The 288,358-nt window shown below is 32.7% G+C and overlaps 6 protein-coding genes and 3 pseudogenes across 17 annotated transcripts; 6 read left to right on the forward strand and 3 right to left on the reverse strand.

Annotated features, from left to right (window-relative positions):
- The first annotated feature begins 7,972 nt into the window (after positions 1-7,972).
- LOC148599673 (uncharacterized) lies at positions 7,973-26,373 on the forward strand. 2 transcript variants are annotated; one of them, XM_088558098.1, is made up of 10 exons: positions 7,973-8,216; positions 9,767-11,407; positions 16,163-16,513; positions 16,814-17,071; positions 20,886-21,191; positions 22,876-23,211; positions 23,735-23,833; positions 24,295-24,319; positions 24,905-24,999; positions 25,619-26,373. In XM_088558098.1, exons 2-10 carry the CDS (start codon positions 11,350-11,352, stop codon positions 25,645-25,647), a joined length of 1,557 nt encoding a protein of 518 aa, XP_088414224.1. In that variant the 5' UTR covers positions 7,973-8,216; positions 9,767-11,349; the 3' UTR covers positions 25,648-26,373. The 2 variants fall into 2 exon arrangements, with proteins under 2 accessions (XP_088414224.1, XP_088414225.1); XM_088558099.1 differs by having other exon boundaries at positions 7,973-8,188.
- A 2,487-nt stretch (positions 26,374-28,860) lies between these two features.
- LOC148599674 (uncharacterized) lies at positions 28,861-31,413 on the forward strand (annotated as a pseudogene).
- A 20,741-nt stretch (positions 31,414-52,154) lies between these two features.
- Positions 52,155-85,870, reverse strand: LOC148599675 (presequence protease, mitochondrial-like). Its single transcript, XM_088557993.1, has 26 exons — positions 85,730-85,870; positions 80,948-81,044; positions 79,554-79,660; positions 77,423-77,574; positions 76,926-77,040; positions 75,250-75,346; positions 74,617-74,777; positions 73,409-73,535; positions 72,598-72,686; positions 71,948-72,076; positions 69,911-70,024; positions 68,859-68,955; positions 67,826-67,960; positions 66,709-66,847; positions 65,773-65,889; positions 63,664-63,793; positions 61,926-62,123; positions 61,040-61,205; positions 60,066-60,172; positions 58,532-58,640; positions 56,322-56,434; positions 55,961-56,014; positions 54,904-54,972; positions 54,163-54,277; positions 53,734-53,867; positions 52,155-53,325 (listed from the first exon to the last, which is right to left on the reverse strand). Exons 1-26 carry the CDS (start codon positions 85,777-85,779, stop codon positions 53,226-53,228), a joined length of 3,021 nt encoding a protein of 1,006 aa, XP_088414119.1. The 5' UTR covers positions 85,780-85,870; the 3' UTR covers positions 52,155-53,225.
- Positions 85,824-175,740, forward strand: LOC148599676 (uncharacterized). 4 transcript variants are annotated; one of them, XM_088557989.1, is made up of 19 exons: positions 85,824-85,945; positions 94,120-94,155; positions 97,254-97,605; positions 122,178-122,819; positions 123,911-124,166; positions 125,786-125,844; positions 126,289-126,321; positions 127,804-127,828; positions 138,870-138,998; positions 148,614-148,879; positions 160,107-161,152; positions 163,537-163,591; positions 164,832-164,929; positions 167,104-167,949; positions 168,726-168,937; positions 169,216-169,363; positions 169,734-169,910; positions 170,423-170,497; positions 171,809-175,740. In XM_088557989.1, the coding sequence occupies exons 3-19, from the start codon at positions 97,539-97,541 to the stop codon at positions 171,908-171,910; spliced, it is 4,236 nt and encodes a 1,411-aa protein (XP_088414115.1). In that variant the 5' UTR covers positions 85,824-85,945; positions 94,120-94,155; positions 97,254-97,538; the 3' UTR covers positions 171,911-175,740. The 4 variants fall into 4 exon arrangements, with proteins under 4 accessions (XP_088414115.1, XP_088414117.1, XP_088414118.1 ...); XM_088557991.1 differs by lacking the exon at positions 126,289-126,321; XM_088557992.1 differs by lacking the exons at positions 85,824-85,945; positions 94,120-94,155; positions 97,254-97,605 and adding an exon at positions 106,137-106,281.
- Positions 175,741-181,232: 5,492 nt separating this feature from the next.
- On the reverse strand, positions 181,233-183,445 carry LOC148599677 (uncharacterized). The gene has a single exon (XM_088558967.1). The coding sequence runs from the start codon at positions 183,433-183,435 to the stop codon at positions 181,315-181,317; it is 2,121 nt and encodes a 706-aa protein (XP_088415093.1). The 5' UTR covers positions 183,436-183,445; the 3' UTR covers positions 181,233-181,314.
- Positions 183,446-187,228: 3,783 nt separating this feature from the next.
- LOC148599678 (uncharacterized) lies at positions 187,229-191,105 on the reverse strand. Its single transcript, XM_088558962.1, has 2 exons — positions 191,018-191,105; positions 187,229-189,439 (listed from the first exon to the last, which is right to left on the reverse strand). Exon 2 carries the CDS (start codon positions 189,429-189,431, stop codon positions 187,311-187,313), a length of 2,121 nt encoding a protein of 706 aa, XP_088415088.1. The 5' UTR covers positions 189,432-189,439; positions 191,018-191,105; the 3' UTR covers positions 187,229-187,310.
- A 6,094-nt stretch (positions 191,106-197,199) lies between these two features.
- On the forward strand, positions 197,200-198,505 carry LOC148599679 (uncharacterized; annotated as a pseudogene).
- A 3,570-nt stretch (positions 198,506-202,075) lies between these two features.
- On the forward strand, positions 202,076-241,153 carry LOC148599680 (uncharacterized). 8 transcript variants are annotated; one of them, XM_088559797.1, is made up of 15 exons: positions 217,075-217,152; positions 223,295-223,354; positions 224,123-225,118; positions 227,257-227,339; positions 227,993-228,042; positions 228,971-229,000; positions 230,510-230,655; positions 231,285-231,468; positions 231,933-232,103; positions 232,540-232,627; positions 233,159-233,296; positions 234,141-234,188; positions 235,465-235,499; positions 235,845-235,857; positions 238,930-241,153. In XM_088559797.1, exons 1-13 carry the CDS (start codon positions 217,143-217,145, stop codon positions 235,465-235,467), a joined length of 2,007 nt encoding a protein of 668 aa, XP_088415923.1. In that variant the 5' UTR covers positions 217,075-217,142; the 3' UTR covers positions 235,468-235,499; positions 235,845-235,857; positions 238,930-241,153. The 8 variants fall into 8 exon arrangements, with proteins under 8 accessions (XP_088415917.1, XP_088415920.1, XP_088415921.1 ...); XM_088559791.1 differs by lacking the exons at positions 217,075-217,152; positions 235,465-235,499 and adding an exon at positions 202,076-202,273; XM_088559794.1 differs by lacking the exons at positions 217,075-217,152; positions 235,465-235,499 and adding an exon at positions 206,153-206,238.
- Positions 241,154-260,562: 19,409 nt separating this feature from the next.
- LOC148599681 (uncharacterized) lies at positions 260,563-261,374 on the forward strand (annotated as a pseudogene).
- The last annotated feature ends 26,984 nt before the right edge of the window (positions 261,375-288,358 follow it).

The following is a 288,358-nucleotide window of genomic DNA, read 5'->3' on the forward strand; positions in this document are numbered from 1 at the left end:
TACAGACCCATTCAACCTTTTCGTCGATTTTATCCGTGTTATGGGGCTCTAACGGGTAAACCAATTTCTTTTTTTTAATATATACTTTCAATGTTTACATGTCGCGTGTACTTGGTTTGACCCGTTATGGGGTTGTTTTGGGTAAACCATTGATTTGTTGATTTTTTTCTCTCTCCATATTTTCATTCGTAGTTTGTTTCCCACACCCTTTCTTGTTTAAATTTAAGACTTGTGTGCTTGTTGAATGTTTTTCTTTTGTTATTATAAGGAGATTGAACTTTTTACTGCTATAGTATTTTCGATATTTGCATGTCGCGTACATCCTTTGAACGTGTTATGAGGCTCTATCGGGTTAACCGGCTTCTTTTTCATACTTTCAATGTTTACATGTCGCGTGTACTAGATTTGACCCGTCATGGGGGTAAACCATTCAACTACGGAATATATTTTTTTCTCTCCACATTTTCATTCGTGGTTTGTTTCCTTCGCCTCCTTTTTTGTTTAAGTATTGTATGATGGTTTTTTATCAGGAGATTGAACTTTTTATTGGCATAGTATGTTTTCAAGTTACTTACACTTAAACTTTGACCAGTGTTATGAGGCTCTGATAGTAAATATGTTTGTTATGCTATCGCTAACGGTTTTAATAGGTGTTATCGGTTTTGAGCTACCCTGTCTTGTAAAGAGGCCTTTCTTTAGTCTTGTTTTATTACACAACAAGATTTTTTTCTTTTATATTTTATTTACAATTCATATGTATTTCAAATCCGGGTCCTGCTAAATGGTCTGTTCCATAAACCATTTTTCATTTCTTCCCCATTAAGTAATTTCACGATCCGGTCTTCTTATGATTCCGCTTTACTGTGAGTATCCTTACCGTCCGAGTATCGTTGACGACAAGGCTGTTTTTTCCCTTTCTATTTAACCTTCTCTTCCTTTCGTTCCTCGGGAACATGACTTCTGGTGGTGTTCGTTGTATTTCCCACATAGCTCCTCCTTTTTTATGAATTATCCTCTCACTGTATAAGATTCTGGCACCGTAGATCAATATGAATCATCTTGTTGAACTTTTGTAACTTTCTTGATTTCTTAAGGCTGTTGTTTTTTATACAATGATGCACGATATTCCGCTCTGGTTTCCACTAGTATTTGACATTCTGACGTTGTACGTTTTACGTTCTTAATACAGCTACACGATCTTTGTTCCGAACTCCTCTCTATACAGTTCCATTTATAGGTGTCACATCTGTTTTCTGGTTGGCTTTTTTCTTTTTTCCAGATGGTCAACCACGAGGTCTTTTTGGGACCTCCTTTTCTTTTGACAGTTCATTCTTTGGTTTGTATTGTGCACGTTCTGTCGCCCATTGCACGTGTATGGCATCACGTCTGGTGACCTCTTCTGAATGAATCCCTCGACAGGGTACCATCTTGTCAATCTTTATTGCTCCGGGTGCGTCCATCTTCTATGCAGGTCATTCACATCCTTTTTCATCTCTATTTATACTTTTTTTTCATCCAAGAACACATCCTGAATTTCCCATGGAAAATGTTCTTCTCAATCTCAACTTGTCGGGAGTGCCATGTTTCATGTCGATCAATAAATATCCATGAGGTTTGGCGGTGGCATACTCGTACGATTTCATAAAGTAGTTTGTCTTTACGAAGTACATGACTGAAAGGGTTTTGTATATTAAGTTACATACCCCATACTCTAAAACATATTTGGCAATAGTCGCAAGTCTAATTATGGAGGTCAACCTGTAATTATGTATGATAAAATGGATGAGAAGGAACCCTCCGAATGATGCCGATACGTTTAATTTGTCCATCGGAAATTTGTCCTATAATTTAAAAAATAAAACAATATTTAAGCTATGCAGTCTACATGACACTATCCTTTGTGATCATTGCATAAAAATGTGATACCGTTATAACTATTGAACGTGCTGCTAGAGGCATTGGGAAGGGGTTTACATTAGGAGATTTAAAATCTCGAATGAACGGGTTATTAAAACATTACGAAAGTGTCTTGGATCTACGAACATATCTAAAAAAACCTTAAAAAGCAACATGATTATATTATACTGGATATTGAGAAAACACGGAAGCTTATTCGAAAATGTCTAGACACTATTGAAATTTCAATGAAGAACGAACTTGAAAAAATACAAAACTTGTCAGTCTTTGAATTAAAATCCTGAAAGAGACATGAAATAAAAACAAAATGAGTCGAAACATGTATCGATTGTTTTATGTTTTCAGAACAAGACCATAACGACTTATTCAAAATAATGGACGTTGTGGATAACAGGACGTTTGAGTTAGAATCCAATGTCACTGATCATTGCACCGTCACAAGCCTCAGTCATCAAACAAATGAATGACAATTTTCAAAATTAAAAGCAAAGTTTAATTCTTTTGGCATTGTGTCTATAATTGAATGTGAAGAACGTGTTCAAGATGTTCAAAAGTTACATGAGTGGGTAAAGTTGATACCAAACATCGACAGAAAACCAGTTCTTTGTCATTCCTTTGATACATCGACATTACAACCAGACCTAAAGGTAGAGATTGGTTGTTTTTCCTTACCGAATCAGAAACTTTTCATCGATATCTGTACTGAAAATGATGTCATCATTCTGTTCATCTTTTGATATTTTGTGAATGCCCTGCAATGTAAACATTATCCCGACCAACCACCGCTATACGTCGGGTACTATGTAGGTCTGGATGTTTATAGAATGCGTGTTCTGTCCCTTCTCTTCTCACATTATAGACAGTGTTTCCATAATCGCTGTAGTAAAATAAAAACTACCATCATTACATTGACAGTTGTAGTATGGTAAGATCTCTGATATGTACTGCCTTTATATCATCATCGATATCAATGAGTAAAACTTTCCTACGATAATTACTAACAAGAATCCGCCCATTTCGACATGACACCTCATAACAACCATTCCCTCCTGGTATGAAGCAGTCACTTAATGTCAGTATCGCCAGTTCTAGTTTTTGGTACCTTCTCTGCGCAATGTCACTATGGCTCTCTTATTGTCCACTAAGTCTACCTCGCACGGAATATGCTTCAGTCTTATAGTTTTCCTATTAGAGCCGTCGATGTTAGTGATGAATAATAAAGCTTCATTTTCGGCTGATAACAAAAGTTTCTGATTGTGTGATGACGTTTACTATAACGATAATAGTTTTAGGGGTTGTACTGTCTATAAAGTGACATGGAAAAGGAAAGAAACAATTTGTCTACAAACATCAAAACCAACGCGGACATAATGTAATAGCGGCGAAAAGTCAGGCTTATATTTATCTTGCAGGGTGTTATTCTCTCAAAATAATGAAAATATCTCCAGATGGAGAGAACCATGACATTGAACTTGGAAGAACAGATGGAATAAGTTCCCCTGCTAAATTATGTTACAATGAATTAGGTCAATGACCAAAGGTTAATGATATTAAACAATTAACTATCTGAGTGTTGAAATTTATAATTGACAATACTCTGAGTATAAATTACTTGTCTTACATGGGAAACGTATGTTTTGAGTCACACAATTAATGAATAAATGGGTCAAAAATGGAACTTTGTCATTGATTGGAAAACCTCCGATCAACGAACCCTACACAACAGCTGTTTGTTTGTCGGGTATTCTACATAAAACTTACATATATGTGGGGATTTTTTGTTTTCGCAAATATCTCCAAATCGCGTACGGTTTAATAAAATTCTGAAGGAGTAAAAGTGTTCAGCGCGATGAGATTTACAGTATCTTTTATAAGTTTTTTTTTCAATTCTCGGCATTTTTTTTTCTATTTTTTTTATGTTATTCCATTCGAAAAATTTCTCCTCAGAAACTGCTGAACTGAATTCAATAAGAGAAATGATATGATTATTCCTAAGGTATTTGCATTAGAATTTTTTACTCAAGAAAGAAATACATTGTCCCCTTTTACAAACCCCCCCCCCCCAAAACAAAAAACAAAAAAAAAACAAAAAAAAACAGGTGAGCGATTTATGTTTTTCTAGAACTTCTTGTTTTTTAATCAACTGGCCCATTTTGTTATAAATAACTTCTGTTTATCCGTACTTCACAGAGTTACAGTTTCCTCATATAAGAGATATGATGAAACAGTACACATGTGTGCATAGAGATTTTCCATCTGCCAACATTTAGTTATAAAGGAACTTTTTACTTTAAAAGACTAATCAAGGGAACCAGAATTCTACCAAAAATCAAAAGAATGTAATCCAAGACCAAAGACCAGACATGGAAAACAGACACAACGTAGAGTACAAAATAACCAAAATAATACGTACAAAGCAACAAAAGTAAACCCTGACTGCACTAAAAACTTGGAGCATGGATCAGGTGCACCGGTAGGGTAAGCGTCCTCTGTTTTTTTTTTTTAGAAACACTCGCCTCATGTACGTAGGGATAACTTAAAATTCAGGCTTTCCCTTTGCATATGATATGACAGCCTTAGTAGTAGTTCTTTATTGCATACTTGGAGATTATTTTTTCAAATAACACAACTCAATAATACTATATAAGTGTGTTGTCCGAATGGAATGTCAATATAATGATGTAGATTTTGAAACGAGTTAATAATACTTTACCACACGTACAGTGTCAGCTTGTGCATCAATTACGTGAGATAATAGAAACAGTTACAGGATGTACTAACTATCATTGTACCTAAAATAAGCAAGTACACATTTGTTAAGTAAAATATAAGAAAAGCATCTTTGACTGCACAGTTTTATGTTTACGTTCGCCTGACGTTCGAATTACCTTTTGAAAAGATTTAGGAATAACGTAGGCGTTGATCGAATGAACACTTATTTTCATATTATTTGGATCGGTTTATAACGGTTGATTATCGTAGTCTGGTAGTCTGTAAGGATATTAAAACATTTGCAAATAAGTTAAAAAATTCTTTGTTGGAATTGCATAACTCACAAATTGTTCTATTTTAGGTGTTACTCACTCAATATACAGTCCTTGAACCGATGCGCGCAACCAACTGATTGATCGCTGACAGAATGATAATCGATTACCGCTGACCGATCTGACCGTCGTTTTGTCGTGTAAAATGGAGGATCATTTGTTTGAAATAACAGAAATGCGATGAAAGTATAATTTGATGTTTAAATCTATTGCATTATTTAAATATGCGTAAAATTGACAACGGAAACAACGAATACCGTAAAAAACCTTGACCGCCCCGTGGTAACGTAATGCGATCACCAGTTTAATGGATCTGTGACTGATTGGAAATTGATCGGTGATCAATACCGATCGTAATTTCTGTTGTAGTGATTGGTTCAGGTACTGTAATTGCATAATAACTGTTGATTCATTGTATGGCTATCTTTGAAGTGTGATGAATTAAGCATAGTGTAACATATTAAAAAGGGTCCATTAAAGTCAATACAAGTCTATTACACTTATATAATCATTGTATACTATAAGATGTTAACTTTAATGATTTTTCAATTTCTACGACCAGATGAGTAACTAAAAATATATAAATAAAAATGGTACAATGTAATAGTTTTTGAGGTCTTACATTTATCATTATCTTCTTAATACTAGGTATGTTTTATTGATGAAACCAGGGGAGGAGGAGGTGGCATTGTCCCGCCTCTTATGAAATTGAAAATTGTTCAAAGTATATATATTTTACATCAAAACCTGAGAAGTACTCAGAAAAGAAATGTACAGTTCAATAAATTTGTTTATTTAATTTTATTTTTTAACACTGTTAGGTGTTCACATGACTTGTCACATGTGGTCTTCGATGTATGAAACTACAGGTATTTTTTTACTTGTTTAATTGACTTGTCATGGAGTATTTTGACCAGTTTCATTCTGTGTCAAACGTTTAATCACAAGCCAATCTATCAACTTTAATTATCTTGAATGTTGCGTCCATATTTGTCCCAACTGTTCAGAGTCCTATTAAGCTGTGTGCCCAGCGAGACACATTATTTTGGATTGAATATGAAACCATTCTATTGCGTTCGCAAGTATTCTTTTAATTTGTGATAGTGTTATAAGTCCTTTTGTTTAATATGTACTTGGTTGAAGGATTAACAATGATCTTGTCACGTGTTTACATATTATATGGACTTACTATACACATAAACCGAGCTATCGTAAATTTAAATCTTGGAATTAAAACACACCTTTTGTTTTTCTAAAATAGAAGTGAAAGATAAGAAGGAACGAAATATACCAGGATTCTTAACTGGGTCTTGTATACACTGATTTCCTGTAGACAAATTAAGTGGATTTTGACATTGGCTTTCTTATGATGTTAATAAATGAGGCTCTCGAAGAGCCTGAATCGCTCACCTGACAAACCATACCCTATTAATTAATTAAGTAAAGGTATCATGCTTTGATACCACAGTTGACAAAAAGTTGCTGAAAAAAGTGTAGATTGAAGAATGTTGTAGTTCAAAAGAGTACCTAAGGCACTTTGAAATGTTGAAAATGTCTTCAGGGTGTTTTTAGAACCTCTGGAAAAAAATGGGCAGGGGTTCCCTTATGTTATTCCACCAGATTTGATAAGGCATGAGTCCGGTATAGATTTGATGAAAAAGAACATGAAATGAAGTTAAACCACGACTATCCAAAATTTTCATCAACACCATTCATATCAGGAGACCATGTTTACTATATCAACTAATTATCGTCGAAATCAAAGCAAGTATAAAAATTAGCGAAAAAATGGCCACCAAGAAAAATCTGTCGTCATTAACATTCAACTTAAAACACCAAATTCACTAATGATGGAATCTGAGCAACTGCTGAGAATGGTCGTAAAATGGCAGCCAATTCGAAAATAGCCACCTTGAAATAAATTAAATACTGCCCGTCAACTCAGAATATTATTTTTATCTTATTGGTAGCTTTCATTTTCTAGATTCGTCTATAGTTGAGGGAAAGAAAACAAAAAAAAAAAAAAACACATTTTGACCCGTGTGTACTATTTTAGTACCTACGGCCATGCTATATTGATAACGAAAAAATATTAAATGATCATTTTGTGGAGGATCCCCTAAAACAATTATGCCAACTTTTATCAAACTGTATTGTAATTGGTTTCAGAGATTTGAACAACAAAAACATCTGTTTCAGGGACCATAAATCCTATAACAGGCAACAAATCATTTTGAATTTTATGGCAAAGGTCCGTCTACTAATGATGAACAATTTTCCTCTCCAGCAGAATTTGGCTAAATTGGACGGTTTTTGATTTATTTGCCAAAAAAAACTGTATTTTGGCCCCTTTGTTCTATTTTTAGTAACGGCGGTCATGTTTTTTTCACCGAACAAAAATTCAAACGGTCATTTTTTGAAGGATACCCTATGAAACAGTAACACCAATTTTCACTAAATTCCAAAAAGTAGTTCCTGAGGAGGAGGACATTTTTGAAAGTAATAACATAAAAAACAGCAAAAAAAAACGTTCAAAAATAACTCCAATACAGTAAATATAACATATAAACTCGCTTCAAAAAAGGTTTTAAAAACTCAGTCCTGATTTTAAAAATGACTTTTGGAAATAGTTGTCTCTAAAGACAAACCTGTTGCGAATAACTGTTCTTGTTTAATGATGTTTAGTCCTGTTTAGTTGAGATTTGACTTCTGGAGAATACATTGATTTTTTTTGTCTCTTTAGCTAGTGTCTTTTTTTTTTGGGTTAATTGCAATGGTTATGTACTTTATACGTTTAAAGGGCAAGCAATTTTAATTACAATTAAACATATAATATATTTTATGTAACCTATTTTGAAAATGTTTACAAATAAGTACTGGTTATTGGATAAACGATAAAGCGAGTTTAATGAAAGTTCAATTAATGTAACGCGATGTAATGTAATTCCGGAGTTGTGTCCGGTTTTCGACAAGCCTTTATAATGCTTACGTCAGTAATCTGTTACGTCATTGTCAGCGTTCATGAATGGCGAACGTTTCTCAAAAAATGAAATGCATGCAATTCAACATTTTCAACCTGAATAACACGGAATAATCGAAAGGAGAGAAGTGAGGAGAACGTGCAATGTCGACTGCTCCCTCTACTTGAACCAGTTTACGTCGATTCAAACTCGAGCTGGAAAAGGGCCATTTTGTGAACTCTTTATCAGTTCTGTTTATGCATCTCGGTAACTTAACTGCTTCACTCTTCAAATAGTGAGTTTTATCTTGTTTTTGTTTCTCTTCGCAGGTTATACTTTTTTGAAGTTCAGGAAAATAAATTGTTTTTACTGGTAGCCGCTTTGTATGAAATAATATTCATAGATTAAATCTCCTTCAACATTTGCAATAATATTACTGTGATGGTAAACTATGAAACAATAGTTGACTCTGCAGGGCAGTGCACAGATTTTTTTCTATATTAAAATGGGTATGTAAACTGCGCAAACGAATTATCTAGATACATGAAAAGCTAGCGTTACTCTTTAAGCAACACTCTGAATTTCTATTATCGTACATACATGTCTGTGGCATTTATGGCTTTATGTACTGCTGAAATGTGACTTTTGGCCCCGCATCAGTCCCCCTTTCAGGAGCACTATGTAGTAGGTCAATTTTTGTCGAAATATTGCTGTCAAATAGAAAATTCTGGGTTCCCCCAGAGGCTTGATGAGGAAATATGTATATATTAATCCTTAAGTTAATCAGTTTATAATGAGGACATTACGATAAGGGACAGAAATATTTCGAATACTTTGAATTACAATTACTTACAATCAGATGCATCACGTCAGGCTAAGTATTAAATCAATTACTTTAAGCGTTACGCCCACAAATTTTCAGAGCGGTCAGTTTTGCGTACGGAACATTACAAAACCATGTTGTACTTAGGTTAGAGCGTATGTAGCACGAAATTATCACTAGAAACCTAAATTTCTGTTGTATTTCATTTGCATGTGCTTAGAGTCAGTGAGTTACTTCTTTTATCCAGAGTCAAACAATAAAATGGTTTTGATTAGTTTGTTGTGTTCTTACAAGGCTAGATTGTCTAGATAGTCTACTGTTGTTCTTTCTTGTATCGTCGAACTAGATAGGTTATTGTTTTTTTTTGTATGGTCGAACTAGATACTCTAATGTCGTTCTTGTATGGTCGAACTAGTTAGTCTAATGTTGTTCTTGTATGGACTAACTAGATAGTCTACTGTTGTTCTTGTATGGTCCAACTAGATAATCTACTGTTGTTCTTGTATCGTCGAACTAGATAGTCTACTGGTGTTCTTGTATCGTCGAATTAGATAGTCTACTGTTGTTCTTGTATGGTCGAACTATATAGTCTACTGTTGTTTTTGTATTGTCGAACTATATAGTTTATTGTTGTTCTTGTATGGTCGAACTAGATATTATATTGTTGTTCTTGTACGGTCGAACTAGATAGTCTACTGTTGTTCTTGTATCGTCGAACTAAATAGTCTACTGTTGTTCTTGTATGATAGAACTAGTTAGTCTACTGTTGTTCTTGTATTGTCGAACTAGATAGTCTACTGGTGTTCTTGTATGGTCGAATCCTCTTTATGTAGATACAAATTTTGACACAAGATGTAAGAAGATGAGGAATATTATTACTGTATGATGGGTAAAGAATATTATTAATGGTTTCGCATCTTTAATTGTACACACATTTTTTATGTATTTCTTATGTAAGTCATCATTTAAATTACCATTAAAACGTTTCTTGTATTTATCTATTTCTCTTTTTTTTAATTTAGGAGCACGACAGTAACTTTGAGAGAGAGCACGACAGTAACTTTGAGAGAGATATTATCCAGGGGAAATACTGCTACTGCACAAAACATATAGTACAGAAAACTCGAAAACAAAACGAGTAAACTCAGTCGTTGATGAATATCGAACATTAAAGCAGAATGAAATATGGAAACAAGCTAAGCAGTATGATTCGAACAATGAGCCCAGATTTTAATTCTGCACACAAAAAATGTATTATTTAGCAGTAGAAAAACAAAAATTCGAAAAGTGAGGAAACTCGTTTGCTCATTTGCTACATATCAGTACGACAGTACATACATGTAATATAAACAACAACAAAAAGTTTTCTTCGCAAGTGGTGTATCTCGCTCTCTTTTCCCGCGCTTTTGGGTATGGACAATTGATTTTAGCCAGCAGTCAATGTTTTATCTTTCTATTACGAAGAGTAATAACTCAGCATCTAAAGTTTCAAACTATATCGGATTGAATCTCAATGTATAATTACTAGCTTTTCGACATATCTTTAAGATTTATATGCAATGTGAAACGGGAAACTTTTACGACCAATCAAATCTTATGCTATGCTGACTTTTCTTTCAATCCGTATAAAAATTTGCCATGTGTTAGGTATGTGCATTAAAAACCTTAACGGGAGGTTTTTTTTTCCAAATTGGCGTTCGCTTAATCAGCATTTAGTATCAAAATGACTCCAACTACATTCAGCATACACAGAAGTATCTGCAAACGCAGAACATTGCTACACTTAGTTTTGTTGAACAACTCCGATATGACCTCATCTTCATACACCATATAGTGGAGAATATTGTCAACTACACTGTGACATCCGCATTTTTCCTTAGTAACTTTAATGAGGCCATTAATACATGCACCATACAGTGGTGTGTCTCCTATCGTATCGCACTGTGATATATAAGTTCCTTTATCCAGTAACAATTCAACAATAAATATCAATATGACCCCGTCTACATGCAGCATATAGTGGAGTATCGTTAAGTCGACCGCTACACAGTAAAATATCAGCATGGTACTCTAGAACCAATTTGACAATGTCTACATGCACTATACAGTGGCATTTCTCTATGCCAATCACTACACTGAGACACATCAGCTTTAGTAACAATTACTATATCGAATTGACGGCATATACATGCAACTTACAATGACGTGCATCTATATATATTTCGTCATCGTTACACATCAATATGTTCATCTAGTAACAATTGTACTATATGCATATGACTAAACATATATGCATGATATAAAGCAAAGTGTAAATTTGCGCGCTTAGCTATAAGCAAGTTTACAATATTAAGATTTCCATTTCTACAACTATCAAAACAACCGATCTTTGGTGCCTCTATCAATGGCATACTACTATAATGATAATTTATATTATTACAATCAATTAACTGTACAAAAATTTAAGTCAGTCGTTCATTTTTAGGTATTTGCAACGGAAATACATAATAGTTTTATAGTTCATAGTTCCTTGTAACGTTTTTGAAAAAGTGAAAATGATAATTGGCTATTGTCAATACGGAAGGATGTGTAACGGTGTATAGTTATGGCGCTATTGTTATCCCTTGCAATACTTTGGAAATATGTAATACTAAATGAAGCCGGTAAGTGTCCGAATATCTGTAACATACCATTATGTTGAAGGATAATTGATAATTGTTAAACGCATTAAGGAATCCTGTTCCATAGCTCAAAGCCTTGTACACATTGCTTTACAATAATTTACATTTTCATTGGAATTGTAAACAAGCAATTATTATTTGATAATGTAATACAGAAATCGAGACAAATAAAGATTGATTGATTGATTATTGGGGTTTATCGCCCGAGCTGCAATATTTCAGCTATATTCAGGCGAAACTATTAAAATAGTTATCATTATAATAAACAGTCACTGAAAGCAAAAAAACTAGTTCAATGTTTATCACGCTAGCTATGAAATGAATTTTTCTGGACCTCATCGTCTCATATTCATTGCAAATGACCATGTGAATTTTACGTTATATGTCAGACTACAAGACATGAAAAAGAAATAATAAAAATTGGATGTTTTATATGTTAAAGAAATAAATTAATGCTTTACTATTTTAAGATGAACTATGAAAGAAAAATGATATTCCATCACTATCTTGAAAGATGTAACCGTATTTGAAAGAAATGTGACACTCTACTAATTCAAAACAACCGATCTCTGATGCCTCTATCAATGGCCATGAAAATAACTTCTATCATTACAATTTATTAACTGTACAAAAATGGGAAGTCATTCGTTCATTTTTATAGGTATTTGCCAAGGAAATAAATACATGTAATAGTTTTAATAGTTCATAGTTCCTTGTAACGTGTTTTGAAAAAAGAGAAAATGGTAATGGGCGATTGTCAACACGGAAGTTTGATGAAACTGTATAATATATAATCAGATTTGAAAAATATTCTGAAAACTGTGTACAGTTATGGCGCTATTGTTATCCCGTGCAATATTTTGGAATTATGTAATACTAAATGAAGCCGATAAGTGTCCGGATATCTGTAACATACAATATATTAATATATTTTGATAAAACATTCAGTATCTGAATGCGAAAGGGGATTTAGTCTGTATTTTGTGTTGACGAATAAATGATAATTGTTAAACGCATTAAGGAAACCTGTTCCAAAGCCTTGTATACATTGCTTTACAATGATTTACATCTTCCTTGTAATTGTAAACAAGCGGTGATTATTTGATAATATAATACAGAGACTAGTAAAAGAGTTATCATTTTGATAAACAGTTCGTGAATGCAAAATAACAAGTTGAATACTTACCATCCTAGCTATGAAATGATTTTTTCCGGATCTCATCGTTTCATATTTAATGATAATGACCATGTGAATTTTACGTGATACGTCAGACTACAAGACATGAAAAAGAAACAATAAAAATAAGATGTTTCTTTTAATGTTTAAGAAATAAATAAATGCTTTGTTATTTTATCTGAAAAAAAAACAAGAAAATATCTTTGTATTTGCACAAATCCTATAATTATTTTCGAAAAGTACCTATTTTTGAATGAGAATATTAACCCATGCAGGTAATGCATTGAACATTCAAAATTGTGCGATACAGCATTTACATGAGAAAATATTCATTAATTTAAATGCATTAAATCTATATTACATCATGTCTGTCTGAAGGTCAAATTACTTTAAGTAAATCACTTACTATTTTTTATACATTTATTAGTCAGTTCATATTATTTTGAATACAAAACATTTTTTAAAAAAGGGAGAAGGAAAGCAAAATATATTTTTATGCACTTTACACAAAAAAAACCTTATATATTTAGATATACTTGTTAAAAATAGAATTGTGACAAACACAATATTTATTTTCCATCTGATATTCGAATCCACTCTCTCTCTCCTGATAAACCATACCCTGGTAACTAAGTAGCTAACGATATCATGCTTTCGTACCATGCTTGACACAAACATATATAAAAATAACATATTTTGATGAAAGTTCAAAAGAGTAACTAAAGAACTGTAAAATGTTGAAAATGCATTCAAAGTGTTTTAGAACCAATGGAAAGAAAAATATCCGAGCAACTGGGGAACTGGTCGTACAATGGCCACGTAGAAATAATTTCAATACTGCCCGTCAACGTAGAATGTTATGGTTTCCTTTATGGATAACTTTCATTTTCAATATTCATCTATGGTTAAGGATAAAGCAAAATGAAACATTTTGACCCCTTTGTTATATTTTAAATAACGACAGCCATGATTGTTGACTGAAAAATTTTAAATGATAAGTTTGTGGAGGAAACCCTAAAACAAATTATGCCAACTTTTATTAAATTTCGTTGCAATTGGTTTCAATTGATAAATGCAACGAGTTATTTAAAAAAAATGTATTTCGACCTCTTTGTTCTGTTTTTAGTAATTGTGGACAAGTTTTTTATCAATAACATATCCTAAATGTCATTTTGTGCAAAAGTCAGGGGAGAAGATCTTTGAAAGTGATAACATCAAACACAGCAACATACTCCCAAAAAGGGCAATAACTCCAACATGGGTTAATAGATCTTGATCAAAATTACATCACAAATAGATCTTTTATGGTAAACACTTTTAATTTTTTAATCTAAGGGTTTTGGAGACATGTGCAAACAAACTGCTGTCTAATCCCTATGTTCAATTTTAGTAACGGCCGCTATGTTTTTTTCACCGATCAAAAATTCAAACGTTCATTTTGTTTAGGATATTAAAAAGGAACACTCATCCATTCAGTAGTTTCAGAGGAGAAGATGTTTGAAGAATTGTTAACGAAGACGACGACTACGGACGCCAAGTAATGTCAATTGCTCATATAGCATATGGCTAGGTGTGATAAAAAACAAAACAAAACAAAAACAAACAAACAAACAAAAAACCCCTGTGTATATGTCTCTTTTGATGTATGAAAATCATGTGATTATGAATGGTTGAAAATATATTAGAATACCAAACAAGGAAACATCACGTGTGATACTGTAACCTTGTGACAGTTTGTATAAAACTCTGGTTCTGTCGGTTAACCGAGAATTGCTAGGTTAATAAACTTGCAGCTTTCTGGCCTCCTGAATGATAATACGTGTACAAATCTGAATTCGTTATTACAATGTTTCGTTCATTTTTTGTTGCTCTTATCAATGGAGTCAGGACGGATATGTCATTAAATTTTCCAATAATAGCTTACAATTCCAGAACGGATACCATGAAAGGAAATCATATTGATGTATTTAAAAATAAAACCTATTGAATTTCATAAATGCAATAAATGAGACATGTAATATTTAAAACTTTCCCGAAAACCATAAGTTCATACGGACTATCGATTTATCAGCCCTGTTATATCATTCTTTTGAATTGTAATAAAAACAAATATCCGAAATAAATTCCGTAATGTTTTTAGGTATAATTTTCCGACATTCGTAAATTTATAGAAAAGACTGGTATCGCATATTTGAAAGAATTTAGGTGCAATCATCTACGAAAAATATATGGTTCGATTTATATTTTATCATCGTTAATAGTAATGATATCCGTGACTGGTTTGGTTCTCAGTTGCCTTTACAATAATCTCTAACAAAAAAAATAGAGTTGCCAAACTCCTGGATGAAACTTGGTATTGATAATCCTAAAAGTTTTTTTTATACTTTTAATACATCAGCAAAGTGGACTCAGTTAATAATACATCCATTGCTTCGGAAGCGTATTATCTATAAATAAATTCCTAGAGATGGCTAGATGTACTTACATTTTAAATCTGAAAGAGTCAACAGGAAATATACTACTAATCTTTTTAAATTGATGAATAACTTATAAATTAAGTTTATATATACTTTATAACTTTTAGAAAAAAAAATCGTAGACGGGAATCATCAATTTGTGTATGATATGATACTGATGTGTGACATATTCACATATATAAACTGATAAGTTTAAGATGGACGTTTTTACAATATACAGTACACCCGGAACATCAGGTATTTCATTGAGATCAATCCAAAGCAGGTTGTATTTTATTTTTGTTTAGAAGAAAACTCATCTCATCATTTGCTTTATTGCCTTTACTGCCACTAAATGTTGCTTAAAATATACCTATATTCTGTAACATTAAGTTTTTGAACAACATCCAATAACTTGACTTTGGTTACAAGATTTCTTGACGAATTATATTACAGTTTTGATTTATCTTAATTTTATTTTTTTAGGGTACAAGATATATTTCCGAGTATTCAAGGAAACAAGTTGATGTCGTCGGCAAATTTTTTCCCCTTAATTATCAAAGAAACAAGTTTAAAATTCAAAGGGGAAATGTAATCATGTATATACTCGTCACTACAAAGCAATAAAGCGTATACCATCACATTTCATTATAATATACCGATAGGTATTTGATCTTCATTATCGTTACTTAAATGAATAAATAACTTGTTTTGGGGATTAAATGTTTGGAACAAAAATAATCTTTACTATTTTCATATTCATTGCTTTCAAAATCGGTGTAAAAATTGATTTAATGTGGTTTCTTTCAATCTTTTCTTAAACTATAAATCTTAAACCGTCGAAGCAAATCATTTGTTCTCGTACATGAGTGTTTGTTCTGCACCGATGATTGGTTGAGTGTGACTATTGATAAGTTGTGTTTGAACAATGGGAGTAACCAAAGAGAACAGTCTTATAATTATCTGTTTTATTATCGGTCACATAATATATTATGTATTTTTAAAAGTTATCATTTTAGTAGATTATGGGTTACTGTAAGTAAACCTGCATTCAAAACAGTGAAAGCCAATCTTTTGATACGAGAAACTCCAATTATTTTTTAGGTACCATACCAGCAAAGTTTATATATGTCAACTGGGGAGATACGGTAATTCTAAAACATTCAAATCATGGATACCGTGTTGATTGGTTTGGTCCCTCAAATAGTTTTTTTGCTCGCAAAACTGAAGTGATCGACGCCTATGGAAGGAAAACGTTGTGGACAACATCTAAGTATTCTTCAGGAAATTATATCCATTCTGGATTAAACAGTGTTAGCATCGTCGAAAATTCAACCAATTACGAATACTTTTTAAGAGTATTTAATTTCACAATTGCTAATGAAGGCTTGTATTACTGTTCATATTTTAGGGAATATGATGTTGATAAAGAACAATTCATCGTTCATTACGAGGGTAGGCTTATACTATACATTGATCAAACCTTTTTAGCATGTTATACATGTACGTGAAACACAGAGTATATTGCTAATAATAAAAATAAAAATGAAGTCTGGCTTCAGAGGTTTACTTGGTTAAGTTTCTAAAATCAAAATAGATACAGTTTGTTAAATGTATTATACAATTTTTTTATGCAATCATCTATGAAATCAAATTCTCAAATTATGACATAAATAGCCAGGTTCCATAACAATTGTAGATAATATTGTGCATCTATGGAATCCTTATGTCATATATAAAACATTTTTTTGACAGATATAAATGCACTGAAAATTCATCCCGACGACTTAACTGCCAGTGAAGGTACAGAGGTTAAAGTGTGTTGCAGTTCAAATGCATTATTACCTCATGAGTACATACGATGGTATAAACCAAAAGCAGGAAAAGAACTGACGGAACTTTCAAATTACACTTGTTTACGATTTCCTGATATAGATCGAAATGATTCCGGCATTTACACTTGTTTAATCGAGAACGGGGCAGCAGTACGCAATACAACAATCAATGTTTTATGTAAGTTGTATAAACATTGTTTTATATACAACATATTGTAATTTTACTCTTGCAATTTTAACTTTCAAAATGCAAATATTGTATTTTGTTTTAATCAAGGAATGCAATAATTAGAATTATAAAACAAGTATTACTCTTCGCGGGTGTGTTAAGGAGAAATGTCAAAAATTGTCATATTTTCATATAAACAAAAACAAGCTATTCATCTTAATACGTGAAATTTCGCCGATATTCATATTTTAAATATACAATAAAAATGAGTCACGTGATCAAGCTTGGTCGGACCACATAAATGTCAAAAGTGCAGTGGGAAGATGACAAATTTGTATACCCAAATTTTAATGGTAGGTCACTGAATATTGAACATTTTTCAAAAAGTGCTGCGGGAAGTCTGAAAAATCAACATGGATGTTAAAAAATGGCTCGTAACTTGCAGGAGATGAGATATTTTGGCGTTTCCTTGTATTTAGACGAACATTGAAACAAAACGCTACCGATAGGTAACTTCTCCCAGCAGTTTTCTGGTAAAATGAAATATGTTCTTTCAAATGAAGTATAAATCAGGTAAATCGACATTGCGCATGCTACTGCACTTTTGCATTTTCTAAACCATATAATTTTTCACATAGCGGCGATATTGAAACAAACGCACTGGCGACCTCAGATATGTTGACATGTGACGGAAACGTGTGAACAACCGATTTAGTTACGATAGCAGACTACCCTTTAAGTTTCTTATTTTTTTGAAAAATAAAAAATATTTTTCATTGAATAATGTAGTTATTTATAATATAACTTGCAGAAAAGTTAGTAACGTGTGTTAAAGATGTTGCACAAAACATGGTTACCCCTCTTTTTGTATGGTATCGTAGAAAATATTCCATATCCAACAATTTCATGGCAATATTTCCTTATATTAAAAAATTGTTATGACTTGTCAGTCTCCGAAATCCACATAAATGATTACAGAAAGTTTTTTTTAAAAATAATTTGGATTGTAGCGGCTTAGAATTTGGTGTAAATGTGATATGTTTAAAACATTGCATGAGTGTACATGTACAATGTGAACTCTCTAAAGTATTTGTTTTATAAGGAACAAGAGGTATCATCATAGATATTTGAAGTTGATGAATAGTTTGCCAAATAAGAAGAGACAACATTATGGTGTTTTTGCTCCATACATAAATAAAATAGTTCAATGATAGTGATTTTGTCATAGACCCCCCCCCACCACACACACATACGCAAAACATTTCACCATATAGTCCAAGTCATCTGAGATTGTTTGCGGTTTTTTTGCGTTTATTTTTGTAATTACTCGACGGTTCCTTTCAAAAACTTGCCATTTTATTCATGTCGTTCTATACTACGATTCCCTTAAAATTATTTTTCGTTCTTACCTCCGAGATAGAAAAAATTCAAAATTTATTTTTCCTACGAGAATTTTGCATTGAATGTATTGTTTATCCGCCATCTTGTTTATATGGATATTTTGAAATGTTTCCTATTATCTCACAATTGAAGAGCTGAAATACCATGATTTCCCGCCATATTTCTGCTCTTTACCTTTAGTAAAAGAATAAAACCAGAAGTTCCGAATGAAACTGCTACAACTGGTACTTAATAAGAGTCTTACCACATAAAGTAATAAATTAGCAGGGAACCAGAAATATGGCGGGAAATTTCCTTCTGTTAACTTTACAAACAGTTCTTGAAATCAAAATTGAATCCTGCATCTAAGTTCTAGAGAATATTTTTTTCACAATTAATATGTTAAATTTCTTGTCAGTCTCAGTTGAAAACTGTTGAAGTTCGGTAATATTCTATACTAAAAATTCCATAGCGAAAGTTATATTACTATCAACCATATGTAAAGTTAACCCTGCTGTCCATGGTTTTAAAACAGCTTGAAACTGGGAAATATCTCTGTAAACAAACACAGTAAAATTCAAATTAGCATTTCTTTCATGCAATTAAATTACTGGTAAGTCATTTAAAAAGCCAAGCATACGGTCACACGGGTAGAAATGAATTAAATAATTCTTCACACATAATACAACAATTTGACATGTATTGAATATATTATTGAAAGGAAAACAATAATTTGCATTCCTGTTTAGATAGTGTTTGTTTAAAAGAATACTTTACAATTTGATTAAAACTATTAAAAGAAGACAATATAAACAGACAGTTACTAGTATCAATTTACAAATTTGCAATCGGGTTAATATATTTATTATTTCAATACACATTTCGGCAGATGAAGATTTTTCGTCAACCAGATGTACAAGAAAACTCCTTAACATACCCGCGTTAACCTTATTGAATGTGTAACGCTAAGTTTGGACATTCAGAAGTACTGGTAGCCCATTTAAAAATAAATAATTACTGCTCAGAGAAGTAAATACAGCAAGAATCATGACTCCCTAATTCCAGGTCTATTAGGTGAGTGTGGATTGATTAAGCATTCATTACTACAGATATTTTGTGTTCCATTGTAAATGCACGCAAACCATCACGAAAGCCTAAATTCCTATTTGTTCTTATTTCCTTATTTATTTATTATCGATTATATTTAGCTCATAGAGTAATTTTAAAGTTTTGGAATTAACTGAAAAAAAAATCGCTTTAACAATGAAAACAATAACCCACAAATACCATTTCTTTCAAAAATTTTGTCGGCATCAAATCCCTATTATTGATTGTTTTTGTCGTTGCCTCAAAACTGTCCTAATCATCAAGAATAGTAATGGAATGATGACGGCAACATTTCGTTTAATAAAACTTTTTAAACCTATTTTGATTGTGCAAGAAAACTCATTAACATTGATTAAGTCAGGATTCCAATATTATTATCAAAAATGTTAGGTCCGGGACGTTGGCACTCTCCCAATCTCCCAATCTAAGGCCCACACGAGGATAAAAAGAGAAAGTCCTTAATAAATTTCGATGTAATTGGTTGAAAATCCAATTGTAAAACCTATTTTCAATCTTCTACGGGTCAAACATTCCTCTTGTGGACCTTAGACTTGATTTATCGAGAGGATTGTTGGTGTTTTTACCTCTCGGTCAGTATTAATTTTGCTCATTATCTTGGTTTCATCACAATACAAGAAGATATATACAAGATTGAAGTAATTATTTTCATGGTCGTCATCATGAGCTCATGGATCGCTACAATGTATCCATATACACCATGAGAACCGATTTGTTCAACCTATCATAGTTTTCCTTTACTCTTTCGCCTGCCCCAGACTTGACTTTTTATGAACAACTCGGCCTTTGTTTCTAGAAAATATAGGACGCTTATCTTACCTAAGCACCTCGTCTTTTCTCCAATTTTTTTAGTGGAGTCTGATTTACTTTTGTTACATTATACGTATTATTTTTGTTCTTTCATGTTCTTTGTTGTTTGTGTTTGTTTTCCCTCTCTGGTCTTTGTCCATGGACTACATTCTTTTTTTTATTTTTGTTGGAATTTTGGTTCTCTTAATTAATCTTTCTTGTTTTGTATCATATCTTAATGATATTGAGTGTATTTTTACTTATTTATTATTCCTATTTGCCACGTCATACATTATATCATTACTTTGATACGTTTTATATTCATTTTTATTATAGTATTAGCTGACAAACATGTTTTCTAAATTATATAATATGTATTTTTTACAAACGTAAAGATATTTTTGTGTTTACAATGTAACTTCTTGCCATATTTGCTCTGTTCAATTTGTAAAAAGTCAAAATTCTTAAGTTCACGAAAGTAAATATTGTGTAGTTTTAAATCATACAAGTAAAATATTTCTTAATGTAGATCCACCTTCTGTCACAATAAAGTATGAAAACAACAAAGATAATGGCAGAATTTACTCTTTGCGGTGTCATGCAGATGGTAATCCAGAAAGCTACGTTTATGGGGAATGGCAACACATTTCATTTTTTGATGAACACATGAGAGATATTCAGACACCCGAAAGAGGTATTCTTCGTTTGAATACATCAGTCAACGACAAAAGCTGGTATCATAACATTGGCCTATACATTTGCAGAGTTGCAAACGGTGTCAAAGATAAAGATGGAAGTTTTTTCCAAGCAGGAACTGCAACAGTTACATATAAAGGTTGTTGTATAAATAACTCTATTTTTATTTTAAAATCCTTTCATAACCATTCAACCGTTTGTGTCTGAAACTCTGTGATTACATATAGCGACTAACATAACAGAAAATATTCAAAACTTTATTTTGTTTTGCTCAATGTAGTTAAAAGTTAGGACTTTGATAGACATCTTGATCTGGAATGAATGTTTATATTTAATGAAGCAACATAAAAACACCATGCTTAAATGCATTGCTTGCGAAATTGTACAAGTGCAATTCTAAATGTTTTCAAATAGATGTTTTGTTTTAATACTTTAATGATAAATACCAGTACACACAGAAAACAAAATAATTCAAACAAATATGCCATCTGGTAATTTGTTTTGTTATTATTGAAATTATTATGGTATGAAGCACAGAAAAAATATGTGGATCGTGTACTTATAAAGCAGTATCTATTAAGTGTTCTGTCGTTTATGTTTTGAACCCTTCACGATCTAAATGTTAGAGCGACAAGGAAAACATTCAATTTTCGTCGACAAAATGAAACAAATTGTGTTAAAATCACCAAGCATCGAGAAACTAACAGCGAAAGCCTCATTTAGATTCGGGTTTGCACGCATGTACGCAGGAAATAGGAGGAGTTTCTGAGACATCCACCAATCATAAAGGTGAATTTAAGAATATATATATATATATATATATATATATATATATATATATATATATATATATATAAAACAGCGTAAGCCTCACTTAGATTCGGGTTTGCACGCATGTACGCAGGAAATAGGAGGAGTTTCTGCAATTTATGAATATATATATATATATATATATATATATATATGAACGTCTCAGATTGTGACGACTCAATTCGCTACACTGTTCCATCGGATCAAATTGATACAGGGAAGATATATAAACGTATAGAAAGGTCGTCTGGAAAATTCCCAACGATGTTAGAACTGTCAAATTTGCGATGCAAATATTTGGTCGTTCCCTCCGCGGGACTCGAACTCGTACTGCTGTGACATCTATGGCACCACCGCCTGCACAAATGCCAGCGCCCTAGACCACTCGCCCAGCTAGGCTATATAAAAATATAGCTTTCGCTGGCCGGCTCATTCCTCCTCGTAGGATTAATCTAGGGCTCTAACTTAGTACACGATGTATGGTAGTACGGGACAGTTCATCTAGGTGTTACTACGTAGGATAGAGGAACAAATTAATGATGCATGTCACAACAAATCAATATTATACAAACGTCTCAGAATGTGACGACTCTATTCGCTACACTGCTCCATCGGATCAAATTGATACAGGGAAGATAACGTAAACTTATCGAAGGGTCTGAAAAATTCCCAACAATGTTAGAACTGTCAAATTTTCGATGCAAATTTTTGGTTGTTCCCTCCGCGGGACTCGAACTACCATACATCGTGTACTAAGTTAGAGCCCTAGATTAATCCTACGAGGAGGAATGACTTGGCCAGCGAAAGCTATATTTTTTTATACAGCCTAGCTGGTCGAGTGGTCTAGGGTGCTGGACGTAGTGCAGGCGGTGTTGCCATAGATGTCACAGCAGTACGAGTTCGAGTCCCGCGGGGGGAAGGACCAAAAATTTGTATCGCAAATTTGATAGTTCTAACATCGTTGGGAATTTTTCAGGCCCTTATATATATATATATATATTTTTTTTTTATAGGACCTCCTGTGATTATTGCAAAAAACAATGGAATACAATACATGAAGGATGATGAACCCAAGACTTTATCAATAACAGTTTACAGCGAGTCAGCTTTGATATGTAACTATGTCACTGTAGGTGAAAAAGTGATCAATTCTATTGACGTTTCGATGCAACAGAAAACTGCTGAGGACATATTCTATGAAAAGAGAATCAGGATTAGTGCAACAGAAATTACCTTTGATATACACAATGAAGGATTTGGAACCTATGTTTTAACTACTTGTAATCAACATGGTTCTAGCAGTTTTGAAGTCACACTTAAGTCATCTGCGGGTAATGAAAGTCTATATGGTATGATTAGATTCATATAATTAGGTTAAGATGTCTTTATACCACGTTTGAACCACTAAGTTCTTAAATTGTTTTATAATTGTAGTGTCCGTCATGTTTTATCAATTTTATACGTTTGTCTAATTAATGAATTTACGATTTTGGTGACAAATGAAAAAAAAAATATTATTAGGGTGACAATGGTTAATATTAATAAATAATAAACATTTAAACATAATTATTTTAAAGTTCTTGTTATGAAAATGTACAGGTGCATTATATTAGCCTGTATATGCTATATAAACCAACATTATACAATGAAATGTAAAAGTTGGAATGATCTTTGATCTAATACTGTAATAAAACAATGGTATTTTCAATGCGGAGAAGAAGAAAAGACAAATCCAATTCTATCAGGCTGATCGTTAGCATATATATTATATACATGATGTGATAAATGTTTGAGAATCAGTTAAAAAGTCGGTTTAAAAAGTGTACTAAACATTTCGTACAGTCATCTAGTATATCTTGTTCATTGACAAAGCAAACAACCAGAAACCTGAGGCATTTGTAAAACCCTTGTTATATGGCTCCATTGGTACACTGTTTGTTCTGGCTGTTGCAATAGCTGGAGTATACATTGGTATGTATGTACACAAAAGCAAGATATCAAATCCTGAAAAGGGCAGAGCTTTTTTGTTTTATTCCAATTTAATCGTGTCTAGCATTTCATTATCGTGAGTTTTCAATACTCATCAAAGCTTGGTTCTAAAAAACAATGTACAAAAAATTACCGCATTCACTCTTTTTAATTAGCATTTTCTATTGTTCTGTAAATCATGTCGATATATTGCGCTGTTTTCAGTAGAATGTTAACTTTAGAAAACGTACAGACAAAACTCTGGTATGTGCATTTTGGATTGCGATATACCTCAAAAACTTTTATAGAGATCTGTTATGATACTATTGTTCTCCTTGAATCAACGTTTTACAAACCTTATTTAATTTTCTGAAAGGAAAGAGATGTAGTCTTCATATTTGTTTATTTAATCTTTGATTTGCGTAATGCTTTTATGATAATGGTTTATTTCTGGTATATTAAAGGAAAAAAGAAGAAGCGAGTAAGAAGGTATGAAAAAGTAAAAATTGTAAAAGTGACATTACAATTTCAAACATATTAAAAACCGGACACAGCAAACCAGGGAACAATCAAATACCCAAGGCAATTTTTTTCAAGTTGTTACATTTTTTCCTCATGGTGTCTCTGATTTTCTTCTCTTACTGAAAGTGGCGATGCGGGACTTTACTTTTACTTAAAAGTCGTCATTTGTAGGTCAAAGCAAATATTCCTTTGTATTTATAAAACGTGACAATACATTCTTACCCGTTGATGAAAAAAGTAAATAATACTAGTAAATTAAACCATTTGATTAATTGCCATCAAAACATCGTGAGTAGGACAAAATTTAAAACGATGCACATATTCTTGTCACATGTAAAAAGATTAGTAAAAGACTGAGAAATACTTGGCATTTTGAAAATTGAAATCTTTTAGGCTCTCTAAGTTTATTTCTCCGGGTGATTTTTTTTGTTACTTCTGTTCCATTTCTTACTGGCATTTCGGTTTTATGTACACGCCGCCTTAAATTGCATACGTTTCACGTTACAAACATGGAGTATTTGACCAAACCTGTGTGCAATTTTTCACTTTCAGAAATGCACAAATAGAAATGAGAGGTAGTTGTGTGCATGTATATGATGAAATACATGTGAATGACGTTATAGAAGAAACTGCCAGGACAGCTTCTGGTAATATAACATCATACTAGCTAATACCATACAAATAGTAGCTTCTTAATGTTATCATCATCTGATTCCTTTGAACACCACACTTAATTATATCAGTCCCTGTACATTTCCCTTGTATCGTCATTATTTTTGTTCATCCAAACAAGATTTTTATAGTTATTTTATTTAAAATGTTTACAAGAACAGAACTATAAACATGCAATAAAGCATATCCTATTTTGATATAATAATGAGTGTACGAATATATAAAACGAGGCAAGTATAACCTGTTTAAGTCCGAAGTTTAATAAATACAAAAAATACCAGTTTTATATATTGTAAATTTCGATATGCTGTAAACGTGTTTCAAGGAGTAACCTCTCATCAGCAGCATTAAAATCAAACACGTAGGAAGATCATAATCAAAATATTAGTTGTATACAAGAAGTACTCATGACCAAATTTATCGAAATATTGGTCATGCTGGTTAATTTGTTTTCGCATTGGAATCTTAGGTTTAACGTCAAGGTTAAATTTGCATTTATTAACGTTATGTGCCATTTGTCTTCTGTTATTATTACAAAATTATTTTTATTTGAAAGGTAAAAATGCACTTGACACAATTGTATTTTTTTTCAAGTGAAACAAGAGGACCAGTTGAAAACGTAACTTGACGTGAAAAGATATCGAATGTTTGGAAAATGCGGAAAACAACTAGTGAAGCTAAATTTGTTTATTTGAAATATTTTTACACTTATATGTGGTAGGTGAAACTAATAAGATAGATATTTGACAGGAACAGAACATTACTACCCGGAAAGTCCGGAAAAACATATTCTGAATAACAAATGTTGTTTTTAAAATAGAGTCAGACGGTCCACGATCTGGATTTAAACATGTACACTTCCTGCAATTAAGCGCAGTGAACTATATTTAGTATGTCATATGTACTTACCCATCAACATAAATGAACATTGTAAATTCTTCGAAATTAAACCTAGTCACAGCCAAACACTAACAACGAATGCCCAACTATAATAAATATGTCTTCACTTATCATTGTTGTATGACATGATATACATTTACATGATGTAAATATTCAAAATCATCAATAACGTTTCATGATTTTTAATCAAACTTATTAATGTTGGTATTATCTTTTTTATGTTAGTTTAACTCTATGGTAGGCCTTTGTTATTTTAGTTACAAACGTTCAAATGGTGTTTGTTTATTTGTTTGTTTGTTTGTTTTTGTTCTTTTTTGTTTATATTTGTATGGCATTGTGTAAGTTATTAAATCACTTCAAAAGGCGTTCAATATCATGGATAATTCTACTGTGCTTCACTATGCTTGTATATGTTGATAGTTAATCAAATAAATCTATCTATCTATGGATATATTTGTACGGTTAACTTCTTACATTAAAAACTCACAAGAATAAGGATTCGAACTGTAATCAAAATATAAAAGAACACAATCAAAGGAATATGACTTCATAGGAAAATTATACATACATGAATATAACAAAGAACGCTTAATAATCAAATAAATACGTACATTTAAAGATCCGAAAGTAAATAAGCAACCTAAACCCCACCTACCTCTTTGAGCAGGAGTCTGATCCACCGGTTATTCAAGCATCCTGATTTTATTCACAGATTACTACCGAGATTCTAATACAATGCAATGTCACGTCTGGGATGCTTACACAAATGACGAAGAGACAAAAAAAAAAAACCAAACAAACTAAAAAAAAATGAAAATGAAGCAATGAAAAATACTTAAGGTTCCGCTAAAGGAAAACAAACCAAAAACTGAAAGTTCAATATTTTATTAGTGTATGCCAAAATAACATCATATCATATACCAAAATGTTCCTTTCATTTAGCACAAGCTTTCTAAGCCATTTAAAAACATTTTTCCATTACTATAATCCTCGAATCTTGCATATAAAGGTGCCAGACTGCCATTAAATACACATCTTTTGTAAGTCCATATTTACCAAATATTTAACAAACATGTATCTAGTGCAAGTTACCCTTTTTAACCGATTCTAAATCTTAAAACTATACTTAATTTTAACAAGTAAATTACTCAAAATGAATTTAAATGGAAGCCATGTATATTGGGACTACTTTCAATTCTATTTATAGCTACTTTCACTTTTTCTTTAGTGAGAAAAATATGGAAGGCCATTTGGATCTAATTCAATGTGTTAGGATTATATAATAGAAATTAAATTAACCAATTAAAGCAACTACTACAATGTTTAAAAAAAAACGATAGAGCATTGCAAGTTAAATAAGTTTGCTGAAATGATAATGTACATGTACATGTGTCTATATGTGAAAAATAAACACATTACCTTAAACAAATTTCTTTTTGCAATCCTTAAAATAAGGAATTGGGATTTCAGGTTAATATTGTTAGATTTTTCATTCAATATGCCATTTCGGAGGCAGAATAAAGGGGTTAAATTCAACATTTTGAACCAAACTGCTAAATTTTACACAATTGGCCCCTGACAGATGATTGAATCAAACAACCATGGTGAGCATGGTAACATTTACCCCATGAGCACACATTTTTACTCTTTAGAAAAATTCAATCTCAATACCCAAAATAAAATTGACCCTCCTTTTATGCTCAACTGTAGAATCAATTCTATTAAAGTTGTATTGCTGCCAGCTACTTAACAAATTTGAAGGTAAACTCGAATAATATGCTTTGCAGGGTGCAGCTTGATATGACTGCAGAGATTGAACCCTGAACATTTGGAAAACACCCTGAAAAACAGTATGGACACACCATTTAAACTTGACACAGCTACGAAATTTGATTACAATTAGATATTTGACACAGGATAAAAATTTGACCAGAACCAATTTGGTCACTTTTTTTGTCATTCTTCCAAAATGGTTCTAGTAAAAACCTGTAAAAATCAATCCCAAACTTCCCGTGGAAAAATGGCATCTTGTGGTACAATTTAAAGTGATCCATTTCTTTTCACTAAATTATTGTCCAGAAATAATAAAAAAAACTTTTTTTCATGGCCATTAGTGACCCAGATTCGGTTGCTCATTTTCGAACCATAGCGACCAAGGGAGAAACTTTGAGAGTGATCTGTTTAAGTCATTGTGTGAAACAATCAAAATATACAAAACTACGACGACACCATATAGACCTTCTGCGAACGGCCAAGTGGAAAGAGTGAATAAGACTCTGATGGACGCTGTGAGGTGTTTTGTGAGTAAATCACAAAAAGACTGGGAGGAATTTTTGCCCCAACTAGCGTGTGCGCTTAGGTCGTCGGTGACCCGAATGAAAGGGCTAACGCCGAAAGAAATGATGCTCGGTAGAGAGATAACGCTGCCCAGTGACCTAGTTTTCAGACCACCTAAAGTGGTAATAGTGAAAATGAGCATGAATATATAGATGAATTAAAGGAAGCTTTACACCAGGCACATGAAATAGCAAGGGTTGAAAACAACACAAAAGCACATGAAAAGAGATTATGACCTTAAAATACACAAGAATGAATATAAACTAGGGGACTTAGTGTATATCCTTGATATGGCCCATGTCAAAGGCAGGAGTAAAAAGCTGGATCCGCCTTGGAAAGGTCCAGGCATTGTGGCCGAGAAAGTAACCTCTTACGTATACAAGATAAAGTGGAGAAAAAAGTTGTAGTGCTTTACCATGATCGTTTGAAAAAATGTGACAATCGTACCATCCCGCCATGGTTGAAGAGAGCACAGAATCGTATACGTGAGGGCGAGAATGTTATGGAGGATGGCGACGAGATTTATTGTGTCTGTAGGAAAGGATATACTGTGGGTGAATTCATTGAATGTGGCAGTTGTGATGAATGATATTAAGCCGGTGTGCGGGGATTACTCCGGAATTTGCCGAAACACTCCGAATATTGTGAATGGATTCAATGGAGTTTGATTTTGTGGATGGAATATTTTGTGTCACGTCGGTGATTGTAATTTTGATATTTTAAAATACGTATTGAATATATAGAGATGATTGAAGAATTGATGTAGAAGTGCTAATGTGCGTTTCGTTTCTATTTTCAGGGTCGACCCTCTCGATCTTTTGACTGGGACGTCTGGACTATCCGAAATCATATGTGAATGGTTTTTGTAAAGAGTGAATTATTGAATTATTATATATGGACAAAGAGATGTTGATAGTCCATAGTGTCCATGTTAACACCGTTTATTCAGTCTCACCCATTCCTGTTAGTGTCGGAACACTTGATAATTTGATAGTGTGTTTTAGTTATTCTGGATATTGGAACTCTGTGTAGTCCATAGTGTATATTTAATTCCTTCCGTCATGGACAGTGATTCTTCTCCGTTGACATACGAAGACATTCTCTCTTCCGAGGCAACCCTACTGGATGTTGAGAGCACTGACACCGACTCTGTAGCGGATCTCAATGAGTATGATGATGACATGCACGTGGGGTATGACGAAGACACCGGAGATTTGGTGATCCGTACAGCACCACCCTCGAACATACCTGACAGACTGCCTATCGTGACCTCTGAGCAGATATGGGCAAAGGAGCGTACTGTTGTGGTGCAGGGTGACCCCAGAGAGCTCCGAAGAATCCGGGAGATGGGAGTAGAGGATATTGATTCATCAGAGTCGAACCCGCTAGGGCAGATTTACAGACCTGTGCTCCGGGCAGAGCCCATCAGCAGTGCCAGCGATTGGAGCACGGATGATAATAATAACCTCAGTGGTCCAAAACCGGAGGTGTATGAGGATATTTCAGAGGAGGAGAATTTCACACAAGAAGTGGAGAATGTGTCAGAGAAGTGTCTGGAACAGGGCAAAGACAAAACATCGAGAGACTCTTCGTGTCCTATGAGGAAGTGTGAGTACTTGGGACGCAAGTTAAAATTTCATATGCAGCAGATGCACCTTCCACGTCTAATGTGGGACAATCCACAACCGCCACTCAGGGAAGAGTGCCTGTACTCCTTCTTATGGCAGAATTTCTCACTGGAAAAAAGGACTTGTTCACCTTAGTGGAATGGGCTAACACAAATGTGGGGCGCCATATTCCTAGAAGAAGTGAAATTCTCGCCCGTGGTCGAGCTCAGACGAGGGAATTCTGTTTGGGAATAGGTTTACCAGAACCATTAAGGTACACGTTGTTACTGATCCATTCTCCCTGTATATTACTTCACTGGAGATAACAGGTTCTGCTGACAGAATTTCTGAATCGTGAACAGCTTATCACCTACCTAAGCTATGGCTGGAATTTCATGTCCACATTGGGCAACTTGCAGAATTTTCAGTTTGATTAAACTATTTTTTGTTAGTATATATACTCGCCGGAGAGAATGTGGAAGAGGAGTAGATGACGAGGGAAATGAAGTGAAAGAATCCGCAGACAAGAGAGTCGTTTTTAGAAGGTCCAAGAAACTCTGGAAGGTGCGGCCCTACCGAAAAGGCGAAGGGCAGAGGGCATGGACAACCCATCGAGTCCAATGATATATCCTGTGTTTGATTCTCACTTCCATTTGGATCGAACGAGTAGCAGGATTTCTGGGAGTGTCTCCAGGGTTACCATCGAAGCCTTGCTTGGACAACAGATGGAACGCCCTCCAACTGTCCCCATTAATATCCGGGGTGGACTGCTCATCTACTGTGATCCTGGAACGTATCCAGCTACTGTTCCCTTTGATGGAAAATAGAAAATGTCTGTTGGGCTTCACCCAAAGTTAGTTGGCCCGGTTACAGAAGAACAGAAGGAAGCTTTTAATCAGTTGATGAATAACACCAGAGATTCCGCGGTCGGTGAAGTAGATTTCGATATCAGAATGATAGCTGGACAAAAGAGTCTACAAGAACAAAAGGATTTTTAGTGAAGGTGTGTCCCAAATTCAAGCCAGGTATACCGGTTATTCTCCACATTCGAAGTAACTCTGAGGACAAGTATTCAGAAAGATTGTATGAAGAAGCTTTTGAAATTCTGAAATCACACTGCCATACATCACAAAGAATTGTCCTACATTGTTGCACTGGAAATTATGCAACTGTTAAATTTTGGCAGCAACATTTTCCTCATACTTATTTTGGATTCACTCTACTAGTCACCTCTTTTGACCAGAGTCAGCTTCAGGCAGTCCGTGAAGTTCCTGAGAACCGACTCCTGGCGGAAACAGATTCTCCTTATATGCCACCGATAGGAATTAAAGTGAATAGCCCAATGTACATCGGTGAAGTAGTGGAGGTGATGGCAACCATGAGGTTCACTGACGTACAAACCATCGCGTTATGTACGACCAAGAATGCCATCAACCTTTTCGGATAGATATAAAGTGACGTTAGATGTATATATATATTGTATATGCATTTTTCGATTGTTTGGATTTGTGAATATCAGAACCGTTATTTCATTCTTTTATTCAGAACGCTTTTGTGTTATTGGCATTAATTCTGAGGATAAAGATTTTGTGATGTACTGTATCACGCTAATAATATTCGTTTTACCGAGACCAAGGAGAAGTTAGTGATTTGAGTACCTCAGGATTTCGTGATTTTGTTATGTTCGGCTTGCATATTTGTGATATTATTCAGTGAAGGACCCTGTATATAGAATGTTCATTGGATGTATATTCAAATTCCGAGCTGGATCAGGTTCTTGGAGCTTGTGCGCTCACGGATACGGAATTGAAGCAGGATCGTGGTATATTGAGATGTTATTCAATAAAATTCATTGTGGATTATTGAACCGCTGTATATAAAGAATTGAACGATCCACAATTATATGTGTCAGAATTTTTAATGTTCTGGATAATTATTTGTGATATTGGATATTCTTGATGGAATAGTTTAGTAGCAATGTGATTTACTATGGCGGACTTATATGGAGGAAATCCTGTTTACACGGGACCCCGTTCCCATACAAGTCAAAGTTGAGAAAGCCATATTGAATATTATGAGATGATTCCGTCATACATATGTTGTAAATCTACCCTCATTTTTTTAAAAGGGGGAAGGGTGTTGTATGTGACGTAGTTAGGAACGAAGGACCGACGGGACGAACTAACTACAAACCGGAATCCAGTCGGTGGAGTAATACAGAGAGTGACAAAACCAAGGAGAAGGAGCGCTTGTTTTGGACAGACGAGATCTGAAGAAGTGTTCCCTCGTTTTTTGGATATTTCATCTGGATCCTGGAAACTGCGGCCATACCCACTCTAACCATTGCAGCAAAGTCAGTTTCGGTGAGTAGCCCTTCCGAATTCACCAATAATACATCAAAACTATTTGAACATTTAAATGATCGAGAATGGTTGAATTTTCGCAACTGATTGCGTTGACAACCTGACGAAAAGTTTAAATAAAAGTCAATTGTAAATAAAAAGTAGATGAATACCCGCATATACTCACCGATTTTAAATAATCAAACATTTTGTCTCTGTGTTTACATCCTTGGCGTCACCGAATAACAGCTCACACGTAACCGAATATCATACGTCGTAAAATAAACCGACAGCGAAACGTTGTACAATGTAGTATAGATACACGTGACAGTAAATAAGATGAATATTTTTTCCCATTTTAGAGCATGTTCAAAATTTAGAAGGGTAATCTTAACTTCATTGTAAAATTAAAAATAGTTAACAATACATTTTAGAGCGGAGGGATACATCATTCTGCTTTCGATTTGGATAGATCTAGTTGTGCAGGAAGCAAACAGCAGTTTCTGATGAAAACGACTATCATCATAAATACTTTTTAGTTACAGTTATGCAAACATATTTTTGGAGTGAAATGTTGTCGGCACTGACCAGATCGGTTCAGTATCATCCGAGATTTTAGATTGTTTTTTTCACTGCCCACCAAGATTTAAAAAAATGGCGGCTTCTGCCATGCTGACTTGAAAATGAAAGTAACCATGAAGGGCGTGAAATACAGAAATTCGTTACATGTAAGGGGTAACTTGCACTAGATAAAGGTCTAATGAATTACTGGTAACAATTTGGTATTATTAAATGTGTACTGTAGTGACCCTCCTTTTTTTAAAATTCTCATAATAACTACATTTTTTTCCATAATTACACTATTTGTGATAAGTGGCATATCAAGATAGTAACAACATTAATTTCTTGACCAAGTTTCAAGTCTTTTTATGGTTTGATAACGAAGAAATTAACAACTGACATTTTCCTCTAGGAAAAAGGAACTCATAAAAACAGGGATCACGCATACTGTTCGTGTATAAATTATAAATAAATTGCCAATTATTTGTATTTTGTACATTAAAAATTGATTGACTGAAAATATATTCGCCTACAACGTTGTTACTAGATGAAAAATGACTCAAATTACATGTACATGCACATGTTGTCCAACACATGATGATTGTAATATTAATATTTTGAAAAATATAATACTGCATGTGACAGTTTAAGAAAACAATAATGATGTGAAAGTTGTTTGAACTTTCTGAGTTCAATTTAATTTTAGCTTTACTCTAGAAATAAGCAGCTTAGATCAATTGTGCTCTTGTTCATATGCTATGTTTTTTAACAATGAATGGGTCAGAGTATCGAATTATTTTGTCCAATTTTAATCCAATTCCGGATTCAGTGTTGGAAAAGTTCTTGGTTCTTAAGCCTAACAAATAATATCTTCAGCACTGAATCCTTAAAGTGGACTTGATTTGGCCCCCTCCTTTTTTATGGTTGGAAAATTTGGTTAATTTGATGCAAACTATAGACCAAAATGAAAACATAATAGCCTGGTTTCCCTCCACCCCATCCACTCTGGGAAAAGCTGTGAACATGTAGCAATTGAGGTCATTCATTTGTTTTTTTTTATATTCACTAATTGCAATTATTTTTATATTAGACTATATTTAACTCCTTGCTAATTGCAACAATATATCACAAAATATTAAGAAAAAAAAACCCGGTAGTAGATACTTCCTTTGCAGTTTCTCTTGGAACAAATCTGAGGCCACCCCTTTTCATAATGTCTCCCTCTTCATTTGCCCCTGATTTAGGTGCATCTTATAACACAAGTACAATATACATGTACATATGTAACTCTGCAAACATAAACATATAAACAGCATTCACATATTTAGTATTATTAGAGAGACCATTTAACCTGACTTCTTTGTTAGTTTTTTTACTTGATTCATCATAAGTTGATAGTACAAATGCACATGTGATTGTTTGTTGCTTGGCGTAATGATTTATGTGGGTGCAAAAATAGATACCTCATACCACATCTCATATTGCTATTGTAACGTGTAATCCCGAGCGGTCAATGGATCCGTACCAAGTTGTACTCGGATTCCTAGTAGAATTTATGGTTCACAAAAAGATATGACAAATGCTATCTGTAAGTCACGATGAGGAATAAAATATATCTTCTTTAACTATACAACTTGGGTCTTGCTTTACTTTACACATGAAAAGGGTGATTAACTATACACTTATTCTAACCAACACATCAATCGTATTCCTATATATATTGGAAGTTTCCAATGGCTCTATCCAATGGCACTTTTAATATCAGTTATAGTATCCACTGGCACTATCAATCAAATCGTATAACGAACCCTTATATCACACAAATTACTAAGCACATATTTATAGAAAATTAGAAATAATACCTTGCCCTGGGAAAACTATATACACAATACAACATAAATGACTGAACAAAATGCTAACAGCAAAAATATAAACTAATGAACACATTCACTTTGACACTACTGTATGCACAACACAATATAAATCCAATGGATAGTTTCACTAAATTCCGAACCTTAGAATTAGATATAATTCTCTTTTATCTCATGGAATTCACTATTAAATCCAAAGGAATTACTTACACAGCACAATATAAAATAATCCGACACCATTGAACTTGTGAGGCTTGATCAACACACAGACACTAAATCGCTACTGATTTGACCTTTTATACTCCCTGGCTAGATGACCAACATCCACAACTCATGCATGTCAAAGGGTAGTCAAGATAGAAAGATCGGTCCATTTCACAAAATGGGTATGTGACTCTATTACCTTTAGCGTGCCCCGTAATTGGAGGAAAATAACTCTTGAAATATTAGGAACATACTTCGAAATACCATTTCATTCCTCATTGCAATAATTGACATAAACAAAACGGTAAACATACTAACTGATAAGTCTATTTTCGCCACACTATGTCTATCGCCGTATCAGACAGTCAGTTGAAAATTATTTCCGAGAACAAAAGTTTACCTGACTGAAAATTACCTAGGTGCGAAATTTGCACTCAGAAATAAACAGAGAAAAAGCATATTTTGTATCTGTTGTACGCATTACTACTGCCGTCCGGAAACTTAGAAATAGGAGGTAATCCCAGTTTGATCAGCCACTTCGGCCTTCTAAAAACTGGTACATCGTCAGTGGTCAACGTTAATTAATTTCTAATATCAAAACTTTAGTGTGTTTCTCTGAAGTAAATTAACTTAAAGTAACGCTTCAAGATATAAATTTAAGAGATAAATGATAAATAAATTATTCACGCATTTGATAGTCGATAACGTAACTGACGATATGTCCTAAATATGTAACCTTGAACTCGCACGAGAGCGTACGTACGGTCAGCACAGAAACAGACGTTTGTTACAGTTCTACTCTCTAACATTGCAGTTACGTAAAATATAAAGGGATCCTTCTGCAGTAATATTTGTACATATTCCAGTATTAGATAAGTGTATTTGTTTTTTTTTTGTTATGTTACTTGCACATAACTTCTGTGTCCATTACCATTTTCAGGAAAGATTAGTTCTTGTGCACTGTGTTACTCTCAAAATACAGTATATTATTATTATTATTATTATTATTATTATTATTCTACTAAGTTTACATTTGTCATACTTGTGTAGAATACACTGAAATGGTAAAACATAAGATTTATACATGTACTTATCGCATACGTACATGTACATGCATCATTTTATGGCCATCTTAAGTTTCATCACAATGGCCTAAATTTTACCACATAATTCACTCTGACTACAGACAAACATGTGTATCGAGAATATTTTGTAAAGTATGGCATTAGCATGTCCAAGATATGAAGAAGTTTTATATCAAAAACTGATCCGACACTTGTTGTTTATTTTGCCAGTTCTGTAGAGATTTTGTAGTAAAACTGAGGCAATATTTGTTGATAGGTAAGGGTGAACCTTAAATAATGAATGTAAAAGATGATGAATTAGAAAAAAAAGTTTAATGCATTGAAAGGTTAGATGTCATACTAATGTCAGGTAAACAAGAAGATTGCTTTCCAAAGGCATGTTTTTTTCTCTTTTTATTAAAGTATTTTTGTATAAATTCTATTGGGGAAATTAAAAGTGGAATTTACTTTTTCCATGTTGCTTTATTGTGAAATAGACCCTCACAGAACATAAAGGAAAATGGCGATATACATGTATGTAAATCCATTTCAAATTTTGGTGAAATGGTTCAGTTCATTAAATGTACAGTTCAATGCTTCATTATGTTTAAAATGACCTAAATAAACCTATGGACAGCAGTATTATTAGAACTGGCATTCAAATAAGTTTTCAATAAAAAGAATTGGATTTGTCATGCGCCATTTTGGAGTATTGTGTTAGATTATACATGATGCTTTGTGGTTCGTTTCTATATTTAAGGAAGACGATAAATGATCAAGAACTACAAGATATTTGATCCAAGGTGAAACACAAAGCCTTCTAGAATATTCAGTAATACAAAGCAACAAGATTTGCCTGACTCTTAGATACAATGTATGTTATACCTACTTTTAATAGTATTTGTTCACATACAAATCTTTCCATTTTTATTTGTCTAAATGAGTTAGATACATTTTATTTAGTAGATCTCCGAATATAACACCCTTACTTTTCATAAAATATACCTCATTCCCCCTTTAAATGAGTGATTTTCATGAAATTTTTAATAAGAAGGTTGGGCATCATACTGTTCTACAGTTTTATGTAAACATAGAAGGTTTGAGTTAGAATAAAATGTCACCAACAATTGCACGCTCACAAGCATCAGTCATCAACTTAATAAAAATCAAAATTTGAAAGAAATTGTCAGGTCTTTTGGCACCGTTTTCAATATCGAATATCAAGAACTTGTTCAAAATCTACGAAAGTTTTATGAAGGGGTAACCCCGATACAAAACATCAATCGAAAACCAGTTCTTTATCACCATTTGATACATACTTTACAACTACACCATAATGTGAAACGTGCTTGTTTCCGACCGAATCAAAAACTTTTGTTCTTAGCCTACTTGAAACCTTTATAATTTATTACTAACACTGACGGCACTGCTGTAAAAAACAATAGAATTGAAGCATAATCCATGTGATGTAGAATTAATAGACAGCAGGATATCCATAGTAGCGTTAGGTAGTGAAGGTTACCAGATACTAGATTTCAAGACACTTGAATTAAGTAAATGTATCAACCAGGAAGGAAGGAGTGTCATGTCGTGTCTTGTCGTGATGGACAGATTCGTGTTGGTACTGACGGTTATGAGGTGTTACTCATTGATACCGATGGTAATATAAAACATCGATACACAATAGAAAACGTATCATTCTTCATCTGTCAATGTGATGACGTTAGTACTACCTACTACTGTGTTGGTCTTACTGACACTGTATATAAAGTGACAAGGGACGGGAAAGAAAAAGACCAAATTTTCTATAGACATGGGGATATTCAGAATCAAAATGGTGAAGCTGCATATGCAAAAGGTTATGTTTATGTTATAAAAATTTCACCAGATGGACAGAATCATGACATTATACTGAGTTCAACAGATGGAATCATTTGTCCTACAGATTTATGTTTCAACATAGAGAGTCAACAAATAAGGATAATAATCATTTTTAAGAAAAAGATTGAAATTTTTAATTTTGAATGAAAAGTTATATATATATATCCCTCTGCGGGACTCGAACTCGTACCGATGTGACATCATAGCCTAGCTGGCCGAGTGGTCTAGGTCGCTGGACTTTGTGCAGGTGGTGTTGCCATAGATGTCACAGCGGTACGAGTTCGAGCCCCGCGGACGACCAAAAATTTGCATCGCAAATTTGACAGTTCTAACATCGTTGGGAATTTTTCAGACCTTTCTATACGTTTACATATCTTCCCGGTATCAATTAGTGAATAGTGAATAGTCACATTCTGAGAAATTTGTCTATATATATATATATATATATATGTCTGAAAAATTCCCAACGATGTTAGAACTGTCAAATTTGCAAAGCAAATTTTTGGTTGTGCTGGGCTCGAACTCCGCTGCTGTGACATCTATGGCAACACCGCCTGCACAAAGTCCAGCGTCCTAGACCACTCGACCAGCTAGGCTATATAAAAAAATATAGTTTTCGCTGGCCGGGTCATTCCTCCTCGTAGTATTAATCTAGGGCTGTAACTTAGCGCACGATGTATGGTAGTACGGGACAGTTCATCTAGTTGTTATTATGTAGGATAGAGGATCAAATTAATGATGCATGTCACAACAAATCAATATTATACAAACGTCTCAGAATTTGACGACTCTATTCGCTACACTGCTCCTTCGGATCAAATTGATACAGGGAAGATATGTTAACGTATAGAAAGGTCTGAAAAATTCCCAACGATGTTAGAATTGTCATATTTTGAGCAGTGTAGCGAATAGAGTTTGTTATACTTATATCACAATTTCAGAATTTGACTTGCATGATTTGTAATTTAGAAACAATAGCATAAAAACCCAAAACATAATTTATCATTTAATTCTTTCACTGTATCGTACTCTAGTAACATAACTTCATCAGTTACATTAAATTTAAATGTTACATTTATCACTTGTGTGATCCCGATAATTTGACAATTCAGAACAAACCCTTTTCATGTGTTTTATTAGAGATTATAGGATAACTAACTTCACTAACGGATGTAACGTGAATAGTAATAAAATAAAATAAATAATAAAAAATATCTTTCGTTACACGATAATGCTAGAGGATCGCTCTATTAAGGGAATTTCAAATATTTTGTGGAATATTGTTTCCTCAATGAAACACAATGATTCCATATCAAGAAAAATGCTAACATGTACAAATAAATAACCAAAAGAGATCAATTAAAATATTTAAAAAAATGTATTGAGATATTGTAGCCAAGACTAACAATTGGGTCTTGAATTACAAATTCTTTGGGTTAACAAGAACCTTTTTTATGTTCTTTTTTCGTATAATTGTTCTAGTTGTATTTACACTATAAGGGAAAATGTCTATCAGTTTAATTTGTAAGTATTCGTTGCACTATAACATCGGGTAGAACTTGTATGGGCGACTTATGTCCAGGGATTTATAAATTTTAAGACCATAGTTGGTAAGATTAGTTTATTTTTTTATTTGTATAGAAAATATTGTCAACGGTATTAAGCTAATTCAACTACCACAAACGTATTTTCTTGTATTAAATAATATATCAGGCTTGTCGGAGACTTCAAAATTGACTTCAGATGTACTATAATTATCGAAGGAAGTTTGTATATTTATACGTAATATTACTTATTTTATGTTTCGTTATATTTATTGTATTATTATGTATTTATTTCAAAGAATTGTACTTACAGCATATTGACTTTTGCTATTACATACTGTGTGTTGAAATGTGTGTTGTTAAAAAATAAACGATGAAAAAAGTACGCAACACTCCATTATTAAAAAAGTAAATCCTCAACAGGATATAATAAGGTAAAACTCTCAAAGGTGAAGGTAACTCTAAACAAACGTACGATAGATAGCCAGTTTACACCTTAGGACAGTGCCCTTGGGATTACGAAGCATAATTTATAGAAATTGGCATTGGAAAAGTTTTTGAACTGGTTTTTTTCATAAGACGAACAATTACTTATTATTTATTTTTAAGTTATTTTTAGTGCAAATGTTAAGTGTCTCATAATGTGGTATGTATCTGGAGTCCTTAAATTCACCATTAGGCCACCAATTTAGTTATTCTTTCTCTTTCCATGTTTGATAACAGTCATACAAGACCAAAACTGAAACAGAAAATAGTTATGACGTTTTGTCAGTTTAACTCGATACAAACATCATTAGGGTTCCTGTTCAGGTATATATTTACATATGATATTAAAAACGTTTCTGTCATTTGATCACCTCTTGTACTCATATCCCAATAAAATCAAATAAAAAAGGGGATAATTCAACCAAACCCTGTACCAAAATCTTAAATATTTTTTTTCAAATTTTAATGTTTATAGAATCATTCGACTCCTCTGCCTAATTACAACTAATGATAAAAATACAAATAATGTTGTTGGTTATTTTTTTCACCATTGATTAGTCCATAGGCCAGATAACACTCCCTTAGAGTGTTTTGCAGATAAATAGGTTGGTAGATATGTATATTAGAAACACAAATCCACCTGTTTGCTAAAAAAAGTGCAGTGTTTTCATGAAAATCAGAGTCTGAAAGAAGGACGTGTGATTATTTCTGAGTATTTATCTTAGAAACATTTTGTTTCCATCCAAGAAACACAAATAGTTTTTGTTAACATAAATAGCATCAAAAGAAAGCCAGGATATTCTCTTTTAATTTACGACTATAAAAATGCTGCTTAACAAATCGACAAGTTTGTTTAGATTTTTTAAAAAGTTTGCAACGAAACGGTTTAGTTTCTTGGTTATGCCGCCAAATATTTTCCCTCCTTTTATCAAAGCTGCATTATTATTAAAATAGTTTTAGACTACAGGTACTGTTCTAGTAATCGTTATTTTATACATGGAATTAATAAAGTGTTCATTAATTCAACTAGCAGTCAAATCTAGTGTAAATCAATCAGTTCATTTTTAAATCCGCAAAGCATATTTCAATATCATTAAAAAAATATGCACCCATTGATTGTAATGCAATCTTTTATGTACCTTTGATATCTTATAACACATTTTCTTAAATTTAAGATAGCACATAGGTGCATTTTTTTTTTATAAACCTGCATAATTTGTTTACGGGGTACTGAATAGAGCAAACGAAATTACAAAATACACTGAAATTAAAATTGTTCTTACTTTTTTTTGATTTTTTTTTTTTTTTGTGTCGGTTCTTTTTTTTCGTAAATGATTTTTGCTGTATTTAGGTAATGGTCATTGAACTCCATTAACTAAATTCCAAAAATATATATACAATGATATATTTTGTTGATTAAGCAAGAAACCCTCAATTAAAAAGAAGGGACGGGGGATCAGCTGTAAAGCGACATCAATTGTTTTGTTATACAAAATATGTTTATATATTTTATTCATGGGTTCATTTTTCACTGAAAGTAATGCCAAGGACCAGAAATGTTTCCAAAATAATGGTTGACACTAAAATTGAAATTAATATGTTCATTATATAATAATAAAATTACATTGCTTGTATTTTGATATAAAACATCACTACATAACAGAGAACAAACCAAACTATATACATCAATGTGACGACGGTAGTTTCTACTACAATGATATGGGTAATAACGTATACATAACAGAGAACAAACCAAACTATATACATCAATGTGACGACAGTAGTTTCTACTACAATGATATGGGTAATAACGTATACATAACAGAGAATAAACCAAACTATATGTATCAATGTGATGACAGTAGTTTCTACTACAATGATATGGGTAATAACGTATACATAACAGAGAATAAACCAAACTATATGTATCAATGTGACGACAGTAGTTTCTACTACAATGATATGGGTAATAACATATACATAACAGAGAATAAACCAAACTATATGTATCAATGTGACGACAGTAGTTTCTACTACAATGATATGGGTAATAACATATACAAAACAGAGAATAAACCAAACTATATGTATCAATGTGACGACAGTAGTTTCTACTACAATGATATGGGTAATAACATATACAAAACAGAGAATAAACCAAACTATATGTATCAATGTGACGACGGTAGTTTCTACTACAATGATATGGGTAATAACGTATACATAACAGAGAATAAACTAAACTATATATATCAATGTGACGACAGTAGTTTCTACTACAATGATATGGGTAATAACATATACATAACAGAGAATAAACCAAACTATATGTATCAATGTGACGACGGTAGTTTCTACTACAATGATATGGGTAATAGCGTATACATAACAGAGAATAAACCAAACTATATGTATCAATGTGACGACAGTAGTTTCTACTACAATGATATGGGTAATAACGTATACATAACAGAGAATAAACTAAACTATATGTATCAATGTGACGACAGTAGTTTCTACTACAATGATATGGGTAATAACATATACATAACAGAGAATAAACCAAACTATATGTATCAATGTGACGACAGTAGTTTCTACTACAATGATATGGGTAATAACATATACAAAACAGAGAATAAACCAAACTATATGTATCAATGTGACGACAGTAGTTTCTACTACAATGATATGGGTAATAACATATACAAAACAGAGAATAAACCAAACTATATGTATCAATGTGACGACGGTAGTTTCTACTACAATGATATGGGTAATAACGTATACATAACAGAGAATAAACTAAACTATATATATCAATGTGACGACAGTAGTTTCTACTACAATGATATGGGTAATAACATATACATAACAGAGAATAAACCAAACTATATACATCAATGTGACGACGGTAGTTTCTACTACAATGATATGGGTAATAACGTATACATAACAGAGAATAAACCAAACTATATACATCAATGTGACGACGGTAGTTTCTACTACAATGATATGGGTAATAACGTATACATAACAGAGAATAAACCAAACTATATACATCAATGTGACGACAAACATATATTGCTCCCAAATCGTCTTGGTTGTCAAATTTGGTACATAATATGATTCCCATTTCGCCTTAGTAATATTAATAGTGAATTTAAGTGGAATGGAAACTTGTGTAAACATGTAAGTGCTACATCAGTTTTTATAGCAATTAAAAAGTATGTACGTATGTATGTGTAGATCTATATATTGTTTGTTGGTATTTAGGATTGTTTCATTTTATTTTCATGAGTAATAACTGTGAGAACACAAAAATTCAAAATAAATATGATATGACTAATAATATTTTTCATTCAAGAAAGTGTAATCAAGGGAACAGCGGTAATAATCCAGGGACAAAGACCAGAAATGGAAAACAGACATACACAGTAAGGAACATAAAGTAACTAAAATCATACATACAAAGTAACAAAGGTAAATGAGCAACTCGGACTCCACTAACAAATGGGAGCATGGACTAGATGCACCGGTAATGTAGGCGTCCTCTGCTTTTCTAGAAACACCCGCCGAATTGCTCATAAAAAGGCAAGTCCGGGGTAGACGAAAGAGGAAAGGAAAACTATGACATGTTGAACAAATCATTTTTTTTCATGGCACATATGGATACACCGTAACGATCTACGAGTTCATGATGACAACCATAAAACTTTTGTAGTGATGACTTCAATCTTGAGGCAACATAATCCTGCTCCAGAAGCCTATTTGTTAGAATTCTAGCGCGATACAAAAAGTCTGCGTAGCCTCGGCAAGCTCTGGCATAACGTATGAGTTGTGATATGAACACTCCATACGCAGGTGCTGAAGGGATGTTGCCACAGATGAAAGGAAAGTTGACAATTTTGAATAAAAATCATCACGTTTGTTGTCAAGTTTGGTAAATAGTTTTCCTTTACTATCTAAGTGTAGGTCAAGATATGAGGCTGACTTCATAGTGCCTGTAATATCCTTTATCTCAAGTCCTTTGTGATATAAACGATGTGTAAAATCCTCAAAATTAGGATTGTTTAAATATAATACGTCATCAATATAGCGGAAACTGAGATTAAAGGATCTAGCTAAACGATATTCTTATTTACGGATCAGATCAGCTATAAAGTCAGCCTTATAAGAGTGAAGGAATAGGTCAGCAAGTAGAGGAGCACAATTTGTTCCCACTGGAATGCCGATGCATAACAAAAATGGACAAAATGTTAAAAATTAAAAATTCCAGCATTGTGTAAACACCATCTTCTGTATTTTTGGAAGATGATTTGGAATCATTTCTTACAAAGTATGAGGAATCTCTACCAAGAACTATATATTTGTATCTAGGTGTACCATCTTTTTTTTGGAAAAAAACAACGATGTATACTGTTTTTAAGTCGGGATTTTAACTGATTGTGTGGAATAGAAATATACAGTGTAGAAAAATAATAGATTTAAATGCTATTATATTCTGATAATAGTCTTGAACTGATTGTCTCCAAAAGATCTTTCGAATTTTTCAGGATCTACATTGAATTAATACCACTACGGGAGTAACAAGTGTCGTGGTAGGACTGCAGACCCTCTTTGACAGCTGTGAGTATAGTAGTTTAAAGTTTTGAAAGAAGTTTGGTGGTACATTTTGCAGATGCAGCTATGTAACGTTGATTGTATGGATTCTTGTGGAATTAGGAATCCATTTCATAGAGGGTAAATCACAGTCATCGTCCTTGGTAGAGAGACCAAAAGAGGATAGCACAGATTTATTGTTTTCCACAAGTTTTATACATTTTTTGCATAGTCTTCCACGGCATCCATAAGAAGTTATAATTCTAATTTATGCAGCGCGGTTCTCGGTACTTGGGACCTTTAGAAGGGATATTATGCAGAAAGAATACCATAATTTTATGTGTTCCATTGTGAAGAGGCAAATTAAAATACTATTAACATACAACACAGATTTATTGTTTTCCACAATTTCTTCTTTGGAGAGTTTGGTAGCAGTATAGGTCTTATCACTGCTATTATTTTCTATGTCTACCTCTGATAATAAACATTGGATGTAAAACGTTTTGCAGACAAAACAATGTTGTTTTGGGCTTTGTCTGCTAGTAAGACAACATATTTGTCATGTATAGTGGACAATGTTTTTGCTACATCGCGGTCTTTGAAAACTGGTGTAGCAATGGCACTCATTGACCTACTTAAAACTTTCATTCATTTCAAAATTAAAGACCTCACGGCCTTTAACCACTCTGACAGAGAATCAATGTCTTCTTGTTCTCGTTTTATCAATTTTCTTGTATAGTCTTCCACGGCATCCATAAGAACTTTTAAGTTATAAATCCAATTTATGCAGCGCGGTTCTCGGTACTTGGGACCTTTAGAAGGGATATTACGCAGAAAGAATACCCTAATTTTATGTGTTCCACAATGAAAAGGCAAATTAAAATACCATTAACATACAACAAAGACGGACATTCAGTTGTTAGAAGAGCTTAACAAATATATATAGTAGTATTTAACTTTACTTACAGCAGCCCAAATGACACTGATACTCATTATCATGCAAAATGAACATAGCATGTCAATGTATCATCAAATGACCAACTCGTATATACGTATCACTTTAATTACAACTTCATCTCACCTTTAACGTCTGTCTTGTCATACTCACTTCGTAAAGATACCAGAATGTCTATCTGGACGATATGATTGGTTTATAAACATGCATCTGCATTGAGTATCCTATTTCTAAAGTAGAGGTAGTTATACTTTGAAATATCGAAGAGGGGGTTGACATAGGGGTACTTACCTCCTTTTCCCTACCCTTCCATCCTTTCTTTCGCCCCATTTGTCCTTTTACCCGCCCCTTTCACTTTCTTCCATTCATAGCTCATCCTCATTTTGTCATTTTACAAGAAGAATTTTTTTTTTCTCAAATGCTTTGTCTGTTTATATGGGATCAGTTGTGGACTTCTAAAGCATAAACGAAAGAAATGTACTTACTGAAATAATGCAGCATTACCTTCTAATAAGGCCACACCTCTGCACATTTTGAACGTGATCTTTTCTGGGGCTACAACAATATTTTAAATTATACCTTCGTTTTGAACACGTTTGTGGTACATTACGTTACCAAGACAACGTGATGCCCACGCATTCAACATAGACCCGACTGTTTAGCCAAAACATTCAAAGTAGGACTATCAAAGAAAGATCATTGTGTCTTGGAGTCACAAATGATGGTCTTGCACATGAAAGATTTGTCTATTGTCACTTTGCAACTAATTCAGTAAACAACTTTTCTCTGAGCTGCTAATTAAGCCAAGTTGCTAAATGGATTTTCTATCAATCTTCCGTACAAGAAGAACACATACAAATGAAGATAAGATTATTTTTAAAGGTAATTTATACTAAAAATACATGTTGTCTTTGTTTCATCATGCGGATTTGGATCAAATACCATATAAACTATAACGTATGGGTGTATACACCTTCCAATTGGTGGAAGCGGTTTTTTTAATTATTGTGCGAAAACAGTAAACACCACCCTATCAATAAATTTCAATAACTTCAAAATGAAAAATTGTGATATCGCATGATATTAAAGGACGATTCCTACTTTAGATAAATACACGAACGAGAGTAAAACGAAAATGATTTTAAGTTGCAGGTGCATTATAAATATATCTGAAAATACTTTTCAAAGTACTGCAAAATTAGGACTACGTTCATTCTAACATTTTTGTCTATAGATGATATTTGATCAAGTCATTTTTGAATTGACATAGGACATCGAATTTAATTTCAAGATAAATAAGCTAAATTCTGGCAAGTTTATAGACTATAAAGGAAATATTCACTATAGTTTTCGGTTAATTAGAAATACCCCTCAATATAATTTCTAAAACATTTGTTTATGTACGGAGGCCCTAGAGAGACATTTGTTTATGTACGGAGGCCCTAGAGAGACATTTGTTTATGTACGGAGGCCCTAGAGAGACATTTGTTTATGTACGGAGGCCCTAGAGAGACATTTTGAACTTATTTGTTATAACGTATTTGATTTGGATTGAGGGTTGCAACGGAAAAGAAAACAACCAACTAACTGACTTAAAAAAACTCGTGTTTAGAATTTCAAATTGATCTCTCTCTCTGATAGAGTCCGTTTTAATCCAGTGGATAGGTTACAGACCACCAATTCAACCAATGAGCATTTGGAACGTACGCAAAAATAGTCCTACGCAGAAATTACCCCTGTTCCTCATAGTGCTGTGAAAAAAGTTCTCATCTTATTTAAAAAATTTAAACAGTTTCTGAAAGGAAAAACATTTCTGTACATTTTATAGGTGCATTTTGCTTCTTGTGATGTGAAGCCTAATCTCCATAATGATTTTTAAATATACCCCTATCTTGTGAAAACACTGGGATTTCCCATGCTATTTATAGACCCTTCACTTCCGGTGACCAGTACTGCACTGCAAGTCTGCTAACCCCACATGCCATTCTGAGGATTGTGAGCTGACATATGTAGAATCATGCTGATATATAGTCATCTGCAGGTTAAAGTTAAGGTAAAGTCCAGAGAAGCCATTGAATATTGTGAAATTAGCATAGAAGCCTATGGGAAGTGGAATTAGTGGTTTTTAGCCTTAAGATGAAGCCATGGCAAAATGAAAAGTTTCTTGAAATAGCTTTAAACTACTTGAAGATCTTGTTAACTTTGCCATGAGAGGAATACACTACAAAAATCCTTCAAAATATGCATTTTTTTAAGTTATAGGTCCAAATTATGGAAAATTGGTCTTTTTGGCTGATTTTTATGTCCTATCTTGTAAAAAGTGTAGAAAATTTAGTAAAAATATCAAATATTAAACTTTGAGGGCTATATTTACCTAAATATGGTAGTAATAAGCACTTGAAATCAAGTTTTGTGTAGATTTGAGCAAAAATTAGGTAAGAAATGAGGAAAAACTCACTTTCATTACTGCGGTTAAGGCCATATAAGCATTCCCCTATGGCAACATGGAAAATCCATTATTGAGCACTTTTTTTGCTTTAGGTGCCCTTTACTGGTCATGTTCTAATGTGAAAACACTGTATTTACAAATTTAAAGCCAAATATATCACCTTTTGTGAAAATTTAAAGATTTAGGATTTTTGACATGTGATCAAGAAAAAGGGGGAGGCATGTCAGAAATAAATTTTTAAAAATAGACCAATTTCTCAGAAAATGATTACTTTTAAAACTATTTCTTCATTAATATTGTTAAAAAACAAGTTGTGATTGATATTTTTTATTTGAAAAGTCAGAAAAAGTTCTTTGCAAATATTTAATGCATTTCAGTATGGTAGAATATTTTCACTTTTTTGCTCGCACAACTTGGTTACCCTATATTTAAAAATCAAATATTTAAAAAAGTGCTTGTCACATTTCACTGAAACTTTGCAAATGCATTCAGTATGTGTGTAGGAAGATACCTGTATAGTTATTTCTTTTTTCTAAGACAAAAAGTGACTGTTTATTAAGCTGAAGCCATGGCAAAATGAAAAGTTTCTTGAAATAGCTTTAAACTACTTGAAGATCTTGTTAACTTTGCCATGAGAGGAATACACTACAAAAATCCTTCAAAATATGCATTTTTTTAAGTTATAGGTCCAAATTATGGAAAATTGGTCTTTTTGGCTGATTTTTATGTCCTATCTTGTAAAAAGTGTAGAAAATTTAGTAAAAATATCAAATATTAAACTTTGAGGGCTATATTTACCTAAATATGGTAGTAATAAGCACTTGAAATCAAGTTTTGTGTAGATTTGAGCAAAAATTAGGTAAGAAATGAGGAAAAACTCACTTTCATTACTGCGGTTAAGGCCATATAAGCATTCCCCTATGGCAACATGGAAAATCCATTATTGAGCACTTTTTTTGCTTTAGGTGCCCTTTACTGGTCATGTTCTAATGTGAAAACACTGTATTTACAAATTTAAAGCCAAATATATCACCTTTTGTGAAAATTTAAAGATTTAGGATTTTTGACATGTGATCAAGAAAAAGGGGGAGGCATGTCAGAAATAAATTTTTAAAAATAGACCAATTTCTCAGAAAATGATTACTTTTAAAACTATTTCTTCATTAATATTGTTAAAAAACAAGTTGTGATTGATATTTTTTATTTGAAAAGTCAGAAAAAGTTCTTTGCAAATATTTAATGCATTTCAGTATGGTAGAATATTTTCACTTTTTTGCTCGCACAACTTGGTTACCCTATATTTAAAAATCAAATATTTAAAAAAGTGCTTGTCACATTTCACTGAAACTTTGCAAATGCATTCAGTATGTGTGTAGGAAGATACCTGTATAGTTATTTATTTTTTCTAAGACAAAAAGTGACTGTTTAGGTTACAGACCACCAATTCAACCAATGAGCATTTGGAACGTACGCAAAAATAGTCCTACGCAGAAATTACCCCTTTTCCTCATAGTGCTGAGAAAAAAGTTCTCATCTTATTTAAAAAATTTAAACAGTTTCTGAAAGGAAAAACATTTCTGTACATTTTATAGGTGCATTTTGCTTCTTGTGATGTGAAGCCTAATCTCCATAATGATTTTTAAATATACCCCTATCTTGTGAAAACACTGGGATTTCCCATGCTATTTATAGACCCTTCACTTCCGGTGACCAGTACTGCACTGCAAGTCTGCTAACCCCACATGCCATTCTGAGGATTGTGAGCTGACATATGTAGAATCATGCTGATATATAGTCATCTGCAGGTTAAAGTTAAGGTAAAGTCCAGAGAAGCCATTGAATATTGTGAAATTAGCATAGAAGCCTATGGGAAGTGGAATTAGTGGTTTTTAGCCTGGATATGAGTGTTTTAATCCGGTTGATATGAGTTTTACAAATATTTAACGTACCATGCATTGTATTTACTTACAGATTCAATTATCTTGCCGTATGCATAATTGACAAGATCACTTCCTGTCCCATCAAGAATTGATAAAAGCTTCGTCAAGCGCAGCATGATACGTCTGCTGCTAGTTTAATCATGAACATGTAAACATACGATTCATGCTTGGAACAAGTCATGCTTAAAATGGTGGATTGACTTATGACACACAAAAGGTCTTTAACCTTTTATTTATGAATTATTTAGTTTCAATCACTAATTTTAATTGAATTTTGCGTTCGTAAACGTAACAAAACCAACATCGAGAACTTGGGCGGTTGTATTTTTCTTGTTTTGTTTGTATGTTTGTGTTTGTTTGTTTATTGTTTTTTTAATAGTTTTTTCTATTTATTTGTTGTTGGAAATTTGATCATATTTATTTACTATTAGTTACTTATTAATCCTTATTTTCTTGAATACTTAAAATTTGGAACACATACACAGTTGCTTATCATTTATTTTGGCAGGAATGTTCTCATCGAACATGACCGAAAACGAATCCATTTCAAGAGAAGTATGGTTCCTCGCTGTCACTCTTATTGACTATTAATTAAACCCATCAATGGATTTTGATCTTAATAAATAACTTTAAACAAATCCCCCCCACCAAAAAAAAAATAAAAATAATAATACATATCAAATAAGCTCTCACAATTAGGTCGTTAAAAATAAGTCCTTACAATATTAAGTAGTAAGTCAAAATGTCCCTCCTGGGGATCTATATGACAGTTGATATTGTATATCAGAAAACCAATTATGATAGTACTATGAGATATAAATTTGCTATAACAAATGATTTCAATATCCAAACCCATAGTACCTGTGTTTTTTTTTCATTATGATTGTTAATTAGGTATTACAGAGAGAAATCTCTTATTTTCCACATTATTCATGGAATCCATTGTTTACTCATTAGTCTAAAAAATGTGAAATCGTTGTCAGATGATAGATATGAATAATAAAATAGTTCCATATCGCTTTTCTCCAGTGCCTTCAAAATATGAGTACACCTGCACTTATTGTGTTCATTCTGCAAATATTCCAGCTCAGTTTAAGTTCGGCTTTTTCAAAGCAAAAAACAAAACAACTTTCCAGACCAAACAAATTGTTGACTCATTAAAAATCCCTAGTGTTATAAGACAAAAAAAAAACACACACAACAAAAACCATTAGATAAGTAAACATTAAACAATTGATTTTCGGCTCACTTTTATTTTTTATACATTTTGGTCTCACTTCGCTGTCCCTTTTCTCATTTCTCTTGCTCCTTTTTCTTGACCCCTCTCTCTTTGTTTCAGCCCATCTTTTTTTTGTATCTTGTCCGCTGTCCCCATCGAGGCTATGGTGAGACTTTTCTCAGTTTGATTTTGAAGATACGGTTACCCGAGTGTCGTATACGCAGAGAGTGAGAATATTCATTCTTATGATACCACGCAGTAACACAGTATAGATGAAATGTCTGAAGGCAATGTTCAAAAACTGATTTATGAGTTATAAGACTGTTTATAGTATGTCTGGTGATCTTTTCATGGCTGTAAGAAGCCTGAAGATAAAAGTTGACAAATCTAAAGCAAACATGCAAGAGTAAATATTAGACAGAGAAAATTGACGTAAAAAGAAACAAAAGAAATTGATCAACTTGGACAAAACAATGTTAGTACACTTTCTATTTAAATTCAGATTAACTATGTTTAGCACTTCTAGTTTAATATTTGAGTATTTTCCTGTGATACTAGATGAACACATATCTCCCTTCAAGGGAAGAAATATTAGATCTATACTTCTCTTCTGCTTTAAGTAATCTTTGAAGGCTGTTGTTGATTCACCTTTGACCTCCCAAGGTCAGTATTTTGGGACATCTACTATTTTTTACTTATGTTGAGAATATGTCAAATATCATATACAATAATTGCTACTTAATTATAAATCCAGATGACTATATATATGTCGAAATTTTCATAAAGATCTGTTGCTCAATGTTGGAGGTATTGCACTTGAAGAGAAAAAACGACAATATGAAAACCCTTGTGAATATAACTAAGATGATCTGTATTAATTAAAGGATTCTTGTGACAATAGTATAGTAAGGAAAGGTTCCAGCTTCAGAAAGCTATAAAGAATATTTTTGACCAGTTTTGACCAGGTGAGTGATTCAGGCTCTCTAGAGTCTCAAGTTTTTGTTTTTATTTGCAACTTATGAAGATATATCTTTTATATCTATATATATTGCAGATGTGTGAAAATATTACGTAAGAATATATAATTTGAATATCGTTTTTGATTAAATACATTAGGTATTGACATGTGTATGCACAGATAAGAAGCAAAGACCCAAAAAAGTTTAAATAACATTAAATTTTGACTTTATTTAATATAATGTCAATACAATTTCCACAGAGGTCATGGTTGTTCTTCAAGAAGCCATTTTTCTAAGATGATTTGTTCTTTTTTGCTGAGGATTATTGTTTTTTGCCAATGACGTTTTGCACTTTATCTCATCTTCCAAATAGTTATATTAGGTTTTACATTTGATTATGAATACTTAGGTGTGTTAATGAAAGAAACAATTTGCGAAGTTCTGCACCATAGAGGAAGGGTAATCAAGGGAGCCGAGATTCTAGCAGAAATAATAAAAAATGTAATTCAGGGGCAAAGACCAGACATGAAAAACAGGAAGTTAGCATTTGTTCTTGATTTCATAGATGAAGCTAAATTTTGTCCTTGTTTACAGACGGTAGATGAATTTATATAAAAAATCGAAATGAACTTTCCAATTTTATACTTGCTATCAATAATTTTGGAAATTATATTTAGAGGTAGTCATTTAAAACTCAAGCAGTGATTTGTCCATTATCCTACTACACCCAAAAGCAGGGAGTTCCATTTAAAAGTTATAAATTGTACCTTAAACATGTCATGTTTGCATCATTTATAAGTTGGTCACCTCAATATAATGCAAACAGTAATAGATAATATAAAACACACAGAGTGTTTTTGGTTGGTAAAGAACTAGCTCAGTACATGTTAAACTTATTCTGTGTGATAAGCCATAATTAATGTACTGTGAAAGTACTATTATTTATGGGAACCAATTTTCGTGGTTTTTGTGGGTAGGCAAAACCACGAAATTTGGTTCCCAATGAAAAGAAGATTTCCTTTGATGTGTACACCAAAAACCTTAAAACCAAGAATTCAAGAATACATGAACTTGTGTTTCTTCTTTGATCCACAATAATTGGTATCAACAAATAAAAGTACTTTCACAGTATTCAGGAAGTATGTCGTATTTGTATCATTTATATGTAGTTTTCCGCATAATTATTGTATTCAGGAAGCATCACATATTTGCATCTTTTATATATGTGGTTGTCCGCATAACTTTAGTATTCAGGAAGCATTGAATATACATCAGCTTCATTAGTCTTCTTTAATAACATTCCAAGAATTGTCCAATTTCACAGTAGGATTTTCTGGTCCAATGAATGACACAGCTTGAGGTCTTTCCCCAGTCAGGTACCTGTCAATACGTTTCAAACACACTTATTGACTTGATAAACACATCTTTTTGCATGTACATTTAGTTTAAAACACTTACATAAATTCCAGAAACAATGCAATTCAATTCTAATCATGGACTTCCATTATCACTGAACAAAACAACAAACAATCATGGACACAGAAACTGTTTGGTCTCTGATTCTTAAACAGTTCAAGCCATAACTCCCAAAATCATCCCAGTCTTCCTTTTAATATCAATAAAACCTCATGGAGAAATTTCAGAGATTAACACCCCTATATCAAAGTTACTGCTTGGACATTAAATGTTAACAGACAACAAGTTCAAAATTCAGTAAGGGACATAGCATAATACCATTACCAGAATAGATATAAAAGTATTACTGCAAATTTTGCATATAAAACTTACCTTTGAGCAACATCTACAAGATTCTGTTTGGAGACTTGGAACAATCTATCTCTCATGGTTTGTCTCATTTCATCACTTACTCCGGTCAGGAATACAGTCATACCAGCACTTCCTGGAGTTACCGGTTTGTCTGTCTGGAACATTGGGGTTAAAACAATACATGTACATATCTAAGAAGCACAATTATAAGAATATCATTTATTCAAGTCTATCAGCACTTGTCAGAAATCAAAGAAGGAACTATAGTTGTATCTTTAACCAAGATTCCAAACAATACATACAGTAATCTGCCTCATCATAAAATTTCATGAAAATCTGACCAGTATTCATGTCTAAAATCTGACAAATCAAAATACATCATCTTACTTCATCAGTGAAGCAGGAAGTGAGCTCAAGAAAAACAACACAATTCCTATTCCTTCAAAATACCTGTTGAAAAATGGCAAGTTTGGCTTCATCAACATCTTCTAAAGAAAATTTACTGTCAATGACCCATTTTATGGCATCATCAAATACTTGTAATGTCTTCTCAGAATTTGGATCTCTACAATGAAATCAATAAAAAAAACATTTCAATTTTAATATTTTTGCAATTTCACAAAATAAAAAAAAATAGATGAACATAATACTGTTGTCTTTTCACAAATCACTTCATTATGGTAAAAATTTTACTGATCCTGATATTCCTTGTAGGTATACTACTGCGTACTGTGGAAGTATTATTGTTCGTGGGGTACCAATTTTTGTGGTTTTCGTGGGTAGGTCAAACCACAAAATTTGGTTCCCAACAAATAGTAGATTCACATTGATGAATATGCTGAAAACTTCAAAACCATGAATTCAAGAATCCATGAACTTGCTTTTCCTTCCTGATTCACGAAAATTGGTATCCACGAATTAAAGTATTTTCACAGTATCTCAAAATAGCCATACAAATAACTAAATTATCATTCTTTTGTAAGTTGTATCTAAACAGGTCTAAATTTCTAAATATGACAATGACTATTCAAATTTTAGGTTCTATTTGGGATTTCAAGGTCAAACTCAAACATTTTATCATTTGTGTATATTTAACTGCATATTCAATGCTCTTTGTTGTACTAATTTAATATTTATTATCTTTCAGAGTATTAAGATTCTGTTTCCAGTTGGATTTTACAAAGTACTGACCTGTATGAAAAGAAGTTGAAAACACCAGATGATGTAACAGCCCCACTACCATAGGCTCCTCCTTTCTCCCTGAAATACAACCATGAAATTTTTTTCAATAATTATTAGGGAAAGACTACTTTGTATTGAGTGCAGTTCGTACAAGAATTCTTAAGATCAATACATCTATTGCTGATTTGTATGGAACAAACATATATTTTTCACCCATCAACAGGATGATAATATTCATTATATTAACAGATCTGAATCAAATTAGTTATTTTGAAAATCTGCTAAACCCCTTTTTTCAAAAAATTAATGGCAATACCCTAACAAAAATCCTAAAAAACATGAAATAGACCAATGAAAAGCTATAAAAATATTAACATCATTTACATAGACTCCTCCTTTCTTTTGGACATAGATCAATGAAAATCTATGAAATAATTATTAGCACCCCCACTCCCATAGGCTCCTCCTTTCTTTCTGAATTATAACAATGAATAGTAATGCATATAAAAATTATCTAACTTTCTCTCTGCTATTTGCTCTTTTCTTCTCTGTGAAGTGTAAGTGTTAGTAAGAAACAGGCAAAGTGGGAAAAATCAGAAACATGCATGTCAAAACCCCACTGATCTGACAATTAAATATCACTCAAGGATGCTTTCTTTCTTTGAAAAGACCATCATTTGATCTCTGCATCATTGGATTTGCTCAGAAATTTTTCAATAGAATCTTACAAAAACGAGGTTTATCGTTATCTGCCCTTGAAATGTTCATTTTCAGTGCATTTCAATGAAATTGTAACTCAATGGTCCAGCATATGGAAAATCTTGCCTGTTTTTATTGATTCTAATGGTGAAAAATGTCAAATTAAACTATCAAAATGGTGTTTTTTTTTCATACCATGTTTCGTCAACTGCCTAATTCTTACAATTACTGACACTTAAATAGATTAATGAATAGAAATGGAATTAATACTATCACGTCTGATTAGAATTCTGTCATACTGAGAGATTCAGTTCTGATTTTTATCATCTTTCTTTTATTCTCTACAATATATTTTCCTTTATCTTACCTGATTTCTCTATGTAAATATTTGGCAGTCATAAGTCTTGATAAAACTCTCAATCTAAAAAATAAACAATTAAAAAGATTCACAAAATTGTGTCAAAAGAATATAAAGGTATATCAACAAAATAACTGAACACTAATCTGATCTATAATCAAGCAAGTCCAAAAGAAATCTGACAAAATAGATATTACATCACTGGAGCAGCTGGTACCATGAACATATACATGTAGTTATGCACAACTTAAAAACAAATATAATGATAAAAGCTTTCACACAAAAAATATTAAAATCCTTTCAACCATTATCATCTAGTATCCTAAGTTATAGACAGATGAACATTGAAACTGATATATACAAGACTTACGTTGGGAAATCCTCATGTGTGTAGGGAATTGTTTCAACAGCTTTACTCATGTAATTTACTGAAAATGGTAACTCAAATTGAGTCTTTGCCTCCTCTGGTGCAAAATATCCATACTGAAATATTTTTTTTTATACGTTAAGAACTTAAAGGAATTGTGTTTAAGTATCGCTTACAAGCAGTAACATTAAATTAAAATTTGAATACAATGCTCCACAAACTCCAAAGGATAAACACTAAAAAGTTGGGTAAATTATGCACAAAACATTTAAAACTTAATAAAGCTCTTAATTTGGTAACTAATTGAATGGTTGACAAGATTCAGAACTCTGTTTTGGTTTTGTTTGCAATGAATCATTTTCATTGTATAAAAAAAGAACAAAAGTATGTCCAATTCATCTTCATTCAATTCATCTCTAACCAATATGATGAAAATAAAGTATAAATGGAAGCAGGTCAGCAAAAGGTTTGTTCTTTAAGGTTTCATGCAATAAAGCAATCTGGATTTGATTTCTCTGGCCTTACTTTAAGAGGCGATACCAGGTACTTTTACCCTCCTAAGCTACTTTTTATAAAAGAAAATGATAAAAAGTACCTCCTACAAAACCAAAGGTACATGCATTGCAAAAGTTAATAAAACAACTGTATATTTTCTATCAGCAGTATATGACCTTCCTCTTTACCATATTTTAGACAGGTCATTTCAATTTTCTGGATAGTAAGTATATCAATAAAATTCTTAAGTGCCAGTTCATATAAAATTCAGACACTACCTATGGTAAAGTGATTAATGGTGTAGAAAACTCATGGATTAGATGATGCTTTTTTGGTATACATATGCTATATTTTTAAGTGACAATAGTCCTTTTTGTATTTAGATCTGTACTTTTGGGAAAACTAAATTTTAATCTCCCACTAAAATCAACCAAATCAAATCAAATCAAGAAAGATAACTCTTGCAAAGTGTGAATTTCAAGTACAATCTTTAAAGGAGAAGACCATGTTATGGAGCAAGTCATAAATATCGAAACAAGCCTTTTAAATGTGCATGAAAATTAAATTGAAACAGAATTATTTCCTCTTATTAACTAATAAATCACGATTTAAAATTAGGCAATTTGAATTTTCTGCGTCTATGGGTGCCACCATGATTGGTTGACTTGTGACGTCACGAAGTCGGTTTGTAAAGTGACAGTAAATAGGTAATCAATTACGATGTCCTAAGAAATCTCAAATTTGGACTTTTCCCCTATAATTTTAACCCAAAATAAACAGAAGAAGAGATTGAGGCACAACATGTAAGCAAATGTCAGACGACATTGACGAACAACAGGGTTTGCTGCAAGAAGACTAGTATCTAGTATATATGTCATAGGAAAATCTACTTCCAAAGAATGTTCGTGTTGCTGATCAAAAACTTTTAGAATATATTCTTTTATCATTCCTGCAATCGTAAGCTTGACAAGACAAGACAACATGTTTTGGTGATTAGATAAACAAGACCGTAGAAATATTTACGGAATATTCTTCATTTTACATATTATTTGCAGTACTTGTATCAATACCAAAACAACTTAGTGACGTCACGAGCCAATCGGAAGCTATCGGTTAAAATCAATTAAGTCTGACTATGATCTTCCTTCAGATAGGAGAGTTCTGCAAGATGGCTATCCACTTATATTTCAAGGATTTCAAACTTTGCACAGCCTTGAGCATATTCTAAAAGCGCATTTTACATTAAAGGTTATTTTTTTTGTTTACATGGGTATGATTTATCATAAGAGCTGAGCTTAATACAAAAGTAGCCTTTCCTTTTAATAATTTTATCTCAAAAGGGCAACCCCACATGAAAAACTAAGACTGGTTATGTGATCTATAATGGTTTCTGGGCAAGAAAAAAAATGAATTTTGGTGAGTTTTTGATATTCATGAATCATCTCCTGTCTGATTTTTATAAAGACTGCTACTTAAATGTTACCATTTCAGACAGTTCATTGTGCAAGTAAACCCATATAACTTTTTAAATGTTACAGTTTACATATATTTAGGCCAAAAACTGACCACAAAATTTCATTGGACATTCAGTCAAGTGATATTCATAGTGATTCATTATCATGTTTAGAAACATTGTTTACTACATTTACAATTTCTATATGTACATTAATATATATCTTTGGTATCAAATTCTTTATCCTTGTAAACAATTTAAATACCTGTGTAAAAACCTCTGATGATTGAACCTTTCCAGGAAGACCTTGTATAAATGTATCTAGTTTGTTTTGATTGGTTGATATCTGGTCTGGGGTACTGTTGATGGCAAATCTGTGTGAATAAAAACAAACAATTATCAGTGTTAAAAGATATCAGTGAGATTTACGTTTTATGTTGAGACGCTAAGAATATTTTCTAGCAATGTCAAAAACGTACTTTCTAACTTAAATCAGCTGTTACTTTGTGTGTATATTTATCCCCACTATAAACATACTTTACTTGTGTCATGAAGTTATTACGACGTTAGGAGAGACATATGGCACCAAATTCCAAAGAAAACATTCTTAACACCATGTATTTACATGACCACTAGGGTTCTACCATAGGAGAATACTTCATTTGAATAAAAACAACTAAATTTACTCAAAGTCATAGCAATATCAAAATAATGTGAAATAAAAAAAGTTCCTTTCACATCGTTTCAATTTGGACCCCTGATTGAGTGTAAAATATACATTACTGGACTAATATCTAGATAAATTCATTACATACATTAGACAGGAAACTAAGTAACTAATAAGAAGAATTGAACAGCAAACTTTCAAACTCTATCCCTTATATTGCTTAAAAAAAAAGAAATCACTCTATATAGATTATATAAAAATCATATTTACTCATTTCAAATTGTATATAAACCAAATTCATAATTATTTCGATAAACTTTACAAAATTTGACACTTCTGGCATTGCATACTAAAAACCAATTTAAAATATCATGAAAAAAATAAATTGTCACAAAACATGTTAGATCATTTATTTATTATAGAATACCTTTTACACTAAAAAAATATATAGTCTAGGCTCTCAGGTACTGCTGCATCCCCTAAATCATTCCTGGTTGGGGATTTTAGCCCCCTCCCCCCCCCCCCCATCCCCCAAATAAAAAAAATCCAGATTTCGTTCATGTATTTCATGTCTGGTCTGGAAAATGGTTTCTGTATTAAAAATTCGTCATCATGATTGTTTGTGTGTTGACAGGAAGGTTGAAAAACAATTTAAAAGATGCAGTTATTTGATATCAATGAAAACATGGCTCACTTGTTTATAAAAGCAAAATTTTGATGCTATGGATAACATTCACAGCTTTCCTTCCACACATTAGTTTTCTGAACTGTATAATAAAAGTTTATCATCTTCAGCAGTATATATAAAGAAATATTTCACACAAAATTTGTTCATTTGCTTCAACCCCCACCCTCCACCTAATTAAAAAAGCCTCCCTTTCACAAATTTTTGTTTGGCCTTAACACAGTGTTAGTTGAGGTTATTAAATTGTAGCAAAATTAAGTAAAAATTATTTTAATTATAAAAATATAAGTATTTGCTCAATTATTTTCTAGGTACTATTTTTTCATACTTTGCTATGAAGTACAATATTATAACATACATGATCTGAAAATTAAGATAAAGTCAACCTTAGTCATTTGTGACTACTCATTTTCTCAATCAAAGAAAAATACAAAACAAATATAATACCTGATGTTATTCTTGTTAAGTACAATTTTAGCTATTCTCTGTAAATTCTGTACAACAGTACCCATAGTGGTCTCATCACCCTCAGCTAATTCCTTCATTGTTGCTACCTGACAAACAGCGAACATCTCAGTACTTATGTAAATAATGTAGGGGCATATTTTCCTAATATAAAACAAAAGTAATACTAGAAATTTCTCAATACCCTACCCCAATTAATAGACACCATTCAGAAAACCCCATGAGTCATTCATATGGAAAAAACAACAACAACAAAATCAAATTTGCACAGTGGCATCTTGTGGTAAAGAATGAGCAAAAGTTAGATAAATTTCATTCACTGGTTTTAACAGAGATGAAGATTAGAAATGAGAACAGACAAACAGATGAACAGACAAAGGGACAAATCAAGAGACAGACAACATGATTACTATATACCTCCAGTTTTTTGAAGATGGGGTAAAACTAGTTTTACATGAATTTCAGAAAAAAAAATATTGTAAAAGGAGTAGAAATTGTCAAGTGTAAGTGTTTGAAAGAATCGGGCTAAATTGGAAAAATCATGCATGTCAAAACCTCACTGATCGGACATTAAAATATCACTTAAGGATACTTTCTCTATTTGAAAAGACCGTTATTTAATCTCTGCATCACTGGCTTTGCACAGAAATTTTTCAATAAAATGTTAGAAAAATAAGGTTTTTGAGTTATCTGCCCTTGAAATGTTCATTTTCAGTGCATTTCAATGAAACTATAACTCAATGCACCACCATGATATGGAAAATGTTGTCTTTTTCCCTCGATTCATATGGTGCAAATAATCAATTTACACTATCAAAATGATGGATTTTTTCATACCATGTTAAAAAGTTGATATTGAAAAGCACCCACAATGGCTTATAAATATACCCCATCTATATAGAGCCAAACACTAAATCTGAAATCAATGAATCCATTAGGAGAAAAAAACAACTAACCTGTGTCATTCCTCCAAGGATTTCATCCAAAGCTGCTGCAGCATTCAGCCTTGACCTTGCATGTGACATGGCATAGGAGTGGCCTTGACCTGAGATGGAGGCAGCAAGATTGGCAGCTTCCATTTTAATCAATGTCATCAGACGTCCCTCATCATTCAAAATTGGACTGAAATGGCAAAAGCAAATAAAGGTAAACAAATAATATGACTGTTTCCTGCTACCCTATTTTTGGTGCCAATACTAAACATTTTATGGCCATTTTGGCTCAAGCACTGCTAAAGTCTAGACTGTGTCCTCAATAACTCAATGTAAAATATGTTCAAACAATAAAATGACTTCCATACTTACCTACCATATTTTTTCTTGCTGGTAGCAGGAAACAAGTCAATTATTTGTTTGACCTTATTAAAGATGAATTTGCAGGCATTGTGTGGCTATGCATACCCATGGGCGGGTCCAGGTGAGGGTGTTATGGGTGTACGCCCCAACTTTTTAAAGAAAAAAAATAAAAATCTATCGTAATCTGCTATTGTACGGCAATTTATCATATTCATTCATTAAACATGTCTTAATCAGGTTACCTTTTATACTGATTCTCATAATTATGCCTCCCCTTCATAAACTAAATCCGCCCATGATACCCCACTTTACTGAGAAGGAATTTGATATCAGTAGGCAACATAATGTACAATTGATTGAAATAAAGCTGTAAATGTTTATTTCTTACACTATGAGGACTGTTTCACAGCTCAGTAGAGTATTCTGAAAAACAGTATCCTGAATCAAATTTAAAAAAAAAATTCTTCACAGAAATTTGAATTCAAACAGTCTTAGTAAATATTGATGTTTTATCATGTTATGATACTACAATTCTCAAAAACTTTACTTAGAAAATATATTTGTCCATAAATCCAGCATCTTGTCCACATTTCTATCCAGACAATATGATGAGAATTGGATTCCCTGTTCGTAACTATAGTTATCTGATGGGTGCTGTGTAACATGAGTATCAGCATCCAGGCCACTGGTCGTCAGTTCTATCTGCTGGGATAGATCTTTATAGTCCATGGAGCCAGCTCCCATTCTGTTATAAGGTAGAATTGAATGATGATGATAAATATCATTGTAAATAAATGAATTACAAAATTTATGACATCTATAGGTGGTATGAGGGTGAAGTTATATGCTAGAGAGTGAGTTGATTAATAACCTATGTTCAAGTAGACTTTTAATGATTGGTCTGTTGGCCAATGTACTGTAAACCGGGAAATTGTCGCACCATCTTTTTGTGCGGGATCTACTATAAATTTGTTTTTGCACAGTATTTAATCCGCGATCATTCATCAATTGAACTGTAATGTCCTTCAAAGATAATATTCGTGACAATTCAATTTTCATGTTACAGATGAAAAATTAAACTGTGTATATCCCTGTCATACATAACTATAATATATATTATATAAATGTATAAAAATCCATTGCTATATGATTTTAGGCCTTGTCTATGAGGGACATAACTATTGGTACTCAAATACCATGAGACTTTGTTAAAAATGCAGCACTACCTTGTAATATTACTAATGTCTGGACTGGAATATGCAAGACTTCACATAACAAGCTATGTATATCTGTGTTAAAAGATTTATTTTCTAACTGCATACATTATAGGTCAATTACAACAGAACAACAATGATCCCTTCAATAACACCTGCAAATATACGATGTCACTGATGCTCCGTCCCTGTGCTCAGAACACTTAGTTTGTTTGTTTGTTTGTTGAGGTTTAACGTCCGAGCAGCAATATTTCAGCTATATTCAGACAATGAACATGAAATGGATGATAAAATGAACATGAAATGAAAAAAAAGGATGGGTCACAAGGATAATAGGGTCGACAAATTTTGATTTCCACTGGAAAAAGGGGGGATGGGTAAGGTTGGGCAATTTAGCCTCCTGTGGCGGAGCGCAAAGGTTCCTACTCCTATCGAATACCACAGCAGGGTTCTTTAACGTGCGAGGAACGTGGCATCTTTCCCAACACGGTGCACCACTATGGTTTGCGGTCAGGTTTTCCATATTATAGCCTGACAACCCCAGCATGTAACACGCCAGGGGTACCCCATTCCACCACCTGGGACACACATCCCAGTTGCTCTGTGGGCAGAGCGCCCTAGCCCCCGGCAAGCGTTCTGAGCACTATTTAGTCGCCTTTTACGACAAGCTTAGCGCTGCTGCAGGCCTATTCTTTTAACACCCGGACCTGCACGGGGCCAGAACACTTAGAGATTTAACTTGTGTTCTTCGACCCTAATGATTCATTCTATCCAATCAATGATTTTATAAATCTTTCTAGCCTCTGAATGTATTATTTCGTTTTCACTTTCAGTTAACTTTTATATTGCTGGAGTATATAGGGACAACTATTTCACTGTGCCTGTGTATAATGTTGTTTTGGGGCCAGCTGCATCATGCCCTGTGGTGTGAAGGTTTCCTCACTGTTAAATGAAGACCAGTAGGTCACATTGAGCTGACTTTTTTTCATCCCAGTGGGGTTATGGTCTTATTGACATATTCACCATACCCATTTTTGTTATATATAAAAAGCCTATGCTGTATTCACTTACTTAGTAATAACTTCACAAAATAATGGCACATATGGTTTGAGTCCTTTTGGTACTTGAGCCATGTTCGTAACGATATTCAGGTACGTCACACCATTAGTTGGCTGTTCACAAAGTTGAACTGGTACCTCACCTAAAAAAAAGCCCTGCATGTAAATTTAATTGGAAAACATACATTTTTCTACATATATGCACTGCAAATTAAATGATAAGACTGAAAGTTACTGAGAAATTACTTTTCATGGACATCAATTCTGTGGTGGTGCAAATTTTTGTTAACACTTTAATACAGTGCCATTGATACATGAAATATTTCATATTCTAATATGACGTGCTTCAATGCTCTTTAGATCATAGCCATGGTAAAAAAAAGTGATAAACATAAGACCAATGTCATTGACTAAGACGGTCTTTTTTGCAACATCATAGATATATTTTACCTAATTTTACAGACGTCATAACAGAATTTTACTCCCAAGCAGTCCCTATTTCATGCAACACATAGGCTGTCTATTCAAAAAAATAAAGAAACTAGCCTATTAGAATCATTATTTAAACAATCGCTGTTGCTTGGGGTAAAACAATACAACATAAATGACCAGCCTGTGTTATACAGCGGTAAAATAGAGTTTCAGTGATTTATTTCTTAATTATATTGATAGCTGTAATTCACAACACCATAAACATCTGTAGATGCCAAAAAAAATAAAAAATAAAAACCCAACCCTCAATAAAGGTTGAGTACATAAAACATTCTTTTCTGTCATCTCATGAATCGTACTGAAGTACTGTGAAAGTACTATAATTTATCGGTACCAATTTTTGTGGTTAATGGGAAAATGATCAGTTCATTGATTCTTGAATTGGTGGATTTGACAACTCTATCATATAAATGAATGGAAAATTTTCTTTTCGTTTGGAAACAAATATTGTGATTCACCAAACCTATAAAAATCCATAAAAATTGGTACCCATGAACTATAATACTTTCACAGTATTTGATTTAAATGGAGTTGGAAGAGATGTACTTCATGTTATTTTGTAATATTAAAAGAAGTCTCTATCAAGGGGGACAATAACTGGTAGAAAAATGTTCTATAAAAACACAGTGGGAAATTTATATTATATTTTTTCCATATTTAGAACGTAACCCCTAGTTTTTTTTTCGAAATATGTGTCTCTTGGTTGATGATTGATTGATTGATTGTTGAGGTTTAACGTCCGAGCAGCAATATTTCAGCTATATTCAGACAATAAACATGAAATGGATGATAAAATGAACACGAAATGGATGATAAAATGAACATGAAATGATGATGAAATGAAAAAAAAAGGGATGGGACACAAGGACAATAGGGTCGATAAATTTTGATTGCCACAAGAAAAAGAGAGGGATGGGTAAGGTCTGGCAATCTAGCCTACAGTGGTGGAGCGCAAAGGTTCCTACTCTTATCGAATACCACAGCAGGGTTCTTTAACGTGCAAGGAACATGGATATCTTTCCCAACACGGTGCACAACTACTGTTTTCAGTCAAGTTTTCTGCATTATATAGCCTGACAACCCCAGCATGTATCACGCCAGGGGTACCCCATTCCAACACCTGGGGCACACATATCAGTTGCTCTGTGAGCAGAGCACCTAGCCCCCGGCTAGGTTTCTGAGCACTATTTAGTCACCTTTTACGAGGGCTGTGTCTTTTGGAATAATAGGTAAGAAATTCTATATGTCAGATTTTAAAGATTCCAAAATAGTCAAAATTCCCTCAGATTCTGTATAAAATGTTATAACATTTGTCAACATTGAAATCAATGTCAGTAGCCTATGATATATATATCAAAATTTTCCAGTACTGTATATTGGTTCAGTGTCATCTGGAAAATTCAGAAAAATCTATATACAAAAAATATATGTCATGCTCTACTTTAATCAGATTCTAATGATGTCTTTCATACCTTCAAAATTGTACAAAAGAACACAATAATTTAATCTAATGATAGTCAGCAAAGAAGATATCAGGTGCCAACATACATAATGAAATACATTTGATAGGCAGACCAAGATAACCTCCTCTTAAGTAGAGGGATGACGTATTCTTAGAAAGCACACTTACCACATTTAACAGTATTGACTATTTCTTCCTTAATTTTTCTATCTATCTCCTTCAGATGTAAGGTGGGAAGACAGCTCAAGTCTTCTTTTTCCATTTGTTGCTTTAATAATGTCTGACCTAAAATATGGACTTGGATAATAATAGCATCATCCAATGAAAATCTATGGCATTTTACTAAATGAGACAAAAAAAGTAAAATCCTGACCTGTACTTAACAAACATGGAACTAGAAATATTGTGAGCAATTTTAGAATGAGAATAACAACCCATCCCCACAAACCACTGCATGACCCCTCATGGTACTAGTTAAACCCTTATGTTGAATTATCTCCCTTTGGAGTCTTCGAGAAAGGATTTGTTCCTTCATGCAGATTACATAATATGCCAAACCTTTCCATAAAACTTCATAAAAATACTTGGATAGATAAGGAGGAAATTGCAGAAATGAGGTTATAATATATAAAACCTTAAAGTTGGATTTTCTCTGTATAGATTGCTTACCCAATCATTGAATTTCTTAATAAAAATCGTTCAAAAAAAACCTTCCTGTAAAGTTTCATAAAATTCCTTAAGTGGTTTAGGAGGCATTGGGTTTACATGGTTCAACACATGAAACCTTTAAGTTGGGTTATCTTCCTTAAAAATCACATATGGCTTCATGTACACTTACATACGATATTTAACCTTCAAATAAAATTTCATGAAGACTACTTGAGTGGATTTAAAGGAGATGTAGTTACAAGTTATGTGGACAAACAAACTGACTGAGAGCAAACAGACTGACAGACAGGCAAAATATAACCATCTGAGTACTTTGTGCCCCGTACTTTGTCAGGAAATTTGGCACAAATTACAGATGTTAAAAGGAGAAGACTAATGACCTAGGTACCTCAATCTATAGAATAGCGAAATAAATTTGTTTAAAGCCCACTGCACCTTTTTGAAATATTTTATCTTTATCATCATCTGTAAGTTTTTCTATCATGTTCTGTAGTCTTGTCTTTTCTTCTTCTTTTCGTTTCTCCTCAAATTGTTCATCTGGACTCATTGTTAATATCAGACAGTGATTATTATTCTGGTAAAAAGTAACCAAAAAATGAAAAATAATCAGTAAGAAGTTTTTTAATTGTAAAATGTCATAGATTGAACATTTTTCATCAATTCGTAAAATTACTATAAAGACCTTTTACTGTGTTTGTTGTTTTGTTTTGTTTTGTTTTGTTTTTGTCAAAATTTGAACAGCTCCTTTTGAATATTGAAATCATTAATTTCAAATTAGGATTTTAGTCTTTTTATTGAAAAACAAATAAAACAATTTAATATGAACTGGGACCACTTTCGATACAAATATAGTTACACACATGACTCCTAATTTTAAAACTCAGAATCCTTAATAGAATTGTATTAAATGTGTATCTGTACATAACAAATTTCTAAAAATATTTCATGACCAAACAACATAAACCCTAAAATTCAAGACAACATTAAGCAATTCATCTAATACAAAAATAAAAGGGTTATTTCTAAATAATTTAATTTCAGAACTAACACACTTTCTGATTGGATAAAAATGTTTGTCCATCATCTCATAGATCAAATTTTGTCATGTGACTGTGACATCACCAACTTTTTTTGCTGATTTATTCCTCAAATTTTGATACTAAAATTAAATTTATGCATGCTATTTAGCCCTAGGTAAATTTAAGGAGGTAGACCTAGGGTAAGGGACATAACTTGTGAAATCAGTGATATGTTTGTATTAGATTTAATTTCACCAAAGCCTCTCAAGCTTTCATTTGAAGCAGAATAAAATGAATCTAAATTAATTAGATGCTTACATAAGATTGATGTAAAATGCTGAATACAAACATTCCAATGATTTTTATGAGTTGTGTCCCTTATCCTAGGTCTACATCCTTAAAAGGAACAGTCTAAATGATGCTCTGTATAATAAATGGCAATATCAGGGCAAAAACATGGAAAGTAGGAAACAACCTGACATGGTAATTCCCATGGAAATAGTGGTATAGTGCAAAACCTTTACTAAGCAAACCTTAAAATATTGTTGAACTTTCTTCTGTAAAAACTGTGGATCCTCTTCTAACAGTTTTCTGAACTGGTTTACATATTTATTTATCTGTAGGCTCTCAACAGGATCTGTATCATGGTTCCAATTATGACTGATTGCCTGTTAAAAAATCAGCTTTAATATTACAAATTACAAATGTGAATAGTTCTCTGTAGTAATTGTCTCTTTCAGTCTCTATCGGCTATTTACTGGAAATGATGTGATTTCTTTCATTGGTTAATAAAACAATTACAGTAAAATATTATACATGCTGGGATACAGAAACAGATAAGTAAGCCAGTCTAAACATAACCCTTTTGGACAGGTGTTTAATTTATGAGGTTCAAAACTCATTTAATTTGATACAAAGAGACTGTAAAAAGTGTCTGGTTTAGATAGGTTTCAGTTTATTCACTATATAAAACAGAAATTTGTCAAAAAACAATTCGAAATTTATCTGTATAATTCCTTCCCTTTGATGCTTTTTATACCCTTACTATAAAAGTGGAAGTGATCATGCTGATCATCTGTCTGTCCATTCATTCATTTGTTCATCCATCTGTCCCCAATAGTTCTAACCCGCAACTCCTCTCAAACACTGAATGGACTTCAACGAATCTTTTACAAATTCTTTATCACAATATACTCTTATGCATCTCCTATTTCTCTTTCCAGTTCAATGACTACCTTATGACGTATTATTTTGGCGGGTGTAAAATTTGGCGATTTTGAGCTAAAAAGTATATGAAAAAGTTCAACAATTCCTAAAACTCACAGTAAATATTTTGCTGAACTGATTTTTTTGTTTTTAGATGGACTGCTAAAATACGCCAAAATTTGCACTCAGCGAAAATTACCTGCTATACAATATATGATTTCTTAGGAGGGTAGCAGGGGTATCACCAAGTGAGCTTTGCTCACTGTCATTCTAATTCAAATTAAGAACCTTATATTTTCATTTTTAAGGCAACCCTTTATGTTCACAAATGACTGAAGACTTTGCCAGTAATGTACAAACCATGGTTAATTTTAATCCAAAATTACTACTTTGATGTTTTTGTCCTAGCTCTATTTTATGAAGTAAGGCATCTATTCTTTTCTGTTCAAACCCATCTCTAAAAGATAAAAAAAGATAAACTTACTTAAGCACATAAATTAATCATTTAAAACTTTGGTGTTTCAAGTCTATAAAACTTTAAATTGGAACATTTACAAGACTGAAATAATCCCCATGAAATTATTCCTCAATATTTCAGTGTACATGTATCAATGTTTTCAATTTCATGAAAATGAAAACATTTTTGCCAGAAAACACACAAATGAAACTTTCTTATTTTTGATGAAAAATGAATGGCAGAAAAAAATATCATCATATTTTAATACAGTGAAACCAAAACTTTGACCCAAAGAAACTGGTATGACCAAACTGTAAGCAATTCTAGTTTACATGTATTTTCTTTTTTTGTTTTAACCTGGATTTCACATGATATGAGCAACACAGCAGATACTTCAATAAAAGAAGAGGATGTTTATCGTACCACTGCACTTGGTCCATGATCCATGTTTTAAAGGAGTCTAGCTAAAGTTACTGCCTTTTTTTGCTTTTTTTTTTTTTTGGGGTGGGGGGTTAGTTTTCTTTCTTTGTCTAGTCTTTGTCCTGGATTATGGCTATAATGTTCTTTATTCTAAATACAAGTCTTGATGTTACTGCTTATGTAACAGGTGTTCAAATTAGCACTGGTCTAAGGTTGGGGCCCATAAGTGTAGGACCATTGAAGTTTTGTATACCTTGGTTCTGCAGCTGTTATTTTGATATACTCTTATTGTGGCCTCTCAATTTTTTTTGGTGGACCCTTTATTACGGATGCACAAAAGTCCAGGAACTTTTACTCTACAAAGTAAATTTGAACCTCTATGCCGTTTAACTATGTGTATACTGCATGTACTTAGTTTTTTTTCTGTGTAGACCAGTGTAATTGTAAACATATAGAGTACCTTCTACATATAAACAATATATTAATGGAAAAGCCTTTTCAAGATATATCAACAGTGATTGGAAATCTTGCTTACTTTACAACTTGATCAAATGTATCAGAAATAATTTTAAGCACTTTATCCACATCATCGGCATGCACTCCTTGTAAACCAACAGAAAACACTGAGTCCTTAGTGTCACCTGAATACCTGAAAAAAATCCATGTCCTTATTTAGTCATTTAATTATAAATAATATGTGGAATGCAACAGCCTTGAATGCAAGCAAATATAGAAATTAAGGAGCTAGACCAAGGGTAAGGGACATAACTCTTAAAATTAGGGATCATATTCAATTTCATCAAAGCCTATCAAACTTTCATTTATCAGAATAAAATCAATTCAAGTTACTTTTATGCTTACATGAGTTTGATGTCAAATGCTGAATAAAATCATCAAATGATAAGTAAGAGTTGTGTCCCTTTACCAAGGTCTACCTCCTTAAATAAAATTGAAGACCAGTACCTTAGGAAATGCACATAAAATCCAGCCAGATTCCATTCACGGTGAAAGGAGTCCAAAAAAAAAATTGTTTTCATAATACAAGTGTGTTCTATGCATATTTAAGAGTGTTATCAGGTGAATTAAGATCTCTACTTTATTAAAGTCTGATGTCATGATATTTTTAATTGATTTATTCATAGAGTGGCACTATTTTGACTGGATTTCAAAACCTGACGGAACTTTTTTAGGTGGTCCATATACACATTCTATTAAAGACGTCATTTGCTTTGACAATAAAGTCCTTGTTTATGTTTAGGAAGTAACAGTATTAATAGGATAATTAATCAGAAAAAGTGAATAACCAAAGTATTATCACGAGTGCCGAAGAGCGCATGTACGGAACTTGTTCTTGGCACGAGTGATAATATTTTGATTATGCACAATTTCCAATTAATTATCCTATTTAATATATAGATTTTCTTCATAATTTATCGATATTTTCAAAATGAATTTTAAATTCTGTGATTGGCAGATTGATATCAAAGTTGTGACATTTGTTGGAAGAAAGCACGAGAGTGAAATTACTGAATTTATTTCAGTGTGAATTATCGAAATTTATTACACTGGGAACATTCGATAAAACATTGCTATCTATATATATTATACTTCATATTAAATTCTAGAATTTTGATTGGATAAAAGGATAAGTGGTATTCCAGTATACTGCCCTTCCTTTGAGTATACCACCCTTCCTTCGAGTAAACCACCTGCTCCGACCGGAGATGTATCTTGTCCTTACCGTTGTGCAGTCCGGTATTACTGTACATTTTCTAATTTCCGCCCAAAACACCAGACGACAGTTACAATGGCTTTTGCCGAGGTTAATAAAGATGCAATTAATGAACTTATAGGAAACAAGGACACCAAAAGATGGTTTTGCAGAGGAAAAAAAAACACTTTACAATGAGAAATATTAAGTCAATGGATCTTTGATGTTTGTTTATCAATAGAAGGGTGGTATACTGGTTAAAAAAATATTCAGTATAATAAAACACATACTGCCTGCAGTTGAGGGTGATATAGTGGATCACCACACTCATAAAAGAATATAGTGTCGGGCGATATTCTTCCTTCGTGTGGTAATCCAGTATACCTCCTCAATTGCAAGCAGTATGTGTATAATAATGTATTGAAAGATATTGAGGCATCAGTTGTTTATTTGATATTCAAGTTTTTATTTGTGAATTCTGTTATTTACCTCTCTTAAGGAGGTAGACCTAGGGTAAGATACATTACTCTTGAAATCAGTGATATGTTTGTATCATATTCAATTTCACCAACAAAGTCTATCAAGCTTTCCATTGAAACAGAATGAAACCAATCCAAGTTACTTTGATGCTTACATGAGATTGATATAATATGCAGAATACAAACGTTCTTATGACTTACAAGAATTATGTCCCTTACCCTAGGTCTACAACCTTAAACCAAGAAAGATGACAATAAAAAACAAGTATCCTTCGCAGCAGAGGTATAATAATAACTTTTTTTCAAAGGAATTACATAAATTCAACTTTGCATGATTATAAGGCAGACAGCAAGTTTACTGAATTCAGAAAAAAAAACTTACCCTAAAATAGGTGAGAAATCAGAACCAATATTAGAAACTATTAAAGACTGGTAAAATGGGGAGGTCTCACCATCTGTTAGCAGAGCACTAATTATACTGAGAGTGAAGTTCTCAAAAGTATCAGATATACTGAAAAAGAGAAAATTATCATGGCAATGGCATAAATGAGAAGTAACTGACATTTAACTTTTATAAAGTTGAAAATCTCTTGAAATGACACTAAAATCCTACTCTGCAGGTTATGTTAGAACAATGCTGGTACATGTATATTGTAGTTTATTTCAGGAAAGTCATGATTTACACATTTATGTACAGAATAAATGGTCAAATCTGAAACCATTTTAGACTTTTAAGTTTTGTTTAGTTAAGGCATGTGCTGTAGTTTACACAGGATAAACATGCATCGAAACTCACATAAAGGCACTTCTGATAAGTTTGGTTGAGACAGACTTCGTTTTTTTTGTTTAAGTTTCAGTCGACACAGATTGATTTCCCTATACTTTTAGCAAGTAATATGATGATAGTATTACTTTTACATCCTTATGGTAGAAAGGCAAAGTCAATAATCTATCCTTTATTCAAAAAAGATTTGTTTGACTAATAAGAACATTAAATTCACAAAAGACCATAAGCGTATCATATTAACTCACTCAGACAATAAATAACTAGTGGACACTGTCGTCTGCTTCTCAGGGTCTGGTGCCATAGGGTCAGGCTGGCAGGTAACATGGCTTCTTCTCTAAAAAATCAAGAAAAATACTGACAAAATCTTTTTTTATGGTTTAGTTGCATTTGTTCTAGATTTTTTTTAAAATCAGAACACAAATTAAAGTTCTAAACAAATGGTAAAATTTCCATTAAATCCTAACAAGATTGCTATGCATAGCCACATGTCCCCCACAAAGATGAAGTGCAAAAGTCCCACAACTGATGTAAAATTTGTCAAATCAAAAAAAGCGGTACAATATGATTAACTAAATTTTTTGTCCACTTTGAAACATTTATAACATGTATTATTTAAAATTAAAAAAAAATTTATAACCACAATTATGTTTTTAGGCAGAAATCACAAATAGTATCAACCACAAAAATTAATACATTTTCAGTACTTCTAGGATTATTGAAAGACATGACAGAGATTAATGTGAATTTATGTTGAATTTGATAGTAATAACAAATGAAAAATCATAAAAGTGGTTATTTTCACAATGATTTTATTTTCGCTAAATTCACAGTCAAAGTTAGAATGCAAGAATTAAATCACATGAAATATTGATGAAGATAAAATAAAGTTATTCTTTCATTAAACTTTCTGTCTGCCGCAGAACTTAAAAACAAATCTCACCCAGATTTTGAATAAAAAAGCAACATTTTCAACACACCAAAATAACCATATAGATGGCACAACAAAATATTGAAGCTTTTCCCATTAATATTTTTTTATAAGTAAATTGTACTTACTGCTTGAGACCATCTTGGTTCATTAGGAACACTTGTATCTATTTTTATTCTGTCAAACTTCTCTAAATAATTACCATTAATATACTGAAGATGTCTTTCTAATGGAAAGTCTCCATACGTGAAAAACCTGCATTAAAAAAAAACCTGAAGCTGCATATGTTGTCATGCTTGTTTGCAATACTCCAACTTGTACAGGAAGTTGAAATTGGACAGCAAACAAAACCACTTCCAACATATGCCCCATCTTTATAACGTCACATACTAAATTTGAACTAAATCAATACATTAGGAGTCAAATTTTGGACGGACATAAATTAAACACTGCAGGTACTTCCAATCCTCTTTTGCTATTTAAGTTACATTTAAAGAAGTTCATGATATCGGTTTAGTTCTTAAGATAATTACTGAGGACAATTTTTGTTATTTTGCATTCTCTCCAAAACATATCCCTTTTGACGATGAATATTTGTTCTCTTCATTCTACAGTCTGCTTACTTGCACGTGAACTTGTAGACTTTAATCCGTATCAAATGAGGAAACATAAAGACTTCTAATACCGGTAATTCTTCTGATAAGTCTTTGTCCCTGGATTATATTCTTTTGATTACTGCTATAACCTTGATTCCCTTGATTACTCTTGCACCGAGAGAACAGAAAAATTGCTTGAAGTTTACAAATATTCAGATTATTCTGTCAAATTTTGTACTTTTCGGTCATTTTCTGGTCATGTTTTTGGCAAGAAAATGGTGTCCACATCCAAGAAACAACTTCATATTTAGTAAATACATTCATTATTACATAGATTATCATATATAAAGACAAAAAGTTGTTTCTTGGGTAAAGACAGTTTTCTGGATGTAAACAAGTCCACAAATACAACAAATTTACACCTCTAAGCAGTTTTTGAAAAATGACATAAAATTGAGGCACCATTATGATGTCATTTCATTGAACTAATGCCAAAACTATCATTTTTTCTTATTTTCATATATTTTACAAACAACTTTCACGATGTTAAAACAAAGTTGATATTTTAAGGCAATATATACAGCTTAATGCCCCTACACCTTCTTTTTCAGCTTATGGTGCCAGATAACATAAACATGTATCCAAGGTCATCTCCAAGGTCATTCCTGATGTAATAACCTTATTTTCAAAGATGAATACCTGTATTTATGATTAACTAAAAGAAATACTACCAGCCTTACCTTGAATTTGTCGGATGATAGTGGGAAGAATGAAAATTTTTCAGATGATCCCAGGTCAGATCTGTAATTTTTGGTGGATCACCTCCAGACACAACTCCATATGTGTGACTTGGTAGCAATTTATTTTCTAAAGCTTGGCAGTAAATATTTTGTGGGTTAGACTGAAAGAAAAAAATCTAAGACATAAATTTGTAGTCATGTAACAACCCTTTGCAAAAACAGATTGATTTGAAAAGCTTGGAAACTAGATGAGGTGAAAAATGTAGTGCTTCAATTTATGGCAGATCTACTGAAAGAGTAAACAAGGGAACCAAGATTCTAGTGGAAATCAAAAGAATGTAATCCAGGGACAAAGACCAGACATGGTCAACAGACAAACATAACAAAGAACATAAAATAACCAAAATAATACATACAAAGTAACAAAAGTAAATGAGTAAATCTGACACTACTAAAAATTGGGAGCATGGACCAGGTGCACCAGTAGGGTAAGCGATCTCTGGTTTTCTAGAAACACCTGCTGAGTTGCTCATAAAAAGTCAAGTCCGGGGTAGACGAAAGAGGAGAGGAAAACTATGACATGTTGAACAAATCAGTTTTGTATACAACCCTAGGCTTTTCTCATGTACTTACAAAAACACCCTTCATCTCATTATAAACCACTCCTTTGAAAATAAGAGGAGTTGATTTGTCCTCTGGATCCTCATTTTCCAATCTCCATCCTTCCTGGCTGAGAAAAAAAATGTTAATATTATGTTTCTAAAAAGCAGATCCAGAGGGTTCTGTAATGCATGTTCATTGTATCTTTATGTTATATATACCTAGAAGTAAATAATTAAGCAAATTCATTGCTCAGCATTGTTTTTTAAATTCAACAGTACAAGGTATATCATGCACACTTTGTGGGTATATCATGCACACTTTTCCACTTTTGTATTAGAAAAAAAAATGTCTTAACAGTCCTTTTTCATATTCCCAACTTTGGCTTCGTTAACTTTTTAAGCTAAGGGGAGTAACTTTCTACAAATATGTCATCCAACAGACTGGCCTATTGTCAAATAGGAGCAATGGACAGCAGTAGACTTCAAATTCATATATTAAAGCTTACATATTTTTAAACAACTTATTTCAAACCAAAAAGGTACTTACTGAAGGTTAAACTAATTTCAGTTTCCAAGAAAAATGTTTGTTGTTTTTACTTTCCACAATGAGACCCCCAACGAGGTTGACGGGTGCTGGTTGGTTATGTCCCTTTGAAAAACTTGCTAAAATGGCTTGAATTTCGAAAATATGAAAAAGGACTATTAAGCCCATTTTTAGATCTTTTGTTTTTTTTTAATTTGTTCATTTTTCTTAACTTCATAGAAACATTTTCAATATTAATACAATAAAATCTCTCTAAACCGAACACCATTCGAACTGTAGAATTCAGTTGGTTTTGGAGAGGTGTACAATTTATCCAGGTTCAAAATGCTTTTAAACTGACACAATGGGACTTCAAAACTTGTCTGGTTGTTGCACTTTTGAGAAAAATAATGTATGTATTGAGCATGAAATTGGAACTTAGCAAGAGTTATCGTTCTTGATTTTGTTACATTTGGTTGATTATAGTAGGAGTGGAATATATGATTTTCTCAAAATTACAGATCTGAATATAGAAAAGACCGCTGTTGAGTTAAAATGTAGAATATGTAGACTGAAAACGCATTGTTTATTTTACAGGTTTTTTCACACTATGAATCACTTTACCATTGTCAATGTCTGAATTTTATCATGTTTAGCGGTATATGGACTTAAATCTTGGCAACAGCTGCCTAAAATGAACTAAATTAAAATTCAAAGGCTGATTCAGTTAGGAAAGGTTTCACTGTATACAAAGGCAGATTCAGTTAGTAAAGGTTTCACTGTATACAAAGGCTGATTCAGTTAGGAAAGGTTTCACTGTATACAAAGGCTGATTCAGTTAGGAAAGGTTTCACTGTATACAAAGGCTGATTCTGTTAGGAAAGGTTTCACTGTATACAAAGGCTGATTCTTTTAGGAAAGGTTTCACTGTATACAAAGGCTGATTCAGTTAGGAAAGATTTCACTGTATACAAAGGCTGATTCTGTTAGGAAAGGTTTCACTGTATACAGTAAAACAAAGAACTTAAACCTTGTAACATAAGATTTGCAGGATGAGGGACAATATGGAGGGGGGGGGGATCAATAGTGAAAAAATGTCAGGATTTGCAAAATTGGAAACCTGTGAATCAGTCAAATAATCAAATCCCTCATTTTGACGGGTGTAAAGGACACTACATACAAACCTAAAGTCTAGTTCCCTTAGCTGTGGAAAAAAGACAGCATCCATATACACTGATAACAGATTCTCATAGTCTTTCTGGTTCTGTGTAGAAAAAGGATACATGGTCCAATCACTTGCTGAAATATATGTAGTGTAAATAGTAAACATTTGTTGGATTTTAACTGCCAAAAACTAGGTTATTTCATTTAACCTGTTAAAAAAATTAGAAATGTTGATGAAATATGTTCTGAATACAACTGAAGGAAAATTACATTCTCCCCTAAAAAAATTAAGAAAATTAAAGAAAAAGAAAAAAAGTTGCTAAGTCTAGCGTGCTGTATGATTTCTCAGCCTGTGATGTTACTTCAGCATGTTTTTCTGCCTTCTTCACAAAATCACATAATGCAAATGATGTAAAAATGACATCCTAAAAAATCACTTTGCAAATTACAGTTAATGAATAAAAAGAAGGTTTTCAATTTTCAATGTTTAGTTTCTGAAACCTTAAACACACGATACCTGTCATAGCATTCATAAATGTAGACAACGATCTATTCAGCATCTTGAAAAATGGATCACGGACTGGAAATCTCTTTGATCCACACAATGCAGTATGTTCTAAAATGTGGGGTACACCTGTACTATCCATTGGTGTGGTTCGGAACATTACACTATAAAAAAAACGATGTCATTAAATGAAGAAGGTATACATGAATTGTTATTTAAGTACCATTCTGTGTAAGAATTAGGCATCTGGTTGCACATCATTTTCCCCAATTTAGTCATTTTTTTACATTCAATACATCTAGGAAACAAACAAAAAGCTATTTAAATTTATCCTGAAGTATTTGTGATGTAGATATTTTTTTTACTGTTTATGCAGGGAAAAAGTGTCAGAAAATTTTACCACCATTTTCTTGTAGTGCATTTCAACTAATTTTGACCTATCAATATATTAAAAAGGCAAATTTTACAAACACTTTGATGGTTATTTCTGGTGGTTAACAGGTATAAATAATTGGTTAATGCAATGAAATCTCTGCAGTTTTTTTCCCTTTGTGCGCCACACCTTATCTACATTTTGCCCGATTCTTAGACGGAGAAATACTTTTAAACCTTGAAATTATAAAAAAAAATTTTGTGAGGAAATTTCATCCCCAAGAAAGTGTTGATTCAAGTCCAAGAAAAGTATCATGCTTCCCCGCTAAGTCAGGTTAGTTTACGGAAGATGCATCCATAGAAATTTCTGACCAGTGATTTGAGCAATCAAAACAATAACGTTCTGTATGTGCTGAGATAACAATTTTTAAAAGAGAAATACTTGCTACTATTGTGCAATTAAATAAAATTTTCCAACAAAAGGAATGGTTCTATTTGCACGAATACCAACTCTGGATCTGCCATTGTGGTGATTAAGGTAACATATTTTATATAGTCTCAGTTCATCACATTTTTAAAAGTGCTATAAAACTAACACTAAAATACAAAATGAAAATAGAAATAGGCACACATTCAATACATTTTAAGTACTTCTCTGTCTAAGAATCAGGCAAAATGTGTATAAGGTGTGGCACTTACAGAAAAAAAATGCAGAGATTTAATTGCAGTATTCAAGTATTTATACGTCATGACCCCCAGAAATAACCATTAAAGTGTTTGTAAAGTTTGCCTGTTTTAAGATATTGATATGTCAAATTTAGTTAATATGCACCATGGAAAAATGGCAGGAAATACCCACTTTTTCCCTATATAAGCAGTCAAATCCATGTTACTGAAGTTTCAGGGGAAATTTAAATAGCTTTTTTGGTTGTTTCCTACATGTATTGAATATATTTGAGGCAAAAAAGACCAAATTGAGAAAAATGATATGCCACCCATTGCCTGATTCTAACATGAAATGGTACTTAAATGTCAACTTCAATAACATGCAAAGGAAAATAGAACACCTCACAATACTTTCTTGTATTTTTGTACTTTAAATGAAGAAGGTATACATGAATTGTTATTTAAGTACCATTCTGTGTAAGAATTAGGCAACTGGTTGCACATCATTTTCCCCAATTTAGTCATTTTTTTTTACCTAGATTACATTCAATACATCTAGGAAACAAACAAAAAGCTATGATTCTAACATGAAATGGTACTTAAATGTCAACTTCAATAACATGCAAAGGAAAATAGAACACCTCACAATACTTTCTTGTATTTTTGTACTTTAAATGAAGAAGGTATACATGAATTGTTATTTAAGTACCATTCTGTGTAAGAATTAGGCAACTGGTTGCACATCATTTTCCCCAATTTAGTCATTTTTTTTTACCTAGATTACATTCAATACATCTAGGAAACAAACAAAAAGCTATGATTCTAACATGAAATGGTACTTAAATGTCAACTTCAATAACATGCAAAGGAAAATAGAACACCTCACAATACTTTCTTGTATTTTTGTACTTTAATAGGTATCTTATTGTTACTTTTGAAAATTATTAATACATAATTATTTTGGGTTGAAAGTTTGAATGAGCCCTAAACTTAGAAAGTTCACATTCATTGTAAAAACAATAAAACAAAAATATCAGTGGGTACCCTAGTTAAGATATCAATATATAGTCCTTGTTTCTAAATTCTATGACAGACAGACAGACACCTGAATGCATTATTACTATCATCTCTAGCAACATGGAGATGTTCAGCTCCAGTTCTGTCATGATGTAGAACAACAGTGGTAAGCATCAACTCAGGAACCTCCACCACCTGTTATAAAAATTAATGTAAAGGTACATCTTTTGTACATTTTTAATGGGGTATATAACTGGTCATGTGACCCTGTGGTTTCATGACAATGGGTCCTCGTCTACCAATAAAATAAATGGAAATTCATCATTAACATAATATTGAGTTCAGTATTTAAAGCAAAACATCTTTTTTATGTAAAAATAATAATAAAAAGTGACAAATATCTAGCTCGCCATGATAAAAATGTTTAGAAAAGCATAAAATAGAAGATATGGTATTGTAATACAGCATTTCAAGATTCAGGAAGTAAATAATAAAATGCAGATCGGTCTTTGGATTTCAATTTGTTCTACATGGGAAATTCTGGAAAGGAAAATGAAACTAAAACATGACTTACAAACCCTATAGGAAGTACCAACACTTTAGTGGATAATAGCTTCACCATGCTGTAGATACATACAGGGCTACAAATATGTCAATCATTGTCCTACCTCCTCAGTGTTCAAGGAATTTTGAAACTTTATTTTAATTTCCACAGGAAAACTTCAAATGAAAATTAAGTTTCCCACAATTAGTCTGCTTTCCAGTCTTAATGAATTCTTTCAGAAATTAAAGTTTTGTACTTGCCAAAGGGAAAGGGGAACTGCACTTGTTGAGGGAGATGGAAGAGTGCAACTCCCTCCTTTAAACACTGAATGTATAGACTTGCATAACTGATAACCAAAAACCCTCAGTTTATATTAAGATGGCATTAAACATTGCAGATTTGGATGACAGCTTTAAAATTTGTAAAAAATACTTCATACATGTATCGGTTTGCTTTTTATACTTAGTATACTGCACAATGTCTTTTGTATTCACTGTAAAATAACATAGTTAACATTTTTTAAGTAATATCTTCTTGCATTTTTGCATCTTAAAAATACAAGTAGCACTTTGAACCACTACAAAATCAACAATTTTAAACATAAAAATGGGCTTATTTGTAATTTTGAGGATTTTTACACAATTTCAATAATCTTTCTACGAAAATCAGTCTGTAAATGTAAATGTGGAGGTACAATAGTTACTGGTTTTCAAAAATATATATCCTTGTCAATACATATCTTTGTAAGACCCATCTGCATTCAACACAAGTCTGCTATAAATATGCAAAAATATGCAAAAAACTCGCCTCATGATAAGTAAAGCATCAAAATCTGTTTTCAAAATACATTTTGTATATGAAAAATACATACATAATGATCCAACTTACTGTTATCCTCAATTAAGCAGATTCATCAAAACTAACCAAATTAATATTACCTTTTGGACTGTGTAGCCATGTATTTTATCCCCACTTTTGTATTTTTTAACATCACTCTGTACACTAGAACAAAACCGACATTGATGCAATCTTGGTCTGAAATCATAAAAAAAAAAATAAATAATGTAAATAAAAATGTATATACAGTGTACAACATGTTAAACAAGGGTTGGGAAGTCCCCACACCATGTTCAATAGGGTATGTAAGTCTTGTCATGTGACCCTGTGATTTCACGAGAAGGGGTCCTAGTATACCATTCAAAAGCATGAAGATTTGTCATTTAGAGAGCGTTGAGTTCAGTGTTAAGGGCAAAACATCTTCTTGTGTAAACAATATCGATAAAAATGACAAATATCTATTTCTACATGATTAAGGTATTAAGAAAAAACATAAAATAGAAGATTTTGCAATGTTATACAGTGTTTCGAGTACCCAGAAGTAAACAATTAAATGCAGACTGGTCTTCGGTTTTTAATACGTTCTACATCGGAAATTACGGTTAAGAAAAGGAAACCAGAACAAGACTTACATACCCTATTGGTACTTCAGAAATGGTGCATTGAAGCACAATCACCAAGGGCCTGAGTCCTTCACAGCAAATTTATAAATTCATAAGACTGAATAACAATGGCGTCTACATATCTCTTTACTCTCATTAATTAATCATACGTGGAACATATTTTCCATAAGTCTAAAATAAGTATCTTTTAAATATCTAGCCAATTAAAAAGAGTGTTGACAGACATTTCTTGCCACAGTTTCTAAATATATATCTACAATTCTTTTAGCCACTTATTGCTGGAATTTGATCTTATTGTCTAACATGCAAACAATGCAATAATTTGTAATTTTAAGAAAATTTTTCGATGCAGAGTGTTTTATGTCATTTCTATTTCAATCAAGGTATTGTTTTAGTTTGGAATCATTTTCGAATTTAGAAACTAACCCTTACAAAGTAGGGTTATCCATACTGGTATGACTAAGGGGTAAGGTTAGTTAAAAAAATAATAAAAGATAAAAAATGTTAAGGAAAACTTACAACCCCCCCTAGTCATGATGGCATAACTAACTCCCTTGTAAGGGGTTGTTTCATAAATCTTTTTTCTTATTTTGTTATATCAAAAATAATTCCAAATTGAAATAATATCTTGTTTCAATCCCTGTCTTTGTGAGCAAATTCAATACTTCAACCAATTTTTTTAATATACCACAAAAGGGGTTCAATAATGATAACCTCAAACCTTGCATCAATTGAGTTGTAAATGAACAAATATTTGTTTACTTTGTGAGTGCAACTGAGAAGATAAAAACAGTATATAGAATCAACAACTTTTTTGCTATAATTAAGCAACATGCCCACCAGTTTTTGCTTCTGGGGGTTCATGCAACCCCTGACCTTTGAATTGGAGGGTACAGAGAGTATTTTTTCAGGGTACCAAATTACCTGACATACTCTAATATTCCATGTATGATGTAATATGATATTTTTCTCAAAATATTGATGCATTTTGACAATACACATTCCGTTTCAGAGAATAAAGCAAACAGAGGACAAGAAATTTAAAGATTAAAATAAAACAGGGTAGAAAACTCACTAAAATTCTAACCAGTCCATAATACTATTTTTCAATATCTTATTATATTTTATTTATATGTAATTTTTTTATTATCTTAGCCAGTCCTGCCAAAAGTAGCCAGTCACGAGCTGGAAAGCAGGCTACTATTTCTTGCTCTGAATAAAACTAGAATATTGTTAATGTACAGAGATGTGCCAAAAAGTATATGGTCACTTGTTAATTTTCCACTTGGTTCTAAGCAAAATTATATGATTTGAAAGTAATTCTAGATTAATGTTCATGATTTTTGACAAATAATAAGAGAAATACATGTATCTGAAACTCTAAGAAGTGACAAAACCAAGATGTCAAGATAAAGCGACAAGAAGATTTTTAAATATTTATACTTATTAAACTCCATCATCTAACAGGTTATGGTCCTGCCATTATTATTTTTTTTAAAGAGAATGTAATCCATGGACAAAGACCAGACATGGAAAACAAACATACACAACAAAGAACATAAAGTAACTAAAATCATACATACAAAGTAACAAAAGCAAATGAGCAACTCAGACTCCACTAAAAAGCTAAACAAAATTAGGTCATCAGTGTGAGACACAAAAGGGTAGTCAAGAACACGTAAGATTTATCATAGCCTTTCGACAAATATGGCCTCAAATTTACGGCAAAGTTCACCCTGACTACGAACAAACCTGTGTATTTAGAATATTCTTAAGGCATAGCAAGCCATAGATATGAGAAAGTTACATCAATTTCACATTTATTGAAAGGTTATGATTGACCTTGTAAAAAAAACTCGGTTAGTCTTCAGTTATTGAACATTATTTATTTACTAATATAGGTTACAGACCACCAATTCAACCAATGAGCATTTGGAACGTACGCAAAAATAGTCCTACCCAGAAATTACCCCTGTTCCTCATAGTGCTGTGAAAAAAGTTCTCATCTTATTTAAAAAATTTAAACAGTTTCTGAAAGGAAAAACATTTCTGTACATTTTATAGGTGCATTTTGCTTCTTGTGATGTGAAGCCTAATCTCCATAATGATTTTTAAATGTACCCCTATCTTGTGAAAACACTGGGATTTCCCATGCTATATTTAGACCCTTCACTTCTGGTGACCAGTACTGCACTGCAAGTCTGCTAACCCCACATGCCATTCTGAGGATTGTGAGCTGACATATGTAGAATCATGCTGATATATAGTCATCTGCAGGTTAAAGTTAAGGTAAAGTCCAGAGAAGCCATTGAATATTGTGAAATTAGCATAGAAGCCTATGGGAAGTGGAATTAGTGGTTTTTAGCCTTAAGTTGAAGCCATGGCAAAATGAAAAGTTTCTTGAAATAGCTTTAAACTACTTGAAGATCTTGTTAACTTTGCCATGAGAGGAATACACTACAAAAATCCTTCAAAATATGCATTTTTTTAAGTTATAGGTCCAAATTATGGAAAATTGGTCTTTTTGGCTGATTTTCATGTCCTATCTTGTAAAAAGTGTAGAAAATTTAGTAAAAATATCAAATATTAAACTTTGAGGGCTATATTTACCTAAATATGTTAGTAATAAGCACTTGAAATCAAGTTTTGTGTAGATTTGAGCAAAAATTAGGTTAGAAATGAGGAAAAACTCACTTTCATTACTGCGGTTAAGGCCATATAAGCATTCCCCTATGGCAACATGGAAAATCCATTATTGAGCACTTTTTTTGCTTTAGGTGCCCTTTACTGGTCATGTTTTAATGTGAAAACACTGTATTTACAAATTTAAAGCCAAATATATCACCTTTTGTGAAAATTTAAAGATTTAGGATTTTTGACATGTGATCAAGAAAAAGGGGGAGGCATGTCAGAAATAAATTTTTAAAAACAGACCAATTTCTCAGAAAATGATTACTTTTAAAACTATTTCTTCATTAATATTGTTAAAAAACAAGTTGTGATTGATATTTTTTATTTGAAAAGTCAGAAAAAGTTCTTTGCAAATATTTAATGCATTTCAGTATGGTAGAATATTTTCACTTTTTTGCTGGCACAACTTGGTTACCCTATATTTAAAAATCAAATATTTAAAAAAGTGCTTGTCACATTTCACTGAAACTTTGCAAATGCATTCAGTATGTGTGTAGGAAGATACCTGTATAGTTATTTATTTTTTCTAAGACAAAAAGTGACTCTTTAGGTTACAGACCACCAATTCAACCAATGAGCATTTGGAACGTACGCAAAAATAGTCCTACCCAGAAATTACCCCTGTTCCTCATAGTGCTGTGAAAAAAGTTCTCATCTTATTTAAAAAATTTAAACAGTTTCTGAAAGGAAAAACATTTCTGTACATTTTATAGGTGCATTTTGCTTCTTGTGATGTGAAGCCTAATCTCCATAATGATTTTTAAATGTACCCCTATCTTGTGAAAACACTGGGATTTCCCATGCTATTTATAGACCCTTCACTTCCGGTGACCAGTACTGCACTGCAAGTCTGCTAACCCCACATGCCATTCTGAGGATTGTGAGCTGACATATGTAGAATCATGCTGATATATAGTCATCTGCAGGTTAAAGTTAAGGTAAAGTCCAGAGAAGCCATTGAATATTGTGAAATTAGCATAGAAGCCTATGGGAAGTGGAATTAGTGGTTTTTAGCCTATAGGCTCAACTTTAGTCGAGAAAAAATAAAATGAAAAAAAAAAATGAAAATGTCTACCGACCTACCCTATTTTTGGGAGGAATGTAACCGTAAACAGACATGTTTTTCTTTTTAGCCTTACGAAAGAGTAATAATATCAAGGGAACCAAGATTGCAGCAAAAGTCATCTGATTTTAAAGCATATCACATTCATGCCATTTCGGATGTTAAAAGAAAGCAAAAATCAGTGACAGAGAATATTTGAGCAACTTTGAAGACTTCAGTCTTTGATTATTTTTTTTTTTATTTCAAGGCAATATACTGCAATACTCCGCCAATATTATGCAATTGCCCCTGAAGAACATATTATTAAAAATTTAATTACATGGACTTGGGTAAAGTGAGTATTCAAGATCGCAAGACACACCCTCTCACCCTAAGTGGAGACAGAGTATGTGTCCGGCGGTATCGAATACTCACTGATCACAACTTGACACAAGCCCCTGTGATTTCATCTCTTTTTTCCAATGAAAATGCCAATGAGAATTTTTGGTTACTAAAGCTTGATATACCTTTTAGTGAGTGCTTTTGATAATTTTCCTAATCTGCTTAATCTATACATATTGAAAGCTGACGTTGATATTCTGAAAGTTCGAGAAGGACAAAAGTTATCTTATGTCAAACTTTCTGTATGGGCGCATCCATGTTTGAGGTCAGCAGTAAATAATTCGGAAACCAGTCAGGATGGCTTCAGGTGAACTTCCGGCGAGTTTGATTGATCAGTAATGGTAAGAAATGATCAATATTTTCGCAACATAAGGTGAAAAGCGGCATTTTTAAGTTACAAGCTGTATTTTATTAGTATAACTATCTATTGGCACCACTGACGATTGGGTTCGATTTTTGAAATAACCCCTAAATCTTAGCAACGCAGTGCATATCTGAAACCCCATTATTGCATTAACTGTCAAAATCACTTAAGTTACTCAGCACTCCACCCTTTCACTATAAACATTCAGGAAAATTTTCATTACTTATAGCTTTAAGATGCAGTAGGCGTTGCTTATAACAGTGGACACTGTGAGCTCTACCATACTTGTACCGTCGGACTTGCAAGAATATAGTTGGACATTAATTAAAACCCCTAATAGGCACATTTCTTTTGCAAGTACAAAACATTAATTTTTTTTAATCAATATTTTTATTTGGAAATCTGCCTTATTTAATAATGGGGATTTTTTTCAATGAATACGGAATGTTAACAAATGGAAGGACTAATATTGAAATTAACCTCTACACAAACTTTTTTAATACAAATTTTTATAATGGAAGTTTTCCTAGATCTTTTAGTGCCATTACATAAAAATAGAAATAGATATGACCCCAGTAAATATAGAGGAATATCTATTACTACAAATATTTACAAAGTTAATTATAATAGATAATGCTGAAATTTATGATTCTTTTAGAATAACTTAATAATCATTTTACAGCCAAATTGGTTTTAAAGATAAGAGTCAGACATCAGATCACATATTTACTATGAAATCTATAATAGATAAATATAAATCAAAGAAATAAAAGGTGTGTCTACTACCTATATAGACCTTAGAAAAGCGTTTGATACAGTGTGGCATAATGAATTCTTTTCTAAATTTTTAAAACATAATGTACCTAGCAAAGTCTAAAATGTAATATTGTATTTGTATAACTACACAACATTCAGAATCAAGTTTAATAAGGGAATAAGTGCCCCCCTTCTATCAGAAAGGAGAGTGAAGCAAGGGGGTGTTTTAAACCCTCTTCTCTTTAATTATTTCATTGATGATGTAACTCAAAAGCTTATAGATAAGAAACATGACCCAGTAGTCCCGGGCAGTACTTCAGTATTCTGTTGTATGCTGATAGTTTTGGTATCTAAAAGTAAGGAAGGTTTTCAAAACTATATCAATACCTTATATGATTATTGTACATTGTAGTAACTACAGATTAATGCTGATAAATCAAAAGTAATTGTGTTTAATTCTAAAGGTAAATTTTTTACAAAACATTTCAGGTGTGAGAAATTAAGTAGCAGTGTTTATATAAATCAGACAAGAGGTGATTCATGCATGTCAAAAACCTACCAACTTCGCTTTTATTTCTTGTTCAGAAACAGCTATGGAACATATAACCAGTCTTAGTTTTTCACTAAGAAGTTGCCCTTTTGAGATAAAATTTGTATAGATTTTACATGAAATTAGCATTTTGCAAGAGTTATGGGTGTTGATTTGGTTTGATTTGGTTGATTTTAGGCGGAAGTTAAAAGTGTAGTTTTCTCAAAAGTACAGATCTAAATACAGAAAAGGCCATTATCACATAAAAATATAGCATATGTAGACCAAAAAAGAATCAAAGAACATAAAGTGACTAAAATCATACATACAAAGTAACAAAAGTAAATGAGCAACTCGGACTCCACTAAAAACTGGGAGCATGGACCAGGTGCACCGGTAGGGTAAGCGTCCTCTGCTTTTCTAGAAACGCCCGCCGAGTTGCTCATAAAAAGTCAAGTCTGGGGTAGACAAATGAGGAAAGGAAAACTATGGCCTGTTGAATAAATCAGTTTTCGTGGTGCTGATGGATACACCATAACGATCAACGAGTTCGTTATAACGGCCATAAAACTTCTGTAGTGATGACTTCAATCTTGTAGCAACATAACCTGGCTGTAGTTGTGTATAGAAGTAAATGAAATATTTTTCAGAACTATCAATATTCTCAGTATAGGTACACTTAACTAAAAGACATACATGTGCAGTAATTTAAATTTTTGTACTTTCAAGTTTTTCATTTCATAATATTTTGCTATCAAAATCTTTTTGGGTAATATGCATGGTACTAAACACATTATCTGTCTTTTAGTTTAGGAAGTTACCGTAAGTGAATACAAATTTATAAGATCTATATATACTATAGTCCTTGAACCATTCCGCACAACAGTTTGACGGATCGATGACAGCTGACTGATTGATCACTGACAGATCGATAACCAATGACTGGTGACCCATCTGCTTGCAGTTTTGCTATGTAAAATGACAGATGATCTGTATCAAATATAAGAAATGTTAAATAAAAGTATAAATTGATGTTAAAATCTGTTGCATTATATACATATGTGTAAAATTGACAAAGAAAGCAACGAAAACAGTAAAATACATTGACCGCTCTGTGGTCATGTGATGCGATCACTGGTTTAATGTATCGGTTTGACAGATCGGTGATCGATAACTGATTGCAATTTTTTGTTGCACGGATCGGATCAGGTACTGTACATGCAGTAACTGAATAAACTAAGATTTACATTCTTCTAGATAAAACTTGCTTTCAATCATCAATGAAACTGAAAAAATTAAGATTTGAAAATGATTAATATAAATAAATATTAATTCTTATTTTTGACTTTTTATTTAATTATGTATTTAAAAAAACAATGAAAATCAGAAACCCAAAAATCCACAAATCATGTATCATTTGAAGTTAAAAATGTATTAAAACTTCCAAATCTGTTCACAATATTACTGTTAGTATCATTCAGGTAAAGTGTACGTCATAAATGATGAATAAATGATTATACACAACGTGCATACACATCTATTTTGTTAGGAAATTACCTCTACATGTAACTCAACTGTAATGTGGTTTATACCCCTTGACCACACCTGAGGCTGACCAGGTAATTTATGACCCCCTTGTATATTACATGTAAATTTGAGTTAATTAACTGAGGGACTCTGGGTTGGTGACAAAATTGATTTATTCTCAGTTTAATCAGTGTATGCTATAATTTACATGTACAGGTGTAATACATGAATTTTTAAAATGCATTCTCATAAAAAAATATGTCATTGACTACTTTTTCAAGTTTCCATGGACTGGCCGCAATGCATATACTCCTAACATATTTATACTCCCACTCAACAAGTGGGTGGTATATTGGAATCACCTTGTCCATCCGTTAATCCCCCATTCCTTTCGCCTGTTTGTTCATCCAACAAAGTTCTGTTGCAATTATCTTGGCTCCCAACGGATGGATTGATTTCTAAGTGGCTATATAAAGAGCATACATTGTAAGGGATTTTGATTGCTTTCAGAAATCTAGTTAATGTTTACCTTGCACAACAATGCATGCATGCAACTTTAATTGTATTATAATAGCATGCTGAAATTTATGGGTAGAGTACATTGAAATTGATACAAATAACTCAAAAAGAGAAAAAACTTATTGCTGTAAAACTGATATTCTAACAATTTATCAACATGCAATATCATTTGTACATTAAGTATATTAGTTTCCCTCTTTCATGTAATAAGTGGATTATATCCATATAAATTTCTATGTGATCATCAAAATATATGATCTCTTCAAAATTCATACTGAAACAATGAAAGATTTGAGTAGGTAGTACTTGGGTTTGTGTGGATAGGCGAAAGGTTTGTTGACAGAGGACAAACATGGGTAGACAAATATCTAATAAGTAAATATCCCTAACGCCCAATTTTTAAGGTCATGAAATATTATGAGAGTTTTATTGCAGTTGGGAGATTTTGGGTTTTGAAGATTAGATTTTATATCATCAATTTATCGGATCTAAACTTTGTCATTGAAAAATTTTCGATGGAAGTTTTTTAGGTTGCCTAAGTGATTTTCTTTTCATGGGTGGTAAGTTAATATTTTGTGAAGTCTTTTTTACAGTGTAGAATTTCTCTTTAATGGGTTATTTATATGTTGAACATTGTATTTTTAACACAATAAGTATCTAAGTATCACATATCTATTGCAGTATTGTCTGTCAAAGTTGGGTAGTTCATTTGTAAGCTTGGGATACAAATATTTAACACTAACTTCTTTAATGATGGTATTTAATGACACACATTTGTATGACTTAATTTAAAGGTAAAGAGCCTGTCAGCCTTATGAATTATCTAAATTTAGAAATTGCTTTCAATAGAAAAATATTTAATATTGTAACTTACATACACATCTTGCTAGAAGCATTTAAATTATAATCTGGATGATGGTTGTTACATTGTCTTTTTAGTTTAGTAAAAGATATACCAGTATTTAAGGCTTTGGCAAAGTAAGAGTAATCTCCCTTTTGAATTGCTCATTTGCTTTTGTTACTTTGTATGTATGATTTTAGTTACTTTATGTTCTTTGTTGTGTATGTCTGGTCTTTGTCTCTGGATTACATTCTTTTGATTACCGCTATAGGTTACAGACCACCAATTCAACCAATGAGCATTTGGAACGTACGCAAAAATAGTCCTACGCAGAAATTACCCCTGTTCCTCATAGTGCTGTGAAAAAAGTTCTCATCTTATTTAAAAAATTTAAACAGTTTCTGAAAGGAAAAACATTTCTGTACATTTTATAGGTGCATTTTGCTTCTTGTGATGTGAGGCCTAATCTCCATAATGATTTTTAAATATACCCCTATCTTGTGAAAACACTGGGATTTCCCATGCTATTTATAGACCCTTCACTTCTGGTGACCAGTACTGCACTGCAAGTCTGCTAACCCCACATGCCATTCTGAGGATTGTGAGCTGACATATGTAGAATCATGCTGATATATAGTCCTCTGCAGGTTAAAGTTAAGGTAAAGTCCAGAGAAGCCATTGAATATTGTGAAATTAGCATAGAAGCCTATGGAAAGTGGAATTGGTGGTTTTTAGCCTTAAGTTGAAGCCATGGCAAAATGAAAAGTTTCTTGAAATAGCTTTAAACTACTTGAAGATCTTGTTAACTTTGCCATGAGAGGAATACACTACAAAAATCCTTCAAAATATGCATTTTTTTAAGTTATAGGTCCAAATTATGGAAAATTGGTCTTTTTGGCTGATTTTCATGTCCTATCTTGTAAAAAGTGTAGAAAATTTAGTAAAAATATCAAATATTAAACTTTGAGGGCTATATTTACCTAAATATGTTAGTAATAAGCACTTGAAATCAAGTTTTGTGTAGATTTGAGCAAAAATTAGGTTAGAAATGAGGAAAAACTCACTTTCATTACTGCGGTTAAGGCCATATCAGCATTCCCCTATGGCAACATGGAAAATCCATTACTGAGTACTTTTTTTGCTTTAGGTGCCCTTTACTGGTCATGTTTTAATGTGAAAACACTGTATTTACAAATGTAAAGCCAAATATATCACCTTTTGTGAAAATTTAAAGATTTAGGATTTTTGTCATGTGATCAAGAAAAAGGGGGAGGCATGTCAGAAATAAATTTTTAAAAATAGACCAATTTCTCAGAAAATGATTACTTTTAAAACTATTTCTTCATTAATATTGTTAAAAAACAAGTTGTGATTGATATTTTTTATTTGAAAAGTCAGAAAAAGTTCTTTGCAAATATTTAATGCATTTATGTATGGTAGAATATTGTCACTTTTTTGCTCGCACAACTTGGTTACCCTATATTTAAAAATCAAATATTTAAAAAAGTGCTTGTCACATTTCACTGAAACTTTGCAAATGCATTCAGTATGTGTGTAGGAAGAAACCTGTATAGTTATTTATTTTTTCTAAGACAAAAAGTGACTCTTTAGGTTACAGACCACCAATTCAACCAATGAGCATTTGGAACGTACGCAAAAATAGTCCTACGCAGAAATTACCCCTGTTCCTCATAGTGCTGTGAAAAAAGTTCTCATCTTATTTAAAAAATTTAAACAGTTTCTGAAAGGAAAAACATTTCTGTACATTTTATAGGTGCATTTTGCTTCTTGTGATGTGAGGCCTAATCTCCATAATGATTTTTAAATATACCCCTATCTTGTGAAAACACTGGGATTTCCCATGCTATTTATAGACCCTTCACTTCTGGTGACCAGTACTGCACTGCAAGTCTGCTAACCCCACATGCCATTCTGAGGATTGTGAGCTGACATATGTAGAATCATGCTGATATATAGTCCTCTGCAGGTTAAAGTTAAGGTAAAGTCCAGAGAAGCCATTGAATATTGTGAAATTAGCATAGAAGCCTATGGAAAGTGGAATTGGTGGTTTTTAGCCTATAACCTTGGTTCCCTTGATTACTCTTAAAAGAGAATACCTGTGCATTCCATAGCATTGTTTTTTTTTCCATGATATGAAATCTGTGTTGCCAATTTAAATTCCAAATCTGCATGATATATTATAATTTAAAATATATATACATGTACATGTATATGACCTATACATGTACATGTATATATATGACCTTTTGACCCATTAATATAGATTTCCCAATGATTATCTATTATAAGTACATGTACATGTACTAGGTACTGGTTGACCACTTGATATTGTAAATAATCGTCTGCATGAATGCATGTATAGAAAATAGAATCTTACTATTGTCTGAACTATTTATATATACAGAGTTTGGATACATGTACATTCAAACAGGTACATGTATTTCAGTACATAAAATCTTAAGTACATGTACATTATCATGTACTTGATGTTTATGTATTTCACACCTACTCCATTTCTTGCTAGCAAATATATTGGACATTTATTGACCTGGAATAGACCATAAAATGATAATTAAACAACTATGGGACACTTCACAAATTATGGACAAGCTATTTGATCTTTGTGAGTTAAATGTAAAGTGTTATTTATGCCTGGGAATGTTGCTTTTGGTTTTGTTTCAGAATATATTCAGAGCGTTTCTATTTGACATGCATTTATGATTTTTAAAGGTAAAAAAGTTTGAACATATTTTATTCATAAATTATAATGAATAGCATTGGATAACAATTTTTTTTACTCCTTACCCCTACCCCTTAATAATTGAATCTGGTGTTCACTTGTTAAAGAAAGACCTTAAATACTGCAAATCAATTTGCACATATTCTGTAATCTAAACATCTAGTGTAGGGCAAACGGTCACTTATTATATTTTGATAAAAATTTTAATATTTTATTATTATTGATGTGGGTATTTAGCTGGATCGTGGCCTAAACTATCAAAATTTATCAAAATTTGAAGACATGACAATTACTTTATGGAAACAAATACCCACATGCCCTGCATAATACATTTAGGATCAGGAAACTTTAATACATTTAGGTATCTAAATTTCAGTCTTTAAATCTAAGTTTTAAAGTTGCAGATTTATTAAAAATTTGTAGTTGACAGTTCTGTTTCTTGTGAAGTACAGTTTTTTTTGTTATATAGATAGCAGTGTTTTATCGAATGTTCCCAGTGTAATAAACTTCATTAATTCACACTGTGAAATAAATTCGGTAATTTCACTCTTTGACTTTCTCCCGTCAAAACATCAAATTTTTTATATCAATCTGCCAATCACAGAATTTAAAATTCATGTTGAAAATATTGATAAATTATGAAGAAAATCTATATAATAAATTGGGTAATCAATTGGTCATCATGAATAGCCAAAATATGATCACTCGTGCCAAGAACGCATGAGGATTTAACTTGAGCATGGAACTTGGCGCGGAACAAGTTCCGCACACTCGTTAAATCTAGGTGTTCTTAGATACTCCTGATAATATTTTGGTTATTCACTCTATCCAATTAATTATCATATTAATATTTTTTCATAACTTGGTACATGGACACATCAAGATAAATATATAGCAAAGATTTCAGAGCTTTGTTAAATGCATACTTTAAATGATAAATGAAAGTTCAACAAGGAATGTCCTAGATATTGACTTTAGTGGAACATTAATTTTAGAAGTTTATAACACTGATCATGGTAACCAAGCAAGGTGTCCTACAATGCCAGAGAAGTCATGACCTCCAGTGTGATGACATAAAATCACAAGACTGAAAAGATTTTAATACTAAACAATGTTGGGCACCATTTATATTTTCTAAATGTGCATACATATGCTCTTAATTGATGTTTACAGTAAAACTAATTTTATTTTGTTCATACCAATTTTGTTCTTTTATAGAGAATACAGATGAAGGCATAGATTTTTAAACAGGAGGTAAGTTACTGCATTTTTTATCAACTTAGAACTAAAAATGATTATATTTGATAGGGTATTTGTATTTGGGAACATGCAGTACTTAAAATTACAAAAAGGCATAAATTAAAGTTGTGTCCACCCCCCTTTCCCTAGAAATAATGTAATGTCAAAACAAATAAATGTTTCATATATTTTTATACATGTTATATAAAATCATTGTTACATAAGATGGTCTTTGTAATCAAGTTTTTAATATACGATTCATTACATTTGGATATTTCAACCAGAATGGTTGCTGATTTATTCACTGAGACAGATTTGACTGTATACCAGTTTTCAGTAGGGTTAAAAACACAAATCACACTACTAGTATAAATTACTGTAAACATTTAAGTACTCCTCCGTCTAAGAATGAGGCAAAATGTGTATAAGGTGTGGCACATGAAGAAAAAATACACAGAGATTTTATTGCATTATCAAAGTATTTATACCTCATAACCCCAAGAAATTACTGTCAAAGTGTTTGTAAAGTTTGCCTTTTAAAACTATTAATAGGTCAAATTTAGTTGAAATGCATTATGGAATAATGGTGGGAAAATTTTCCAGCACCTTTTCCTTATATAATAATTGGTCAAAAAATATCTATGTCACAGATGCTTCAGGATGAATTTAAATAGCTGTTCAGTTGTTTCTAGATGTATTGAATATACTCAAGGCAAAACAGACCAAACAGAAAATTATGATGTGCAACCCATTGCCTGTTTCTTACACAGAATGGTACTTAAATTTTTGCAGAATTTGCTAATTTTGGTAGTTTCTGTCAAGTGAACATAAATTTTCAAGGCTTCAAAAATTATATTATAATGACAAAGTGTTAAAAATCAAATTTGCAGGTACTTTTTTGTGCACTTTCCTGACCACTGCAAAAATAGCAACAATTTGTTTACTGCAAAAATTAGTATGTATATAAAAAAAAATGCTACTTGCATAAGTTTTTTTAGTTCAATATCTTTATAGCAAAAATATGTTTAGTTTTGAGTCCAGATTTTTCAGTGAATTTCTCCAACCCTGACTGCATGATTATAATTCTGCCCCAGTTCTTGTAGAGCTAGTTCTATCACATAGCTATTACAGAGAAATTACCACCAATTTTCCAATGCATTTCTCAGACACAGATACTCAGAGAGATAGGGATAAATTGGAAATGATGATCATGTCCAATTCTCCTCAGTAAATTAAATTCCTGATGATGATTTTATTTTTGGAATTCTTCTCCATTGAATTAGTGGTGATAGATCTGTAATGATATTAGAACTGATTTAGTGCTGTCACGATTGTTGAAATTCCTGAGACAGAACGGTTTCTGTGGAGTACAACGAAACCTGTCTAAATCTTGTTATAATATATGCTGAGGCCAAATTAGAAAGAATATGTGGTTCAGGTCACCTCTTTGAACAAAATGGGTCGAAAAATTTATTTTTTATTTTTTTAAAATTTTTTCAACAATTCACAAGGTCAGCTTGAAATATTGCTAAATCCTGCAAGATGAATTCCCTTGGTGTTCAATTAAAACATTAACTACAATAAATGATCACTTTACAGTCATGCGAAACAGGAATGAAACATTTATTCAACAGCCGAACAGGCTTTCAGTTGTCTCATTGCTGCAGCTGCATGCAAGTGTACAGTCATCGTTGGTTACTGTTGTAATTACAAATTTGGTCTGGAAATTGGAATTTTTTTTTCATTATATGATGTACAAATTAGAAACTTGTTTAGATAAGGTTTTAATTTCATTTTTACTTCTAGATCATTTGACAGAATTCAGTTCTGATTAGTCCCTGAATTCAGATAGGTCTCAAATTTCAGTCTACTTATGGAAGTATGTGTAAGGCCTTTACAACTGTTGAATTTACCTAAAACTATCTCTTGTTGAGTTTTCTTCCCACGAAAATTTTTTATCATTCAAATTGGTATGCTGCTTTAATATTGTTTCATCAGTTCGTTACATGTTCTATTAAATCAGAAAAACAACTTTAATGACCTCTGCCCTGAAAACCTTGAAAGAGTGAGTAAATAAACAAAATGTAATTTCATTGTACCACGGGGAAATTCAATGGAAGCCATTGTCCTTATACATTGTTTTAAAACTTGAGGCAATGAAAAAGTTCATGATGAGTATAAAAATAATTGGATATGTTTTAATACAGTCTCTATTATGTTGATTGTTATAAATTGTGTTGCTTTGGGGGAATTTAAAAATATATACAATTTTCATGTATATATTTACCACTAGAATAGTAAACAAATCTATGTTGTTAGTTGGCTCAGTGAATGATTCAGACTTTTAAAAAAATGTTTTCATTCCTACATATGGCTATACAAATTCAAAACAACAAAATATTTTGTTTGCACTGAATACACTGATGCAAAAATGAAGAATCAGTTGTTCTAGCTTCTAAGCACTGAACACATGTAGCATACAACCTCAGGATCAGTCATTTGAAACTAGTAAAGTGGGACCAAAATCTTTAAAGTAGTCCGTTCTGTGTGACCCTTTATAGACTGTGCGAGGTTATGCCTCACTGTTTAATTTATACCAATTAATTGGCAAGTTCGACATAAGAGGTTTCACACACTGCATTGAACACATGCTACATCTTTTTACACCCAATTTTTTACCTGATTTATTCCCAACTGCTTCTATCACTTATTAATTAGTCTACTTTACAAATATTGACCTTCAAGGCCGTATAAAAATGGTGGACACATTTTGTATATTGAATACTGCCATTACTGGTCTTTGATACTTAAAATTAACATTAATTGTTTATAGTTAGGTGAAGAAATACAAGCACCTTTATTTTATATAATAAACAGGGTATGTGTATGAGTTATATTTTTACCCCCTTTTCAAGGATGATACCATGGACATGCTCAGTGTGCATTTTTATAATTCTTCAGTATCAGTCTCATGATGTCTCCTATCAAAAGCAATATTAGAGAATTATGCCTTCTGCAAACATGTGGTATTCAGTATCAATAATTTTGTGTAATTAATAAGTAATTATACCATCCAATATCTTAATGAATGTTTATATATTGTTTTGATACAGATGAAAAACAGATAGTGTTTTCAGCCAAACACTGGGAGTTCCTAATGAAAAACACAAAATAATGAAAAATGAGCTGAAATTAATTAAAATTACAAAATGAAATCGTAATGAGGTGTTACATGCATGCTGTCTACATGCAGTAGACTGAATAAGTAATTAGAGCAATGTTTTTCCAACCATTTGTTTGTTGCATATAGTATACAAATTGGCATTTATTTTGGAAATTAGATTGGTTGCCATGGTAATTAATTAATAACTCAAATTGTTTCAAATGTGACTTTTGAGATGAAAATTAGAATTAATTTGACTCCCAAATTCATGGCTGAAGGCAGTTCAGGTGATGGTCCAGTTGGTAAGTTTTTTGTGTTGTGTTATGATTAACCTTGTGTCAGAAAAAAGGGGGGAGTGTGTTGGAGTTGTAATTGTTGTATTTTTGATATTGTTATGTACATGTATACTGAGTGTGTTGAAGTTTCTGTTTGTTACTTTGCTTGTGTTTTTTGGTGACAAATTTGGGAAGGTTGTAAATTTTTATTTTATTCTGACATTCTTATTATATACTTTAATCTGGGCAGTGCATTCTGTGGATTCGTGGATTTCATCTTTTACAAAGGAGTGTTTTTCTGTTCAGATTTTTATATTTTACTCTTTATTTACTTGAATTTGCCAATGTTTGCTTTCCAGTAGCATCTTATTTCTCATGCCTGTTAAAACATATTTTTTGTAAAGAGTAAGACTGATTTTGCAGTATATTTTATTTTTCCATCTATAAATTTTTTGTAAAACTTTTATTTCTTAAAATGTCTCCTGGTTAGTAAATTATAAAATCAAATGTTGCACAGACATGTCTAAATGTTTACTCCTTACCATTAGGTAGCATACCCTCAAACTTTTGTGTTTTTCTGATAATTTGCCAAAAAGGATTTGTTATGATTTGCTAGCCATGAAGATCTTGTAGATGTATATAATTTTTATAATAATTGAAAATGCCTTTCTCACTTTGTGGGATAATTTTTTGCTAATTTGCTAATTCAACCTCCATATTCTTGGTTACATCTGGTTTTCAGAATGGTTATAAATGCATGCTTCATTTCTTTGTTTAGTGATATGATTTTGGTATCTTATGTATGAGAAAATTTTAAAGGCACTAAAGGGGATCATGAAACATTTGTATACTATGTAAGTATCAAGGCTTTTCATAATTATTACTAACTAACTTTGAAGTTTTTGGAATATAATAAAATATGATGGAGTATAGGTCCTTCAATAATTATAGTCTTGTTAAGGAAGGAAAACTGTCTGTCTGTCTGTTTATCAGAAATTGTTCTCTTCTCATAAGCTTAGGATAGCCAGGAAACATAGTGTGTCTGTCTGTCTGTTCACCAGAAAGCATTTTCATGCTACATCATACAAATTATAATCTTTGCACTGGTTTGTTATGGAGCCCTTAGATTCTTACTGTATAAGTCGTCTCTAGATTTTCGTTTAGTGCAAAATCCAGAATTGAAAAAGAATCCAGTTGTTTCAAAAACAAATTTGACTGCTTTTGTTAGTGGTAGAAAGAAGTCAAATTGCCAAATTCTGGTTTAGATTAAATGGGCATGTCTAAAGATTGTAAATCAAATTTTGAAGAAGGTGCATTCAAATACGCAGCATATAAATGTACATGTTTTCAATGTCTTTATTTCTACAACAGTTTGACTAATGCATATTTTGTACTACCAATGTTAACTCCTAACATATTTTTATTGTGTACTTGATTGTGCCAAATCAAGTGCACCTCTTGTATGTCAATAACAGTTAATATCTCCCATTGATATGGATAATCAAACTGCTGGAAACACTTCCTGGCTTTGCTTTATGTAATTAAGGTTGTCATTAATCAATTAGGTTTTATTAATGGTATGTTCCTTGAAATGATACACATATAAGTGATTTTGTTAACTAGATATTTATGGGATTTGAAGCTGCACTTGTATTAAAAAACAGAAGTTATGTGTTTTAGAGATACAAAAATGTAGTGTTGTAGATAAGATGAACCAATGCAATGAACTACAGTGAACTTCTAATAGTTAAAAATGATATAAGTAATTGTATTTGCTGGATTCAAGCATGCTTATTCTGGGTTTGTATAGAAAGAGATGGATGTTTACATTTTCATGACACTGATCATTCATGTTCATGTATTCATAATTATTGTAAAATTTTCTTAAAGTTTTCACATAAAAGGATATGTATAGACTTTAAGCTACCTTCCTGATAGCTAGAACTTTTTCATATACAGGATATGTACTATTATTTTAAGAAAAAAGGTTCAACAAGTTTAGTTTGAGTTATCTCTCTTTGTTTTAAAATTATCCATTTAAATTTTAAATATTGGGGAAGGGGTGCATTTTGTTTACTTATCACTTATGCTTTATTTGACAATGAACAATTCATTGCTGTCATTTAGCTTTGTATTAGAGCTAGATCAGGATGTGACACTGGTGCTCCTTTCGTCAAAACCTTCAAAATCAATCAGAAAAAAGTTCAACAGGAGTATTGAATAGCCAAGGCTTAATGTAGTTGTTGGCTCCTAATTTTCTACTATCTCAGTGTGTATCAAAAATACTTTTTGCAAGTCAAGTGAGTTAGTGGTCCCCTTAATTTAATATGTAAAGTTAAATATTTCCTGTCGTTTTTTTTTTCTTTTCAAGGTGAAATCATGGTCAATTTAATGCTATGTTGTCATTTTAAATGGTAATCAAAATGATCAGTAGATAATATATCCATGTTTGATTAGAATATGTTAGAACTTGACATAATTATTGAAAAAAAAAACAAAAACAATTTATACAATATTTGGATTAAAGAGTGACTCAGGAGTCTCCTTTATAAATTTGAAGAAAAAAATAAAATGTTATATTTTTTATGCTCATGCTTGAAAAATTATCAGAAAGCAATATAGTTCAATAAATAATCTAGTAAATTCTTATTTTCATTGGTTGGGAGATATATTGTTTTCTATCACACTTTGTAAGTGCAACTCTTCAAAAGCTACTGCACCAAATTTCATGAAATTTTGGATGTAGTTAGGACATGATATGTAGTCATGCATATTACAAGGAATTTGTGATCCACTGAATTTTGTAAGAGTTATACCCCTTTGAGCTTAGGAACAGGGTAAACATACATTTTTGTAGGCTAAAACAAATTTTAATTCTGATAAATGATGTGTCTTACTTATCTGTTACATAACCATGGCGATACCAGAAGTGCCTTGTATAATTTCTACTATTTAACCTTGATGGCCCTGGTATTGTCATATAATTCAAGATAAAATCTAGAATCAATTAAGGGATGTCATCAACTTAGAGATTTCCTTAATTAGAATTTCACAATGGACTGTATTGGGAATAAGGAAAATATAGACTTCAGGGCATTATTGAATAATTAACAGGATTCAGAGATTAAATATGATGGGTCATTGTATGTTCATAACTTTCCAATTGTGATCAAATTAGAAAACATTGTAGTTCAAAGTTGCGCATTTTTAAAAACTACTAATGTGCTGGATTTCTTGTTTTGCTAAAGGTTAGTTTTCATTTTCTGTTGAGTCAATCTAGAGTTATTTTTGATAGACCTTAGGATCAAATAATTAGTCTTTAGATTGGTGTATTGTTGTTCACCCCTTGTTTTAGAAAAAAAAAACGATACTCATACATTTCATAAAGGTTTTAAAACAAAAAGCAAAAATACAATTACAAAAAATTCAGAATTCTATAGTTTCTAACAAACCTATCCAACAAAGAGCTTGTCAGTTGTCGTGATCATTATGAAACTGGGTGGACATGAAGGATCAAAGTATTATTTGAATTTGGAATTATTTTTTTTTTTTGGATTTGAGATAGTAAGTGAAAAATTTGTTTATAAAACTTACCCTTACTAAGGGGGTTAATCAAGCCGTCATGATTAAGGGGGGTTTGTAAGTTTTCATTGCCTTTTGCCGTTCAACTAACCTTACGGTGGCTTACCCCTCATCTACTTAACCATGCTAGCATGAATAACCACTTAAGTAAGGGTTATTTTTACAAATTTTTTTTTTGGTCATTTTCTAAATTCCAAAATAATTCCAAATTCAAAAATTATACTTAGTTTTACATGTCCCGACCAAATCTTATTTAAATTTGTCTTAACCATGCAAACATCTTCTGAAACCCCTTGACGTAAAATTTCGTGCATTAAGAACTTTTGTAAACTCAAAACCACAGCCTTTATACAGCAAAGAAAAACCTTGAGTCTAAGCAGCACTTGGTTTTGATAAGCTTCACTGTAATTGTATCACAGACTAGCCCATAATGGACTTCAACCATTGACCCTGTCCTGACTACTGTAATTGTATCACAGACTAGCCCATAATAGACTTCAACCGTTGACCCTCTCCTGACTACTGTAATTGTATCACAGACTAGCCCATAATGGACTTCAACCATTGACCCTCTCCTGACTACTGTTATTGTATCACAGACTAGCCCATAATGGACTTCAACCGTTGACCCTGTCCTGACTACTGTAATTGTATCACAGACTAGCCCATAATGGACTTCAACCGTTGACCCTCTCCTGACTACTGTAATTGTATCACAGACTAGCCCATAATGGACTTCAACCATTGACCCTCTCCTGACTACTGTTATTGTATCACAGACTAGCCCATAATGGACTTCAACCGTTGACCCTCTCCTGACTACTGTTATTGTATCACAGACTAGCCCATAATGGACATCAATCGTTGACCCTTTCCTGACTACTGTTATTGTATCACAGACTAGCCCATAATGGACTTCAACCATTAACCCTCTCCTGACTACTGTAATTGTATCACAGACTAGCCCATAATGGACTTCAACCATTAACCCTCTCCTGACTACTGTAATTGTATCACAGACTAGCCCATAATGGACTTCAACCATTAACCCTCTCCTGACTACTGTAATTGTATCACAGACTAGCCCATAATGGACGTCAACCATTGACCCTCTCCTGACTTCTGTAATTGTATCACAGACTAGCCCATAATGGACTTCAACCATTGACCCTCTCCTGACTTCTGTAATTCTATCACAGACTAGCCCATAATGGACTTCAACCATTGACCTTCTCCTGACTTCTGTAATTGTATCACAGACTAGCCCATAATGGACTTCAACTGTTGACCCTCTCCTGACTACTGTTATTGTATCACAGACTAGCCCATAATGGACTTCAACCATTGACCCTCCCCTGACTACTGTAATTGTATCACAGACTAGCCCATAATGGACGTCAATCGTTGACCGTCTCCTGACTACTGTTATTGTATCACAGACTAGCCCATAATGGACATCAACCATTGACCCTCTCCTGACTTCTGTAATTGTATCACAGACTAGCCCATAATGGACGTCAACCATTGACCTTCTCCTGACTTCTGTAATTGTATCACAGACTAGCCCATAATGGACGTCAACCATTGAACCATTGACCCTCTCCTGACTTCTGTAATTGTATCACAGACTAGCCCATAATGGACTTCAACCATTAACCCTCCCCTGACTACTGTAATTGTATCACAGACTAGCCCATAATGGACTTCAACCATTGACCCTCTCCTGACTACTGTAATTGTATCACAGACTAGCCCATAATGGACGTCAACCATTGACCCTCTCCTGACTTCTGTAATTGTATCACAGACTAGCCCATAATGGACGTCAACCATTGACCCTCTCCTGACTACTGTAATTGTATCACAGACTAGCCCATAATGGACGTCAACCGTTGACCCTCTCCTGACTACTTTAATTGTATCACAGACTAGCCCATAATGGACGTCAACCATTGACCTTCTCCTGACTTCTGTAATTGTATCACAGACTAGCCCATAATGGACGTCAACCATTGAACCATTGACCCTCTCCTGACTACTGTTATTGTATCACAGACTAGCCCATAATGGACTTCAACCGTTGACCCTCTCCTGACTACTGTAATTGTATCACAGACTAGCCCATAATGGACTTCAACCATTGACCCTCTCCTGACTACTGTAATTGTATCACAGACTAGCCCATAATGGACTTCAACCATTGACCTTCTCCTGACTACTGTAATTGTATCACAGACTAGCCCATAATGGACTTCAACCGTTGACCCTCTCCTGACTACTGTAATTGTATCACAGACTAGCCCATAATGGACGTCAACCGTTGACCCTCTCCTGACTACTGTAATTGTATCACAGACTAGCCCATAATGGACGTCAACCGTTGACCCTCTCCTGACTACTGTAATTGTATCACAGACTAGCCCATAATGGGCTTCAACCATTGACCCTCTCCTGACTACTGTAATTGTATCACAGACTAGCCCATAATGGACTTCAACCATTGACCCTCTCCTGACTACTGTAATTGTATCACAGACTAGCCCATAATGGACTTCAACCATTGACCCTCTCCTGACTACTGTAATTGTATCACAGACTAGCCCATAATGGACTTCAACCGTTGACCCTCTCCTGACTACTGTTATTGTATCACAGACTAGCCCATAATGGACATCAATCGTTGACCCTTTCCTGACTACTGTTATTGTATCACAGACTAGCCCATAATGGACTTCAACCATTAACCCTCTCCTGACTACTGTAATTGTATCACAGACTAGCCCATAATGGACTTCAACCATTAACCCTCTCCTGACTACTGTAATTGTATCACAGACTAGCCCATAATGGACTTCAACCATTAACCCTCTCCTGACTACTGTAATTGTATCACAGACTAGCCCATAATGGACGTCAACCATTGACCCTCTCCTGACTTCTGTAATTGTATCACAGACTAGCCCATAATGGACTTCAACCATTGACCCTCTCCTGACTTCTGTAATTCTATCACAGACTAGCCCATAATGGACTTCAACCATTGACCTTCTCCTGACTTCTGTAATTGTATCACAGACTAGCCCATAATGGACTTCAACTGTTGACCCTCTCCTGACTACTGTTATTGTATCACAGACTAGCCCATAATGGACTTCAACCATTGACCCTCCCCTGACTACTGTAATTGTATCACAGACTAGCCCATAATGGACGTCAATCGTTGACCGTCTCCTGACTACTGTTATTGTATCACAGACTAGCCCATAATGGACGTCAACCATTGACCCTCTCCTGACTTCTGTAATTGTATCACAGACTAGCCCATAATGGACGTCAACCATTGACCTTCTCCTGACTTCTGTAATTGTATCACAGACTAGCCCATAATGGACGTCAACCATTGAACCATTGACCCTCTCCTGACTTCTGTAATTGTATCACAGACTAGCCCATAATGGACTTCAACCATTAACCCTCCCCTGACTACTGTAATTGTATCACAGACTAGCCCATAATGGACTTCAACCATTGACCCTCTCCTGACTACTGTAATTGTATCACAGGCTAGCCCATAATGGACGTCAATCGTTGACCCTCTCCTGACTACTGTTATTGTATCACAGACTAGCCCATAATGGACGTCAACCATTGACCCTCTCCTGACTTCTGTAATTGTATCACAGACTAGCCCATAATGGACGTCAACCATTGACCCTCTCCTGACTACTGTAATTGTATCACAGACTAGCCCATAATGGACGTCAACCGTTGACCCTCTCCTGACTACTTTAATTGTATCACAGACTAGCCCATAATGGACGTCAACCATTGACCTTCTCCTGACTTCTGTAATTGTATCACAGACTAGCCCATAATGGACGTCAACCATTGAACCATTGACCCTCTCCTGACTACTGTTATTGTATCACAGACTAGCCCATAATGGACTTCAACCGTTGACCCTCTCCTGACTACTGTAATTGTATCACAGACTAGCCCATAATGGACTTCAACCATTGACCCTCTCCTGACTACTGTAATTGTATCACAGACTAGCCCATAATGGACTTCAACCATTGACCCTCTCCTGACTACTGTAATTGTATCACAGACTAGCCCATAATGGACTTCAACCATTGACCTTCTCCTGACTACTGTAATTGTATCACAGACTAGCCCATAATGGACGTCAACCGTTGACCCTCTCCTGACTACTGTAATTGTATCACAGACTAGCCCATAATGGACGTCAACCGTTGACCCTCTCCTGACTACTGTAATTGTATCACAGACTAGCCCATAATGGACGTCAACCGTTGACCCTCTCCTGACTACTGTAATTGTATCACAGACTAGCCCATAATGGACTTCAACCATTGACCCTCTCCTGACTACTGTAATTGTATCACAGACTAGCCCATAATGGACTTCAACCATTGACCCTCTCCTGACTACTGTAATTGTATCACAGACTAGCCCATAATGGACATCAACCATTGACCCTCTCCTGACTACTGTAATTTACACTACAGTCCGGTTTTATAAAGTACCTCAATTTGAAATTTTCCTCAAATCAATTCTCAACTCAAATTCTGACCAATCAAATCACTTGAAATTGAGGAATAACTCATAGATTTGAGAAAAATCTCAATCTGAAATTTCTTATGAAACCAGTTGCCAATCTATTGTTAAGGAAGGTTTGTAGAACTAAAAAATTTAAGAAATTTTTCAATTTGATATTTTTTTATGAAATTCAAAGCAGAGACTTATAGTGAGTGTTCATGTCATTATTCGCTCAAATTTGTTTTTGTCTGAGTCATTTCTTTTTTTTCTACATGTATCAGTATGCATGCAACATTTCTTCAAGTGTTATAAGTATTTTTTCCTTAGTAAGGTTATTTTAGTCAAGTCTGACCATGCAAGTAGTGACATAATATACATCTGAAGAGAGCTGAAAGTTAAAAGTATTTTAATGAATAAGGAAATGTTCATTAATGAATTCCATAAAAGTATATATAAAGTTCTTGATCAAATACTTGCTGTTGAGACGTATATATGGTTTGGTCTGAATATTTTAAAACTTTCAAATGTGTTGGATATTCTGTCCAATTTGTGGAAAGGGTGAGTTTTTTTGTTCTTATTTTCAGGCTCTCAATTTTTATCATACCCTGTAGAAGTAAAATTTGGCTGTATTTATATTTCACATTGTCCATCCGCCTATTTGCCTGTCCTTGCAATCTTTTTATAAGTATTTAAGTTACTTGACCATTGGTCAAAATCTTGTCTTGCGTCATAGAGTGATAAAGGGAACCCAGATTAGAAATCAAATGAATATAATCCACCTATAGAGACCAGACACAACCTCTAAGATCATTTTTATATCTGAACATTTTGTCACCCAAAACTCATTTCATGTTACTTAAATTGAAATTTCATTTTAATGACAAAAGAGGTCGGTTTTGGGATTTACACGGACTTCATGCAGAGATCGAAGACCATTTATAATGACATGCACTTTAGTCTCAACTCTATCGCTACCAGTAGTCTCAGGTATTTAAGTTGAAATGAAAACATATAACATTTTTAATGAAAGTATTTCTTGTTTAATTGAATAATTCTCCCTTTCTTACAAGGTTTATATATCAACATTGTATATACTTAGTAATGTACATGCCAAAGATAACAAAATAAAAAAAGTTTTTATTAAATACATTTTGCACCTCACAGACTGTTCAATTTCATGTCTGTTTGTGAAATCAAAGGAATTATACAACCATTCAATCATAGTATTATCCTATGGGGTTACACCTGTAAGAAGATTACAACACAGTATTTTGGTTAGGTAAGCTTATTAAAGGTAGACAACTCTTTTCAGCCATGCAAACAAACCATTCATTCATGAGTGGTTGGTAATCAGCTGTTTTTTTACCTGTACATTAACCACATTTACTTTTTGGAGAGAAACAATTTTGTCCTTTTGTAAGTTATGTTATAGTTGTCTTTATTTAATGTGTGTGTGAGTGTATGTGTGTGTGAATGTTGACAATTTTCACATATACATGTATAAGGATTTATTTAATCTCACTAAGGTAAATACCATTGAAAACATATCTTTTTTACTTATTGATAACTTATTTGTACAATTATTGAGGTGAACATTTTGAGAATGGGCCATTTTTTAAGAACTTTGTAAAAGAATTGATGGGACATTTTCTGCTGGAATGTGATAAAAGCCATTGGCCCCCTCTTGAATCCCAATGACTGCTTGTACTATTAAAATTATTAAAATTAAAATATTAAAAGTGTTAATGGACTTGATATTTTAGGTAAATACATTTATTGGATTATGTGTACACCTAGTTTTTGGAAACACTTAGTCATGCTAATAAAATGGTGAGTTATAAGCTGTCATTTTGAAACTTTTTTTTTGGGGGGGGGGGTGTCAATGTTGGTTTGTTAATATCAGTTTCTTTAAAAAAAAAAAAAAAAGAATGAGAAGGACTGTCCATATTTTGTTTGTCTGTCTTGTTTCAGGATGTTTAAAAACATCGTTATCATCACTTTTGTATACACCAAAAAAAATTTTTTTTATGTTTTTTAAACTTTCAAAATTTATTAGTCTCAATCCAGTAAACCTATAATGAGATTGTAAAGTATCTTTGAAGTTCTCAGCTAAGAAGAGAGCTTAAGTAAAGCATTAAACCATATTAATTTAGTATGCAAAAGAATAAGGTTCATATTAGGAGACCCTTCAGAAATAGTTAAAAAAAAAAAATATTTATTCATGAAATAGATTTTTTATCATTGTACTTTAAATTTAGTTATGAATTTTTAATCGTAAACTATATCTCGGTCCTTAAACACTTGTGAATGTTTCTTTATTGTAATACTTCATAACATGATGTTCTTCTGTACCCTTGTTATTTAGTTCGGAAATTTGAAAAATTTGAATTGAATTGAAGAATTGATTAGAAAATGTGCCTGTCCGGCCTAACATAATAATTTATCGTTCCTTATGCATGTACATGAATTCTTGGACCTGCCCCTGACTGTGTGTACATATTAAATAATCATATTTCTATTTTACATGTAGAATTATGTCCATATCACCACTAATGAGTTTCACCACACTTTATATCTGACATGACACTTTATTATGTATTCTACCTCTGTCTTAATATTTAACTTTGAACATTTATAGTTTCTCTGGTTACCCCGGCTCTTCTCTGTGGAGGTGATTATTTCAGACATATGGTACATGTTGAGATAGATTTTTCTGTCAAAATCTCAACCCTTATAAAAATAGGTCTGGTCTGAGCATCTAAATTGATGTAAGGTACATATTTATTGTATGGCAAATAATGTTAATTGTCTTAAGGGTTTATTACATGATCTGGTGTCCTTTCTGTAATTACTGAAAAAAAAATTCAGAAAGTGACTTGTCATGGTGTCAATATACATGGATAACAGATGGCAAGGAAACTAGGGAAGCAATCATTTGATTTTATGTGGAGAGGCAAATATTATATTCTTTTCTTTTATTATTATATTATATCTTAATTTCTGTCTTCATTTAAAAAATTTTTTTTTACTCTATTACTTTTTATTTGAATGAGTACTTTTTTGCTAATTAGAGTCACTTTTAGTCCTATCATTAATTTTGAATTTACCATTCCCCAAGACAAGATAAACCCAAATTGATGCTCCCTATTTTTGATTTGTTCCTGTTATGTCTAATTTTGAATAGGGTATATGCTTATACCAACAAAGACAAAGACGTAGGATTTGAGGCAAGGGGCACTTATCTGACAGTTACAGAAAATTATTGGACAAAACAATATTGCCAACATAATACATGTTTAACAAAGTGAAATTTGCCAGATGTGAGATTTCATTGAAGATGCTGCCATTAGCAAAGTTTCTTAAACCTATATTTTGTAAGAATATAATGTGTTGTCTTTTGTAAGAATATAAAGTCATTTGTCTACCCCGGACTTGACTTTTTATGAGCAACTCGGCGGGTGTTTCTAGAAAAGCAGAGGACGCTTACCCTACCAGTGCACCTGGTCCATGCCCCAGTTTTTAGTGGAGTCCGAGTTGCTCATTTACTTTTGTTACTTTGTATGTATGATTTTAGTTACTTTATGTTCTTTGTAGTGTGCATCTGTGTTACATGTCTAGTCTTTGTCCCTGGATTACATTCTTTTGATTACCGCTATAACCTTGGTTCCCTTGATTACTCTTTGATTACTGCTATAACCTTGGTTCCCTTGATTACTCTTTGATTACCACTATAACCTTGGTTCCCTTGATTACTCTTAAACTTAAATTATACTAAGTTTCTCTTAAAAATCACCGTTTACGTGAAGACATAATAGTATGACGTTATTAGGAATAACGATGTATTTAAATGCTTTCATGCTATTATCAGATATAGGAGATACGTTTAAAGCACTTTGTTTTCATTTTGTATGGATTTACATTGTATGGTTCCACCCACGATAGTTGTCAAACAAGCAAATGTAGTCATGCTTCAAAATTTTACCTCCAAATTAGCAGGTAGATTTTGATGAAACTTGGAGGTAGCTCACAATTACTGGTAATGTGCTAGTTAGTTTACTTCCTAAATTTTGTTGTATTTTAACATTATTTTTAATTTCACAAACTTATGTTGCAACAAGGTATTATTCTGTCTGTTTATCATTAGTACTCCCAATAAGTATCATGCAAAACATTATTCATGGTTGGAAAGCCTACATATATTTATTTTTGATATTTCGTTTAAAATGTTATAATCAACAGAAAGTAACTTGTGGTTTTTAATGATATAGAATGTACTATTGAATTCAAAATTAAGGAAGTTAACCCTATAAATGACACTGAAATATAATAGAAACTTTTGGATTTTCAAATGTGAATTATCTTCCAAGTGCAGACAGATTGGAACAAATAATATTACATTTAATCATATATTCCTACTAAACAATTTAATATCAAAAATAAAAATGTGTAGCCTTTTTTTGGGGTGCACCGGTATAACATTTTACAGAATTTGCATGATCCTTACAAAGACTGGGTCTTGATATTTCACGAAATGACAAGCTCCTTATCTATCTAGTCAATGAATTTTATTGAAACTTTCTAATGATGTTAAAATTGGATTTTATAGGAAGATGTCCATTAAATAAATAAGTTATTGTGAGGTACTTGTTATGTGGCAGTAGTTTGGTGGGAAAGAAAAGGGCTAGTACTCTGTAAATATGTGATGGGTTTTGATAGAAGGTCTTCATTTGTCATGTTAAGATGCAGTGTTTGTTTTCAGTCTGTGCAGCTCAATTCACACAACAACGCAATTATAGAATTTTGAGTAAACCAGGAACCTGTCTATACTGAATTTTGAGTAAACCAGGAACCTGTCTATACTGAATTTTGAGTATACCAGGAACCTGTCTATACTGAATTTTTGTAGGTTGAAACAAAGCTTTCTTGTGATTTTGCCATCATTCTAAACCTTTTGTGAACGGAACACTTGTCACATACTGTAAATGTATTGATTTTGAGGTACTAATTTTCGCTTTTTTCGCGGTTGACAGAGAAGCTCAAAATGATAAATCCATGAAATTGATTTCTAACATTTCATAACGCCAAACATTTTTTGAAACTGTGAATATATATATCTGCAAAATGTGTCCACTTGTCATAATCTGAAAATTAGCAACCTCAGTAAAATATGTTAACAGTAGCAACCACAGTAAAATATGTTAACGTTACCAGTAGCAACCACAGTACAATATGTTAACGTTAACAGTATTTCAGGTGAGACAGGTTTCACTATATACATGTACGTGTATGTTTAAATGATTACATGCCCAAATGTACTTTGTATATACATAGGAAATAACTTGAATGTATTAACCGCTTTCCTTAAAAATGTCAGATGTCAGTTCATTTAACATGGACAAAAAATAAAGTTTTCTTGTAGAAAATGTCATTGATGGGAAAAGATAGACTTGGAAAAAAGGACATAGCAAAGTCAAATGACGTGAGTTTATGCAGTGATGAATGGAAAGGTTTCCTCACTGTTAGTCAGGTGTTTTGTCAATGGTACAGTGATTTGTTTACATTCAGTGTTAAATATGTTTTAGTGAATCATGTGTGTTGAGGTTTTAAAAAATGTAAGACCAAAATAAAAATAGTGTGATTGCCAATCCTTTTCATCACAGGTTCTTGTGTAGAGAAATAACTAGAAGATTGATGGGCAATAGCAATCCTGCTACAAAGCATTTGCCCATAGTTCTCCCATTTATCTTTCAAGAGCCTTAGTTTCCATATTTGTTGTTGCAAGGTTGACCTTAGGCTGATTTAAGGAGGTAGACCTAGGGTAAGGGAAACAACTTTTGAAATCAATGATATGTATGTATCATATTCAATTTCACTAAAGTCTATCAAGCTTTCATTTGAAACAGACTGAAATCAAGCCAAATTACTTTGATGCTTATATGAGGTAGATGTAAAATGCTGAATACAAACATTCTTATGATTTTTTAAGAGTTCTGTCCCTTAGCCTAGGTCTACCTCCTTAATGTTTTGGTAGTATTAAAGAGGGCTGGACTTCGTTCAAGTGCGTGTGAAACCTTCAACTCATTGTTTATAATAATAGTGTTGTTTAATGCATGTTCACATGTTCACAGCTCTGGTCCATTATATCTGCAATATATGTGAAAGTACCTTGATAGTCAAAGGTGCCTTTCATTACCAAACTTCCACCTGAAAATGTTTATGGTTACAAAGAATTTCAAAAAAAAAAATTGTTTACTTTCTCTGAATGTGAATTGGAAAATTTTCAGTAATTAAATATAACTTCAGATGGATAATTTTTGTTGAACATAAGACTCATCCTTCCTTTTGATCTAGAATATAATGTATATTGTTCTTGATAAAATATTGTTGCCTATAATGTTATCATACTTGTCAGGAATCAGGAAATAGAGAAGCACAGATGCTTTCTACTTAAGTATTAAGTGTCAGTCTTTGTAAGAATCAGGCAGTGAGTGAAATATGGAATGGAAACACACCATTCTTCAAGTTTAATTTGACTATTTGAACTATCAGAATCAAGGAAAAAAGACAGGATTCTCCATATAATTTTGGTAAATGCACTGAAAATGAACATTTCAAGAGCAGATAACTCAGTCAAAAATCTCATTTTCTGACATTCTGATAAAAAATTTCTTAGCAAATTTAGTGTTACAGAGATCAAGTGCAGAGAAAGCATCCTGGAGTGACATTATAATATCAGATCGGTGGATTTCTGATTTTTTTCCCGTTTTGCCAGATTCTTAAAAAACTTGCACTTCATAGACAAATTACATCCTTATTCAAAATATTTTAAAAAAGAGCAAGGTGTATGGTAGGTAAGTAGTTAAAATATTTTTTAAAGGTAAATTTTGTTGTTGGAGTAGTGAGATATTAGAGTTTAATCTGGGGACATTATACAGGTTAATTCTAGGTGACTGCATTTAAGCCTGCATTCCTAATTCATCCAGGAATTCATAACCCAGTTACTGGATAAACTACATGTATTTGGTAAAATATAATCTCCTGTAACTGCATGATATCCTGGATACCTTAACTTTATCTGTTTTGTTAATAATGAATACATGTACAAAAACATGTACCAAAACATAGCTTTTGCCAAACATGTCCCTAAGGATTTACGGTACCTGTATACTGTTTGTCTGTCTATCTGTTCACACCCCACAGTAAATAAAAGAATACTTTTAGGGATTTTTTAAAACATTTTTTCCTTATGTTTATAAGAAACTGTGTTTCAATTTTTATTGTTTTTGTAGTCCTCACTATAAGCAGAAGGTATATGATTAGTGGGCTCTTACGATAGTTGTCTCAGTTTATTCTTTCATTCAAAAATGACTGTTTGTGTTCAAACTTTGTTGCTTTTCAAACATATATTATTTTATGATGTATTGATGGTAGATATGACTTTCTGTTCACTAGGTATGATGACTTAAAACTTTGATATATGTATTATGTGATTCCCCATTGAAAATTTGCAAGTCTGTCAGCCTGTCTGTCTGTCTGTCTGAACAATTTCTAGATGATAACTTTTGAAGATATCGAAGAAGTTTTTTTCAAACTTTGTATAGTATATGGGGCAACTATTTCCCTGAACCTGTGTATAATGTTGTTATGGGGCTAGCTGCAGCCTGCCCTGTGGTGTAAGGGTTTTCATTGAAGACCAATTGGTTGCCTTTAGCTGACATTTTTCATCCAGGTGGGATTGTAGTCTCTTTGACATGTTCACCATATCCATTCTCATATTATTAAGTATCAACAAAATGCAGATAGATTTAGATTTGGCACTTCCATTTGATCAGATTATTTACACAACCGTTAATGCCATTTTAAGTTGTTTTTACCCCAAAATATTTTTCACATCATATCATTTAATGTCCCATTAAATGTCCAATTTTTTTTTGACATTGTTCTTATGTGAACCTCATGTACTAAATTTGTTCCCTTACATCTCTGGGTTAATTTATATGACAATACAAACTCCTGTTGGGAAAATGTGCCCTTGTAGGGAAATGGAAATTAGGACAGTGAAACCTGAATTTTGAGTAAACCAGGAATCTTTCTATACTGAATTTTGAGTAAACTAGGTACCTGTCTATTCTGAATTTTGAGTAAACCAGGAACCTGTCTATACTGAATTTTGAGTGAACCAGTAACCTGTCTAAACCAGACATTCATATCAATTTGAATGCATTGAAATAAATGTGTGTAAACCAAAAAAACCTGTCTTAATCAAACACTCTATTTCCCTCCCAAAGTGATTTGGTTTAAACAGGTTTCACTATATCGCTGATCATTGTGATACAGTTAAGATAGTTCATGATTGCTGTAGGGTAGTTTTACCAAATATAAACAGATTGGTCTGTAGATTAAAGCAAATTATTTAAGGATGACTTTAAAAATTGGAGATTTATTTATGGTGAGCTCCAGGACTTAAAATTGCAGGAAGGGCAAAAATAATATTGAGGAATGATTTTTTTAGGGAAGTCCTAAATTGTTTCGGAATGTAATTATAGAGTAATCAAGATGTCATGGAAACCAATCATATTAAATATTTGTCATCCCCCTTTTTTTATGGGGCCCACTCTGCCTGTCTTTGTAAATATTTTAATTAGATTGTAAAGTAAATATACAGATGCTGTTCTCTAACCTTACAAAAGCCTGTCATATTATAAGTTTAATATGAAAATAATTGATTTATGAAAATTTGATTAATATTATGAGAGATACTACAAATCCTACAGTGTTGGCAGAAATAGTATAGAAGTGATCATAGGCCACACCACCAGGAGCGGATTCAGGCAGGGGCGTTGTGCTCTCGTGCATCCCTCTAAAATTTGTAAAGCATGGGTTGTCTGGGGTAGATTTAGGCGGTTTTAGATTGAACCTTTAATTTATCGCTAGTTTTACCACAAAATATATCTACATTGCACATACCCTAGAAGAAAACTTAACTGAAATCGTGGATCCTGACCACAATAGCTGCAGTCAAGAATTAGGAAAATTTGAAGATGAATATGAGTAAGGAAATTTTCTGTTGATAAAAAAATATTTGAAAGAGTTAATGTAACTATTAAAATCTAATGCATACACATAAAAAACAATAAGGAACAAAAATGTGAAAAAAGGCAAATATGAAAATTTGAATTATGGCAATGAAGTGGGTAATTGATTTTGGTACAAATATATGAGTATCAGCTAAGTAATTTAATGAATAAGTTCTTTGTAAAAAGATCGCAGAAAGGATCTTCTGAAGAGGTATATAGAGAGCTAATAATGATAGTTACATAATGCTGTGGTTAATAGTATGCTTTATCTGATCTGTGTCAGTTTATTTGTAGAAAGAACATCCTCCTTTCTTTATTTATAATAGAAAGTAGTTGTCTTGGAAAAAGATGATTTGTTTATGCTGAAGCCATAATGATCAAGTTTTGGTGCACCAATAGGGTTTCTATATAAGTTGAAGGTTTGAAGAGACTGTCCATTTAGAAACCAGGCAGTTTCTATGATAAGGATGGCACATGTTAAATTTTATCCCATGGAATTTTGTTGCAATGTAATATTATATCATATATACTTTTGTCCAATAGTACAATGATTTTTTAAAATCGACAATGGATAGCTCAGAAAATGATTTTACAGTTCCCTAAGAAAGCAACCAAATTGTGCACAAAATGAAAGAGTTACCTCCCTTTTTCAATGAATTTCAATGCTTTCTGTGTATTTTATTACTTTTGTTTATTAACTGTTGCTGTTAATCAAAAATTAACATTTAATTTTGAGAAAGAATGTATTTGCGATATGAAATACCATAGATGGCAAATTTTTAAGAAGGATATTTGTCTTGTGCCAATCACTCCCTGGTTTTTGTGTGGACGGCCTCTTAAGAGAACTTGTTTTACATTACAGTCATTCCTACAATGAACTGTTCTTCAGTTGCCTTTAGTTGTTCTCTCAACATGAATAAAAATGGCATCAGGTCTTTGGATTACTTTTTTGAAAGGTGTTTTTTTTGTTTTGTTTTGTTTTTTCTTTATTGGTTCTGTAATCTTGATTTTTTATCAAACTATACTTGAAATTACTATTATGTCTTGCTCCACACATTGATATTTTTCACATCCAATCTTAATTACCTCTGTAGTCCTGAATGTGTCGCTTTTCTGTAGTCCTGAATGTGTCGCTATTCTGTAGTCCTGAATGTGTCGCTATTCTGATTCATAACTGATGTCTTAATTACCTCTGTAGTCCTGAATGTGTCGCTATTCTGATTCATAACTGATGTCTTAATTACCTCTGTAGTCCTGAATGTGTCGCTATTCTGATTTATAACTGGTGTATTAATTCTCCCTCTGTAGTCCTGAATGTGTCGCTATTCTGATTTAAAACTGGTATATTAATTACCTCTGTAGTCCTGAATGTGTCGCTATTCTGATTCATAACTGGTGTCTTAATTACCTCTGTAGTCCTGAATGTGTCGCTATTCTGATTTATAACTGGTGTCTTAATTACCTCTGTAGTCCTGAATGTGTCGCTATTCTGATTCATAACTGGTGTATTAATTCTCCCTCTGTAGTCCTGAATGTGTCGCTATTCTGATTCATAACTGGTGTATTAATTCTCCCTCTGTAGTCCTGAATGTGTCGCTATTCTGATTCATAACTGGTGTATTAATTCTCCCTCTGTAGTCCTGAATGTGTCGCTATTCTGATTTATAACTGGTGTCTTAATTACCTCTGTAGTCCTGAATGTGTTGCTATTCTGATTTATAACTGGTGTATTAATTCTCCCTCTGTAGTCCTGAATGTGTCGCTATTCTGATTCGTAACTGGTGTATTAATTCTCCCTGTGTAGTCCTGAATGTTTCGCTATTCTGATTCGTAACTGGTGTATTAATTCTCCCTCTGTAGTCCTGAATGTGTCGCTATTCTGATTCATAACTGGTGTATTAATTCTCCCTCTGTAGTCCTGAATGTGTCGCTATTCTGATTCATAACTGGTGTATTAATTCTCCCTGTGTAGTCCTGAATGTGTCGCTATTCTGATTTATAACTGGTGTATTAATTCTCCCTCTGTAGTCCTGAATGTGTCGCTATTCTGATTTATAACTGGTGTATTAATTCTCTGTTTGTTATTATACATCCCTTCAAGCAAAGTTTAGGGGTTTTATAGAAATCACATTTTTGTCAGTGTCTGTATGTCTGTCTCTCCACATATATTGTAAGCCCAACTCCTCCTGAACTGCTGAATGGATTTCGATGACATGTTATGGGAAGGTTTGATATAATGTTCATGGGGACAAATTATTGCCCAATGTTGCCAAAGGGAGATAATCTTATTTAAAAGGTCTTTGAGGCAGGTACAATTATCCGTTTGTGAGCTTGTTAACAATATTTCTTGTTTAACATTTAATCATCACAAACCAATATGACCTAATTGACAAAGACCCCTGTTTTTGACACCATGGCATAAACGGAAAAAATTTCTATTGCGATGGAAAATTCATTTGTCAGACCTTAACATTTCTCTTGCAACATTATGAAATTGAGTTATTGCCCTTTAAATAGTACAAAGATAATTAATTTTTCTTAATCAACCATAAAACTTCAAGATATATTGTATACCTGTTTTGCATTTTAAATATGAACTTGTCACAACTTTTGTGATGCTGAAGTCTACCTTAGTGCAGAAAGAATAAAGTCAACGAACTTGAAGGAAGGTACAAATATACCTAGTAGACATAAATATCTACATGGCTAATAAAGTGGACAAAGAAAAACAATGTCTAAATTATTGATATAAATATTTGTCAGTTTTTGATAAAACTGTCGTTAGTTTCAGTAAAAATTCTATTGATGGGCATTTGACAGGAGAGTTTTTGCCATATTTTTTATATATTTTCCAGATTAAAGTAGCTCTCCAGCTAAGAATCATGCAAAATGTGATTCATGGGTAAAAAGCCTACATATTTTTATTTTTGATATTTTGTTTGAAATGTCATCGTAAACAGAAAGTAACATGCAGTTTTTTATACAGCCCATGTTCATAGGAGATAAAAATTATATAGAATGCACTGCTTTAAAAATTAAGGGAGATAACTCCGTAAATGACACTCAAATACAATAGAATCTATTGGTTTTTCTATGTTGATTATCTCCTGAGAACAGGCAGATATGAATGAATAATTACACATTTCACAATATAGACCCATAAGACAACTTAATTACAAAAATAAAAATATGTAGCCTAGTATGGGGTGTATCACATTTTTCAGATTTTGCATGATTCTTACAAAGACTACTACTTAAATGATATTTTGATGATTCAAGACTGAGAACTATAAGTTTGCTACTCTGGTAAATTTGATTTTGTAAATTTGAATTTAACTCCGACAAACTGGTATTTTTTGTAAGTTTACATTTATATTATTTTATTAGTTAATTTTTTGCCAAACCGCAAATTTGACATTCATTGTATGATGGATTTGTCAATAATGCAAAATTTAGTACCCATGAACAAAGTTCTTTCACATTATTTTAAATGCAAGATCCAGATTTCTTAATTAGGCATATATTATAGGAAAGGTGTGCTGGGTGTAAACTCAGAACCCGCCACACCCCAATGAAAAAAAAAAATTGTTTTTTTTTTTAGGGCAGAAATGGATTTTTCACAAGTTCTACCTAGAACTGTCAACCCTTAACTAAGGATGAAATGATTCATTATGATATCAATGTATCACAATAAGGTTTCAATACAATACATTACAGATCAAAATACAACTTTTTTTCAAGCAATTGATGAAATGACGATGCAAATAGTAAAGTAGGACATGTCTTGTGAGAAAAAATCCTTTAATCTTTGTTGAGATCAAAGTTAAGAGTCCCTAAGAATGAAACCTGGCTTTAACACAATTCATCATTTTTAAATCTGTTGAATATTTTTTATTCCAAATTGAAGAAAATTTATGGACAAAATGCTGTCGTGAATCGTATCGAAGTCTATTTTCCCTTTTAAAGTTTCTGAACTTTTCTCTTCATGCTCAAGAAAAAGTGTACCGGTAATTTCAGATAAAAAAGGATACCAGATTTAATATCCGAATCGTTTGTTAATTCATTTGAGTATATGTCAGTTTAAATATATTTTAAAGGTAATGAAATATTTAATATCTATATAGCACATTGAAGAAATCGACTCAATAAAATTTTGATGTAAAATTTCTTTACAAGAAAAAATGAATTATGAATCAGAGACATTAAATAATTTGAAGGTGTAGATATTTTAAAGGATGTTTATTGATATATTCAAAAGGGGGGGGCGTTATTAAAGGAAAGTGTACACCTGCATTTGTTGACAATTGCTAGGGTGCATTGACCCAGGGAAAGATTTCATGCCTAGATTATTTGCAAAATACTCAATACTCAATCAGATAAAATTTTCTAGATGGAAATTATAGAAATCATTGATAGGATAGTTTTATGTCACTTTTAAAAAGATTTAAGGTTTCATTTTGTACTAATTTTTGGAAAGAGGGTTTTTTGTTTTGTTTTTTTTTTCCTAAATTATGTTGTTTGTCATCAGTGAAGTTTACTTGGACAGCCTATTGATTATCAGAGAAGACTTCATGAGTTATTACATCGGACATTGATGTTTGCACCTCTGTTGAATTGGATTTATATATTTTTACGAATACATAGCACACTTTATGTAATAACAAATGGCCTATTTTTTAGGAGGATTACTGTTCACATTGATTTTGATATTTTCACTTAGTACTGACATATATTTCCTTATCAAGTGCAGAGATTGTTTGTGAAGTTTATGTTGTCAGATATGGAGGTCCAGTGTATTGGATTAAAGTTCAGGATATATATATCATTTGGGATATATGACTGTTTCAAAGTTGACAGTTGTTAAATCTCCTAATAGCATATGATTGTGCTGGTTTGTTTGGATTTTCGTTTCACTCTTAGCAATCTTTCATTGTGTACAAGAAAATATAGTAAATATTCAATCTGAAAAGTGATAATTTTTTAGTTATTGAATCTGGTGGTAATTTATAAATAAAGCACATTCAGATGAAAATATGAAGTGCTAATTTAGAGAACATCATTAACTTGAAAATGATCAATACACTGAGGGTCCTGCATTGTTTTTTGAAAAGTCAATTGTATTCATGATGTTGTGGTAATTGTTCTGTGATGGACCATTTTAATTACACAAAGCCCACTGACAATGAAAAAAAACACAGTATAAACTACTGTACAAATGGGCTATATTTAAAATGGAGGATTTTTTAAAAAGACTCAAGTTTATGGGTTAAATGGAAGTGAACAAAAAATAAACTGAGCTTCTGGTGTAATATGCATATACATTTCAGTGACATAAGAATGTGATTAAAATAGAAACCATTCTGTAAAAAACAATTCATAATTATGTTCTATACAACCTGCAGTCTCTGTGTGACATTTAGGCTGATTCTATCCTTTTTTGAAAACTAGTAATAACAATACAGATGATGAAAAGAGTTTTTAAAGGGCATGGTAGGAAGTATAGAAGCCATGGTGATCTAAATGGTAATGTTATTAGCAAATGATAGATGAAAATGCTAATTTTATCTCTTGTTCTTTAATGTAGTCATTTTTCATATTTTCGAAATGCAATCCATTTAAGCAAGATTTTCAAAGGGACATAACCCACCAACACCAGTCAACCTTGTTGGCAGTCTCTTTGGGGAAAGGAAGAACAGTAAACATTTTTCTTTGGAACTTTCAATTATTTACACTTTGGTGAGTAGCTGAATGGTTTGAAATTATTTTTTAAAAGTAACCAAGTACCTACTGCAGCTACAATAAATAAGATATTTGAATTTGAAGTCTCCTGCTGTCCATTGCTCCAATCGGACAGTAAACCAGTCTGTCAGGTGGGAAGGTTACTTCACTTTCCTCAAAACTTTAAAATACAAAGTCAAAGTTGGGAATATGAAAAAAAGTCTGTTTTCAATATATTTTGGTTTCCCTTTGTACTTTAGTTTTTTATGTACCTTCACATTTATTTCCATGAGTGCATTTTCAATTACAGTTTTTACTCTACTTAGGATTTAAATGCTGGAATCAGGTTGTGGGAGAATCGTGGTAGGAAAAAACAAACAAGTGCCATGAAATCGTTTTCAAAATGTTATCTGAAAGGTAGAAATGACATTCATTTCTTTCAGTGTCAATACTTATATGAAATGCATTGCAATTTCATCAAAAGGAGATAACTGGATTATCCTCTATCATTCTACTGTAGATTTTGAACTCCCTTTTTTGCATCCTCTGACACTTCTAAGACAAACGATCTGTCAGCTCATCTTAAATAAATAATAAACTATGTGCAAACAATTGTCAATTGTATGTTTTTATGATCAGAATTTATTATAGTTCAATTTTGCTTGATTTTTACAAATTCCAGCACTTAATGACATTCACTAATGAATTTTGACCTAATTTGGTGTAGACTAATTCTTTAACTTTAGAAGTTTATTTATTTGCAAGGTCTACATGTAGGTCACAAACCTATGGTGAAAAGGTTTGTTTTGTTTTTGTTTTTGTTTTTGTGGTGATGAAGATGTTATCATTTCAAGATGGGTCACTGGTAGTGCCATAACCAGGGAGTTGGTGGGGATACATTGACCACCCTTAGAGTAATAAAATACATTTCTATTTAAAACTGGAAAAGGGAGCACAAAATATTTCAAGCACTATTGAAATCCAAAACATTTTGTCCAAATGAAGCCCCTCTTATTCCTTTTACAATAATTTTGTAAAATAGAATAAGGGGCTTAGGGAGTACCAAAACTTACAACCATAATGATATTCTCTCTTTATAACAGATTAACCTTTCAAAATTTTAATTTGGATCACCCCAGATTGGCTGTGTGATCTATTTTAACTTACAACCATCACCAGTGTTAACTGTTAAGTAATCTTAATATTGATGGTGTTGAAATTTTATCATAATCATCTGCTTTGAACAGTGATAGGTTCTTTTGAAAAACAGACAATTATCTGTACTTGTATGTCATCTCCCATGGGGTGTTTTGTAATACATGTATTATATCCTTGTTCAGATCTGCAATACATGTATAATTAGTATTGAGTACATGTATTCAATCCTGTAACTTTAAATGTTGATTTGAATAAGCAATTTATATAGCTAAATTTTTTGGTAAGAAAATGAGGTGTCTGATGATTTTTAATTGGTTTGTATCGCTCATTTTTATTGTCTGTTTTAAAAAAAAAGTTATGGATTTTTTTATACGGTCATAGCTGTTCCAGGTAGTTACTTTGATGGTAGATTATTGTGACAATGTGTGATGCAGTCAAGTTTTGTGAAATTACTAAACCCTATTCATTTAAGTACATGTATCTTTTATATTTCTTTTCAAGGATTTGAGAAGGAGGATAATACAGAACCTGTTGAAGATTTTCATTGGGATCAGGGTGAAATTGGATCATGGCATAAAGAAGATGGTAACCATGGTAATGAAGCAAGTCATGTGACAGATTCAACCAGTAGTGAAGTTCCATCACCAGTGCACCAGGAAAAGCAACCAAATGATGAAATTTTAACAGAATGGGACAGCCAGTTTGATTTTTGTTTGAAAGATAGCCCACAAAGTTCACCTGTGAAATCAAAAAGTAAAAAAGAGGGAAATCAGAAGTCACCAAAAGTGAGGGTGAAGGACGTGTTTTTTAAAGGAAAAGATTTTGTAAAATCTAAGGTGAATAGTTGTAAGGAGAAGTTTAGCAGGAACTCTATGAAGGAGAGTAAAAAGAAAGCAAAACATTCTACTGCTGAAAATGATAGAAAAAATGGGGAGGAGTGTAGTGTCTCTGAAAGGGGAGATAATTCTACTGGATTCAAAAAGGGAGATAATTCAGGACAAAATGGAGGCCAATCTGAGCCAAAGTCTCTGGTTATGACATCTGAGAAAGGAGGAGTAATTGTGTCACAACAGAATGGACACAGTAACAATAATTCTGGTAGTGACTACATGACACTTCCTGAAGCCTACACCAGCTATGATTGTAAGTAAATAGTCACATATCTACTGTTGCTTGTGCCCCATGGGTGACTGGGTGTCACATAGAATGGGGATGAAGCAGAACTTGTCTTGTGGCAGTTGCAGTTCTGCTTTTTCTTTTTTTCCCCATTCCATCCTCTTTTTAAACTTCTTGTCATCCTGATGAAGCATGAAATATTTGTGGCTGGACCTTAAGCAGACAACAGTTATCAATTAATTAATAAACAGCTATTTGTTCAATCAGGGCCTAATCTGTAGGAAGAAATGGACAACAACTTCTCTTGTTTGAGCTCACCTCTCCCATTTGTTTTTAACAGGGAGATGTTTTTGTAATAGATTAAATGTCAATATTGTTATTATTCAAACAGAATTTACTAAAACTTATTCAAGTCATTGATGTCTAGATTAGGCCCTGTGTTCAGTTAGGCTTACATGCATTCTATTTTTAAAGAAATTATGTTTTGTAGAGTATGGTTTTCATAATTTGAACTGATCACAAATTAAAATATGAAACATAATTTCAGTTAGAATCTTTGGTACTTTTACTGTCCAGCTTAAGAAATCCATAAACTTAAAAATCCAACGAACTTTGAAAATTTAGACAAACCATGTACTTGATTTCCATTGATAAAATTACTTTAACAGTAATACTGACATCATTACCCAGGTTGTAAAGAATCACCATTGTAATAGTGACATCATTACGCACGTTGTAAAGAATCACCATTGTAACAGTGACATCATTACCCATGTTGTAAAGAATCATCATGGTGATAGTGACATCATTAGAATAGTTCTAAGTTCCTCATTCAGTATTAAATACCACTGTACATGAATACTGTAAAACGGGAAATTTTGAAGTCGTCTTTTTCTTGTGACTTCTGTGATAAATCTGCTTTTCCACAGTTTTCAATTAGTGATTTTTCCTAGAATTATAGTAAAATAAATAATAGGTCCTGGAAAAAAAATTCATGTCAATTTTATTTTTGAAATACAGCTTTTGCTGCTAAAATTGCAAAAATGAAACTGCTGCTAAAATTTCTAGGCTTAAATTACTTAGATTAAACCATTGTACACATGTATGTATGTTTTAAGGTGTTAAAGCACAGAATAGGGAGTCAGAAGATGCTAATGGCAATCCATCAGTTAAACAGAGAGAAACATTACATAATGGCAATGGTAAACAATCAGAAGAAGAGACAAACAAGTCCATGGATGACCCAGAAAACAAACAAAAAGTTCCATTTATGTTTGTTGAAGAGGAAGACATTTTAGGGTTCAAAGATCAACCTGTACCACAAGATCAAGGTCAAGTGAAGGTTGTACTTGAGGAGGCAGAAAACAAAGCTTTGTATGTTTTATTATTATGCTTAAAATTTGATATAATATAAAGTATATTGAAACACAGTAAAAAAAAATGAGAAATTTCCATTAAAGATTTCTCAGATTTTGACGCTGTTCATTCAACTTCCTTATTTAAGTAAAGAGTGATACTGGCTCTTGGCTATGTAACTAAAATATTCATTGAAAATTAGCAGAAAAAGATATGCACTGGAATACCTCAAGATAAATATACTCTGGATGAAAAATAAAATTGAAGCAATGCATTTGGAGTTATCTTTCTTACTTCAGTTTTTAATGTTTTGTAGACTGTTAAAACTTATTTGGATTATTTGTGTCTCTGTTCATTGTAAAGCAAAATTTTTCATTTTTTGCTGTCTAATTTATGTTTTTATAGAGAATTGATTATAAAAAAAAATTAAATTGTAATTTTTTAAATAGTAAAAACCTATGGTAAAATATACATTCTACTCTAAACAGTAAAATTTTCACAGCCTTTTAATTTTGCAATTTTTAACAGTGAGACCTGAAACCTTAAAACTAGGAAGCTAAGTTGTGAATATTTTCTGTGAAGAGTGCTATGATACAATTTTTGTTACGATTGCAATTAAGAAAATTGTGCCAAACTGCGTCATTCTCAGAAATCACAAAATGAAAGACTGCTTTAAAATTTCTCATTTTACGGTGGTTAACCAGCCAATTGAGATACTTTCTGTCAATCACACCTTACTTTATGACATGGTTGTATAGTCATACATATCTGTACTAAACATCTGTGGAGTTAAAATAATTTGTTCACTTAATGCAGATGGCCAGTTTTTACAGGTTCTGAGGGCATTAAATAAGGGTAACAACAAACTAACTGTACACTTATCTGATCCATTATCTAGTCATGTTCAAAATAAATCTGGCGAACTAAATATTACACCACCATAGCAGCTGGTACCGTAATGGTCCTGACTAGGTACAGACATTTCAAATGCAATAGTGGGTTAAATATAGGTTTTGTAGCACACTAAACCTCCCTTTTCCATTGCTGCGTGAATATACCAGTGGTGATTAAATAGCATTTGCACGCTACTGCGTCATAATTGGTAAATCAGTGTTCAGTAAATTTGTTGTTGCCCTTATTCCATATCTTGTCTTGGTCCTTGGATTACATTCTTTTGATATCCGTTAGAATATTTATTCCCTTGATTACTCATTTATACCTCTCTAGTAGGCTTCTGAAGATCTGACAATAGATTCCTACACAGTATTATTCATATCTTGTTTTAAATTATTGTGGTTAGATGTTCTGCATTTCTGTAGGTTGGTCACAAGGTGTTTTTAGTGGTATTTACCTTTTGCGGGACAAGATAACCCAATTAAAGTCTTGTTAGGTTCAAAACAACCAATTAGAGGATTAACATTTAACCCACTTTTTTTGTGGGTTTTTTTTAAGGTCAAATCTCATGTCATTTATAGTTGAAATAAGTAACATGTGTAAACTAAATGATTAATCATTATTATGTGCACCACCATAATTTTTAATATTAGATATAATCATGAGATAATGGAAATTTAGGTATAAAAAATTAGGTATAGTAAGTTTGTAAGTTGATTTTTGGTTTTTGGTTGTATTAACAGAAATGGTACAGATGATGACCAAAGAGTATTAGAGGAAGCAATTCCTCTTGGATCAGAAGGTATGTAGAAAGTGTTTTATTCTCTTGTTATCTGACTTTCTCAGGTGGTGGAAAATTTTGAGTTAAGTTACAATTCACAGTTTTAGTTATTGATTTTTTAATCAACACAGCATTTTTAAATTTTGTATAGAAGTTAAAATGTTGAAATCATGGATACAGACTTTCAGGATATAGAAACTGTTTTTCTTATTAAAATGTAATTTTTATGCAAGTGAATTAAACAAGTTAGAAAGACATTTTGCTAGGTGAAAAGGTGTATTTCCATTTCTTTGACTAGAGTCAAAAAAAGCTTAACAATCTCTTTTTTACATTGCTCCAAAAATTGTTTTCACAATCTACTTGTAAATATATTTTCCATTTTATCCAAAGCAGAAGAAAACTTGGTAATTAAGTAGCGGACATTTAATGCATTGTATTTTTTGTTCATTTTCACATGTATTTCAGATGTATTTATGCATGACAATGAAAAAAGTACATGTAAGAACTATGGAATATATCCACTTTCAGTCTGTCAGTCTGTGTGCCAACATTTTTTAGCTACTAGCTTGAACTTCAGCAATGGCTGAGATCAGTAAAATATTTGTATCCATTTTAGAAAATTATTTTAAAGTTTTTGATGTTACATGTACAATGGGCTAGTGGCTAAAGACACAGACTGACTCTATGGTAGTATAGTTTAGAATCTTATTCAATCACTTTCAGTCACTTTCAGTCAATATACCAGTTGTGTAGCTGTTCACGTATACTTTATATATATATATCACTTTAAATCTTAAATAGCCAAAATAGTGTGAATAGACTTTATATATTGTAAATCAGAGGGAAAAATTCTGAAAACAAGGCCATTTCAAGTTGAATTCTTGGTTAACATGCTTGAGGTCATGAAAACAAATGTCAGGAAGATATGTTTAAAATTTTGTACTGCCCAAAAAGAGATGAAGTTTTTTTTTTTTATATATAAATTTAACAATATTCACTGACAGAAGAAGATAATTTGTTTTTGTTGTGTTAATTTTTTAATAGTATAAAAAAGCATGAGAACCAAAAATTACCCTTAGTTGGCCTAAGTCTCCAAGACATTAGGTTGTCATGATAATTCCTCAATTTAATATGTTTTTTTGATCAGCGATATTGAATGTTTTGCAGCAATAATTAAAAGTTATATTCAAAGTCATGTATATATTGACAAAATTGAGTGATTAAACTTGATTTTATTTATTTTTTGTGATAGTATTTCATGTAAAGCTGTTTAAGGGGTTTTGTTGCTTTTAGTTTATGTTACTTAAGATTATGGCCTTATTGGATCAGTTTATGTCTGTCATCTCTCGTCTGTAAACATACCTGTATACAATTTCATTCAACAAAAGATTAAATTTAAGTGATATAGTTTATACTGCTTATATTTTTTCACTTATTTTTTTTTTTTTTCAACCTAGTTGGTTTGTTACCAGATAAATTCCATGTGTTTGTTGATTTATTGAGTATTTTGAACTTTTTCTGGTGAGTCAGAATTGAGATGATGGAATCAAATATGAATATGCAGCAACAATTTGGTTTTATCAATATTACAAAAAAAAATTACAGTAAATTCATGCCTGCGTATTAAATGAAAGTCTTTTAGAGGATTAAGTTTATATTTCATTTTTATTGTATCATAAACAATTGAATGTTTTTTTGAGGCTTAAGGAGGTAGACTTAGGGTAAGGGAAATAACTCTTGAAATCAATGGTATGTTTGTATCATATTCAATTTCAACAAAGCCTATCAAGCTTTCATTTGAAACAGAATGAAATTAATCCAAGTAATTTTGATGCTTACATGAGAATGATATAAACAGTCTGAATACAAATGTTCCAGTGATTTGTAAGAGTTGTGTCCCTTACCTTAAGTCTACCTCCTTCAGGGAATATTGTATCATGTATACTGTTGTATTATATTTTTTTATTGTTCTACTTTCAGCACAATCATTTGAGAAGACCAATGGGTAAGTTGAAATATTTGTTTTGATTAATGTCCTTGCTATCAAGAAATGGAGGGGCACTGCTTACTATCATCAAAGACCTGCACCCATCTACCCTAAACATGAATACCTTTGTGGCCTCTTCATATTGTCTAAGGTACCCTGAGGAAATATTGAAAACAGTGCCACTAAAGACACCATGAAACATATCAATTAACCCTTTAATACTAGGGGAGACTCCCACAAAATCATTGAAAATTTTGGAATTTTGGTTTGTGGAAGGTTTTTAGTTAAAATTACTATATTTTATCTGAAAAATACTAAATAACTGAATCGTTACACCAAACATTTCCTCTCTCACAAGAGACAGTGACAATGGGAGAGAATCTCCCACAGGAGCTGTTCCAAAGGTTAACTGGTATGGAAGCAAAAAAATTCCTTTTTCTATCAATACCTATATATGATAAGCATTTTAAATCAATTTATATCAATCTGCTAGGCTACAGTACATCTAGTGCATGACATGCTAAAGTGCCTTCCTCCTGTGCCTCTCTGATTTCAGATCCTTAATAAAACACTGTCTGTTATATTGCAAATGAATTGAAGCCTATGGGTTTATAGAGATTTCCAAGTCCTAATGGTCATCTTGATTTTAGAGGCCTACTTAAGTAGAATACTTTATGTTGACATGTATCTAAAAATAGGGCCATAAATGAGCATAATCACACCTGGTCCTTTCTTTATGAAATATGTTATTAATGATTTATATCAAAACAAAAGGTTAAGCTTCCCGTGGAACATGCTAATTTGTGTATGTCATAGCTGCAGGGCATGCTAAAATATGTATGTCAGGTTCGGATGCAGGTGAACACAGTACAAAAGTTTAAAATCATTATTCAAGGTGATTGTAGTAGACGGAAAAATTCAAATGAATTAAATGGTGCTAATTTTATTATTTTCTTTTTTGGACATTTATTTTTCCTAAAAACAGGAAATAGGGTGAGTCATTACTCATTATGAATATTTTTGTCTTCAAGTTAAAATTTTCTCTACTTGTTAAAAAAATTATGGTAGTTTTTCAACAGTTAGTAAATTAATTTTGTAGAAACTTTTCTTGTCATAGTCTGTAGCCTTTCATAATCAGATGATTTATCGGTGCTTGTAATTTCTTGAACTCAGTAAGGGATGTGGCAGTTATTAGCTGTATTTTCAGCTTTGTATTGCATTGTTAAAGTTCTACCATTCTATTAAAGGGGTAGATCCAGAGATTTTGAAAAGGATGGCAATATTTTGTACAAAATTAATAAAATCCCTGCTTCCCTCCCTCAGATCTGCCACAGACTGATGTTTTTACAGTTGTGATATTAACAACCTATCAATCTTATTGGCATCTAAATTGTTTTATAAAAGAAATTACTTATTTTCTCTGTTGGGTCACAGATGGCTAAAAATCTCAGTTGGTTCCTTTCTGATTTTAATTTTTTGTAAAAAAATTTCCACAGCTTTTTTTTTCTAGGACAGCAAAATATATGTGTTAGTATAATAGTTTGGCACCGTTTATAAAACAAAGGCCAAAGAAGAGGTCATATCAATTCTGGCCAAGTTCTTATCCAGTGTCAAATGTATAATCAAAGTCAAAGTTCAAGGCCATATCATGCTTAAATGATGTGTCCATACTTTGCCCAGCTGTTCAGGACTCCACCTCTGCAGTTGTATCAAGATTCACCCTGTAATGTACTTTATTATTTATTCATGATGAAGAATTTCTCTGGACGTACTGTGTCATCTGCCTGTTAGGCTTATGAAATATGATGTGGTTTAATGTTTTAATGTGATATGTGATATTTTGTGGTCAGTTGTTTACCATAGATGGGGAGCTACAGGGAAGAGAGGGGGGAGGTCGATAGAGCTTTGGCTGTAGAAGTTTCTCTTGGCTTCCTCAGTTGAGTTTTAATTGTGTTACATATTTTACACTAAATGGGCATCCCCACTCATTTTTGTACAGCTGTCAGAAGCCTTTTCATTATGACTATGAAGTAATATGAATTTAGGCATAATCTATGGGGGACATTAAGCTACTGGGGTATTGTTACTCAAACAATGACTTATTGATGACCAATACACTGCCATGATTTCATATGGGTGATGACTTGGCTAGCGAGAAAAAATAAGTCCTAGAGCATCTGCCCCACAACTGAGTTCAAAGTTAAAGAAATCACTTCATAATTACATAACGTTATTTGTAATATAATGATTTTGAGTCATTAATTCTTCATACCCTACATATCATAGGCGTAGAAAGCAAAAACTTATTTGTACTGTTTCTGACATAGGGACACAAAATGTTCCTTCCATCTAGCACAGCTGAACAAGATAGAAAATAAAACAGGTGAAATTTGTCCAAAAAAAAATGTGTGAAAATTATTGGGATGGCATACATGCTTCATACCCCTTGCAAATATAGGATATCACTGTTACTATGTCCTTAAAAGTGATGTGGCTTTGACAATCATTTCAAGTGCTTCCACAATTTTATAATGAAGCAACCTGTTCTAATCAGGAGCCATGAATGTGATATATGGCGTGGTTTATAGACATGTACTACGTTGTGGTCAGTTGTTTACACCTGGTGAGGAGTTACCCTTCAGGGCTTAGCTTGTGTACTACATTTCACTGCTTAATTTATGTCTCTTAAAGCTGGGCCAGTCGTGGTTTTATAGTACATTTGTATTTTATTTATATAATCAGTTTATTTCTGAACCATCAGCCTCTGTTTATTTCAAAACCATGGAAATTTAACCTCCACCTTAGTCCAGTTTTGATGAGTATTTAAAAACTCACAAGTGATCCTTTGCTAAGTTGGATGCTATCCTGTTGCCTGTTAATGTTTGAAGATGGGGAATTTCTCACAATGTCTCGTTCTCTGTACTACATTTCACTTATTGCATGTTTCTTGAAGCAATCTCGTCTTAGTTTTAGTGGTATTTACCATATTATTACAGAACTATGGTCTTATTATATCAGAAACCTCACAAATCTCTCTTTTTAAAGCTACCCACTGCTTAGTAGTCATTTGTTTATTCTCTCGAAAGTAAAAATCTTTAGGTTGTGGCTTATTGGACAGGGTAATGTGTTTCTACAGTCTATTAGCAATTTAAAGTAGACATTCAGTCACAGCATGTATGATCCAGTAGCACTCTATTCTACTTTCTGTTCAGATGACCTTTATGTGTAACTTGAAATCTGATTAGCTGATCAGAAAGGTCATTAGAACAGAAAGTAGAGTGAAGCATTGTTAGCTTCTGCATACATTGACTGAGTGTGTCTAATTGGATTGTCTCTTGAAGCTGGTTGACTAGAAGTAATACTAGTAACCACTGTTTTTTTACAGTAAATTTGGAAATTTCAGTGTTTTCTTAGTTAATTCCTCAAAAGATAGGTCTACCATTTAACAGGAATTTAGTATCTGGACTGGCTACAAATGTATACATAAAAACATGTTGATATACTAAATACAGTATGATTTATTAACATTAAATATGATATAGACAAACATATATACATCAGTAATAAAACTGACACATTTATACATATGAGTTGTACATGTATGCTTTTTATTGTTAACATATTATTCTTAACACTGTAAATGTGTTTATAGGGAGAAAAACACATATTTTAACAGAGTAAGAAATAGTAGCCTGCCCGTCAGCCTGTGGCTATTTTTTTGGCAGGACTGGCTAAGATTAGTAAAAAATTATACAGCCATGTAGTAAATATATTGAAAAATTGTATTCAGGACTGGCTAGAATTTGAGTAAGTTTCCTCCCCTGATTTTAATAGAAACATATTTTCGTGTTAAAATTGTATATTATGCATCTGATTTATGATGAGGGTCATTTTTTTATATGATGATTTTATGCATTTACATCTGATTTTATAATGAGGGACATTTTTTTATATAATGATTTTATGCATCTACATCTGATTTTTTTAATTGATAACTGGATTTAATTTGATACTCTATTGTAAACAATGATTTAAAAGTGACCTCATGTTTAATCTGTGAACTTCCATTGTGGACTACACTCTCAGATAATTTTACTTTTGGTTTAATTTTACCCCTACTAAAATTTGCAGGTAAGGACGATTTTGATCTTTGTTATTCATTTATTTATTGTGCAGTCTTCCTTTTTACCAACAATAATAGATTTTTTTAGACCAGGCGCAGATATGTTGACTCTACACTTGGAGCATAGGTGTATTTTTTTAGACCAGGCACAGATATGTTGACTCTACACTACATTTTTTTTTAATAGTGAAACATGTCAAAATAAAAACCCTTCTGTGGTCATTTTTACAAAAAATAGTAAGGGTAATATTAGTCGTAAGTTATGACGTCATAGTAAATCAAAGTATTGTGAGGTCACAACTTACGACTAATTTTACACTCAAGATTTTTTGTGAAAATGACCGATGGACTGTAGAACCGTTCCAATTAGACAAATGTTTGATTTTGTCAAAAAAAATATGCTTATAGTCTTAATACTGATATTAAAGGTACATATGGATAACCCCTGACCTCAACATGTCAAGGATACAAGGTTTCCTTTATCTTTTCTGTGTTTTTTGTACATCAAGATTTTTTAGAAAGTTTTTCAATCACATTTCTTTTCATTTGAATATGATCCCTAAAAAATGTGTTAAAATATTGGTATGGTGCTCATCTGCTGATGAAAAGTACATTTGTATAGTCATCTGTTTCACCATTGTCACACAATCATCATATAATTACTTGAATACAGTTAGTGAATAATAGTTAATTAAATTTAACAACAAAGTTTCTGTCTGGTTTTGATTTTATTGTGATTGCCCTTATAATTTTTTAGAATTGGCCAAAAATGGAAGAAGTTGTTTAGGACAGTGACTCTAGGTATTAATGACATGAATTTGGATGACCTTTTGTATGGGTCAATAGCATAAAGATACATCTTTGGTTATAAGATGTATCTTGTGTCATGATGAACATATATTAAATGCTCTAAAATGATGTAAGTTAAGAAATTACTGTTATAATTTTTTGGTCTAAGAAGAAATAATCTTTATCACATTGTGCACACTATATAACCTGCATGGCAGGTTGCTTTCAAGCATGAGGTTATTTCAAATAGAAATCATCCATTTGGTATCTTGTTTACCCTCATAAGTTTGTTATGTGTCCATAGCATCATGTTTCAAAGTTTGACTGAGGATTTCTTCAGATCCCTCCTCAACTCAAATTTCAACCTGTCAGCTAGCTTGAAATTTGAGAAAAAGCTCAGAGATTTGATAATTTTTTAGGGAACTATTTATAAGCCCATATCCCCACTGTTTGAATGTCTAGTAATCACAGAATTATTTTGTCCTTTCTTACCCTATAATTATTAACAATGTATGGTAAGCCAACTGGTAATTGTTGGTTAGTATAACACCTTAGTATCGATGTAGCAAGTGGTTATATTGATAGGATTTCAACACATAAACCATGAAAACTGAATAAGATTACCTTGTACAAAACAAACTGCTTTTAGTAATATACTAAGGAAAATTTTTTTTTCGTGGTGTAAAGATGTTTGTGTTTTTTGTGGTTTAGTCAAACCACAAATTCAGATCACCAATGAACCCTTACGTGGTAAGTTAATGAACATGTTCTTTTTACTCTTTCAGGGGGTACAAAATGTAGGGCTTGGGTAGAACAAAAGTATTTTCCTCGCAGAAGTGTATATTGAGCATGCTCTACGCAGATTTATTGACTATCTCACAGTAAGCACAATAAGGTCTATTACTTTTGAAAATTCATTTGATAACCCTGATGGTCTAATAAACTCAATAAATTCATGACTCCACAAAATATAAAACTGTGACACACCACAAAAATTTATACACATAAATTAAGCTTCCTTGTTAATCAAAGAAAAAAAATCAGAATATTATTTGGATTTTGAAGTATCTAAATTTTCCTAATATCGACACTTAATTTTTTTTTGCTTATATTCAAAAACATGTTGAATCCAGAAAAGGGGGTTTATTTTCAAAAGTTAAAAAATTACTTTACCACTATTCTGGAGGGGGGTTCAATCTATGGTCCTTCATTTCCTGATTCCCCACTTAAAAATGTACTTGATTATTTCGTCTTAATCCTCTATTTACTTATTCACAAAAATTAATTAGACAATAATAACCTTCTTAGAGCATATGAGATATCAAAATACAAAGGTCATGTAATTGTACAATGTCAAAGAGAATTTTATGCTTATTTTTTTCACATCTACGTAATGAATGTAATGTTGACATTTTCCTAAAAATGTTGTAGTAGCTGAAATATTGTCCCAACTTGCGTAATTGGGTAAAAAAAAATACTATTGTCCTACAGCTTGTAGATATATATTTTGGTAAATAAGGGATGAGCACACACATAGTTCAGAGCTTACTTGTTCGTTATGTTGTTAAAATCAAAAGGAAGTTGGAAACTACATGACATGAAGTGTTTTGAGGAATAAAGCATGGTAAGGCTATGTGTACATGTACAGGAATGTATGAAGCATTTCTAAAGTAAGGTAAATTTATATTTGACACTTTAACCAATTTTAATATGAGGTAGGTTTAACTTGTTAGAGGATGGTTATAAGCTAGAGTCCTTTATAGATGTGTCACTTAATATGAGTTTGATGAAGTCCATTATAAGTTTGATGAAGTCCTGGGTCCTATTAGATATGGAACAACTTATTTATGGGCTGAATTCTTCCATCATACGAAAGTAGCTTTCATCTGTTACAGTTTGTTTTCTAATTTGAAACTAATCCATCATTTCCACTACACTTAATCCAGAAATCTGAAAGAGTTTTACAAGATATAATTTCATGTCAGTCTGAAATCAAGCTCTTGGGGCTTTTAAGATTTTTTTCTTACATTCATATTAAGTCACTGTTATGAGGATCCTCTATTACTGTACAATATCTTTATTTTTTCAGTACCATATTTTGACCTTTTGTTGTTTAGTAGTACTCCAGCTAAGAATCATGCAAAATGTGATTCATTGGTAAAAAGCCTACATATTTTTATTTTTGATATTTCGTTTGAATAGCCATAGTAAACAGAAATTTACATTCAGTTCTTCATGTAACCCGTGTTCTTAGGAGATAAAAATTATATAGAATGCACTGTAGATTTCAAAATTAAGGGAAATAAGTCTGTAAATGACACTCAAATACAATAGAATGTATTGAATTTTCAATGTTGATTATCTCCTAAGGCAGGCAGATTTGAATGAATAATTACACATTTCTTAGAATAGACCTATAAACAACTATATAAAAAAAAATATGTAGCCTTTTTTGGGATGTATCACATTTTTCAGATTTTGCATGATTCTTACAAGACTGTTACTTAATTTGCCAATATAAATACCTTCTAGAAAATTAAAGTTTATTGTTTCATTGACAAGGTGAAAAAGCTGAATGTTTATTACATGTACTTAAGCCTCTAGAAGTTTCACCATCCAATTCTGTACACCTGTTTTAAAATTAAAACTTCCATGGTTGCTAAAATTTAGCCTAATCTTTCAAATGAACATATTCACTGGTATCAATTCATGCTGTTTCATAAAGAAATTTTGGCAATATAGAGTACTATTTTTTTTTGTAGGTGCCAAAATTAGTACATTTATAGTATTCGTGTGGAAATTAAATTAGGCTTAGGGAAAGTTTCAGTTGTAAGTTTTGAATGTTGATTTTATCTCCTGTTTGAAAAGTTGGAGGTATGAAGTGATCATGTCGTCTGCTTGTTCACCCAATTGTACTTCCCCAGTTCTGATCCTTATAAATCCTCTAAAACCACTGAATGGAATTAGATGAAACTTTCACTCAATGTTTATTACACAATGCCATTGTGCATTTCCTTTATTGTTTTTGTTTTCTTTTTTCTTTTTCTTTTCTACTGTCTGAATGACTCTAGGGCTTTTCTACATGGTTTTTAGTGAGAGAAACCATGGATATCATCAAGTGAGCTTTACAAGTTCATTCTGTAGTGGGAATTTAATTTACATGACATACCTACATACAGATAGCTTTCAGCTGAAGAAAATTCTAAAGCACTGGGCAGGACTGTACCTGAATTATGTTGTAAGCCAAAGTTGGGAGTAAAGATTATGCTAGACTTCAAAAAGGTCCATACTTATGTGAACATGAGATTCTAAACTAATACAATTTTATGATTAAATGGCTCTGCTCGTGGTAGTTGATCATGTCTGATAGGACTTTGGTCTGTCTTGTTAACTACTGTTAAATAAATCTTACTTGAAACAAATTCATGAAACCTAAGGACCTATAAGAACTCGCATTTTGAAATTTTTAATCCTTTACTAGAATTTTTTGCGGTCTCAGAGTAGCATTACAGCTTGCTTCAAATGTGGAAGGTTGTGGGGTTTGATTCACTGCTGAATAGAGTGATGATTTGTTAGCTGTCAGAGTAATGTGACTGGGAATAGGAACAATTCTAACTGTTGACTTTTACTTCAGTACAATAAAGTTCCAGCTCAGCATGTTGCACTAGTACAACAGTGAAAGAAATTAGCAGTAGACCTACGAATCGAGTCTATGTAAAATAAAGCAGGTCTATGATGAAATTAACTAAATTTTCTTTGAAATCTACAGTGCTGTCTATGTAAAATTATGGTGAGTCTATGTTGACCAAAAATTAAGTTTCTAACATAGGTACAAAGCAGGGTCTGTTTGATTGGTCTATCATTCTGAAATGCCATAGAATGTTACATCCCAATCAATCAATTAATTAATTCTATTCTAGGACTTCCGGCCTGGGTTAAATTATTTAATGTATTCCCAACCAATAGCCCTTTCTAAAATCACTGGTATAAAATTCTCTTCCTGGTGGAGAATGGCCAGACGAAAAGGACCTATCAGAAACTGTCATTTGGAATTCTATGCCTTTGGCTTAAAATGAATTGTCAAACACTAATTTTCTTCCTGGTTAAAACCTCTTGTATTTGACTAAAATCTATCATAAACTGCCTATACTAAATTGATTAGATTACTTTTAAACCTTCACGATATAAAAACTTGATATTTATATTGATCTGAGTGATTTATTAAAAGGGATTTCTCTTTGAAGTTTTTTTTTTTTTTTTTCTTTTTTTTTTTTTTTAATTTGAAAATTTCTGTGTTGCATTATGGTCACCTGGCTTAGAAGTGTTATTGAAAAACTTGTTCGATTACAAGATTTCATGCACGTTTATTTTTGTGTAAGAGGTCACTTATGCTGTGCCTGAACTTATCGTCATTTAGGTCTTCAGGCTACAAAATGTTGTAATTTATTTTGCTATAAATTCAACTGATGCATCAAACATACTTGTACTTGTATCTTACATTTTGGCTTAAGTTTACATAAATAGGAAAAGTTTTCTCCCATTCCAAGACTTTGATTTTCCAGCCATATTATATTTTCCAAGGTTTGTACAGATTTAGTGGGAGAAACCTATCCCCCTTACGGATGTTCGCTGCTCTGTTTCATAATAACACGGATTTTAAAGGGTTGTGAAATTTTATAGGGTAATAAAATCTTCATTGCTAGAATAATACATTGTATAAGAATAAAAATTGATGGGTCTGGGTTTTTTTTATTTTGTTTTTTTTTAGATAAAAGCTTCTTAAATTTTGGCAGGAAAAGGTTTTCTCTTGTTTTTTACATAGGTTTTGTCAGAGCAGGTTAACCCCGAAGACATATCAGGATTTCATAAAATCTTCTGAAATAACATTTTATGTTTTTTTTTTTTTTTTTATGAAATTATGAAGAGAAAAATGGGGGTCACCAGGCAGAAGCTTTTTATGCTATGAAATGAATTAAACCAGAGGATTCTGAAAATCTGACAAAAAATGGCCGAACATGAGCAGCAAACATCTTTAATATAAAAATAGGAGATGCCTATTAATGAACTATTAAACTTCTACTGGTCACAAATTCATCGTCAAAGATTATTCTTGATTAAAACTATTTCTCCACGCTCAGTATGGTAAAATTAAGATTTTAAATTGTTCACTTAAGCTTTTATGTTAAAAATCTTAATTTCACCATCTCATTACAATAGAATTCATATGTGTTATTGGACTTCATAAGCAAATGTAATTATAAAAGAATCATGCAAATTAAGAAAAGGTGAAAAAAAAATATTGTCAGCTTTCGAAACAACCTAGAATCTATCTTTGAGTCGCATTTATGATGAAAATACCAGCATAATTTGTAACTGGGATTGGAAAAGTCATGAAATAAGTACAAACAATTTAATTCTGATCTCATCATGCACCTCTTACTTTGTGCCTCCGTCTGAATAATTTCTATTGTGGTACAGGGGCAAAGGTATCAATAAGGGGGTTTCGCTCAAAGTTTTTTACTAATGTTACCTGAAATACCAATGATTCTGTGAAAGAAATATGATTATATACGAATATGACATGCAATATTTGCCTTTGTTTTTAAGTGTCAGTCCTTGTAAGAATCAGGCAGAAGGTGAAACATGTTATGAAAAAAAAACATCATTATTTGACAGTTTGCACCATCAGAATCAAGGAAAGCAGACAAGATTTGTCATATCATGCTGTACCATTGAGTTACAATTTCAGTGAAATGTACTGAAAATGAACATTTGAAGGGCAGATAACTCTGTCTAAAACCCAATTTTTCTAAGATCCTATTGAAAAATTTCTGCACAAAGCTAGTAATGCAGAGATCAAATAAAGGTCTTTAAAATAGAGAAAGTATCCTAGAGTGATATTACATTGTCAGATCATGGGGGTTTTGACATGCATTTTTCTGATTTTTCTTATTTTGCCTGATTCTTACACACTTACACTTAAAGTTTAAAATTATATTTATATTAAAATCACGAACCAAAGGTAGAAAAAAAAAACAAACTAACCTTTAAAGATTTCCAGCTAATCTTTTTGAACTTTGCTTTTCTATAAAGTATGATATAAATTATTTATCAGTTTTAAAGTCATGGTTATCAATTATTTTCTAGATCTGAGACAGTGCAGTTAGAGGTCCCTGTTGATAAAAGATTAAAATGGCTCCTGGGCAATCTAGAACAGGCAAGCTTTGGATCAGACCTGTCACAGAACACTGCTACAAGCACATCAAGTGATATTAGGTAAGTTTATTTCCTTCATGGAACCGTCTCAATGGTCTAAGGGTAGAATGCTGAGTGTGGAAGGTCATGGATTTGATCCCTGACCCAATCATACCAAGAATTGTTAGAGATTCTGCACCAAGCAAGCGGTATTTGATGGGTTAGAGTAATGACTGGTAGGCTCAATGTCAGTAGAAAAATATTTTTAAATTTGTGGATATTAGTTTTTGTGGTTTTCTGGATATTACATCTGTTTGTATTGAAAGTTCAGGCCTCCTTTTTCCTTGTTGTGAATTTGTATTTTCATCTGTTTCACATTTTATTTATATTATATTTCCCATTTTTTACTGGTGATGTTGTAAATATGTTATGTAGAAAGGATGTTAACGTCTTTTGTATACTGTGGACGTATTTTGTCAGAGTGTGATTTTTTGGTTCAAACCAAAAACATGCTTAAAACTGATGAAGCACTCTGAAAGCCAGGGAAGTTTTATCAATATACCTTCTTTCCAAACTTCTAAAAGATATGTCAGACTGGAGTTTCATGCGTACCCGTTGGCAGTTGTTTATGTGAGCTAGCTAAATGAAGATCTGGATCAGTTGTAGTCATTTTAGTACAAAACAGTCTGTTGGATTGGACAATTGTTCTCTTCCTGAAATGCATGAGATGTCTGCCATAGCAAATTAAACCATAATCATCCAATCAATGTTCTATGGCATACTCACATATGTGAGCTAGCACAATCACATATGTGAGCTAGCACAATCACATATTTGAGCTAGCACAATCGAGAACTTTGCCAGTGGGGATATAGAAGAAAGAGAATGGTGTATTGAAGTGCAACCTGAATTAAAATAACATTATTACATATTCATAGCTTGGGTATAACAGTGAAAAATATGTACTAGCAATTATGTAAATCTGAAAAATAACCTAGTAACCATGAAAATCATTACATAATCTTCTCTGATAATTCTCAATAGCTGCAAATAACTGTATTTGATAGCAACAATTACCCAATTGGCTTCTAGACTGTGTATGTATCAGAGCAATTGAACTGCAATAGTAATGTGTAAATTTATAGTTCTGAAATGCTTTAATCTTTAATATTAAGACACCTCTAAAGATAGAATACAAATAAATAGTTTAAAATGCAGGTGTTTTTGTAACCATAATGCATCACAAGCTATTGTTGTGTAATTATGAAAGCTTTATCAACTTTTATCAGTAGGGAAATGCTTAATTGAAAAAATCGACATATGAATCTTAAGTTCAGGGTCATAATGTTATCTATAAAATAAGGATAAGGTTTGAGAAGTTTCTTCTTCCTAGTGTTTGGAGAAAATGTTTGTATTCGAAGGTTTGTTTGTATTTACAAGTTATGAATATATTTTTCTGTTGACCTTAATTGTTTTAGTGGTTTGAATCAGTTTTTAAATTGTGTTTCCAAAAGGAAATACTCCATTTTTTTTCAATTATGTGATGCAACTAATTATAAGTGTTGATTTAAATATAATAAATGGTATATTTTCTTTCTCTCTGTATTCTTTGATATTATCTTACTTTTTATGTTCTTACCATATCAATGTTTTATAGTAATTTCCCTATTTACTTTTGAAAAAGTGGCAAGAAATTGTAAAAAGAACTTTTTAAAAATGGAAATGAGTTTACAATAATTAACTTGATTTGTACTGTCTGTCTGTCTATTTGTATGTCTGTACGCACATCTGTCAAAAAAGCTATGATTTCCTTCAATGGATTTTTTTAAGCTGATAAATTTTTTTGTGGATAGAATTTATCTCCTTTTACATTTTTCATTATTTTTACATGTTTATTCCCCAAGTACGGGGGAGAAGGAGTATACTGTTTTACCCTTGTACCTGTTTCTATGTGTCCATAATTTTTTTTCAACAACAACTCATCACAGCAGTTTGAAATTATAACACATTCTTCCTGTAGGTAAACCATATTGTGGGTCCCATTTTCAGAAAAAAAAATTGACAAAAACTTCCTGTTTACAGAAGACTTGGTTTATTTTTTTACTTTATATTTTTAAAAGTTAAATATTTGTCTCACTTTTCTCAGCACTAAATTTTAATACCATATCTATGTAGGTATGCCATTTTTGGACATTTGACTACAATTTGCTGTTAACCAAGGACTTTAATTGTAATTGAAAGTGGGGGTATCATAAGTGAACAATAGCTTACAAATATCTCTTTTTTTTTCCTTCCTCTTTTTTTTCAGAGATACAAGTTGTTATGAATGTTGATAAATTGGGAAATGCATACCGTGTTTAGCAAATGGGGTTCATGTCATTTACACAGCGCTAAGTCATATATTCCTATTTGAGACAAATATTGGTCACTCCCTAAACCAACTAAGTGTCACAGGTGCAGATGAATCACTTAGGGCTGTGAAAATGGTCTGAACCCTTGTTGTTTCCCTCAAGAAAAAATATTTCAAATTCATGCCACATTTTCACCCGCTCCCCCAACACCCCCAACACGATTTTTCCCATATATCCCTTTGTTTGTAAGTTGCTGTCAAGTGTGTCAAGTGTGTCAAGATTTTGTTGAACCTTTTGTTTGGAATGTGTGGTCCCATCATCATGAAACTTGGTTAACTTGTACTTCATTGTATCACCTTTTAAAATTAATGGTTATACTTTATATTTATAGAAGATGATGCTATTCATACAACATGCAAAGTAATATTTTTTAAAGCATTTTCTTAACTCTTTACACTTATGAATGTGCTGTGTCATTTGTCAAAAGTTTCGTCATTAAATCATAATCATTGCTACTAAACATTAGAAATGTTTATTAATCTTTGTCACAATGTTTTATACAAAACCTTTTAAGTGTCAATATTTGTAAGAGTCAGGCAAAATGGGAAAAATCAGAAACATGCATGTCAAAAACTCACCGTTCTGACAATGTAATATCACTCAAGGATACTTACTCTATTTGAAAAGAAAATTATTTGATCTTTGCATCACTGGCTTGGCTCAGAAGTTGTTCAATAGAATTGTAGTAAAATTAGGTTTTTGACAGAATTATCTGCCCTTGAAATGTTTATTTTCAGTGCATTTCAATGAAATTGTAACTGAGTGGTCCAGCATGATATGGAAAATCTTGCTTGTTTTCCTTGATTCTGATGGTGCAAATAGTCAAATTACACAAAATGATGTTTTTTTTCATACCATGTTTCACCTACTGCCTGATTCTTACAGGGACTGACACTAAAGGAAGCTTATTTAGACTTAACATTAATTACTGTCAAAATGATTTTTCATGTTTGTTTAAGGAAACGTTTAGTCATTTTTTCCTTAGATTTTTTTTTTTAATTTCCCTCTTGTTTTCATTTGCATAAAACACTCATTTAGACACATTTCACAATAAATTGATATTGAGCTCAATGCATTGATCAGAAAATAAATGCCATGTTTTTGTATATGGTGACCTTGCAATGTCATGTGATGTAGGTCATTAATGTTTATTTATAGACCTTAACAGTGGTCATTGAATAACATTTTTCTATTAGGCATGAAAGAAAATGTACTCTGAAAATATTTTTAATTTTGTGGATATTAGTTCTTGTGGTTTTCTGAAATTTCCTTCTGTTTATATGGAAAGCTCAGTCCTCCATTCTTACAGATACACTAATTGCCTCATATGACACCTGCATGAGTCCATGGTAAATACTCCATACCAGAAAGAGGAGGCAATGACCCCCCCTTTCAAACCCAAATCATGCTTTAAATTGATGAAGCACTCATAAAGTCAGGGAGGTTTTGTCCATATACCTCCCTTTCCAAACCTCCTAAAAGATATCTAGATATGGCCAGTGTACACATCTGTATACATGATGTATGTATAATTACATACTGGGGTATCAATTCACTTTATAACTGAAAATTCAAAATTGAAGTTGAAATTATGGTCATAAAATAATAAAAGGTTTTGGTTATAAAATGATAAAGTGATTTTTTTTCTCAAACTTCAGAAAATATTCTGTGATGTTTGCACACAATGGTCACGTAGCATGCACTCAATTTAGGCATTCAATAGACACAATTTACAAAGTACATGCTACATCTTGTATGAGATGGAAACTGTCATTGTAAGTTCCTTGAGAATTAATACCCACAGTACAGTTCTTTTTGTAATATTTAGTTGATGCAACGAAGTGTGCAGTGTGCCATTATATAAATTCAGATGATTGAATTAAAAAAAATTCTTATTTGTATCAGACCTCTAAAAATACCAAAAACGGTACAAGAAAATGTGTTTTTCTTAACTTTGAAGTTGCACAAATTTATTTTTTTTCGTAATTGTGCACTTGTGACATGTTATTCATGAAATATAAGGTTATGTACATTAGTACTTGTATGTCTGCACAAGTATGATGGTAAGAAAAAAGGGGTTATATTTTTTTTTAAAGAAAGGTTATAAACTTTCAATCACCTGTGCCATACACAATGATGTATAGAATGCTTATACAGAGGATTCCAATTAATTGCATACCTGATTATTGCATATTTGCATTAACTGCATAGCATTTTCTCGATTAACATGAATTTCACACGAAAAATATTTTCCTGTGTGCACATTGTTTTGCGTTTGTTTAAACGTACGATAAATGGACAATAGAAGCATTTGTTTAAACGCATGATACAAGCCTTTATTTAAATGCATGATAGAAATGTTCTTTTAATTTTGTACATTCATTATTTCCTTTATTTAGCTGTTATTTTTTATATCTTTTGCTGTTATTATTTTTAGCTTTTTCATTATTTATATTCACAATTTTTTCCATATTCATTATTTGTTAATATTATTATTTTTCATCAATCGAATATCATGCATTTAAATGCATGTTTGGAGCATATGTTTATCATGTGTTTAAATGCCTGATAGAAGCATTCGTTTATCAAAACCTAAAAGTCTCAAGGAGTGTAGCAAATTCAACTGTTTGATACTAAGTTTTTATAGTAAAATTAGTGAAAAAAGCCATAAAACTTTATTTCTTTGTTTGTAATTACATTATTTTGGTTTAATCAATGCCCTAGACTTGTTTCTATAGGAACAGGAAGATGTATAGGAGAATAAGACCATTATACCATACCAAAGTCAACATTTTTGATAATAGCATATTCCTATTAATTGCATTTTTTTTTTTTTGGACAAATTGGATATGCAATTAAGAGGAATCCACTGTATTTATATTAAAACTACAGTATGGAATTTGATGAAACTTGTACACATCTGTTATCAGATGATATTGTTGTGCAATTCCCATTTTATTTTCCCTTTTGATGACTTTTGTGATATGTCCTCATGGAAAAGATTGACTTTGGAATTTGTCTGAATGGAATCTGATGAAACTTGCACAGTATCTTCATCAGATGATGCCAATATTAACCTCTTATTTGGCATTTCCATCTGGTACAGTATCATTTGGGTTATCTCAATATTTCTTTTATGTTCTATGGAGGGGAACAGATGTATCACCTATTGAGCTTATTAGTTTCAGAAATGTGATGTTATTTTAATTTTAAAGAGAAACGTGCATGCAATTTACTCATGGTAAATGCCAATAAATTAACTAAATCAAAGACCTTTTTATAGTTTTATTTTACTTTTTTCTGCCTATGAATAATAAAAATTACAATTTACCTTAAGATTGTGTCATGTCATATAAATTCACAATGAACACACTCTTATCAGTTTAAATAAACACAAAAACGATGACCCAAGTTATTGAAAATGTATGATTAAAGCATGTAATATAAATTATTACAAGTATAGGTAATAAATATTACTGTAGTATCTTGATCCATCAAGGAAGATCTAGATTATGACCCCATTCGCATGCTAGGTGACACGAACATGTAGAATGTATAAATTATTGGAATCGGAATTATAAGGTTAATTTTGATTGTGTCTGTCACTACCTTGTGTGGTCTTCAATGGTACTAGTAAGTTGTGTTTTATATTTTGTTATGGTTACTTTCAAATTTACTGGGGAAGGTAGGAATTTTTTATTGGTACGGCCATGACCTACCATACCACTTCCTACAACCATGAATTTTCTGTCTGTCTGTCTGTCTGTCTGTACAGACAGTTGTTGATTATGTACTATTAGGTCTATTATTTAAAGATTATAGAGCTTACTATTTGATGCTTGTCTTGCTTAATTTCAATGTCTTTGTCATGCGCTCTAATGTTACAAATCTTGGGAATTATTATTTCTATGATAATTGTCTTACGGACATTCCCTCCCATCTTTCCAATTAATTATTTTTCTGACACAGTCGGAATTGAGTTTGCTTTGACATCATGTGATACTTGTGATGCTTAACCATGGCAATTTAACCGATTGTGCATACAACCTCGCATTTCATTGGACAAAATTGATAGCAATCATGAAATTCAAGGCTCAATTAGGGGCATTGGTGTCCGGAATATTTTCAATCACGTTGGTATATTGAATTATAATCTTTAATATATTGAATAATTTGAAATAACTTACTCGTTGAACAAATTAAATAATTGAATTACTAAACGTAGCACAGTATTAAAACAGATTACAAAATAAATTTGGAATGAACAAAGCGAGAAAGTGCATTGGCTATCTTTTTAAAAGATAGTAGTTGTTTTTATGATATCAATTTTTCAAGGGTCCTTTAGAATTGAAGGGTAATATTTCCCCATATCAAGGAGACCAGAGAAAATGAAACCTGTGGTCTATTAATTGACTTTTTTATCCCAGTGATCTTTTATGTACGAACTGTCTGTCTGTCTGTTCATCTGTCCATCCTCAATATTTCTTTTAATCAAGATTGTAGATTGGATACTATGTATATATGCATTAGGTTCTCAGTCTTTTTTTTCTTGGATTAAATATCTGCAGAAAAGTATGAATTTTATTTAATGCACCAAAAAAAAATTCGGAAATATATATTTTGGTATCAATTAGTATGCAGTAAATGCTTGTTATATATACTAATTGCTAATGTCATTAATGTAAAAAAAGTTTGTACCAAAAATAGCTGAATAGAAGATCAAAAAGCTACAATTGTTAACAGCGTAAATCTCTCATAGGAGGGTGGACCTATTTGGTATATTTACATAGTGGGTAATGCATGCCGTCTATCAAACAATACTCCCACTCAGGTAGTAAATTCTGCTGATATAAACTGTAGAATACAACATCTTTACCATAGGAATATATTTCATTGATGCAAACTTGTAATATGTTCTTTGGATTAAATGCGTGTTGGATTATACTTTTATTGTGATTTTCGTTTAATTCACCTCTGAAGCCGCTGGACGTAAACATTACTTATAAGGTACAGAATAGAATGATAAAGCATAATAAGAATTTTGACGATTTTTTTAAATTTTGGTAAAGTTTGAAATGACTATCCTTATAATGTAGTACTGAGCTTGTGAATTAGTGTTAAATTTTGGTATTTTTTAAATGAATATGGTAGCTACAGCAGGTTACGTACTTAAAAAAATTCAACCTTGTTGATTTTACCAATGCAAAAATTGCATATTTGTCATTTCTGTTAAATTCTGTGGTTTTGACACCAACAAACCACAAGATATTGGTATACAGTTAAAAATTTTGTTTTAAGTAAGAAGCCTCTAATATAGGTCTATGGCCAGGTCTTTGGCCAGTAATAATTAAAGGGGTTGAAAAGGGGGTATTTGGGCAAAAATTTCCCAATTTTTTGTAACAGTGCTCAACCAACTTTGAGCTTGTTTTCAACAACTTTTAATGCCTTTAATTATGAACAGGTAAGCAGAGGACATAATTTTGAAGAGGGAAGCAGGGATCCTCAAATCTCTTAAATAACCCATCGAGGATCCACAGTCAGGAGATTTTGGTCATTAATCTGTTTATGTGTCGTTATGCTACTTTTTAGTTTCATTTTAAAAGATTGAGTCAAAATTTTCTTATTTATACATGTTCTTCTAGTTGCAGTACAAAATATTTACGATTTTATTGATATGATATTATACATTTACATGTAGATATGTACAGTTTATTGACTCCTATGCCTGTAATCACTGATCGTACTTGTAATATGTCACCAAGCTCAGCTGAAATATTTTGTATATTTATAGAAGTTGTTTATCAAATATTTCACAGCTGCCTGGGATTGTTATATCAGTATGTGTACAAGTGATTTGTCATGTTCTTGTCTATAGGGAGCAAAAATTAATTTTCGAGATTCTTTTTCAATTTTGGTCCTTACCTATACATTGTATAATATTTTCACAATTTTTAGTCATTTTGTAAATGAGGCCAATTATTTGTTCTGGTACCCCTTCCCTCATCTCATATGATGCAGTAGTTGATTAAAGTGGAATAAAGAAAATTATAGCTGAAATTCAGAATTGTTTTGGATTTTAGAATATGAGATGGAAAAGTTTCTACTGAAACTTACAGTAAACTCCGGTAATAAAGGGGGGTTAAATAGTTATAAATTTTGTTTTGCCTTTTGTCAACTTTAATACAATTATGATGCATTTTTGTCCTGATGGCATGACAAGCCCAGGGATTCAAATCAGCACTGGTCTTAGGTCTGGGACTCTTTTATTTCTGATGCAGGACTGTTAAAAGTTGATTTATTTAGCCCTGGACCTTCACATTTACTTGGAGGTTCTTTCACTTTCTTCTGTAGGGCTTTTCATTTAGGATGCACAAAGGTCTAGGATCCTTCATCCTTTGAAGTACTTTGAACCTACATATTCTAAAAATCCTTTTGGTGATCTCTGAATGTATTAACCATTTTTTAAAGTGGTACCCTGGTGCCTTTGTTACATTTCACAATATCCATTTTTTTCCATATTCATTATATCATTCATTCTTGAAGTCAATTTGAATTTGCATATTCTAAAAATCTTTTTGGTGATCTCTAAAAGTATTAGTCATTATGGAATTAGGTTATACACAGGCAAATATTTTTCACATGAAATTCATGTTAATCAAGCTTCACATGAAATTCATGTGAAATGCACATGAAAATAACATTATTTTCATGTGAAATTCACTAAACATGCATTTAATGTGAACACTTTGTGTGAATTTCACGTGAAGGCTCCACTCACCTGAATTTCATGTGAACTCTGTCACTTAGTTTATTTGCTCAATTCAGGTGAAAATCATTTGAAATAATTTTGCCTGTGTATACTGGTGCATTTGTTAGGTTTTACCAAATGCATTCTTTTTTTCCATATTCTGATAGTACATTTTATATATGAACAATGTATTATTCAGTCATGTTATTATTTTGTGAAAGCAGAAACTTTGGTAAAAAGATCTTATGTACTATTGTTTGATGGATGAGTTTTTCATGTACTCAGTGATCTTATTCTGATTCACTTATATCTGTGCATCACATGTTGGTTGGTTTAGGAAATGCATTGTGTGTAGAAATGGTGTATTGTATTCAATAGCCGACTTTTGTGTTCTTGACTTACATATTATACTTGTTATCTGGACTGTAGTACATGTATATGAAAACAACCATTGAAACTTAAGAAGCCTCACTGTATATCTTTTGTTCAAACCTTGTCACTGCTATTTGTTGACAGGAAATGTTCTTTATTTTGTAGTGTTGATATGCTATTGCAAGAACGTAGTAATGATCCTGAACAGATATTAACAAATCTTGGGTTCGGTGATGCTAATGAAGATAATCCAACTGAAAGAATTCCAGACCGATTTAAAGACATATCCTGTAGTGAAACTGCTCCAAATATTTTTAGTGACAATCCAGAATTAACTCAGTTACTTCACGCCTTTACAAGTCAACAAGAAGCTGCTGGTACCTCTGACCTACAGCAGGGAACCAATATGGAAGCCATTATGACTGGACATGGTGAGTTGTCTCCCATTTACTACCTCTCTTTTCAGGCATTTTATCTGTTTTTGAAGGCTGTCCCATTACATTACATTGAATTCAAGAGACTAGCTGAACTCTTGAACTTTGCTGAGGAAAATTTAGAATTGCCAAGAAAATTTTTCGAATATTTACTATTGAAATTGCATCAATGCCTCTCAAAGAAACGTGTAAATGTACATCTGAATGTTGCCACCATCAATGAAGAAAAGCAAGAAATGAAAGAGGGTCAAGAGGAAACAACTGAAGATATTCCTGGAGACATGGCATTATTTCGGAACATGAGCGATTCAGAAATTTACAAACATTTGAATAGGGACCTTAGTGATGGGCTTGATGTAGCACACAATCCTAAAATAGTATCTCTTTTGTCACTACGACCTGGCTCTCTGAACATTGGGAAAGACATGCAAACTCTACAACTTGCTTCTTTTAGGAGTGTGTCTAGTGAAGATAGCCCAAACCCAAAATCAGTTGGGAAAAAAGTTTCTCATCAAGAATCTAAGACATAAGGCCATTCAAAGGTTAATTTCTTGGTTCTTGTGCCAATTTTCAGCAATATCAAGAAATACGTCAATTTTTGTACTTATTGTGGCAAAAAAATGTACATTTTTCCTTGTCCAAAGGATGATATGAGGTGCTTTTTCATATTTATTTCATATTTATTTTATACAGAAATGCAAATCACTTTTGAGGTATCTTCACATGTGATGATAGTGGGGCATGACAACCTTGAAATTATTTTTGTTGGCCTTAGATTCATAACTTTTACTATAAATGTGTTGTAATTTTTCGTTCATTTGTAAGTTACTTGGAAATGTACATCTGTCTCAACATATGCACGGGGAGTAATACAATTTGGTATGCAGCTCTTCACAGTCCTTAAATAGTATAATGGGATTTTGAATTTTTTGGACTCAGTTTTTTTTAATAAGATAAATTTTCAGGGGAAATCAATCCTTTGAAAGGCAGCAATAGTATACATATCTTAGTATTTACGAGATTTCAATTTTATATTTAATGTGAAAAAAGTTTGAAGTAGACCTTTTAATTTAATTAAGTTTCTTTAAAGGTTATGTTGTCCTTTTTTTCTTCAAAAAATGTTGGGGTACAGAATTTTTCTTCCAGATTTTTCAAAATTAGAAAGAAAAGTTAGTTTTTGTTTGCTTTGATGGTTTTTTTTAATCTGTAGATATATATATGGTAATATTGAGAGACATTTTTTGATTTGAGGTCAAAGGTTAAGGACACTGTTTCTTATTAATGTTTGTGAATCATGTGAACTATGAAAATATTTCAGTGTTTTAGATGAAATCTTTAAGTATTGTCAGAGTGGGTAAACGTATAAGGTATGCTTGTTCATCTTTATTATTTTAACCTTTTTCTAAATTTCTATTGGGCAGTCAGGTCAAAATAACTTGAGTGTGTATAGTACATATCTGCAGTACGGTATTGAAACATTGTAATGGTTCACTTCCTGTCTGGCTGAGTATAACATTCAGCATCCTTGGAGCCTTGTGTCTTGATTTACTGCATTTTTTTAAACTTTCCTGGAATGCGTACAACATCGAATTGTAAAAACATATCACAGCCAAAAATATATTTTTCTTGTTATGCCTGTTCTGTGTTTGTTTGCCTGTTTTATTAATGACGTATTTCCCTGTGTAGGGATCTTTTGTCTTTGTGCAATGATTACTCAAAAATTTGCTTAAGGATTGTGATTATTATTTTTTTTTATTATCAAATTTCCGTCTACATGATAAAAAGTACCATTTTGTTTGTCTTTTGTCTTTTTTTTTAAGCATTTGTATCTCAGTTTAAATTAACTTTCATGAGTGACAGGTCCTGGCCTTTCTTTGCACCTTATATGAAAGGTCCACAAGATGAAAGTGAAAGGTCATTAATTTAAAAGGGAATGTATAGCATGCTAGGTTCTTGACCTTAAGAGAAATGAAATTTCAATGGTTCTGCATCAGAAACTGAGGCTAATTTCAAACCTCTGTTATTTGTTGAACATGAATGAGGTAAACCTAGGGTAAGGGTCACAACTCTTAAAAATCATTCGAATGTTTGTATTCAGCATTTTACATCGAACTCATATAAGCATAAAAGCTTGATAGACTTTGGTGAATCATATCACTGATTTCAAGAGTTATGTCCCTTCACCTAGGTCTACCTCCATAAATACTGGAAATAGGAGAATGGTTGTATCTTGTGCAGATTTTTTTTTTTTTTTTTTTTTTTTGTATATTCTTTGTCACATAATACAATTTTTGTTTTTGGGTTGAGCATAAAAAGTTTGCATCTATTGCTTTTTGTGTAATGATTTAAAAACATGTTTACTAATTAGCTTGACAAAAATCTATTTTTAGAAGGTTTTAAGATTTTTTTTCTTTTATATGTAGCCAAATAAGGTAGTCGTGTAAGGGTAAAATATCATATAAATTTGCCTCAGTCTTATTTTTGTAGTCATGCAGCAAGTATAAAATTTCTGTCTATGGTTTATTTCTGAATTTTCTGAACTTGTACCCTAATTGTATAGTTTCTATATTTATGACTAGTTTTAGGGAGTATGTATATTTGGTATAATTAGATAATGTAGGGAGGTTTGGTACAGATTGTGTGTTTCAGACTAATTTATTTCCCATGCTTTTTCAATGTTTATGGCCATTTTCAGGGCATAAAATAAATAAGTTGCTGAATAAGAAGGGGGGCGTGCCCAAAAGTTTACATTTGAAATAACCTTCTTTGAACTTCCATGTGAATGTTTTCAAGCCTCCTAGAGACAAAATGTTCTAATGATATGGTTGCTGAGATTTGTAAAAAGTCGTGTTTATATTTAAACATCTGTTGTGGCAAGATGACGGAAATACAAACATCGTAATTGGTATGTAATTTGTAAAAATGGTGTAACTGCCGATCATTTGTGAAATTTTGTAAGGTTTATTGTTTATGACAATTTGGTCATTTGCTGTTATTTATTGCTTACTTGTGACAAGAAATAAAACTTGGTTTGGATAAAATTAGTTCATTGACACCAGCAAATAATAAGACAGAAAATCGTCATGATTTTTTCTTTAGTTTTAAAATCAAGAAGCCAAATCTGCAACCTATCACAAACTTTTAATCAGTTGAAAAATAAGGGTGTTTTTCTGTGCTAGTTATACTTAGTCCTTAGTACTTTTGTCAATGTCATGATTCCATAAGAAAAATATGATAAACTGGTAAATCATGATAAATTCATCCCTTGTACAGCATCATTGCATGTGCTGTAAAATGATCATGGGAAAAAAAATTAATCATTTTACTTCATATTGTATCCTGTTGTAGGGCTTTAGAACCAACTGTTAAATGTCATGTGCAAAAGTGCTTGTAACTTATGGTAAACAATTTTTTTTCGTAATGACATAATACATGGGCTTGCATTGAAATTCAATTAAGGTACAATAATTAAATTGCTGACACCTGAAAATTAATGAACAATCATAGCGGTACCATGTGGATTTGTTTACGGGAGTGTAAAACCAGGAACTGTCTGTAATAATTGTCAAAACTTATATGCTTACATGCTTGCTCGGTTAAGTTTATTTTTTGGTTCGTGTCTGGGATACATGTAGTTATGGAGATTGTCTAATGAGAATAGTCCTGGCTAGCATACTAAGTTTTATTCTCTGACTTTTCTTTATTTCATGTCTGGGTAAATCTAGGGACTATCTATTGGAAGCCTACTCCAGCCCTATTTAAATAAAACTTGAACAAATCTTATTCTCTGAGGGTTTACTTTATTTTATTTTGTCTTGGTTTTTTCTAGAGGCTGTGTATTTGGAGGCAACTCTCAGTACTCCAAAGAAATATACAAAGTTGTATACAATGACAACGTTATTTTATGTGTCGGTAAATCTAGGGGCTGTCTATGGGGAGCTTACTCCTACCTTATTGGATTAAAACTTTAAAAAAATTAGTTATCTGACAGGGTTTACTTTATTTTGTCTTCTTTCATTCTAGGGGCTGTCTATGGGGAGCTTACTCCTACCTTATTGGATTAAAACTTTAAAAAAATTAGTTATCTGACAGGGTTTACTTTATTTTGTCTTCTTTCATTCTAGGGGCTGTCTATGGGGAGCTTACTCCTACCTTATTGGATTAAAACTTTAAAAAAATAGTTATCTGACAGGGTTTACTTTATTTTGTCTTCTTTCATTCTAGGGGCTGTCTATGGGGAGCTTACTCCTACCTTATTGGATTAAAACTTTAAAAAATTAGTTATCTGACAGGGTTTACTTTATTTTGTCTTCTTTCATTCTATTTGAAGCGAATTGTCCAATGAAATTAGCTGCGAAATCGTAGCTCTTGATCTATTTTTTTTTTTTGATTTTGCGATCTAACGTTAAGAAAATACAAAAAAATAGTTAGAGCTACGTTTCGCAGCTACAATGAAATATACAAAGTTTTATACTCTGACAGAGTTAACTTTAGTTTATATCAGGGGCTAGTTGAAATGTTCCTTAGGGTCCCTTTAACTTTAATTCTAAATCTCTACATCCTAATATGCAGGGTAAAATTGTTTTTGGAAACTTTTGAAAATACAGTATAGAAAGAGACATACCATGACTGATCATTGATATGAAGGTACACCACTCTGTTAGTGGTACCCTACATTTTTTGTAAAATCCAAATAGGTTGTTCACAATTTTGTTTGAAATTTTGAATGATGAGTTATGCTCGACAACTTCCAAAAGAATTTGAAAGAAATCTTAAATAATAATGATATTGGCTATCACTCTAAGAGTGGTGTACCACTATGTCAGTTATCAGTCATGGTATGTCTCTTTCTGTACTGTATATTGAGGCTTTGTGTAGTTTACTCCCATGATAAAAACAGAGAATTATACGAGTATCACATTCTTAAGTGTCTCTCCCCCAAAAAATGGTCAAATTCATTTGAAATGATTTGTGATTGGCTATCTAACTGCAATTTTTTTTTTCTTTCAATTTACAATTTTATTGGCATGACTTGACATCACAAAAGCAATGAGCTTTATACTATAATAGGTACCCTGTACCCACATGTAAGCACTTCATTACCTAACCAGGAACCAGTACAAATATCTGTCAAAGTTGTCTTTGGCGTACATGCATCTTTAAAATGTTGTAATAGTGTAATATATGTGGCGACAGTATTACAATTCATCAAAGTACTCATTGCATTGATTACTAACATTAAGAAAGGCCTTGCCAATTGACTTGTATGGTTTTAAAATCCATGTAATGTTGATTTTTATTTTTAAGTATCTTGTATAGTTTTATTTATATCAATTATTGAGACACTTTACAGTTTGTATGACCTGAAGTCTTAGTGTTCAAGAGTCTTGATTGCTTAATCCAACCCTTTTTTTTGGTTGGTCCTTCTGTTGATAGTGTTAATTGTTAGTATTTATTTTTACTCAATTATTAACATGAAAGCATTTTATTCTTTCTTAAATACTTAAATGTGAATGCTTGCATTTGATCAAATACTCTAAAATATGCAACCATCAAAAATTAGAGATCATTAAGTATTCTAAGAGCTTCAAACTTCACCATTAGATAGTCTTACCTAAAACAATGTTAATTCTGTTTTATTGTTTTTTTTCAATTTGAATAGAACAGTTGGAATTAATATATTTTGCATATACCTGTTGAGAAAGAACAAAAAAGATCGATAAACAACAAAGACTGTAAGGCCCAAAACAGTCCTACCGAGAGTCAAAACTGGAATTATGCTAAGAGCAAATGCACAGATTCAAGATGTTCCAAAAAAAAAAGGGGTTCCATTATTACATGCATTTGCTTGTTTTTGCCAAAATTTTCAAAAAAAAGGTAGAATGCCCCCCCCTTTTACCTCTGTATCCCCAAATGTATCCTTACAGAAAGTCACTGAGGTTAATGGCCTATAGGTTTGTATAACAATTTTTTATTCATGTGGCCTGAGGGAAGATATATGTTAACTTATTTTGTTGAGCTGTCACTAATAAATTTTCAACAAATCAATGCTAATTGGCTGTGGTATCTATCTGTCAATGTTTTGAATTTACATGCGATCAAACAGTCGCACCTGGCACGGTTGTCGGTTGGAATTAGAAATGTTTAATGAATGAAATTCTTTCCATTGATTCTACAATATATCTTTGATCAATTTTTGGTTGTTTAACTAGATCACTTCAATGACTGCACAAAGTGTGAATCTATTTTGTTGCCCAACCATTTGTGAACCATTGGAAATGAGTATCAAAGATCGGTCAATTTAATTATTCCCAATGTATTAGTCATGATTATTAAGAAGAAAATTCCATATCATCTTTTTTTTTCTTGATTCTAACATTGATTGGATATTGTTTTTTCAAAGAAAAAGTTGTGCTAATACATACATAAAGGATTTATTGAAAATTTTGATACTGTTCAAATCTGTTTTAATGTGGAACATGGGACTGGAATATGAATTGGATTTCTCTTGTAAGTAAACAATGTTTTATTTATGTAAGTACAACATGCTGTCTCTTCTTGGTTGTAAAATTATGATGTCTGCTGCACATGGTCTGCTGTCCAGTTTCACCAGTTAACCATTATAGCCTCTGTTTAAATTGGCTGATGGTAATATATGGAGTGAAATATCCCACTGCTATGAAAGTTTAAATTGACTATTTATACCAACAAGACCAATGAGAAGAGATGAAATTTTTCATATTATTTAGGTCAAATGAGTTAATATATCATTTCCAGGGGGTGATAACTCTTGACAAAAACCTCAATTTTGATAATTTCCAAACATATTTAGTGATGCAGTGTACATATGAACTGAATCTTTCAGATATTTACAGACCCTACTTTCTTTTGACCAGAAATTATCCACAGTTTCACACTAATGACTTATTGTGAATAGTAATTATGCCTGATTTTGATCAACTTTTATGCAAAATTCATTTTTTAATTAATTACTTATTTAAAGTATATTTCTAGTATTTTTGTCAGCCGTCATTTTTTTTGTTCATTGTCAAGAGACAGCAGATGTGTATGAATAATGATTTATAAAACCACAACCAGGAAAATAAAGTTAAACTGGACACTCTTTAATCTTATGAGTCAGACTGTTCTACAGTCTCCATTAAAATTTATAAAATAGTCCTTTTGACATTTATAAAAGATCTTGACCTGTGCTTCTGGATGACTTTGCTAATTTTAAAACAAAGCGATTTGATAGGATTTACAAGGGATTAAACATGAACAAATGTCTAATGTCCACCCATTATAAATATCGTATTTGGATTGTAAAATTGATTAATGGGCACTACCCACATTGTTAAATGATGAGAAGTAGATTTGAACAAGTTTTGTTGATGACTATGTATTGGAATTGTTGATGTATTTTTTATTTAGTAGGGGTTCAATATTTACTTTCAAGAGTAAAAGGTCCTGGACTTTTTTGCTTCTTAAATGAAAGGTCTATCAAAAGAAAGTGAAAAGTCCTCAGTAAGAGTAAGTGTAAAGTATGTCAAGTCCAACTGAAATTTCAATGGTCCTGCATCAGAAATTGAGGGTCTTGGACTTTGGACCAGTGTTAATTTGAATACCTGTTTTGATTGAGACATGTATCTACTTTAACTGCAGTCATATAAGAATTGGAATTAAATGAAGTCTAATAAGCTTTTTTAGTTTTTGCATACAGAGGCATTCACTTTTTTTTGTCAACAATCATTTTAATTTAATTAATTAAGCTGTTTTGCCATGAGGATTTTTGGACATCATTTATAAACTGTCTATCGTCAATACACTTATTTGTGTAGATTCTTTCAAGTAAATATTGTTAAATATCAGTTTTTTCTTGCAATTTTGATAAAAAGGTAGTGTACAAAATCAATTTTCCAAGTACAACTTTTCAGTGACTGCTACAAAAGCAAATACTGATACTGTTGATGGATTTACTGCTATATTTATGAATTTATTTGATATATATGTACTATAAATGTAGACATTTTCATGGTGTTCTAATTTTCACGATTTTCGCTGTGGATAGAAAGCCACAAAAATTAATACAGGCAAAATTGATTTTAACACTATATAACGATAAACATTTTTTTTTTTGGAAACAGCAGAAATGATACCTACGAATATGTTCACATAAAAGAATCCACAATAATTAATATGCTTACAATATTAGTGCTAGTCATTTACACATGTTATTTATAGCTTGATTCCCACCTGAATTGTATATATATAGTTACAGGTTTGTAAGAACCTATTTAATGCCATTCACTGCCATGAATTGTGCAATATTATATTGAATACTCTGAGTTTTACTAGTGTACTTGCCCAATTTACATATACATTACAGCTCATGTGGAACTTGTATTTTTCACTTGCCACAGGAAAAATCATGTGACTATGTGTAATGTAAATTATAGTGAGAAAAGAATGATTTTAATTAAGCAATTAGATGACTGTTATAGTCTTGTTATTTTCTCATACACCTGCCTAACAAGTCAATTTCATACATCTGCCTTGCTAGTCAATTTCTAACCCACCCTAACAAGTCATTTTCATACATCTGCCTTGCTAGTCAATTTCTAACCCCACCCTTACAAGTCATTTTCTTACATCTGCCTTGCTAGTCAATTTCTAACCTAGCCTAACAAGTCATTTTCATACATCTGCCTTGCTAGTCAATTTCTAACCCACCTGAACAAGTTATTTTCACCCCCTTTTATAGGTAGCCATTCTCACATCCTATCTGACCAGTCATTTTCATACCCTTTCATAGCTGGCAATTCTCATACCCAATTCCAACTAGTCATTTTCGTTCTCCTGCCAAACAAATAATTTTCATCCTACTGCCTAAAACCAGTCATTTTCATACCTTTCCTATCTTGTTATTTTTATATCCCTGTATAACAAGTCATTTTGTTTTCCAGCCTATCCAGCCTATATGAGAGATGCCATAGCAATGTTAAACATTTTAAAATGTCAGTTACACGTTTTGCAATAATGAAAACATCACAATAATTTATAAATTGCCATTTTTACTAGCTTGAAGATTAGGATTTAAGTTGTCATTGCAAGTCACACATGAGCTGTAGTGTATATAAACAATTTTAACTTTGTTATGGAATTATTGCTTTTACCATTTTGTTGATTGTCTGTTATTGTTTACTTTTTGTTAAAATTTGTTATACATGTATTTTACAACAATAAAGTTAATTTACTCATCCATTGTTTATTACATAAACTAGGTTTAACAAGAGTCAGATTAATTACATTTGTCAGGAGGCAATTGCAGAGATTATGAAAAGGGATGTGTGTTCTTGAAAAAAGGAATTTCCAGCTTACTTGCTTATTTTTCCCCCAAATTTGCACTGCTAACAAAATTTTTCAACATAAGTGGGGTTGCAACCACCACCCATCAAAAAAACCTTCCTCCCTGAATTTGCCACTGTTTTATTTATACTTGACTAGTTGAGGTTTCATACAATGAGACTTTACAAAAAAATACAAGAACAAATAAATTTCAGTCATAAAGTCAATCCTTAACCCGATAACAGAGGACACATTGTCCATGCTAGATAAAATTATGTTTCAGGTAGGCTTTATGGTTGCAACTATTGTGTAAATTACATAGCCATTTCTGTGAAAAATTATCACAAATATTTGAAAATTACAGTATGAGATAATTCTCAAAAAAACTTTTCTCACTGATTAATGCAATTTACTAAGTGGAGGTGTATATTTTTAGTTTATATCAGTAGTCCATTTCCCATCTTGACATGTTTTTTCCTGTTTATTTTTACCTCCCCTTTCCTGTTTATTTTTACCTCCCTTTCTTGTATTTATTTTTTGCTGTTCGTGTATGTGTAATTATTTGTGTTACCTTTCTTGATTTCAGTCAGATTAATTTGAATTATACTTGTAGTCTATTTTAGCCTTTTTAGTATTTAGTAGTTACTACTCAAAATGATACATGTATTATGAACCTTTCTTTCTATGTCAGGGATTTAAATGAAGTAAAACTGTGTAAAAACTTTAAATTGATTACATACAGCTATTAAAAATAAGAATCTTTTTGTCCAATAAACCCCTCAAATATCCAAAAACCCACATCCCACCCCACCTCAAAAAAAAATTACTTCATGCCTGTGCAAAAATGTATGTTTGAAATCTGATTACCAGTTGTATATTTTTATGCATTTGTGTGAAGATTTTTGTAAGTTCAGTTTGTTTCATGATTTTTTATGGATTTAAAAGTACTCCTATTTCGTTTAACTGCCTTATCACTGTATCATATTATTTTGCCGACAAATGGTTAACCAAGAAGTATTGTTTTCCATAAGAAATATTTGCATGTGTTTGAAAGAATAGTAATTACTTATTTCTGTGTTATCTGTGAGTAATCGATGAGCATTTCATAAGATTTACTTCCACATGGTAGGTTTGGGGTAGAAAAAAAGAACTTTGCCTGCAGAAATGTCCATTGACTGCATCGCTGTCCACATGAAAGGGTTTATTCTATTCTGTATAAAGCGGAGAGTTTATGAACAAAATGCCATTTCATTAATAACATTTATTCAATTCAATTCGTTCTGAACCTTTACAAATCTATGACAAAGAACCAATCCTTTGTTTCAAGGCCAAATTAGAAAATAATGTGAGAAGAAATAGAATTTCTGAAGTACAAAACTATTTATAGTGTTATACAAGGAAGTAAAATACTTTCAATTTAGTTTTTTCTATCTTAAAGGAAATATATTTGCACATCAACTCATGAGAGTTTTATAAAAATTTCTACACATCACCAATGGTAAATAAACTTTTTCTGGTGCATTTTTCTACCTCAAAGATTAGCTAAATTGAATGTAGATCCATGCATTCTTTGATTTAAAGACTGCATGTTTCTAGTATTTTTCATCACTATCAGAAGCCTAATGGGATACTGGGCATCTTGGATTTTGAAAGAAAATGAACCCTATTTCATGTTTATACTTTAAAAGTATCAACTTAATGTGCTATTTCCCTGCTGTATTTAGTTGATATGTTTTTGTTTTCTGTAATTGCACAAACTCACATGTGTCAGTCTTTTAAAGTATACATCTTGTACATTGTTGTGTTTCTCCAACCCTGCATTTTTATTCTGTTTTTTTCTGTGTTTTTTAGTTTAGTTTTTGTTTCTGTTTATTCCCAGGCAACACTAACTACAACAGTATGCTAAACTCGGTGATGCATGGCATGAAATTCCTTAATTTCTTAAACAAACAAGGATTCAATGCAGATAAGGCTGCAGAACATCCCAGCATCCTTCAGAATCCTAAAAATAGAGAATTCCTACAAAAACAAGGATATTATGATAAACACAATCCTCAGTCTAAATCTGGTGATGATTCTAAAACAAACAAGTTGACCAGATCTCAGTCTTTGGATGCTTCAGAAAAGAGAAAGAGATTCCAAGCTACGAAATCTCGAAATTATTCTTCGCTTACAAATGTACCTGAACAGGAGGAGATGCCATATTCCCGTAGGAACTTTCAGTCATATAACGCCAGCTTTGACACTGCTCAGACTTCCACCGCCAGCTTTGATTATGGGCGTAGCATGACATCAATTGAGACATCCACGGATTCATTTGACAGTGGTGATTCAACTGAAAGACGTAGACGTGATATAGTGAGACCAGATCCACTCCCTGTGACTCCACTCCAATCCAACATTGGAGATTCAGGAATTTGGAATACACAAGATTCAACGAGAAGTATTGATGATGAATACCTAACAGATTTTTCTCGTGAATCGGCAAGACAGCGACGTACAGATGTAACAAAAATGATGAGTGGTGATAACTATAGTGTTGGAGATGATGCTGATATCCTGAAATCTCCTCCTTTGAGTAGAACTCCTAGTCTTGAAGCAACTCTTACATCAGGTAGCTTCCAGAAACTTCAGGCCAAATCTTCAACGTTGAAAGATTCGTTAGATGATGATCTTGATATGTATTCTGAAAAATATTTATGTGATGTGGAGGCTAACAGATCTCATATTGTTCAAAATGGAAACAATCTTGGCATAAAGCCTGAAAAATCGAATCCACAGTTTTCTGTTCAGCCAACTAAATCTGGTTGGCAGAAATTCCAGCGTCGGTATGGAGTTGAAATGTCAGTTAGAGTTCCTGGTGATAGAATGGAGTATAATTTTCCTAAGAAAAGCTGTGATAGTGGTGACAATGTGGACTCTGGGGTAAGTTTTCTTTTAATCTTAAAGTCAAGGTTGATTGATTGATTGATTGTTGAGGTTTAACGCCCGTGCAGCAATATTTCAGCTATATTCAGGCGATGAACATGAAAGGGATGATAAAATGAACATGAAATGATGATGATGAAAAGAATAAAGGGATGGGACACAAAGGTAATAGGGTAGACAAAATTTGATTGCCACAAGGAAAAGGGAGGGATGGATAGGGTCGGGCAATTTAGCCTCCTGTGGCAGAGCCCTATGGTTCCTACTCTGGGAGAATACCATAGTAGGGTTCTTTAACATGCGAGGAACGTGGCAGCTTTCCCAACACGGTGCACCACTATGGTTTGCGGTCAGGTTTTCCATATTATAGCCTGACAACCCCAGCATGTAACATGCCAGGGGTACCCCATTCCACCACCTGGGGCACACAACCAAGTTGCTCTGTGGGCGCTATTTAGTCACCTTTTACGACAAGCTTAGCGCTGCTGCAGGCCTATTCTTTTGACACCCGGACCTGCACAGGGCCTTAAAGTCAAGGAAAACTTTCTTCACAAAACATTTTGGGGCTATTTTTGTAATCTTCGCATCCGAAATATTTAATTTCTCCTAAAATGTAGTAATTCGACTCTTTCATGCACTATACATTCTTTTAAGAAAAAGAAAAATCTCCACTGAAATCATAGATTAAAAATTTAAAAAAAATACAAGTTAAGTTACAGTAAGTATTGGATTTTTCTGTTAGTTTGTGAGGAAAATGATTTTTTTTTACACAAAGATGAAAAAATTGCATGCAACAATCAACCTTTTTTTTAAGTCGCTTATATTGTTGGGGACTTCTTGCACTCATAATTTCAGTACTTTACACTTGCATATGATTTGCATAATTATATCATACTACTCCACATTAAGCTGCTGATCAGTGCCATGCTTACCATCATACCTTTATAGTTCTAGCTTCATACGAGATCAAAATGTACCTCTTAAATCATACAGGTGTTTTACGTGTGATTTTCATTTGTATGAGAATGGGAAGTTTACATTATAAGATGAAATGATCGGTTAGCATTGAACATTACCAAGTTTCAGATTCAGACTTAGAGGCTTGTTACAATTGACTATGTAGGTCATATACATTATCAGGACCCCAATATATATATATGTAGCCATTGCTAGTTGTTTAATTTGGTTCCCTGGTCAATATCATGTGCGACCCAAAGATCACAAAAAAATTTGTGAGAAACTTGTGGAATGAAAACATTACCGGCACTTCCTGGCAACCCGTTGTTTTGATTGAAAAACATTTAAGTCATCATGGCTATGCGTAAGAGTAATCAAGATTCTTCATCCAATTTAAGAGCATATTGCATTCATGCCATTTCGGATGTTGAAAGCAAGCCATAATCAGTGACATAGAATATTTGACAATTAGCGATTTTGAAGACTTCAGTCTTTGATCTTTATTGTGGGGTACTTCATAAGCATGCATGACATTTATTTCTGTGAGATAGGGCTCTGGGTAGAACAAAAATAATTTTACTCTCTAAAGTAAATAATATTGGCTTTCCTGCTTTTGACAAAAGGGGCAATTGTATTAAGGTTTTATATATCCTACAAATACAGTACACGTATATGCCATTATGGTCGCTTATTTCAAAAGTCATTCAAGGTCATACAAATCTCATCTTGAAGTATACATATACAAGTACTCTGTTCCGTCTTTAATCTGTATGAAAATGAACATTATTTTGCTACATGTACATAATAAAATGGATTTACACTGAGGAAACACTTCAAGGGAGTTCAATTTCCGGGTTTCCTGTCTGTCTCATAGTTAACTTTCAGTTTCGGACCATTTCAAAGTACAAATCTTGTTGGAAAATTTTCATTTTCATTTTTTAATTACTAACTATTTGCTCAGGAACAACATTATTTGATTCCAAAGAGAATAATTTAAGATTCACTATTCGTTATTATGGAATTAAAAGAAAAAAAAATTGATTTGAAGACCTTGACTAATTTCAACCTTTGAGATGACCCCCTTTTTATTATGATGCTGAAGAAAAATCATGGCGGAGGATCACAAATTTTTTATTGTTAAAGATGACAATTTTCTCAATTTGATGGTATGTGCAATATGGTTTTCCTGCAAATGTTTGCAATTCTGATTTGAAATTTATTTTCTATTTTCATTTTTCACATACTATACATGTACATGTATCTTTTTACTGTTTAAACAAGGAAGCAATTGAAAAGGTTTTTTGTTTCAAAAAGATTGTTGAGATCATATATAAAACTATGGATAACAAAGATGAAACCAGGAAAAACATTTCTTAAGATAAAAAAAATCAGTTTGTAATGGGAGATAACTCTATTTACTTTTTCAGATTCCCATGGACCAAGTGTCATCTGAAAGATCTTTGGATAAAAATGATCGACCAGGTAGGATTTTTATTTCCTTATTAGTACACTATTTCTGTCACATTCTCCAAAAAAATATGTATTTTGAATTCTTCAATTGATATTATTACTGATTCTTGTGCTTTTTTATACATAATTGATTAATTTATCCTTCTGGAACTTTTTTCCTGTGAAAATGTTCCTCCAGAACAATTTAACATGTAATTGTTTTAATTGGCCCTGAACATGCTTAAGTTTGAGTAAGAAAACAACTCAATTATGTACAAATACTCAGATAATTAGGGATCATTATTACCTGCTCAGGTAAAGGTTTACCTGAACAAAGAAATACATTTACCAGTAATTGCTGACATGCAATGTAATTAGTACTGGACATTTGTAATTATTGTGTTGACATATTATGACAACTTGGTGAAAATTGCTGTGAGTGTTTACAAACAATGGTCAACAGATGGACTTTGATTATCTAAATAATTTTAGCATTTTGGATAGTACAGAAAAGTTCAGTGAGAGTTGGAATAATATTCTTACAAATTTTGGTAAGTGTGGTTTGACCATTTACAAGGGGTATGCAGATTTGTTCCAATGTCATATTTTAACAAGAATTACACATGTATGGCAGGCTAGTATATAATATATTGGACTGTATATGACATTAATTCTTATGCATATGGTCTGTTTTCCACAGTTGACTGCTTATTTTTCCTCAAATTTTATTAGTACTTAGCAGATTGGGCAAGTCATTTATTTTGGGATACCCCCTTATCAGGTACTTAACTCATATGGTTAGGTTTATACCCATTGTAAAAGTTTAGAAAATGTCCAACGTAAGTTTAAAAGTTGGAATGTTAACTATCTTCATATTTTATTTCCTCTTAAAAAAGTATATTTTTAAATTCATGGCCCTGTAGCAGGAGACTCAGAAATTGGGTTCAGAGTATTCGAACTTTTCCGACCTAAAAAAATATATTTTAGACCCAAAATCAAGGGTTTGAATCAAAATTCCAAACAGAATTTAGAAAAAAATATTAGGAATTCTGCTGTAGCTCCAAGAAATATTGTTAAAAAAATTAGAAAAGAAATATTGTTTCTTCGCAAGTTTCATGTTGGTAGAAGACTCACAAACTGAGGGGGTACCAAGATTTGTTCCCAACATGATTGGTCGATAGACGTTGACATCGTGACAGTATACAATATACATCAATACATTATATTTAAATAATTTGGATACTTACATGTATTTTTATTGTTTTATTTCCAGATCTAGGTTCTATTGGAAAGATCGAGAGTGTCCAGTCAGATAGTAGTGGGTTTGCTGAAGCTGAAACAAATATGCCTGAACCACAGGTTATACAAAAGGTAAGAGCTCACACCAGTACTTATATTCTTAGGGTACCACATTTCTTGGATTTTGTGGTTGACTCAAACCACAAAAATTCAGTTCCTAACAAATAACATATTTTCTGTTTATTTGTACTGTTTGCCTTTGGTAATAAAACCACATTCAATCATTTAATTCAAAATATTTAAATTTGTATATTAACTCATTATGATTCATACAGCACATGTCAACTTGGTAGGTGATCACAGATAAGCAGGAGATATTATACCATGATATAGCACATAATCTTCTCTCCCAGTATTTCGTTTGTTGATATCCAACACCTTACAGTACATTTTAAAAAAAATTAACAATTATGACTACTCATCTTGACAGGTAAAAATTTGCCTATGTACAACTGTATGTTAACCTCCTTGGTGATGAGTGAAAAAACCAATACAACTTGAAATGTATATGGTAGATTTGTAAACTTTGAGGAAAATCAAAAGCATCAAAAGGAAAAGGATGTAGAACGAGTCATACAAGAAATCAGTGATATGCTTGTATCATATTCAATTTCACCAAAGCCTCTAAAGCTTTTGTTTGAAGCAGAAAGAAATCAATCCAAGTTAATTAGATGCATACATATGATGGATGTGAAATACTGTATACAAACATTCCAGTGATTTTTAAGAATTGTGTCCCATATCTTAGGTCTACTTCCTTATAAGATTATAAGATACACACACACAAACTAACAATCCCCATTAAAGCCTGGGGTAAAGAAGGGTGCTGGGAATAAGTTAGCATTTCCTGCCCCTTACGGTAGACACCCTCTGTGATGCTTATGGAAGGTTAGCTCCAATAAAAGGGAAGAATATCTAGGGCTGTTACTATGGAAACCCAGGTTGTCTCATTGTAGGGTGCTTCCCTCCCTCAAGTTGGGAAGGTCGTGTATTCAATCTCTGGACCAGTCACACCAAAGACTTGGCAGTCACTGCTTCTGTGTCAAGCATGCGATACTTAAGTGGGGAAAGTGACCACTGTTTAGTTGGAAGTCAGTTTAAGTGGAGTGGCATGCCTACAAGTGGGATGTTGTTTCTGTGATCTACCACAATCAAGATCCATTTCAGTGTGTTGATCTAGTACAAAGCAGGGTCTGTTCAATTGGTCATTATTTCTATGTCTTTCAATACCCATCTTGCATTGCACATCCCTGAGCAGGTGTATGTCAGAACATGGGGGGTATAAAGATACACATGTAGTGCGTTTCCTTTTTGTCTCTTTACAAACTACTGGTAATGTTTTGTCTATGAACAATGACTTATAAAATAGAGCAAACATAACTTGGCTACCTTTTTGTTAAGAAAATTTAACATTATAACATTAAAATATTCCTCTGAAAAGGTTGGTTTGATGAGTGCTAAACGAAAGTGAAAGTGGAGAAAATGGCTATTTATAGTTCAAGACTACTTTTTGTCTGATCTTTGTGGCCTCACCCTATTTTTTTTGCGGGATATTGATTTTTCACATGTCCTTAGAAATGCTACATAAGTAAAAGTTTTATTGAAACAATTTACATTTTTTTTTTTTTTTTTTTTTTTTTTTTTTTTTTTTTTTTTAATTCCTACAAATAGAAGTCTATGGGAATATTAATACAACACTTAGACCTTTATGTTGAAAGGGAAAGGGAGATAACTAAAGAGTTTTTCATTTATGTGGGGATGCATAGAAAATAACATATTTTATTTGCTCAACTCATCTTTTGGTGGATGTACAACAGGAAAAATTTGTTCACCATCAGTCTATGTTAAAAAAAAAATTAAAAGCTTTGAGAAATGTTGATATTATTTGTTGGTGCAGTGCATTTTTTTCTTTTTTTTCCCCATTATTTTCATTTTTTACATTTCTGACTTATGGGATGGAAATGTGGTGATCAGCATACCATATTCTTTAATGTAGCTATCTATCCTGATGAATTATGAAGATCACTTGTATTTGAGTGTCATGAATCTTACTGTTGTAATGGTTTATTAGTATCAGTGTATAGTATACAATGCTAAAATTATAAACACTCAATTTTTAATTGATACCATAAAATGTAAATGAAGAATAATGCCAACCTCTTGATACCCTTAGTTTATTTAGATTTATAGCATTCAATATATTTATAACTGGGTAGAATTCTATTCTCTTCACTGATATTTTTCAGGTGTCAAGTATGGGAAGTAGTACAGAAAGTGACCAGACATTTAAAAGTAGTATCACAATCCTCCCCACCAAATCATCTGTTCCAAAGATGAGTGTTACCTCCCCTGAAGATAAATTAAATTCCTCATTGAACAAATCACAGAATTTATCCATGGATGCTTCTAACTGTGGATCAGAGGATTCCCCTTCTGTGTCGCGGATTGACATTGCTGTCGGAACTGATGATTTTAGTGAATTTTTACATACTCCTACTGTGAGTTATCATATTCATGAACGGGACACAGAAGATTCAGGAACATGTTCTGAAAATGATAAATCTGTAATATTAACAATTGAACTACCCAAAAAATGGGTCAACACAAATCCTAATAGAAGAGAGGGAAAGCCAAGAGTTATCTCCCATTTGTACAAAGAAATTGGCCATCCTAGCCGAAGTGCAAGTATTGACCTTGATTCTCATACAGGAGGCGCTTTTAGTGTTTATCAGCGTGGACAATCAGATTATCCATTAATACGAACAGTTTCGGATGGAAATGTACCAATGGAATTCCCTAATCGTTCATCCACGCCATACGGACAAATGTCTTCCACACCATACGGGAAACCCCCTATTTTTAGACACCATCCAGATTTAAGGCCCTCACATCTTTCTCCTAGGAGTACTTCCCCCTGTCTTTCAGTATATAGTGATTATGGTCCAGGACATGTTAATTATCAAAGTGAACACAGTTTGAACTTTTCCTCAGCGTCGCTAGTATCAAAGACAGAAAGTGTAGCTAGTTTGTGCAATAATAGTCTGGAGTATTATAAGCTAATGAAGTTAGTCAATCAACCAGTGTCTTTCAAGGTAAGTAATTCTGCAAATGAAGTATATATTCAGTCAAATATTTAATCTCAAATGAATTCACAATTTATCATCTCAAGTTAGAAACCTTTCAATATTTTGTGTGTTCAGTAGCACTTAAGATAAGAATCATGCAAAATGTGATTCAAGGTCGGAAAGCCAACATATAATCCTTGTTCTTAGGAGATAAAAAAATATATGGAATGTACTGTACAAATCAAAATCAAGGATGATAACTCTGTAAATGACACTGAAAAACAATAGAAAGTGTTGGATTTTCAATGTGGTTATCTCCTAAGAGCAGACAGATCGGAATGAATAATTATACATTTCATCATAAAGACCTATAAAGCAACTTAATAACAAAATTTAAAATGTGCAGGCTTTCTTTGGGTGTAACATATATTATAGAATTTTCATGATTCTTACAAAGACTACTACTTAAACATTGTTATTTAACCACACTCACTACCAATCATATTGATATTTTTTTTTAGTAATATACTCCTTAAAATAAAAAAAAAAGATAATTTTTCATGAAATGTGGTTATCATTGGGGGAGAAATTTGTCTTTAGTATGCATAATGGGTAGTTAATGTGGATGTGTAAAATATACTTCCGCGAGATAGGGATTTGGGAAGAACAAAAGGAGTATGTAGAAACTACACCACAATTAAGACAAAGATTAACAATAATTAAGTAAGGTTGTCCCTTACATGTGGGTACCTGAATTATAAGCATAACATTTGCATATGACAAAAAAATTATATCAATTTTAGGCTGACTCCTCAGGTCATAAGGGCATTATTAGATTTGAACCAAAGTTCAGTATAAAGAAGTGGACACAGCTGCGGAAACAACAGCAGCTTGAGGAAGAGACAAAGCTAGTTCAACACACGTTACAGAAATACAAGGCGGAACTCAATGTCATGGAGTCACAATTCCTCGTCAAAACACAACTAGTCCAAGAGGATCTCTCGTATGGAGATAGGTAGGTCATGGGTCAAAACACAAGTAGTCTGAGAGAATCTCACACATGGTGATAGAAAGGTCAAATTCCATAACACTTTCATTAGTCCAAGAGTATCTCATCACATGGTTAGTTTTGTGTTTTAGGGGATTGCTGGTAAAGTCATATTCTGAAACAGTTTCCTAGTAATATTTTCAATATTTGAATTATCAGTATAATCAATTTTTGTTTGCATTTTTTCTTTAATCAAGAGGCATAAAACATGAAGAAAACTTGAACAATTTTATTTTCATTTACAGAGAGGATGTGCAAGAACTTCAGTATTTATGGTCGGAGCTGCGTAAGGAGGTGTTGCTAATGGAACAAACACTAGCCAATCGGCTTTCAGGAATCAAAATAGGAAATGATAATTATAATCCTTTATTGGCATTGGATGTTGTTAGAAAGGTATGGGTTATCTCCCCTGATAGGATTTATGACAAAATGTGCAATCAGATACCATGGTTTTGGAAAAGAACTAAGCATTAGATATTGAATAGAAGAGATTTGATTTTTTTATCAATTGTAAATTAATTCTGTTGACCATACATATTTGATTATTTATTTTTTGTTTTATTTTTCTTAATGGGTATTGGGGACTGTTTTAATACGAGTCATAGAAAACAGACATGGAAGGGTTTTTTTTAAAGTTGACATTGCAAAAAATTAGAAAATGAGGCACATAAGCACTGGGAATGATCTGAGTACCAAGAAATTAGTTTAGTTGGCCTCATTTGTAAGAATACCAAAATACAATTGTACATTACTGATTTTTCAGATGACAGAACTATTGAGAGAACAGATTTATCTGCAGCAAATGGCCAATGAGAAGGATGAGGAAGCCATGGAAACAACACATAGTGCCACCTTGTGGCCAAGTTCAACAAATCTTGATACCAAACATTCCATGTCTGATTTAGGGTCTGATCACAGCTATAACAGCAGTTTAGCAGAGGTAGGGTTTTTCCCATTTTAATTTTGATTCCTAATAAAAAAAATCCTTATTGTATCTGTCTGTCTGTCTGTCTGTCTGTCTCTTTTGGGTGAAAATTGAAGTACTGTTTTAAACAGAATCATTTTCCATGTGTTTACAAGTTTCAATTTGCAGTGTACCATAATAAAAAAGCTAGATTTTATATATATATTAGTCTTTTATATTTTATTTAGTCTGGTAGCAGAGTTTGTTTGAATGATAAAACATGCCTGTAATATCTGCAATAGGATGTTAAACCATAATTATAAATTGAATTTTGGAATGTGGAGGTATCTGTATTTTTTAAATCTTCTTGAAGGTTCGACTTTAGTGTACAATGTTGCCAAAGTTGAAGGAAATTCAGGTTATATCTTTTATTTACAATCTATAAAAAAAATGATGTCTGAAAATATGAATCAGCAATATTGATTGAACTTCAAATTAAGATAAAACCTGTTGAAATTGAACCATGCATACTATATTTATTATTTCAGTTGAAAGAGACAATTTTGACTGAAGTTAGACAAGAACTCCATGACAATACCCAGTGGTTGCATAAAGAGCTACAGGTAAGGGGAGATTACTCAAATTGTGTCAGAACATATACCATTTATAATTGTTTTTCTAGCACTCCATGACAATACCAAGTGGTTGCATAAAGAGATACAGGTGAGGGGAGATTACTCAAAATGTTTCAGAACATATACCATTTATAATTGTTTTTCTAGAACTCCATGACAATACCAAGTGGTTGCATAAAGAGATACAGGTAAGGGGAGATTACTCAAATTGTGTCAGAACATATACCATTTATAATTGTTTTTCTAGCACTCCATGACAATACCAAGTGGTTGCATAAAGAGATACAGGTGAGGGGAGATTACTCAAAATGTTTCAGAACATATACCATTTATAATTGTTTTTCTAGAACTCCATGACAATACCAAGTGGTTGCATAAAGAGATACAGGTGAGGGGAGATTACTCAAAATGTTTCAGAACATAAATCATGACAACTGCCATTCAAACAAGTGGATGGTATATTAGAATCACCTTGTTTGTCTATCTGTCACCATGTTTATTGCAATTCCCTAGACTTTCTAGGGATTAATTGATTTCTAATTCGATATAATTTGGCTTTATATGAAGGAGCATACATTGTAGGCAATGAAGCAACCTAGCAGGACATTGCAATGAGTTCAACTTCACACTTTTTGTTTTCTATTGCATACAATAAGAGTCAGGCAAATGGGAAAAATCAGAAACATGCATGTCAAAAACCCACTGATCTGCCAATACTATTTCACCAAAGGATGATTTCTCTGTTGGAAAATAGAACTATTTTATATCTGTATCACAGCATTTGTTCAGAATTTTTTGAATGTTTGAAAAGTGAGATTTTTGACAGAGTTATCTACCCATGAAATAAGGGAATTTTCATGACCAAGTGTCATTCCTGTTGTCTCAGAGAAGTCATATTGTGTTTTATTATACCCCAACTTTGAGTTTGGGTATATAGTGATAGGTTTGTCCGTCCATACTTTCTTCCTTTCTTCCTTTCGTTACAGAGAGAGGCACCCATCTCATATGCTACACCAGTGAATGGAATATTATGAAACTCACAGAATCTTTATTGTCTAATCCAGTTTGAGATTTTGATCCCTATTTATTTTGAGATCAAAAAGTTGCATTTTATCTAATATAGGAGTGGGAGTTTTAAGTTAGTGAGCATTGCTCACAGGTTTATGGTTAAAGCTGCTAAATCACATTTCTTGATTTTGGCTTAAAAGAAAGCTGTAGACTTTATTTAATAATAGTTATGCCAAACTTTTACGGTAATTTGTCAATGAAATATTGACATTTTTTTCTTCTAATTTACAGAAAAAAGAAAGGGAATTGAATGCTTTGAAAATGGAATTGATGGCTAACAATATCAACACTGGAGCTACTAGAAAGAAGCACTTCTATGAAAGTGATGTATGATGAGCTAACCTACAACCCCATGTAGGCAAATTTTGTACCAGTCTGGTAGGAAAATCAAGTATAAACTGGTTGCTTGTTTGCAGAATAAGGAAACCAGTTTTTTATTGTGCCAGGACTGTAACTTTGAGAACCAGATGTAAAGGGATTTCTGGAACAATTATTGAACCGAAGTTGATTTTAAAAATGATTGAAAATTGATTAGACATTCAACAAAGATTTTATCGACTACTTGATAGAAATATATATTCACATGTAAATGAAGACTTTGAAATTTTCTGCTTGAAGGCTGGCTTTTCCTTAGCTTTAAATAAGCAGAGGAACATTCAAGAGTTCTGTGGCAGTCATAACTATTAAGTACAGAAAGGCAATCATTTATATATACATTCAAACAAGATGTATTAAAATTTCCTTTTCTGTCCTTTTCTTTAAAAAAATGGGAAGAAATAGACTAGGCATATTTGAAAGATGGGACAATACACCCTATTTCAGAGAAATATTTTAACACTGTGGATATTTAGATTCTTTTAAAACTAGTGGGGTGCACTATGCACTCAAGGTGTTACATATTGACCAGTCTGTGACTATTTTTTTATTCTTACTTTATAATAAACTGTTGGATTCATTAGAGCTCTTAAGTGTGAAATCTATGATTAAGTTTTGACCTCATTTTTCATATTTTACCACTATTTTCTCGAAGCTTAGAATCATTTTTATACTGATGACTTTTTTATAGATTCAAACTTCTAACTTATTTATTTACAATACTTTCCTCCTGTACTGTTGTTAATGCAGAGTCATAGATCAAGGTTATTTTTATTGACACTAACTTCAGTACATATAGTTCAAAATATGGTGCTATTGTTTTTACTGACTTTTACTTTTCTTATCTCTATTGTTATATAAATGTGTGTGAGAATCAATTTAAGGGGGACTTACTTCATGGTCATCATTTTATTAACACATGAGACAAATAATATGATTGATTCCTGCTGGCCTGACCTTATTCATACTGTGTGCTTTTTGTATAGTTTCTATAACATGATTTTTGATAATAGGTATATACTGTTAAAGTATATTGTTCATGAGGTACCAATTTTCATGTTTTTCATCTGTTTGGTAAACCACAAAATTTGGTTTCTAACGATAAGGAAATATCCCATCTTTTTGGAAGATAGAGTTGTCAAATCCATGAATTAAAGAATCTACGAACTGATAATTTTCCCCTAAACCACGAAATTAGCATTATTCTTTTTATTTGTTTCATCACACTTCATTTGACGACAGGTTGTCATTTTTAAATGCCAATATTTTTTAGTATTATGGCTGAGAATAAATATCTTGAAAAGAAGAGGAGGTTATATAATTACTAAAAATATACTTTACTAATAGCCTATGAATGTACACTCTAATTAAGGAGGTAGACCTAGCGAAAAGGACACAACTCTTACAAATCGTTGAATTGTTTGTATTCAGCATTTTTCATCAATTTCATGTAAGCATCAGAGTAACATGGGCTGATTTCATTCTGTTTCAAATGAAAGCTTGATAGGCTTTGGTGAAATTGAATATGATTTAAACATATCACTGATTTCAAGAGTTATTTCCCTTACTCTACTTGGGTAGCAGGAAAGAAGATGTAGTGAAACCTATCTAAACAGATCCCTGTATAATCTGAAAACCTATTTATACCAGACACTTTAAAAAGTGCCTACATTTTTGTTTGAATGTATTTTAAACCTTGGTCATTGTCGAAAAACCACGGTTGAATACGCTGAACCTTGAATACCACGGTTGAATACGATGAACCTTGATAAACCTGTCTAAATCAAACCCATTTCAAAAACCAAAAGTGGATCTGTTTAGACAGGTTACACCATAGTTATTTGTTTTGTCCTTAGAGAGTGGTAGGAATGTAGTCAATGTTTTTATATTTTAAAAGAAGTGGGACGATTTACACCGTTAAATTAAATTGTATTGATGTCCATTTATGCTTGTTTAGTGCAAGGTGGTGTAATTCATCTAGCGGCATTAAGCTGTGAAAAAGGTGATTATTTCAACCTTATTGTACCTATTTAAATTGTATGTAAGTTTTATAACAAGCAAAACTGGAATATCACAAATTATCGACTGAAGTTTTTTTTAATTTCAACATTATGACAAATGAGCCTTTGTGAGTTTGTTATGAAGTTGAAGTTAAATTATGCAAGATGATATTTTGCAGTATTCAAACTTCATGAGTTATAACACCTTTTTTTCTCTACAATTTCTCTGGAATATAGGCTGCTTGAGATTAGGCATCTTCCATGGTGAAAATTTTTGTGATCTTGCATCTTTGATGTCACCAGTTGTTGCTGGAGAAAAAGACGTACTTAACATCACTACTTCATTTTTGTCCAGTAGGATTTTATTAAGAATGCATCGCAATCACACAAAAACCAGGTTGGCAAATTTTTTTTATTACTATATGCATGTAGTTCGTATTGAATTGTTTAATGATGTGGTATCTCAAAATATCTTATCATCCAAGAAAAAGATTAAATTACCAAATCCTAGAGAACTTTTATACACATTCCTCAGCACTTATATTTGTTATTCATGAACTTGTTTATTGATAACAAAATTGCATAGCTAATATCATAAACTTTATTGATTTCTTAGTAGTTGTAATTGAAATTCTAAATTTGTTGTGAAGTTGAATTCTTTACTAAAGTTTATATACTAGGAAAATTAGTACCCAAATAACAAGTTATTTTACGGTGATGACAGTTCTTCATTATTACGTTAATCATATACTACTTGAACCTCAAATGGAGTTGTATTTCCAATAATGTATGTTTTTAAACAAGCCATAATCTTATTTCTATTTTATTGAGAGTCGATTGACCTGTCTATTTTGATTTTTTTTATATTATTTGTTAATTGTTGTTAATGTACACTGTACTAGCATTGATGTACAGTTATTTGTTGTTTTTGCATTTACAACCCATCATTGGCATGTAAGCTTAGTCTTTAATATATGTCAGATAACCACTTCTGGTAAATGTAATTTCCAAACAGGAAAAAAAATTTGAGTTACCTCACTTTTATTCTTAAAATGAAATTTTGTTGTAGTTTTTATAAAAAAATCATTTTTACTTAATTTTATTTATTTGTTTAAGTCAATCAAATTGAAATAATTCACTTACAGTTCAGTGAATGTCTAAAATTGAACGGGGCTTGTAAGTCTTGTTCTCCATTTGTTTTTGGTCTTTTTGTCTTTAATTTACTGCTTCCAGACACATGACTATGATGCAGCATTGTCATAATTTTTTATTTTGTGTGATTACCATATTTATAATGGTTGATGAATAGTATGGCATCATATTGTCATCAATCTGACTAAAATCTACCCCTACTATGCACTGCAATCTGCCGTGGATAGTAGGGACTGGCATTAGTCAGACTGTATTTTTATCATCATATTTACACATTAAGTGATCTTGTGGATAAGATTAAAGTCTTTATATATAAATAACCTAATCTATAAATAACCTGAGATTTTCTATGCTTTTTGAATTAGAGCTAGGAACTCAGATTTGTGAATACATGTGTCACATGAAGAGACTTACAAGCCCTATTAGAATTGATGACATGTTAATGACAAGAGTTATTTCCCTTTTATAATTAATTCTATGATAGATATATCATGTTTATTATATTGGTACAGTTGAAGAAGGACGATCAATTATAGAGCTTCTTTATTATAGTTATTGCATTATTTTAAAATATTCTATTTTGTACATATGAAAATAATGAGTCTTCTAAAGCAATAAAGATTTATTCTGTTGAAATGGTTATTGTTTCTGATACAACTAGGTCTGTCTGTCTGTGATAACATGTCTGAGCATAAATTCTTAGATGTGTTTCTTTTACAGGACACAGGGATATCATTGCTTACAACTAGTTCAGTAAAAAAAAGCTTAAGTAATTGTTAAAAACACACACACAGAAAACCAGGAACATGTTTTTGGATTATTTGTAAAACTGTACTTCCTGTAAACTTTCAAAGAAGTACACTTCTCAGCGAGACTTAAGGCATGGATGTAGCCAGTGTGTATTCTCCCTAAAATTGACGAAGTTTGGATTGAGGGTAAAAAAAAATTCAGAAAAAAAATTGTGTGCAAAACATTTATTCTTGTCTTGTGTAGAATTAGAATTGTGATGTGTTTGTTTTTGGTTTACAAAATTTACAAACACAGGCCAGCATTGATTAGCAACTTTTTAATCCTTACTTTTCCCTTCTTTTTTAAATACGATTCTCGTTTTGAGGGGGATTTAACAAGAACTTTCGACAGACACTGAGGTTAGCGGGGAATGGGGTGCAAACACACAAACACCTCTATACTTAACGAACAAAAATAGAGCAACAATTCAGGTTGGGAATTTGCTTTCGGAAAATTAGAACGTGCACCCATCACATATTATTACACTCCCTTCGTCTAAGAAGGGATTTTACCTATACAAAATTTCGTTCGATTTCTAGAAAAAAAATTTTTTTCACGAATTTTGTCCCTGCAAAATGTACACACTGACCGACTGAGGGCGATAATGCCGCCGGTATCATTTTGTTTAGATTTGTATATTCAGTGATTTGATTATATCTAATGTGCTAAAAATATTATATATTTTTTATTTATATTCTTCAAAAACTTATTACATAGAAGTTTTCATCATTGACCTGCACATTGCAAATTAGTTAAACATCAAAAATATAAATTTTCAATATGAATGAATATGAATCTTAAAGTACCAAACATTGGATAAGAAAGTTGTACAATCTCAAACAATTAGGGAGACATTATTCTAGATCTGGTCAATGTTTGTTGCGTCGTTTATTTGTCAACAAAAAAATACGATATTCTCGATAATCCAACCCCGACATTACAAGAATTCATTGTTTGGTAGTAAGTGGACGCCCATTTGACCATGCCTGCAGATTGGAGAAAAATAATTTTTGATCCGTTCAAACCACTCCGATCCGAACATAATGATTTACATATTCATATATATAAATAACTTTGATTCGATGTATAAGTGAAAAGTACATATTTTCCCGTGCAAGTCCAAGTTGCTCATTACTTTCGTTTCTTTGTATATATTATTTTAGTTACTGTATGCTCTTGTTGTGTTTTCCATGTCTGGTCTTTGTTCCTGGACTACATTCTTTTGATTTCCGCTAGAAGCTTTGTTCCCTTGATTACTCTTTCAAATATTTTGATGGTTTGAATGATTTTGTTTTTTTACTATATTAAATCAAGTTATATTGTCATGCGATCAACTAACGATATTATTATATTACTGCTATAGCATTGATAATTATGTTTTTGCAATAAACGATTTATCTATTTATTCTAAACATGTTAAATGGTCTCCCTCTTAAAAGCAATGTTTAAACTTGAGTGAAAGTTGTCAATAGAGTTTCCGTCAGTAAAGCACTGTTTTCTATGTATCCGGTCAAGTAAGTGCCTGTGCACTAAAGTGACACATTCAGACAATTAATGGAATAAATGCAAAGTCAAGAAAACAATTATAAAGTAAAACATAAAATAAAATGAACAAATGGCCAAAACATAAGAACACCCAATAACCATCCTCCATCTTTCAAAAATGTTTATAAAATAGAAAAGTTAATGTTTACTCTTAGCCCCAACCTTTGAACTTGCAATTGAGGACAGCGAACCGAATTAGGAACAATTCATAATAGTAATGGAATCGATTTTCTGTTGAATTTCTTTCATATACAGTGTATGTAGTTGTTTATTGTATATTGTTTGACTCTAGCGATAAAGATATAAAAAATATAAATTTTATATTAATATATTAAACAAACAACGACCTAGGAGCAACAGAATAAAAATGATTTAGTGACCTTTCGACCCTGACCTCTGCGACACTTTAAAGTAGACTTATTTTTCCACGCTAGCACTGAGTTAAGCCAAAGACGCAATGTTTTAAGCAAGATACTCTAGTGTTTGTGAGCAAGGTCACATTTCCGGTAGTACGAACCGATTCCAGACCTTAAATTACCTCCTCTTCGTATCAGACAAATTTGTGTAGACTATTAGGGGGGCGACTATGGCAAGCCAAAGTGGACAAAAATCTATATTTTGTAATATTAGAAACTAATTTTTTAATATTACAAAATATATTTTTAATATTAGAAAATATTTTTTGATATTAGAAATTCATTTTGTAATATTAAAAATTCTTTTTCTAATATTACAAATTCATGATTTAGTAATATTACAAAATATCACACAAATAGTAATATTACAAATTAAATTTGTAATATTAGAAAATGAATTTGTAATATTAGAAAATCACTTTGGAATATTGCAAAATCAGTCACGTATTTTGATATTACAAAATGATTTTCTTTTATTAAAAAATCGTAATGGAATAAAGCAAATTCATTTTGTAATGTTAGAAAATTAATTTCTAATATTAAAAAGGGTTTTGTTATATCAGAAATCCAATTTGTAATATAAGAAAATAAATTAGTAATATTAGAAAAAAAAATAATATTAAAAAATCATCTTTTGATATTAGAAAACCCTTATTTTGTACTAATAGAGAGCATACTTTTTGATAAATTTGTTATATTAAAAATTAATTTGTAATATTAAAAAATCATTTTTTTGATATTTGAAAACACCTATTTTTATCCACTTTGGCTTGCCATAGACGACCATTTTATTCATGATGGGGATGGTGCTGGCAGTTTTTTGAAAATGAATATTCTGGCCTTGTGTATTGTTTGGATTTTTCCAAAACAGACCACATGTGGAGTTTTGGACAGGTTGTTTTTACGGCTTTGGCTATCCTTGCAGATCTTGTCCGAGCGTTTCTTACGGGGATTTTCTTAGTACATGTAAGTTCAAATTGTAGAGCGGAGCCCAACCTTAGGAATACCTGACTGAATAATTCGGGCAGAGTATATCCTACTAGCGTCCGTGCTGCTGTGTTGAAGATCTGGCCTATTCCAAGACCCCACGAGGGTCCGGGAGAGTTTCCCCACTCTAACTAATTGGGAGTACGTCAAGTTGAGCAACTGTATAGTGTATTGGAAATAGTTTCATTTGATACTAATATACGAGTTTGAAATAGTGTCGCAAGCATGATAACTGCACTCATCCCAACACGTAGTGACACGCTTGTTTATTGCATCACCGGTACCATTCCCAACACACTGGGAATTAATGTTATTGTAACCATGTGTAATTTCAAAAAAAGAAATAAACTGTATTTCGTCTAAATATCTAGCGTGAATTGACCCAAGTGTATCACTAACGTGTGGATGGTACATGTACACACTGTTATCTTGAAAATGTAAAGTTTTCAAAACTACTCGGAAGTAGTTTCCCAATTCCAATGTCTCAAATAACAAGTGGACGACCCTTTGGCTCTGAAGCGTAGGTGTGTGTGTGGGGGGGGGGGCGAAATTTGTTTCGCAAATTTTGAAAATTATTATTCTGCACTGAACACAACTGGCAGTTCCAGTATCTTAATCAAATTATTTTTGCAGTGTTATTCATAGTACATTTTTGTTGCATAATCTCACATATATATTTTTTGTAGTGATATTGACATTAAAAAAAAGATCAGAAAAGGGGTGGAGCATTAATAATAATAAAAAAACAACTCAAAAATCACTTTTCGTTCTTATAGTTTGTTATTTGATTGTAACAATTTCGAGATAGAAGTTATGCATACATTGTAATAAGATTTATCTTCTTAAAGTGTTTTTCTTTTTTTTAAAAAAAAATACAGATCTGTTTCCGTTTAAGGCTCCTGATATTTTAAAAACAAATCCATATAGAATTCACATACCGACGTCGTGTTGATATACCCTTAAAAAATAAAAACAAAGAGCGTGATCTGTTTTTTGTTTTTGTTTTTATTTTTATTTTATCTTCTTTATATATAATATTGGTTTTGTACATGCAGGCATGCGAAAATTAAAGAAATCTCGGAAGGGCGATTTCAGAGTTTTTTTCATGGGATTGGGGTATTTGAAGATGAAAATCCTGACTTCAATCATAAGTCATTTTTTAACAGTTTTCTTTTAATTCCATTAGGGGGGTGTCGCCGTAACCCTTAGGCTCCCATACCCTGGCTAACGGCCTTGCATATTTTCATGTCATGTTATTAAGATCTGTCCCATTTCAATCAGAAGATCTTGTATTTCTTCTGATTATTATTATTCTTTTTTTTCTGCCGCCCAATTTGCCCCTTGTTAAAAACAATTGTATCACGAAAAGATTTTGACCATCTTTCGCAATCTGAGAGAAGACTTTGGAATTGTATTCATTTGTCGATTAAGAGTTATCCGACGACAGCGGAAAAACTATCTTAGACCGTTATAGGAAAGTTGCAATTTGTTAAGAAACAGAGGGCAATACTATTTGACAATGTTTCGAAAATATTTTAGGTTTCCCCTGTTATACGTGATTTCGCGACTTATAATGAAACGATTCAGTTGGTCATTACAACTTTAAAACCGTAAGTCATACAATAATACTACAAAGCCACTTTGTTCCAACATTGTTGTGCTAACCTGACACAGTCTAGGCAAATTATAACGTTATTTATTGATTATTTTGGTGAAATTAAAAGAAAAAAATATGTTATCACTAAAGTTACATGTACTACTAAATCGCAGTTTCTTATTAGTATAATAACAATTTTGTTTATTTAATAATTGTCATAAACCTTACCATTTAAAATATATGCTAGAGATAATTGACCATTTTTCATTACATCATCATACACCTAGGACATATCAAAGTACTAAACAGAGGTCGATTCATTTTGCCCGGATCCTAACAATAGAGGTACTACTCCAAATAAGACTTAAACAACTGAGTAGATATTTTGACCAAAATAAGACAGGTGGACCATCACGTTTTCTTGATATACTTTCGTCAGTAATTGTATATAAAGATTTCGAAATGTATACGGAGGATGGATGCAAAATAATGCTATACTATGGTCCGTGGAAGGGGGGAGGGGGGCTTAGAATAACATACGTGAATAGAAATTAAAAGTCCATCAAAACACGAAAATTTCTACAACAGGGTACAACTTCACAACCCTATAAGTGAAAACAGGCTGATAGAATCATACAGCGGATTCTCCGAAGTCTCATATTTAAACTTAAGCTTTGGATGTCTAGATACAGCTAGCCGTGCTGAAACAATAACATAATAAACCGAATAAGTACTTCAACTCACCCACAATTCTGTCGATCTCTCCGCAGAAAAAAAACTATAGAAATCAATAATAAAAATACCTACTATGATTTAATCTTTATAATCTACAATATTTTTTTTTACTATTTAATTTTGGCAAACTGAAATCTTTCTTCATTCTTCTTCTGTGAACTCTTTTAGTGTTGGTTCACTCTTGGCTCTTTCAGGCTTTGACAATTTGAAAATTTTCAGGCAGTTTTTCTCTTTAGTCTGAAGTCTATAATAGCACTGAGAAACAATCATTTTGTCACCTTTTGGACTCAAGCAAATTTTCCATGGCCACTGAATACCCTGGTTAACAACGACACCTTCCAACCGACCATCTGAACTAATCTGGATGATTTTATGCTGGTCCCATGCAGCAACAAGAATTTTTCCACCGTAAAACGCGACCCCTCTCGGGAGCTTTATGCTTTCATGCGAGAAGTTCCATATCTTGGTGCCACGGACCGTCAAACACATGATCGAAGTATTTGGATGACCGTTCCGCGTAACAACGACCTTTTCTCCTAACGGATCGACGGCAATGTACATCAAACTCTCTGCACGGATCGGAATTGAGGTTGTTTTGATCCATGCATTGTGATCGCGCTGGAAAACATAGATATTCTTGCTTGAGCAGGTCGCTAAGGTTCCTTTGTTGTAGGACACTGAGTAACATTTATCATTGACGGAGAGGACTTCATCGGAATAAATTCTATTATGTTCGATCTTCTGGTGTTTTAGTCGCATAGTATCGGGCAGGCAGACGACGACATCCATGTCACCTACAGCTGTGACGTCGCCTGGACTTGAAGAGAACTTTGTCATGGTAAGGAATTGGTATTTCGGATCGAGAAGTTTCAGAGAACTATTAGCCGAATCAGACAATACTACGTAACCCGTTTTCAGTATACAAGCACCTTCAATATTACACTCCTTTTGGAATGCTACGGCTACATCAAGTTCCGTTTTGAGAGTAGCCTTGATTGTTTTAGTACTTTTGTATGCAATAGTCGCGGGCTGTTCAGGTTCATAGTCAATTTGGGTTGGTCCTCTTAAAGATTTACCGTCGACGTCGGACAGTCGTGATGTTCTTGATGTAGAATCCCCCTTTTCGCTAATTGACCTAATCGACAGCAGTGAGACACCTTGAGGATTGTGTGATGTCGGACGATGCGTGTTGGGCCGGACAAACGCTATATCAACGGTTGACCGAGCTGTTCTTGGCGCATTTATAAAATCGTACATGTAATCTTGGTTTGAAACCCCAAGAATTCCGTGATTTTGACCAAGTCCAGCTATTTTGCTCCGAGTTCTGTCAATGTTTAATGTACCAACACTTTTGATCTGGAATAAAATGTGCTCAATTTCTCGATTTGGGTGGAAAGACACTCTAACATCGCGTAGAGTTTCAATCATATCCTTTAGTCTTTGTTGTCGCTCAGTGTAACGCTTAAAGTGATCATTGTATTTCATTAAAAACTTTATTTCGTCCGCAAAATCCAAAGCTTCTTGAATGGTTTTTGTAGATTCTTCTATTTCATTTAACAGTCCATGGCAGATATCAATCTCCGTCTGTAACACACCACCTTCCTTCATCCGGGCTTGTGCCATCTTATCAAGTATTCTACTTTCCATTTGCCCGAAGAATTCTAGAAAACGTTGTCGTATGTCTCCAAGTTGGTTTTTGATTTCCATCTCGGTTTTTTCCATAGATTCAAGTTGAACATGACGGTTATTCATGACTTTTTCAGTAGTTGTAATTTGTTCCGAAAGGCCGGAAATTATCTTGCTACTTCCCATGCGCCGTTTGCTGATTGCTTCGGACAAGGGGAGAACTGATTCGCACGTTTTGTGAGTGATATTTGCACATAACGAGCATGCAAGGGTCATGTGTTGCTCACAAAAGAACTCGACCTCTTTACTCATGTGAAATGGACATTGTTTTGATGTTTGGTCATCACTGAGTGTCAACAATTTGAGAATATTCACAAGCGATTCATTTGTATGAAGTTCGTCCGACCAGGCAACTGGTTCTTTTCCAATAAATTGAGGGATACTAGTTTGTCGTCTGCACGTGGGACATTCGAAACCTTTTGGCTTTTTCACATTCTTTACGTTTTCGACTATAAATCCAGTTATGCAGTTCTTACAAAATGAATGCAGACAAAGAAGTGTTTTCGGGTCATTCAGGTTGTTCCTGCAGATGTGACAAATAAGTTCCTCCTTGGCGGCCTTAATTGCACTTGCCATCTTCACAACTATGAAAAACAAAGTAAACATTTTGTTCCACTGGAGGCACATGGTTATGTAGAAAAAAAGATTAAGTGTTAGTATCTGTAAGAACCAGGCAGTGGGTGAAACATGCTATCATTTGACAGTGTAATATGATTATTTGCACCAACAGAATCAAGGAACAAGGACAACATATCATATTGGTGACTTGAGTTATAATTTGATTGAAATGCACTGAAAGGAGCATTTCAAGGGCAGATAATTCTGTCCAAAACATCATTTTTCTAACATTTTATTGAAAAAAATTGAGCAAATCCAATGATGTAGTACGAGATCTAATAATGGTCTTTATGATATTTTATTGTCAGATTGGTGGGGTTTTGACATGCATGTTTCTAATTTTTCCCATTAAGCTTGGTTCTTACAAATACTTACACTTAATTTTGTTTGGATTATTGATTGAAATTTCTTAACATTCCGGGTTTTGTTCATTTACAAAATGAGTGTATCATTTTTGTATGTACGCTACCGTGTAAAAGCGTTGACCGTATCACATTTCCGATGAACCACGCTTTCGAATCTTTTCCAAATTGTGCGACCCGTCAACGCTATTACATGATGATGAAACATCAAAAATGAAACATTCAATTCCTACAACTAAATTTCATTAGTTACTCCTAAATTTTATTTTTTGACATAAAAAGAAAGTATGCCATGTAATTGTGATTACGATCTATAAAAATAGCTCGAAACTGTGTTTCATCAGCTCAAAAAACATCAGGAATTAAGTGAGTGAGGTGGGTTTTATCGTCCTTGACTACCCTGTCGGGTCTCGCACGGATGGTAACGATTCTCCAAACTCGGCGGGTGTTTCTAGAAAAGCAGAGGACGCTTACTCTACCGGTGCACCTGGTCCATGCTCCCAGTTTTTAATGGAGTCCGAGTTGCTAATTTACTTTTGTTACTTTGTATGTATGATTTTAGTTACTTTATGTTCTTTGTTGTGTATGTCTGTTTTCCATGTCTGGTCCTTGTCCCTGGATTACATTCTTTTGATTACCGCTATAACCTTGGTTCCCTTGATTACTCTTCCAAAGAGGTGAACGTATTTTTATGATATGCACATTACATGTAATTACTTAAACATCTCATATTGTGCTTTTTCTCAAATCCACCAATCTACTCAAAAGTTTAAAAACATTCTATTTGGATTATTTTTTTCGTTGATTTATTACATCTGCATGTAGGTTTTCCTTTTGTACATTTTAGGTCCATCTATTCTACCTTATTAAACCAGGTTTATAATTAATATAGTACCAATTGAATGATAATTGAATTAAGGAGGAAACCTTAATTTTTTATTAATGTATGTAATACATAATGTATATTGCAGTGAAGGATCGAGTGAAGTTTTCCGAGGGTTGGGAACTCGTTTGCAAATGGTGTCAATTTAGAGCTGAATTTGAAAAAAAACTAATCACAGATATTATGAATCCCTTTTATTAATAATTTGAATCCGCCCAATATTGAATTAAAATATTGAAATTATAAAGAAATAGCGCATTCGATTTGTTGAGCAACTGTATAGTGTATTGGAAATAGTTTCATTTGATACTAATATACGAGTTTGAAATAGTGTCGCAAGCATGATAACTGCACTCATCCCAACACGTAGTGACACGCTTGTTTATTGCATCACCGGTACCATTCCCAACACACTGGGAATTAATGTTATTGTAACCATGTGTAATTTCAAAAAAAGAAATAAACTGTATTTCGTCTAAATATCTAGCGTGAATTGACCCAAGTGTATCACTAACGTGTGGATGGTACATGTACACACTGTTATCTTGAAAATGTAAAGTTTTCAAAACTACTCGGAAGTAGTTTCCCAATTCCAATGTCTCAAATAACAAGTGGACGACCCTTTGGCTCTGAAGCGTAGGTGTGTGTGTGTGGGGGGGGGGGGGGCGAAATTTGTTTCGCAAATTTTGAAAATTATTATTCTGCACTGAACACAACTGGCAGTCCCAGTATCTTAATCAAATCATTTTTGCAGTGTTATTCATAGTACATTTTTGTTGCATAATCTCACATATATATTTTTGTAGTGATATTTGCATTGAAAAAGAACAGAAAAGGGGTGGAGCATTAATAATAAAAAAAAACAACTCAAAAATCACTTTTCGTTCTTATAGTTTGTTATTTGATTGTAACAACTTCGAGATAGAAGTTATGCATACATTGTAATAAGATTTATCTTCTTAAAGTGTTTTTCTTTTTTTTCAAAAAATACAGATCTGTTTCCGTTTAAGGCTCCTGATATTTTAAAAACAAATCCATATAGAATTCACATACCGACGTCGTGTTGATATACCCTTAAAAAATAAAAACAAAGAGCGTGATCTGTTTTTTGTTTTTGTTTTTATTTTTATTTTATTTTCTTTATATATAATATTGGTTTTGTACATGCAGGCATGCGAAAATTAAAGAAATCTCGGAAGGGCGATTTCAGAGTTTTTTTCATGGGATTGGGGTATTTGAAGATGAAAATCCTGACTTCAATCATAAGTCATTTTTTAACAGTTTTCTTTTAATTCCATTAGGGGGGTGTCGCCGTAACCCTTAGGCTCCCATACCCTGGCTAACGGCCTTGCATATTTTCATGTCATGTTATTAAGATCTGTCCCATTTCAATCAGAAGATCTTGTATTTCTTCTGATTATTATTATTCTTTTTTTTCTGCCGCCCAATTTGCCCCTTGTTAAAAACAATTGTATCACGAAAAGATTTTGACCATCTTTCGCAATCTGAGAGAAGACTTTGGAATTGTATTCATTTGTCGATTAAGAGTTATCCGACGACAGCGGAAAAACTATCTTAGACCGCTATAGGAAAGTTGCAATTTGTTAAGAAACAGAGGGCAATACTATTTGACAATGTTTCGAAAATATTTTAGGTTTCCCCTGTTATACGTGATTTCGCGACTTATAATGAAACGATTCAGTTGGTCATTACAACTTTAAAACCGTAAGTCATACAATAATACTACAAAGCCACTTTGTTCCAACATTGTTGTGCTAACTTGACACAGTCTAGGCAAATTATAACGTTATTTATTGATTATTTTGGTGAAATTAAAAGAAAAAAATATGTTATCACTAAAGTTACATGTACTACTAAATCGCAGTTTCTTATTAGTATAATAACAATTTTGTTTATTTAATAATTGTCATAAACCTTACCATTTAAAATATATGCTAGAGATAATTGACTATTTTTCATTACATCATCATACACCTAGGACATATCAAAGTACTAAACAGAGGTCGATTCATTTTGCCCGGATCCTAACAATAGAGGTACTACTCCAAATAAGACTTAAACAACTGAGTAGATATTTTGACCAAAATAAGACAGGTGGACCATCACGTTTTCTTGATATACTTTCGTCAGTAATTGTATATAAAGATTTCGAAATGTATACGGAGGATGGATGCAAAATAATGCTATACTATGGTCCGTGGAAGGGGGGAGGGGGGCTTAGAATAACATACGTGAATAGAAATTAAAAGTCCATCAAAACACGAAAATTTCTACAACAGGGTACAACTTCACAACCCTATAAGTGAAAACAGGCTGATAGAATCATACAGCGGATTCTCCGAAGTCTCATATTTAAACTTAAGCTTTGGATGTCTAGATACAGCTAGCCGTGCTGAAACAATAACATAATAAACCGAATAAGTACTTCAACTCACCCACAATTCTGTCGATCTCTCCGCAGAAAAAAAACTATAGAAATCAATAATAAAAATACCTACTATGATTTAATCTTTATAATCTACAATATTTTTTTTTACTATTTAATTTTGGCAAACTGAAATCTTTCTTCATTCTTCTTCTGTGAACTCTTTTAGTGTTGGTTCACTCTTGGCTCTTTCAGGCTTTGACAATTTGAAAATTTTCAGGCAGTTTTTCTCTTTAGTCTGAAGTCTATAATAGCACTGAGAAACAATCATTTTGTCACCTTTTGGACTCAAGCAAATTTTCCATGGCCACTGAATACCCTGGTTAACAACGACACCTTCCAACCGACCATCTGAACTAATCTGGATGATTTTATGCTGGTCCCATGCAGCAACAAGAATTTTTCCACCGTAAAACGCGACCCCTCTCGGGAGCTTTATGCTTTCATGCGAGAAGTTCCATATCTTGGTGCCACGGACCGTCAAACACATGATCGAAGTATTTGGATGACCGTTCCGCGTAACAACGACCTTTTCTCCTAACGGATCGACGGCAATGTACATCAAACTCTCTGCACGGATCGGAATTGAGGTTGTTTTGATCCATGCATTGTGATCGCGCTGGAAAACATAGATATTCTTGCTTGAGCAGGTCGCTAAGGTTCCTTTGTTGTAGGACACTGAGTAACATTTATCATTGACGGAGAGGACTTCATCGGAATAAATTCTATTATGTTCGATCTTCTGGTGTTTTAGTCGCATAGTATCGGGCAGGCAGACGACGACATCCATGTCACCTACAGCTGTGACGTCGCCTGGACTTGAAGAGAACTTTGTCATGGTAAGGAATTGGTATTTCGGATCGAGAAGTTTCAGAGAACTATTAGCCGAATCAGACAATACTACGTAACCCGTTTTCAGTATACAAGCACCTTCAATATTACACTCCTTTTGGAATGCTACGGCTACATCAAGTTCCGTTTTGAGAGTAGCCTTGATTGTTTTAGTACTTTTGTATGCAATAGTCGCGGGCTGTTCAGGTTCATAGTCAATTTGGGTTGGTCCTCTTAAAGATTTACCGTCGACGTCGGACAGTCGTGATGTTCTTGATGTAGAATCCCCCTTTTCGCTAATTGACCTAATCGACAGCAGTGAGACACCTTGAGGATTGTGTGATGTCGGACGATGCGTGTTGGGCCGGACAAACGCTATATCAACGGTTGACCGAGCTGTTCTTGGCGCATTTATAAAATCGTACATGTAATCTTGGTTTGAAACCCCAAGAATTCCGTGATTTTGACCAAGTCCAGCTATTTTGCTCCGAGTTCTGTCAATGTTTAATGTACCAACACTTTTGATCTGGAATAAAATGTGCTCAATTTCTCGATTTGGGTGGAAAGACACTCTAACATCGCGTAGAGTTTCAATCATATCTTTTAGTCTTTGTTGTCGCTCAGTGTAACGCTTAAAGTGATCATTGTATTTCATTAAAAACTTTATTTCGTCCGCAAAATCCAAAGCTTCTTGAATGGTTTTTGTAGATTCTTCTATTTCATTTAACAGTCCATGGCAGATATCAATCTCCGTCTGTAACACACCACCTTCCTTCATCCGGGCTTGTGCCATCTTATCAAGTATTCTACTTTCCATTTGCCCGAAGAATTCTAGAAAACGTTGTCGCATGTCTCCAAGTTGGTTTTTGATTTCCATCTCGGTTTTTTCCATAGATTCAAGTTGAACATGACGGTTATTCATGACTTTTTCAGTAGTTGTAATTTGTTCCGATAGGCCGGAAATTATCTTGCTACTTCCCATGCGCCGTTTGCTGATTGCTTCGGACAAGGGGAGAACTGATTCGCACGTTTTGTGAGTGATATTTGCACATAACGAGCATGCGAGGGTCATGTGTTGCTCACAAAAGAACTCGACCTCTTTACTCATGTGAAATGGACATTGTTTTGATGTTTGGTCATCACTGAGTGTCAACAATTTGAGAATATTCACAAGCGATTCATTTGTATGAAGTTCGTCCGACCAGGCAACTGGTTCTTTTCCAATAAATTGAGGGATACTAGTTTGTCGTCTGCACGTGGGACATTCGAAACCTTTTGGCTTTTTCACATTCTTTACGTTTTCGACTATAAATCCAGTTATGCAGTTCTTACAAAATGAATGCAGACAAAGAAGTGTTTTCGGGTCATTCAGGTTGTTCCTGCAGATGTGACAAATAAGTTCCTCCTTGGCGGCCTTAATTGCACTTGCCATCTTCACAACTATGAAAAACAAAGTAAACATTTTGTTCCACTGGAGGCACATGGTTATGTAGAAAAAAAAGATTAAGTGTTAGTATCTGTAAGAACCAGGCAGTGGGTGAAACATGCTATCATTTGACAGTGTAATATGATTATTTGCACCAACAGAATCAAGGAACAAGGACAACATATCATATTGGTGACTTGAGTTATAATTTGATTGAAATGCACTGAAAGGAGCATTTCAAGGGCAGATAATTCTGTCCAAAACATCATTTTTCTAACATTTTATTGAAAAAAATTGAGCAAATCCAATGATGTAGTACGAGATCTAATAATGGTCTTTATGATATTTTATTGTCAGATTGGTGGGGTTTTGACATGCATGTTTCTAATTTTTCCCATTAAGCTTGGTTCTTACAAATACTTACACTTAATTTTGTTTGGATTATTGATTGAAATTTCTTAACATTCCGGGTTTTGTTCATTTACAAAATGAGTGTATCATTTTTGTATGTACGCTACCGTGTAAAAGCGTTGACCGTATCACATTTCCGATGAACCACGCTTTCGAATCTTTTCCAAATTGTGCGACCCGTCAACGCTATTACATGATGATGAAACATCAAAAATGAAACATTCAATTCCTACAACTAAATTTCATTACTCCTAAATTTTATTTTTTGACATAAAAAGAAAGTATGCCATGTAATTGTGATTACGATCTATAAAAATAGCTCGAAACTGTGTTTCATCAGCTCAAAAAACATCAGGAATTATGCCGATTCTCCAAGTGAGTGAGGTGGGTTTTATCGTCCTTGACTACCCTGTCGGGTCTCGCACGGATGGTAACGATTCTCCAAACTCGGCGGGTGTTTCTAGAAAAGCAGAGGACGCTTACTCTACCGGTGCACCTGGTCCATGCTCCCAGTTTTTAATGGAGTCCGAGTTGCTAATTTACTTTTGTTACTTTGTATGTATGATTTTAGTTACTTTATGTTCTTTGTTGTGTATGTCTGTTTTCCATGTCTGGTCCTTGTCCCTGGATTACATTCTTTTGATTACCGCTATAACCTTGGTTCCCTTGATTACTCTTCCAAAGAGGTGAACGTATTTTTATGATATGCACATTACATGTAATTACTTAAACATCTCATATTGTGCTTTTTCTCAAATCCACCAATCTACTCAAAAGTTTAAAAACATTCTATTTGGATTATTTTTTTCGTTGATTTATTACATCTGCATGTAGGTTTTCCTTTTGTACATTTTAGGTCCATCTATTCTACCTTATTAAACCAGGTTTATAATTAATATAGTACCGATTGAATGATAATTGAATTAAGGAGGAAACCTTAATTTTTTATTAATGTATGTAATATATAATGTATATTGCAGTGAAGGATCGAGTGAAGTTTTCCGAGGGTTGGGAACTCGTTTGCAAATGGTGTCAATTTAGAGCTGAATTTGAAAAAAAACTAATCACAGATATTATGAATCCCTTTTATTAATAATTTGAATCCGCCCAATATTGAATTAAAATATTGAAATTATAAAGAAATAGCGCATTCGATTTAAGGTGAAAAATATTATACTTACATTCGAAATATTGTGTTATTTCGTTGCCATTTATCACATACAGTGAAAAACCAGTTATTGAAATTTAAGAACTGTCTTTCATGCGGACCATAGAGTTTGAAATAAAAAGTTGTTTTGAAATGTTAAGGTTTAAATATAACAGTCACTAATTTGAGTTAAATAATTATGGTAAAATTAACTGCATATTTAATCGGATATTGTAGGGTGCATTCGGTTCTTAACGAAATTCAAATCTTTGCAGTGTCGAACTGGATGGTTGATCTTATATCAGGGGCGTAGCTAGGCCTGTTTTAGTTGTATGCAAAATTACGGCGAGCTGTCTTGGGAGGGTCGCTCAAGGCCCCCAGTGAGTCCGGCAAGGCAAAGCCCTGAGGGAAGCTCCTGAATTTTAACGATTTTAGAGCCCGTTTTTCAGAGCCTATACTACGTTCATGGTATGCATATGTGATAAATAACCTTTATTTCATCTTTAAAATGCGTGTTTTTATTTTTGTTACTTTTTCCGAAAGTACACAACTGCGTATTTGCGTATAGGCAGCTACGCCCCTGTATATTTTGTTTTACTTTTTAACAACGGTTCTACTGAAAATGTGGTTATTACGCCAACTGGAAAGGAAGTGTTAAAAGAATTGTATGGAAGCTACTTGTCATAGATAAAGCCATGTTGCCTACAGACGAAGGTCGTATCTACAAAAATTCGGTTGTCACCGCAGCCTCAGGTCAATATGACGAATACGCCTTAATTTGTTTAAATGCGTTCCCATGGTTCTTCCTTCTTCGGAAATAGATTTCAAAAGGAAAAGCTCGGTGGTTGTCTTGGATGATGCCAGGAATGCTTAATCTTCCGTAGCATTTAATTAAATCCTGGCTTTTAGTAGGTTAAAACTGTTCGTTTCTGTTTTTATTTCATTGTGTTGAGTGATGTGGTTTTCCATTTAGTATTTCTAGCTGTGCACGGTAAACGTCGAATTCATCCCATTTAATGTAAAACACAAAAAGAATAAAAAAAAATAAGTAGTTAATAAAAATACAATTAAAGTACAAAGTAAAGCGAGGTAACTCCAGTTCAACTTTAGTAGCCATGATAAAGGGAAATTGTGTAATAATGGCGCACAAGCTTTTAAACATTTTTTATCGATTTCCTTATGCTTGTAAAAGACATTTCAACTGAGCACATACTCAGATGCAGAGGAAAGGGACTGTCCCTCATGCTCGGAAAAGTTTGTTAATTTTGTTTTAAATTTCAACAAACCCTGACGTTAAGTTCGTAATTTAACAACGATTGGAAGATCAGTTCAAACATTAACCCGAATAATCCAGGCCCTCTCCGTATCCGTTTCACCTCTACTCTCGAGGAGTGATTGTAGGGAACGTAATATTGCGACTGGATTATTTGGGTTTTTCAACCAGAAGAGGAAAGAAAATATCAACTACTCACGAAAAAAAACCCAAAAAACGATAAAATACCGAATATATAAAGAGTCACATAACTTCGAACACTAAGTACCTAATTATTTTAAATGACATAGATGTCATAACACTGTTACGATTCAGAACAATGAATCATCAACTACCAATAGAGAGTGAACGATGGCAAATTATTCAAAGAGAACAAAGAAAGTGTTTATTGCAGAGGAACTATTGGTGATGAATACCATTACATAGTAGAATGTAGAAGTCTATACAAAATAGAAAACTGTATCGTTTAGATTTAACAATATTGAACTAGGACAACGATCAAAATTGTGGAACTTTGCCAATTTATTAGAAACATAAATGACAAAATAGACTCTATAACCGCTGTCTGCAGTACTTATATTAACGGTTCCCATTATCATACTTCCTAATGTATTTATTTATCAAGTAATTTTTTTTCAGCATACTTTTGTCATACTTGGGTTATATCAAAATAAAGATATATACATGTATATGCCATTTGTCCCAACTGCTTCCATTTATTTTCTTCTCCACGTGTTCCTGGGTTTTCCAGTCTTTCTGTTCCTTTCAGATGTTTATGTCTGAGTAAGGCATATGGAGGCACATAAATGATTCAGTGTCGGATCCAGGGCTTGGCCAAAGAGAGAAACACCCCGTTTTGTTGGAAATTTTGTAAATTATGTGCAAACTCTGGTCGAAAATGAGAAAACGATAGTCTCTAATCCCCCTTTTTATAAATTTCTGAATCTGCCCCTTTACTTCGCCTTAAGTATCGATATATGATTTTTTCTTCAAGGCGTCGTGAAACTTAATATTTTCAACCATCTAGTATTCTTTGAATTTATTTGAATTATTTGAAGAAAAAAAGGGAAAAATGCAAATGCAAAATCTTCGGTTCTTAAGGAGGTAGACCTGGGGCAAGGGACATAACTCTTAAAAATCAGTGGAACGTTTGTATTCAGCATTTTACATCAATCTTATGTAAGCATCTAATTAACTTGCATTCATTTTATTCTGCTTCAAACGAAAGCTCGAGAGGCTTTAGTGAAATTGAGTATGATGCAAACATATCACTGATTTCATGAGTTATGTCCCTTACCCTAGGTCTACCTCCTTAAAGGGAGATTCTTTTATAGGATTAATTAAAAACAGAAATATAAAGAGATCTTGTGTTTGTGTCTTTTGATGTTGCAAGTAACAAAATAAAAAAAAACATCACTTACTAGAAATGCCTATCAGGTACGTAATAGCAAGCTGTTTTAAAGCTAAAGGGGAAAATTGATTTTTCCCTATAAATATCAAAGATTATTATCTAAAATCATATTCGGTGACACAAAATTTTAAAATAGAAATGTCATTTCTTTTTATCCCGTGTCAGAAAAAAAAGTTACAGTCTACAGCATTGAGTAAGGTTACAAAACTGCCCTTTTAATTTTTTTTCTAACAATTTCCTTAACTGATACATATAGTGATTGCATTGTACTGTCAATGCAGACACGTGGATGGAAAGGGTGCGGATATGATATGGACAGTCTTTTTTTAGACGCAGTCGGTATAGTTTCGATACTTACCCTTTGACCTTAAGGAAGCCCGATTTGCCAAATACTGCTAACTTAGCGGTGTTCGAAAAAACTGTATCGAAAATTTGGCATTGCGTGCCATGTGTAATTTTCTTGACAGAAATGTAGAAACTTAGAAAAAGAACAAGGCATCGTTTTTTAAACAATGTGCATGATAGATTTCAATAGCAATTAATAAATATGAACCTTTTTCAACAAGTAAACTATCAAAAATATTGTAGGACACAAGTCTTGTATGAGAGTATACTTTATTTCAAGCATAATTATAAAATTTGCGCTATTTTCTATGTGATCACTGTATTCTTTTCAACCTCAACCTCCTTGTATCGGAAAATATATAATGTTAACCACTGCAACAACGTAATCTTCACCGATAACGCTAGGAACGATAACTCTTATCGTAACGTTATATTGTAACGTCCCACCGAAAGGAAAGACGTTGCGTACGGTGTTGGTGTCATATTTGGGAACGTCGAAATCGGCAAAAGGTCTTTGTACGCTAAGGCCCGTTTTTGGACCCCCTATTTCAGAAAATATAATTTATGACCAACATAGAGATTAAAAGAAGAAAACGATGGCCAAATATCTCAATTTTGTCATATGCCTTGTATTTTAATCGTAGGATCACCTAAATCCATCTTTTAAGACGTCAAAACACCATAGAAACGGAAAATGAGGATAAATATGCGATTTTCGTCACAAACTTCTTTTTTAAATGCCTCCGCCAACGTGACCCACAGAAAACAAAATTACTTTGGACACGTCTCGTAACGCAGAATCATATTCAAAAGACATTATCGTGGGTCACGTTGGCGGAGACACTCAAAAGTTTAAAAAACGTAGCTGAAAAATGGACTTTGTTTACTATCATAATAATATCGGAACGTAATCGGTGACGGGACGGCACTTTTCCGAAGCGATGTCAACATATACGTCTGATTGGTAAGTGACTAAAATATTAACTGATTAAGGATTTTCACCGCCAGAATTGATTAATATTTTATGGAATCCATATTCAGGTAGTTTTTAGCATGTTATAATCCAATACGACATAGAAAATGGGGTGAACGGATATTTTTATGGGGAATTAATGTGGGGACAAAAACACGGTCTTTCGTTTTTTCTTGCAAAATCTTTTATTTTCTGAAAAGATCCTGATCATGTATTACTCAGCTTCTTTGAACATTTTGTGGAGGTTATTTCAACCGAAAAGACCTTTTATTCTTTTTTTTTTTTATGTTGGATTTGGGGGGGGGTCTGTTTTGCAGACGACAAATTTTCGACCGGAATCATGATTGCAAGTTGTTCGTCCCTGGGGTGTAGTGTGTCCGAGAGTTACAGAATCGATAAATTTTATTTCCTACAATCGGCAGTAGTTTGAATATACATATAAAATATAATAAAATGTTTATATTTACCGAAAGTATAAATAGTAGATATATCGTTTAGAGTTGCTAATAAGACGCAATGGCGTAGTGGTTAGCGTGTAGGTCTGTGAAGCAGACGATGCCGGTTCAAATCTCAGTACTAGCAATTTTTCTTCTACTACGTATTTACTATTTATTTGTATTTGATGTAAAATAATATCTATCGACATTTTTCATGAAATAATTGCAGCAGTGACTCGCTGATTGCAGTGTTAAAAAATACTTTTCGACTTTTAATATATGATGCTTGTAAATATTCTGTCTTGCAGAATACATAAATGCGACAAGATTCGATAATGCATTTTTTTTTCGTCCCATGGATGTACATTTTTAAGTGAAATCTGAAAATTATTTATTTCTGCAAACGATTACAAGAGATGGTTATGTACCGAAAGTACGAATAAGTACATATTTTTAACGTATTATTGGATAGTTTGTCGTGGCGATGTGGTTAGTGTGACCAACTACAAAACGAGCGATATCGGTTCGAGTCTCGATGCCGGATTTTTTTTTCATATTCAACTGTGGACATGTTTTTACTATTTATATATTGTATTATAGATTATACGAATTTAACTGGAATCAACAAGGTGAAATAAAGAGATCAATATTTGCTGTTGTTCTGTATGCGGCTGTCTGCTTTACCTTATATGATATCGATGGTAACTAATTCATATAAGATGCTTTTCTTATAGGGACTGACCATGTTGTACATTATATTTGAGGGGTGTTGAGAGGGTGGGAACCCGGGAATAAGGGGGTGTCGGAACCAGGAGTTAAGGGAACGGGAAAAAATGGGGAGGTCGAGAACCGGGAAGTAAAAGGGAAGGAATCTGCTGACCCCCTGTGCACCACTTAAGTGTTATTTTAAAGGGGTGTTTAGGGGACGGGAACCGGGATGGGTGGAGCGGACAAGGGAATGGAACCTGGAAATAAGGGGGACAGGAAACGATAGTGAAGGTGGCAAGAACTGCTGACCCCGTGTCCACCTCCTGAATTTATATTCTTGATGAAAATCACTGAGTTTTTAAGCGTTTGCACGATCGAAGCCTGTATGAAAGAATTGATATTTAAACAAAACAAACAAAAAACATACCGTCATTTATTAATTAATGTATAGTATACAAAATATTCCTGCAATAAATCATATACTACAAAGTATTACATGTACATTGTAATTTCAACAAAAAGTATGCATAAGATAGGATACGATTTAATAAATGTCTCATGTAAGTAGATTGATTTTGAAAGACCTAACCAACATGGAATTCATGGGGAGCTAAAGTACATGATAGAATCTGATATTCGGGTTTCACCATGAAAATTTTCCACACTTTAGAAATCCGTCTGTCCGTCCATCCGTAACAAAATCTTGTATTATAAAATAGCCTTTTCATATTTAGCATGCGGGTATATCACATTAAGACGATGTTTACATGGGTATGTGGTTATATCATAAGACCACAATACATTGTATGTTGTATACCATAGCCTTCGACCTTGCACTTTGAACTGATGGTCAAATAATTCGTTTATATGGAATTTACGCGTCCGGAATGAAACTTCTTTGTCTTATAAGATATCCTTTTGATATTTGGCATGTTGATAGATCACATTAAGGCGATATTTTCCGGAATATGGATGTTTCCTGTCAACCCTGAACTTTAATGACCTTATGATTAAATATTCGATTTTTGCACACACAAAATGGAGACATGTGTTACTAGCCTTAAAGAATTTCTAGTTATGTGTTTTGGTTTCGAAAAATTAAATACAATATTAAAAAAATACTGTTTTGATAGAGTGCTTTGTTTCTTTATAGTTCATCCTGACATGCCAACTCAACGAAACTATAGCTGTGTCATATGTATAAAAACACATCTGAAGGAAAAAGATCGACGCGCTGTATCAAATTCTAATCTAAGATCCCATTTAGAGGCAATTCTGAATAGACGTGTTTATGATGGAGATAGAATTTGTTCCAAATGCAGAACTAGAGTTCGTCGTGAAATCAAGGCAAATTCGGTCGAAGATGTGATTTTTGCGAATGATAATTTTGAAAATGAAGATTCGGGAACTAAAACAGCAGAATCTGATATAAGTCCTAAAACGATTCAACTACAGATAGCCTCAACTGCAAAATCACATCGCAGATGTATAGTGTGCAAAAAGCAAAATACCAGCAGACACCATTTGACTGTAGTGTCAAACGAGGCTAAAACTCAAGCGTTTATTGATAAAGGATATTTTATTGCCAAAAATAGCAGATGTTGCTCGAATCGTTTAATAGGAAAATATTTTAAGCAAACTGCTTTAAATGTCTTGAAGGAAACATCACAGACAACATTTCTGAATAGAACTGACATAAATGATTTGCTCACAAGTACACGCTCGATGTTAAAAGATGTCGGAAAGTTGAATTTTGACGTCCAACTTGCATTATCGGATGACGATTTCGTCATTTTAAATATGTTTGACTAGAATTCAGTTTGACGTTGTTGCGTTGCATGTTAAAGTCTTGAGGAATTCCGGTGTACGTTCTGCGCGTACATGCCTGGGCATTTTGTTGGTGAAGCTTCGAACTGGTTCATCAAATGTAATCTTGGGAACTCTCTTCAGCCTGAAATCACATCAAATTCGTAGAGCTGTTCATTCTGCACGGGAATCTCTTATCAAAAACTTTGTGCCAATATTTCTAGGATTCAAACACGTGACATAATATACTCATGGTTGCTATGGAGATTTTTTTTCTGGTCACCATGAAAACCAATGTTGCCTGGTTTAGTTTGGAATAATAGAATTATAACTTTAGATAGTGATCTTATAAAAATACATCATAAAGCTTTATTCATTTTAGAACATGCGAAAATATACCACAATAATGGTTCGTTGCTTCGATAATTAATGGTTGCTATGTAATCTTTTGGGTAACCATGGAAGACCTTGTTCCTAGGAATAGTTTTTTACAATATAAATTGGAGTTTATATTATTTTAGTAAAATTGATGTAATAAAAATGCATTGTTTAACACTCAATAAAAATATATAGGCAACATGAAAGAAATGATAGTTGGTTGCCATGAAAATGAATGGTTGCTATGCAAAACAAATGGGTTTTTGGGGAGAAAGTATATTCTCTGTTGTAAATGCCATTTACAAAATCCAATTAATTACTCCACATTAAGGTAGTTGTCATATGTTCTCATAACAGGACTTAATCCATTGATATTGGCCAATATCTGAAATTAAGAAGGGTTTTCCCCAAGTGTCATGGTATACATTAAAATCCGTTGCTAGGCAACCAAAGATTTTCATAAACAAGAAAAAATTGTCACTTTGGAGGGCTACTATACCTTGCCTTTTAATATGGAATATATGAAGTTATTTGAAGAGCGGGCCTAAAACGGCCCTTATCGTACCTGGTCCTTTCGACGTCTTTTTGTATTGCGACGTACATCGTCCTATAATTGTTACATGTAAAAAGAAGTGTGCTTATTTAATTGTTTACATAAAATAACACACATGACATGTTTTATTATTTAATTATCCGATTCGATATTAATTTTTCGTACGTTTTGGTCAGTTGAAATGATCAGATTACATCTTATGGTAAATAGTTTGGCATCAACCATTTAAAAATGATTTGAAGAAACTCTTATCCTATGAGAATAAAGGTTAGGAATTATGAAAACAAATTTCGTGATGCGCTAAAAAACGTAAAACACCCTCACTAAACAGAAAGACAACAAACCTACAAGCAAAAAAGTCAGTAATACTCCCCCCCCCCAGGAAATCAAATTGTGGAAGAGAAGCGTATAAAGTGAATTTATTTCTTCCCTATTTGGTTTTATATCTCTAATGTAGATGTAATGTGATATTTCCGAATACATGTACTCGTTTCGGAATTCTAAGGTCTGTTGCTACACATAAAACATTACTAAACATTTCGAGAATACAAAACCTTGGCAAAGCTCCGTCTTTGAGAAAATTTGAGAGTGAAATCTCCCGTTTTTTATTATACGAGGAAAAAAACTCGCGGTCGTATAATGTTATGGTGCAGTCGTTGTGGTCGGCGACGACATTGTCGTTCGCGTTGTCGTCGTCGTGGTCTAGGGACACTTTGTTTCCGTACGATAACTTTAGTTGTGGTTGACGAATTGTTCTGAAATGCTGATATGATTTTACCAACAACTAAGAAGATTCCTATTTAATTTGGACTTTGTTGCCCCTGCCGTCTTAGAAAAAGGGACCAAAAAGGGTAAAAATATGTGTTTTATTAAAACCCTAGCTGCGAAACGTAGCTCTAACTATTTTTTTTTAATTTTTTTAACATCTAGATCGCAAAATCAAAAAAAAAAAAGGATCAAGAGCTACGATTTCTCAGCTAATTAAAACCCATGTAGATTGTTTTTTTTTCTATTTTGATTATTCTATTTTTAATGTTTTCTTTATTTAATTCGGGTAAATAAATGTACAGCAGATTTTATGTGTTTTTGACCGTTTTCAAGTTATAGGGGATCAAAGTTGGGCAACGATTTATAATTATAATCTTAAAACAAGAACCATTTTCGGACATTTTAATATCTATATCGCCTTTGATATGTGGGTTATACGATTGCGATATCCGATATTTCTTTCACTTATATGCTTTATTATAACCGTGCACATCCGTACCTTATCCATTTTTAGTATTGCAGTGGATGCTTTAAGTTTATAATACACGTGTACATGATGCTGCACATTTTGAATTCATTTGCATACAAATTTGACTTTTGCGACACAAAATTGAATTTTGTCTCACAGAATTAAATTTTGGGACACAGAATTAACTTTTGTGGCACAGAATTGACTTTTGTCTCAAAAATTGTAATTTTGTGACACAAAATTGAATTTTGTCTTTTGTTTCACAAAATAGAATTTTGTGACATATTGTGACACAAAATAGACTTTTGTCTCACAAAATTGATTTTGATTACAAAAAAGATCAAGTCTCATTCGGCGCTTCATACTATTTTCTACTCAATGTCTACTAAATAAAGAAGAGTTGATGTATGGTTTAATTGACACAAGCCCCCAGCCATTTCCCATAGTATCGTCAGCCTTAATATCAATGCACCATGCAAGTCTAACTACGCAGATGTAACATTAATTCATCATACGTGTACTACTTTCAATGACAAAACATTAATGAGGAAGGGTCTCTATATAACAGACATATCGACATTACTGTTCGAGTTATTACGTTCAAATCAATCTTAGATTGAAGACTATCGCCTTTTATATACGTTTCTATTTTTAAAACACAGATATTATGTTCTGTCATGATGTGTTCTTTAAATCCAATATTTTCCGCGCTGATAACAGAACAATGTAATTTTACTGTTAATATGCATACTGATAACGTACACAGTTACCTAGTGAGGAATTTTATATTTAAGAATGCCATTAAAATTTAAGTTAATGGCGATCAAAATTCAAAATTTGTGCTAACTTAGTATTTTGAAATTCATTGCAAATCCAAAGGGGAATGGGCCAGGACACGGTTCCCCCTAAATGCATGTAATGTATACGTAAAAGGTTGGTGCTTGGGAAAAAAACATCCACCTGTAGTTCCAAATATAAATTGTTTTCAAAATACAACCCTGAAAATTTAAAATGATTGTCTAAAAGTGACAAAAATAGATTGTATGTTGCTTATCATTATAACTGTACTCAATAACAACCCTTAAATAGCAAAAATAAACCATAAATAGTCTAAATACTACTATTTTAGAAGAATCCTAGCAAAAATGATCCCAAATTGTCCAGGTCTTCATTAACAACAAATTTAGAAATATTCTTGTTTTCTTTTCTTATTTTTCTTATTGTTTTTATAAAAGCACATTTATGATACAATGAATCTACACGTCTTAACTGCCTATGCGAGTGGCCCAATACGCAATTGCGGCCGACTCAGTCGCACACTTTAATTACTGAACTCTGAAATAACCTGTTAAAACTAGTGTTAAAACATTTGCCATGTAATTTACAGGATTCTTACAAGGACGGGTACTTGAATTGCTCCACGATATATCTTTCAGTACTACTTTCATATATATTCATCTCTTTAATGTCGATTTACTTTTAACCCACCCAAAAGTATGACTTAGTCATTAATAAAATTGTTTAAAGAGTCGTTAATAAAATTGTTTAAAGAAAATTTTGAATCCTGCAGAATTAAAACCCTTTATTATAAACTCTAAATGTATATTACTAATTAATAACTGACAGTAGTTATAAAAAAGGGCTTGAATATTAACATAAAAACCAAAACGAACAGGAAAGTACAGACAGTACATGTAACAGCTCTTCACTGCTCCCCTTTCTACAACATACAGGAGCATAATTTTCATGAATTAGATTCGTTAAACAGGGGTCCAGTTTTCTTTCTATCTTGAGCCTTATCTGGATCGGCAAACCCTCCCCCACTTTCTTTATAAATTTTGGGGTCTATAGCGGACGATTGTGAGGCTTCGCTTCTTATGTCGATCGTGTAACAACGACTATAAAATTTCACAATACATAGTTAGCTTATCTTTATTATATGCATACACTAATTTCGCGTAATCGTAAACAAAAGGTGAGACCACATACCGAAGGTATACTCTCACACGACGAATCGCCACACCCCATATAATATATTGACGTAGTTTTTTCTGTGTAAAATTAAAATATAGTCGTGTACAAGTATATTAACAGGTGATACATGGGGTATTTTTCATGTGGGAAATCCCTCTTATACGGACACTAACATTTACGAGAGGAAATTATAAGGTAGGAATTGTATTATGTTTCGTGATTTTATTGGTGAAATATCATTCAGGATGTAGAAATCACATACGTTGTATTTCTACATGGACCAAAAACTTCGATAGCAGCCAAAAATAGTAATCATGTTTTATTTTGCTAAAAAAATGAAAAATTGATATATAATACCGTTTTAAAACTCGGTGTTGAATGAATTACTGTTATGTTAAGACCTATTCATAGCTATTTCTCAATGTTTAGTTAATTTTGCACAGATAATGATTTGTTTCTCCAAATACGCATACATGTACATGTATATAATTAATAAATGGTATTGATACTTCACTGGTGTTAATAACATTTTTCTAATTACAGTCTACAATTGCTAAGCGCGTCAGATGAGCTTATAGTACAAATAAATATAAACAGGTCTAACATGAATAATTGTTACTTGGTTTTTTTAACTCATTAAGGAAAAAAAATAACTATAAGGATGAATTAACGATAGCCGCTATACAGCCACGTGTAACCAAATCGATTACAAAACTGATATGCATGTAGCATGAATAGCAATATAAAGATGATATTAGTTCTAACCTCTAAGGGAAACTGTAAGAAGAGTCGGCTCTTAGAAGTTCTAAAAGTGTCATGGAATAATTCTAGAGCCATTTCTTATGACAGTTCTACTAGCAGAACCGCCTCTACGAGAACAGTTCTACTACTAAGGCCAGCTCTCCGGACAGTTCTAGTAGGGCCGGCTTTACACAAACAGTTCTACTAGTAGAGCCGGCTCTGTTAGAACTCTCAGAAGAGCTGGCTCTAGAACTGTCCTAAATTTTCATAGAGCTGTTCTTCTGACAGTTCTAGGACAGTTTTTTGAGAGGTTAGAACTGATCTCATCTGTAGATGTCGTAGAGAAAAGACTGTATTACGATTTCTATGTCATATGCAGTGAAACTTTAGTAGTAATGTAGAGGTGTATATTTTCATGATAATTAGTTGCATGTCTAGATAAGCATATTTTGATTTAGTCATTGTACCATCATTCTTATATCCAGACGTTTATCTTTATCATGATTTTAAGTGGTTTACTATAGGAAAGGTGATGAAGTACGGTATGAAGATACCCATGTAGGATGTTGTTTTAAGTAGTTGTCAAAGTTTTTGATTTATTGGAAATTGGTGCTAAGTTGGTGTTGAATTGGTGCTTAAATTAGGTCAGTTATGTAAGTTATGATAATTAAAATAGTTGGTGCATAGTTGGTTGTGTTAAATTGGTGTTGAAAAGTATATAAGGGCTTTGATTTTCAGTTTATAAAAAAGATTGCAGATTGAAATTTAGTAGTGGAATAAAATGGGATAGGTGGCCAAAAAGGAGACAAGAAGGAGAGAGAGAGGGGAGGAGGATTGTAGATTTTATGTTTAGGAATATACGGTTGCAGACTGAATGTAAGATTGGAATTTATTTTTATGTGGTTAAGGGATGTGTTTTTCGAAACAAGTGATGCAAGAGGAATATTATTTTTGAGAGTTGTAACTTGCCGTAAATGGAAGTTAACTCGTTATTGTTGATGATGTTTGTTTGACGTTTTGACGTATACTTGCCTTAACAGGAAGTATTTGTATTCCGGACAATATGTTCCGAGGTTCCGGACAATGGTCCGAGGTTATTGTGAATTATTGACGTTAGTATAACTTGCCTTAACAGGAAGTTATCGTGTTCCGGACAATGGACCGAGGTCGTAGATTGTATGTGTTGACGATAGTGTAACTTGCCTTAACAAGAAGTTATCGCTATATGGAGAATTCCTCGATTGTTGATGTCTGTTGTGTTGTTCCCCTGTACCACGTGGATTCCATCCGTATTAAGGAATTTGAGAACTTTTAGATAATAATTTGATTGAGCGCACCGTATATGTGAGTTTTTTTTCATAATTTTCTGATGTCAAAAAAATTTTTCATCCTGTAACATGTATTTTATGTATAATCGTAATAAACTGTAGACAATTCTCTTTATTTTGAACCCGCCTGGAATGGTTAGCAACTTGGCATCAGTGGTTAAAACATACCAGCCAAGAGCTTTGCCCATACTCGGCCGCCATGGCAGTAACACCCCACTTATCCAAAGACTTTATGGCGAAATTTGACACTTAAACCGATTAATTTGATATGTCATCGGTTCCTAGTCATGAATTGGTGTTACAGAAATTTATATAATAATAACTTCACCACTGATAACGAAATTAGCGTTTCGAGGCACTATCAGGGACCCCCCTTTTTATAGAATGGTTAATTTTAATGTATCATATAAAAAGCTCGCCCCATTCATTGATGATATCCAGATACTCAATTAGACAAAATAGCAGTCGTCGTATTAAAATCTAGTACAATGAAAATTGCATAAAGTGAACCGAACCCATAATTTAAGAAAGAAAATTGTTGGAAACGAAGGCTTGCAATAATGTAGACGTCAACAAAAGTAAGAATATGAATACTCGCAGACGTAAAATGTACATGGTAAATTCTGCCGTACCTTCGTCATACAATGCGTTTACATAAAAAAACATTATGCATGAAGCATCAGTTCCTATTTTAATCTAACATTCATAACAGTTAGTTGCAATTTGATTGATTGCTTTTATTTATTTATTTATTTATTTATTTATTTTTTTTGGGGGGGGGACTCGACAAAAGTAAGAATGTGAATACTTCGCAGACGTGAGTCCATTATGAAAATATGATATAACATTGTAAAAGTTTGCTCATATTCAAGATGAAAGTCTGTTAGAGCGAAAAGATGATAACACGTAGAGATAGTAAGGCCAATTTGAATAAGCATTATTTACAAAAATCTTCAACGTCAATTGTATTATATTTGACAAGAATGTCCTCTACTTCTCACTATTGTTACTTATAATTTTTATTGGGGTTGACCTAGAAGTGTCATGCGTGGTGATTTTTAATTCCCTGAATTTAAACCAGTTACTTGCTCCTGTTTTGCCCTGTTAAGTTACCAACGAAGACCAAACATATTATGTGACCAATACCGTAAACTTGAACCCTGATTGGAGTTATCTATCGATTATACGTAAAATATGTTTCATTGATAGATAACCCGATCAAATAAGGTCGCTTATGGTCATAACAATTAATCACAGGATAAAGGTTTCATATTACGTGGTCTATATAATCCGCAACAGGTGTGTAAAATGATAAATATTTATCTTAAAGAGTAACAATTTCAAATGTAGACGTTCGAATTATAGATTCTTGGTCATCGGTGTGATTATATTATTTATTTCATTTTCGATGAATATAGGGGCGGGAGCTAGTCACATGTAGCGACCGTAAAACAAGGTTAGAACGCCAATGGGGAAGTCTTGTTGACAATGGCGAAAAAAACCGTGATGAATTGCAACGTATTGTCACATATTCACGTCTATGTATACATACATTACATACTGGTACAAAACAGTCATTCTTATTCAAATTCTTAAGAGTTACTGGAACAAAACTAAATATATGTGCACGTGCCGGTAAATTTAAAATGGGCTTTCCTTGTAACATTAAAGCGATTCATTTCAGTCTACACTTTAACGATACGAATTTAAATACTATACAAATTTGTCTTTCAGAACGCCGAAAGAAACTTCCTCGTCAATGTAAAAGATAATAAAATATTAAAAAAACTGTATAATGGAACGAATCGGAGTATTCTTCTGATACCTGTTATATTAAAAGAAGACCTCGGAACCTTCCTATAATTTTTCATTTTGTTCTTCCGGTTCGGTATAATACCTTAGATAAAAATTCTAAACATATTGACAAGCGAAACACTCGCCTAGGCTTAATTAAGGGGTGCTTATTCAGGAACTGTCATTCTGATGGGTTTTTAGCTATTTAAGTTTCCAGGTAACATCTGCATTATAATAAGTTAAAGGGTACTTCTTTGGACGGTTCATTATAATTACGTCAACTCTTTTGAGTGAAGGGTAAGTTAAATGTAGGGCTGGGGTAAGTTGTTTTTTTATTCTATCTTTGAAGATCATGCGACCCTTCGTCAATTTAGATAAGCACAGCCCTAAAACACTCGTCTTTTTATTTTTTTGAAACATGTTACCTGTCTAAACCGGTCTTTTGAGAAAGATATAGCGGTTGGTTAGCCACCACGTGATACAGTGAACCCCACATATACCGAATCCCGTTTGGACTTGTGTTCGTTTTAAACGGATGTTTGATTTACCAAGGATAAAAATACATTAAAATTGATGTAAAGGGGACTTTTTAAAAGTATCTGGTTTATACAGGTTTTCGGATTGTTCAATGTCTCGTTTAAAATACATTAAAATGGATGCAAAGGGACTTTAAAAAAGTGTCTGGTTTGTACAGGGTTTCGGATTGTTCAATGTTTCGTTAAAATACATTAAAATTGATGTAAAGGGACTTTAAAAAAGTGTCTGGTTTATACAGGGTTTCGAATTGTTCAATGTTTCTTTTAGAAAGGTTTCATTGTACATGTCAATGTAGGTAGTACCCATGCGTCTCCTAGACCTGTCTACATTTATCACGACATATGAAAATATAACTTTCATAATAATCAAATTTACTAAATGGTCTGTCTAGGATGTAAACATTTGATCGAATTTAGGAAAGGCATGTTAGTACATGAGCCCCAGCAGCCCTTTTCACAAAAACAATCGTAAGAGTAGTTGTAGGTTGTGACGTCACAATACTTAACTCTATTATGACATCATAACCAGGCGCGTAGCTGAGGCCAAATTGAAGTGTAGGCAAAATTACGGCAGGGGGTCCGGGGCCGCTTAAGGCCCCAGCAGGTCCAGAGGGGCAAAGCCCCCCCCCCCCCCCACGAAGGTCCGCGGAGATAGCGTTTTAGAACATTATTTATGCCTCTCCTGGATGTATTTTATCTAAAAAAAAAAATAATAATAAAAAAAATAAAGAAAAATAAAATTGGCAAAATTAAGTGCAGGCAAAAGCTTTTTTGCCTAACGGCAGCTACGCGCCTGATAACTTACGACTTATCTTACACTTACGATTTTTTGTTAAAAGGACCACAGGACAATGGGTATTTAAGTACAATAAAAATGAAATGAAATGCATGAAAGCGCAGATCCGATGAAGTTTACGTACATGTACGTGGTAATTACATGCAAATTAAAATGATTGAATATAATATTGTCGCGATATATATACTGAATATTACATGTCAAAATCTTTGTCGCATGCTGTATCAACCGCGGGACTCCTATTGAAATGTCATGATAAGCTTGTTTTTTTTTTGTTTTTTTTTAGTTTTTGGTTCCGTTATGGCTTCTAATTCCAAAATGGTTAGGGCCATAACCCGAAAAATTAACACCAAACATCTTGGTGAGTTCGAACCCTGTGGAACAATTTCATTGAGATTTATATGGACATTTCAATATACATTTATTTTGATGAAAAGGTTAAAAAATAGGTGACATATTATGCTTTCTAATTGTACTATAATATGCTTATAAACAGTTACTTCCGTAATATACAATTCGAGTACAAGCACATGGATCTTTTTAAAATTGTAGCACAAGATACCAAATCACTAAACGAAAGCTTGGATTGATTTTGGGGATTATGACTGGAACCGTTCAGGAATTAGGGCCAAAAGGGGACCAGAGGCAAATATTTCATAAAACAATATATTACTTATTAAGTAGCACTCCAGCTAAGAATCATGCAAAATGTGATACATGGTTGGGAAGCCTACATATTTTTATTTTTGATATTTTGTTTGAAATGTCACAGTAAACAGAAATTAACATGTGGTTTTTCATATAACCCATGCTCTTAGGAGATAAAAATTGTATAGAATGCACTGTAGAATTCGAAAGTAAGGGAGATAACTCTGTAAATGACACTCAAATACAATAGAATCTATTGGATTTTCAATGTTGATAATCCCCTAAGAGCAGGCAGATTTGAATGAATAATTACACATTTCATAATATAGACCCATAAAACAACTTAATTACAAAAATAAAAATATATAGCTTTTTTTGGGGTGTATCACATTTTTCAGATTTTGCATGATTCTTACAAAGACAGCTACTTAATAAGTATATGTGTGTGTGGCTCCTTGTGATATTGTACCACAAGCTTCAATGCTACCAACAGAAGGCTGGTAATAATTATTAGGGTGATTACCTATGAAATAATCAGGGGTCATAAGGTTCAAATACAAAAGTTCCTCGATTTCAGAGCATTAACATGAGTAAAAGTGAATAATTAATCTTTTGAAATTATACCACAAGGTGGCGTACCATCAAAGAAAGGTTGGTTTTGATTTTTGATGTTGTGATTTGAAGTTTAGAAATAAGGAGCCACTTCCATTCAAAATCTTATACTGTGTCAAACATTTAATCGCGATCTAAATTCAGATCTTGAATGGCGTGTCCATACTTGCGTGTTCAGGGTTCGTGCTCTGCGGTCGTATCAAGTATTCTTAAACGAACAACTCCCGTTACAGTTCGAGTTGAAGATTCCCGCCGTGTTTTGTTTGTGAGAATGGGATTGGCACGAGTCCGTTATATCAGGGAGTGTATAGTAGTGTAATATAAAGACCCTGGTTATGTACATGTCTCTTCAACTATACGCGTATTCATCATCTGCTATGCTACTGTTTTATACTTCAAGTGAATGGTCGTAAACCGCTAGCAAAACTTTCCAGCCTATGGTCTACCATTGAAGGCGTCAACACCTTAAATGCGCATACCGATCCCGGACTCAATGTACAAAATTTAAAATTACCCACTTCACAGAAGGTTTTGTGAATAATCTCTCAAAATGATGTTGTAAATTTTAATAATCTTCTCTAGTTTAACAATACAAAGGCAATAAACCCATACATAAACTGTCTCTTATTACTTCCCGAGTGTTATTGCTGTTTGACTTCAGGGCGAGACACTGTCGAGCTTGTAAATAAACTGATTTTATTTGACGGTTTTTGGGGATTGTTCCTGTTCAAATCTTGCTAATCTGTTTCGAAAAGGAAGTGAAGTAGGGGTAAAAGGTTAGATTGCAAAAGATGTTATATGTTTTTTTTTCTGTGAGCCGTATTATTGGTAACTTTCTATTTGTCTGTGGACGATTTGCTACGCGGAGATCAAAATAGGACAAATTCACGGATGACCCACGTTTTCAGATTAATGAAGACAAACGCATGTTTTTTTTTTTTTTTTTTTTTTTTCACAGTAAATGTTGCTGAAGTTGAAATCGTGTTAAATGAGCCTAGTAGAGACAAGTTTAAAGTATTTTAAAATACGGCGACACATTTCATAACCGAACTATTCTCCCTAAGGACTACGAATTACATGTGAAGACTCAAGAAAATATATTGCCGACGATACATGTATGTTGGTAGGAGTTTGTACACAACAGTAGTGCTCGGAATTGAAATTATATTTATTAGTCGTACGTTGGCCGAGTTAAACCCCCATGTGATCCACTCATTAAGTCCAAATTGTAGTTAAATATATGCCTGTATAAACAAACAATTACCATCAATGTACCAAACAAAAAAAAAAAAAAACAACAACAACAACAAACAAAAACAACAACAAACAAAAACAAACAAAAAACGAGACTTTCTATTTAAAACAAAATTGTTATTTTAAGCTATTCAGGTTATATTTTCTACTTCATAAATCAGCCATTAGTCCAGAATCCATTTATTACATCTGTTGCTTGTTTCATATACGATGACTTAATTATGTATATAGAATTTTAAGCCTTCAGCTTAGTCCTTTCACCATTTTAACAATGCTTTTTAAACTAATATCGATAAGCGATAGATAGGTCAAGTAGAGTTAAATAACTGTCAATTATATTGTATTGCTAATAACAAATGTATAAGTTCAATCCATATCATAGCCTAAACGGTTTTGTTACATTGTGTAAATTTGGAGTTTAGTTTGTTATGTACGTACAATTCACAAGTTAGCATTCATTTTGCTCTTACCAATGAATATGTTTAGGATTCAGAAGGTAATAAGAGGAGTACATGTAACTCACCGCGGCGCACTCATTCATATCCGACTGATACGTCTCCGTATACAAGCAGGTCGGGAGTGAGTTTTTGGACATTGTCTAAAAAGTGAAAGGACTATGATTAGGACAAAAGTATATATATATAGTCACTACACACAGAGAGTCTCCTTTTTTCCTTTTAGAAAAAAAACATGATAGTTCTCCATACAGAGATTCAAATTGACCCGTTAGGTGTTGATTTTAAGAAGTGAATATCATATTAGTAAAACACGTTTAATTGCGTAAAATAAACTTATTGCTCGAATACGTTTGCTGATTACAAGTATAAAAAAGACACTGGGAATCTCTGGAGCGTACCCTTTTAAGGTAGTCAGCATCCCGGTCCCTTTTTCGAAATTACTAGGCAAAGTCATACAGCCATTTCAAGAGAGAGTCATTGCAATCGCGTAAATTATGCCATTTGCACATTACAATTATAAACTCAAATCTTACACTTACTCCCTGCAGTTACACGTTGAACATCATTGAGAATTCCTAAACTCATTTTTTAAGTGACAAGATCTATTTATTACATGTATGCATGTACATGTACTTTTATTTTCCTGATATCTGAATGATATCTCAATTAGTATAATACATTCACACACATAAATACAATATGATTATGTCCTGAAATGTTTTGAATACATGTATTCTTTATATCATGCAATCATACAACAGTTGGCCGTATTCCGACCATGGTTTTATATCTTATCGATGTATCAATTATTTATTATCCCCCACTCAATGCCCTCACGCCCTATTACGTGCTAGTACATGCTCGATTAACAGAAATCGAATCATGAATATCATTTTCGGGATAAACGTGTATATTGCAACCGTATACACTAAGTACAGCTCTGCCTTATAATCAGGTAGAAACATATGCATTCCTCAATGCCAATTTTTGTCATTTGAAATCCTTCAGTGGGCATAAAAGAGTGCAATTTAAAGTTGGTCACTGGAGATATCAAATCTTAAAATTTGAACAGAAAAGCCCGGAAAATTTCCCGCCACAATTTTTACATTATAACCAATCAAACATATTTCACAATGCATAGCAGATCCAAGGAAGTATGTTCTTATGTATCTAAACTGTTTTGTTCGATTATCTTGAAATATGATGAATCACCCCATGCCTGGTTTTTAAACGGACTTATAACTTAGTCTTAACTCTGTTCTATTACTCATTTATAGTTTAATCAATAAACATGCATAAATCATAAATGATTCAGTCAATGAAATAGTACAAAATTAAGGTAAAATCAGGTAAAATACGCAATAATTTTGATCTTTTATTTTTTGTCTGACATGGCTTGTTAATGGATTAAATAGTTTTGTCAAGGTAGGATGTATGTATTTTGTTATCATTTCTCTGTCATATCAATCTTCATTATACATTCATCTTAAATATTCATTCTCTCGCCATTTCAACCAAATAAGAAGATATTGAAGAGAGAGATGTTAGTAATGTTCTAAAAGTCCAGGCGCCATGACTTTGTGAACAGTCATTTAGTTTTTCATTAATGCTATCATGGATTTTTTTTTTAAAGAGGGGGTGTGGTGTTGTATCTATGACTTAAACCAAACAATCAGTTTTATTCAAATCTTTTCCTATAAATTACGTACCTGTCGTTGTAATCTCTCGATCGTTGAAAGCAGTTGCCTTTTGACCCCCCCCCCCAAAAAAAAAGAAAAAAAGGAAGAGAAAGAAAACAACATTTTTTGTTGTTGTTGTAAACGAAATGAGAATTTGGATTTTTGGAAGATGTTTTTAGTGTAACGGTTAACCACTGCAAGCTGTTATTTATTTACATGCTTGATTTTTTTTGTTTTTTTTCGTGGAGGGGGAGGGGTGATTTAGTCTCACTGGATCCGATTTACGACACATGTTTTGTTTGCTCAAAGTATAGATTCGTACATATATGATTTTTTTCGATTTCTTTTGGTCTTTTTCGAAATTCAAAAATCGATGCCATTCATAGTTTTAAATTATAGAAAAATGTGACGAATGTATCACTGTGGCACCTATATAAATCAGCCACAGGCAGTCCATGGGTCATCAGTGAACATTAAGGAAATTTCCTACCCTGTATATCACTTACATCTAGAGGTTAATCTTTCATGGTTCATGCGACAAAAAGGTGGTTTCAGGTTATTAATTGCTTCAGGTGATTAATTGCTCATTTTTGACAAAATTAAGCAGAACATGAACAAAACTTCCATTAAAAAAGGGGGGTCCACTTCCTCCTCCGAGTCGACCGCTGTAATATTTCTCATGAGGTAAAATTATACACATATAAGCAATTACACACGACCAGGACTTAGGCATATGAGAAACTCTTGCCCCAGGAGGTAAATGCACTTACATGTATCGCCGTAAAATGTAATGATAAATCGCGTTTTATACAGTGGGTCATGGCACAATTTTTAACAAGTGAAGTATTGGAAGTTTAATGACAGTATAATCCTGTGGGTAATACATTAGATCAAAATGTTTGAAATTCCATCCATTTGTCGGGTGTTTGAAATCAAAGTTTTTGAAGTATCGAATACACTCGTCAGGGTATGTACATGGATGACATCAGATTGATTTAAAAATGTAAGAAGAGGTTTGAAGGGATTGTTTTATTAGAAGGTCATTCGTATTTTGATGATATCATGTGTGGTGTGTAAACTAATTAGACCTGGTTCCACCACCTCTTTGACCTCATTATGCTTGCTTCTGAAAGCAATAGCTAACACAACGTCTTCCTCCGACATCCGACGTGTTTATGGTCTCAGTCTTGTATTCTTTGCTCCATAGGCTTCTATAGTATACCTTAGATTTTCATGAAAAAAAATAGACAAGGAGTTGCAATCTAATTTTTGACCATTTTTTTCTGTTAAGGAAATGTCAAAAATAATTTTTAGGTCCATTTTAGAAAAAAAGACACGAACTTTGGTACACAGAACAGGTCGAACTAAAAATAGACTTCTACTTTCACTTTTATTTTCATAAAATAGACCCCTTTTCTGAAGCATTGTCTTTTTTTAAATGAAAATACTGTTTTTCCTCAAAAACAAGTTTTTTTTGTGTCATAGCGTGATATTCAAACTGTACTTTTGATGAAAAATGATAATCAGTTGCCAAGAAACAAAAACTGGAAAAGGCAAAAAGAAAGCGCACTATATTTTTTAGCCTCCATGTTTTACACCCGCTCAGGAATATGCAATACAAGACTGATACCTTAAAAGACTTGCAATGGCTGTGGCAGTTCATGGGTTCTGGGGGTTGGTAGATACACTTTTCGGTCAGAACTTTTTGGAAATTTCTTGATTCGCCCGCCCCTGTCAAAGGTTGAGATATTGAACAAAGCTGTGAGCTTCCAAAAAAAGAGTCCTCTATAATTATTTGCTCATGTTTTGCCCTAACTTTGCACATACACATACAAAAAAAAAATAAATAAATAGGAGGAGTTGAACCCTCGGAACTCCTCCCTTTTGATCCACTACTGCCTTTGTTAGAACAATATGGGATTTTTTAGGAAAAATTGGACAAAACTAAGCAAAGGACACTTGCTTTTATGAATATTCTGGAGCTGTGCCCCCACCCCATTTAATTATCTGGATGTCTCCCTGCATACCTATTATCTTTAACTTAGTGTTTTGTTTTAATTTGAAGAGATAGATCGTTGATCAGGTTTAAAATGTTTAAACGACAGACAAGTCTGGACGCAAATGAACAGCTTTTTTTTATTTTTGCAAAATTACAAAAAATTGGCAACATGATGCCTTAGAAAATATTACATAGTATTAATAGTACTCGACATATTGCAAACGAGAACTTATTCGGTCTAGAATTCATTTATGATCCTCGATGACCTCAAATCATAAGTTATTTGACATAAATCACATCTCCTCTATAGTATAAGTGTTATCTTATGTTTGCTTTCGGTCTTTGGTTAGAGGGTGGAGCGACGAATCTATCAATAAATACATCGATTTATCGATACTCTTCAGATTTCAATTTGATTTAGAATGATAATGTTATCTTTCACTTCATTTAATCATGACAACAGATGTGAATAAAACGAATGCAATAAAACGCAAGGAACGAAGTGGTCACGTGATAGGTCAAACAATACTAATGATAAAAGACCAGCAAATTTCAAAGTTTTTAGGGACGAGGGGTGTCTGTTTTTAAAGTCCGGGCTATGGATATACCTTATACAATAACGTTAAACAATCGCGTCTTCCGGCAGACACTTACGCTTATTCAACTTTTAGCAGCTTTGCAGTTTTAACTGTTTAAAAGATTGCCCGTTTTATTCGTTATTCTTAATTTATTAATGATCGTGATATATTATATCTTATTTAACCTTTAACCATTTCATGCATTATTGGTTTCGCCAGGGAAAGTATTCTGTTAAATATTAATATCACAAATCATTGCAACACCAGGAATCAAGTTTTGGACGGTTGTTAATCAAATAGAATCCTATTTCTACGGAAGCCCGTAAGTACCATGTGAAGCTCTTTTTCATCTTGTTATAACAACTTAACTAACGTGTTATATCAACTTAGCTAACTTGTTATATCAACTTAGCTAACTTGTTGTATCAACTTAGCTAACTTATAGTAATATGATGATGTTGTGCTAAAAACTCTAATATTTCAGAATATCTAAATCCAAGGTCAAAATAAAAGCGGCATATCCCTTCGCAGGCCATTTTTAATGCAATTGTTTTGGGATATGGCCGTTTATATCGTTTATATACATGTACTAAGTTGATATAACAAGTTAGTAAGTTGATATAACAAGTTAGCTAAGTTAGCTTAGCTTCACATGGTACTAACGGGCTTCCGTATATTTCCGTATTTACATTGTTTAAAGTAAATTTATTTAAAGTAAGGAAAAAATACGATAAAAATCAACCCGTGTTTTAGTTTTCCTGTTAGGGTCTTTTTCATTGGACAAACTCTATGATTGGATTAAATGCTTTGACCAACCGATAACTTGCAATTTACTTAGTAAATGTTCCTCGAATGCTCACAAACGTTCTTCAATTACAGTGGCTCTGTGCACATGTCTTATGATGGATAAATTGGTAGTTTTGTCCCTTGCAGCAACGTTGGCCCACCCTAAAGTCCGTCCAAGTATGTGTCTGCAACGTAGACCTATCCTAAAGTCCGTCCAAGTATCTGGCAGCAACGTTGGCCCACCCAAGTATCTGATAGCAACGTAGACCTATCTTAAAGTCCGTCCAAGTATCTGTCAAAGGTACAATTTTGAAGAAGGCTCTCTGAGGTTGATTTAACATCGAATTGTGTTGAAACTTTGTAGAGTAATATGCCACCACTCATATTTGACAATTTTGATGTTTACAAAGTTTACAGTAATTAAAGGATATGCATGGGATATGGAGCTTCAGATTTAATCTGCAAGAGCACGGGATATATAATGTAGATATACATCGCTTCCATGATATTTTATGTTGAGAGTATATTTTATCCTATCATAGAGCATCAAATTTAATCTGCAAGGTCACGTGATATACAATGAAGGTATACATAGCTACTGTGATATTTTATGTTGAGAGAATATTTTACCCAATCACATTTCTGTTAATGAAGAAAACTTGTATTTTTCTGTCCCATTGTCTCGGGTTTTCGAGTGAAATGCATCTCTGGACTAGATAATATCTTGAATTAGTAAATAGATTTGTTTTAAGTTGTGGAAGATCTAATTTATTCTGACTTGCAGCGTTACTTGAGAAAAATGACACGACTAGTTATTGTATTGGCAACAAAGAAAATCCTTTGTAGTAATTATGTGGAAATGTATATGGTGCAAGGAAAACCATCAAAAAGCAATTTAAATAGGGAACAATAAATTGGTATTATAATAAGAAAACACTACCACGAATTTGGGCATTAAGTAGCAATCTTTTTAAGATTCATGCAAATTCTATTGTATATAGTACACTCCAACAAAGACTACTCATTTTTATTTTTATTAATTTGCGATATTGGTCTAAATGATGAAATGCTTCATTCCAATATGTCTGCTCTTAGGAGATAATCCACATTGAAAATCGAACAGTTTCTGTTGTATTTTTCTGTCATTTACAGAGTTATCTCCCTTGATTTTGAGTTCAACTGTACATTTTATGTAATGAAAAGCCACATGTTAATTCCTGTTTACAATGACAATTTTAAATGAAATATCAAAAATAAAAATATGTAGGCTTTCCAACCATGAATCACATTCTGCATGATTCTTATCTGGAGTGCTATTTGATATGTATGAACTTTGAATTGATTTTATATGAATATTAGATATAATTGCTGATGGAACATCAATAAACTGAACAAAATATCTTTTTACCAGGGCGGATGTGGAAAATTTATAAGGGGAATCAATTGAGAAAAGGGAGGTGGGTGGCGATATTTAGGCGGAATCGTGAATATCTTTTGTTTAACACCTGACCTATATATTTGCCTATGCTATAAATCTAGCAACTTCGATTAAACACTGAAGGACAATACAAATTAAAGTTTTTGAACATTTCTGACATGAAACAACCTAACAGGTAAACAGCGCCCATGTGACAAGCAACATATTCAACATAGCTATCTGAAGCTGCTATATAAATTTGTCATTTTCTCCCGTAAAATGACATCTGCACACACCTATAAAAGTCGTGTAAAATATTACAACACACCTGAATGCAGGGTTTTATTTTGACATTGTTTTCTACAAGTGTATAGGGTCATAAAAGGGTGTGTATTAATACGCTTTACAAATATGATCAGTTAGGGGAAGTTCGAACAGATGTTGGGAGGTAAAACATTTTATTTCTTCTAGTTAAAACTAATGTTTCAGCATTATAAATGAATACCTTTAACTGGAGTTTGAGGAAGGTTATTTGTGAGCAGGTATAAAAATTCGCTAATTCGTCTTTCGACGAAGTATCTATTTACATAGATTTATATAAATTGTATAATTGCAGGCGCTCACATGCTGTATAAATGTTACATGATTTGAGGAAGATATGAAACAATATCGGAGTCAAGTAACCCTGTTTTGTGTCACACGACTACTACAAAACTGATACTTTGTACCCGTTACATTTAATATCATAAAAGAGGCTATATACATAGATTCATTCCAAATGCGTTCTATTCAAGCCAGTTTAATCTACTATACTGATCCATAGAACAAACTACACATTGTTTGTTACACAATATTACACCATGGTTTAATAATCAACATAAATTTTCCTTGGTAAACATGCACTTTTGTTTTTGTTTGTTTGTTTGTTTGTTGTTTTTTTTGGGAGGGGTATAGTGTATAGGTTAAGATATATTAGCTCTTGATATGGGAAGGAGAAGGATAGGGTCGTGTATTTTATCCCCACGAATACTTACTCTCTGTTATAATCATTGTTATTGCTATTTTTCCTTAATTCATATTTTATATTATTACCAAATGTATTTCACCTCGTGGATCAATCTATGAAAGTGTAACCTCCGCTTTTCGGGACACTGATTAAAGTACAGTGAATAATATACCGGTAACCCTTTTAGGACGAAAATTGCCAAATATATTTCCCATTGAAAGTGTAACTTCCGCTTTCCGAGACATTTATTAAAGTGCAATAAATAATATACCGGTGACTCTATTAAGAGGAAAATTCTACTTAGTTAAGGTCAATATGCAGATGGAAAAAAAAAGACTTCTAAAACTGCACGATCCAAAGACAGTCTAGATTGCCTTTTAAAGAATATTTTTTGCTAAATTTCCATTGTAACTTTTCAGTTAAAGGAAATTTCTTTCTAAAGGAAAACACTGAAACATTACCTGCGATTACCAACTTTAGTTTTAGCATAAATATTTATGGACAGAACCATCCTTTCTTCTCGAATGATTAGACATTGTTAAGCATATTTATTTAAATGAAAGAGTACATCTTTAAAACAATTGCGAAACATACAAGTATATGATGAACCTGGACAGCATAAAGTGAGGTACATGTACCACAATGTGTTTTACAACAGAGGTCAGAGTAAACGTTTCCTCAATTCAGAGGTATTATATTACTTATAACTTGTGTAAGAAATACAAAACTAAGTAAAGCATTAACATGTTAAATTATTTAAATATCTTTCGTTCTAGGTATAGTATCGATTTAGAACATTAAAAAATACGATTTCAGAAGCAGTGTTCATACCCTTTGACCCGCCTATGGTATTATATTATTATTAATAAAATAAGCAGTATATGTAAAAATTCCAGGCACTATAAATCAAAAGGATAAGTCAAAAGAAGGAAAGTTCATATAAAATTATATTTATGTCAAAACGACCGCAATAGTCCTGACATCATTGCTGACGTCACAGTCACGTTTCAAAATTTGATCTATGAGATGATATATTAATTTTATTTTATCCAATTAGAAAACGTGTTACTTTTGAAATTAGAATTATTCTTTTTATTTTTAGAATTTTACACTGGTACCACATATCAAATTGTTTTAGCATATTTTGTTGTTAACTATTTTAAGAACATATTTTGTAATACGCAGTCTATTCAGCATATACATGTACCACGAACATATAATGTATCACTCTCAATCAAAGTCGATAAAATCTTCGGATTTCTTTGCGGGGACTTTTTTGTATTTTGTAATATTTTCAATGCACTGAATTTTACGGAAACAAAAGTCATACTCATGTCAAATATAGTCACAAGGAAGTAATGTTTGTTTAACTTGTAAATCTAGCCATGTTCAATAAAAATAAATACAATTCAATGATTATTTAAACATACAATGTCAATAATTCAGCTTGTATACGTAAATGGGAGAATTGTGTTGTATACTTAACACCAGGAGAAGCGCACCAATTGTCCATGGGCGTATTGATTTTATAAATAATAAAAAAAAAAATAAATAAATAAAATAAAAAAGGCAGGAAAAGTTTAGAACGTGGCTTGTGATGTCGTAGCATAAATTCCTGTCTGTCTTCACGTATTTTTTATTCCATCAATATTATGTATGCATTTAGATTCTTTACTTGTAAATATTTAAAACCTATCATACAAAAAGATACATTAAGGTATAATACTGATCATTCTGTAGTTCATGACGTATGGCTTTGTTTGTATATTTTAATGTAAATGTAACACAAGGGAGGTACTACATGTACTTTACGTGCAAACGTATAATTTATGACTTTTGAAATAGACGCAAGTCATAATTTGAATTACCATTAGATAGAGAAAGAACACAAACTTGTAGCGAATTGATTGTGGGAAGCTTTGAGGATAGGGGTGTTAACGAAATCGAATAGACTTGTTTCATATTCCCGATTTTGATTTCTTGTTTTAAAATTTTGAGCAAAGGAAAGTAACTCTCCAACCAGACACACTGGTTTATTGTTCCATTGAAATAGTGGACAGCATTATATTTCAAATTTAAATATTTGACTTACTGTATCTGTGGTAAGTACTGAGATACTTTTTTTTCTAACCATTTAGCTAATTACTTCTAGCTTTCCCCCAAAAAGACCACCAACCAGGTTGACGGGTGTAGGTGGGTTACGTCCCTTTGAAAAACATGCTTCCGTGAATATAAAAAAGGACTATCACATGTCCTTCTACTTCTCTTTAAATCACGTACCACCGACATTTCAGTCCTAGACGCAGGTCATATGACTAACGAGAAACAATGAGCTTTCACACATTTCCGTTTGTCTGTACTTCAAATCAATTTACCAATAGAAAGGTTGTCATCAGCACCATAAATACATTTCAAATTTATCTCTAACAGCTTTCCTACCAAAGAAATTGTAGTAGGCATCGCCTATATAAGCGAGAACCGTGAACTTCGACATTTTAAATATTGTTAGCGACTTCTTGCACTCGTTATTTCAGTACTTAATTTACATTCACATATGATTTGCATAATTATAATTATTACTAGTACTACTCCACATTAAGCTGCAGATCGGTGCAGTGTTTATCGTCATAACTTCATAGTTCTAGCTTCATACAAGATCAAAATGTACCTCTTAAATATCAAACACATGTGTTCTACGTGTGTGTCTTTTTTTTTGCTTGTATGAGAAAGGGAAGTTTATATTAAAAGATGAAATGATCGGCGGTTCGCATTGGACATTACCCAGTTTCCGATTCAGACACTGGCCGGCTTGTTACAATTGATTATATAGGTTAAATACTTTATCGGGGCCCTGATATATAAATATAGCCAATGCCATTTGTTTAATATCATTTCTAATCTGTTCCCTGGTCAAGATATACAATTACAAGTTACTCTCAAAACATTCGGGTCATCACGGTTACGAAAGAGTAATCACATGAAGGGAACCAAGATTCTACTGGTAGACACGCGATTTTAGAGCTTATCGCAATCGTGCCATTTCGGATGTTGAAAGCAAGCCAAAATCAGAGGCATAGAATGGTTGACGATTAGCGACAGTGAAGACTTCAGTCTTTGATTTAATTTTTATATTTACCCTTACGAGAGTCCCATCTATATCTTTTTTTAGTTCTAGCGGGTCTGATTCATAGTTTGGAAGAATATAAAAGGAATGCATGGAAGACTAGAACTCAGGTACTCCAGAAGGGTGAAATGTTTATGCTCATTGGCAGACACCTGTGCGACCCGATGAATTTTAAGTCCAAATAAAAGGAACAAAAATTTACAACCAATTTTATTCATTTGTCCTAATTGAAACATGCACACTAAAATGATCACCTTGGTCATGGTGACGTCTGTATGACTTTTGAGCAATGACTTCAATTAAAACCAATGCTACAAAACTATGAAGTTGAAATGTTACCCATCATTACACTATTTTAATAGGTGACACACATCGGGTTATGCTGACTATTCAAAGCGGCGTTTGTTAGTTATAAATGGAACATGAATCATGCTCAAAAGGAACTTTTGACTCTAGGCAATCTGTATGAATCATGATGGAAACATCACATACAAGTCTTTCCATGAAATTTTACTCAAAACGTTATAAGAAATGCAAAAATGACATGCATTCATTTCTTGTTTAATTGTCAGTAATTTGAGGTATAGATTATATGAAATGCATTGCAGTGCATTCATCAAAGGGAGATAACTCATTTTCCCGCTATCATTCTATTGTAACTTTGTACTCGCGTCACTGCATCTTCTGACTGTCAATTCGTCTACAATAGACCATAAACAATGTGCAGTGGCGGATCCAGTTGGGGGGGGGGCGTGCAGAAAGAGGGGGTTTGGCAACCCCCTTTAATTGGTAAATATTTCATTTTCATGCGTAAAATTGATAGAAAAAATGGCAAATAATGTCCTAGCACCCCTTTTTTCTGAGGTACAAGAAAACCCTTCCTTTTCAAAGTGTCTAGATCCGGTCCTGGTGGGTCCAATAAGCTAGATTATTATTTTTTTTAGTTTTGCCTGATTCTTACAGATCCCAGCACTTAAATAAAGTGGTGGATTAAGAAATTCCGACAGATTTGGCAAAGAGGGGGATCTACTTCAATGATTTCCTATATAAAAACCAAGATTAACATTCCTTCCCCGGATTTCTTTAAAGACCAAACTTTTCCCAACAAAAAATGCTGAGCTGCATACAAAAATGATAAAGATCATGACTAAAATTGAAGCATACCTGGTATGAAAAGGAACAGGCTAATGTCTGATATTTTATTAAGATGCAAAAATAAATGCATGATAAATTTTTAGATGGAAAAGAAGCTAATCAGGAAAAGAAACTACCACATTTTTTTCGAAACTATCATCGATCCTAATAAAAATAATAATAAAAAAAAATAAAAAATCACATTCATTAAAAGTTTTATTAATATCCAATTACGTTCTGATTGATGTTGATGCATGACATTTTGTTTACTATCAAATTTTATATCATTGTATTAAGCAGATTAAATTTGGAAGTAAAAATCGATCAGAAATGATTGAAATTAAATCTATTAGGAAACATATGTTGAACATATAGAGATGCATGTTACAGTGATATTGTGCCAAGGGCTATGTAATCTGGAGACAAAAATCCATGTTTATGTATAACTCAAATAAAAAGTAAGGCAGACAATAAATAGATCATACAAGTATATTGTTAATTATTGATGGAAATAAGATTGTGGCCTATGATATTATCAGGGACGTGTAGAAAAAAATGGCGGATCCAGAGGGAGGCCAGTAGGGGGGATTGGGAGGTGACTGGTTATCTTAATTAATGCTTTATTAGGTCTTAATTCTTCAACGTTAAATAATAAAGTCAATTCACACGGGACACACACAGCTCTTACATTTAGTTGTATATAATATAAACACATGCTAGCCTATCTAATAATTCAGGTAAAACTGATGTAACGGATATGTTACTATGGAATATTTACTGATTAAAGGCAAGATTTTTTTTATGTCAAAACAATGTAACGAAAATATTGTACATATGAATTGAAAAATGAACTTTGTAGCGTTTAATTAAATGTGTGTCTTGGGGTGCTTATCTATACATGTGCGTATCCTGGTAGTGTTCATCAGCTTTCAGGTAATGAAGTTGGTATTAATATTCCTAACAAAGCCCGTTGTTAACTTGATGCAATATATATGGTGCTAGGAACAAGTGACTTTTGATTTTTAACTAAAAGATATCTATAGGTAGCTGTAAAGGTATGCTCGTGATTAAAAAAGGAGAATACTTTTTAAGCTTTTCATTTCTTATCTGTTATTATCCGTTTTTCACACATTTGATTAAGCCAAAGATTTTCCCTTTATTCATACTGAAACTGAAAAAAAAATTAACAGTCTTGTACGCCACTGCTCATATCTCATGAACTATTGATTTCTTAGCAATAAAGACTACGCCCTGAAATATACGATACGAAAACCCCATTATGTTCTAATTTTAGAAACACTTTCATAAATAATCAACATATTTCAGATAAAACAATAACAACAATGGGTTTACCTGGCGGATGGTGCAGCTGCATAATTTACACAGGTAAGGTGATAACAGGAACTTGTACAAGTAAACATTAGTATTAGATGTGCAATAAGGACACAATTTAATCAATTCAAAAGGTAAAAAAATGTTTTACTGACAACTGAAAATAATCAAAATCGATTTTGATTCCAGACAGTATTACAATGTCATTGTAACAGTGTTACTATGGTGAAATGTGTATCTGTTCAGAACGGTGAAAAGCATGACTCTATCGGTCAGTCTGTCCGTCCCACATAAATGCACCTACTCAATGTAATCTGTAAATCAATTAATTAGACCAATGATATTAAAGGGAGTTAAAGTTATTACGATTAAAAGTCAGTCTCAATTTTTCGCACTACTGAATAGTTTTCACTTATTCTATTTTTAAACAAAAGTTTCTTCTAATTATCATTATCATGATAAATTGACTGCCCACGGGACAGTGATGTTGTCTGAAACTTTGAAAACGCCCTGAGCCACGGGCGAGTGCATTATCAATATTGAAAGGCAACATCACTTCCCAATTGCGGTCAATTTATTGATAATGTCCTCTACATAAGAAACTGTTGTGTTACATTGAAGAATCGGAAGAGGGCATTATCGTGTGATATTGATCCGGGCATTACACGATAATGCCCTCGATCTTGATATATTTAACGCACTTGTATGTATTAAAAGAAAACATATGACCATGTTGTAACCTATAACAATAACTAATTCGTCTCTGATATCAAATAACTCGGTTTTACATTTAAAAAAAAATTTCTAATTGTCTTTTTTCAGTTATTTACATATCAACTATTACATTCGTCCATTGCGATTCTACTTCCGCTATTGCAACAATCGAACAGTCAGTATTACCTTACGCAAGTGAAACTTCCCAGAGTATAACGACGTCAATGTTACCTGACACTGAAAATACACTTTCATCAAATGTTAATACAATCCAAAACTATGAAACGTCATCCATGTCACTGTCTTCATCGTCACCATCCTTGCAATATAGCAGCTCCGACACGTATTCATCAGTCTTATTAACAGAAGGTATTAATACTTCTATAAAGGACTCTGCGACAAGTATGGCACAATCCCAGTCAATGTCACCATCCGTTCTATCATCAATGTCATCGTCAATTTCACCATCTCAGACAATTATTGATGAGTCTTCGGCAACTGTTAATTCATCTAATTCAACAGAGCTGGAATCAACTACTTCCATCCAACCAAGTGTACCAACTATATCATCAACTTCGGAAACATCTAAAAATATAAATACATCAGATATTTCAAGTGGCTCTAGCTCAGAAGACATGGTTCAAACCTCAATGATGACATCATCTTCCACGCCAGTAATAGCAACTGAAATCGTCTCTTCATCAACATACGACAATCCTTTTTATTCTAGCTCACAATCTGATGTGTCATCTTCCTTTCCAGAACAATCGACACAAGAAACAACATCTATGCCTTTGCCAGGATCATCGTCATCAAAAACTATGGTCACTTCATCATCGGACTTTCAAGTTACAGAGATGACGACAGCGGTAATGTCGCGTACGCAATCCCCTACACTTTCGTTATCTTTGTCATCGGATTCCTCGTCAACATCGAGAACTTCAGAATCAAGCGGGATTTCAAATCAAGTGACTTCTACTGTGACAATTCTACCAACATCATCCGTTGAGTTAACCGCGTCTAGTTCAACCGCCCCGACAACGATAACCACCACGACTCCCAAATTAACAACTACCAATAACTTAGTGAAAGAGGAAACTTTAGGTAGGTTGACTTAATTTCAAATATTGCAATAATCATGCGTATGAAGTTGGAATAGGGTTCACTTTATTAAAGCACTGGGACACCTTTCGTAACTTACCATAGTTTCTTTTATATAGGCCCAGTGCAGGTCTGAGTGTCAAATGAATAGGCCTGCAGCAGCGCTAAGCCTGTCGTAAAAGGCGACTAAATAGTGCACACAAACCTAAGCGGGGGCTAGGCGCTCTGCCCACAAAGCAACTGGGATGTGTGCCCCAGGTGGTTGAATGGGGTACCCCTGTCGTGTTACACGCTGGGCTTGTCAGGCTATGATACGGAAAACCTGACCGCAAATCATAGTAGTGCACCGTGTTGGTAAAGATGCCCCGTTCCTCGCAAGTTAAGGAACCCTGCTGTGGTATTCGATAGGAGTAGGAACCTTTGCGCTCCGCCACAGGAGGCTAAATTGCCCGACCCTACCCACCCCCACCTTGTATCTTGTGGCAATCAAAAATGTGTCGACCCTATTGTCCTTGTGTCCCAACCTTTTTTTTATTTCGTCATCATCATTTCATGTTCATTTTATCTCCACTTTCATGTTCATCGCCTGAATAGAGCTAAAATACTGCTGCTCGGGCGTGAAACCCCATCAATCAATCAATCAATCAATCTTTTATATAGTATTAGATTAAAACTATACAAATTTTAGTTTATTGGCCCATAGTGTAAAAGTGCGGTAGATTTACTACTGGTCGTTCTGATTTGTCAAACATACAGTATATGGGAAATAGACTGTATCCTTATAGATAGATATATATTTTTCAGTTATACAAGAAACAAATATAATTATGTGGAAACTTGTAAATCTTGATATTTTTAAACAAAATATGTAATATTTGAACACAAATCGTTTGAAATAGCTAATCTTTTTCTTAATTGATTCCTATTACAGTTTGTAAGTTTTCAAAATTTATCAAGAAATACATCTACATATATGTATCCTTTAAATCAGAAGCAACAATGCGTCTAGGTTTGGATTGTCATAGGGGTGATTAGAATATAGTGAATTGAATTATAGCTTACTTCCTGTCAAATTCAAGGACAAATGTACTTCATAAAAAAAAAAAAAACACTTCCATTATGTCTTTATGAAGTAAGGCGAAATGTGAGAAAGGCGGGAATATAAAAGCATGAAATCGGAAATAACACCTATCAACATGTAATAATCATACGTCCCATGTACGCCGAAAGCACGTCAAAGCGTTCAAAGTACGTTCGAGATGCGCCACATATTCGTTCCAGGCACGTTTATCTTGTTGACTAAAAGTATAATATAGCAAATAGTTCATGTTACTTCATGGACCAGTTGGTCGCCCTCAGAAAATATATGGACCGAAGCGAGGCTGAGGTCTATTGAATTTTTTGGGGTGACCATGCAACTAGTCAATATATTGCCACATGAATCTCAGCGTCATGAACTATTTACTAACTAGAAACCGTATGAGCAAAGTAATTTAACTGATATCCCGCTTCCCCATTTTACAACATGCACCTTTAAACCTCCAAAATGATTAAGGTCAACATTTGATAGAAGGTGTACTGTGAGAATATAAAATAAACATTAATTTTACAAAAATGCTGTAGAAGTTAAAGATATATAGGCTACAAACCACTAATTCAGATTCCCATTACTCTCTATGTTAATTTGCTCATTTTCAGGGGATCCTTAGTAGTTTACTTTTAGTTTAACTTAACCAAAACCATATATCACCTGAAACATACACATGTACTGCTATGTCACTCAAAATTTCACAAGGGATTTACTACCTTGCAGTGCAGCACGGACACTCGGAACTCATTTACCCTAAAAATAGCCGGGAGTATCCTAAAATTTCTTTATTTAGACCATCTTCATTTATAGTTCCACCAAATTAGTTTATTTAAGTTTGACACAGCATACTTTGGGCTCAAAATTATCAAAATAAAATTCCCTTTATGAAAGAAAAAAAATGGTCTGTAACCTATATAAGGTATCTATAACAGAATGCCGGTCTAATCAAGTTTTTAACCTTTCGAGTAATGTTTACTTTTTCTAATCGCCCCACCCCAGAAACGAGTGTTGATAACAAGTTCGTTAATTATTATGGCTTATTGAATTTCAGATCACAGCAATGTGTTTAAGGTACCGACAAATTTTTCAGTCGAATGCAGCAATTTTAGCAGTACATATGATATAAGACAATATGTAAGTTAAATAAAAGTAATTTAAGACATCGTTTTAATTCATTTATTTAGGCAGCTCATGTTTATTTAAATTACCCAGTGCATTTATCCTTTTAACCAATGTATTTTCCAGTGTATGAGCTATACATGTATATTTGAGTAAAATACATTATTGCTTTAACCTGTTTACATGTATTTCCAGACAATCAATTCTATGCTTGTCTTGGTTACTTTTAAGTGTTTTTTTTTTCGCAAAGAGCTGAGTTTGGGAGTTCCAAGAGACTCAGCTCTTCAACGAAAATATAAGGTAGATCATGCTAAATAAATGATTTGTTCACAAATTTTAAACAAAAACAAAAAAAAACAAAAAACAAAACAAAAAAAAAAACAAAAAAACAAAAAAACAAAAAAAAACCCAGTTAAATACGTAGGTCACTTAACCCTTTTTTTAAAAGTAACGAAGGAAACTTGTCATATATTAGAAACATTGAAAAACTGTTTTTGTTATGAATTGTAAGAACACTTTTCTGACATGTTTTCAGAAAACTTACGTTTTTTAAAAACAATAATATTAGTTTTTATTCTTAGGAATGCAGATAGATTTTATGCTTACAATAACGTCTCCTCACATTTTTGATTTAAAGCAAAATAATAAGAATTCTTTATTCGTTTTAGATACTTGACAAAAATATTAAAGGAGTAAGAAATGTCAATATTAAAAATGGGTAAGTGTTGTTGTCCGGTATTCTCTTTTACTGGTATCATTTCATCAAAAAAGATTCATAGATAAATTGGCTTTCTCAACAGGATAACGAACGTACGTCAAAGTACATTGTAGATAATTTACTTACCAAATTAAAATGTCCTTACGAACAAAAAAATCCGAATGTCAAGTTTGGACACTTACTATTCATATAACACTGTATGACTATATAAATTACATATAGATAACAGGGTGATAGAGCAGTTTGTAATTCCGAGAATATCTGAAACCTAGCTGAGGATAACTTGAGTATTTTCAAGGAGTAACACTCTGCTCTATCAACTTCTTAGCTATATGTTATTTACATTATCATACGGATTGTTCTATTTTCATGGAAGGATAATATTTAAAAAAGAAAGTATCATCCACTGAGACACGTGAAAGAGCAGAATTTTACTTTTACCCTCGTACTAAAGCAATAAAAACATAGTAAATTGACATGAAGGATGATAATATAATTAACACCTTTCCAATAAATTGGACTTTTTGCTATCTTGTCACGATTTGCTCTTTTGAAAAAAAAACCAAAATTACTTGATAGGCGTATGAGTTTTGTTTTTTTTATCCTGCTAGTGGTCGATGTTAGCTTGAACATGGAAGACTTGTTCGTGTATTACTTATACCTTGTTTGTTTGTTGTGTTATACTGGTCCAATTTAATTCTGCTGTCGTATCATGAAATTTCTCCATATGTTTCACCATTATAACTCTTCGTTATTATTTTAAACATTCATCGTAAATATAAAGTATTGTCTTTGATGTACTTCATTTAACTAAGAACTAAAGAATAAGTTGTTTACAAATGTAAGTAAATCAAACAGGCATCAGTAAACAATGTCTATAATTCCGGATGAATATTTAATTTCAATGTTTGTGTATTCACCATTCCAGATGTCCCGAAGAAAAAAATCGCAGAAAACGGTAAGTATATTGAAAGTTCTTCACAGCAGAGTAAGTATATTTCGCATGATTGTAATGGGCCTGTGTTAAAATCCTGGTTATGGAAAAGTTTCTTCAAGTAGAGCTGTGAGATGTAGTGTTTATGCCACATAGCCAGTCGGAAAACCTATTTGTTACATTTTAAAAAAAATATATAACCATATATGAAGATGTATATTAGTAAATAATTCTAATAACAAGATTCTCCATGCTTATACACAGGCAAATGTGCCACACATGAGAATCATATGGTTTGCATCATATGATCATCACATAAATCGAGCACCATATGATAATCATATGTTTCGGTATACAAACATATGATTTTCATATGTTATTAAGCCAAAATTACCATATGAGAATCATATGATAATCATATGACTATCATATGTTCAATATCATATGATTGTCATATGATTACCATATGATTACCATATGAATCGGGCACCATATGATTATCATATGTGGCACATTTGGCTGTGTAGTCATTCTTGATTGGTCGAGAACGTCTTTGCCAGAAAGTTATACTTGCATGAACTTCGCCAGTCAACTTGAAAAAATTATGGCGGCCGTGCAGTTCAAACGAATGTGGCAACGAACTGAACGGCATAATATAGCCGTAAGAATAGTTTATTACATCCACACTCTGTACAGTTTGTTTACAGAGAGTAATTTTCAGCCCGAGGAAAGAAATTTAAAATGCTTAAAATCTATAACTACAAGTAAATCAACCTGTCCAATAACTAAATTCTATAAATACATTTGCCGGTTCGACATATTTAAAAAAAAAAAAAAAAATTCCCAAATGTCGGGATAGAATTATAGGTATTAAACAGCTATTTTCGGGCGTTCATGTATGTATGAGCGGATCTCTCCACTCCCAAACATTACATGGACGGCCGGAAGGCAGTTCATTGAGTTTGGGATCTCCGAGATTCGTTTATACCTGCATGAACGACCGAAAATAGCTGTTTAATCCTATAGTAAACCAAAATGAAATGGTTGAATTATATAGAGAAGTTTGGAATATACACGTGGGGGAATGAACAATCTGATAGAATTGTAATAAATCTCTTTGAGAGTGTATTTCAAGGTGCTGCCATACCACCAAACGTAAAATGGGATATGTTTTGGAGGTTAAGACCTTGTAGAAAATAGTGCAAAGAAGGGACCGAAACAAGCCTTTCCTTAAGTCTGTATAACAACTTGTGTAAAAGTGTATAGATTTACAACAAGATGCCATACCATAAAAGGAAGACTGGGGTTAATTTTTAGAGTGGTGACTTTAGTCAAGTAAGAAGAAGGGCCACAAAGGGCCAAGTGTTTTTCTGGTCAAATTTTTATCCTGCATCAAATGTCTAATCCGTATCAAAATTTAAAACTGTGTCAAGTTTAAATGGTGTGTACACACTTGCCCAAATTGTTCACGGTTCGACCTCTGTGGTCGTATCTATCTATATTATACATGATACTCATGCTTTTTATTTGCAGAGATACAACAGATTCTCGAGTTATTATAACAGCAGTCTTATCAATTGACTATGGTACAAATGCTGCAACAGTTGCCCAGGATATTAAAAATGCATTTCAAAACAATACTACTGTGACATTAGAAAGCTATGATTACGTGAAATTCAGTAAGCTAATTAGACCTGAATTGGTTAGATTTTTTCATTAAATTTAAATCCAACTTCTTTTAGGAACTTATCTATATGAAGTTGTTAAGAGTTTTCTGTTGTTTGTTATTTCTCAATTTGCTTCATTGTATTATGTCTTGAATACAGCTGATTGTTACATTGTAAATGTTATGAAAATAATGTCATACTTGATGTTTGTCTGGATGTTTTGACATTTTCTCTGATTTGATGACCATCATTTCAGATATTTTTTTCATTGGGAGATTGGCATACGTGTTATAATGTGATATTAAAATATAATTATACAAAATGGTTGAAATATTTTCTCGTCTGTTTGATATTTCTTGAATTCCTCTGGTTCAATTTAGCGTTAAATACCTTGTTACGCTTGATATTTAGAGTGGTTAATTTCTTTCGAAAAGGAAACATATTAGAACCATTTATGCTATTCACACACATACATAGTAGTAAGAATTGATATTTAGATTTTCTAGATGAGATATAAAGATAATGATATTGGTCTTCGATAGTGTATCGCCTTTTAACGAATGGTGAATAGCATGCACCGTCCATCATTTTTATAGAGGTGATTTCACTTTCACTTAATCAATTTGGTAATTTTCTTTCAGTAAATGATACATTGGGCGACCTTTGCAATACAGATATTTGTGACAGATACTCTGGATATAATTGCAATCCAACTTCGAATAATTCTGTGACATGTACAAGTATGTGTAGAGATGTAGATTGTTCGAAACACGGTTATTGTAAAATTACTACAAGTGATGGGATTAACTTTGGAACTAAATGTGTGTAAGTTTAACGTTTTCTAACTGACTTTGTAGACAGAACAGATGCTCCAGGCCATACGGAAACAGTAAAGACCATATGCGTGTTTTGTCCTTAAAATATTCCTATGGTCCGGCGGTACTCGTATGGTCATGACAACCAAGCGATAATGGAAGAATTGAACATTTCTGTTTCTTGTAAATTTACATAAATTAAATCGTTTTCATGACACTAATATAAGAATTAGAATAGGAATGAAAAGGAGGAGATTGTTAGTAGTAGTATGCGTTTCTCTCCTCTCCTTCTGAAAGTTTTTCTTATATTTTTGTTCTTCTTAAGCCAATCATTAAATAATCAAAAGGTTACAAAACTAGATAAGAAAGGCATTGCCTATAAGGTTAATGAATGCAGTCGGAAGGCCAAAATAATTGACGAACTGAAATAACTTTTAAATGTCCAGGACATTAAATTAAACACAACTGTTTCAGGTGTGATTCTGAAGAATACTACAATTATGAAGGAAAGACTTGTCAAGATAAAAGAATGAAATGGGAACTAGCTGTAGCTATTGCTGGAGGCGCAGCCGGAGGGATCATTCTTATTTTGATATTTGCTCTCATTATAAGCTGCTGTTGTAAATCTAAAGATGATCCATACAAGTAAGAGATCTTAAAAGGAATTTTTAACGCATTTCATCCGCCTTAACAAAATCTGAATTTGATGACAATTACACGAAGTATCATGATCTGGCAGGAAATAATGCACACGTAGTTATTTTATATTCGTAATTATAACAAGGATCAGATATTAAATTAATATAGTATAAGCAGGTTGTTTATAGTGGAGAGGTATAGATATATCATTTGGACAATATATAAAATCTGATACTACTGAAAGTGCAAGACAAAACATAATTGTATAGGAAGTCAATTCTGGAACGAAACAATGGGATAATAATTACAGTCGTTATAAAAATTTTGTAAAACTTTCAAGTACATTTTAGAAAAAAACTAATAACTGTTTCCGGTGTCTTCTGTAGCTGTACTTATGTATTTACCAATAAATTTGACTTTCCACCGTTATTATTTTTATAAGATACAGACGAGACAGTTATGAACCAATGTCTGAAATAGTTGGTAAACCTATTTACTATAGAAATGATGGTCCTAAAACACACCAAACGGTATGTACGATAATAGCGGTATTTTGTACTGTTGTGTTTTTATACTTTTGTCGTTTCTTTTATCGATCTTACAATATTGGTTTGTGGTGTTAATAATATTGAAAAAGAATTTTACGACGGAAAAATTTAGAAGAATGATTTCCATCAGAAGTTCACACACGACAAATTTGTTTGTAACGTACATTTAAATCATATTGTTAAGATTGATGACATGACTTGAAATGTAAAGGGAGGTAGCCATGTGTTCGTCAAGTATAATATAAATGCATTAAAGCATGAGCGACCAGAATCTCTGTAGTTAAGTGAGCTCCACAGAGTGAAAGTCGTTAATTTTCGTCCTTACTAAACGATACACACATTTTAACTGTGGGTTGATTTGTGCAAAGACCTACATAATTAATCTTCTCTACGCTAACTTTCTGGGATCATCGGAGTGCAGATACTCATCTAAAACTATGGAGAAATGTAGGAGAAATAGAAATGTTAAATCATTTAAATATGACGAAGTAAGTGCTATATTTTTTTTCCAAGGGTTTTTCAAATTTTGGATATGAGAATGATTATAAAGGTGACCAGGAACGACCAACAAATGACTCGTGGAATCCCGAGGAAAGCAAAGATACATATGCTAAAATTAGTGAGCAATTAGGACAAGAAAATACCTTTCAGGTGAGGATTTTGTAGTCATCAATATGAGTTCGAATATGTTTGCAGTACCTAAATGAGAAAAATCTAGGATGGAGGGATGGTGAATAGATAAAGGGGTAAAAAGAATTAATAAGGCAGAATATTTCTAATTTTGGAACAGGTTATACTTGTAAGGTTTGATCACCGCTGTTCCATTTATTTAAATGGATATGCTCATCCAGAAAATTGACTAAAATTAAAATGGTACTTAATGTTATCGGAACAAGTCTTTAACCTGGTTTGTCCAAAGAGAACCAACCAAACAGAAAGCTTGTTACAAATCAAATTACGTTATTTTAAAATGCTGCATACACTTGTTATAAATACAGTAATAAAAACACTATTTCCAGGAGGAATAGCACGTATAATTCTTATTTATTAAGCATGAGGCGGTGCTGGATATAAAGGAAAAAAAATCAATTAAATTGTTTGAAGGTGCAGGATAGAAGTTAATACATTTTTAAAAGTCTCGACAAAGGTTAGACATTGAAGGGCAAAATAGTATAACTGCAAGTGTTATTCAAGGAACTATTAATATATCCGATAATTTTTTCCCATTAAGAAGGCTTCCTAGTTTGAAAATGTTTGTGCTGCTTTAGAAACTCTAAACAAGGTTTGTATGATCAACGGACCTGTTCTCCAGGTTGTTTTTATATGTTTTTAATGTGTTATTTTTACGACACATAACAAAATGTTGTGTGCATGAATGGTAGAATATCTAACATTCCAGTTCGCATCCGTCATTTATACTGTACAATATATTTTACCTTTACTTTGTCGAAACGGTTGTCCGATTATACTTCATTCAACTCTTCTTGTATTGTAGATAAAAAGACCACAAGTTGCAGGGTCACGAAAAAGTCAGTTGAATGAGGTAAGATCATAACCATACATGTACATACAACTTTACATAAACGTTCATACTTTAATCTTTATTGAAATAACATTAACGGTGTACGGGTATTTGTCTGAAAAGTATATATAAATAACATATAGTTAAGAGGTTGATAGATCAGTATGTTACCTCGAGAAAATTATTGTCACGCCGAGGCGTAGCCGAGGTTGTCGATGTATTTTAAATGGGTATCAAAAAAACTCTCTATTACCTTCTTAGCTACTAGTATATGTTATTTAATTTATTATACTACATGTTCCATTTTTTTTTCTTCACAGTAAATCCTAACAAGCATTTTTTTTTTAATTTTAGACTTTTGTTTTATTTACTTCGTTGATAATATTTTTCCTTTAAATTTGACATCGGTAATTATATAAACATTTTGTAAGTTTTGATTACTGTTAATTAAATTTATTTGAATGGATAATGCTCATACGCAACTATCACCCTCTGAAAACATGACAGAACAGAGTATTGTATTGAACCAATCAAAATACAGCGAATTGACATGAAGTATAATAAAACGACTTGTTTGTCAGAGAATTGTGCTTCCGTAGCGTACTATACACTGCTTTTCTGATTGAACATTACTTTGTTTCTCTAAAACTGTGTGACAAAGCAAACCAATTACGGTATAAAATATGAATAATACATCTACCATTGAAAATCTTGATAACAGATGTTTAGGTGGCGTCACTGAGATGATTGCATCAAAGAATGATTGTTAGGCAGGCAATCAGATAGATACAAAAATATCACTGATTAAATCGTTTTGCATTTGAAAATAAAGCACATGTTATAAGTGTTATGGTCGATACTAGGACGCAGTCTTTTCAAAATCAGACAGGAGGTGATTCGTGCATGCCAAAATCGAACCGAACTAATTTTTATTCTTAATTCGGGAACATGTATTGTCAAGATAACAAGTCTCAGACTGTCTTTCGGTTGTTGCACTTTCGAGAAAATAATTATATAGATTATGTATGGAATTGTCACTTTGTTAGAGTTATTGTTTTTGAATTGGTTGTTTATGTGGTAGATTAATGCACAGATTTCTAAAAATGCAGATTCGTATACAGTAAGGACTATATTTGAATAAAATGAAGAACGAAAAACATTTTTTCGACGGGTTTTCCTGCATGTATCACGAATCACCTCAGCCAAAATCAGTGTCCGAATTTAATATTAACTGGTGGTTATTCCTGTTTACAAGCATAAATAGACAGTCTTCATAACCGAATTGTATTGTTAGTAGTAAAATTTGCGTACAATTTGAAGAACCAAGCATAGGTAAGCATTGAATACTGGGGTAGTGTAGTAGAAGAAGCACAAGAACTGCAGTGATACTATTAAGAAGCATTGTTATGAGTATGTAAAACCGAAAGAAATATAATTACACTTTAAAGTGAACTCAATGTCATGTCTTTTAAATTTGTGTTATTGGTAATATACATTAGGTCTATGACTTGCGATTGATAAATGTAAATTTAGAAATGTGTATGAATTAGAACAAATTCCACTGCAGCGAAAACAAATGTGTCTTTCAAAACTCTTGTGCATGTGTTTTCCAAGGGTTTAAAGTTACCCCTCCTCCCCAAAAAGTAACTTCCATCCATGAAGGTTTTTATTTATCAGGATAACATAGAAGGTGAGGATATGTAGTTTATGTAGATTTCATTTCTATCTAATTCTCTAACATCAGATGTTGTTTACCAGTATCGCTTGAATAATCCAGTTCAATTTTTGAAAATAATTTTAAAAATAAGCGGTTTGTGTCTTAATGTCGTTGCTTTATTTTGGTATACGTCAAAGAAATATTGGGTTCACATTAGCGAGGCATGCGTCAATGATCAATGGATAAGATGCCATTTATTTTTAAGTACAATAAGAAGGCTATTGTAACTTTTTGTTTGAAAAGGTGGATTTAAAGAATAGCACACTAGAATATACCTGTTAATTATTCAGAATTAGATTTTGATGAATTGTTCATTTTATTTAATAGCCAATAGATAAAAAAATGATTGTGGTTTTGAAAGTAGGATTATTGATATTATTCGGGCGATACGCGTCTCATTTTATGGATTCTCTTCTTTTGAGGGAAACATAATTTTTTTTGCTTTTGCATGAACGTTTTAATTCATATGTGGATTGAGTGTTGTTTATGACCGTTAAAGGAGACAAGATGTATGCTTCTTTAATTAAACGTTTTGCAACAGTAACTTGAAAGGCATTGCCAGCGCATCACACCTATTTGAATATTTAAGTACCAGTCTTTATACAAATCAGACGAGCGGTGATTCATGCATGTCAAAAGCCCATCAAAGTTACTTTCATTTCGTTTTCAACACCTACAAACCACATTACCACTCTAAGTTTGTTGCACTTTTGAGATAAAAAATATGTATTTGTGTTGGTGTAAAAATTAATACTTCGCAAGATTTATCGTTCTTGATTTGGTTGATCAAGGATATCCGCTGGTCTCATTTGGAATTTTTGTCAGATTGTCGGGATCGTTGGGTTTTACCGTACTAAATGCTTTTTCTTGGCGATTGACCCTATGTTTTCTTTTTCTCATATATATTATTATATACATCGTTTTGATCCATGTTACAATATTTTCAAATTCTCCTTATTTTTAAAACGAGGGTTTAAAGGTGCTAATGCAAAGTCAAGGGAAATTCCCTCAAAATTTTCAACTCCTTCTATCTCGGAAACGAGATCATTAACCTAACAATTTTATTTGATATTTTTTCCCCAAGACCGTGGTCTCCAAATCTATACCAAAAGTTTAGAAAGCTTTATTTTGGAATTGTGCAGCGAACATCCGTAATGTAGGAAACAAATGTGTAGTTTTTTTAATAACATACATATATCTATACGAAAAGGACTAACGTTACGTCAAATATAGCGCGTATGTAAAACGAATAACTATTGTATGTTCGTTTGGTTTTTAAGCCCCATGAATTTGAAGCGTCTGATTTTTATATGAACTAGTATTTAATCAGTGATAAACCTTTTATAATTTCACAATATGAAACATCATGTCCCCTTGTTGTTGGTTCAATATATGAATTGTTTTTGTATTGCAATTAGCTTTGCTTCGTTTGAAAGAATTTAAAATCATAATTTCATCAAATAAAGCCAAAACGTATATTGCTGCCTATGAATATACATACTGGGCATGATGCAAATCAGATTGTAGAAGAATTTGCGATGCTGGCTAATAAAAAAGTCAGAAAAGGCGAACAGAATTAAAATAAATATCTCCCAATGGATCAGTGATAGAAATAATAATAATAATAAAAAAAAATAAAAATAAAAACGAATACAAAGATATAAATGAAACGGAAAAAGCAACCCATACACAGAAGAAAATGAAAATAGTAGGCACTAAAAATTTGGATGCACTTTCTCCATAATAATAGTCTTTTTATAGTTACTAGTACTTCTATATTGCTTGCAATTTTTACGTTTCTTATTTTAAGTTATGTGCCCTTTGATTTAGAACAATTGAATATTACTTTTAGTGTTGTAAATGTATGTTTTAGGTGTAAGTGTTTTGTTGAATTTAGAATTATGACGTTGCATAAAAATGTAAGGTTAAGAAAGGTATAAATGCAAACATGCAACAAATATTTTCTCTACTAATTTTTTTTTTATTTACTTGCTTGTTTATTAGAAAACAGAATTCATTGTTGATTGGTATAATTTTTGTAGAACGCCAACGTGCACTGATTACAAATAGTGGGTTTACTATTCTGCACAGGCAAATTTTGCAAAGATTGTGTAAAATTCGTGTGAATTCAGCTTTACAATCAATCAATCCCCATCAACGTCGTATAGTATCAAAATAAGTCAATTAACATGAATTTCACGTGAATATTTCACATGAAATTCACACGAAAGCTCAAATTCTATTCGCTCAATTCAGGGAAAGTTAAAGAGAAATTCTTGTGCAAATAATATTAATAAATGCCTGTGTAGGCTTTTGATATTTGTATTTTTTTTTATATCTACGAGTGTACAAACTTCTTGAGCGTTCACTTTTGTCCTATTTATTACCCATCTTTGCTTTCAAGAATTAATAAAATACATAAGACGTGTTTGAAGAAGCCAACAGGTTCATATAAATCAAATTTTTAATCCGTTGTACATCCGTATAATGCGTTGATATTAATCTTTTAATGTCCTATTTATAATATACAATCCCGTTTAGTTTAAGCTTGTTACGTACGCTTCGTCGTATAAAAATATATTGACCTTTTTGTACTTGAAGAACTGGTTTAAGTGAACCCAAAAAGTGTTAGATAATTTTTTTAAGTCGGTGAAAATATGATTACTTTTAGATTGTTTTCATTAAATATATTCTTGATGTTTTACGTTTCACAGCGTAGATATGAATCCTTACTCTTATGCAATATTTATATTTTTGTCTTTGGTAAATATAAAAATCAATATATACATGTCTCTAAGGGAAATCGTAAAAACTTTATTTCTAACTACTTTGAATTTTACAAGTCAATAAATACTAGTAACTACTCGAGTCATATTTTCATTTTTAAATCTGTCATTTACCCTATGATAAGTTCGGTCCGATACGTTTATGTATTAAATCATTAATTTTGTGACGCCTCAAACGTAAGTATCTCAATTATAGAAACGACCTTTTTTGATTTTTATCAATACCATAAATCAAATTAAATATTTGTGTATATTTCAGGAGAGGACCGGGTTCTGACAATGAGTCACCGACTATGAATTCCGCTTTTCAGGGCGATATACAAACCTGACTATCTACTCTGTTTGAACATTTTGTATTTATGCGTTGAAGTTCCGTCATTCATTTGTTTGATAATTAGCAGATATGCATTAACAAATTTGGGATTGTGTAACTGTGCAGAAAAAAAAATAATGTGTTTGAATATGATTTAATTATTTTTCAAATCTGATGGTCTTTCGTGAATCCAGTTTATTTCGAGTATCTATCGAATCATTATTAATTAATAATTATTTCCATTGCCGCTTTTGATTCTATATTGACCTACATTTTAGTAGCAGTTTTTTTACAAACATCAGACAGGAGATGATTCATGCATGTTAAAAACCCATCAAATTTACTTTTATTTCTTATTCAGAATCAGATACAGACTACCAGTTTTGGTTTTTTATTTGAGTTATGCGCTTTTGAGATAAAATTTATATAGATTTATTTGAAATTAGCAGTTTGCAAGAGTTATCGTTCCTGAATTGCCTTGATTTGGTTGGCTTTAGTGAGCGATGAGTTTTTATCTAAAGTACAGACATGAATACCAAAAAAAAAAAAAAAGACTTATGTTCCCTAAAATATAGCATCTGAAGACCTAAAAGACATTGTTCCGTGTGTTTTTCTATACCATGACACACCTCCTGTACCGTAAGCAATGCCAGAATTTTATATGAACTGGTACTTATGTATTGTGTTCTTATTTATAACTTTATATTTCACTATAAAGAAAATGCTTTTAACAGACATTGTTATAACAGCATATGATACACAATGTATTGTTATTCAGACCATGATGGAGATATTCATAGCTGCACTGTATATAATTATCATAATGTACTTCTTTGTAAGCATTCATTCATGGTTGCTTTGTTTAACTTAATATGAATATATAAGACTAAGTAATTTTTATACATGGTTTTGATAATCACATATTATATGTGTGCAAATATGTATATTTGTTAGAGTTGATAAATGCAATTTTGTCAAGTCTTTGAAATTTTTAGTGCCTAAACAGATTCTTTGAAAGACTGTATCATCAGTTATGTTGGTGTGTGTTTGTTTCAGAGTAATAAGAGTGAACAATTGCTTTTTTTTAAACAAAAAACACGGTGTACCAATGGTTTGTCTGTCTGTTCATTTGCTCGTTCACCTATCAACATTCTAATGTTTTAATCCCAATTTTGTCAACGCATCAGTTTGTTTTCCAATTTATTGCTAAATATTTTTCAAATGAGTTAACTAGAAACATTTTTAATTTTTTTGTGGAATACTTTGCGTCAAAATACTAATGATGGGTTTCAACAATAAGATACAACCCCTAATAGACAAAAAAGTGTTTTGAAATTTCTTTAACAGATCACAGCAACGCCTCTCTGTCTTTTGCTAATTTGTCGGCCATATTTTATTCACACACTATTTACTCTATCTGTTAACCCTTTTCATTTGTTTTGGAATATGAATCTGAAGTGTCAGTCCCTTTAAGAATCAGGCAGTAGGTGAAACATGGTACGAAAATAAACATCATTTTGATAGTTTAATTTGACTATTTGCACCACCAGAATTAAGGACACATGATTTTATATATCATGCTCGACCTTGAGTTACAATTTCATTGAAATGCACTGAAAATGAACATATCAAGTGCAGATAGCTCTTTTTTATTGAAAAATTTCTGAAAAAATCCAATGATGCAGACATCAAATAATGTTTTTTTTTTCAAACAGAGAAAGCATCCTCGAGGGATATTTTATCGTGCGATCGGTTGGGTTTTGACTTGCATGTTTCTGATTTTTCCCATTTTGCCTGATTCTTACAAATACTTACACCTAATTTACTTTTTACTTTTAACTAATATCTGACAAGCAGGTTTTAATTTGTCATTCATTGTTATAAAAATATTTGATTTTATTTGCATTTTTACAAATGAACTATATCATAATGTTTTTTGTTTTAAATTTCATAGCAACTGCCATAATGTCACCGATTGTAATTAATGTAGTATGTTAAAAAAAACTATTTATATGGATGGCGTATTTAGATCCCAGTTTTCGTTTAATTGTGTATTCTATTTATGATTATATGCGTGTTTTTTTTTTAATTTACCAAAGAATGCTTCTATGTAACTGTAACATAAAATCGTTTTAAGATTGTTGATTTAATAAACTGTTTTGTTGATAAATGTAATTGATGCGCCCAACATTAATGTAAATTTGTTACAGCACTTTATCTGTATATTTTGCTTTTTTCCGTACAGGTCTAAGAATTATAATCGAATCTCGAGTTGCCTTTATCTTGTTCTCGAATCCCCGGGGTTAGATTATTTCGGATTTAAGTTAACGGATGCGTGTTCTTTTTGAAAATGCACTTTACAAATGATTAAGTGTTCAAAACAATAACGAAAAACATAAAAGAAAGTATTGAAAATCGGACTGGTAGAGGAAGGAAAAAACTCTTCACGGACAGAAATTTGAACCAACTTTCGAGAGCCATGAAACAAATACAATAATAAACTTTAGGTGACTGAACAAATATAAGTAATGATGGTGGGGATTATATATTTTTTTTGTAAAACAAATATGTACAGAAAATTCAACAACCGGCTACAAACATGGGATTTTAAAGAAGAAAGTTCTTCTATGCGACAGAAAGAAAACAATTGATAGCATGATGTAGCAATTGATGTAATGAAATATTTGTATGGCGAAAAGACGATAAAAGCTGCTTTTAGTTTGCCCCAGGGAACAGCGCAACGTCCGTTTGATGGTCTTAGGTTGTGTGTGCTTTCATTGAAATGAAACTTTATATAATGTTAGAAGTACTGTAAAGCTGCCAAATATTTTGACATTTTGACAATCACTAATGTCTCATTGCTGCAAGACACATTACTAAACATAGTTATGCTTTTATTATGGATAAATAAGTTTCAAAAAGTGACTTGACTGACTTGACTTTACGGCATGCACAATCCGTAGATGGCAATATCATTGAAAATATTTGGCTACAGATAAAGTCAAAATTTAAATTCAGAACAGAAACCACCAATACGATGATCTTTTAGCGGTTGAGTGACAAAACAATTTGGGGAAACAGCTGATTTGAATTAATTTATTACCTGTATGACACTTTTCCATATTGCATATCGGACGTTGTTGAAATGTAGGGTCAAATGACAAAATATTAAGTAGCTGTAAGAATCATGCAAAATTTGAAAAATGTGATACACCCCAAAAAAAGGCTACATATTTTTATTTTTGTAATAAAGCTGTTTTATGGGTCTATACAATGAAATGTGTAATTATTCATTCAAATCTGCCTGCTCTTAGGAGATAATCAACATTGAAAATCCAGTAGATTCTATTTTATTTCAGCGTCATTTACAGAGCTATCGCCCTTAATTTGAAATCAACAGTGCATTCTATATAATTTTTATCTCCTAAGAGCATGGGTTATATGAAAAACCAAATATTAATTTCTGTTTACTAAAGCATTTTAAACAAGATATCAACAATACAAATATGTAGGCTTTCCAACCAAGTATTACATTTTACATGATTCTTAGCTGGAGTGCTACTTAAGGTAAAACAATCAAAACCTGACAATATACAAAATACATCAATACTTTTCAAAATTCCCGCCCTCGTCTTGAATGTGACGAACAATTATGTCTGTGTACTGAACGTCGGCTGCGTTTTTATGACGGGTTAATATAGTGTGAACTGTCTTAAGACGTTCGAGCCTAAATATCTGAGTAGAATTACTTTATATTTGTGTTTGTAGTTAAATGGGCTGTGCGTTCTTTTTAATTCTTTCTGCACGTATCAAATACTGCATATAAATTAGTTCATAATTATATGAATAGCTGTTGAATAAGAATTTAATTTTTTATCTTTAAATCTCAACATTGTACGTACATTTCACAAAAGAAGATACGGAAAAAAGAGAGAAAAAGAAAGCAGACAAATGAATGAAAATTTTTGAACGACTTTCATAGCTGAAATTGAGAGAAAATGATGCCTTATATCACTTATTGTATTTGCTGCAGTTTGAGAGCATAGCGTGCTGGATGCATGAAAGCTTATAATTTGTGTCTAATTTTTATATGCATCAGCGCCTGTACTTAGGACAGTCTGAAGGATAAACCTGTTCTTTCAGGCTAATACTTATAATACAAAAATGTATTACAAAAAAAAAAACCCAACATATTTTCAAAAAATAGCCTTGTAATGCTTAAATATATCTTTATTTTGTAAATGTAAATACAAACAAATAAGAAATACAATTAAAACATTGTGTTTGGCAATATCATAATGAGAAGGTTATACTACGGGAAGGCGTATTAGAAACTCGACCACCAGCCATTATATTCACTAGCAGTTTAAATACAGGAAAAGAAACCAAAAACACAGACAAAGGACGGATCAATAATATCAAAGAGACAAAAATAGAACAGAAACAGAGAAACTTATAAATTGATCAAACAGATAGGGTCTGTAGACTGAAATGCAGTGGATTTGGTCACAGCTTTATGAAGGGTAGGAACAACAGTGCCGAACCGATATACAAACGGGCATAAAGACGATAGGTAGATAAATCAAAATAAACAATTATATTATTGTTAAGAGCATGCATACCATTTCTAATGTTAATATTATTACAACAAATCTATGACATATATTGAAAAGTTGCCTTTCAAAACTTATTTCAAAAGTTCATATTATCAGCCATTTTAAAAAACATATAGAGTGTCTTTTTTATTGCGACTAACATTTTCTTTGTCGTTATTAAAACAATATTCACACTAGCCTTGGAGAAGTGTATCAAATGGAACCTCTTCATTCCCATCATTAGAATATGCATTGAAATAATTTTCATCAAAACTTGCTAAACCTTGCGACTTAAACTGTTCCCCAAAATTCTTCTTTTGGAATTGTTCCATTTTAATTATATCAGAAATACGAATATAAATCTCCATAGGTATTGTCATTTCTTCAACGAATTTAGATTTGTTACTGTTGTATTCACCTGCCCAGTTCTCAATCATTTCCTCTTCATTTAATTAGTCACCGCCTTTCAGAAACATGTTTTGGAAGAAATAGACATATTGAGTTCTGTATTCGTCTGCATCTTTTTCTGTCATCCGTCTACTTTCGATAGCTTTGTCACAATAAAAGAATCAATCATAAGTAGTGCAAGTATTTTTTTATTAAAATATAATTTAATTTTTCTGATTGGATGGTTCTCTTTTAGAAAAGCAAGTTGTTTTGTATAACCTGGTTTGGTACTTTAACGTCATTAACCTCGATTGGTCTGCACTTCGCGATTCACATAATCCCAAACAAAATAACGAGTTAATTATAAATATTTCGACTACCACCTGTCTAAATTTTGAGCAGGTTTAACTCAATAACCTGGTTTGGGCAAGTCTTTTTTTGCAAACCAGGTTGTTTCGTAAATCCTGTTCAAAAATTAACATTCCCTAAATGACTGTATCAATGATGCATGTGATATGGTTTTCATTGCAAGTGTATATTTGTAAACAAAACTCTGTTCACCCCTAAATGTCTATATGTGTTGTATTAAACATTTGTTATCTGATTTACACGTTTCTGTATAGCATAAATAAAAATCCAGACATTAATGCTAGCGTTTGTTGTTGCGTTCTGAAAAGTTCTGAAAATTTACGTATTTCATAGTATGAAAAATTCGCTTAAGCAAGTTTTATCCAATGATTCTTCATAAAAGTTATTTAGGGAAATCAAGGGAACCAAGGCCATAGCGGCAATCAAAAGAATGCAATAAGGGACAAAGGCCAGACATGGAAAACATATAATCTGAAATGGATTGAAGATTTTGTAAAATTTTTAGCTAAATTTGAATTGCATTTTTAAAAAAAATATAGTAATATACAGTAAGTATACAGGTAGGGCCTGTAGTTGCCTACAAGAGCACTATTGTTCTGATGGGTAGGAACAACTTGTGCTCGTTTGAGACAATCAGGCAATGTAGATTATGTTCCTGTACACCAGAACGCATAACCAGATAGAAATTTATCTGAAAAAAACTATATCTCCATAAATAATGACAAAGTTGAACAATATTTGAGGAACTATTCGTGTATATGTTAATGTTGGTGAGCGATAAATTCGTGTATATGTTAATGTTGGTGAGCGGTAAATTTTCAGATTAACATAGAAAAGCCCTAATAAGCTGAATAAGTTATTCAATTTGTTAACACAGCCCGTTATATGCATAATAAGTTTACTGTGTAAGCTTACTATCAATGTAAGTTAAATCAACAATTTTCTTCATTAACACAAGATTCATCAAAGTATATGAAGTATTTTCTGTTTAAGATTTCACTAATACCTTGGTGCATTGGTTGCGTTCAACATTTATTCTATAATCGTTATATTTGAGCAACTAAAATTCATTGACAGTATGTTTTATTTGTGATAATCGGTCACTGACAGTATATAACCAGTTGGCTCCGCCTATTTTCCTACCCTTGCATGAACGTAAGACTAAAGTGCTTCTTGTTTAATTGTCAGCTTTTCATTTTCGTGAGGTAAGTTTAATATATAATATATAGTAATATAATATATATTATAATATTAAAATATTTAATTTTAGCAAAAAAGATTTATAACTCCTGGAAGCTTCAGCACGAAATCCTTATAGGTTCTCAAATAAAATTATCAAAAACCAATACAAAATAAACATGTTTGTATTATCCTATAGCTGTACTTGCGGGGTACTGGTACACTTGTCAAGATAACGTTTCGTAAAAAGGTGTGAAATCAATATTTTCATTGATGATCGAGATCGGAACATTTAAATCTTAGAATGTGAATTTAATTTACTTTATGTTAAAAGTTCAATTGAACATGACAGAATATCATGAAATACTTCTATGTAATCTTCGAAAAGAAGTGGTGTCGTCCCTCTGTGGATTATGGTCTTCATACAGGTAATAGTTAAATATTTCTGTCATTGTTTATCATTTTCTTCTCGAAGTGGTTTAAATTGATACACCATACAACAGTACGTATATATTCGCTGGCAAACCAAAACCTTCAATATTTTCACTATCAGTTGTAAAAATCGTGTAAAAAGTGCAGAAACCCCACCATTTCAACCACTCGATCTATGAATTGAGAACCAATGAACTAGCACGGCCACGTGACCACATGGCTAATCAAAATTCGTATAGTTGGGTCATCGTCGATTTTGAATCAATTTATCATCAATTAAATGAGGTAAGTGACTACAAGGGGCGTTTTATGATATATATTAGGTGTAATAAACCAAATAAACCAACAATTGAAAACAGTATTTTTTTTTGTGTCATGTCTCCTTTAAGTAATCAAAATAACGGACGACTTTGATATGAATTGGAAAATAAAATGCTCGACTTAGCCTCGCGTTTTACCCCGATTCTAAGCCTTACCTTTTATTGATTTTTCTTAACGTCAATACATTATTATTGTCTGTATCCGTATGTTATAATTACACCGAAACTGCATTTGATTAACTGAGAATGTGAAATTGTCAGGCACGACCAACTACTACGTTTCCGCTGCATTACTATAATTATATCACGATACAGTTGCACACAGAGAAATCTAAATGAAAGACAATTGCGAAAAGTACTCAATATGTTAATCCAGCAAATAACAGGAAGGTGTGTCTATGATAAAAAAACTAAAACATATAAAATACATGTAATATCACGGATTTTACATAAGACTGTACAAGATAAGTTGCTAGTGATCATCCAGAATATTATCAGATTATGTAAAAAACGTAAACGTACGTTTTTTTTTGTATTTTACACCTAGTATATAAAATATACAGAATAAGAAAAAAAAATTAAGGGCAATTTATAGCATACACAATTCCAAAATTGATAATCCTGTTTAACTTCTGATATCCGTCCTGACAGTTTTTCTGTTTATAGTGCCATTTTTAATGCGGACTTTCATTTTGACAATAGTCTATACAGTTTATCACTTTGATTATTTGTTTAACCGTTAACTCGTTGTTCTTAATACCTTAAAATCAAGTTTCATCGGCGAAACACATTTTATATAGGTGGATGGTATCATATATATTTTAGAATGACAACTCCCTATCTCATAGCGAAATGGAGAAAAAGTTTTAAAACTTTTGACTTAAACAAGGACAATGTTCTCTCTATGTTCATCTCTTTCAATGATGCCCATGTGTTTGCGTAAGTAAAAATATACAGTAGCTGTCAGTTTGTTTTACTCACAGTTTGTAATGTAAAAGTTATAGTTTTCGTTATTTTGAAGGAGAACAGGAAGCGCTAAAGCAGTACCCGCTTAAATAATTTTTAACACTATATATATACTTAGAATTGTATAACGCTAAATGCGTTTGAAATCGCGAAAATTGATATCCACAAATATATTCACTTGACAGAATATGGGAAAATTATCAACCGCGTTAAAATAATACGATTACGTTTTTTTTAATGTCGTATTTCATGGAAGGTTGGACTCCACTAAAAACTGGGAGCATGGACCAGGTGCACCGGTAGGGTAAGCGTCCTTTGCTTTTCTAGAAACACCCGCCGAGTTGCTCATAAAAAGTCAAGTCCGGGGTAGACAAAGGAGAGAAGGAAAACTATGACCCGTTGAATAAATCAGTTTTCATGGCGCTGATGGATACACGATCCACACGAGTTCATGATAACGGCCATAAAACTTCTGTAGTGATGACTTCAATCTTGTATCAACATAACTCTGTTCCAGAAGCCTATTTGTTAGAGTAAATACAGAGATACAGCTATTGCAAGTAGAGGGTTACAAGGACAAGCTGTAGAAGACTACAGAACTAAAAATTGCTTTTTCTTCAAATGCGTTTTTCTAAAAGATACTGATAAAATTGCTGCAGATGAACTTATTGAAACTTGGACAACACAATACAATAGTAATAAAACGCAATTCGTGGAAGACATGACTAAACTCGTCAAGATTTATGTCCAGATTACGGACCAGAACGGAGATGGGAAAATCTCGAAAGAAGAATATGCTGGACTGTTAAAAGCGCAAGGTCTTGTAACCTTTTACAACCTGTAAATATTTCAATGCATTTTCCCTTGACGAAGATGGTGCTACACCGTGTGATGTCTTTCAGAAGGGTTTATTAGAATGTTGTTTCAATGCCGACAACGACAATGTTAGTCCTCTGGAAAAAGCCAATGTCTACGCAATTAGACTCATTGATGATATTGAGTTTACAAACGACACTCAGTAATTTTTTTTAGATTTAATTTGATTATCTAATTTTTGTCCTGTATGCTTATTCTAATATTTTCATTTTTGTTTTCCCCCTATTTTTTTTTTCAATTGTAAGCGAATTTATTTCTATATGTATTAATGTTCGTTCTCTGGATTAATTCATTTTGTAAAATTTACCATAAGTGTATTTCTAAGTACAAGTTCATATAAAATTCAGACACTGCTTATTGTAAGGCACATCATGGTGTAGAAACACCCGCGCAACAAACGATACTTTTCCAGTTTACTTATGCTTATGTTTTTATTTACCAATAGTCCTTTTTAATTAATTGAAGCTTCAACTTTTTTTCCGTATTTCATTTTCTTTCCTGGAAATATACTTACTAAGCTAGTGACGCTAAAAGTGTCTCACAGATAAATTGTGACCGTTTCTTTCAAATAGCGCGCTTTATTTATAAAATGTGCAACCGCTGAAACATAAACATAAAACAATCTATTCTTATCCTTACATTCCATATATTTCTCTCATTTTATTTTTATTCTATTTGAAATAAACATAGAAAATAAACAATACACATTAAACAATAAAAGGCGTCCACTTTATTGTAGGCGCAGCATATAATAATACCTTGAAGATGTGTTTCATGAAAAGGAGACCAAAAGCCTAAGATGATATTAATAATATAGACGATTTATGCCTCTGACAACTAGGTTAAGCTACCTACTATTTTGATACTTGTGACAAATATGTTTTTATTTAATTCTGTATGTACGATTAGGTTGCAAAAGCTGAATATATCAAAATGTAAGAAATTATTTTTTGTTCAGTTTAGACAACTTCCGGTGATGCTTAATTAGTATTTTGATATTCGAAGTGTCATGGGTATTTCTAGAAAGGCAGAAGACGCTTACTCTACCGGCGCGCCTTGTCCATGTTCCTTGTTTTTTCTTCTGGAGTCTAGGTTGCCCATTTACTTTTGTTTTTTTTTGTTATTTGTTATGTGTGTCTCTTTTCCAAGTTTAGTCTTTATTCTTGGAATATATTTCATTTAATGGCCACTCTAATCTTGGATTTTGGAATAGTATCTACTTTCTGGAAAAGCTTACTCTACCGGAGCACCTGGTCCATTTTCCAAGTTCTAAAATGATACAAAAGCAAGTCAATCCATCCTAATCAAGAGGCTGTATATGTGCCTACTGTATAATGATTATCCTTTTACCTGTTTTATTGCATACCTGTGCAGACATACTCCCTCTCATCAACTGAAATGCATTTCTAAATTATATTTGCTGATAAAACAGATTCCTCATTTACCAATGCTTCTTTGTACGCGTTATTTTAGGTAGTTTATTGTCTTTGTTATATGTGTCTATTTTTACATGGCTTGTATTTATTCGTGGGCAATATTCTTTTGAAATCAGCTCAAATCTTGGTCCCCTTGGTTACTCTTACATCCCATAATAGCAACGAAAGTGACGTAGTCTTTACATATTATATGCCATGCAATGATTAATACCAGTGTAACATATATTTTGTTTAAAATAAGTATTTTAGTCCTTCTATTAAAGGTAAAAAATGTACTGCAAAAATTTTTCAGAATTTTTAATTTACACAACACACTTCGTTTTTACACCTACGATTCCTTCGTCATACATGTATCAATATCCTTTCTTTAAAAAAAAGAAAAAAACAAACATGTAGATAATAACTTTATAAATCAAAGTTCAATTCCGTTTTCCAACCGTCAAAGATTTATCAAGGAAATCAAGATTCTAGCAGAAATCAAGTAAATGTAATCCAGGGTCAAAGACCAGGAATCGAAAATATATAAGAACAACAAAACACTTAAAACATTTAAAATAATACATACAAACTAACAATAGTTAATGAGCAATCCGGACTCCACTAAAACCCGGGAGAATGGATCAGGTGCACTAGCAGGGTAAGCGTACTCATCTTTTCTAGAACCACCTGCCGAATTTCTCATAAAAAGTCAAGTCCGGGGTAGACGAAAAGAGAAAGGAAAATTATGACACGTTGAACAAATCAGAGTTCATAGTGCTGATGGATACACAGTAACGATCCAAGAATTCATGTTGACAATCATAAAACCTCTGTAGTGATGACCTCAATCTTGTAGCAACATAACCTACAATACTATAGTTTATTTATGATATAAACATAATTCTTTACTTTAGATTATAAAAATCTTACTAAGTACTTAGGTGTTCATAACCCATATACAGGTAAATAAAAAAAATATATCGAACAAATAATCATTGCTTGGGAATAGAAACAAATTGAACATTTAAAACTAAAAAACAATACAAAAAAGCCACTACGATCCAGACACGGTCCAGGCACCCCAGTGTGAAATGTTGGTTTTAACAAGGTATTTTGACTGACTTATCCTCCCTCTGCTATTTAGGCCATGAGAGGTCTTTCAGAATTTTGCGAAATTGTAATCCACCGAATGAGAATACATATAGCGGTTGCAAACTAGAAAAATATATTTTAGTATAGATACATAACTTGTCTGTGATAACATCTGGATTATAAAATACAATATAATGAAGCAGTGCAATATATTTAATGTGATAATATAGTACAACAGTAAAAAAATGGTATCCGATGTTACAATATCTTGATGTTTACTCTTTTAAACGACATTCACATTCGCAATTTACGTCAAATCGGGTAGAAACTGGTTGACGTGTTTTTATACTCTACAAAAGGGTAGAAAAAACAAGACCAGTAACAGTTATTTTTAGTTTTATTTAGTTTTAGTAAGCAACTCAAGTTTCTGCTCATTGGCTCCCATTATAATGTCCCCTGTATATTCCAGTTGACCTAGATACAAATCTAAACATTTCACGAACGGAAGCGATGTGAAAATCGTAATTTACTGACTGTATTTTGTAAGATTACTCTTATCAATAATTCTGAATGCGTAAATACTTGCTTTCTCCAAGCTACTTTTATTGATTTAGTCAATATTGTAAAATTACTTCCAAAAATGTAAAATATATATAACTATCTTTTTTTAAAGGAATACGCATCGAAATACTTTGCATTTAAAGTTTAAGAATAAACGTGTCCATATTCCTATCCCAGTAAAACTAAATGCCAATGCCTTTCGAAATGAGTTGCATTTATTCAATTATATAAACTGTAATAATAAAGCGTGTCCATATTCCTATCCCAGCAGAACTCAAAACCAATACCTTTCAAATGATTTGCGTTTGTTTAAATAGATAACCATCAAAAGTTCAAAAGGACAGTGAACTGGAGGCTTTCTCGAAAGAAAAATGTGGGAACGATATTAAAGAAATTAAGAAAGACATAACAGAATTGAAGAAAAAGTCTCGAAAGGAGGAAGAAAGCGAACTTGAAAAACTAAAAAGGGAACTTGAGGACCTGATGAAGATTGTTACGGGAAAAAAATAACAGAACTAGCTACGGAAGAGACAATAGAAATCAGAGAGGAGGATTCGGAGGATATTACAGACGAAAGAAAACGTATTTTAAAAAAAGCCTACATTCATATTAGAATAATTCAATTGCATGTATGTTTGAAGTATGAAATGAACAATATATATATATATATATATATATATATATATATATATATAAGGGTCTGAAAAATTCCTAACGCCTGTCCAACGCTCTAGACCACTCGGCCAACTAGGCTATATACATATATAGGTTTCGTTAACCGAGTGATACTTCCTTGTAAGTAAATCTAGAACGTGAACATTAGCACATGATGTAACTGAACAGGACAGCCTCTGATGGTATCGAGTAAGACAATGGAGGATCTGTAACAGTATACAAATACAGCCACACCAAGGATATAATACATATAAGAAGTCTAATGGGGTGAGACAACACTACTATCTTACATGCTAGTGCATTACTATGCACATACATAGCATGCACGACGAGGATCAACATAGTATGTTAATACAAGGATGCATACATATATATAATCAAATCTAAACTACACCCCGATGTAAGGTTGCAAATTTGGTCGCTCTCTCAGCGGGATTCGAACCCTTCCCTTCTCTGACATCTAAGGCAACACCGCCTGCACTAAGTCCAACGCTCTAGACCACTCGGCCGATTAGGATAAATGTCACATAATGTGACGACTCTAGACTCTATTCGCTACCCTGCTCCATCGGATCAAATAGACACTGGGAAGATATGTAAACGTATAGAAAGGTCTGAAAAATTCCCAACGATGTTAGAACTGTCAAATTTGCGATGCAAATGTTTGGTCGCTCCCTCCGCGGGACTCGAACCCGTACCGCTGTGACATCTATGGCAACACCGCCTGCACAAAGTCCAGCGCCCTAGACCACTCGGCCATCTAGCCTATATAAATTTGACAGTTCTAACATCGTTGGGAATGTTTCAGGCCTTTCTATATATATATATATATATTTGGATCTTGAACGTCGTATTTTGTAATTGATTACCCCGTGAAAGACGTTACACATTACGAAATTTATCGGCATTTTTGTATTTACACATTTTTCAATATTACTTGCATCTAATGAATCTTTCTACAACAATTCCATCAATGAATCTTGTCTATTTATGTCATCAATTTCAAGGGTTGTTTATATTTGATCTATCGAAATGCACGTGAAATTGAAAATTAACTGGGGCGTCTTATTTAATTTCATCCCTAAAGCCGATTTTATTCAAAGATGTTCCAGGGCGTTTAAATTTGAAAACTTTATATCAAAAGTTATGATTTTGACCTTCCTATTGTAAGCATTCCCTTTTTAGTGACAAAATGCCAAAAAAGAATATTGAGTTTTGCACACGTGATCCGTTTCTGCCAGTGATTGTAAATGGTTATATTTGTAGAGCAAAGAAACAGGCTTTTAAGTTAGAGTTATGTTCAGCTTTTGGCGATACCGTAGCTCAAAAAATCGTATGGTGGTGATCACTATTCGATTGTCCAGTATGAAATTTCTACAACCGTCGGTTAGATTTCACATCTTACACGATTGACAGCCCACCGAACTTGACAATTACCGGATTCAACGAACAACGAGTCTTAAACTGACTATTGCCACTGTATGAAATTCTGTAGCATATGATGTCATTACTGTTTTCTTTTCTTTTTTTTTTTGCTTCCTATTTCAAGTTTTGGACATACAATTTAATTTTAATGTATATTAAAGTTCCTGATATTTTGCTGCTGTGGAACATTTTGGTTGATATGAACACTGTAAGTAATATATACAACTCCATTAAGAATTACCTGCATTTCTCGTGTACACTTCTTACTAATAAAACCAGTCCATCATCATGCTTGTGTACGTGTTTCAGTTGTCTGGCTTGGAGCAACTACCCTAAACAATAAATGGGTTTGGGGATCAACAAAGCAATCAGTGACATTGGACAAAATTCGTACAATCGAGGTCACTTCAGGAACCGACTTTTTTGAGTGTAATGGTTTACAGACTGATTTTTCGAATAGCCCAACTCAACGTAGATGCACAACATCAATGGTTTTCATTTGTGAGAAACCATTGAATGGTAGTTCAAGGGATATAGAAACTACTGTCGGGTTTGTAACTAGTACATTGGGAACGTCAATAAAAGTGAACCAGACGATTTACGCACGAGGATTAACGACAAGCGCAAGGAGCCTAGAAAAAGAAAGAAGTAGTGTAAAAACAAAACAATCTACAAGGCAGTTGGTTACTAGTAGGTAAACGTAATGATTTAATGTCCTGCAGGGCACACAAATACTCAAAATCTCAATACGATTGAAACTTAACTTCAAAACAAACGAAAAAAAATATCAGAACTGCATAGATTTATTCATTTGTACCAAAAACATCAATAATTGTTTTTGTTCGTTTTGTTTTGTTTTGTTTTGTTTTTGTTTTGTTTTGTTTTTGTTTTGTTTTTGTTTTGTTTTGTTTGTTTTGTTTGTTTTTGTTTGTTTGTTTGTTTGTTTGTTTTTGTTTTTTTTTGTCTATAATTCCACTCCATTTTTCTTTGGTCTACCCTGGACTCTACTTTTTATGAACAAATGGATGGGTGTTTCTGAAAATGCAGAGGGCGCTTACCCTACCAGGGCACTTGTCCAGTTTTTAGTGGAGTCCGAGTTGCTCATTTACTTTTATTACTTTGCATGTATTATTTTGATTAGTTATTTTATGTACTTTGTTGTGAGTTTGTGTATTTTCCCTGTCTGGTCTTTGTCCCTAGACTACATTATTTTGATTTCCGCTAATAATTGTTTTTGTCTATAATTCCATTTCTTGTTTCATCATATGGACAAAAACACGTTTGCTGTTGATTATTTTTTTTATTTTATAAAATGTTGCTACTTTTTAACAAATATGTAAAAATCCTTTTTATTTTTTTTTTAATTTATTTATTGACGTAGGCTCTGTGGACCCAACAATACCAATATACAACGACTGTCCGTGCAACGAAAATTTAGAAGATAAAATAGCTGGTAATAGTGAAACTTACACCAAAGATGAACTTCTCAACCTCTTAGCACCATCTCTCGAAAAAACAAGAAAGGAATTGACGGTTAACAAAAGTTCGTTGTCTTCACATCGACGACGAAAAGTTTCGGCCCAAGATTCAAGACTATCAGCAGCTGCAATTGGATGGATAGGAGTAATGTGTGTGTTTGCGGTCATGACAATTATTGTGTTGTCTGATTTCATATCTATCACCCGTGGTATGTGCACATAAACATTTCAATTGAGTTTTGTGAATATATATATATATATATAAAGGTCTTAAATATTCCCAACGATGTTAGAACTGTCAAATTTGCGATGCATCTGGCAATAGATGTCACAGCGGTACGAGTTCGAGTTCGCGGAGGGAACGCCCAAAAAATTTGCATCGCAAATTTGACAGTTCTAACATCGTTGGGAATTTTTCAGACCTTTCTATACGTTTACATATCTTCCCTGTATCAATTTGATCCGATGGAGCAGTGTAGCGAATAGAGTCGTCACATTCTATATATATATAGATAGAAAGATAGATTCAAAAAGTGATAAAGAATCTCAAAATAGAAGGCAATATCTAACATAAAATAAATTATTTAGAACAAATGGAGGAATCAATCGTATCTAATCCGCTATAATGTCAAAAAGGAACAATATGTCAATTAAGACCAGAAATGAAAAAAAGGAAAATTGGAAAAAATGAGAAAAAAACGCAGAATATATAATAAAATGAAACAAGAATATCTCTTATACAAGACTTTGTAGAACTAGGTAGAAAGAAAATACGATGTAAATATTTATTTGACAGTGCAATCATTTATCATCTACACGATAACAGTTTCATTGATTACATTCAAATATCTGTTGAGCAATAAATCAACACGATTAGGTAGACTATATGTATTCTACAAAAAAGTTCATAAATTAAGCTCCAAAGACAGGGAAAGAATTAAAGAAAGTAAAAACGATATTCAAAATATAGAAATCCCTGGGAGGCCAATTGTATCATTATGTAATAGATCAATGGAAAATGTAGCAGAATACATAGATTACTTTTTTAAACAGAGTAGTCACTCAGTTCTGGACATATACAAAAGACATGACTGCATTCATTATTAAGCTTGAAAGGGTCTAAGCACCCTCAGATATATTAATGAGTTCTCTTGATATTACAAATATGTACAACAATTTACACCACTCTGAAATAATAGATGCCATCAATAGAGGGTGGCCAAAAATACTAGAATGTAACTTCGAAATTCCAATTCCTCCAAAAAGAGAGTTACCAAAACTTTTAAAATTAGCATTGAAAATAATGAATTTGAATTCAATGGGCAAATATATAAACAAAAAGTAGGAGTGTCCATGGGTTCACCAACTGATCTAAGATTGTTTGAAATAGTCCCCAAAATACTAGAACGATTCCCATACTCATCGGATATTTCTCTGCTATCAATATATAGAGACAATGCATATTTACTATTCAAAGGAAGCTAACACTAGTTTTTGGAGTTATATAATACTGCAAATAACTTACACATGAGATATCTGATCAACAAATACAATTTCTAGATGTACTAGTTTATAAAGGAGAACGATTTAAGACTATCAAAGCAGTGGATGTCAAATTGTAACGTAAACCCACAGACAACTTCTTAGAAACATCATCCGCCCACCCAACCTCTGTCTTCAAAGAGTAATTAAGGGAACCAAGGTTATAGCGGTAATCAAAAGAATGCAGGGACAAAGACCAGACATGGAAAACAGACATACACAACAAAGAACACAAAGTAACCAAAATCATTCATACAATGTAGCAAAAGTAAATGAGCAACTCTGACTCCACTAAAAGCTTGGAGCATGGACCAGGTGCACCGGTAGGGTAAGCGTCCTCTGCATTTCTTGAAACACCCATCGAATTGCTCATAAAAAGTCAAGTCATAATTATTAATACTATCATTATTATTTTTTGATTTATTTTGTTTAACTATAGTTATAAATCTAAATATAACTTTATATACTTTATTATATTCACATACTTTTTTTCCTGTTTTACGGTTCAAAGCGATTTTTGTTTATTGTGATAATTTTTTTATTTTTAAATATTTTTTTCCATTTTTTTTATTTACTAATTTCTTCATTAAACATTATCATTTTATTCTTTTAGAGTCATACATATAAACATAACTTCTTTATAAAGCACCCTCAAAGCACTCCCTCCGAGATTCGTAACAGTAGCCAAGGACGTTAAAAACCCTAAGAAGTAGTTTTTGTAAATGGGTCAATTTATATTTTGGAAAATAATTATATTGATATTCAACATTAGGATATATATTTTTTGTTCTTTTAATTAATTAATTTATTTAAATAAACATGTCATTCAGAATGTTGTTCTAACGTACGTGGACATGTACAAGTACAACACATAAACGCACATCTTCATAGAACACATAGTAGTAGGGATAGAAATATCACATCTCACTACATTTTGTTTTACGGCCCGTATTATAAGAGGTTGGATCCGGAGAACGCTCCAAGATAGGAAATTTTCTTTGCATAAAATCTTGAGATTTTCCACAAATTCTACGCCTTTCCCCCAACACCTTCAAAATTACTCTTGCGCTTCGTATAGAATAAATGATGCCATGTATTTACGTCCAAACCGGAACCTGGGTCCGCTCTGGTTTAATCTATTTATTTGGCTGAATCATTTGCATGCTCGATATTTTATTTTAAATGTAAGTAAAAGAATTAAAATATTATTCCTCTAAATATTGGAGAACCAGTAATTCAGGGCTATGTATTTTTTTCCATATATTAAATCCCGTTTTATGTCCGAAGAAAGCCTTATTAGTCAGGAACTTATATATCACACCCTGTACAGGACTAGTATGTCTCTCACGTATCATAGTACGTTCTTTGATATTGTATATACAAATTGTGAAAAATTATTCCTATTTGTATAATTACTGCTAGAAATTCAAATTCTAATCCTACATTAAAATGGGCGATATACTTTGTTCTATCATCTGAAGTTAAGGCCAGTACTGACAAGTAGTTGAATAACAAAAGCGGAATATCCATTTTGATGAAGGTCACATTGGCTTTCTACATATCGTATTGAGCTTGTTACTTTTTAGTATAATATTCGTCTAATCTACTTTTGATATCGATTCTTCTCGCTAAGCATTGAATATACAATTGCATACATACGCTTATAACTTAAAAATTATCTCCGATTTTGCCGAAAAATTGGTCTATACAGTTAGTACCAGTGTACAATATATTAACAAATACATGTACATGCGGAAAAAGTCGGTAGCATAGAGATATCAAAAAGTCACTAATTTTATATATAGTCTTCCCGATTACCTTAATTGAAATTGCTATATTGCTTTAAGGGTTTACATTTATCGTATGATCAGCATGCTAAATATGTACTATATATTGAGAAATTGCTCTACTTTTTGCTTTTTTTAGGAAAAGATTCTGGGTAAAACAAAGTCAACAGGAAAAGGTTAAAAGCAGACGCCGTTCCAACCAGATGTATAACAATCACACAGAAAAGACCTTTTACACAGGTATGAACATGTTTTTTTATCAATTGAACATTTTGAAAGTTCAGTTTAGATAAATGATATTCTAGAGTTTGTATGGTCTTTTAGATTTAAGATAATAGGTTCCAGGGGGACGCCCCTTTATGATGGTAAAAAATGTTGATTGATTTTACATTGTATGTTTGAATCCCCTTTTTCTGTTTTTCTTAATACGTCTCTTATGATATGCACATTCATTCTTGCATAAGTGACCTAGCCATACATATTATGTTAATGCAGTAAATTTATTTCAGTGTGATAATTGAATATTCTATCTACAAGTACATGTATCTACAATATAAAACGATACAGAAAGTGATATTCCGCAGTGAGCTCTGATTTTACACAACTCTAGTCAATTGTGCTACAGACAGACGAGGTTTTTGTTTGTGAATGTTCGACTTTCAAAGCCAAAAATAGCCATTGATGGTCAAAAAGGATTTTTATTACATTCTCTGTTGCAAAACAAACAATATGCTCACAAGTGGCGTTCGATAAAGTATACATGTAAATTCTAAAACATTATAAGTCTTCTATTCATTTATAGATTTATGGCAAGCAGAGTCCCCAACGTATGCCAGATTACAAAGACACACAAGGTAATTCTTTATCTTTTTTTTTAATAAGATGTAAGATGAAAACAAGTTAACATTTAATATTTTACAAATTCTGAAGTGAGGAAAACAATAACCTATATAACTGACAATTGCATTAAATCGCCCAGCTACACTCAAGACTAGCACTATCTTTTTAAAACCAAAAATGTTCAACTGTGTTATAGTATATATAGGAATGCGTATTTTAGTCCACTACTTTTATTGTGAGGACAGAGGGTCATAGAAATATTAGAAGAAAAACAATGTAACTTTTGAAAATGTGGTTCCTTTAATATGAAATAGTAGTATTAGCGGTTGTAGATTAAATATTGATGCCTTTATTGTCTTTTTATGTATAAAATACCAGTACTACCAAAAAGATGAAAAGCAGAGACCCAGTCCAACATGTAGTAAGTTACCACATAATAGTAATGTACATGTAATTGCAAGATAACAAGTGAGCAGCAGAATATGTAATTTAGTCCTAGAATTTAGCAGAGTAATCTTTTAGTCACCATTTTTGTATATGTATTAAACTCCGCTAGTAAATTTAGATTATGATATATGTTCAATAGCAGTTCATGGCTGATTATAATTACATTTGTACACAGTAACTTAAAGAATTGACTACCAGGAGAAAATGTAATACCGATAGTGCAGAACTTACTCACAATTACATTTACAGATAAATCATGTTATTCGTACATACAAAAGAGCCATTGCTTAGATAATTGCACTGAGGTGTGCAATCTGGTAAATTGTAAAACATGAAATTTCTTATAAGTTGTAGTGTTATTGGTATCTTAGTATCTGTCGACTTGCTGTTGATGACTTTGTGTGCTGTGGGTATTTTTTATTGTTCATATCTAAAACACATATGTTCTAATTTCAGTTTGACCAGAAACCAAAAAAAAAAAAAAAAAAAAACAAGACCAAGGTGTGCAAGTGTCTCCAGAAATGCTGCCATTTACAACAACCTCGTACGTGTCACAGACAGAAGACACCTACCCACATGTTTAAGTGACCAATACTTCAGTGAATTACTATGGTAACCTGACACGGACTACAGACGCTTTGAACACTGCCTTTACTCAGCATAAACCAGATGCATGTTCTCTACGCCACCATCTTCACTAACATCAATCAGTAACAGTAGCGAGACATGATACGTCCCCAGTGATGATTCATCAGACCAGATAGAAAAAGGTGTCGATCCCTTAACAGACCCAAAGTGTATGGTTTTTGAGAGCTGTCTGAACTTCTTATTCGCCAGAATTCTCTGCGTCTATTGTTTACCTCAAGTGCCCCTAGACTGCACACACATCTCTTTCAACGGTACTGCACCTAAAGCTTCTTTTACCTGCATACAGGGCCACAAGACAGAGTAGACATCACAGTCCTATGTCAAAGGCAAATCTGTTGGTAATGTCATAACTGCAGCTGCCGTTTTTTAATTCGGACAGACGTACTCACACATGTCAACATTTGCCAACATCTTACAGATGAAGTTCGTCGGCAAAACACAGTTTTACACCATCCAGAAAGAGATGACTATACCAGCAATTGACCGCTACTACCTATTGCAGAAAAGTGCCGCTGTTGAGTGCCAAATACTCCACCTACACCCTGATGGACACTAACACAGGCGTCATTCCTGGATTCAATGCAGTGCAAGTTACTGAGACGGGTTCGTCAGTTGGCATAGCGTTAGAGGGGTTCCAGTGTACCTTAAGCAGTGTTGTAACCACCGACTTCAATGTGAATGTCATTGTGACAGACCGCCATGTCCAAATAAGAAAGGCCACGCATACCAACAACCAAAATGTGAAGCAACAGTTTGATGTATAGCACCTACCAAACTCCCTGCGTAAAAAGGTGACCAAAGCAGCTAACCAAAAGGCCTCACCTTTGAAGCCATGGATTCCATCCATCTGTAATTACTTAAGGTGGTGCTCAAGAAATCCAAGTGGTAATGCTGATCTGTTGGTAGAGTCCTTTACCAGTCTTCTGATCCATATAACAAATCAGCTTTCAAGTTCCCATGTTGAATTGACAGACGAGGACGTTAAGACGAAAAATGGCTACACCCTGACAGCAAAGAAGTTGAAGCCCTGTGGTCCATTATTACAGACACTTGCTTGCAGAAAGACATACGTCAGCTGAGTCTGTTTTGTCACACTGGTCCATTTGAGTCGTCCCATTCCGAAATATTGCCCTAAGCGTCAAGAATGTGACTACCCAAGCATGGCTTCCAGGTGCCAGTTGGCTGTTATAGACCGCAACTTCAACATAGGTCGTAACCAGACGACGACGAATGACGGTTCCTTGTGCTGTGCAGTACATCACCTAAATGCACCGGTCGATGGACAGCGAGACCACTTTACGAAGAGAAAGATTATAAGTTTCGTCAAGATATCTTAAAGCTGACAGTCAACATGTAGCATGCTACCAAACCATGGCCTTGTCATTGCCAAAACAGCAGCGCCACTGAAAGAAGACCTTGTCAGTGATCATCTTTCCAGATATGCTTAGACACTTAAACCCCAAGAATAGAAAATAGAATAGATATCCCGTGCAAATACAGATACTATAATGATACAGTGATTTTATTTCATATTAATTCTGTGTTACATGCATTAGGGCCTTAATATTTGAATTCCGATAACATTTATTTTGGGCTTTATTTCCCATAATGGACTTTTTGTTTACTGATGTCGCCACGATATTACGTTTTCAGAATATAGTAATCATTTTTGCTTTTTTAATATCGGTATTAGAAAGGGACAATTTAAGTGTTTTCTTACAAAGCTGTTGTGTGAATGAATATAGGGCATGTAGTGAAAGTAAATATCTTTTTGTAACAGTTATTTATTTATTTTTATTATATTCTTGGACCAATGTCTGCTTCCATGTTCATTTGAGTGTTTAACGTTCTGTGATAGTTTTTAAAACATTGTTATGTATTGAAAATGTATATTCCTACTGGTAATAAAAAACGATATTAACTTTTGTGTACATTAATTAGCCCTGAATCACATGAAAAACTCTAAATATGATCTTCTAATAAGTTCAATTTGTACAGTTCGTGTACAACGGTGTATATGGTAGTTAGTTCACATCATGGTTTTCAAAAGTTTCTCTCTTGATTTAGAGTTTATTTGAACTATTTGTCCTACAGTTAAGTTTATTCTAACCTAAAGAAGTCAGTCAATGAACATGCAACTAGCCAAAGGAAGCATTGAAAGTACTAGATTGTTGAAAATAACTATACATGTTCAACTAAACTGAAATGCAATATAGCTGTATCGAATCAGCGCGCAGAACTAAAACGACACTAACTTACAGAATGTAGAACACACAAAAAATGAAGACAAAGTCATACTTGAAGACTAACAAACAAACATTTACTAGCATCGAGCTACACTTTACATAAACGTATACGTCCAATTGAATGATATTATATGAGGAACAATTGGTAAAAAAAGGAACAAGTGAAATAAGCGGAAACAAATAATAATTTATAGGCCAACATAGTTTTATCAAACAACAGTTGTTAAAAGTTGATAGGAATCGGAAAAATCGTTCTCATAATGTCTGAATCCCTAATACTGGTTGCTGATGTCAGGAAATGATGCCCGTACTTTCTTCACAACATAGGCTGGTAATGGAATCCTTACTTTCTTCCCAAGAGGTTGTCCTTTTCGTACCAAACAGAGAAAAGCCATCAACCGACTCTGTCTAAAAGGGAAACAATGTAATTAAAATAAACTCATTTTAGGGAGGGGAAGATAATTATTATCTATGAGGTAGGCAGTTGCCATTCTAAGAAAAGGAGCATTTGAGAATTGTTGTATTGCAAAACAATGTCCTAATCTGCACGAAATTATCAGATGAATGTTATGTAAAAGTGGGTCATTTTTAAAAACATTGAATCCAATAATCCTAAAACCAACTAAAAACCCGATTTAAGAGATGTTTCCTTCTCTTAATGTCGAAAGAAATGAAGGAAAGGGTGTTCAATAATTTGCAATTATCAGGCTCCATCTTTTAATGAAATGATAACTTTATTTCACATTATATCGAAATAAGTTTGTATATAATGATTTGTGATTACACTGAAGTTATAAATAGCGCAAGTGGGAAGATAGGGATAACATAGCAACCAGAAGGACCGTAAAATACTGATACAAATGTAGATATGTCAACTCCAAGTATAACGCACATACGTAATAGTAATAATAGTAATTAAAAAAAAAAACTATCCAAATTCACAAAGAGTAATCAAGGGAACCAAGATTGTATCCGAAATACAGGGTCAAAGAACAGACATGGAAAACAGACACACACATAACCAAGAATACGTACAAAGAAACAAACAAATGACTGCCTGACTTGGACTCCTCTAAGAACTGAGAGCATGGACCAGGTGCACCGGTTGGGGTAGCGTCCTCTGCTTTTCTTTAAATACCCACCGAGCTATTTATAAAAGTCCAAGGTAGACTTAACAGGAAAAGAAAACTATGACACGTTTGATAAATCGGTTCTTATAGTGCAGATGGATACACAGTAACGATCCACGTGTACATGATGACGATTTCTGTAGTGATGACTTCAATCTTGTTGCAACACAACCCTTTTCCCGAAAGCCTTATGGCAAAAGTCTAGCACGGTACAAAAAGTCTCCATAATTACGGCAAGCTAAAAAATAACATATGAGTTGTGATATGAAAACTTCATACGCAGGTGCTGTAGGGATGTTGTCACAGGTATAAATGACAATTAATATCATAAGGTTATAAAACGTAGTACTCAAAATGCATTATTCTTCCGTTCTGAATTTCTTTGTCTTTTTGAAGGTTGGTTACAAGTGTATTTATCTAATCTGACTATTTCTACTATGGTAAATATGAAAATGATTTGCAAAATATTTTCATAAATATACATGATTCACTCATGTTGCTTGAAAACAGTGGTTAGCAATTTAACTTAATAAAAATTTCAATGCTGACTTTATATTTTTGCAAATCAGCAAAATTCTCATCTAGTCATAAGACGTTAATTTTGTTTACCTACATATTTAATTGTCCCAGGGGTTGGAAAGCTATGCTGCCTTATGGTCATCTCCAAATGTCGCAAATTTTTAGTTGTAACTATTTATGTGGATGTTTTGAGTTTTGGGAAAAAAACAATATATAACCGACGAACTCGTACAATGAATTGTACACTGAACATTGACATTATTACTAGTTGTATTTTCTTCCTAGAAGCTCGGTTGTAACCGATTTCCCAACTTTTAACCATAACCGTATAATCTGTTTCTTAAAAAGTGACTATAGAATTATTAATAAAGAGACAATAGATTTCAACCCAGAAAAATTAAATATAGATGAATGTAGTTTTAATTTTGTTAACCTCCTTTACCTCCGGTCAATAAAAAAGAACATGTAAATTTAATGAAAACTATTGACCAAACTTTACGACAAACGTGAAGACTTTTTATTCAGAATTGTCAAATTTCCATTAATCTACGGCAACATCCATTCGGCTCCTGCGTATGTAGTGTTCATATCACAACTCATACGTTATGCCAGAGCTTGTCGAAACTACGCAGACTTTTTGTATCGCGCTAGAACTCTAACAAATAGGCTTCTGGAACAGGTTATCTTGCTACAAGATTGAAATCATCACTACAGAAATTTTATGGTCGTTATCATGAACTCGTGGATCGTTATGGTGTATCCATTAGCACCATGAAAACTGATTTATTCAACGGGTCATGGGTTTCCTTCCCTCGTTTGTCTACCCCGGACTTGACTTTTTATGAGCAAATCGGCAGGTGTTTCTAGAAAAGCAGAGGACGCTTACCCTACCCATGCACCTGGTCCATGCTCCCAGTTTGTGCTGGAGACCGAGTTGCTGATTTTTTTTGTTACTTTGTATCTTTTATTTTAGTTAATTTATGTTCTTTGTTGTGAGTGTCTGTTTTCAATGTCTGGTCTTTGTCCCTGGATTACATTTTTTTGATTACCGCTATAACATTGGTTCCCTTGATTACTCTAAACATTTACCAGATTTGAAAAGGTTGTCATCTGCATAACCATAAATAGAAGACTTATTTACATAGAAAAACAAATCATTTATAAAACTTTTGAAAAGAACAGGCCCAAGTATGGACCCTTGAATACATCTTTAAAATAGTAACAAACTCCTCACATCCAGACCAATTTCGACAATCATTTTTTCAGGCTAGAAGAAGTGTAATGGGGAAGCATACTAGCTTAGCGTATCCAAGTCACTTGAGGTTCAATAGCAATAAAAGGTCAAACACAGTACTTAATAAGGACATTTTAGGGGAGTACAACATGAATCTGTTTAACTTTAGATACTTGTGGTGAAAATAATGATCAGAAGTATATATATTAGCTATAAAATAACATACATTTCAGGTGACAGTAGTACTGCGTATGCACCGGTCAACGATGCCGACTAAGAAACATTTTTAGGTCAAAATTTATCTCAAACAGTGTTAAACTAGAGCGAATTATTGACTCACATATAAAGAAATCTGAAATTCAGTCGATGTGTCATTTTAAGTACTAGTCCACGTACAAATCAGACACTGCCAATGATAAAGTAATTCATGGTGTAAAAAAACAACCATACAAACGTAGATATCCTGTACATTCATAACGATAGTCATTTCTGCATTCAGATCTGCACTTTTTAGAAAATCATACATCCATCTCCCACTAAAATCAACCAAATGAAACTAATTCAAGTAGGATAATCCCCCCAAAGTGCCAATTTCATGTAAAATTTATGTAATTTTAATCTCAAAAGTGCAATAGCCAAAAAAAACCATGTTATCATAACACGATCTGAACAAGAAATTAAACTGAATTCGGTGGGGTTTTGATACGCGTGAATCACCTTCTGTCTGATTTTTAGAAAGACTGCTACTTAAGTATGTTAAATTTATCAGTTCCCTTTAAGTACTTCTCTGTGTAAGAATCAGGCAAAATGTGTATAAGGTGTGGTACATGAAGAAAAAATACAGATATTTTATGGCATTATCCAATTATTTGTACCTCATAACCTCAAGAAATTACTGTCAAAGTCTTTGTAAAGTTTTCGTTTTTAAGATATTGATATGTCAAATTTAGTTGATGTGCACTATGTTGAAATGGCGGGAAAAACTTTCCCGAACTTGTTCCTTGAATAAGCAGTCAAAAAATATCTATGTCATCAATGCTTCAGGATAAATCTAATTACCTTAATAGTTGTTTTTTCTAGATGTATTTGAATATGTTCGAGGAAAAAAAGAAGAATTATAATGAGCCACTCCTTGCCTGATTCTTACATAGAAATTTACTTAAAGTGAGAAAATTTCAAACTACAGAATTATGTACGTGTAATGAAAAATAAAAGCTTTGAATAGGTGTCGTATTCATTTTACTTAAACAAGGATTTAAAGATACAATGATCTTTTGCAGGTTGAGTACTGTTAGTAGGAAAATTGACCAATATTTGTCACTGGAAGAAATAATTGACAAATTAGATATTGCACGACTTTATTCAAGAAACAATGACGAGAAACAGTACAAAATTTCTACAAAATCTGTATTATTTTATTTTAGCAAACAAACCTATTTGCCATTGAAAACAATTAAATTGAAAGAAGTATTTTTAACAATGTATATTTGCATATGTAGCGTCCGGCAGGTGTTGTATATTAAAAAAAGCAACACAAAAATGTACATCCAACTTTTTGACAAATTCTAAACAACAATGAAATACCTCATTATCGTTCAAGTTAAACACCAAATTGCAAGTTCAATTAATATTATGTCTAAAGAAAAAATAGAAGCTGTTTTAAATAATGTTTGCTGTGGTTAATTTGACACTTAACATACCGGTGCACCAGGTCCATGCTCCAATTTTCACTTGAGTCCGATTGCTTATTAACTTTTGTTTATTTGTATGTGTTATTTTATTTATTTCATGTTCTTTGTTGGGTGTGCATTTTTTCTTTCTCCAGTTTTAATCCTTGGAATATGTTTTTGTTTTATTTTCGCCGAATCGGGGTCCCGTAATTACTCTTGGATTTAAATAAAAAATATAAAATTAGATAAAATGCAGTCATTAGAATTAGTAAAAAATGAAAATGGTCTTATTTTAGACAGTGAATTAAAAGACAGAAACACAAATCAAATGACAGAAAAAAATAATAATAAATATAAACACAAGTGCTAAACATCTATAAACAATGAAGAGCGCAATATCGGACATTTTACTAGCATGTGAATTCACGTTCAAGCTACGGGAGGACTCACAATTTATTTTGCTGTGAACGATGTCAATCCCACAACTCAAAAGATATCAAGCTCGATGCATAAGAATCAATAATTGTAAGTAACTATTTGTTGTTAATCGACATATCATAAAAGTTTTATATTAAAACTGGTTTATCAGTGATATAGAGAGATTTGGTTTAGAACGTCATTACGAGTTGTAAATGAGTACAGAATGATTTAAGTTGCAATTCTGAAGAAATATATTAAAACAAATATCACTTTATTCCATATTCGATCTGTAAATGCCCAAATCACGTGTAAAACATGCTGGTTATTAAAGCCTACTTATTTGTATTTTTCCATGCAAGCTACTTTTGGTTACTCTCTGATTTTTCATATATCTATAAAAGCATAAAAACACAAGCCAAAAAAAAAGTAATACATTTATTCAGTTTCACTAAATGATTACATATAAGTTTTTTAATGCGTTTTTGAAAAGCGTAAAAAAATATTTCAATGAAATATAAGTTAAACAAAAATTAAATTGCAAAATAAAGATAATTAAGGAACTTATTTTGTTGTTGCTGACTTGATGTAATAAACAAACAATGATTCTAAACAACATTTAGTCGCAAACTAAACATTTATCACTTTTAAGTTGATTTTCGTATAACTGCCAATATTACGGTATGTCTTTATTTCTTTTAGTTTTCTTTTGTTTTGATGGACTTTTTGGCTTTATATCTAAACTTATTATCGCAAGAATGAATATGATTAGTACAGCCAAGCCGGAATATCCAATTAATTTTGCGGAATATCTACCATCATGCACGGATATATGTTTACGGATATAGGCCGTAGTCTTCTTCTTGTCAATCTTGTAAAGGTAGTCGAATGGTACTAAATTTCTGTTACTCCCATTATTTTCCCCTACACATTCACATAGAGTAAGTGCATTGACTGGACAAGAAACCATTGTACGAATGCGTTCCGCCGAAGTCGAACCTATAAAAAATAAGATATACTAAAACGAAAAACGAAAAACAAAAAACAAAAAAACCCAAAAAACAAGAAATTAAACAAAACAAACCAAACAAAAAGAAAAACAAAACAACACAAGAAACGAAACAATAAAAGATAAATAATTATGAAAAAAAGCAACAAAAAACCCCCCAAAACATAATCAAACAAACAAACAAACAAACAGAAACTCAATAAACAAACAAACAAATAAATAATTAGAAACAAACAAGCCAACAAACAAAACACAAAATGAAGCAAGCTCGGAATGGGAACTTTTATATGCTTTTTCAACAACGAACTCTTGTAATATGCTTTGAAAACATTCTAGGTAGTTCTTGTCTCTTATTACCTTATATGAAGTTAGTAGTTCTGAAATTATTTTAAATATTAATGACTTGTTACAAAATATGTATTAGCAGCAAAATACATTGTGAGTATATTGAAATTTTGTTTTACAGAGCTATTCTATTCAACTGAATTTTTATAGCAAAGACATTATATGTGTAACAACGAATGAAGTGTACAAATGTGAGTATAAAACAGTAACCTTTGATTCATTTAGTTGTAGGAAACACAAAAGAAAACAAAATTTGGATAGGAAAAATATTTTTTACGTATTAGACAGTGCGATAAATAAACGTATGTAAACTAACTTGTCTGGCTAAATGATCCTGTTTGAAAGCTCCCAAGCGAGCTAGTTGTTTTAACTAAAGTAGGTGATGTCTGTCTTGTAACTCCGGTCGACGAAACAGTGGACGAAAATCTTACGCTTGTTTGTAACCCAGAAGAAAACAATGCAGTCGTTTCTCCATCTGAAAAAAAAGACTTTTCACATTTAATTGCAATATTTTTTATAGACCTAACCGATACTCCCCAATAAATATTTATTCTGAAACAGTATTCCTTAGTCAGATTTAATATTAAAGATCACTTAAAATCATTTACATATACAACCGTGCAAATTAAGTATGCAAATAACTCTGACTAAGTTGAAATCATAATTACCTTTAAATACATGAAAACAAGTTCTACTTTTTTTCACAGATTAGATAGAATACATAAGTCATTCTGTAAATTTCATAACATCGGATACAAATTCATTTTATTGACCAAATATTTTCAATTAAAAAGCTTATTATTAACAGACGAACATTAGGTAATGGAGTATTAGGTCACATTTAACACTTATATGTGTAAACATAATTGTTATTTTATTAAAACAAACTTGGGAATGTCCGGATCGATGACTCCATGTCTGTCGACTTTGCCGGGATGTTAGTTGTTGTTGCGGAAGTTGATGACCTCTGTTTTGTAGTTCCGGGAGATGAATATATGGACGAAAATCTTATGCTTGTTGATAATCCAGAGGAAAAAGACGACGTAGTTGTTTCTTCGTCTGAAATATGAAACAATAAACGTACTTTTTCTTCCTCCAAATTGTCTACAATAATGTTTTTCAGACGCAGACGTACAGATCTAACAAATGTTCCCAACTAAGAAAAAAAGTTTAATATAAAAATGTTAAATCAGCAATTTTGTATTCGATCATGTATGGACACTTTCCAATCCCTACAGTTTGAGTTGGACGAAACTGAAAATAAATTACCCCCACCTTGCGCGGTCAACACCTCTTTTTTACAATCTAAAACAGGAACTATTTCATTGATTGTGTCATACACTTAAAAATGTAGTTTCAACGATCTGTCATTACGTTACATGGCACATATTTACGAAAATAGCATTTGTATCTGGTTAGATGAAATATAGGGACGCACATACGTGGCATTTTCAACTGCTGACTGTTAGGATGCTTGGTAAGGTCTTATTTACAATATGTCATGGAAATTCTTTCCTTGATTTTACGTTTTTTTTTAGTAAAAATACATTTTTCTTGAGTATGTATCATGAAAAAATAAGTCTTACTCTAATATTGGAAATGAATGTTAAATATTATTCTATGTGATATACAATTCATCGCCATTTGTCCTTGAAAATTAAGGTAACACTCGCGCTGTCATCCTTTTTTGATACCTATACATGTTTTAAAAATTCACTTACACATACAAAGAACGTGGTAATTTACAGAACAACTTTTGGTTCTCCATAATGTGTTTTGCATTCGTACACAAAATTCCGATGCAGGTTCATCTGGTTCATCCGGATGCCAGTTATTATAAGTACCCAAGTATTCGTTATCTATCCAATAAAATTCCTTTGTAATTGGATTACGGAAGAGACCTATCCAAATTTCAGTTGGCCTAAATAGAAAAATACAAATTGTAAAGAGTTGTTTGTCTTACAACATGACTTCATTTCAAAGGGCCAATGTATTGGAAATTCTGTACAGATTCAAGACAATTTCACAGTTCTTTACATTATTTTTGTACAATTATCGTCATCACCGACGGTTTTAAATGTGCATTATCTATCTTGTTTCAAGACAACCTTTCGTTTTACTTACGCTTCAATGGTACTTAAATAATCATTAACTAGATTCTGCTTAACTTCGTCTTTTACCATAGTAAGTTGCATTCCAATTCCATGGCATTTTGATGCAGCATCAGCGCCATAAACGGGATCAAGTAATTTAAACATGCCACTACTGACCTCTAAATGAAAATTTGAAAACAAATCAGTGACGTTAATAAAAAGAAAACATTTATGCCTTGGTGTGGAACTGGTAAAAACAAAATATTTGAGTTACGTGAAAGCCACATAAGATTATTACAGCGTAGAGCTGTACGGTATCATGAAGGTGAAAGTAAGCGAATTGCAGATAGAGCATAAAACGTTATCATTCAGAAATTGTAAATCGCGCAATTAACTAAAGAAATACAAAATACTAACTCAAATGGAAAGAAGATTATAAGTACGTACAATGTTCAATCGGTAAGCTGTACACGAGTTTCAAAAAGCCACCTCTGATCAACTAACTTCAGTATATAGAAGCGATACCTCAGAGGTTTTAGCAATTTTGGATTTTACATTACTGAAAACTAGTTATTTGTATAATTTATGACAAAATTCGGGTCAGAGAAGTCTAACGTTTAAGCTGTTTAACATTGCCATAAGATTTAAAATTAATTTGACTAAGCATATTGGTTGACAATGTGTATCTGCCGTAAAAATACCTACCTATTTTGTAATCAAAGTATTATTTTGTATATGAAGAAATATATGGTCATTTAATTATGAAAATCATAAAACATTATCCCACCCTAAACGAATTAATACAGAACAAAACCCCAAACCTTCAAAATACATTATACAAATAGAACGTGAAAAGACATAAGAATAATGTTTGATTAAAGGTATAATGCGCTGCCTTATCAGTCTAAATACTAGCAGTAAGTCAAACACATTAGATTAAAATGTTGCTCTTTTGACCGTTTTAGGAAATGGTAGGCTGAAATGCTACAAATCAAGCAATTTACTGCACATTGTGAGTGAATAGGCCTGTAATATGTCAGATTAATTTTCCTTGCTAATAAATGCATAAAAGAGATTCATAATGACTCTAACAGTTGTGTATTTGAATATATTTAAACACATAAATGTTGATTCTTATATTTGTTCTACACTAAGAAAATGCATTAGTCTTTGTTAAAGATTTACTACCAAATTTGGCATTGTCTTAATATAATAAATCAGTTTTCCCAAGACAAAGTAAAAAATTCATTGTCTTCTCCCTTTCTTATGTCCAATATAATACAGGTTGTCAAATAATATGAAAAGTGCCTGGAATTTTTGTTCTGAACCTATTTGTCCAGGTATACAAATGCAAGAAAAGTTGGATGATTCTGATTTTATTTTTTTTGTAGTGCTTTTATAGGTCACATAACCACATTTCCATTCTACATGAATAAATTCACTGAAAAAACAATACAGGGTATATATGAAAGAATAATTAAGGAAAGCAAGGTTATAGCGGTAATCAAAAGAATGTAATCAAAGGACAAAGACCAGATATGGGAAACAGACATACACAACAAAGAACATAAAGTAACTAAAATCACACATGCAAAGTAACAAAAACAAATGAGCAACTCTGACTCCACTAAAAACTGGGAGCATGGATCAGGTGCACCGGTAGGCTAAGTGTGTTTTGCTTTTCCAGAAACGTAATAATTTCTTAAGGATCAATCACAATTTGCATACTTTAAAAAACGGGTTAACATTAAACGCAATAAGAGTCATTTTTCACTGAATTTATACAAAAAAACACTTGAAATATACGTTGAATTTATAAAACTTGTAAATAAATGTTAAAATATCATTACTATAAATATTTGCATTAATGTGATTATATAATTTGGCCTCTAATGTTTTAAATAAGACAACTATTAAGGACATTCTTTTATAAGTCCAGAAAAAAAGGGTTTCATAAAATGAAAAAGACAAAATTGCCACATTAATGCCCAATGTTGTTTAAAAAAGTAAAACATAATTTAAAAAAATAAAACGTATACAACTCACCAAACAGTGCTGATAGAATTAAAGGTGTATTACATGAAATTCCTTGTAAGACATTTCTTCCCATTATGTCAAAATGTTCGAAGTGCGACAAAGAGCCTTGAAGGACTTTATATACCCGCTCTAAATGTTTCTCATTTGAGGAAAAAACTCAACCAATGAATTGCTAAATCAATGTATTTCATTTAATGCTATTGTTATCTTAACGAACACAACTGGGCCTTTTGGGAGCAGAAAATAAGACATTGCTGGATCTATAAAAGGGTCTTAATTGCTTAGGTTGTATCGTCTGTACAGATCTTTACAGATCTAATAATTGTGTATATACTGCAAAGTTAAAAGTAAGAACTCTAGAGCTTTCAATAAAACAAGATTAAACTTTCCTTTACAACGGATGCCGGAGTATATGAAAAACAACTAACGTAAAAAAGTAAGAAAATACTACTATTACTACTAATAATAAAACAAAACAAAACAAACAAACAAACAAATAATAATAATAATAATAATATTAACAAAAATAACAACAAGAACAAATACTTATATATACCCTTATTCTCATCCAGCTTCAACCAATGTGTGTCATTTAGTTACTATCATCAAGTAAAATCATTTTTGTTATGCTGATGAACTATATCTCAGAATGTAACGACTCTATTCCCAACATGGCTCTATCGGAACACACTGAAATAGTAAGATAAACGTAAGCATGGTGAGGTGTTGAAACTGCAAAAGTCGGAGGGCGATAAAGGGCCTCATTGGCCTAAAATACAGCTGAAAATTCATTATAAAATGTCGAAAGATTTAATTGTGATTTGGGTCTTGTATCTATCACTAAAGATATAACATAAAAATTTCTGATTAATCTTGCATTAAAAGGACAGGAACATTCCTTGAAAATTCTTCATTTTCGGTGACAACATTCATTATTACATTGTGTAACATATGTGAAAATATTGTTGTTTCTTGGGAGTGGACATAGTTTTTGGTTATAAATATGTAAAAAAAACCACCAAAATTTATCATTCTCAGCAGTTTTTGTTAAAAGACGTATAATTGACATTACAATGAACTAATACCATAAAACATTATGAGTTTTTATATTTATATATTTTATTATGTTTTTTGTATTACAAGTTGATATTTTCAGGCAATATTCTCAGCCTAACGCCCTACAAAGCATATCATTAGTTATTCCCTTCGCAGTATTCGAATCCAAACTTCTAGACACTCGACCATCAAAGTTACCGTTTTCACTGGTCGGTTGAATATTCCTCGTATATTTAGTGAGATGTCACATTCTGGGATGTTTATAGAATATTCATGTAATGCCATTTGTATCATTAACTTATCGTTATTCTACGGTTAAAAAGCGATACACTGAGTATTCATATTGAAGTTTTCTTTCATTTTTTAACACTGCGAATAAAAGTCCTATCAAATATTAGAAAGGAAATATGGATTTTGTTATTCAGGTCAGAAGTTTTAAATTTGGTCACTTTGAATAAATTGTTTCCCCACAGCAGTTCGATGAACATTATTGTAGGCATTGTCATGACTACGTGCAGTGTGTTGGTGAGTAAATCGTTTAATTTCACTTCTACTACATCCATGCTTTCTTATAGCATGAGCTTTTTAGGGCTTTTTTGTGGATGATTACACCCTTTTAAGATTTATGATAGGTTTAAAAAAAATCACACTTATGCCGTTTTGTTTCAGTTAAAACATAGTGATTTATCATTCGCATTGTGCAAAATAAAATAAAAAAAAAAAAAACAAAAAAAAAAAACACAGTTTTAGTTCCCAAAGTTGAGTTGAGTTGGTTTAAGGGATCATATTTTGTCTAAGATAATTGTAGATTAACAATGAATAATTGTTAATGTCTTACTTGCAATTCATGCTACGATGGGTTTAAAGCATTAACTTACGTATATTTGATCGATTTTGATTTTAAATGGAGACGTGACACAAAATGTTTGTTTTTATTCATTTTTGATTTATTTGATTTGTTTCACCCTTGAACTCGCTTACGTCATTTAATTGAAGAGAAATTGTTTTTAAAATGGCCGAGGACCAAAGCCATGCGATTTTCAATTAGCCATGTTGTTACGTGACCGAGTTACGAGTGGTTGAAATGCGTAGGGCTTCTGCTTTTGTTGCATGATTACTACAATTGAGAGTGAAAGTATTGAACATTTTGGTTTGCCAGCGAATATATACTTACAGTTGTATCAATCTAAATCACTTCGGGAAGAAAATGATAAACACTGTCAGGAAAATTAAACTATTACATGTATGAAGACATGACTATCTACAGTGAGACGATACCACATTGGTTAGAGGATTACATAGAGATATTTTATTGGTTTTGTCATGTTAGATTGAACTATTAACATAACGACAATAAAAAACTGATAGAATACGAGAAGAATTTTAGCCTTCTAAAATACGAAACACAATATTGCACCCATACACATATCCGTGGACCACTATGTATCATAAATAGAAGCTATTGTCGAAGATGTATTAATTTTCTTGGGCACGTGTATACATTTTCAATGCACCAAAACTGAGACTGCGATCCAATGACATAGCATTTCCACTTATGGTAACTGAGAGATACTTGCAGTTTTCATGTATGCATATTTATTAGGTCGTCGTGAAAACAATAATAAAATATTTATTTAGCACAAACCTAATGAGAAAAGTTTGTTCCTCTCGCGACTACATATACTTTTATAAATGTAAACGCTGATAAAATGATAACTTTTGTGTGAAGTCTGTTTTAAGAATTTAAGAATATCAAATTAAAGGCCTGACTCTGTTACCCTTTGTAAGGCAGGTAAGTAGGTTACTTTAAATTTTGCCTGCATTTATTTAACTTTTCGATATCTAATCCTTGTTCAATTCACCATCAACAAACACACAAAACAATGTAGCCGAAAACACCGTATAAGCATTTTGGAATTGAGAAGATGAGTTGAGCATAAGTTTCATCATCAACACATATTACAAAAACAACAGAAATTTAAACAGTTTATATGCCATAGTATCATAATTTGTGACTGTAGTCATTCTAGTGCAAAATATGTATGACAAAATAGACAGCATTGATATAAAGTTATAGTTCCCTTTTGTTAGCCGTGAAAAGTCAGATTATCCAGAATAAGTGTGGTACATATCTCAATTGTTATATTACAAAGCAAGTAGTCCGACTTCTAAGTGCACCATAGCTAAGAAAGCAAGCTTTTGGATTAAGGCTTTAATAGTCATAGTCTTACCTCTTTCGTCTACTCTGAACTTGACTTTTTTATGAGCAGCTCGGCGGGTGTTTCTAGAAAAGCAGAGGACGCTTACCCTATCGGTGCACCTAGTCCATGCTCCCAGTTTTTAGTGGAGTCAGAGTTGCTCATTTGCTTTTGTTACTTTGTATGTATGATTTTAGTTACTCTATGTTCTTAGATGTGTATGTCTTTTTTCCATGTCTGGTCTTTGTCTCTGGATTACATTCTTTTGATTGCCGCTATAACCATGGTTCCCTTGATTACTCTTTTTAACAGAATATTTTCATATGCCATGAAACATGCTTTAATTCATAATTCCCATCGGAAATGGTGGTACTTAGTCAGAAACGTTTAAGAGTTTATTTTCCTTATGCGAATTATGTTTTTAGTCAGAAAAATACACGAAAATACAAGAATATTTATTTTATATATTCCCTACCCTGACTTTTATGGAGCAATATCATAAATTTATGGTATTTAATATAATGTCTTCATAGCTTCGAGTCTACTTCACATTTGGACGAATATAAGGCAGTGTTTGCTTTGTGCAAAGTTTGACAAACAAGACTTTTGTTATCCTGTCGTTTGTTATACCATGAACATTTCATTGGCCCCCACACTTTTGCAATGAAAATATGCTAGATTTCGAGACATTTTGATCATTTTGGGTTTAAGATAATATTGCTTTCTTACCTTAAAATAAATTGTTTTCGACTATTAAAGTTTAAAAGAAAAAGGAGACTAAACACAATGTAATAGTCACGAGCAGAATGATCTGCTAAATCTTCCTGCCATACGTTATCATATCTATCGTCTATTTTATAAGATGCTTAAAACCAAGATTTTTGTCAGAACGGCAACACGTTGTATTAAAATTACAGAAAAAATGGAACTCGGTCTATTAGATCAATGCACGGCTACAATTTGTACTTTCTAATGACGTCACGAAATGAAATATATGTTTTCTGCTTTTGGACCCGTGTAATGAAAGAAAACCTTAACTCTCTAATTAGCATTCCAAAACTAATAATTGACAAAACATTCAATAACCAGTCCTATTAATTAGAAAATCAATGATTTATTGGCATCTTGACACATTTGAATGAGGTATAATTTGTGTGTATTGTCTATACTTATTGCACTAAGACATTGAAAAGACCGTGTAATTTTTGCAAACTTATACAAATACTAAAAACCTTTTATCAATACGTTATAAATTAGAGATATAACATGTTGAAAGGATATATTGACACTTTATGTTTCATAATCGTGTTTGTTTCTCCCATTTGAAACCGATGTTTAAAAACACACGTGTTTTTTTCACAACAAGGTGTTGATTAAATTTCTGCGAGAGTTTTTCTGCCATTTTACATTTCCGAGTATCCTACAGATTTCATTGGAAAACATATTCTCCTTCAGCATATTTATGATTCAAATTATTTACCCTCTCTCGAAAATTAAGATTTTATCATGCTCGCTATAGCTTGCATGTTAAATAATTTTACCATCTCGAGTGGAGAAATAATTTAAACCACTCATCACTGTATATAGGTAACTTGTGTCTTCTAAATTTAAAGACTTAAATAGTTAAAAAAAGGAAAAATTGTGTTTTTTTTCCCTGAAAATAAGCATTATTCATAAAAATCAAAATAGGATGGAGATGTATATTACATAGAATGTGTTGTACAACTCAACATTTATTGAGATTACGCTTTGAATGAATAGTTATAAAGTTGATCATAAGGACCCATAAAGCAATTCCATACCACAAAATAAATATCTGTATAGTCCGTTTTGGGGGTGTATCACATATTGCCAATCTTGCATGATTCTTACAAAGGCTGCTTCAAAAATCTCTACTTTGTCCCATTTTTTTAGTCTCGATATGATGAAGTACAAGATTTTATTTATTTTGTCGTGAAAATCCTTCTTCTTTAGTGTTTTGTTTTTCAGAAAAAAAGAATATTTCTCAAAAAGATGTAGATGTCTGGAATTAAATTCGTAAGGCAGTGAATGAGATGTTTATTTGTATTCTTATTAAATCTTGGTCCAAAAGCCTGTTTTGTTCCGAAAAGTGGCTTTTAACTCTTGCATACCTAAACAACTGAAAAATATAAACACCATATGCAGGGGAATCTATATTCTTATCAATCTAACCAAATTTTGCTCGTGTTATAAAAAAATTCAATAAAAGATATTTAAGTTCTAAGCTACAGCATTAAGACAATAATAAAAACAGAAAAAGGCCAACTAAAGCTAACGTGCAGAAATCTCAAAATAAGCATTTCAACTTTCTTATAGAAATTACCATTTGAAAGGAGAGATTACTTTGTCAGATCGCTTAAATAACAATAAAATTTAATACTAAATCATAATTATAATTCATCTGACCAACAAAACGTGGCAATAGTAGACATGTCTGCATGGGTTAGAGGATTTGTAATTCATGAACCTAAAAGGAGTTTTCATATCGCGCACCAAAAGTCAACTTAGATTTAGAAATAAACAATGAACAATGTGTCCATTTTACAAGAAAATGAAGTTCAGGAATTACAATTTTGATAAAAATGATGGAGATAGATTTCTACTTTTTGTAGTTAAAAGATTATTATGACAAATTAAACTGTTACATACCATGTGTAGCATATTATTGTAGAGAGTCCATAAAGGGAAAAAACTTCCATCTAAGTATCATACTTTGCATGGAATGTATAAAAAAGGAACAGAAGTCTGACAAAATATAAAAAAAAACATTATTTCTACCCCTTTCACAGGGAATTTTACAGGCATATTTTGAGGTTTCCGCACGTTTGATTTTGTTAGACTTTTTTGTATATTTGGGTCATAATGCTACATATATTTATCAAAACATGTACTGTTGCAATTTGTTTAAGTTAAATATCTGTTTTGACTGGACTACTGTTTTTTTTTGGTAATATGATGACTGCTTTTTTGGTGAATGTCTAAAAGTGATGCGAATTTATATCATATTTTAGTATTATAAAATGAGTAAAAAGCGCATCAATTTCCTAAATTGCGCTTTGTAGAGTTTCTCTATGCTTTATTTAGCTTCTGTTAGGATACGATTTTATGGGGGGGGAATTAAAATATTCCTATATATTTGATTTAATGTTACTTATGACACGCCTTAAAAGACATGTACAGCATAAAGAAATGTGCAATAAAATTCTGAGTTGAATTTTTATATGCAGTTCTAGTGCTAAAATAAATCATATGATATGACAGGAAACACATAACGAAGCATGAAATACAGTAAACGGTATATCTAGTAACAACCTATTATCTTTATCGTCACATGTACATATGATTGATTGATTGATATATTTATGGTCTCTGAACAAATTTCAACTACAATTCACCAATATTTTACTGTCACTGTACTGTCGTAGTGATTACTGAGACAATACTGTATTTTACAGTGGCGTTACGGTAATGTTACTTACAGTACTTATCCGTAAATGAACTTTACAGTACTTTTTCACTACTGAATTTTACAGTACTGTTTCACTACTGAAATTTACAGTACTTTTCTATTACTGAATTTTACAGTACTGTTTCATTTTACAATATTTTTCAGTACTGTCTTTTTCAGTAAGTTATTATTGTGTTTTACAGTATCACTTGAGTACTGCATTTTGTAATATAAGTAGAGTGATTCATGTTATTTATGTTGCTTAGAATTTACAATCTGCCATTTTTACGATGTACAGAAGGTCTACCAGTTAACACACTACGGTCGAAAAAGGCAGAAAGAAAACATAGATAAGAGAAAGGCATAGTGTAACACAATAAATCTTTATTTTTGAAATATGAATTCTCGATAAAATGCAGGACAGACTATCTTTAGGGGGAGGGGCAGAAATCAATACATTTTTAGTGTTTGCTTTATCAGTATTGAGTCAAACTAATTTAATCGATAGAAATGAGTACATATTTTTACATAAACCAAATTGTTCGTTTTATCATAACAGTTTTAACAGGTTTAATCAATTTTTTATACATACCAGGTCTTATTTCAACTATATCTAAGTAACCTTTGTTAATGTCAGTGCCAAAGTAAACATATCAATCGATGTAGACCTCCATATCATTAAGCGAAGTGGTGTGCTACTAAGTACAACCGTCGTTCAATATGGAACTTGATTTCAAAAGTGTTGCGTTCCTTCTTGTGTGTTGTGTGGTCTACGCAAATTGCTTGGATGTTGACAAAGAAAGAATTGTGTCAATAATTCAAAATGAATTGGCTAAAGAATAACGTGAAATTAAATTACAGTCAACTGAACAAAACAGAAGGATATGCGAAATGGAGGAAACCATTAAACATTTAACGGAAAATTGTGAATCCGTAAAGGAATTTTATCCCGACAAGAGTACAACAAAGGATGATAAGCGACAAAACGAAGATTTGTTGAACCAAGTGCCTTATTCTGCTAGCAACATTACTGCAGATGTTCAATCAGATGCTGTTCCCACTAAAAGAAATGACGTTTCCAGAATTCAAAAAGGCTCCACGGAAGTCAACCCGAAGAAGCGGCTTCTTTCGAACAGTAAAACTAACTTATTTAATCAGTACAAAAATCACAAAACGCTTTTTATATGTTTAAACGATTAGAAATGACCATAATGTCAAGAAATAATTTCAGGTGATGAAAGCATGTTTATAAATAAGATGCAGTCATTCCGTATAATTATCCTATATGTACAAATATAAATTCATAAATTTCTCTAACGTTTGATCCTGATGTTGTCGTTTTTAATGTTGAAGTATATGCATGAACAAAACCAAACAATGATGTTGAATACAAAGTGACAAATCATATGAATGTTGCTAATTTCGTGATATAGTAGATGCATTTTCAGGAATATCTTCCCATAAGCAACATAAAAACCAATTGCTTAGGAAATTCAAGATTGAAAAATCCAAATTATTCAAAAAAAAGTTTTCAAATTAAAAACATGGAAATAGGAAGCCGGTACAGATTTAATTGAATTGGGGCTATTCCAGAGCGACTTTGAAATAGACTCCTGTTTAATAAAATAATGAAACATCAGTGTTTAAGGGGTTTCAAATTTAGCGCTACCGCAAATTTTCGTAAATAATACGTAATGAATAATCCCGACCTCTTCAGCAACTTGTTAAATATATAATAACATAATAAGTATAATTCCATCGATAATACATTTTTGGTAGTATTTATTTCATAGGTAACGATGCACATAAAATGAAAGTTGCAGGCTTCTGGAACAGGGTAATGTTGCTACAAGACATCACTACAGAAGTTTTATGGTCGTCACCATGAACTCGTGGATCGTTATGGTGTGTCCATCTGCACCATTGCACTATTCAGTGGGTCATATTTTTTTCTTTCCTGGTCTGTCTACCCCTGACTTTAATTCTTATGAGCAAATCCGCGGGTGTTTCTAGAAAAGAAAGATGACGCTTACTCTACCGGTGCAATTGGTCCATGCTCCCAGTTTTTAGTGGAGACAGAGTTTCTTTGTATGTATGATTTTAGATACTTTATGTTCTTTGTTGTGTATGTCTGTTTTCCATGACTGGTCTTTGTCCCTGAATTACATTTTTTGATTACCGCTATAACCTTGGTTCCCTTGATTACTCTTTGATTACCGCCATAACCTTGGTTCCCTTGATTACTCTTGCAAATATTCATTTTCCTTTGATTTCAAATCATACAAACACATTCTAACATCGTTGTGTTTTACTTCTTAGGAAAACAATCATAGGACGAGGTTTATAGTTCTTCATATCTAAAAGCCTTTATCTTTAGACCTTCTGTTATACTGTATAACAAGAATATGTATAATGAGTATGTCAAAGAGACAACAACTCCACCTGAATGAAAATGTCAGTCTTCAACGACGAGGAATCCCTTACATCCTACACAGGTACCACGGAAAATTGGCCCTGTATACTCAAGTAACATAACAATAAACTGAAGGTGAAAACGTTACACGACAAACAGAGGTAACAAAGTCCTGACTTGGGACAAGCACAAAAAATGTCCTTACTTTTAGACTAACTTAATGTTACAATAAAATTTTAAAAAGATCACATGAAAATGCGTTTCTTAATCTTCATCGATGTTGAGAAAAAAAATCGTTTTCAGTTGTCAAAATTATTTTACAGATATTAACGACGGCACAATGATTGCGTTTTATGCCTACATGACCGCACATATGGCTACTCTAAGTAGACAACACACCTTGATCTTCAGTACTGTCACATCAAACCTAGGGAGTGCTTACAACAAACACGATGGAATATTCACAACACCTTCAGATGGCTACTATATATTTACATGGACAATTGTGTCCGGACATCATAGTTATACATGTACCGAAATAGTCATGAATTCATCCCCGATGGGGTCTATAGTGAGTGACAGTAATTCGGTTAATGAACATCATTAAGCAACAGGAACTGTTATCTTACATTCAAAGAAAGGAGACGTCGTTTATGTAAGATCACATTCCAACATTAACAATAACGGATATATTATCAGCGATGTGTACCGACGAAGTTCCTTCAGCGGATGGAAACTGTACTGACAACGCCTGAATGGGTTGTTTTAAATAAAAAAATAAAGATGCTAAGCGTACTTTGTCTAACAAACAAGATAAAATCACCTACCTTGAACAAAATGCCATCAAAATTATCAGAAATGAAACCAAAAAAAAAAAAAAAAAATAAATAAATAAATAAATAAAAATTATAATAAAGAGTTCAAAAGTATGTTAATAAACATGAACACGTATATGTATGTACTAATGAGTCTCAGAACAGACAAAAACCGTAAATCTTTTGCCATAATGAATTTTTCAGACGGTGATATTGGTGAAACAGCAGCTGAAGCATGGGCAAGGATTTCTCATTTTGTGTTATGTGATATACTTAACCTTCATCTGGAGCTAGTTAATCAGCTTTAAGCATTTTTGACAAATACTGTGCAAGTACTTTTTATTCGTGGATTCCAATTTTCGTGGTTTAGGGGAAAATGATCAGTTTGTGGATTCTTGAATTTGTGGATTTGACAACTCTGTCATGCAATATTTTCTTTTCGTTGGGAACCAAATTTCGTGATTTACCAAACCTATGGAATCCACGAAAATTGGTACCCCACGATTAATAATACTTTCACAGTAACTATTTTTGAAAAAATAGAAATAAAAGGTATGATCACGATTAATATACATGTATTTCAACTAAATGACGCTATCTGAAGCCACGAGCTCATGACCAAATTTGCCAATGTAAAGTATGGTAATTTTAACTGAGCTGCATCAGCGGATGGCTTCCCAACTAGTGCTAAGGCTACCGTAGCAAAGTGTACTTCTAATCAGTCAACGTAAATTCCGCTGTACGTCTTATCATAAGAGTTTTGGGTGACTTAAGGTATCAATATGACAAGAATCTCTAATTCTTAAGAATTTTGTGCTATATTATTAAGGATACCAAAGAGTACAATTGGGAACCAAGATTCTGTCGGAAATCAAAATAATGCAGACAAGGGACGAAGGCCAGCATTCTGCAAGGGAAGCATACAAACACAACATATTACACAAAATAACTAAACAGCACATAAAAGTAACAAAAGTAAAGGAGTAATACGGGCTCCACTAAAAACTGGGTGCATGGACAAGGTGTACCTGTAGGGTAAGCGTCCTCTGCTTTTCTGGTAATACTCGCCGAGTTGCTAATAAAAAAGTCAAGTCCAGGGTAGTCGAAAGAGAAAAAACTATGACACGTTGAGCAAATCAGTTTTCATGGTGCCGATGAATACACCGTAACGATCCAAGAGTTCATGATGAGGACCATAAAGTTTCTGTAGTGATAACTTCAATTATGCAGCAACATAACCATGTTCAAGAAGCCTAATTGTAAAAGTCTAGCGCAACACACAATGTCTGCGTAGTAATGACAATCTCTGGCATAACATAAGAGTCATGAGATGAAAACTCCATAAGCAGATGCTGAAAGGGTTATTGCCACAGATAATAGGAAAGTTGACAATACGGAATGAACAATCATCGTATATGTAGTATAATTTGGTCAATAGTTTTCATTTACCATCGATCTCGAAATGTAGGTTAAGATATGAGGCTGACTTCACAGTGTCTTTAATATTCCTTATCTCAATTTCTTTGGGGTAGATAGGATGAATAAAATCCCCGAAACTAGGATTATTTAACGATAACACGTCATCTATATAGCGGAAACTGAGATTAGAGGATCTAGCATAACGATGTTCATTCCTTTGGATCAGACCACTATAAAATCAGCGTAAGAAGAGTGAAGCGATAGGTCAGAAAATAGAGGAGCACAATTCGTTCCTTTTGGAATATCGACCATTTGTTGAAAAAAACGTCTCCACCACACTGGACAAATTTATTGTTGATAAAACATTCCAGCATTTCGACATCTTTTTCGGTATAATTCGAAGATAATTTTGAATTGTTTTTTTTTACAAAGTATGAGGTAGTCTTTTCCCGACGCAGTCGGTGTAGTTCAGCTTTTTACCCTTTGACCTTAAAGACCCTCTCCCGTGGAAACGCAAGTCACCTGATTGCAATTATGTTTCCCAATTGGCCAAATAGTGATAATTTAGTTGCGTTCGATAAAAAACTGTATCGAAAATTGAAACTGCGTGCCATGTGTTACTTTCTTAATGTAACGTTGAAAATTATATGTAAAAGAACAAAATTTACTGCGTCGACTATCTTTACTTTTAAAGATAGTACATGTTTGAAAAGAGATTATAATGGTTTAATTTTCCAGGATCCACATTGAATTAATACCACCACATGAGTAACAAGTGTTGTTTTAGGACTGGAGACCCTCTTTGACAACTATGAGTATAGAAGTTAAAAGTTTTGAAAGTGGTTTGTTGGAACATTATGCAGATTCAGCCATGTAACGTTATGTGTGTGGATTTGAGAAATTCAATTCAACGACAGTAGATCACAGTTATCCTCTTTGGTAGAGAGACATAGGTGGATAGCACAGATTTATGGTTTTCCACTACATCTTCTTTGGAGAGTGTGGTAGAGTACAGGTCTTATTACCGTTATTATTTTCTACGTCTACCTCTTTAAATAAACATTGCATGTAATATGCTTTGCGGACAAAAACAATGTTATGGGGTTTGTCTGCTGGAACAATCGATTACATATTTGTCATGTGTAGTAGACAATGTTTTTGTTAGATCGGGGTCTTCGAAAACTGATGTAGCATTGACACTCATTTACCTACTTAAAACATTCTTACGTTTCAAAATTAATAACTTCACAGCCTTTACCCACTCTGACAGAGAATCAATTCTCGTTTTATCCATTTTCTTGCCTAGTCCTCCACGGCATCCATAAGAACAAAAAAGTTATAATTCCAATTGATGGAGCGTAGTTCACGGTACACGTGACCTTTAAAAATGACCTTAGGGAGAGAAAACATATGCCAATTTTGTGCAATTAAAATGTTTTTCTATAGATGTATGCATATGGTTATTCCAAAGTTGCCTTGTTTCCCATCAACACTGAAAAAGGGTGCATATATGTTCCAGTAAATGATGCTATTATCCAAACGATCAATTGAACTATTAGCAGAAGGTCCAGAATAATAAAGCTTCTAATAATAAACTCAGTCCTGAATTCAAAGGCGAATGGCAGGGACCAAATCAAATGTTTTGTAAAGAAGATCCAAACTATGAATTTATCATTTTTGCCAAATGTTGCACTAAATGAAAAACGTTATTCAACCAAAAGAGGGGATCCAAAACCTGGAACCTTCACGTAGATAGCTGAAGCTGTGGTACATTTAATAAACTCATTTTTTTATCGTAAAAAATATTATACTTATATATAATTGAGGATCCACCCTAAGATCACATGTATGCGTACCCACATATGCATATTTTAGGTAAATTTGAACATGTGCAAATCAGCTAATGTATGTAAATTTTCGTCATAAGAATACATGGTACTAAGATATTTGAGAATTTGTATAGTATTTCGCCAATTCGTACATGTATACTGATACGGCAAACAATGTGTAATTACAGAAACACGGCCATGTGGACACTATATAAATATCAACTTGCTATCCTATTAACCAAATTAAGAAATATTATTACACCATTTCTTCTCAAATCCGTAAAACTGGAACGTATAATTAGGAACAAGTGCCTAAACTTTCTTCAGTTGCTTTCTATGCAGGAAGCATTCTTTTTCTAGTTTCGGACCCCCGTCTTCTTAATGCGTAAAGTAATTCCATATCATACAGATGTTTTTCGTGCTCTAATTTAGTCAGGATATTTTAAAAGTAGATGTTACATTTTGTATACTGGTTTCTCTTTTAACTGGACATCGGGCCTATATTTCAGAATTACAAAACACCTTTAACAGAGGCACAGCATATAGATAAGCCAACAAAATTAAGTAGCACTCCAGCTAAGGATCATGCAAAATGTGATTCATGGGTAAAAAAAAGCCTACATATTTTTACTTTTGATATTTTGTTTGAAATGTCTTAGTAAAATTAACATGTGGTTTTTCATATCACCCCTGCTCTTAGGAGATAAAAATTGTATCGAATGCTCTGTAGATTTCAAAATTAAGGGAGATAACTCTATAAATGACGCTCAAATACTATAGAATCTACTGGATTTTCAATGTTGATTATCTTCCAAGAGCAGGTAGATCTGAATGAATAATTACACACTGCATAGTATAGATCCATAAAACAACTTAATTACAAAGATAAAAATATGTAGCCTTTTTTTAGGGTGTATCACATTTTTCAGATTTTGCATGATTCCAACAAAGACAGCTACTTAAATCTTCAGCTCATAATTGCCTAATTCTAGATTTTGTCTCCAAGTAACACACGAGTAACAAGTATAATTGAAATTCATTGTTGTTGATATGTTGTCATGGGAGGCAATAAAAGAAAAGGGGAAATATCTCTTATGCATGCTGATCAATGTATGTATGTGTTAAAATTGATATAACATATGAAGCATGTTTGAAAAATCTATTCTATGCACGTCGAACCATTTTAATCTTTAGGCTGAATCAGTATTAGAGACTCTAAATAAAAGAAACTGTTATATGTTAGCTTCATGCACTCTTGTAATATGTGAATAAAGAATGCAAAATATAGATTATATGAATCACTAACTATGATTATTGATTTTGTAAAATTATTTACTGTTGAAAAAATATCATTTTTTTGGGAAACAAACATTTGAAACATTCAAAATGATAACAAGTAGTAGTTTTTAGCGGAATAGGTTATATGTCCTTAAGAGTGCACACACCAGATCGCTGTTCGAACACCCTTTTTATATCAATACTTATTATTGAATATGATCATGACTATTGTATTGTTATTTAATACATGAGAGCTTGACTTCATTTGCCATAGTTCAGACCTTATGTTAAGGATTCTTGTTTCATACTGCCGAGTTTAAACTTCAAACACCTGAGTTGCAATAAACACCATACATCTGAGACTCTTTGTCAAACTATTTATTTTTATAAAAATTACGTGTTTTATGCAGTTTATTGAATCTTTTAACAATTATGAGATTAATTTTTCAAATATAGTTAACAACATTACTTATATATGTGTAGAACTTGGCAAAATAAATTATTTGATTGCGTTTTATTGTTGTATTCACTATTTCAATGTATGATAAATTTGATACACTCCTTTATGACAGTTTATAACTGTTTAATTATATTAGTAAGAAATTCAATGTTCACTTTCATTTCAAGTCATAACATGGTAATGCGTGTGTGACAGTCATAATAGACCAATAACTGGCGATACTGTCTGTTGTAACATATATCTTCCGAATGCACTATTCACTCGTCTCCACACGGTATAGATTCACGATATTCTATGGACATCTATACCTAAAAAAATAAATTTTGTTAAACGTGCATGACCAGAAACCTGTAACTCAGACATTACAATACCTGAACCGATCCGTGCAACAAAAACTGCGATCGGTCAGCGATCACCGATCAGTTTCCGATTAGTGATCGATCCGTCAAACCGAACGATTAAACCGATGATCACATCATGTGACAAAAGATCGGTTAATATATATAACGTTCTCGTTCTTTTCTTTATAAATTTACACATTTTAACATAATGTAATATATTTTATCATCAATTCATACTTTTATTTTACATTTGTTTAATTTTAAAAAGATCTTTCGTCATTTTACATCACAAAACTGTGATCAGATTGGTCACCAGTCATCGGTTATCTATCCGTAACCGATCAATCAGTAAACGGTCATCGA

The sequence above is a fragment of the Perna viridis genome, chromosome 13, assembly GCF_037379345.1.
Source record: "Perna viridis isolate PV_CMFRI_1.1 ecotype Kerala chromosome 13, ASM3737934v1, whole genome shotgun sequence".
Classification (NCBI taxonomy): Eukaryota; Metazoa; Mollusca; class Bivalvia; order Mytilida; family Mytilidae; genus Perna; species Perna viridis.

Excerpts from the sequence above, each read along its gene's own strand:
- LOC148599675 (XM_088557993.1), bottom strand. The coding sequence starts at position 85,779 with ATGTATAGATTAAGCAGATTAGGAAAATTATCAAAAGCACTCACTAAA. Across the intron at positions 63,794-65,772 it reads AGTCAATACTGTTAAATGTG|GTGAGGTACCAGTTCAACTT; the intron begins GTAAGTGTGCTT and ends GCTTTTTTTTAG. Across the intron at positions 53,326-53,733 it reads CTTGTAGATGTTGCTCAAAG|GTACCTGACTGGGGAAAGAC; the intron begins GTAAGTTTTATA and ends ACGTATTGACAG.
- LOC148599680 (XM_088559790.1), top strand. Across the intron at positions 227,340-227,992 it reads CATATGATATAAGACAATAT|ATACTTGACAAAAATATTAA; the intron begins GTAAGTTAAATA and ends TATTCGTTTTAG. Across the intron at positions 232,104-232,539 it reads TCTAAAGATGATCCATACAA|ATACAGACGAGACAGTTATG; the intron begins GTAAGAGATCTT and ends TATTTTTATAAG.
- LOC148599673 (XM_088558098.1), top strand. The coding sequence starts at position 11,350 with ATGGCGCTATTGTTATCCCTTGCAATACTTTGGAAATATGTAATACTA. Across the intron at positions 21,192-22,875 it reads TGCAACAGTTACATATAAAG|GACCTCCTGTGATTATTGCA; the intron begins GTTGTTGTATAA and ends TTTTTTTTATAG. Across the intron at positions 24,320-24,904 it reads AAGAAGAAGCGAGTAAGAAG|AAATGCACAAATAGAAATGA; the intron begins GTATGAAAAAGT and ends TTTCACTTTCAG.
- LOC148599678 (XM_088558962.1), bottom strand. The coding sequence starts at position 189,431 with ATGGCAAGTGCAATTAAGGCCGCCAAGGAGGAACTTATTTGTCACATC.
- LOC148599677 (XM_088558967.1), bottom strand. The coding sequence starts at position 183,435 with ATGGCAAGTGCAATTAAGGCCGCCAAGGAGGAACTTATTTGTCACATC.
- LOC148599676 (XM_088557989.1), top strand. The coding sequence starts at position 97,539 with ATGAAAATTAGAATTAATTTGACTCCCAAATTCATGGCTGAAGGCAGT. Across the intron at positions 167,950-168,725 it reads ATCAACCAGTGTCTTTCAAG|GCTGACTCCTCAGGTCATAA; the intron begins GTAAGTAATTCT and ends TATCAATTTTAG. Across the intron at positions 169,911-170,422 it reads ATAACAGCAGTTTAGCAGAG|TTGAAAGAGACAATTTTGAC; the intron begins GTAGGGTTTTTC and ends TTATTATTTCAG.